This window comes from Eubalaena glacialis, chromosome 16, assembly GCF_028564815.1.
Source record: "Eubalaena glacialis isolate mEubGla1 chromosome 16, mEubGla1.1.hap2.+ XY, whole genome shotgun sequence".
Lineage (NCBI taxonomy): Eukaryota > Metazoa > Chordata > Mammalia > Artiodactyla > Balaenidae > Eubalaena > Eubalaena glacialis.
In genome coordinates this window covers 86,355,501-86,562,783 of record NC_083731.1, presented here as the reverse complement: position 1 = coordinate 86,562,783, position 207,283 = coordinate 86,355,501, and the positions used below count along the sequence as shown (strand labels likewise).

Below are 207,283 nucleotides of genomic sequence, written 5' to 3'. Positions count from 1 at the left end.
TCTTGAAAGAAAACGAGCTCAAGGTAAATTTAATAGATGGAATATGTCCTTAGTCTCTCCTCCAGGAGGCTAATCAGAGGCGGAAGGCTGGCTTGAAGCTGAGCATCGCAGAGTAAACATGCCGGGAAAATGCATGTATTTGTCTTAATGGTCTTCTCGCCACTTTGGATGTTGATATTCTTGTTAAATTTTAACTTTCCCAGCGGCAGCAGAAGTGATAGGAGATGCCGAGTTTCCGGGCTCTTAGGTGGACACAAAGAATTGGTTCATTCTTCCTCGCAGTCAAAGGGTCTGACTTTCCTACACACGGGATACAGAATGCCCCCCGTGAACCATCATGAACCAACCGACACTGAAGGCTTCCATACAGAAGACGTGCAACGGCAAACTATTCTCTAGCTGTACGTGCTCCTTTTGTTTTTCCAACAGTTTACAATATTTCTACGGGGTGCACATTACACCTTACAGGTTCTGATTTCCTGACAGTAAGGAAGGTATACCGAAACCAGGTATTTGAATGTTCTTACTTCATCAACTGAACTTCTCCAGTTTTGATGAAAATTGAAGAGATCTGAGGTTGCTTCTAGGGATGTTACATTTTTTGGAAAGACCCAAGTAGCATTCACTAAGTGAAAAACTCATTTCATTTATTAAAGTGCACTTGTGCTTGAATCATGATATTGAAAAGAAGTTACACTCAGACAATCCTGTATGGAGAAGCAAGCACTCTCCATCCCTGTGTTTAGAAAAGGCTGCTGAGAACGTCGCAGGGGGACTCTAGCACCAGGTAAGGGTGGACTACATTGGTGACTGGTGAACCATGGCCTGATGGCCAAATCTGGCACACTGGGTTTGTACAGCCCTAGAGCTTAGAATGGCTTTTACATTTCGAAATAGCTGGGAAAAAAAAATCAAAAGTAGAATATTTTGTGACATGTGAAAATTATATGAAATTCAGATTTCAGTGTCCATCAATCAGGTTTCATTGGAACGCAGCCATGCTCATTTATGTACCTTCTGTGGCTGCTTTTGTGCTGTAGCGGCAGAGCTGAATAGTTTTAGAGACAACGTGCAAAGCCTAAAATATTTACTCTCTGGGTCTTCACTGAAAAAAAAAAGTTTGCCAATCCCAGGCTGGGTGATCTCTAAGGCCCCTTTCACCTCCAAATTCCTAAGAACTTTACTTCCTTAGATAAGCTGGAATCCTCCATCAAAGATAAGGTGCAGAACACACATTAACCTCCTAATATAATGACCCCAAAAGAACTGTTTGTTTTGTGCTGTCAACGTTTCCCATGGAGCATGTAAAATACCCACTGACTCAGAACATACTATCGACTTCAGAGATATCAATCACTTTTAAAGGTAGGCTCTTTGTTCTAGAAGGCAATGTTTATGATTTTTAGCAATTTTCCCCTATTAACAGGTTTAATAGACCATCTGAAAAATTACCAAGTAGAATGAAAATGAAAAAACCCAACTCCCCTAGGAATTCATGCCATAAAATATTTATTAATAAGTAAAATGATTTTCCCCTGCCTTTGGCTATTAAAAGATTTGATGGGGTATCTTTGTTGACACCAACTGCCAACAATGGTTTTACATTTTTCAATCATGAGATAGACAGAGATACAGACAGGTGATAGAAAAGGTAGATAGATCATAGACAGATGACCATAGATACAGATATAAATATGTGTAAAAGACCATACCTTACAACCATTTAATTACAAATCTTGGTTTTGCTAGCAGTTGGAAATTTACTGGCACACACTTCAACTTATTTCTTGTAAGGGAACAATACACAAATAAATTCACTTGAATTTCATAATTCAGAACACTGGTAATGAATACAGTGCTTGCTGAGGACTAAAAGAGAGAGGAGAACAAGAACTAACTTTGTGGGGAAGAAAGGCAATATCTCTTTGAAAAGCTCTTCTCAACTTGATAGTCTCTCTTGCCTGAAAAACAAGACATTTTGATAACGACAGTATAAAAAGCCTATGATTTGCGAAGTAAATTGAATCTGTGGTTTAAATTTCATCCCAAGTCTCAGATTTTGGCTGAGGAGCGATACTAAGTATCTCTCTCTGCAAGCGTTTCTTTGAGCTTTTCTAGGGAAGACAAGAAAATGTTTTATCAGATCTAGGCAGAAAGGCTGACGTTCATTTATAACAACAGTAATTACCTGCACTCAGTACTATATGAACACGGAGGTCTGAACGCCAAACAGAGTGAAATGCCAAGCCATACCACACAGCAAAATTAAGAGTCATTTGGAGAAGGAGCAGGTGATAGAGTTTATGATTTCAATATGAAAACACTTTATTACTCTTCTCAGATGTCAATGTAAAGTCAGAAATTTAAAAGATACAATCGAGAAGGGGCTGAATGGTTTTATTACTACACCATAACTACTTCAAGATTAAAATAATCCCAGAGTTCTGAAATGTCATCAGTTAAGTAACTATACAATTTCTTTCAGCCTCTTTTTAATGTAGGAAATCACTTTGTAATAAGATCTCTACACAAGGTAAAAAAGCACAAAATAGACCCAAAAAAAGCACAAAAATAGACAATATATATATATCTTTTTACAATGAATTAAGATGTGCCTGGGAAATGCTTGGATCAAGGACTCACCTCAGAGTCCAAATTGGTTTCCTTTTATAAGAATTGTACTCTTTACATCCCCCCTAAAACCTTGGATGCTTATTAGAAGCTGGCCCAGGTAAAAGGGAGGGAACAACTATTCTGATCTTGTACCAATACAATAAAACATAAAAAAGAAGTAACAGTAACGAAATAATAAAAACACTTCATCAGTTTACAAAATTCTTTTGACAGCCACACCTCAAGGGCACTTAAGGGCTCACATGTGTCACACAACCATTGGCGACGATACAGGCATCTCCAGGGGATGCTCTTCTCCATCATAAATCAATCATGCACTGGGATGAAACATGTCCAGAAACGCTAATTTGGAGAAACATGTTTTCATACAGTTTGGGGGCAAAGCAAGCCATCCAACAGAATCGTGCCACAAACACCAGCGATACGCTGGGACTTCCACGTTGAGAATCCTTCCCAAGCCCACAGCTTCTGCCTCCCTCTGTCTGGTACAGGACCCCGGCCTCACCTTGCGTTACACAGTCACGGCTGGGTACATCTTCTGTTCGCTGTTAGTGTGAGGGAAGGGGGCCTGGATCTGCCTGTAGCCCGTCTGCAGCCCGTCCAGGAACGGGGGCACCGGGGTCATGGGCACCGAGTCGTGCTGCACCGTGTACCCCACGAAGGGGGGGTGCAGGTACTGCCCCTGGTGGGGCACAATCTGGGTGGCCTGCTGACAGTTGAGCACGGAGAAGTTTGTGGGCATGTTGACGTACACATTGTTCATGGTGCCCTCGGGCAAACAACAGTTGGTCTGTGACCTGGTCGGGGGCCCCCGGGCCCCCGAGTTGGCGCTGGAGCTGGAGCTGGCGGCCGTGCTGGATTGGCGGGAAGAGGAGCCTCGGGAGGTGCTGGCGCTGGGGATCATGGGGATGGTCTCCACCATGCGGGGCCCCCCCGGGGCCCGGCTCTGCTGGGGCTCCTGCTTGGGCCGCAGGCATCTGCAGCAGCAGGCGGCCACCAGGGACCCCAAGATGATGAAGGCGACAAACACCGACCCGACGATGAGGAAGGGCACATAGATGGGGACTGAAGAAAAGCAGAGAGACATACTGTGATGACTTCCTGTAAGGATGCAGGAAAAATCGGGGATGGGCAGCGGAGATGGGTAAGTGAACAACGCCGGTACCCAGAAGCCAGGAACCTGGGCCGGGCTGGCGTGTGCGCTTATCGGCCGCACACAGGAAGCACCGTCCTTTATCAAGTGCTTAGGGATGGGGGTGGCGCGCAGTAGGGCCTGCCTACAGGCACCGGGGATCAGCCCCCAAAGCAAAGCTGTTAACACTGCCAGCTAGACTCACCACCTGCAACGCTCATGGAGGCAAAGACCCAGTTTAGCAGATATATGAGTTTAACAGTTTAAGACTGTTCTAAAATCCCTAGAGTAATGGAACTGCCCACATTTCAGTCTACCCTAACAAACCGTTTGTAGGGTCTGCACAGAAATGAGTTGAAATTATTTCAAAGTCTTTTCTCCCCCCAGAAAATTATTTACATTCCTCGTAAACCTCTTTGACCATTTTTTCGCAGGTTCTTGTTTCATAGGCAAAGAAATCAAAAATTTAGGGCAGACCCTAGTCACAACCATTTCCAAAAAGAGTCTGTAAGGTACAGAGGTCAAAGAAGGGTTTTTAAATTTAAAAAAAAAAAGCCCTCCACACACACTTGACAAGCTGAAGGCTGGTCCCTGGGACGTGGGCCTGGCAGGGGGGAGGCCGTCCAGGCAGCGGGTCAGCATGAAACAAGGTACCAAGGAGGACAGGCTTGACATCTGTTCCAGAAAGAAGAGCCCGCAGTGAGCCAAGGCCCCAGGCAGGACCACGTGGCTGAGGCGGAGCTGTCAGGTCCGGAGTTAGGACACTGGATTCTGTGTGAAGAACCACAGGGAAAGCCCGCAGAGCCAAAAAGCAATGGGCATCCTACTTAACAAGGGAGGTTTATTCCAGCAAATAAAACTGTCAAGATAAAAATAAACACTTTCCTAAAGTCAGTAGCGAGCTCCAGTTTTCAATTATTTTACTTAAAAAGATCTTCGGGGTGCCATGGGCCTAGCACTACCGGGTTTCAGAAGCTGGACACACTGGCTGATGGGGGCTGGGAATCAGGAGGGAGGGGTCTGTGGAATCCCACCCTATGTGACCAAGAACCCATGTCTTCTGACACGTTCCTGCCCATCTCCTTGACTATTCGATTAGACGCCACACGAGGACGGGGACTGGTCCCGCTGGTCTTGGCAAAGGGCAGCGCCAGTTCGTGGTCCAGGGAGACGCTCAGCTCTCCCTCGCCTGAAGTCACAGACGCGAAACGCCCTCTGTCCCCTAGGGCAGCAGCCGTTCTAATCACGCTCCTTGGACAGAACTGATATTCCTGCAGTCAGTGTTTCTAGAGCATAGTACCACACGGAGCCATGGAGAAATGATGCCTCGTAAGTAAAACATACTTTATCAAGTATGTAACCAAAGGCTGATAATTGAAAACTTCATTTTCTACATTAAAGATACCAGCCCTATATGTTACCAAGTAAACAAGTAACAGTTTAAAAAAAAAAAAAAAAAACACCCCCAAAGCAGTCTAAGTCCACATAATGAGTTTTGGGAAGAAATCACTGTTCTCTTTCCAGGATTTTAATTGGAAGAGTAAATAACTCAGGGCAGAGAAGGCAGTGTTCCTGCAAGCCTTCGGCTCTGCTTAATTAGACATGTGCTGTCCTTCTTGAGTGCAGAAGTACAGAATTTTTAGGAGAAAAGATTCAAAAGTGGAATTTAGAAAGCATCCCCACATACCATGGCGTCTTGAGAAGTCGGCTGCCTACTGATTTGTCCACAGTCAGCCCAACTTCTAGGAGGCCAGCAAAAGCCCAACTTGGCACACACAGAGAAAGCAGTCAAGCGGTGTGCCCATGGCTCATCCCCCCAGGTTTATTCGGGAGGCCACACACCCCGCTATGCTGCGCTTGCCTTGTAAGACGGCACCTCTTCTGGAATTACCCTCCCTTCTCCTCTTCAGAGTCAAGGCAGCAGCCGACCAGTAGGAGTAGCTAATAAAATGCGTGACTGCAAAGGGAAGGACGGAAACGAGCTGCCTCTCAGCAGCCCCAGCCAGCTCTGTGAACAGGGACCAGCGGGGCCCCCGCTCAGGCGACTGGAACCCTGGGCTCGGGGCGGGTAGTATTAATATAAACAGTCCTCTCCTTCTCATAACGGGCGGAGACGCCCCTCCGGGCCATGTGTGCCCTTCCACCTCCACCAGGACCACATCCTCCCTCCCAAACACATTCTGGGATAGGCCCTCGAGGGAGGCATCTGGGAGACTGGTGACAAGCAGAGGCAGTGGAACCTATCAAATGCTTTCACGCCTTTGTTTCTCCAACTCCAACTTGGGCAATCTGAAAAAATACAGTTAAGGAATCAAGGCCACAAAGAGCAGGGCTGGCACCGCTCTGATGTCACACCTACCAAGTCCGACGTGGTAAGGAGGCCGGGGCGGGGGAGCTGCATCTTAGGGAGGGGTAGACTCTCCCCCGGGGTCTGGTAGAGCCCATCATCCTCAGGAAGCCCCAAGGAGCGGCCTTCCCTCCGAGGAGCCCTCAGGTGCCCCGGCCAGCCCTCTCGCTAGGGGGCGCAGCCAAAACATGACCCCGTCCTCGGACTTAGACCCATGGAGACAGGAGACCCGGGACGGGGCACGGAGACCCCTGGGCAGGAGGCACGTGGGGCTGGCTGCGGCCCGCCATGCCTTGGATGTTAGGGTTTTTTTCCGGAAAACCCAAGCCAAGCCGCTCTTTAGCTGATAGATGGGGAAACTGAGGCCCAGGGCGCTGAACCGGTGTTCCGTTCCACACAAAGTAAAGGCTGCGCCAGGACGCAGGCACCGCCTCCCGGTCCAAGCCCCTTTCCTGAAGTCGCAGGCTCCGAATTCCCTTCCCCTCTCCAGGCTGCCGGGTTCCGCCGGCGAGGCAGAGCCCCTTCCTCCCCTCTCCGCTCGCCCGGCCCGCCTACCTGCCGAACCGTCGGGGCCGTCTTTGTCCGCGCGGCCGGGCTCGCCGGCGCCCTGCTGGCGGTCGTTGTCGCAGCCGCCCTGGTCCAGGCGCGCCTCGGCGCTGGAGCAGCAGTAGCGCAGCGCGCAGCTGCCGCAGCAGATGGTGGCGTCGCCGCCGTCGAAGCGCTCGGGGCACTGGAAGCCGATGCGCCAGACGCCCTGCGCGTCCAGCCAGCCGTGGCAGTACTCGCCGCTGGCCCGCGCCCCCGCCGCCAGCAGCGCGGCCAGCAGCAGCCGCAGGAGCGAAGCGGCGTCCCGGGAGGAGGCGGCCGGGCGGCGTCCGCCCCACATGGCACCACCCTGGGCGCGGGCGGCGCGTCTCCAGAGGGCGCAGGGCCGACTCCGGGAGGTGGCGGCCCGGCGCCCCGGTCCCGGCGGTGCTGAGGCCGGAGCCTCTCCGCTGAGTGTCCCTTCCGCGGCGCCTTCCGCGCGGGCCCCCGCCCCCCCGCCGCGACGTCCGGGAGCTAAGCCATGCCCTCTCTCGGCCGGCGGCCCGGCCCCAGCAGAGGCTGCCTGGAACTCGTGGGCACTCGCTGATGGAGCTCTCCGGGTGCGACTCAGAGGGCCCCCGGGGCTGCCGTTTCGCAGCCCCCGGAGGCTTCACCCGCGACGGGACCCTCCCCGTGCATCCCCGAAGGGACGCTCGCTCGAGCCGGAGGACCGCTGGGCGCGCCGCTGCGGACCCGGAGCCAGGGCGCTGCCGCACAGTTTAAGCCTCGGGATCCTGCGCGCTAGTCGTGGCGCGTCTCCTGGCCTTTATTCCCCCCTCGGGCGGCGAGAAGAGGCCAAGGCGGCGGGCAGCGGGCACAGGGCTCCGGGCAGCAAGTGCAGCGGCCGGCCGCGCTCAGCCTCCTGCACTCCAAACTCGGTCCGCATGGCTCCGGCCGCGCTGCCCGGGCCGCCCGCCGGGTGCAGCCACCACGTTCCGCTCCGCGGGCCGGACGGTCGATCCTCCCGGCGCACGCGGGCGTCCGGGACGCGGACGAGAACCGACGCGCCCCGCCGGGGTCCCGGGAGCCAGCCGCGGCTGCTGCTGGGCGCGGGTCCAGGCGGGCGGCTCGCCTTGCTCCCCTTCTCTGCTCTCCGGCCTCGGCGCGTTCCGTCTGGTTCCCCCTCCCCCACGCCGCTGCGCCCTGGGTAGGTGCGCACCGCTGGGCGCCTCCCACGGAAGTTTCGGTCCCCGGGGCTGCGGAACAAGCCGAGCGCAGCTGCCGCCCGCCCAGCCCCGACTGGCCCGCCGCGTCGCTGCGCTGCGCTCTTAAGAGGAGCTGGCGCCGCGGGTGCGCATGCGCGCTGGGGCCGCCCCGCCCCGCCCCGCCCCCGCCACCCCCGGGGCCGCGAGCCCTTTACTTTCTGTCTTGAGAGGCCGCGGGCCGTGGGCTGCCGGGTAGAACGAGCGCGGGAGACAACGGCGCTCGAGCTAACACAGTAACAGCAGTAACGGCAATAAGGGCAAACTCAACTTGCTTACTGCAGGTCGTAGGCGGCATTCACAGTTCGGATTCTCACAACTTCCCAAAGAAGGGTGTTAATTGCGCTCCATGTTACAGACGCTGAAGTTGCCACTTAGACTCACTTGTCTCTCCAGTTCCCAGCCCCTGATGTCCAGGCCGCGGCCGGTCACTGGCCTGGGGCTGCGTGGTGGGCTCGGGCTTCTGCTAGGTGGGGTGCAGACTTGCCAGATTTGGCCGCTGTCCGGATGATCTGTGTCGCTTTTCTTTCTAAATTTGGGCAGAGCGATTTATTGGATTCAGGCAGAAAGGTGCCTCGGCTCCACATTTGGCCCCGATGGTGTAGACAGCTGCGTGAGGAAGCAAACAAGGCTCCGACGGACCAGCAACGCGGCTTTGAGGAGGAGAGATTAATAGCTCCTGTCTTGCGGAAGCTGAAGCAACAGGTGCTGATGCTATTAAAGCCGCCGTGATTATTTTTAAAGGATCTGGTGACCCTTCCGACACGGTCTGGAAGTCAGCGACCTGACATCTAGGCCCAGCCCGACCAGAAAAAGAATTCTGCATCTTGCTGGCCTCAGTTTCTTCATCTTTAAAGTGGAGCATAAGTGGTGCTGACCACTGAGGTTCCCCCCGAAGTCCGTGTCTATGGAACACAAAGCAATTTTATTCACAGCAAAGACGCCGCTGTTCAGACACCGTCGGGCACTTGGGCGGGCCGGGTCACCGCGCGGACTCGGGCAGGGTGGCCTCCCTGCCACTCGCCCCACGGAATCAAAAGGAAAAAACCGACCCTACGCCCTGGAAGCAAACACCTTACTCTTTTCAGTAAACCTCTCTCCAAGCACTGCACTTGATTTCATTGGACTTTGCGGCGGGGGGGAGGGGTATTTTTAGCTTCATAAAATTATGTATTTTAAATGCACCGGCCACGAACTTTTCTAAACCTAGTAAATGAACGAGATTTTAATATCGAATTATTCGTTCCACAACTACAAGCTAAGCGGTTACAGTATACCGTGTTCTGTGTTGGGTCCTGGGGATTCTCCAAGAAGCCAGACGTCGTGGCCATTTCCTTCAAACAGAGATGAAAGTCTCTGGAAATGGGACAGAGAGACAAAGAACTGAATAAGCAAAGATAGTACAAGTATTATAAAGCTATGATCGGTGATGTACAGGGTCAATTTAAGCACATAACCTGGGGGTCGGGAGGGGAGGGGTATCAGAAAAATCATCAGAGCAACAAACAGCTCTTAGACCAGAAGCAGCCGAGGGAAGACTCGGTTTTTCAGATTGAGTCTTTTTCTTAGAAAACATTGATACTGTGAGCTAACGTGTATTGAAGGCTTACTCCATGCCAAGCATTGTGCTGCGTTTTATGTGCACATTTAATCCTCACAGCAACCCTACAAAGAAGACGGAATTACTCGCCTCACTTTGCTGGTGAGGATAACTTGCCCAGTCCTTACCGACAGAAAGTCACAGTTTGCCTGGACTCCAGAGCCTGCCCACCACGCTGCTGGTCACCAGTCTCCACTACAGAAAGCCCGGAATTAACTGCTGACTCTACACTAATCACCAGATGGCTAGGCATCATTATTTTCCTGTGGCACGATAAAATGACTGGGGTGGGGTTCAGAGGGTTAATACTTTACCTTTTTTTTTTTTTTTTTTTTTGCCTTTGGGGAAAAAATTAATGCAAGGGAATTGTCCATTTCTTCAGACGGTACTTATGCCATATCCTCCTTCCACTATCCATTTATCCTCTTCTCCAAAACACCCATGATTTGTCAGTTTATTAAAGAAGAAAGCACTGTTGGCCATTTTCATACTGAAATTGATTTATGACCTGGTAATGCCAGAGCTTAAACACAAGAAGTTTTTCCCAAATGGTTCAGAACCATTAGAATGGTTAGTCCACAACCAGCAGACTTGGAAGTGCACAGCTTCGAGCAGATTCATCCTCTGTTTTCACTGCTGTGTTCCTTGATTCCCTACAAGTGAAGGAGACGCCTGTTTCGTGGTTACTCGATGTGGTGGTTGGTTGTCATCGATGCTCATAGAGACTTTATACCACTCTGTTCCTGCCTCTGACTTGATTTTACTTCTTTTTCTTTGTGTATCTAGTATGTTGTATTGAAATTTTTTATAAAATAAGTTGTCAAGTACTCACTGAGCATCTCTGTGGGAGGTGCCACTGGGTCATATTAAGGTGGCAATGTTCCTTCCATAAGGAATTCCCTCACCATCCTTGACAGACAGTCTTAAACTATTTTACTAGTCTTTTCCGAGCAACTGTAACTAGTTATCAAAACATATAGGTAGTAGTAATAATTTATTATAATCAAAACTAAATGTCAGGCAGTCTGCCAAAGTAGATTTAAACACCTATGAAGGAATGCCCTCCTCCCTCTTAAAAAGTTGAATTCTGTAGACACTAACTGCAAAAGTATATTTTCAGTTTATTTTGCTTTTCAGTCTGTGCCTCTCTCTCTCTCTCTCTCTCTCTCTCTCTCTCTATATATATATATATATATATATGTGTGTGTGTGTGTGTGTGTGTGTCAAACTGAACTTGATTCTTATTTGGTACCTCTGTTTTGCCTTTGGATGTTTTCCTCTTCAATTTGTTATGATGTTTCTTAGTACCTTTCACTCTGCTTGTTCATATAGGATTCCTAGCTGTGACATGGGCTGCCATCAACCCCATTTTAAAGCACTCACGTGTAGCCTCAGCATATATGGTGGAAAAAACGACGTAGTCAGCTTTATCCTTGAATCAGGCTCAGTGCGGCAAGAGGCTCATGATTGCGAGAGGCACGAGGGGGAGGAAACCACCACTTCAGGTTGCTTGATTCACAATCACTGTGATATGTGTGTCTTTTGAGTAGAATGAGGGCAAAATCACACACACTGTTTACATCGTTATGTCTCTCCCTCTCATTATTCTTTTTCCACCAAGCTCCTACACAGTAGTTGAATTTACGTAATTCGAATGTGCAAATGACATACTTTCTTGATCAAACAGAGCAGCCAGAGGAGCTAAGTAAAACACTTATCCTTCTAAAACAGAGAAAATCAGTCGCTCAATACTAGTGCATTGTTAACTTTAATTGTAACACCTAACAGAATGTTATATTTTACCGCTAGGAAAAAAAAAATACAATTGATTTAAAAACAAACTTCTGACATATCTTTAAGAGTACAAGTACAAAGTCATAGAACTAAAGAAATGATTACTTGTAACTCGGCTAACTGGAGTTGATGCAAATCATATGGAGGTAATCATATTTCCTTTGGCTGGAAGTTCTAAAAGCTGCAAGATCTACAGTGATTTTCTGTATATTTCAGGAAGAACAGAGGTTCCTACCATCTGCACACCAGTCAGCAGTCTGTTTAGGAAGAATGGCTTTCCCTGGGTTCATTCACTTCTTTCCCTCCTCTTTTATAAATAGGAGTAGTACTGAAAACTCACATTTGGTTTACCAGAAGTTCTTTTAAGTTAAAGTGTTTGTGTTAACAAATGAGACCGCAAACCCAAACAAATATGTTAATTTACATTTCTTTTAATTTTGTCTTGTGGTTTACTTATTAACCTCATCTGAAAATAAAAACGGTCATAAAATTTTGAAAAAAAAAATCTTCCTTGTTGCTTTAAAAGTTTTCATCTTTCATCCTCCTGTTTTTTCCTTGTAATTAATATACTGACTTTCAGAAAAGTAATTTCCATACTTAAAATTCTTTTTCTTCTCATCTACTATTAACTTTAAACATTTGACGTACTGCTCTCCCTGCCCCATCCTCACCCCTAACCCCAGAGTTTTACTGAAACATTTTTATGTTGATTTTGATGTTTACTATTGGTATATTTTCTTTTTGAAGATACGGAGTTAAAAACCACCCAGGACTTCTTCCAGTAATGCCAGAGTGTCTAAAAGGGTGGCGTAAACAAAATCAACATAATGTCAAAAAGCCTGCAGCAAGTTTTTGCAAATCATATATCTGAGAAGAGTCTAGCATCCAGAGTATACATACAACTCAACAACAAAAAGACAAACCCAATCAAAAAACAGGCAAAGGACTTGAATAGACATTTCTCCAAAGAAGATACACAGCAAGCATATGAAAAGATATTCAACATCATTAGTCATTAGGGAAATGCAAGTCAAAATCACAATAACACTTCATACCTACTAAGATGGCAATGGTAATAATAATAAACAGAAAATAACAAGTGTTGGAGAGCATGTTGAGAAATTGGAACCCGCACTTTGCTAGTTGGGAATATAAAAACCACTGTGCATAACAGCTTGACGGTTCCTCAAAAGTTGGGCACAGAGCTACCATATGACTCCGCAATTGCACTCCTAGGTATACATACCCAAAAGAGTTGAAAACATATGTCCAGCATGGCGCAGCCAAAATAAAAATAAATAAATATATATATATATACTTTAATAAAATAAAAGATAATTGGACAACATTTTAAAAACTACACACAGCATCACTATTTATAACTGCCAAGAAGTAGAAACAACTCAATGTCCATCTACCAATGAACAGATAAACAAAATGTGGTCTATCCATACAACTGGAATATTATTTGGCCATAAAAAAGACTGAAATACTGACACCTGCTACAACACGAATGAACCTTGAAAACACTATGGTAAACCAAAGAGCCAAACACAAAAAGGCATATAATGTATGATTCCATTTATATGAAATGTCCTAAATAGGCAAATCCATAGCAACAGAAAGAAGGTCAGTGGTTGTCTGGGGCTGGGGAGGGAGGGCAGAAGGGGAAGTGATGGCTTAATGGGTATAGGCTTTCCTTTTGGGTTGAAAATGTTCTGCAACTAGAAATGGTGACAGTCGCACAACCTTGTGAATCTACTAAACCATATTAATGGTAAAATTTATCTTATGTGTATTTTACCACAATAAAGAAGAATCTAGAAAAAAAAAAAAGACTGCAGCTGTGAAACTGGCCATCTACCTGTGATGTCACATGAAGGTCCTGAAGCAGGTTCACTAATCCAGTCTCAAAACTCTATTCTCCTAATGATGAATGACACTGGAAGATGATCAGCTAAAAAGTTCTGCATCACAGTCAGATACTTCTGAATGTAATTCCAAGCCTCTAAGATGAATGTTGCAAAACCTCCGTTATGGACTTAAATTATGTCCCCTCCCCCCCAAATTCATAGGTTGAAGCCCTAACCCCCGATGTGACTGTATGCGGAGAGACAGATACAGGAGGTGCTAGGGAGATAATCAAGGCTAAATGAGGCCATAAGGCCCTAAGCCAACAGGACTGCTGTCCTTCCAAGAAGAGGAAGGGACGCCAGGGGTGGGCACACACAGAAGAAAGAGCAGTAAGGACACAGTCAGAAGACGGCCGTCTACAAGCCAAGGCGAGAGGCCGCAGGAGAGACCAAACCTGCCGGCACCTTGATCTCAAACTTCCAGCCTCCAGAACTGTGGGACATAAATTTCCATTGTCTAAGCCCCCTAGTCTGTGGTACTTTGTTATGGCAGCCTGAGCTGACCAATACATCCTTCCTTCCCTGCTCCCTCTAACCCACTGATGGCAGGAATGCATAAGACAACTGAGGTCTTCCTAAAATGTGAGGCAGCTTGGGTCATAGCCCTATACCGGTGGACCACAGAGGGAGGAGCTGCAGTGACTGGAGTATGTGCTAGAAACAGTTTGAGGAAACTAGATATTCATTTAGAATACGGTACTTAAGGTAAATGTATGCTGATTCAAAATGGTTGGACAATTCTACTCCTGGGCATATATCCAGACAAAACTGTAATTCAAAAAGATACACGCACCCCAATGCTCACTGCAGCACTATTCACAATAGCCAACAACCGTAAACAACCTAATGTCCATCAACAAATGAATGGATAAAGAAGATGTGGTATATATCAATATATACAATGGAATAGTACTCAGCCATAAAAAAGAATGAAATAATGCCATTTGCAGCAACATGGATGGACCTGGAGATTCTCATACTAAGTGAAGTAAATCAGACAGAGAAAGACAAATATCATATGATATCACTTATATATGGAATCTAAAATACGACACAAATGAACGTATCTATGAAAGAGAAACAGACTCACAGACATAGAGAACGGACTTGTGGCTGCCAAGGGGGTAGGGGGTGGGAGAGGGATGGATTGGGAGTTTGGGATTAGCAGATGTAAACTATTATCTATAGAATGGATAAACAACAAGGTCCTCCTGTATAGCACAGGGAACTATATTTAATATCCTATGATAAACCATAATGGAAAAGAATATGAAAAAAAGAATGTGTATATATATATATATATATATATATATATATATATATATATATATATATAACTGAATCACTTTGCCATACAGCAGAAATTACACAACACTGTAAATCAACTATACTTCTATAAAAAAAATAGGCTGGAGAATGGGGTTGGATACCCCAGATCCAGGTTCAATTTCCCCCGGAACGTTGTATTCATGTCTCTATTGATATAACTGGGATTATGATTCCTTTTGTCTTTCTGTCTAGACAACAACTCCTTGAAGGCACAAATCAAATCCTGCTCATCTTTGGGTCCCACAGTGCAGACTTGGAGCAGGCTCGGTTTATGAAGCATGTACTATATGCCAGGCACAAAAATACTGAAGTGTTACTTTCAAGGAATTGAATTCAATAAAATGCACCTAAATACGAAAGCCATTCTGAGTATAGCAATTTGGAGATAAAATATCTGGTAAGACTAGGGTCCCAAACCTGGCGCTGGGGATGAAATCCTTGGACAGTGGGTTCAGAGGGAGGGAATTTCTAGTCGGAGCCTCCCAGGGCCCCGCCCACAGAATACTTTTGAGGCTTAAGGTGAGAGTGCTTTGCAATGAAGGGAGATGAGGAAAGGAACAAGCTGTTTCCTGGGTGTCACCTGGTGACGTGGAAAAGTTTGCCGTCCACAGAATCGGTGCCAGCAGCTTGCCTCCTTTGTGGTGTTGGTGGCGGTGGGCATCACCAGGCCTTCCACAGGCACGAGCCAGGTCACCGAGGCTCTGGTTAGCACTGAGAGCCAGGGCTGGCCCACGATGCTGCCAGCCTCCGTGGGTACCACAAAGGTGAGTCTGAGAAGCACAGGGTCACTCTGCGGGGACTCCCACACCAAAGAAGAATTTCCGGGTGCAGCAGGGCTGGTCCCTGCAAAGCAAGACAAGGTGGAGTAATGTCTAGTATTACGTCCCATGAAATGATGCTGTTTTACATAGACCTGGAATTGCATATTTTTAATTGAAATAATTCAAAAGGCACTTTGGGGTCATAGGTTCCTTGGGATTTCTGACTCTTAAGATCATTGTTTTTATATGCCTGGGTCATAGTAAAAAAAAAAAAATCCCATTCATCCTGGGTGTTCAGATTTGGCGTAAATAGGAATTTCCTTCATCAAAGCTGCCCCACCAGTCTCCTGGTAAAAACATAAAAAGATAAAAGGACCACTGTGCTGCTTATTAGGCAGAAACAGAATGATGGGATTCACAGCGCAGCCTCACAGCCCTCGTAATTATCCCTGTCCAAATACTTGAACTTTCTGAAACCGAGCCCTCCCCCATTTTATGGCATCAACCTTTTTGGGGGGTACCTTTTGGATTAGTAAGAGACTTTCTTTGGCTTTTGCAAGAAGTCAACCTCTCAGGAAACAACTGAATTAAACTTCATACTTGTTTAAAAGTCCTCGGATAGCGCCTCACATCTGCGTTTCCTCAAAATGTCTCCGTTGAAAAAATAAAGGGAGAGCGCCCTGCATTGTGCAAGTATTCAAATGAGCAGAAAAGGGTTTGATGAGTTCCATGTCCTACAAATGTTAGCATCCCAATTATACCTTAAGACTTGTTAAGTATTTCAGACCACTTTGCAGCTTTACAGCACTGAGGACACTTCTTGCTTGATATTATAAGTTCTCGTATAATGTAACTGTTCTCTGGATAGTCTCCAACTTGCTAGCCTTCATTACCTAATTAGAAGAAAGGGTTTTTTTTTTTTTAATGTCTTTATGTTAGAAAATATGCTTGAATAGCTCTAAGACTGAAGCTCAGTCAGCTAATAAGGACCCTTGACTACTGAACATCTGGTATGTGGTGCCAGGCATTGTGCTAACTTCTTTGATTATCATTACAGTGTCTCTCCTAATAAGTTTGTTATTAAGTAAGCTAAAAAAAGGTTTAAATTCATCTACTCCTCTAAAATTTCCAAAGAAGTTAAAAAGGAATTTCCAGCCTATGGAGAATGTCATCCAATTAATCTTAACACAAGTAACATTAGGATTCCTTTCCCAGCCTTTATTGTCAATGAACTGGTTTCTAATGTTACACAAATGAGATGTCTTAGCAGAAAGACACCAATCGCTGGCATTCTTAATTTCTATTACCAATTTCCTTTTTGGTGCACAGCAGTTTGATTTTGTAAGGTATACATATTTTTAGTTCTTTTATTTCTGGAAGTAGCTTGACTGGCTTTAGAGATACGAGGTCCGGGAAGAAAATATTAGAAAAACAGAAAGCAGAAAAGTATAGAAAGGCTTCAGGTGATGAGGAAAAAAAAGGTGATGGAGTTTGCTTCAAAACTCCCTTTAACCACACAAAGGATTATTTTAGGGGGGCCCTTAGTCTCCAGCACAGAGAAGGCAGACCAGAGGAAGCGGAGTTGGGTCACAGAAAGTGATATTTAAAGCACACTCTCTAACCAGTGTAGATGCAGAAGCAGTAACACAGAGAATGAAAAGAGGGGATGAAATTCCCCAGCCCCTAAGTTCCTTAAGAGCTTATTCAATAAACTCCAGCCTCGGAAGGATGAGGGGTGTCTTAGGATAGCCGTGCCATAGACAGGGCCAGGACTAGTTAAATTCTTGAGATTCCTACTAGTATTCCTTGAATCTTACTATGCAATGTCAAAGTGTTAGGCTTATAAATAAAGAAAACAGCAAACGCGGTTCATCTTTGTTCTTTTGACGTCAAACTTCCTGACATCCTTCAGCAAAGAAAACATTTTAAAACCAGATGAGATGGCTGCCTCTATAGAAATGTATCTGGTATCCCATCCCTGTATTATTTTAATTAAAGTTTGGGAATAATATGCATTTTTAGCACTTTTGAGGGTTGGGGGGGAAGAGAGAGTGAGAAGGTGACCCCCTGCTCAAGGGCTACCTTGAGACCTGCTCTCTGTCCGTCTGCAGAGGTAATGAGAATCCAACTCCTGCACATTCGGAAGGCAAACAGAGTGAGTTTCAGATGTAGGCAATTTACATTTATAGACCAGGTCAAGCAAATTGGACAGTTTAAGTGAGCACTGAATGAAGGGGAACATAAATATGTTGGGGCTAATAAATGGTCATATTTATGGAGTGCAGTAAAACCCGTATCTCTCACTCCACATGAAGAAATCGTGCCAACTGGACCGAATACAGCGGTCCTGACACTGAGTGCTAAAACCATAGGAGGGGCAAACTCCACTGTTGAAATTGAACTTCCAACATCTACAGTACTACTGCAGATGCACTTGCATATCCGATATCCTCCTGGTAGAGAACGAATACCAAGTGCTCAGAAACAAAACAAACAAACAAAACACAAGCAAACGAACAAGCAAAAAAAACCCCGCTTCCTCCTGATCTCATCGATACGTTTCCAGAATCTGTATGGGGCAGCCAAACTCAGCCTGATTTTTGAGAAAATATAATCCATATGTTGCTTGATAGGAAGAGAAAGACTAAGACAGACTCCAAGTAATAAAAAAAAATGGGCAACCGGCTCCAAGCACAGCCCTCAACTGCTGTTTTCTTCATTATGGTGGGTCCCGCTTTGGTCATCTTGGAGGTGAAGCTAAAGATCAGGGTTGGTTCACTTTAAAGTCCGAGTGTTGGACTAGATCTCCAAATCTGGAGGCACAACCACCTGTGGGTTCTGGCGTGTGGAACAGATGCTCTGACACAGGCTGGAATTAGAGTGGCTGAGTCATGGGCGAGGAGTGAGCTCACTAAGCTCGAAGACTTTTTAAATGACAAACAGAGAAAGCCAGGAACCAGTGCCTCACCTTTCCCCATGCCTCTGCGGAGGAATTCTGACACATATCAAATCTTCACACTCCCCTAATTAATGCTCATGATGTATCATTTCACAGTTATCTGTAGCTTTCAGCCAACTCCAGTATTTGAGTGTCTTTCCCTACGAAGTAAGCTAAGGGCAGTGTAAGTGCTGCTTTTAACCAAAGGATAAAATCATGCCATGTCTAATTGACTGTATAAACTAGGAGACTTGGTTTTTTGTTTGCTTTTACTTTTTACTCGCAAATAATTTCAAACTTGGAGAAAGAGCTGCAGGAATGAGAACAGCATAAAGCACTGCTCTATACCCCTTTACCGTGGTCCATGATTGTTAACATTTGGGCGATCTGTTTTATGGCCAATGACCCACAAAAATGGATTAACCCTGTTCCTTCCGATTTGGGATGATCTGCCATACAGACATGTACACCAAAGCGCCAACATTACTAACTGTACATTGCTTGTTAGAACAGAACCAAATCCCATTCTCTCATGCTGGCGATTGATTTATGCTTTTTCCCGATTGTCAACAAATTATTAAATCTAAATCTTATGCTTGTTAAAACACATTATTTGAGGACCCATTCCTAACAGCTTGGCTAACTTCACACATATTTTGCTGCTGAACTTTGAGCTCTAAGTGCTAAGTTGAAGAGTATAATTCCAGACCTTTAAAAACAGAAAAAGATACGAAAGCCGTAAACGGTCCAAGATTTCCTGTCTTTGGCTCTTGAGCACCATCTTCTGGCTAAAAGTTGGCTGTGAGACGGTTAAATTGTAACCAATTGTTACAATCAATTAAGTAACATAGAGCATCCTGGGGACTAGATTTAAACAGAAAAGAGGCTTTGACATTATACCAGTGAAAATGGACTAAATCCACAGGAAAAAAGAAAGATCAGAAAGAAGATGACTGGGAGGCTGAAATGACCCCTCTGCTTACCTGGAATGTCAATCTGGTGTTGGGGAAGGGGAAGATGAGGTGGGGATAAACGTTGGGGACCAGTGATGGGGAGCAATCAGCTGCCCACCGTGATTTTACTTTAAATCTTAGGCAACCTTCCTCCAAGTCACAACTCCTAGATCTAGGCTACCTGAAGGCAAGACCCCAGTCCAATTTACCTTTGTATCATCCATAGACTGTACAGTTTCTCGTTGAATGAGAAATAAGTTTATTTGCCCTTGGTTAACATGTGCAGGCATGCTGCTAAAGTTTGAACCTGAAATACACAAATATTAAAGTAATACATCATTACAGTACACAATAGCTAGACATCTAGTAACTAATAGCTTTTTTTAAAATTTATTTATTTTTTGGGTGTGTTGGGTCTTCGTTGCTGCACGCGGGCTTTCTGTAGTTGCGGTGAGCGGGGGGCTACTCTTCGTTGCGGTGCGTGGGCTTCTCACTGCGGTGGCTTCTCTTGTTGCGGAGCACAGGATCTAGGCGTGCGGGCTTCAGTAGTTTTGGCACGCAGGCTCAGTAGTTGTGGCTCAAGGGCTCTAGAGCGCAGGCTCAGTAGTCGTGGCGCACGGGCTTAGTTGCTCTGCAGCATGTGGGATCTTCCCAGACCAGGGCTCGAACCTGTGTCCCCTGCATTGGCAGGCGGATTCTTAACCACTGCACCACCAGGAAGTCCCACTAATAGCTTTTCAGTAGCCAAAATCATATATCAATAGATCTCTCTATTTAGTCACATTTTAAATTTGCTCCTAAAATCCAACCTATTTGCAGAAACACATGATCCACTTAGAATCCTACTAGTGTAGACTTGGAATGGGCTATAATAAGTATGTACTTTACAGCCAAAACCAATAGTTATCCATTTGGCTTTGAAACATCATCATAAACAATTATACAGATTCCATCTATAGATTCCATACGTGTCGGGAGCCTGTTCTGGGTTTAATCATATTTGCAGGATACCCTTAAAAGAGGTGAAATAATTGTCATGATGCTGTGATAGTCACAGCAGAGTGAAACACGGAGATTTGGGTTCACAGAGGCAACAAGGCTTGGAGACAGCCTTCTACACAATACTAAATTTAAAACTCCAAGGGAAGGGATCTTTTTTTGCACAGACATTCCCCATCTTAACTTGGTGTCTGCTTTGACTCCAGAAGCTTTGGTGATAAGTTTCACTAGGGGTCGAAATACAATGCCATAATATGACCAATCCTGACCAAAGGCTAAAATAGTGGGAAATAGTACCTGGCGTCAACTGAACACCTACTGTGTGTCATACCTTGTCTACACACATTGCCTCACTTAATCTTCTAAACCCCATTTGGCAGTAAAGTCACACCTGGAGCTCAGCTTCGGCTTTGCTGTTCAGCTGGAATCTACTGAAAATATTAGAAGCTGTTTCAACGGTATTTCCCTGAACTTGTGTATGATTCAGGGTCATCTGCTTGCATAGGTTACCACCATATCTAATCATGTTAATGACATCAGAAATACAAACAAGGTGTGATATTTAGATTTGTTGTTAAGATTGAAAGACAGTATTTACTTTCAAATATAGATAAGCATTCTACAATGAAACTTGGGGTGAAAGCCTCTTTTGTGTGTTTAGAGGTTGGAATTCTACCAGTCAGTTGAATTATAAATCTATATTTGTTATTGCAAGACTACAATGAGTGTGAAAATTGTGAAGATTATGTAAAAGAAAGCATGTTGGCTTCAGGATACATATCCTTTTTTGAGCCAGCAAACGAAATGCAAATTTAAATGATAATATGTAGCAGAATAATAAAGATTAATAGATTGTATCATAATTCTAGACCTTGTACAAGTGTTTTGGTAAACTGGCATTCTTAACATTAAATAAAGTGGTATTTAAGAACTGTATTTATTGGGCTTCCCTGGTGGCACAGTGGTTAAGAATCCACCTGCCAATGTAGGGGACATGGGTTTGAGCCCTGGTCCAGGAAGATCCCACATGCTGTGGAGCAACTAAGCCTGTGTGCCGCAACTACTGAGCCTGCGCTCTAGAGTCCGCGAGCCAAAACTACTGAGCCTGTGAGCCACAACTACTGAGCCCGCATGCTGCAACTACTGAAGCCCGTGCTCTAGAGCCCATGCTCTGCAACAAGAGAAGTCACCGCAATAAGCCCGTGCACCGCAACAAAGAGCCGCTCCCGCTCGCCGCAACTACAGAAAGCCCACGCGCAGCAACGAAGACCCAACGCAGCCAAAAAAAAAGAACTGTATTTATTGTTTTTTTTAAAAATTCTACGTAAGTCATAATCCTTTTAAGAAAGAGTACTATTTGGAAATTCTTTCAATTTTGTATGGGTGCTTTAAAATCAGCATGTTAACACTGCCACTTAAAATTTCACAAGGAAAAACTCCCAAATTATTCTACGACAATGCCCATGTGATAAATTATCTCTGATCCAGACATAACGAAGACTAAAGTAGAATATTTATTTTAAAATGAGTTAAATACCTTGCTTCTCTACCAATCACAGGTGAAAGTGGGTTCTATCTAGTGTTGGAAATAGGTAGGTAGCTACCAGAGGAGAAATCTAGCAGCTGACGGTGGAGAAATTATTGTTTCTTCCCCATAATGTCAAATTTATAACATCTGACTGATAAAACCCTAATAACAGAAGCATGTTAATGTAGTAGGTTGACTGAAGAAACAACTCTAATTCTCTACCCCTCCATATGTTCATAGCCTTTGTGATGCAACTTTGAGGCCCTTCCCTTCGAGAGGTGGAGTCTATTTTCCCGGCACGCTGAACCTGGACAGCTCTTGTGATTTACATTAGCCAACAGAATGCAGCAGAAGTGACCGATGTGCCAGTTCTGAGCCTAATCTCTAGAGGCCTTGCTGGCTGCCATGCTTCAGTTCTCACTCTTTAATGCCGCCACATCCTGAGGACAAGCTCAACTGTCTGCTGGAGGATGAGGGACCACACAGAGCAGAGTCGTGATGCTGGAGCTGACACCATCCTGGACCGCCAGCTCCCAGGTCACAGAAGCCCTGTGAGAGAGCAGACATGAGCCCAGCTGAGATGCCCCGGGGCCGGCCCAGATCAGCACCGCTGCCCAGAGGACCAAGAGAACAGTGAACCATAAATGCTAATTATCATATGCCGCCCAAGTTTTGTAGTTACTGGTTACATAGCATTATCGTGGCAACAGACACCTGATACAGTTAATGATTACTTTCTAATAGCAATATCAGGGTTATTCTTTTATCCCAGAAATCCATTTTGTGATGGTGATATTTGGCTTTGGCCTCAGTGACTTTGCCACGTGACCATTTAGGAGTCAGCCCAAGCACGCGTGTGGTGCATCTCTATAGGGTAAGAATTACTGTCTCCAATTTAGAATTACGCGTGCGCGCGCACACACGCACACACACACACACACACACACACACACACCCCTGAGGTCCACGAGGGTTTGGAAGCTTTCTCAGGTCCAAGTCAGGTCAATCTGACTCCAGAACTTAAGTTCTGAAGACTGAGCTACATTCTCTCTCTCTCTCTCACAGCCTCTGGCATGAGCTCAGTGAGGATGGAGAAGTTCACTTTACAGTAAGTCACCCTATGGCCTGACGGACAGTTTATTCCCCATAGGAAATTAAGAGACGCCCTCCATTTGCTATTAAAACTAACTTGAGCTTCTGGGAAAAGGGAGTCTGGATAGAAGAAAGTGTTCTATCCCACCACACACTGGCTCAGACGCACAATTAAAGTGCCTTGAGTTCATGAAGCTTACATACCAAAGATACCTTTAAAAACATGTTTAAAGAAAGGAAATCTGTTACAATGATGATTTTCTAAGACAGTCCTTCTGTTATTCTCCAGACACACTTAGTCTAAAATTAGGCAAGAGCAATTATCTGACCATATGGATCTCAGTCTAACACATTCCCTCAAAGAGACTGAACTCTCATTTGGAGGGAAGTGCTGGTGAGTGAAGCAGAGTGTTTGTAAGGGACACAAGGAAACAAACTGTTACATTATTGAAATGACATTGATTTATAATATATGTTTCAGGTGTACATTTTATTTCCACTTCTGTCTACCCTACAATACGCTCACCACCAAAAATTTAGTTCCCGTCGGTCACCATACAGTTGACCCCCTTTACCGATGTCACCCTCCCCTCAACCCACCTCTGGTAAAACCACCACTCTGTTCTCTGTATCTACGTGTTTGTTTGGGGGAAACAAACTCTCTTGTGAGTAAATATCTGAGTGAAAGAAAGCAAACTGATTGGCTAGAAAAGAAGTTCTAACGATGGTTTGTTTCAGGACCAGCAGAGCCACTGGCGTCGCCTGGGAATGGGTTAGAAATGCAGATTCTCGGGCCCGACGCCAGACCAACGGAGTCAGCACTCTGGAGTGAGGCCCAGCAATCCGTGTGCCAGGGAACCCGTCCGCAGCTCCGATGCCTGTGGAGGGTGAAGGACAGCAGGTAGGAGATGTCCTTCAAGGAGGACTTCACTTCTTCATACACTTTGTCTACGGCTTGTGCTCAGTAAGAGAGGAAACCGGCAGCTCTGACCTCCCCAGCTCTCTGCTCCCGGAGGCTTCTGGGGGAGTTGGGGTCCCCCTGGGCCCAGGTCTCTGCTCCCGGAGGCTCCTGGAGGAGTTGGGGTCCCCCTGGGCCCAGCTCTCTGCTCCCAGAGGCTCCTGGAGGAGCTGGGGTCCCCCTGGCCCCTGGCTCCGTTTCTGCACAGTGCAGGGAAGCGGGGGAAGGAGTCGGGCCGCTGGTGGTCTCATCACTTGGCCCCAGCACCCCCTACTCCTTAAGCTTAACCCTCTGGCTGCCCTGACAGGGGCAAAGCACCTGGTATGTCATGGGAAAGCTATTCCCCAGCAAAGTGCTTTGCCTCCAGCTGTGAAATTGATTAGTGGCCTTAAAATCCCGGAAGAGTCTCTACTGGCAGCTGTAGTTGCTATTTTAAAACTGCAGAAGAGTATGTGAGAGGGGGAGGGGATTGTATATTATGTACCAGAGAAGGTTAAAAACAGAAAACAAAAAACAACAAACCCTTTTTTCCCTCCAAGTTAAGGAATGGCACACCAGTAGAAGAAACATGACATAATTTTATTTCCTACGTTAGACTTTTTTGTTGGAATAGCCTAACTTTTACTTAATTGTTATAAAGCTACTTCCGAAATCAGTATCAAGAAATTCAACTGGTGGGGATTTAAGAGATTGTGGAATTAGGAGATGAGAAGCAGCTGGTACAGATTCGAGGGAGGGTGGGCTCCTTGCTGAATGCTCGGCCAGGGCCAGCTGTCTACTTGCATTCAGGAACTCTGCCCGAAATATGGGACGGCAATCAAAAGTGCCTGATACAATAAATATGATGGCTTCAAGTGATTACTCAGATCTGGATTTTTTTTCCCTCTGCTTTCCATAAGAATGAGTTTTAAAGGTCCAGTTAAAACCTGAGGATCATTCATTGCCAGAGAACATCAACTAAACCTGCAGAAAAGTTCAGCCGTGGACCTGGCCAGAACTCTATTTACCCAGCAAGCATTTACTGAGCATCTACTATAGGGAAGACATGTGTGAGGCGCTGGGAATGCGAGTAAAAAGACACTTAGTCTACAGGACGGAGACAAGACCGTGTGATGTTAAACACAACTGGTCGAAGCAGACCTCAGAGGAGACTGGAGGAAGACCTCTAAGCTGGGTGAAGGAGAGGGACAGGGCATCTCAGGCAGGAGGGGAGCCTCTGCAAAGACACATGGGTCTGAAAACGGGCGGTGGGGAGTCTTGACCGGAGGAGCACGTGCAGAGGTGCTAGAGCCCAGGGCAGGGAGGAGAGGTCGGGCAGGCAGGTGGTCGTGGGGTGTTCAACCATCTCTAGCAGAGGTGCCGAGTGTACGTCATCGGATGATGACTCTACTGGGAGTGTGAAGACGGCCTGGACAGGGGAGCTAAAGAGGGCAGGGAGCTTGATCAGGGACGACAAGAGAAGCGAACTAACATTTGTCTCCCATTAGTTACAGGATACATCCTAGGTGCTCCCACCATGAAGATGATTATTTCCCCAACCAAAGCAGGCAGACACTTCAGAATCTCTGAAAGGGGCAGGCATAAAATTCACTGTTTTAAGACCACTGCCTACTTGGAAGATGAAACAAACCACTTCTTTTGAAATTTCCCAATATCATTCAAGAAGGGACAGGAAAATTACTTTTAATCATTGGGTATAGGGGGTTAAAAATGTTGAAAAGTACTGTTCCCAAAGCACGTTTTACAAATTCATCCAGGTAAGGAATATTTATTGAACACAATATAATGCCTACCATTTATTTACATTTTGTTTTGGCTACCGGTGGTTTTTTTTTCCCCAGTTCGTATTTTCTAGGAAATATTTCCTACTCTATGCATATTTTTTTCCCTAAAGCCCCCTTTGAACACATCCTAACATTCTGAAGGAGAAGGATGCTGCCTGACCAGAAGAGAACGCACTTCCAGGCCTCAGCTGCTGCTTTGGGAGCTAATTATGTGAAACAAATATTCATCTGTTGGCCCAGATGTTTGATTTGCAGTTAATACGTAGCCAATTAGATTTTTACCGAGTGCAGGGGGGAAAGCCAGTTCATAATAGGAAAATATGTAAACTGTGAAGAAAACAAATGCAGATCTCAGGTGGAAAAGCTACAGCTGTAACACTGGAGGTGTGTTCTTTCTTCATAAACTAGGGAAAGAGCTGACCAAAGGAAAAAAGTCTCTCCTGCCCCCTGGTGTCTTTAGGTCTGCCTTGCAGTATTCTAAAATTTCCGAATCAGTATTTCAGGGGAAAAGATTCCTGTGGCTTTTTCCCTAATTCAGAACAATTCCTAGAACAGCAAATGAATTTTAATTCCCCATCCTTACTTATGAGATAGTTTTTTAATTATTATAATAATTCAAGTATCTATTTAAGTACGACAGGAAGTCTGGTGTTTGCTGATGGCTATGTAGAATTGGTAATTTTGAATGTTGCTCTAACCTAGTATAGATCTAAGACAGTCAAATAAGCAGCTCTCAAAACAAAGCAACAGAAAGAGGCCATTAAGGAAAGAAATCCCATTTCAGAGAAATAATCAAAATAATGTGATCAGACGAGTGAAGAGAATGGTTTATATATATTTGCTGTTACCACTTCTACTAGAAGCTTCAGAAATTTGATGTTTAAAAAGTTTAAATATCTACAGAACATGAACAAAATTAAAGGCCATACAGCAGACTTTGGGAAAGTATTTTTCGTGCATGTGATTTTTGGTGGGAGGAGGAAACAGAACACAGGGCTCAAACAATCGATTTCCCTACTTGCCGCGTCCAAAGCCAAATCTCCATCTTCTCCAGCCTGAGCCCTGAGCCCCCCAGCACCACGCCAGGTGCACGGAAGATCCCGGAAAAGGTTCGTTTTTGCACAATTTGGACTGACCGAGGCAAATGACGCGGCATTAAAGAGGTCCCACACATACAAATAGTGATCACTCCGCTACAGCACGAAATAACGCCATCTGCGGCAGTCTGGACCATTTTGAGCAGCTGACTCTCCCTACGCTGGCGTAGATTTTGCTGGGATTTACCTACCCAGCCCTCTAGCATATTCCTACCAGCGTGCCTGTCAGTCTCCACCTACTCCACCTTTCCAGCTTCCCTACGCCCAGATAAGGTCACAAGGCACTGCTTTTCAGAGAACAATTTGTGTGTCTGCTCAAAACCTTCCTAAGGCTTAACAAAAGCTAACAAAACGATGAGATAACGCAACTGTTTTCAAAGAGAACCTACTGAAAGGCAGAAGAAAACAGTGTCCAAAAAAAAAAAAAAGAAAAGAAAACTAATAGTGTCCTTTTACTGAATAATACCCCCCCACCTCCGACTGACTTAAGTGAACCCAAAGAATCAGGAGGATTTGCTTACACTGAAGCGAGAAGTTTTAAGTCCACAACTTTGATGTTTTCCGGGTCCAGGGAGAACACTTTCACAACCCCAAAGCTTCTGCCCGCTTGACAGGGGGCAGGTGAAAACCGCAGCCACGCCTTCCTTTTTCCAAGAATTCAAAGAACGTGAACGATGCCCAGTAGAAGAACCTTCAGCTGTGCGCACTAAATGAACCGAGGATCACACTCACTTTTAGGAACCGGGGACAATTTTAGGTGTATCGTCAGTGGAGGGCAGCGTGCTCCCCACTGGCTAAACCCAAAAGCTTGTTTCCCTGAAGCCTTACTCCGCCCAGTGAAGCCCAGGGGTTCAGGGCTCCTCGCTGTGAACGCCACCCAGCGGCTTCCAACAGCAGGGGCTGAGCCCCGACCAGACTGCAGGGCCACCCCGGACAGGGAAACCCTAAGCATGTAAAACTGCTCTTTCCGAGCTGGGCATCAACCACGTGTCGGACGTGGCTGTCCTCACGCAGCTCAGTCAGACCTGGGCGCCTAAGGAGCCGGTAAACTAACGACCGGCTTGCGGGTGTGTCCGAAGCCCCGCGCCCTCCCCGCGTGGACGGTGCAAACCCGCCCGGGCTGAGTCTCTCCGAGGGCGGGGCGCCCGTGCGCGTGGGAGTCCCCGCGGAGCTGGTCCGCGAACACGGACGCGTGCGGGAAGCGCCGAGTTTCCGACTCCCCGGCCCGGGGATGGGCAGCGAACCCGCGTCTCTAACGAGTCCCAGGGACGCCGTGCTGTCCGCCCCCGCGCAGAACCGCCGCGGGCGTGGGTCTCGGAGGAGGAGGAGGAGGCCGAGGCCGGGTGGCTGGTGAACGTGCCCGGCGCCGCTTCCTCGCCTCCGAGCTCGGCGACCAACGCCTGCCCTGGCTGACCTACCCCCGGGGTCGGGGGACAAACGGCGCCCGGCGGGGTGTCAGGGCGCTTTTCCCCTCTAGCGGACTCACGTGCACGTGCAGGCGGCACACACACCTGTGCACACACCGGCGCCCACCTCCCTCGCCGCGGGCAGCGGGGCTGCTCGCCCCGCCCCCCCCAGTCAGCTCGAGCCCCGCCCCACCGAGTCCGGCCCCGCCCCTTCCCCTCCCCCCCCCCCGCCGGCCCAGCGCGACCCCACGCACCTGGCGGGGCTGGAGGAGGCCCCAGGTTGGTAAAACGAGAAGAGGGTGCCGCGAACTTGGGCGGCTTAGCAAGAGCTGGGGCGCGGTGTGGCTGGCGGGGGCGCCACCTGCCGTGAGCCTTGGGGGCGCTTTGGGAGGCCCGCTTCCTGCCCTCCGGGTGCCCTGCTACCGGGCGAGCGGGGAGGACGCGCCAGCACGGCGTTCACCGCCGGGCCTGCACCGGTGCGAACGACCACCCTTCCCCGGGCCGCGCCCCTCCTCTTCGCTCGGCCCCGCCCCGCGCCGCGCCCGGTTGGGCCTGGATTTCCGGAGCGTCCTGGGTCTCTCCAGGTCCCCCAGCCCCCTACACGGAAAGGAGGATTCCCAGATGTTAAAGCTCCCAGGGACTCCAAGGGACGGCCTCCTTGTTCTGCAGAAACAAGATTCTTGAGAGGTGACTTGTCCAAGGGTGTCTTAATCAATTTCTGTTTTAGTTTTCAAAGTATGGAATGTGGCTGGTCTCTCTGGGCACGGTTCATAAATGTAAAAACTTTAACTGGACAAAAATGCCAACTTGAGGGGTTAAAAACTCGAATTCAGGGAAGACCTGATCTTGTAGTTGGCGTGAGATCATTCATTTCCTGGTGAATGTTGCATTTCATTCAACTAGGTTGGGGATCCGCAGTGGACCAAGTGCCCCAAGGCGGCCTGTGGCTGGCCTGTATTGACAGGAAGTGGACAGACCACGCGTTCCACCTAGTGTCCTAGGTCTCAAGAAACCAACCAAACAGCGACAACGGACCGGAAGTCTGAGCAAGCAGCCTTGGGAAACACAGGCTGCACGCAGGTCTTCAATAAGTTCGTTTCCACGAGGAAGCCTCCAAAATAGGCTTCCTGAGCAGAAATAAGGCTTCAGCGGGGAGCTTTGGAAGAAGAAATTTCCCCAGATAATTTACGTAGGATAGTCCATAGTTGGGTTAGTTTTTGCTCAGGAAGTCTTTTTCTCAGTGAGCCTTACTGGCTGGGGAAAGGATATTTTTCAGGGAATAGGCAAGACTCTGTCAAAGTAAAGTACGTATGTAATAATTTTTCCCTAACCAGATTGTAACCTGCATGATGTCAGGCAGCTTGTTTTTCTTGTTTCCTGCTGTTACCCCTCGCGAAATGTGCAGTATGCACTATCTGCGTAACAAATATTTACTGCAAACACACAAAAGCGTTGATGAATCATAGAATGAGTCTGGCATTCCTGAAAGTCACTCATGTAACCCACATGTCCGCGAGGACACCCTATTTATTCACCGTTCCTTCATACTAACTCAATCGCCTTCCACCCTCCCACCCCCATCCCCTGGCACCTGCTCAGCTAGATCACTGAAAGGACCCAGGTTTTTTCCGTCTCTTTATCCACCAACCTCAGAGGGCTGGCTTTGCCTCCAGGCCGGCTCCTCTCAAATTAGTGGCTTATGGTAGTCTGACCACAGCCTATGTGTTTCCACCAAGGATTGGACTCTTTCCACTTACTCATCTATAGGATGTGTTTGTCCCTATCTCTCCATTTATTTAGATCATCTCTCATTTCTCCCAGCAATGTTTTACGGTGTTCAGTGTTCAGTATCATTTGGTTAAATTTATTCCTAAATGTAAATCCCTACTGTAAATAGTATTTTTATTTATGATTTTATTATGACTTTGTTGACCTTGTTGATCAGTTTGGGGAGAACTGATATCTTAACAATTATGAGCTTTCTGATCCAAAAACATAGTATATCTCTTCATTTATTAAGTTTGCCTAGTTTTTTTCCATCAGTGTTTTGTAGTTTTAGTATATAGATCTTGCACATATATGTTTTTTAGACCTATACTTGTTTCCTGTCTTCTGATGCTATTATAAATGTTATCTTAAAAGAAATTTCATTTTCCAATTGTTTGTTGGTAACATATAAAAATGCAATTGATTTTTATACGGACCTTGTAGCTTCACAATTTCTGAATTTATTTATTACTTTTTAAATAGGTGATTAAAAAACTTAACAGCTTTATTGAGATATAATTCATATACCATAAAATCCACCCTTAAGTGCATAATTCAATACTTTTTAGAATATTACAGAATTGTGCAACTACCACCACCGTCCAAAGGAAGAACATTTTCATCATCCTCAAGAGAAATACTGTGCTCATTAGCAATCACTCCACATTCCATTCAACCCCACGCCCCCAGCCCTAGGCAACCACTAATCTACTTTACATCTATAGATTTGCTTATAAATTTCCTGTGAATGGAATCATGTTGTATGTGGCCCCTTATGACTGGCTTTTTTTACTTAGCATAATGTTTTTCAGGTTCATCCATGTTGTGTGTATTTCATTCTTATTGCGGCTGAATAACATTCCATTGTATGGCTATACCACATTTTGTTTATCTATTTGTGGATAACTTTTTTGAGACGTTTATTGGGCTTTTTCTCCCAGTGCTTCCTTGTTGCCTTATTTCCATTCAAACAGGTATCAGGCTTTTTAGTTCATTTGCTCAGAAGGGTCGCTTGGCAGCACAGAAAACAAGAGGTAGTTTACAAGAATTCTTGGTCTTGACCTCTAAAAACTCACTAAGTAGAATAGGATTTGAGAAAGGGGGCTCTACCCTGGAGTAGAGGAGGGATTTGAAAGACATCTCTTTGTTCCCTCAAAGTGCGCTGGGGAGACAATGTTCTCTAGGACAGGAATGTTAGACCACAGGCGTGGGCATCTCGACCTCCCCGAAGGTTCCAGTGCCCCATACCTGGCACAGAACCCTCATCAAGTGGCCAAAAGAAACCGTGTGTCTTACTGGTGACCTGTGTGGGCAGATGACAGAAGGATGGAGGTGCCAGTGCTTTGCAGTGTCTGAAACCCTGGGAAGTTTGTACACACCTAAGGCAGAGTCACAAGAGTGATTGGGGTTGAATTTTCTACTAGCCCTAATGTAGGGGGGAATCAGAGGGAGATTAATGAGATATGGTAATTCTTGCACACCTGATTTTGAGGCCCAAGATTAGTCTATGCTACACTCATTATGTGAGTTCACTGAAATCAAGACTACAGTGCACATTCCATACACATCAAATATAACTCAAACATGACAGGACAGGACATTCTACTTAGAAAAATGCTTTATATGGTGCCTTGTACCCTTAATCTGTCAGTTTTCAAAAGATAGTTTCTGTCTGACCCCTTTCCAATTAAGCAAGACAAGCTTATTATGCAACATAACATCCTTTACCTTTTTTCCCCAAAACAACTTGTACCAAAGTTTAAATTTTGGTAAAACATAATGCTTTTAATTTTATACTTTAGACTGAACTGATAAATTATCTCACAGCCACAGAAAAATAAATAAATTAGGTAAAACATTGAAGATAAATTAAGAAAAAGCCAATAGGTTTCCTCCTTTATTTATACCCAAGAATCATGACTCAATCGATCCATAAATAACAAACTGGCCAGTCACAGGAAGGGGTGTTGAGGAGTATTGGCTCACTGTAGCCATCTCAGGGAAGGGCATGAAAGTGCGGGACACAGGGACCCAGATCTTACTCAGTGATGGACTTGGAAAAGGCAGAAGTAAAAGTCCTCCGGGGTTTGCTTTTGGTGGTGTCATAAGAAGTGACTAGTTCTTCCTGAGAAATCACAGCGTGTTCTACTTGAGAAAATGCGTACCCACCTAAAAGAGCAAAGCACAGGGGGCTCTGTTAGAGGACTAATACATACAAGTGAACATTCTGGTGACAGAAATCAAAACTCCCACCGGACTGGGATACACTGGCCACGTCAGCCAGGCCAGTGACCGAGGCAGGTAGTCTGGAGAGGGCTTGTTGATGGAGCAATTTGAAAACCTGGCTGCATTAGAACCACTTAAGAAGCCTTTTCTACATCCTTCTTTCTGGGGCCACAATTGATTTGAGGGTGGCTGGACATTGGTGTGTGTTTTTGAAGTCCTCCCAGGGATTCTGATATGGTGCCAGGCCCTACATGAGAAACATATCCTGGAGGATGCAGCCTGGCTGAGGGGCTGGGTGGCTCATGCCTGTTTATATGGGGCTTGTCTGAGCAGCTGAAACAGTGGCCCAGGGTCCCTCGTTTCATTTTCCCACCACCATTCAAGAGGAGAGGCCCTAGAAAGGTCTGAGTCTTGAAACTGAAACTTACAACTAGAACCCAAAAAGGTAGTTTATGAAGCTGAAAACATGTTGGGGGACAACAGACAATATTAATATTAAACTTGGTAGAGAATCCATAATGCTGGAAATATTCCTGTTTTTAGATTTAGCATTCTTGGAATGAATCAGTGAAACAAAAAAAATCCTGTTCTCATGGAGCTTACAGTCTGGCAATGAAGACAGATAATAAATAAGAATGCAATAAAAAGTTAATCATATAGCACCCAAGAGTGTGCTATGAACAAATAAAAAAGTAAACTGGAATCAGGGGTGAGGGTTGTGTAGCAAGAGAGCGGTCAGGGTAGGCTTCATTGAGAAGGTGACATTTGGGCAAAGGCTTGAAGGAAGTGAAGGAGGGGGCCCCACAGATGTATGAGGGATTCGCTTTCTAGGCAGAGCTGCCAGCCAGTGCAAAGGCCCTGGGGCAAGAGTACTCCTGGTACAATGTGAGGAGAGCACAAAGGCTGGAGTGGGATGATGAGGAAGGAAGGAGAAGAGTAGGAGATGACACCAGGAAAGTACGGCATCCAGATCAAGTCAGTCTTCTGGGCCACTGGCAGGCTTTTATGTTGAATGTGATGGATGGCCGTTGCAGGGCTTGGGGCAGAAAATTGATGTGCTTGTGCTGACATAATTTTAATGCATCACTTTGGTTGCTGTCTGAGGGGCAAGGGTAGAAGCAGGAAACTCCTTAAGAGGTTTTTGAAGCAGTGTAGACATACGACAGTGGTTCAGACCATGTGCCAACAGTGGCGTGGGTGAGTGGGAAGTGACCAGACTGAATATAATGAGATGGCAGAGCCAATGCAATGGAAAGGAGGAATTAAGAATGACTTCAAGGGACTCCCCTGGTGGCACAGTGGTTAAGAATCCGCCTGCCAATGCAGGGGACACGGGTTCGAGCCCTGGTCCGGGAAGATCCCACAGGCCGCGGAGCAACTAAGCCCGTGCGCCACAACTTTGAGCCTGCGCTCTAGAGCCCACGAGCCACAACTGCTGAGCCCACGTGCCACAACTACTGAAGCCTGCACGCCTAGAGCCCGTGCTCCATGAAGAGAAGCCACAGCAATGAGAACACTGCGCACTGCAACAAAGAGTAGACCCCGCTCACCGCAACTAGAGAAAGCCCGTGCGCAGCAATGAAGACCCAATGCAGCCAAAAATAAATAAATAAAAAATAAAATAAAACTGTAGGGACTTCCCTGGTGGCGCAGTGGTTAAGAATCTGCCTGCCAGCCGCATAGCACAGGGAGATCAGCTCGGTGCTTTGTGACCACCTAGAGGGGTGGGATAGGGAGGGTGGGAGGGAGGGAGATGCAAGAGGGAAGAGATATGGGAACATATGTATATGTATAACTGATTCACTTTGTTATAAAGCAGAGGCTAACACACCATTGTAAAGCAATTATACTTCAATAAAGATGTTTAAAAAAAAAAAAAAAGAATCTGCCTGCCAATGCAGGGGACATGGGTTCAAGCTCTGGTCTGGGAAGATCCCACATGCTGTAGAGCATCTAAGCCCGTGTGCAACGACTACTGAGCCTGCGCTCTAGAGCCCATGAGCCACAGCTACTGAGCCCACACGCCACAACTACTGAGGCCATGTGCCACAACTACTGAAGCCTGCGCACCTAGAGCCCATGCTCCGCAACAAGAGAAGCCACCGCAATGAGAAGCCTGCACACCGCAACGAAGAGTAGCCCCCACCTGCTGCAATGAGAAAGCCCGCACGCAGCAACGAAGACCCAACGCAGCCAAAAATAATTTAAAAAATAAAAATAAAAATAAATAAAACTGGGGCTTCCCTGGTGGCGCAGTGGTTAAGAATCCGCCTGCCAATGCAGGAGACACAGATTCGAGCCCTGGTCCGGGAAGATCCCATGTGCCACGGAGCAACAAAGCCTGTGCACCACAACTACTGAGCCTGCGCTCTAGAGCCCACGAGCCACAACTACTGAGCCCGCGTGCTACAACTACTGAAGCCCGCGCGCCTAGAGCCTGTGCTCCGCAACAAGAGAGGCCACCGCAATGAGAAGCCCACGCACCGCAATGAAGAGCAGTCCCCGCTCGCCGCAACTAGAGAAAGCCCGCGCACAGCAACCAAGACCCAACACAGCCAAAAAATAAATAAATAAAATAAATAATAATAATAAATAAATAAAACTGTACTGGATGGCCCAGCCTGTGCATTAATGCAATAAAAATGAGGAAGAAGCAGACCTCTTTATTCACAGACAACATGGTTGTATATAGAGAAAATCCTAATAAAGAAAAAAATAGCTACGAGAATGATTAGTGAATTTAGCAAGTCACAAGCTATAAGGTAATTATAAAAAGTGTACTTCAAAACAGTAACAGTAACTTCCCTGGCGGTCCAGTGGTTAAGATTCCCTGCTTCCACTGCAGTGCGCGTGGGTTCGATTCAAGAGCACGCATGTCATGCGGCAAGGCCAAATAAATTAATTAAAAAAATTTTTAAATGGTAATGATGAAAAATTGGAAAAGGAAATTGTAAAACACCATCATTGGGACTTCCCTGGCGGTCCAGTGGTTAAGACTGAGTGCCTACACTACAGGGGGTGCGCATTCGATCCCTGGTCAGGGAACTAAGATCCCACGTGCCGCACGGCGTGGCCAAACAATGAATTTAAAAAATTTTTAAAGAAATACCATTACTGAATTTTAAAATACCATTCAAAACTTGAATATTGAGAGATAAACTTGGCAAGAGATGTAAAAAGACTGTATATCAGAAACTACAAAACATTCTTGAGAGAAATTAAGGAAACCTGAATAATTGGAGAAATATATTATATCCATGGGCTGGAAGACTCGATAATGCTAAAATGTCAATTCTCCAATTCTCTTCAAATTAATCTACAATTAAATACAACCCCAACCCAAATCCCAGCATTTTTATTAGAATTTGAACAGCTGATTTAAAATTTTATATTAAAATTCAAAGGACCTAGAATAGCCAAAACTTTTTCAGAGAGGATATACTACATGGTGAAAGATTTAAAAATGAAGTATAGTAATCAAAACAATATGGTCTATAAATGTATAGATCGATGAGACAGAATAGAGATTCCAGATATAAACCCATACATATAACTTCAATGGATTTTTTTTTTTTTTTTACAAAGTTGCCAAGGTAATTCTATGGGAAAAGCATAATCTTTTCAACAAAAGATATTGGAACTGGACATCCATACACAAAAAATGAATGTCAACCTGTACAACGCACCATAAACAAAAATTAACTCAAAGTAGATCAGAAAACTAAACATAAAACAAGGGAGGCCACGATAGTGAGAGGCCCACGCATCGCGGTGAAGAGTGGCCCCCGCTTGCCACAACTAGAGAAAGCCCTCGCACAGAAACGAAGACCCAACACAGCCAAAAATAAATAATAAATAAATAATAAATAAATTTTTTAAAAAACCAAAAAAAAACAGTACAAATAATTTGTAAAAAAAAAAAAACTTAAAAAGAGAACTTTTAAAAGAAAATAGCATTAAGTCTTTGTAACCTTGGATGAGCAAAGATTTCTTAGGAGAAAAAGAAAAGTACAGATCATAAAAAAAATTTTTTTTTGTTGGCTGCAATGTGTGGCATGCGGGATCTTAGTTCCCTGACCAGGGGTTGAACCCATGCCCCTGCAGGGCAAGCACGGAGTCTTAACCACTGGACTGCCAGGGAAGTCCCCAAAGATCATAAAAATTTTTGGTGAGTTGGACTTAAAATTTAAAACTTCCAATTTAAATAATATTAAGAAAGTTATAGTGAAGCCACAGATTAGGGGGAAAAAATTACAACTCATACATGACAAAGGACTTTTATCCAGAAAGAACTCTTGCAATTCCATAAGAACAATTCGATTAAAAAATACCAAGTGGATTTTTCTCAGAGCGATGGTCTCAGATCCTGGGGTGTGCCCTTCTCTGGCAAAAGACAGAGCGCCTAGATGTGCCCTCAAGTCATTCTGCCGCAGGATTCCGGTGTCTGCCCCCTTAGCGGGAGTGGGCCTGCTGATAGCCTTTCTTAGCACGTTCGGCTGCCTTGTACGGGCCCCAGGTCTGAGCATGAGTATGGCAGAAGGGGACACCCTGATATCAGTGGATTATGAAGTTTTTGGGAAAGTGCAAGGTGTGTTTTTCCGCAAGTACACTCAGGCTGAGGGTAAAAAGCTTGGATTAGTAGGCTGGGTCCAGAACACTGACCAGGGCACAGTGCAAGGACAATTGCAAGGTCCCACCTCCAAAGTACGTCATATGCAGGAATGGCTTCAGACAAGAGGAAGTCCCAAATCACACATTGACAGAGCAAGCTTCAACAATGAGAAAGTCATCTTAAAGTTGGATTACTCAGATTTCCAAATTGTTAAATAACGGTCTGAATTTAAATTTTCCAAGATACTCAGTGGTTTTTTTTATTTTTAATAGAGATGGAATTATTGTGTTCAATATTAGAATTTGTCAGTAAGTTATTTTAGTATCAGACACTTGATAGTTACTGTATATTATGTGTATGATGGAAGGATTACAACTGTACACAATTCTAATCAATAAAAACACAGAACCTTCACAAAAAAAAAAAAAAAAAAAAAATACCAAGTGTTTGAAAATAAACTTCCTCAAAGAAGGTATACATATGGCAAACAACCACACAAAGAGACTCTGTGTCATTAGTCATCAGAAAAATGCAAAATAAAATCACAAAGAGATAGTATATAATATTTTAGTGAGGTCATAAATGATAAGTGATATACCATAAAACTTTTGGGCTGAACTTATTCATATTAAACTTCTAATTTAAGATTATTTGATAAGAAAGTTAATTATATTATACATTTAAAATTACAGTCCCTGATTTACATATATCCAAATTGTAAATGGCCTCCCCATGATTTGGCTTCTTTGGCACCAAAATCTTTCCAAGACCTTTCTGTGAGGAATCTCATGCCCAGATCTTGACTCTCCCCTATGCCCCATCCCCCATCCTGCCTTCCTACCTTCCTGCCCTGAGAGCCTTTACTAGCATAGCTACCGGAGACACTCAGCTGCAGCTTGCGCCTGACCGCCTCATTCTCCGAGAGCCCGAAGAGGCTAAAAAGCAATGGTCTCTGAGTGGGTCAGTGACACAATTACAATTAAGAGGGAGAAAGGCATCCCAAATTCCAAATAATTTTTAAATGGCCTTTTAGAATATAATATTTTCACTAGCTGTCAATCACCAGAAATATAATTAATACTATAGAATATAAGGCATGTTAAAATCTTTTTTTAAATGCCTATTTTTTAAATACTGAAAATCATCATTCTTTGCCTGTTTCTCCTTTTCTTTAGCACTGTACTAGAGCCAATTCCCAAACTTGTCTGCACACTGGAATCTTCAGAAGAACTTCATAAACTACTTACTGATGCCTGTAGCTTAACCACAGTGATTGTGGTTCAGCTGGTTTGGGGTGTGGCCCAGGCTTTGGAATTTAAAAAATCTCTTGGTGATTCTAGTGTACAGACAAGTTTGGAAACACTAGTAGAAAATGATATGGAGATGATGATCCTATGTAACTCTCTCTTATTTTCAGGGTCTTACAGTAATAGGTTTCATGTGATGCAAGTTGAAACATAGGAAAGACCACCACGTAGATTATGTACACCTGGTCAGTTAGGGTTGGCATTCAGTCTGGATTTACAAAGTAGGAGCCTGGAAACCCAGGTCCTCACGTCATATAACTTCATGGTGATGAATGATATTTTGTGTTTATGTTGTTTGCTTGCCTATTATGTACAAAGCATCTTTAAATTAAATTTAAACATGTATTATTAGTGCCAAAACAACACACCAGGTGATGTGGATAAAGAATTCAGTCCCATAAACTTTTAAGGAAATTTGCAAAGAGCATTTTATCAATTAGTCCTCCTTCCCACCCAGGAAGCACAAATAATCAGTAATTGTTTATTCCTTACAGAGAACCTGAGGGTGTTTTCTGTGTGTGTGTGGTGTGTTGAGGGAAGACTGAAATATTTTAAATATTTTTTAAAGAAATTTTTTAATCTTAAGGAAAAATAAAAAATGAATATTTTTGAAAGAAGACTAAAATTTTTGAATCTTAAGGAAAAAATAAAAAATGAATATTTTTATAAAGAACTAGCTGACTGAACGCTTGTCATTTAACGATAACTTCTGCAAAATAAAAAAATTCAATAAAATCGTGGTATTTCTGGTTCTGGATTTGGACCCATTCTCACCACAACCGTTTATATTCCTTTATATATTCTGAAGATAATCTATGATTCCCAAATATATTCTACTTATTGTATATTGAGCCTTCTTTTCTCTGGACTACTTGGTATATTACAAAGTTGTCTTCATTACCTTTTTTTAAAAATGTGTGTGTTAATCATTCTCATGCTTTATTTTATAATTTTAGCAAATAGGTATGTATCCCAAAAAAATATATATGCTTATTATAACTTCTACAAAACTGACATAAACCTGTATGCAGTGGATGGGACACCTGGTCACTCCACAGATATTATCAGGTATATGAACTTTGCCAGTATGGTGGCATTAGATGTCTTCTCATTGCCTGATTACTGAGATGTTGTGTATCTTTCTTATATTTTTTGCCATTTATATTTCATTAACTTTTAAAAACAGCTTTATTGAGATATAATTTACATATCATACAATCCACACATTTAAAATGTACAATTCAATGGCTTTTAGTATTTTGACAGAGTTAACTATCACCATAATCAATTTTAGAACACTTTGTCATTACCCTCAAAAAGAAACCCTGGACCCCTTAGGTGTCCCTTCATTCTCCCAGCCCTAGGCAACCACTAATCTACTTTCTATTCCTATATATTTGTCTGTTCTGGACATTTCATATAAATGGACTCACACAATATATGCTCCTTGTGACTGGATTCTCTTACTTAGTATAATGTTTTCAAGATGTGTCACTGTTGTAGCACAATCAGTACTTTATTTCTTTCTATTAACAAACACTATTCCATTATATGGATATAGCACATTTTATTTACCCATTCATTGATAATGAGCACTTGGGCTACTATGAATAATGCTGCTATGAACACTGGTTTACAAGTTTTTGTGTGGACATAGATTTTCATTTCCCTTGGACATATACCTAGGAGTGGGATTCCTGGATCATATGGTAACTCTATACTTAACCATTAAAGGAAATGCCAGACTGTTTCCCAAAGCAGCTGCACCATGTTACATTCCGGTCAGCAGTGCATGAGGGTTCCAATTTCCCCACTTCCTTGTCAATGCTTGTTGATATCTGTCATTTTGATTTGAGCCATTTTAATGGGTGTGAAGTAGTATCTCGTTGTGGTTTTAATTTGCTTTTGTTTAAATATTAATGATGTTGAGCATATGTTTATTAGTTATTTGTATATCTTTTTGGAGAAATGTCTATTAAAATCCTTTGCACATTTTTAAAAATTGGGTCATAGTCTTTTTTTGTTGAGTTGTAAATGTTCTCTACATACTCTGGATACAAATCCTTTGTTATTCATAACTTGCAAATGCTTTGCTCCATTCTGTGGGTTGTATTCAATATTTTCACTTTCTTGATGGTATCTTTTGATGCACAAAAGTTTTTTATTTTGATGAAGTAAAATTTAGTTATTTATTCTTGTGTTGCTTCTATTTTTGGTGTTGTATCCAAGAAGTCTTTGCCTAACCCAGGTCAGAAAAATTTAATGCAATACTTTCTTCTAAGAGGTTTATTTGCTCTTACATTTAGTTCTATGATCCATTTTGACTTCATCTGTGAGTTTGATGTGAGGTAGGAGCCCAAATTCACTCTTTTGCACATAGATATCCAGTTGTCTCAGAAGCATTTGTTGAAAAGACTGTTCTTCCCTGCCTCCCAGTTAATGGCATCGGCACCCTTGTAAATATCAATTGATAATAAATTTGAAGGCTTCTTTCTCAATTTTATTCATTTAGCTATGTATTTCTATCTTTATGCCAGTACCACTGTCTTACTGTAGCTATGCAGTAGGTTTTGAAATCAAGAAGTGTGAGTCTTCCAACTTGGTCTTCTTTGACAAGGTTTTGGCTATTCTGGGTCCCTTGCATTTCCATATCAATTTTAGAATCAGCTTGTACATCTCTGCAAAGAAGTCAGCTGGGACTTAGAGAAGAATTGCATTGGACCTTTAAACTGATTTGAGGAGTATTGCCAGTTTAACAATATTGTCTTCTAATTCATAAACATGGGATGTCTTTACATTCACTTAAGCCTTCTTTAATTTCTTTCAACAATATGTTGTAATTTTCAAAGTATGAATTTTACACTTCTTTTGTTAAATTTATTCATACGTATTTTATTTTTTTAAATTTTTTATTTTGAAATTATTTTTAGACTTACTGAAATGTTGCCCCAAAAATGGTACAGAGAGTTCCTATAACATCTTACGTAAACTGTAGTACCATTGTCGAAACTAATGGATTAACATTGGTAAATGCTATTAACTAAACTGCAGACTTACTTGGATTTCATCGGCTTTTCACTATCCTTTTTCTTTTTTTTTTTATGTTTTATTTTTATTTTATTTATTTATTTATTTTAAAACATCTTTATTGGAGTATAATTGCTTTACAATGGTGTGTTAGTTTCTGCTTTATAACAAAGTGAATCAGTTATACATATACATATGTCCCCATATCTCTTCCCTCTTGCATCTCCCTCCTTCCCACCCTCCCTATCCCACCCCTCTAGGTGGTCACAAAGCACCGAGCTGATCTCCCTGTGCTATGCGGCTGCTTCCCACTAGCTATCTATTTTACATTTGGTAGTGTATATACGTCCATGCCACTCTCTCACCCTGTCACATCTTACCCCTCCCCCTCCCCATATCCTCAAGTCCATTCTCTAGTAGGTCTGTGTCTTTATTCCCGTCTTGCCACTAGGTTCTTCATGACCTTTTTTTTTTTTTCCTTAGATTCTATGTATATGTGTTAGCATACTGTATTTGTTTTTCTCTTTCTGACTTACTTCACTCTGTATGACAGACTCTAACTCCATCCACCTCACTACAAATACCTCCATTTCATTTCTTTTTATGGCTGAGTAATATTCCATTGTATATATGTGCCACATCTTCTTTATCCATTCATCCAATGATGGACACTTAGGTTGCTTCCATGTCCTGGCTATTGTAAATAGAGCTGCAATGAACATTTTGGTACATGACTCTTTTTGAATTATGGTTTTCTCAGGGTATATGCCCAGTAGTGGGATTGCTGGGACATATGGTAGTTCTATTTTTAGTTTTTTAAGGAACCTCCATACTGTTCTCCATAGTGGCTGTATCAATTTACATTCCCATCAACAGTGCAAGAGTGTTCCCTTTTCACCACACCCTCTCCAGCATTTATTGTTTCTAGATTTTTTGATGATGGCCATTCTGACTGGTGTGAGATGATATCTCATTGTTGTTTTGATTTGCATTTCTCTAATGATTAATGATGTTGAGCATTCTTTCATGTGTCTGTTGGCAATCTGTATATCTTCTTTGGAGAAATGTCTATTTAGGTCTTCTGCCCATTTTTGGATTGGGTTGTTTGTTTTTTTGTTATTGAGCTGCATGAGCTGCTTGTAAATCTTGGAGATTAATCCTTTGTCAGTTGCTTCATTTGCAAATATTTTCTCCCATTCTGAGGGTTGTCTTTTGGTCTTGTTTATGGTTTCCTTTGCTGTGCAAAAGCTTTTAAGTTTCATTAGGTCCCATTTGTTTATTTGTGTTTTTATTTCCATTTCTCTAGGAGCTGGGTCAAAAAGGATCTTGCTGTGATTTATGTCATAGAGTGTTCTGCCTATGTTTTCCTCTAAGAGTTTGATAGTGTCTGGCCTTACACTTAGGTCTTTAATCCATTTTGAGTTTATTTTTGTGTATGGTGTCAGGGAGTGTTCTAATTTCATACTTTTACATGTACCTGTCCAGTTTTCCCAGCACCACTTATTGAAGAGGCTGTCTTTTCTCCACTGTATATGCTTGCCTCCTTTATCAAAGATAAGGTGACCATATGTGCGTGGGTTTATCTCTGGGCTTTCTATCCTGTTCCATTGACCTATGTTTCTGTTTTTGTGCCAGTACCAAACTGTCTTGATTACTGTAGCTTTGTAATATAGTCTGAAGTCAGGGAGCCTGATTCCTCCAGCTCCATTTTTCGTTCTCAAGATTGCTTTGGCTATTCGGGGTCTTTTGTGTTTCCATACAAATTGTGAAATTTTTTGTTCTAGTTCTGTGAAAAATGCCAGTGGTAGTTTGATAGGGATTGCATTGAATCTGTAGATTGCTTTGTGTAGTAGAGTCATTTTCACAATGTTGATTCTTCCAATCCAAGAACATGGTATATCTCTCCATCTATTTGTATCATCTTTTATTTTATTCATTTTGATGCAATTGTAAGTAGAGTTGTTTTCTTAATCTCACCTTCAGTTTTATTATTTTTATTTTATAGAAATAGATTTTTGTGTATACTGATCTTGTATCCTGACACTTTACTTAATTTATTAGTACTAATGGTTTTTTAGTAGACTCTCTAGTATATATATATTTATAAAATGTCATATGCAAAGAGAGATCATTTTACTTCTTCCTTCCTAACCTGTATGACAACTACTGTATTTTCTTGCCCAGTTGTACTAGCTAGAATTTCCAGCACAATGATGAATAGAAATGTTAGAAATAATATCTTTGTCTTGTTCTTGATTTTAGGGGGAGAGCATTCAGTCTTTCACCACTAAGCATAATGTTAACTATGGGTTTTTTGTAGATGTCCTTGATCTGGTTGAGGAAGCTCCATTTTATTCCTAGTTTGTTGAGAGTTTTCATCACGAAGGAGTATTGGCTTTTGTCAAATTCCTTTTCTGAATCTACTGAGACGATCATGTCATTTCTGTCCTTTACTCTATTGCTATGATGTATTACATCAGTTTATTTTAGGATGGTAAGCCAACCTTGCATTCTTGGGATAAATCCCACTTGGTTATTGTTTATAATCCTTTTATGTATTGCTAAATTTGGCATGTTGATATTTTGTTGAAGATTTTACATCTATATTGTTTTATTAAATTGCTTTTAAAATCAGGTATGAAAAGACAGAAGACAAAGTATGCATTTACACTGTCATGTATAAATACATCATTTCCTCTACCAGTGCTCTTTGTGGTTTTGATGGACTCAAATTTTTGTCTGGGTTTACTTGCTTTTAACCTGAAGAACTTCCTTTAGTATCTCTTATAAAGGTGTGTATTCTAGCATCAAATTCTCTCATTTTTCTGTTTATCTGGTAATATCTTTATTTTGCCTTCATTTTTGAAAGATTATTTTGCTGAGCTAAGATTCTTGGCTGACAGGTGTTTTCTTTTTTTTTCTTTCAGCATTTGTGTCATCCCACTATATTCTGGCCTCCATCTTTTCCAGAAAGAAATCATCTGTTATTCTCATTGGAGTTCCTTTGTATGGATGAGTCATTTTTCTTTTGCTGCTTTCAATATTTTTCCATCAATTTTGGCTTTCAACATTTTTGCTTCAGTGTGTCTGGGTGTGAATCTCTTAGTATTTATCTCACTTGGAGTTAATTGGGTTTCTTGGATGTGTGGCTTAATGTTTCTCAGCTAATTTGACACTTTTCAGCTATTATTTCCTTGAATTTTTTCCTGCTTCACTGTTTTTCTCCTCTAGTTCTGGTACTCCCATTGTGCTTATGTTGGTGTGTTTAAAGGATTCTCACATTCTCTGAGGCTCTGTTAAATTTTCTTCACTCTACTTTTTTCTCTGGTCTTCAAATTACGTATTCTCTATTGATCTAACTTCAAGTTTGCTACCCTTTTTTCTTCTAGTTCAAATCTACTGCTGAGCCTCTTTAACACATTTTTCACTTTGGTACTTTTTAACTCCAGGATTTTCATTTGGTTCTTTATTATAATTCCTATCTCTTTATTGATAATCTCTATTTGATGTGCCATTGCCTTCATACCTTCAAGCATGGTTTCTTTTAGTTCTTTGGACATATTTATAACAGCTACTTCAAACTCTTTGTGAAATCTGACATCTGGGCCCTCTCACAGGCAGTTTCTGTTGCCTGCTTTTTTCTCCTGTGTATGGGTCACACAGTTCTGTTTCTTTGCATGTTTCATTTTTTTTTTCTGTAGTTAAAAACTAGACATTTTACATAATATATTATAGCTGCTCTGAATACTGTTTCCTCTCCTCCTCCTTTAAGGCTTGTACTTATTGTTGAAGCATGTTTATTTGTTTCATGATTTGGCTAGGCTTTTTTAGTGAAATCTATTTCCCCCATAGTGTGAAACCTCAGTGTTGCTCCTTGGAAAGTGCAGCCTTGAGCAAGCACACAGTTGCCTTGATTTTAGTGGGACTCTCTTTTTTAAAAATTATTATTATTTATTTATTTTTGGTTGTGCTGGGTCTTCGTAGCTGCGTGCAGGCTTTCTCTAGTTGTGGCGAGCAGGGGGTACTCTTCATTGCAGTGTGCGGGCCTCTCATTGCGGTGGCTTCTCTTGTTGCGGAGCAGGGGCTCTAGGGTGCACAGGCTTCAGTAGTTGCAGCATGTGGGCTCAGTAGTTGCAGCATGAGGGCTCTAGAGCATGCAGGCTCAGTAGTTGTGGCACACGGGCTTAGTTGCTCCACGGCATGTGGGATCTTCCCGGACCAGGGATGGAACCCGTGTCCCCTGCATTGGCAGGCAGACTCTTAACCACTGAACCACCACGGAAGTCCACAGCAGGACTTTCTTGACTGTCTTTCCCCCTGATTTCTCTGTTAAGCTATCTGACTCTTGACATTACACCAGGCGTTAGGCTCCAATAATTATTGGCAGATTGCTCTATTGCTTTTAATGATACCCTGGGGCATAAATTGCACATCAGTCTGATCCAGTTAAATTCAGGCAGAGACAGTTTTGAGACTAGTCTTTGAGGTTTGTTCTCACCTCAGGAGGGCTCTTTTTATCTGTCTCTTTCTCTGGTTCTCTCTGGTAAATTAGCTGGCCTATGATTAACTTGTTGCTCTTAATGAAGAAGGGTTATTGTTTTTGAGAGTATCCTTAGATTTGAACTTCCCCCCACTGTTTCTAATAACGTCATTTTCTTTGGAGAAGAGCTTTGGAGCTCTTTTTCCTCTCATAATAGGCAAAACCTTACACCCAGTACTTTTTTTTTTTTTTTTGATTTATTTTTGGCTGCACTGGGTCTTCGTTGCTGCAGGTGGGCTTTCTCTAGCTGCGGCGAGCGGGGGCTACTCTTCATTGCAGTGCGTGTGCTTCTCATTGTGGTGGCTTCTCTTGCGGAGCACGGGCTCTAGGGGCGTGGGCTCAGTAGTTGTGGCTCACAGGCTCTAGAGCGCAGGCTCAGTAGTTGTGGTGCAGGGGCTTAGTTTCTCCGTGGCGTGTGGGATCCTCCCGGACCAGGGATCGAACCCATGTCCCCTGAAATGGCAGGCAGATTCTTAACCATGGCACCACCAGGGAAGTCCCAGACCCAGTGCTGATGTGCTAGTGGTCTAGCACAAGGCCACCAGTCTCCTTGGCTTGATTCTCCCATAAATCTCTTGGAGATTCTCTGCCCTACAAGTGAGTTGTGGTGAGAGTGACCAGGGCCCCAGTACTCTTGGCCTGTCATGCATAGGGTTGAAACTCTGTCCTATGAATATAAGTTGGCTGGAAAAATGGAGCTCTAGCTTCCTGGCCACACCCTTCAGAAATCTGGCCTCTTCAATCCAGAGTTGGAAGGGATGAGAAATGCTCGTGGCCTGCCCTTCCTGTGAGATGGTAACCCTTGATTGAGAACCGAGGGCAGCAGTAGTACCGTATTCCTGCCCACACCTGCCTGAAGTGGAGCTTCCATCCAGCCAGGCTATGATGGGGCAGGGAAGGAGTGGGTCGTGGCTCAAATGCCACAGATTCTTGATGTTCTTACTGAGTTTTAGTAGATTGATGAATAAATGTTTCTTCCTTGTCTTCTGGATAATTTTCAGAGAATTTACAGAGTTGTGTTTTTATAGTTTTGCTGTTTTGTTTTTTGGGGGGTAAGGAGCACATCCAAGGAGCTCCTGACACTGCCATTCTGGAAGTGGAACTGACTCTTTGTAAATGTGTGACTTTGCTATATTAGTTGTTATCATTTGAAAATTTTGCCTATTTGTTGTTTTTTTTAAATTAGTTAATTAATTTGTTTTTGGCTGCATTGGGTCTGTTGCTGCGTGCGGGCTTTCTCTAGTTGCGGCGAGCGGGGGCTACTCTTCGTTGCGGTGCGCGGGCTTCTCATTGCTGTGGCTTCTCTTGTTGCGGAGCACAGGCTCTAGGCGCGCATGCTTCAGTAGTTGTGGCTCGTGGGCTCTAGCACGCAGGCTCAGTAGCTGTGGTGCACGGGCTCAGGTGCTCCACGGCATGTGGGATCTTCCTGGACCAGGGCTTGAACCCGTGTACCCTGAATTGGCAGGCAGATTCTCAACCACTGCGCCACCAGGGAAGCCCTGCCCATTTGTTTTAAAAGGAAAGCCTTTTGCAATATAATGGCAGATTTACTCTTTTAAATACAAATGAACATAAACACACACAACCAAAACTCAAATAAAAAAAGATGTCCAAGATTAGGACATGTTGCTAATAATATCCAATAAAAATTAAAGCTGGTTAAAGGAAAATAATTATATTTCACACCTTAATTTGTGGCTATGAGCACATTACACACCAGTAACATACTTGATAAATATATCTCCTACTTCTGGATGGACTATACAAAAACTAGTTTGGCAAAAAACTTCACACATAATGTTATTTTGAAAATTGTATGTCAGGAAAAGGAGACTTAGTCCAATAATGAAATAGAAGGTTAAATTTCTATATAATCCCGTTGGACTTGTGTTACAGTTTAAATTGAAGCATATAGTTTGAGAAATGAAAACAATACATAAAGTAGACATAAATTTCAAACTAACAGAGGGCATCTATGACCCATTAGAACTGTTGTGCTTTCTATCACAAAGCACATAGTATCTCAAATATTTATTAAAAATTAACAATAAAAGCACTAATTCACAATTTATACATGTCAGAGGCAAAGAGAATGGTCTCTAAAGGCCATCTGTTAAATGTTCAAACTACACTGTTATTTAGATTATACTATTAGATTTAGGTGAATACATATCTAAATATATTTTTAATCCTATTTTCGTTCTTCAGTTCTTTCTGTAGAGACACACACACACACATACACAAAGAAACACTGACACACACCCCCCACACGTTGAGAATAACATGTTCTTTGCTGAATATTTGAAACAATGAAGCTATTACCATGTTCCAGCATTTTTGTGGGCAACCAGAAGAGAATGAAGGAATGGACCAAAGCATTTATACATTGAATCCAAAGCACCTAAAAGAAAACAAAGCAAGAAAATCAAGATAGTACCCTGGTCTAAATCTAAAAATATGTGACATTATAAAGTATATTTGCTGGGTGAAACACAGTTACAAAGCTAAAATGTCTTCCTGGAGACTGAAAATTTCTATTTCTTTATTCTCCTCTTAAAAGAAATGACTGTGAAATTACAGTATGATATTATTTGAAAAACAAATTTATTAAATATAAATGTGTAGAACTCAAAGATAGTATATTTATTATAAAAACATATAAAGACTTAAATTATCCAGCAAAAGAGAACCAGAAGGAATTTTTTTAAAGAAATAATAAAAATACTTTCAATCTTTAAATTATAGTACTTTAAATATAATTTAATACCATATTTTACATGATACACCCTGTACCTTTACATCTACACCCTGACTCTAGTTGAAATAATTTTTAATACCCCATATACAGGCACACCTCAGAGATACTGCAGGTTTGGTTCCAGACCGCCACAATAAAGCAAATATTGCAATAAAGTGAGTCACATGAATTTTTTAGTTTCCCAGTACATATAAAAGTTATATTTACACTACACTGTAGTCTATTAAGTGTACAATAGCATTATGTCTAAAAAAACAATGTACACATTAATTAAAATGCTAACCATCATCTGACAATGCAGCATTGCCACAAACCTTCAATTTGTAAGAAACATAGTATCTACAAAGTGAAATAAAACAAGGTATGCCTGCACAATTTTCTTAAAGGAAATTTCAATATAAAATCTATGGGATCAATCAAACAAGGGTGCACATTGGTTAGGAAATGATAGAACAATAACAAAAACAAGTCTTTGTTCATTCAATTCTAAATATACCAGTTTTTTTTTGTTTGTTTTTTTTCATGCTTGCCAGGAAGACTAACAGATAAAGGACTAGAGAAGAAAAGAATGTGGAAAAAACATATTTGGCCTGTGACTCAAATTTCCTGGAGTAAAGCAGATTTTAGGAAAGAATGTAAGAAACTGGTTCAAAAACAAAGCTACTACCAAATTGGAAAACCTCAGGATTCATGGAATGTTGGGTAGAGTACATAAAAACATGGCATAGGGCTGCATTCCTTGTGTTTTTTGATTATTTTTCCTAAAGCAGCAGAAAGGGAAGAGACAAAAGTACCTTTTGGAGGGAAGTTGAGATGAAAGACCTGCAATAATCTTCTGCTTACCTTTATATTGAAAATATCACCTGTCTGAGAAATTGTGTAGAGTTGTGGATACCTAAGCAGGCTCTCCTGACTGCAACACTGTTCAAAGATTCCCAGAGTAATAGGTGGCAGTGACGTGAAAATCTACATAGGAAACAAGACTCTATTAAAAAGAGCTTTCAGTCTGTATCTGAGTTAGTATTGTGCAATGTCATTTTCCTGGCTTTGATAACGTACTGCAATTATTAAGGTACCACTGTGGGGGAAGCTGGGTGAAGGGTACACAAAACTAATTTTGCAAACTTCTGGTAAGTCATAAACTATTTAAAAACGAAAGTTACCTACAAAGAAGTCATTATTGAGACACATAGATTGGAACAGATCTACCAAATCATGACTTAATTTTTCTAATTGATCCAATCCTTCGATTCAACAGTGTATTTAGAAGCATGTTCTTTAATTTTAAAATATGTGAGGTTTTCCCTAATCTATTGCTGTTATTCGTTTCTAGTTTAAATTCCTGGGATCAGAGAATATATTCTATATGATTTTCATCCTTCTGAATTTATTAAGACTTGTTTTATTGCCCAGTATGTGGTCTATTTTGGTGAATGTCCCATATTCATTTGAGAAGAAGGCGTACTCTGCTGTTGTTGGGTAGTTTTCTATAAATGTCAGTTAGGGCCAGTTTGTTATAAAAGTGTTCAAATCTTCTATACCCTTTCTGAATTTTCATCTATAGTTTCTATCAACTACAGAAAGGAGTATTTAAAACTTTGACTGTCATTGTCAATTTACTTAATTTGTCATTTAATTGTATCAAATTCTGCTTCATTTCTAATAAGTTCTAATAAGCTATGTTATTAGACACTTTACATATTTAGGAATCTAATGTGTTATTGATAAATTAACCCCTTTAAAATGAAGAAATGTCCATCTTCGTTATTAGCCATATTTCTTTTTCTAAAGGCTGTTATTTGTGTAATTAATATAGCCACTCCAGCTTTCTTTTGATTAGAATCTACATGGTAAACCTTTTTCATCTTTTTCCTTTTGACCTATTGGTGTCTTTATATTTAAAGTAGGTTTTTTTGTGGAAATCATATAGTTGTGTCTTGATTTTTTAATCTGACAGTCTCTGCCTTTTAACTGGAGTATTTAGAACACCTGTAGTCAATGTAATTGTAAATATGGCTGGATTTAAATCTACCATCTTCCTATTTTTTTCTATTTGTTGCATTTATTCTTCCTCTTTACCTCATTTCTTGACTTCTTTTGGATTAACTGAATATTTTTTAAGATTTTCTTTTATCTCCACTATTGGCTTACTAGTTATACCTTTCTTGTTTTCTTGTTTTTTTAAAGTTGTTCTTTAAAAATTTACTGTAAACATATGCAATGTATCATAAAATTCAAATAATAATATACTCCAGTTCCTCCCTCCCATTCATTGTGCTATAGATACCTACCTGTAACTATAGATAGATACCTAGAGTTATCAATCTATACTGTGCTGTAGTTATAAGCCCTATAATACATTTTGCTTTAAATAGCCAAATGTCTGTTAACATGATTGAAAATGGGGTGGGAGGGTCTCTTATGAATGCCCACATAATTAACACTTCTGTTGCTTTACATTGCTTTGGACAGACCCAGATCTCTTTCTGGTATATTTCTTCTTTTGCCTGAAGAGCTTCCTCTAACATTACAAGTATTACAGGTCTTCTGGTGATGAATTTTCTGTTTTCTTGGTTTGAATTAGTTTTTATTTCACCTTAATTTTCAAAAGACATTTTTGCTGGGTATAGAATTTTGGGTTAATGGATTTCTTTTCTTTCAGATCTTTAAAGATATTCCATTGTCCTCTATGCTGCATGGTTTCCAATGAGAAATCTGCTTTTATTCTTAGATTTATCTTCTGTATGTAATGCTTGTTTTTTATCTGGCTGATTTAAAGATTATTCTCTTGATCACTTATGTTCAGCAATTTGGTTATGAAGAACATTTCTGTGTCTTTCTTTAGGTTTTTTCTTCTTGAGAAGAGATTGTTGAGACTCTTAGATCTGTGAGTTTACAGTTTTCATCAAATTTGACACTTTCAACCATTATTTCTTCAAATATTATTCTTTTATCTTCTTTCTTTTGAAACTCTAAGTTTATGAAAATTAGAATGCTTAATATTGTACCAGAGCAAAGTGAGGCTCTGTTAACTTTTTCTGATTTTTCTCTCTGGGCTTCTCTATTGCTATGTCTTCATATTTAGTAATTTTTTTTCTGAACTTTCTAATCTACTCTTAATCCCATCCAGAAAAATGTTCATTTCGGATACTGAATTTTTAAGCATAAAGTTCTATTTGTTTCTTTTCTATATCTCCATTTTTCTCCTCATTATATTCATGTTTTCCTTTATATCCTTGAACATGCTCATAAGGTCCTTATCTACTAATTCCATCATCTTATAATTTCTGGACCTGCTCTTACTGATTTATTTTTGACCTTTTATGGATCTTATTTACCTATTTCTTTGTATGCCTGATATCCTTTAGTGGAGGCAGAAACATGGTGAATTTTGTGTTACTGAATGCTTAATTTTGTTCTTTAAAAACTGTTTGCCTATCTACAGATTCAATGCAATCTCTGTCAAAATACCAATGGTATTTTTCACAGAACTAGAACAAATAATTTTAAGAGGTGTATGGAAACACAAAAGACCCCAAATTGCCAAAACATCTTGAGAAAGATCAGAGCTGGAGGAATCACGCTCCCTGGCTTCAGACTATACTACAAAGTTACAGTGATCAAAACAGTATGGTACTGGCACAAAAACAGACACATAGATCAATGGAACAGAATAGAGAGCCCAGAAATAAACCCATACGCTTATGGTCAATTAATCTATGACAAAGGAGGCAAGAATATACAGTGGAGAAAAGACAGTCTCTTCAGTAAGTGATGCTGGGAAAACTGGACAGCTACATGTAAAACAATGAGATTAGAACATTCTCTAACACCATAAACAAAAATAAACTCAAAATGGATTAAAGACCTAAATATAAGATGGGATACTATTGATATTAAACTCCTAGCAGAAAACACAGGCGGAACACACTGTGACATAAATTGCAGCAATATTGTTTTGGATCTGTCTCCTAAGGCAAAGGAAACAAAAGCAAAAACAAACAAATGAGACTTAATCAAACTTAAAAGATTTGGGCAACAAAAGAAACCATCAACAAAATGAAAAGACAACCTACCGAATGGGAGAAGATATTTGCAAATGATAAGACTTATAAGGGGTTAATATCCAACATATATAAACAGTTCATATGACTCAACATCAAAAAAACAACCTGATCTTAAAATGGGCAGAAGAACCGAACAGACATTTTTCCAAAGATGAAATGCAGATGGCCAACAGGCACATGAAAAGATACTCAACATCACTAATCATCAGGGAAATGCAAATCAAAACCACAATAAGATATCATCTCACGGGACTTCCCCAGTGGCGCAGTGGTTAAGAATCTGCCTGCCAATTCAGGGGACACGGGTTTGATCCCTGGTCTGGGAGGATCCCACATGCCATGGAACAACTAAGCCCGTGTGCCACAACTACCGAGTCTGCATGCTACAACTACTGAAGCCCATGTGCCTAGAGCCCGTGCCCCACAACAAGAGAAGCTACCGCAATGAGAAGCCTGCGCACTGCAACGAAGATCCAATGCAGCCAAAAAAAATAAATAAAATAAAATAAATTATTTAAAAAAGAGGTTATCTCTGGATGATGATAAAAAAAAAGATATCACCTCACACCTGTCAGAATGGCTGTCATTAAAAAGAACACAAATTACAAACGTTGGCGAGGATGCAGAGAAAAGGGAACGCTCGTACAGTGTTGGTGGGAATGTAAACTGGTGCAGCCACTGTGGAAAACAGTATGGAGGTTTCTCAAAAAACTAAAAATAGAACTACCATATGACCCGGCAATTCCACCCCTGGGTATATATCTGAAAAAAACCAAAAACAGTAATTTGAAAAAATACATGCACCCCAATGTTCATAGCAGCATTATTAACAATTGCCAAAGCATGGAAGCAACCTAAGTGTCCATCAACAGATGAATGAATAAAGAAGATGTGGTATATATATATATTGGGTTGGCCAAAAAGTTCATTTGGTTAACAAATATGTTATTCAATAAGGTTCTTGGTGAAAATGAAAAATGTATCTTACTTAAAACCGAATGAACTTTTTGGCCAACCCGATATATGTGTACATATATATTTGATTATACACACACACACACACACGCGCGCGCACACACAATGGAATACTACTCAGCCATAAAAAATAATGAAATTTTGCCATTTGCAGCAACATGGATGGACTTGGAGGGCATCATCCTAAGTGAAATAAGTCAGACAGAAAAAGACAGATACTGTAATGATATCACTTATATGTGAAATCTGAAAAATACAACAAACTAGTGAATAGAACAAAAAAGAAGCAGACTCACAGATATAGAGAACAAACTAGTATTTACCAGTGGGGAGAGGGAAGTAGGTAGGGGCAATATGGGAGTAGGGAAAAAAGGGGTTATTATTGGATTATGTGAAATCATGTGTGTGAAACTTTTGAAAATTGTAAAGCACTATAGAATTTAAAGAATCTTTATTCAATTTTTTAAAATTAAAAATTAAAAAAGAATTGTTTGCCTGTGTTCTAACATGCAGGTAAGTGACTTGCAAATCAGTTTAATACTTTTGAGGCGTGCTTTTAAGTTTCGTTATGATGGGTCCAGAATAGTGTTTATTATGGGACTAATTCATCCTTATTTTTTAAAGTGTGACTAATTTAAGGAATTTCCCCAATATCCTGTGTAGTAAGTCTTCCCAAACTGGCTGATAGGAATACAAACTGTTCCCAGCCCTGAATGAGCTCCAGGAGTCTAGCTTACTGCTTTCTGGTGGTTTTTTCCTTAGCTTTGGGCAGACTTTCCTCATGCACATACAGATAAGTCATCAGCCACAGGCTCAAGGGGGCTCTCCACAGATTTCCAGAAACACTCTGTCTCTATATTTCTCTGTGTCTGCACCTCTTTTTCTCTCTCTCCATCTCTCAGTACAATTTGTCTGTCTCTGATACTCTATCTGGCAAATTCTAGCCCTCTTGGCCCACTGAATTCCAACGTCTGTATCTTCAATTCAGTAAGGCAGGTGGGCTTTCTTTTGGGCCCATCTTTCTTCACTGTGGCCTAAAAATAGGCCTGCTCTCAGAGATCACAGCAATGAGCAGCCTGGTGTCTAATGCCTGAAAACTGGTATTTTTCTGGTATTCTAGTTTTTTTCTGGTAGAAGGGTAATTCTGATAGCAGTTTAGTCATGCATGAGCAGTGTAGCAGAAATAATGTATAACCTCTAGAAGTAGTGTGACAACTCATTCAAATTTAGTTATCAAATAAGTAGACAGAGTCTATCTCTGGCATTGCCAGTAACTATTTGAAATGTCCTGGTCCTCATTTTCTTTTTCATCTGTAAAATATACTTGTAATGGGATGAGATTTAGTATGTCAATATATATTTAATAAGCATATCATTGTATTTTATCCTCAATTGTCCATAATTATTTGTTTCCCACTGTAGTCCCATTTGCTGCTTATAAAAATGCCAGCATCTATGTTTTCCTTTATTAAAAAAAATAAGATTCCACTGATCAATAGCTGTGGCTAATACATTCATAGTGATTTTTCTAACCCAGAAGAGAGACACTGCCACTCCCTACTCCTGTCGCTAATGAAGCTTCAAAGAAAGTTTATGAGTATTGTCCTCTGCGACCAAGAGCCTGGCAGAGACAACTTTACGTAGGACCTCAGCTTCGCTGGTATAGTGCTCTAGCCAAATACACCCCGGCATTGGCACACACACGACTGTAAATATTCATAGCCCTAGGAAGTTTTGTATTATTGGGCACCCAATGACTTCTATTCAGTGACTTCTGTCTGTGTTGTCTGTTTTGGAATTTAAACTCCTAGAAGACAGACTTTTAGGAGTTAGGGCACAGAGCATGCAGAGTATAATGTGATTGTGATAATGCAGTGCAGGAGAGAGGTCATGATATGCTTGCTGGGAACCTAATTTTTATGCCAGGTTTCCTAACTTCTAACCCTTAGGTGGAATAATCATACAAAAAAAGTAAAACAAAACAAAAATGAAAAGGTGATGTGGGTAATAAGCCAGTTAGCCTTACTATTTAATTTCCATCTAGTTTTTTTTTTTTTTTTAAGTTTTATTTATTTTTGGCTGCGTTGGGTCTTCAATGCTGCATGCAGGCTTTTCTCTAGTTGCGGCGAGCGGGGGCTACTCTTCAGTGTGGTGCGCGGGCTCCTCATTGTGGTGGCTTCTCTTGTTGTGGAGCACAGGATCTAGGCGCGTGGGCTTCAGTAGTTGTGGCACATGGGCTCAGTAGTTGTGACTCGCGGGCTCTAGAGTGCAGGCTCAGTAGTTGTGGCACACGGGCTCAGTAGTTGTGACTCGCAGGCTCTAGAGCGCAGGCTCAGTAGTTGTGGTGCACGGGCTTAGGTGCTCCGCGGCATGTGGGATCTTCCCGGACCAGGGCTCGAACCCGTGTCCCCTGCATTGGCAGGCAGATTCTTAACCACTGTACTACCAGGAAAGTCCCTCCATCTAGTTTTTGAATTCAGAATAACTCAAGTAATGGTATGGGATTATTTATTGTTAGAAAATTCCATTGAAATGGAAAATAGTATGTACAATAGGCTTGATATAAAAATTCATCATTTAGTACAAACACAGTGTGATATTCCACAAGTACAAATTTTCTACCGAGAGGCTTAAAAGGACATGGAATTACACTATAAACATACACACATACACACATAGACACAAAGATAGATAACTCTAAATTATATGTATTAAATGGAATGGGTTTAGGTAGAGTTCAGCAGTTTTTACTTGGCTTAAAAATATGAAAACAGACACGCAGACAGGACAAACTAGTGGCTACCAATGAGGAGAGGGAAGTGAGGGAGGGGCAAGATAGGGGTGTGGGATTAAGAGATACAAACTACCATGTATAAAAAAAATTAAGCATGCACACATGAAAATAATATAGTATTGTAAATCAACGATACTTCAATTAAAAAAACCAATACATAAATAATAATTTTTAAAATAAACAAGTAGCAAGGATATATTATACAGCACAGGGAAATACAGCAGTTATTTTGTAATAAATTTAAACGGAGTATAATCTGTAAAACTACTGAATCACTATGTCGTACACCTGAAACTAATATAATATTGCAAATCAACAATACTTCAATAAAAAAAGGAAGATTCACTTCCCATATCCCATAACCCTCATACACTACACACTAGAGAAAACATGCTTTTTCAGAAGCAATAAAGGCATGGCAAACTTTCAGAGCCCATGAAAAATGCAGTTATGGATCTCTTCTTGGGTCCCTTTTCAGGAAAACAGAGGCCCTGCTGCCGGGCGCTGTGCCAGTGTGGCTGTGAGGACGGCAGCCCGCCGGAGGCGGCAGGGCTGGCTGCAGTGTGGAAGCCACAGCCCCGCTGCCCCCAACACGGGGAGGAGGGCGGGGACGGGTTCCTTTCATGTTATTTTGTTCATGTGGAGACGATGCTGGTGAAAAGTTTTCTCTTTCCACTTGCTTCAACCACCAGTGCTAAGTGCAGCCGAGACACAAAAGGAAAGAGAGGGCATCTGCGAGAACAAGGCCCTTCCCGTCCCTTAGTGGGATGTCAGGAAGGCAACAATAGCCGTGGGACAAGATTTCCCGTGTCAGGAGGAAGACAGCTCAGAAGCCCAGAGATTTCTGGTGCCTTGAATCACCAGGAGGATCTAGAGCCGGCAGAGATGCACTTCGGTTCCAAACAGGATATTTTTTTTAACCACAGATTATGTCAACAAGTTATCATGACATCATAACAAAAAATGTTAAGCAAAATATGTTAAATCGATTTTATGTGAGCAAAAGCTTAAAGCAGGATCATGTAACAGTATTTTAAGTGAGATAAATACGAAAAAAACTAAACTATCAAGCTCTATGTCAAAGACAAGATCTAACTCCTCAAGTAAAGAAAGCGTTATCTCCTTTCTTACCTCAATGATGTATAACACAACATTCTTGTAGAAGCGATACAATATGCATTTGGTCACTCGAAAATAATTCCAAGTTCCATGAACCAACAGAAGCTTCTCTAAGTTGCTAAACTAAAAGACAGAAATAATGGTCAATGGAGTTCAAAGGAACCTATCACTTACTGATAAACTCCACAAAATGTTGTTTTCCCACCTCAGCAGTTCCCACTCTGGAGGACAGAAGCATAATGCAACCTATTCCCAGGCAACCTGACATGACTGTTCACTACAAAGGAATTTTTTTAAAGCTTTATAAAATTACCTTTCATCATTAAAATAAATGAATAAACATCACCTTTTTGCCCAGCAAATTCTGCTTGGATTTTCACTTGCCACCTACAAGGCTTTGAATTTAATCTGATCCACATCTAGGACCTTAATCGTGAGAAGGGGGTCAGAATTATTTAATGAAGTAAGAACCTGGAAACAAGAACCTCTGTCACGGATTTTTCTGTCTGATCAAGTCTTATGGGAATCATAAGACTTATGGGAATCTCTTCCCCCATTTCCTGTAATAAATATATAAAGAGAAAAAAGTAAAATTAAAAAGGAGGTAACGTGTGATCTCTGCAGCACGCCTCAGCTGCCTTACCTCATCTATGTGTTCCTTTTCCACAGCACTTTGCACCTTCAAACGAAGTGAGCAGGGCTCACTGCTCACCCACTGCTTACACCCAGGATTCATGCCTAAGATGTGGGAAGCGCTCAATGAACATTTTGGGGGATGAATATTCGGGAGAATTATTCCACAAAATGAGACAATTCAGTAACTGTGACCACGAAAATTAAATACTGACCTCAAAGTGGCATAAGGTGGTACATATGGGAAAAAATAGCCTTTCAAAAAAGACTGCTTAAGAGTTTGGAACATGAGGGTCAGGAAGGGGAGGGAGATGCTGAGTCATGAAATGCACAGCTACACTGAAATAAGTGAATTCAAGAAGGCGGCCAGCTTTTGTTTTTACCTAGAGCTTGCTATTAAACCAGTCATTACAGACAACACTCCTATTGCCCCAGTTTTTAGCTTTGCACTGATTTATTTGCAGGCGGAAAAAAGACATTCGAAGTCAAAGTTGTATTTCCTGGGATGGTTTTAAAATACTAAGAAGTTTAGGGAGGAAGAAACAAATACTCTACTCTTTTCTGCGAAGAAAAAGATCTAGGTTGTGACCAGAATGTTACACTATCCTGTCTGAGGAAGGGGGAGCCGTGCATTGCAAGAGGCAGCAAAGGAAAGACGGCTGCACCCTCAGCTCCAGCCCACCTGAGGGCAGGGCAGATGGGGCGGAAATGGGAGAATGGCCACCATGGCCCTGGGGACAAGACTCATTCCAGGGGAGTCTGAAACAGCCCACACCGCGGAGGACACCCTTCTGCCCAGCTCCGGTCAAAGAGCTGCTCTCAGGTAAAATCGAGACTAAAAAACAAACAAAGAAAAACGGATGGAGCTCAAAGTGCTTTCATTAACCTGAAATAGCATTTTAATAAAAAGGGGCCAAAGCACGAATCAGATCAGTCTCCCGCATTTAGTGACTGGCTTGGTGAGGCGACTTAGGGTGGGTGGAAGGAAGAAAAGAAAGCCTGGAATCCTATACCATCTGCCTGATCACAGCTGCAGCTGCAATTCTAAACCCTTTTAATATTTGGTATAAAAAGAGAACGCTGGAATTGCCTTCCCTAGAGAAAATGGTGAATAGATACTCCCCGGGGGCCCAGGACACCTGATTCCGGCCAGCTGTGTGCAGCTGGGGTGTTTACTAGGTCAGTGTTTACGGCACGTGTAATTGCTGAGCCCACAGGAAGCACACATCCCAATGGCATTGAGCAGTGAAGGAAACAGGCGAGTGTGGTGCGAACACTTCTGTGTTTACAGACAGGTGCTTTGATGGTCATCCACTGACGCTTTCCTTAACTCAGACCCCTCGTACATAGGAGCCCCAGTTTTCCCGTCTATAAAACCAGGACACTTAATCCATGAGTAAGGAGAAGATGCTAGGACTGACCTGATTCAGACATCAAGACCGTATGCTTCCCATCTATGTGGCAGAGCCCTAACAATCCGTGCTGTTACCACTCTAGTTTTAGGCATCCACTTACCTTTGGACAGACGACTAAGTCAGCTAGCCTCTCAGGGACAGCCACCATAAGAACAGCCCCGCAGGGGTGGCCTACCTGGAGGCCCAGGGTTATTCCTAGGGAGCTGCTCAAGAATTACATGTGGCTCCTGAGTCCAGCAAGAATGACAGTGTTATTGTTCATTGCTCAAATGTGATAAAAAATTACATCTATTCAAAGCCAATATTAAATTATTAAAACATTGTTCCAAAATATCTTAATTGTTCATTAAAATATCCTTCAAAAGTAACAATATTAAAATGTAGAAACAGGAGGTGTTCTCGCTAACAGCAAAGGATGGTGCATAAACATGCAGGAGGTTTAGATCATAGGACCATGCACTCTTCTTAAACACCTTTCAAAAAATGCGACAGCCACTGTGGAAGGCAGTTTGGCAGTTTCTTACAAAACTAAACATACTTCTATATATACCATACAACCCAGCAATTGCACTGCTTGATGTTTACCCAAAGGAACTGAAAACTTGTGTTCACACAAAAACATGCACACTGGGACTTCCCTGGTGACACAGTGGTTAAGAATCCGCCTGCCAATGCAGGGGACAAGGGTTTGATCCCTGGTCCAGGAAGATCCCACGTGCCATGGAGCAACTGAGCCCGTGCGCCACAACTACTGAGCCTGTGCTCTAGAGCCCACATGCCACAACTACTGAAGCCCGTGCGCCTAGAGCCTGTGCTCCGCAACAAGAGAAGCCACTGCAACGAGAAGCCCACGCACCGCAACGAAGAGCAGCCCCCGCTCGCCGCAACTAGAGAAAGTCCACGTGCAGCAACGAAGACCCAACGCAGCCAAATAAAAAGAAACCTGCACACTGATGTTTATGGCAGTTTAATTCATAACTGACAAAACTTGTAAATAACCAAGATGCCCTTCAGCAGGTGAATGCATAAACAAACTGTGATACATCCAGACAATGGAATATTATTCAGCACTGAAAAGAAATGAGCTATCAAGGCTTAAAAGATTTGAAGGAACTTTAAATGCATATAACTAAGTGAAAGAAGCCCATTTGAAAAGGTTACGTTCTGTGTGATTCCAACTATATGACATTATGGAAAAGGTAAAACTATGGAAACAGTAAAAAGATCAGTGGTTTCCAAGGTTTAGGGCAGAGGGAGGCATGAATGTGTGAAGTGCAGAGGATTTTGAGGGCAGTGAAACTACTCTATGACACTATAATGGTGGATACGTGTCACTGTACATTTGTCCAGACCCACAGACTGTACAGCACCAAGAGTAAATCCTAATGTAAACTATGGACCTTGGGTGATAATGACCTGTCAGTGTAGGTTCATCAGTTATAACACATGTACTGCTCTGGCGGAGGATGCTGATAATAGGGAAGGCTTTGTGTAGGGGGCACGGGGATATATGGGAAATATCTGTACGTTCTGCTCCAGTTTGCTGTGAAGCTAAAACTCCTCTAAAAACACAATTTTTAAAAATGCCTGCCCAGAGGCAGTGTCTCCTTTAAAAAAAAAAAGGAAATAGGGATACTTTAAGTCTTTACCAAGAGACACCACAACGCAAAGCACACAGTACACACTGGAGAGACTGGGGAATTGTAGGTTATATTAGTAGAGCTACAGATTCTCAGTGGCAGCAGTTTTGCCAACTCCAGAGCTGGTAATGGGAAGACTTTATTTATGCAAAGTGCCTAAGGACAAAACTAGAGAACCCCAAATGTTGTAATAGGAAAGAATCTTTGTATTCTATTGCAAGTTCATCACTAAAGGGATGTTGCCTAGAAGCTTAAATTACACATAATGGCACATCTCTGGACCCCTGCCCCCCAGGTAATGAGCATTAAGCTAAAACACCTTTGTTTAGCTCACAGGAAACATGCTGACCAGGCCCACCTGTGATTGACTGCAGGGACGAAGAAATTAACACAGCCCCTCCAGAGGCTGACTAGAACCCAGAAGTGTTTGACTTCACTCCCTCCCCTTTCAGCATAAAAGAAGCCTGAATTCTAACCCAGGCAAGGTGGTTCTTTGGGACACAAGTCCAGCATCTTCTTGGTCTGCTGGCTTTTCAAATAAAGTTGCAATTCCTTGTCCCAACACCTTGTCTCTCCATTTATTGGCCTGTATGTGGCGAACAGCACGAGCCTGGCCTCGGTAACAAAGTGCTGGTAGTTTCCTACAGAAAGGAGCTTAGAGAGTGGGGTAAACCTCGGGGGGTGGATCCGAGGTCTTCAACACTCTCCATGCCCACCTGACCACCCACGCCGCTGACCTGTGCGATGGCATAATCCCAGTTGTTGGTGGCCTGCATACCCTCGTTCCCACTGATTCCCACACCCACGTGGGCCATCTGGATCCCCAATGGCCAGGGCGATGGCCTTTTCATGTTTCTTAACCATATCCACTATCTCAGCCTTCTGGAGGGGAGATAACCTGAAAAAAAAAAAAAAAGACAAACGACCATGTTTTAGTGTTCTGTTTTGGTTCATTTTACTTCATCCTGTTCTAAAAGGCTTTACAAAGGAGTCAGCAATAATCTACATACAGCCACATTCAAATGGCAGTTACTGGTAAATTTCCCAATTCATTAAGTAAGCTTTTTACAGATATAAGAAAGTTCCTACCTACCCCCACCAAAAACAAAAAGCAAAATAAAAAATAAAACCAAAGAAACACAGAGTCACTGCTTTAACATCCCCAAAGAAATACACAATATTAGTTGCCCAGTTTACATGGAGTTTGCCATTTTCCCCACCACTACCTGTTGTCTGATGCTGGCCTGCTATATTAATTTACATTATCTACATACGTGAGAGGAGGAAGTGGAGGGCTACTATTTCTGAAACTGTGTGAAGCCATGTACCCAAAGACTGGAACACAGAGTAGCCTCTGAAAATCAAACTACTTGAAAAATACAAGGAGACATAAAAAACAAGAAGGTTATCAGTCGGGAGAGTCAAGGTCATGCTGTGGGAACAACAGCAACAAACAAAAGCTAAGTGACTTAACAAAAGTTTGTTTCTTTCTCATGTGATGTGTTGGATGCAGATTAGGGTACGTCATTGATACTTTTTTTTCGGAGACAAGCTACAGAAGCAAATTTTATATTCCTAAAAAATTTCAGAATAGCAGACCTTGTCTACCCATAAATTATTTACAAATATGCCAAGGAAGTAGGGCAAAACTTTACCTCTTATTCATCACTCATTTATTCATTCACTCAGCAAGCTAGACACGCACTTCATCAAAAATGATAAGGGCACACAAGGGTTTTATATTCTAGTAAGCAAATGACCTCAGTTATTATTCTCTTCCCACAGAACAGCTCCTAAAAACTAATTTAAATTTAACCTTTTCAAACTTCAGGTGAGATTATTAAAAACTGAGGAGAGAGAAGGGTTCCTTGATTAGAACACACTCCAAATTTTAAGGTAGAAGCACTGCTGGTAAAAACTTTTGCTTCATAATGAAGAGAATATAATGCATTACCATCACTACATTGTAGGTATAATATGAAAAGTTTCTGAAGTAGAGGATGTTAGAAACCATTTGTAAGCCTAGTTCCCCCATCAAGAGATACTGGTTCTTTTACTGAAATACCTGCAATGATAATAACTTCACCATTTAGACTGATGATCACTTTCATATTTAGACTGTGATATTTGTGGAGGGGAAAAAAAACCAACTCAGTTTGATTAATCTCAAGTCTGCCTCTTCATGTCTTCATTCAAATCTTAATTCCATCCTCTTGGCAACCAAGTTCTCCCAATATCAGGGACCAACCCAATAAGCCTTCTCTGCCCCCTGCCACACACCCTCAGGTCCTTCAAGCACTTCTTCATGCAGTTCTGCACCCTCTACCAAAGCTCCAAGTCAGCTCTGACCAGTTAAGAAGAGAATTGGACTATTACTATTCTGATTTTGGAGCTCCCCACCCATGTATGAAAATACAGCCTAAAATAATATTAGTCTTTTAACAACTATCTGTTAGTTGAGTTTCAATCAATAAAATATTTTAAGTCATGTTTCCATATGTGGGCATTAAGCCAAATCTCCCTAATCCTGGAATTGATTACACCCAATTGATAGTCTTTACAGTCATGTCTGGAAAAGTTCATCTTGTCATTCTATTGGCTGAAACAGCACAGAAGTTCCAAAGTGGTCTATTTCACAATATCTGAAGTAAGGGGGAGAAATCTACTAGGGATAGAAAAAAAAAAGTCAATATGCTATACAATGCAATAAGAAAACATAATCCTAAAACACAGTAGGAATTCAAAATAGACATTAAACAGCTAATTCCTACCCTTTTCAACTGAATAGACATTATTACTTTCCAAAAAAATCAAAGAAACTTATAACAATTATAAATCAACAACAAACAGGATATCCCAAAAGAAGAATGTAAACTATTAAAAAATAGAAACTCTAGGGATGAAATAATATACTATATGAACTTCAGATCTGAGATGGGAAAAGAAAGAATCAACTAATCTGAAGTTAGACCAGTAAAAACAAAAATCTATTCCAAAGAAGAAAGGGAGGAAAACTGAAGAAAAATGCACAGTGCCACAGATCTCTCGTCAACATTGAGCATTCAATTATATATGTAATTGGAGTAAAGGTAAAGGAAAACAAAAGCAGCAGAAAAATACTTGCAGAAATAATGGTTGAAAACTTTGCAATTTGGTTAAAACATATTAATTTAGGGATACAATGAATCCAAAGTAGAATAAACACAGTGAGAACTACACTTAGTGGCAACATAGGTATACTGCAGGAACCCAATGACAAGGAGAAAATATGGAAAGCAGCAAGAGAAAGATGATACATCACATACAGGGCAACAACAATAAAATGACCTTCTCGTCAGGAACAAGGGAGCCAGAAGACAACAGAATGACAAATTCAAAGTATGGAGAGAAAAAAACAACCGAGTAAAGTATTTACCCTGACGATAGATTTAAGTTAGAAATCAATAACAGAAGGAAGATAGGAAATATCTAAATGTGTGGGAATTAAACAACACACACTTAAATAGCCTATGAGTCAAAAAGGAAATCGCAAGGAAAATGAGAAAATACTGTACCTTGAACTAAATGACAACATATCAAAATGTGTCAGCTGTAGTTAAATCATTGCTTAAAGAAATATTTATATCTTGAAATGCTTTATAGTAGAAAAGCTTAAAATCAACTATAAAAGCCTCTACCTTAAAGAACTAGAAAAAGAACAATAAATGAAATCTAAAGTAAGGTGAAAGTAGAAAATAATACAGATATGAATATGTTGTATTCTATATTGGAATATTATATTATTATATATTATGATTATACATTATATGACTATATTATATATATTAATATGTTATATATATAATATAGATACACATTATATATGCTATACATACCAGAATGCAAATAGAAACTGGACAAACCATAGAGTTGGCCCTTTGAAAAGATCAGCAAAATGGGTGAAGCCCAAGCTAGACTAATCAAGGGAAAAAAAAGAGAGTAAACACAAATTATCCACATGAGGAAGGAAAGAAGGAATACTAACACAAATCACACAAAAGTAAAAAATAAATGAACCCTGTGAAGAACTTTATGCCAACAAATTTGACAACTAGATAAACAGACCAATTCCTTGAAAGACACAAACTGCCAAAACTAACTGAAGAAGTAGAAAATATCTAAATATCTGCTGAAGAAATGGAATTATTCATCAAAATCTGTCAAAAGGAAAGTCTAGGTCCAGATAGTGTCAACAGTGAAATGTATCAGACATCTTAGGAAGAAATAATACTAATACTACAGAAAGTGTTTTAGAAAACAGAGGACAGAGGAACACTTCCCGACTCATTTTATCAGGCTGGGATTGTCCTGATACCAATGCTAGTCAAAGACATTAAAGGAAATAAAACCACAAAGAAGTATCCTTCAGGGGCATAGACTAAAAATTCTTAATGAAATTTTAGCAGAATGTGCAGAAAAATAAAATTAAATCATAAAATTTTAAAGCCATGAAGGATGCTGGAGACGCAGCCTGCTCTTCTTTTTTACCGCCCTCCACTTCTCTTGTAAGTAACAGTTTCAGCCAATTCCATACCCAGTTGTTTTCACCAGTTCAGCACACAGCTCAGTCAGCAGACTTCACTTTTACGTGCATTTCTGTTTACTGTTCATCTGATGGGGACACTTAAGCGTGAGGACGTGGAGAAACCAAGGCACCGGATCACATAAGCCTGGATAACTGAGAGTTGGAGTCATAGTTGTGCCGGCTGGTGAGTGACCCCTGCAGAAGCTGGAAGGGGAAGAGAGTGAGGTCAGGTTGGTCATTCCCTGCTCCTCCCTGCAATGTCCTCCCCAGCTGGTTGTCTGTCCGCCACAGCTCACTGCTCCTCTCAGGGCAGCCCACTCTCCAGGACCCTCTCCTTTCAGGTCCCAGTGACCATGACCTCCGACCCCTTTAGACCTAGGGGTACAGCAGCACTTTCCCTGTTACCAGCATGTAAGTAATTCCTCTGTTTTGCTTCTCATTTTAGGCTCCTGACAGCAAGTATTTACTTTCAGAGCCAATGAGAGATGACGCCCCATTTCTGGGAGAGAGCGTATGCAAATCCTCCTCTGGACACAAACCTATGAGGATGTGAGGCTCGGGTCTGCCACTGCCAAATGGGAACCAGCCTGGGGATAAAGCCTGCACCAGATGAATCACACAGGAGACACTGTTTGAGCCTACATCAAACCATAAGTGAAGCCAGATTTAGGACAAACCACCAACAGTCCACGCAAGCCAACTGCTGGAATATCCATCCTTAGTGGCAAAATCAGCCCCTGTGTTTCCCCTCTCTGCCTCTCTGGTACATCCTTTCATTGTCCCCTCCAGTTTCCACCAGCATGGGTAGGGAGTGAGAGGAGAGAAAAGGTGAGAATTCCTTAAAATACTGTTATGATGCAAAATGAAAACCGGTTTATCAAATCTGAACGGTTAAAAGAAACCCTTTTCGTGAACTGATTATTGATGAGTTTGCTTGCTTCTCTTGAGGTCAGTTCTACCTGCAGAGTTTTCAGCTCTGTGAGCTAATAAATTCCCTTTTCCCCTAAGCTGGATTTGAATTCAGCTTTCCATCATGTCTGTCAGCTCTAACTGATAGAAGACTAGGTCACAAAGAATCCTGAAGGCTAAATAAACTACAGACACCTCAGGGGAAAGCAGAGTGAAGAACAGAAGTTGCTGAATATTTTTAGTAGATGCTGAATGACAGTGAACACAGAAGGACATTTAAGGGAGGTGTGTGAAGCGTAGAGTGGACCGCACTGATTGAGGGGTACGCCTGTAATAATATTTACAAGTCCAATGCACTAATATGCTCTAATAATTGATCCATTTACTATTTTTACTGAGGAGCAAGGAGCAACTATTCTGTACATAGTTTCATGATTTTCTCAGTTCCAGGCATCTTGGTTGTAGATGATTTGCTTTTTCAAAAAAACAATGTTTTTGCTTGAACTCCTACTCATAACTTCATTTTCCTCTAGGTGTCAGTGAATTGTTTCTAAATTTGCCCCTCACTGTAAATAAACTGAGAGCCTTTGTTCTACCTGAAAGACTTCTTTCATTTGGCCATTACATCGATGAACAACGTACCACTGAAAAATTATAAACTGCTTTTGAATAAACCTTAAACCTGACAATATGAATTAAATTCAGACTTTTCATTTCAGTTTGAGCAAATATTTTCCCAGGAAGGAACTTTGTCTCTACAAAAACTTGTACTTCCATGTCTATATTTTCTTCACATAAACAATATTAAATATAGCAGGAAAAAACACAACAGTGAATATATTCTTACCTACAACATAATACTGCTCTGCATGAGAGGGCCAAATTAAGGAAGCTCTTCTTAACTTCAAAGTGGAGGGCATGCTTCAATGTTTTACCATCAATGATTAGGGACAGGTCATTTTGTTTACCTAACAAGGCTCCAAGATCTTGGCAGTTCTGATTAATCACTTGTTGTGTTGCCTAAAACAAAGAGGGGAAAATTACTTTATCATTTTAAATATAAATGAAAAGACCTTTTGAGTCTAGATGGTAGATTAAGGCGTATGTCTACCTCCTTCTTCCCTGTGAAAATCTCACAGAATTGAAATTTAAAAGTAAATAAATAACATGAAAAGATGCTTGAGATCATTAGTCATCAGGTAAATGCCAATCAAAACCACAATGAGATACCACTTCATACCCACCAGCATGACGAAAGTTAAAAAGTCAGATAATAACAAGTGTTGGTGAGGATGTACAGAAATCAGAACTCTCATACACTGCTGGTCAGAATGTAAAATGGTGCCGCAACTTTGGAAAATAGTCCAGCAGTTCCTCAAACAATTAAACGTAGAATTACTGAATGACCCAGCAACTCCACTCATTAGTGTATATACACTCAAGAGAAATGAAAAGATATGTCTGCACAAAAATTTGTATATTAATGTACAAGCAGCAGCATTATTCATAATTAACCTAGAAGTGGAAACAAGCTGATGAATGGATAAACAAAATACAGTATATCCATACAATGAAGTATTCTTTAGCTATAAGAAAAGGTATGAAGTACTAATGCATGGTACAACATGGATGAACCTAGAAAACATTACGGTAAGTTAAAGAAGCCAGTCACAAAAGACTGCCTGTTATATGACTTGATTAATATAAAAGTCCACAAGAGGCAAATCCATAGAAACAGAAAGTAGGGGAGTGTTGTTTAGGGGCGGGGGGAAGGAGGGTCAGGGAGATGACAGCTAAAGGGTACGGAGTTTGTTTTAGAGATGATGAAAAGTTTCTAAAATTGATTCTGCGGATGGTTGCGTATATCTGTAAATGCATTTAAATCCATTGAATTATCTTAAACAGATTAATTTTATGCCATGTGAATTATATCTCAATAAAGCTGTTTTTGAAAAGGTATGTAAGTAGGAGTGAATTCTTAGTTGGAAAATACGGAAGGGTGCTAATAGCAGACAAGGAAGTTTGGGGAAATTTTGGAAAAACTTTAAAAGATGGGAACAGAATAATGGGGTCGACCTCTATAAAACTGGGTATCAGGTGTCTAAGAGAGAAGGACTGTTATAGAGAGAAGGATTGTTGTAGAGACTCGATTTAAGATGCAGGAGTCACCTCCTGTACCTTATTTTTTTTTACCCCATCCTTTCTTTCCTTCAAAATTCACATAAACTGTTGAAAGCTCAAAATTTTACAGAAATGATTCCCACGCCAGTGACAGAGTCAAAAATTCAAGTAGTGGAGTATTTCAACCAAAACATGTAATAAAATTTTAAGTGATATAGATTAACAGTAAAGAAAATTCCTTCATCAAATGCAAGTAGAATAAAAAAAAACAACTGAAAAATATCAGTTATCACCATTTATTGAAAGACTGGTAGACCTGATCAGTGTACCAAATATTTTTTGAGGTATCTGCTTTATTTCTGCGACTCGCTAAAATGAATGCCATAAAGTAGTAAATCATATTTAAGGGTTTATTATTTAATTATTTTTCTGAACTATAATTTTCACTTATATTCAATGATCGATAGAGGAGATTTAAGATCTCTACTTTCCTTAACATATTAATAAATGAAATTTTAACAAAATGTGCCACTTGGGGAAAAATTTTAAAAGCACAACAGGTATCAAGCACCAAAAGATTTAATAAAATAATCCTCAACCCTCTTTTTCTCAAAAGGCCTTCATTGCTTATTACTCAAATGCAGTAACTGTGTGTGTTTCCCGAATTAAAAGGTAATTTAATAATCCTTGAATTACTGAGACCTTTATATAAATTTGAAGGTCTAATAACAGATGGAATTCAAAAGCGTGAAATTGGATTTCACACTGTGTAGGAACTATTAAGTGTACTATAACGTATACATCATATTAAACATTTCCACCTCTACTCTTTCCACACAGTTGACTGAATGTTCCATGAATGGTCTCAAGTGACTGCAATTGTTCTTTCCCCCAAATGGAATCTGACAAAATTGAAGGCTGCCTCTACTTTAATAACTTTTCCCACGTTTCATTGATTACTGAACCCAAAATTTGGTGCTTTTCTAATTATCATATTGTTTTCAATTTTACAATTGCTTAGGAACACTAAATGCTTGAAGCTAAAACTGTCAGTTTTAATGTTTAATTTTTTTCTCTCGTCCCTAATTTATTTATCTGTTTCTCTTTTCCACTGCTTCTGCTGCCAATACCAACAGGAGTTAAGCCAATTCTGACATAGTTCATTCTAGAATGTGACTTTGTGACTGACTTTCTGAAATTAATTACGTAAAATACAGTTTGGTAACTGGCAGCACATTATACGGGAAAATTGCATTATATGCGTCAATTATGTAAAACAAGTACATCAGTAATTTCATAATGATTATTTAGGGATAATGAGCTTTGAAAATGATATAACTTTAAAGTTTACAGGAACTTAAAACATGAGAAAAGCTTAGAGAGACAAAATACCAGGATCACTATTTAAACCACAATATTGAAGTGAAATAAAGCCTTCCAAAGTAGGCTACACTAAGACTAGCTTCTGGAAAATTCTAATTACCTATGTAATCGAGACCAAAATGTTCACAAATTTTGTAAACACAAATTTGAACATATGTCTCAGTTTCCTTTGGTGTATATAATTTGGAGAAATAAAACTATAATTCAGCTTTCATCTAATATTTAACAATGGAGGGGCTTTATAAAACATAAGAAGATGTTGCTCTATGTTATACTTTTAAAACCTTTATTAATGGGACTTCCCCGGTGGCGCAGTGGTTAAGAATCCGCCTGCCAATGCAGGGGACACAGGTTCGAGCCCTGGTCCGGGAAGATCCCACATACCGCAAAGCAACTAAGCCCATGTGCCACAACTACTGAGCCTGCGCTCTAGAGCCCACGAGCCACAACTACTGAGCCCACGCGCCACAACTAGTAAGTCCACACGCCACAACTACTGAAGCCCGTACGCCTGGAGCCCATACTCCGCAGTAAGAGAAGCCACCGCAATGAGAAGCCCACACACTGCAACGAAGGGTGGCCCCCGCTTGCTGCAACTAGAGAAAGCCTGCGTGCAACAATGAAGACCCAACACAGCCAAAAATGAATTAATTAATTTTTTAAAGGCCTTATTAATAGTACAAAAGCTATATACAACCCCAAACACATGCAAACTAAATTGAGAAATAAAGAAAAATGATAAAAAAGATACCATCACTATTATATGCTATGAAGAGGTAAGACATGAATTAACTACTCCTTAAACATGATGAGATTTCTTATATTATGCTGAATACTTTATTGAGGTGTAATAGGCAGACAGTAAAATGCACAAATCTTAAACATACAGCTCAATGAATCTTTATACACACACACACACTTGCTTCCAGTTAAGAACCATGACTGCTATACATGTAATAAAAGTGTTTACTCAGAAGAAAACTTAAAGTTCTAATAAAAAGTGATTATTTGATACATAAAAATCAAGAAGCTGGGAAAAAAGGGCTTAGAGTAAAACTATACACTTAGTGAAATAGAATATAACATAAAAAGCAGAAAAAAACCCATGAAAATCTAAAGTTATGTAAATCTATGAGTAAAGTATAAAAGACTATTTTTATCTTAATTTCTTTCAAATACACTGAACTGTTTAAAGCAAAAATTATACCATTGGCTTATGAGGATTTAACGTATTAAGATAAATACATTTAAATGAGTGTACAGGAAAACTATAAAAGTTCAGTAGAGGGTAAGAAATAAACCTATATGATTCTAAGTTTCTGTAAGAATGTCACTGCCATTCTTACAGAAAAAAAGCTGAACATACTGAACATCAACTCCGCTTGCATCCGTCAGAGAACTGAGGTTACAGGACTAACTGCCACCCCAAAATCTGGAGAGACATGTGAACACAGAGAATTACAGCTGAAATCTGTTTATCTGGAGAAGAAGCTGGAGCCAGAAGCGAGTAGGAACACTTCAATGGTAATTTTGAGGAATTGTTGGAGGCCACGTGTGGAGTAGCACGAAGGTGAGAAACTCCCTGGGCTGCAATCTTAGAGGTGGTCCTCACACTTCTGTGCGTTTACCTCTAAGAACCTCACGGTGAGGTTCTCATGGTGAAAAGCTAAACAAATTCCCCTCATGGCTCAGCAGAAGGTGGGGAAAAGTAACCATTGTGAAATATGCCCAGAGCATTCTCCACTGCCAAAGCCTAGTCTCCGAGGTTAAAGACTTTACCAGAGCCTTATCCCACCTGGAGGGAAAGGCATTTACCCAACTCCAGCCCCCTCGGAACTCCCTGTCTCACCTAAGGGGAGAAAGAAAGCACTAAGAAACACTTATGAAGACACAAGGGGCACAGTTTCAGTTAAAGACAGATTTAATCGTAAGATTACAGAAGACTTCCCCTCCCACATACATTAACACCACACCCACAGGGCTGTAAAAACACTGACAGAAAGGAAGAATGTCTTTTATGGGCTCAACAGTAGACTGGACACAGCTGAGGAAAGAATTAACAAGCTTAAAGATATGTCAACAGAAACTTCCCAAAGTGAAATTCAGAGAGGAAAAAAAAAAAAACAACAAAAAACCACAACAGAATATTCAAGAACTGTGGGACAATTTAAAAGGTCTAACATACAAGCAATTGGAATACTAGAAGGAGAAGAAGTAGAGAACAGAAGGCAAAGTTTGAGTACTAATGACCGAGAATCTTCCAAAATTAATTGCAGACACAAGAGCATAGACCCAGGAAGTTCAGAAAATACCAAGCAGGATAAATGCCAAAAATCTACACCTAGGCATATCATATTCAAACTGCATAAAACCAAAAACAAAGAGGAAATCTTGCAAGAGTCCAGAGCGGGGAAAAAATCCACCTTACCTGTAGAGGAATAAAGATAAGAAATGATAGAATTCTCATCACAAACCTTGCAGTCAAGAAGAAAGTAAAATATTTAAAGTATTGAAAGAACAAGAAACCCCAACCTCGAATTCTATATCCAGTGAAATTAACCTTCAAAGTGAAAGAGAAATAAAAACTTTCTCAGACAAAAACTGAGGAAATTCATTGCCAGCAGATCTGCCTTGTAAGAAATATTTTTTAAAGTTTTTCGTGGAGAAGAATGATCATGTCAGAAACTCAGACCTACATTTTTTAAAAGGAAGAGTGTCAGAAAAGGAATAAATGAAATCTATTTAAAATTCTTTAAAAATGAGTCTAAGAAAATGATACAGTAAAAAATATTTAACAGAACTAGCCATTTAACTTTTAAGGGCAAGGATGTTCAATATTGAATTCCAAAGTTCTTTCATTCTTGCAAGGTAAATGCCATCTGTCTTTTCAAACTTTTCATAACGACTGCTATATAGACATTTTTTTTTTTTTTGACAGATTTTTTTTTTCTCCTCTTTCCATTTTAAAAATGAAGGATCTGAATCCTGGATTTGGTATGACACCAGGGGGGTGATAAAGGACTAGCCTCAGACAGAGGGAGGAATAAGTGGGAACCAGGGCTGACATAGAACAGAAAACCAGTAGAATTTTCAGAGTCTTGGGAAAGTATCTTGGGGCACATCTAGACTCTCCAATGGACTTGAGTGGGAGTTGAAGGCAATCTTATGTAGATTTTAAAGGAGCTGGGTAACCCTCAAGTAACAAGTTGGTTACATTCATATTAAATATAATTTTAAAAATCACTTACCTCTAATGAATTTGCATTCAATTTGAATACGAGGCATTTGACCTGATCACAGTTTACAGGAATATGCTACAAAAAGAGAAAGATGTCACATATTTGAAGGCTCAATGCCTTGCATGAGCTCATTTTTAAAATCTATTTACATTCTTTCTTTATCATACTTTCTACCTCACGACTATTTCAAACCCAGTAGCTCATCACAAAAACTGAGCAAGGGGTTGTAGAAGGAAAAGGAATCGAAAAATTGGTTCATTTAAATCTTAAAAGGTAACTTAAACAGAAAAGATTGGGAAGGTGCATATAACTAATGGCTAAATCTGTACTTTTCAATGTCTATGGATTTTTATTTTTATTATCTTTTTATGACATGAGCTTCAGTTTATGCTTTATAATAATTCCAAGTTTTTGAGAAAGCCAAGTCCTGCTCTGTCAAACTGCTATATCAACGGTATGATACCTAGGATACTATTAATATCATCCAAGGCATGACCAAAAGAAATAAATGTGTACATTTCTCCTCCATCTCACAGGTTCCGTTTTCCTCTCTGAGAATTAATGGTTGTCCTTAGGAGATGGTGTGTGTGCATATAATTCAGCAGCTGCCCGCTGGTCCACGCACCCTCCCACTCTCCAGACAGCCATCTCACACCGTTTCCTCTCCCCACAAATCTTCAATATATCCTCTCCAGCTTCCTTCTCAGCAAAATGAAAATGTGGGCCCCTTGTTCACAAAAAAAAAAAAAAAAAAAAAAGGAAGGGGGAAACGCCATCACAGATACTAAAATATAAAGGTTTTCTTTAAAAATATTTTATACTTACAAAACATAACAGGTGTAATGGTGAATAACAACATAAACTTACAAACTGCAAAAAGTTATATTTTGGTGCCATAATTTTATATAATGCAAGAAATAGTTTATTAATGTGAAATCTTGATTGATCATAAGATTCTTCTGCCTTAATTTTCTGCAGATTCATTTATTAGATCATCAAAATTTACTTTTAGCAACTTTATTTTCAAGCAATATAATTGAAAGCAATGTTACTCTTGACAAATGAAAGACTGTAATTTTTGATCATTTTTAATTTTGAGCAGGATCTTTCTGCTAATATAACTCTTGCTAGAACTATTAAGAGAGTTTTAAAGACTGTAAGAACTCTGTGATAAATTTCTGATAAATAATTTTGAAAATTAAATTTTTGTACATCTATAACTGATGATTCCTATGGAACAAATTTTCTAAAATGATTTCATACAAATCAATTTCATGTAAGTTGGAATTTAAATGTAAATTTATACAATATCATTTTAATGTTTCCTTTGAAATCTCCTGAAACTTGTAGATGTAGTACAAAATAACAAAAGTAGCTTCATATGTATGTGATTCAAAATGCCTGTTTATGTATGTAGTCGGTTCAATTACAAGGAGAGAATCATTTTTAAATGGTCTTCTTCATTAGTTATTGGTTTATCTGATGCTTCCTAGGTAAACAGTGTTCTATTCCATAAAATATGATGATCTTTAAATTACAGTTCTGTTTGGAGCATGTGGATATTTGCTTTGCATTGTTGCAATGCTTTTTCAAAAACCAGAGATTCTAAACTTTTCAAAGAATTCTCACGACTTCCCGACATGTTTTATTGTAATGTCCGCGTGTCCACTTATATTTTGTAATAAGTTACTGGCGAAGTTAACTGCCTGAATGCTGGCAGCTCCTGACCCAGTGCTCAGGTTGGAAAGTTAGTATTTGCGCAGCTGCTCGGGGCAGAAACCAGACACAGAGGGCAAGCCAGCCTCCCATCAAGGGTCCTGGTGCTGCCCCCGTGAGGAGCCTTCCTCTCTGCAGAAGCTACTGCTGACTCTCCTGGCTGATTCTAAGCAAAGGCTAAAGAGTCTCCATGCATTATGACGAGAATGCAAATCAAGTCATCGCGCAAGTTCTGAGCGCTTCTACTCGTACCCAGCCTTATACTGGGTGCAAAGGAAGATTTACAACAGATATGTGATAAGCCTCTTAAAACCTAAGGAAGCAAAGCTAACACAACAGAGAACAAACCACATACAAATTCATTGGTAAACCAAATGTAATAATACATGTCCTACTGAGGTCAAGAGGCAGCAGATCCATGTCAAATCATGTTCTCAGAAAACTCTCAGAAGGTAGTAGAATTAGAAAGTGGTCTTAGAAAATATGCCCCCAAAATGTGTGACAGTAGTCCTTATTTTCACTTGTTGCTGTTGACAAAAAACAATCCTGACATACTGATTCCTGAAAGTAAACCTCCTGCCAAATCCTTAGCCAAATTTTGTTTGGAACCGGTGTCAAGACTATGCATAGTCTTTTAACTGCACGATGTTAGCCAACTTTACCTCCTTGAGAGATGGTGGTAATCTAAACTGTCACAATATTCATAAAGGCAGCAGCTAACACCTACAAAGCCCTCACTCTGCCCAATACACCATCTTAGAAAGAACTTCACAGACACCATCTCACGTAATCATCACAACAACCAGAGGTATCATGACTATCTCCATTTTATTAATGAGAAAACTGGGGGTTAGAAAAGGCTCTGACTGATAAATGTAGAGGCAGAAGATTCAGGTTCAAACCCTGGTCTTTATAACTCTGAAGCTTGTCTTTTCAACCACTCTGCTATACATTTCTCTTCAAAGATGCAAAGATGCCAGCTCACAGAACCAGCTCTCAATCTTTTTTCTCTTTGAATCATTCCTCAGCCATTCAAACCCAGGAAAGTAACATGAAAGCTCTCTAACCAAAGGCTATTGCTTTTCTGCGGAAAAAAGCAAGAGCTCAGAAAGCCTCTAAGAAAACAAATTATGTCAGCACAGTCTTCAGTTTATACAGGCAAAGTTCACTGACTCTGTCTTTCAGCTGGTCTCCTCTTCCTGAGCAGCCTCTAAGGGAAGACAGTGAAGTCCAAGCTAGGACCCAGAACTCAGAAAGGGTCGGGGGATGGCAAGCTGCACTAAGCCATCAGACATGTCTTGCTTTGCCCTTACAACATTTTATACATTAAGCAACAGTCATAAATCAGGATATTTTATATCAAAACACAATTATCTTTTAAAAACTAAAAACCTGTGCCAACGGTGGATACTCATTTGCAAAAGGCACGGATGCACTGCCCCTCCCGCGGGCCAGCGCTCCCCCTGTGGACTCCCCCCTACAACATGCGTGTGTTGCCCTTTCCCCTACACATGTATGATTGCCCTATGCCCACCATGTGTGTGTTTTGCCCTTTCCCCTACAGGTGTATGCATCGCCCTATTCCCACTACATGTGTGTACTGCCCTTCATTCTAGCCCTGTCGGTTCTTCCCAGTGTTTTCAAGCCCTACTCTGAGAAATCGAGAGTTTGTTTCCTTTCTTTTTTCAAATCCACCACAGTTACTAAACACTTGTTTGAAATGGGTGCAATTCAATGTAGCAATTAGCTAACCCAATCCATTTATTCTGAGCAAAGGGTGCTTCAAGTGAATTGTAGACTTCTGGTAACAGAAGTAAGTCTCATTCGATAAGGACAAAAATTCTGCTCTTAACAATAACTGCTGGGTCTCATCTAGATTGTGTTTCAGTCCTGAGCTGAAGAGACAGGTGAAGGCTCAGGTAATACTAACAGTGTCCGGGAGTGGGCCTGGCAAAGATGTAATTTAGGAAGGTGGAGAGAAAGCAACTGTCCTTTTTTATGGTGCTGGGTCAGCTGAGCCTCTTCACAAGACAAGCACTAAGTTACTGTGGTCATTGAGCTCGTGGTTCTCAAGAAACATAGCAAGTCACATTAAAGCAGAAATGTGGAAGAGCTGGAAAAAGGAGAGCATATGCATGGTATGTTTCCAAATGTTTGTCAGATGGATAAATGAGTGGCAGCATCGTGGTTGGACCCCTTTTGCGAGTCTTTATTAATCACGTTAACATCTAACATTCCTGCAGGACTTGGTGAGTGCTTTGCACCAAGCTAAGCTCCTCACGGGGGTTACCTGAAGGCATCCTCACAAGAACCCTATGAAGTAAAAACTATTACCATCCCATTTTACAGACAAGATAACTGATGTTTAGAGAGGTAAAGTAGCTCCTTCAGAAATAGCCAACCCTTCGTCAACTATATGTTCTCTTCTGCTACCACACTAGATCTCTGTTCCCTTCACGGCAAAACTCTTTGAAAGAGTCATCTGCACCCACTGCACCCACATCAATGAGGGGTGACAGATCAACCCACCAAATGTATCCCAAATTTACAGTTGGCCTTTGAAAAATGCTGGGATAAGGGCACTAACCTTCACACAGTCAAAAATCTACATATAAGTTTACAGTTGGCCCTCCGTATCTGTGGTTCTGCATCCTGCAGAACTGCAGTATGTACTACTGAAGAAAATCCAAGTACAAGTGGACCCATGCAGTTCAAGTCATGACATTCAAGGGTCAGCTGGAGTCCCTCCCACACATTCCCCATCACATCCTAGTACAAGTTACTGTCATCTTTTGTCTAGACTCCTACAAACGTTTCCTAAGTGATTTCCTGGCTTCCATTTAGTCTAGTTTCCACACAACAGCCAGCAGGTATTTTTAAAACACAAATTAGATCATATCACTCCCCTGCTCACAACTCTACACATTTCTTACTGTGGCCTGACAAGCTCTCATCTCCTCTTTCCCTGCTTTGCTCCCCGTATTCCACTCAACGCTGGCCTTGCTATTGTTCCTCAAATAGGACACCGGGGCCATCGTGTTCACCATACTTTTGCCTGGAACCTTCCCAATGCTTGCTCCTTCTTTCCATCTGGGTCTCTGCCTCAAATGTCACCTCCTTAACACGTTTTCTGTCTAATTACCCCTCTACCCATGGCTATGCCCTGCTGTTTTTAGTCTTAGCACTTGCTGCAATAATATTACAACAGACAGTGATTTGCTTGTTAATTTTGTCTTGTCTACTTGGATGTAAGTTCCATGAGGACAGAGACTTTATTACTCAATATTTCATTCCCAGATCCTAGAATTTCCTGGCATGTAGCAAGTATTCAGTATTTATTAAGTGAATGAATGTAAAATAGACAAATTAGTGGAGATATCATTTAAAGGGTGTCTGATGAATACAGAATGATTTTATAATATGTGTTAATCTACCCAGAGCTGGCTACCATGATGATCATGGAAAAAATAGTAATGTCAATTCCTTCTTACCAAAATTTACACATTCACAGCTAAAAGTTGATTTTTCAACTCCTTTTCTGCACACCTCAACCCTAACATACAATCAAACAGTGAAATTTAAAAAAAAACAAAACTATAAAGGCAAGGAAGTGACATCAGAGCCTGGAAAAAAAACACTAACTGAATATTCTAATGATCAAAATGTTTATGAATAGACATATATAATTCAAGCATAGGTATATACATCATTGGGGGGGAAATGCCATAAGATAACTTCAAGCATCAAAGGAAAACAACAAGAAATTACATATTACTCACGTGGGCATTCTGCATTCTATGTTTCAAGAATGTGAAGGAAAGATAAGAGTTTGCTTTGCTTAGTTTGTTCAAATTCTCTGCCATAAGATGGCAAGATTTCATTGCACTACATTTTCCTGAAGACATATAAAGCAATTACTCGAAGGAAACTCAACCATACATTCTTAATTCTAGGGCATATTTAGGATACACGTACAACTAGATTTTTTTAAAAAAACATTCTTTGTGTCTATTACCTACGTTAATTGCAGTTTCTTGTTTATCTCCTGTCAAGACCCATATTCTTATGTTTGCTTTCAGTAAATTTGTTATCGTTTCTGGAACACGTGCTTGAAGGCGATCTTCAATGGCTGTGGCTCCAAGTAGCAGGAACCTCTAGACGTTTTTTGAAAGAGGTATTTGTTTTTACTAATTAAAGATAAAAATATTTTTAAATGGAATAAATAGAGAAAATTCTGACAAAAGATATACAGTCTAATAATTTATTACGTGAAGTCCCATATACGTACACAAACACACTTTTTTTCCAGTCTCTTCCACTCGTCTATTTGTTTGTCCCTATTTCACTACAACATGAGGCAGTGTAGCATGATGGTTAAGAGCTAGGCTTTTGAATTCATTCCCTAACTCTAGAAGTTACTAGATGTGTGATCATAAGCAAACTACTTACATTTCTGTTGCTCAGTTTCCTCATCTATTACTGGAGAAGTGGGGAAAATAAGATTACTGATAGAATTATTGTGAGAGTTAATATTTGGAGAGTGATTAGAATAATATCTAGCAGATTATAAATGGTTAATAAATATTATATATTATTTTAATTATTATAAGCTTAAGGTAAATCTTGATGTCTAGAGAGGAAAGCCTCCTTTATTATTCTCATTCAAAAAATATCACAATAATTCTTAGCCTCCTCCTACTTCTGAATGAATTTTAGAACAAACTTGTCAAGTTCTGTGAAAATTCTGTTGGTACTTTTATGCATTCCTGCATTGCACTGAATTCATAGATTACGTTGAGGAGAACTGCCATGTTAATTACCCTGGTTTTTCCACATATTGTATACACCCTTCCACGTATATAGGTCCTTACTTGTCATTAAGAAAAAAATTTCATAATTTTCTCCATAAATGTCTCATCACCAGATGGTTTACAGTTTTTGTTCCTATTGTGAATTATCTCCCTACCTCTAGAGAGAAGTGGTGTAGAGTTATTTGAAAGTGGACTAAAAACATTTTTAAAAGAAGTATGATTGATATGCTAAAAAAAAAAAAAAAAAAGGAGAGAGAGAGAGAAAGCAGATCATACAAAATGCTCAATTAGAACCAAAGGCAGAAAAAAGTGGAAAGGAAAGAAAGAAAAAGAAAAAAAGGGGGAACAAATAAAAAATAGTTACAAATACAGCAGATATTAAACTAATAATCATGATAAACATGTATGATCTAAATACACCAATTAAAAGAGGCTGTCTGATTGAACAAAAAATGACACAGACTTAACTTTATGTTGCCTGTAAGAAACTCACATTGCATATGAAGACACAGATAGATTAAAATAAAGGGACTGGAGAAAGATATACCATGCTAATGCTAATAAAAGAAAGCTGCAGTAGCTATATTAATTTCAGAGCAGACTTCAGAGCAAGGAAATTATCAGTGATAGAGAGGGGCATTACATAATGATAAAGAGTCCATTATCTAGGAAAACATAACAATATTTAATGTGTATGCACCTAACAACAGAGCATCAAAATATATGAGGCAAAAACTCATAGAACTGCAAGGAGAAATGGATGAATATACTATTATAGTTGGAGACTCCAACACCTCCTTATCAATAATTGACAGATCCAGCAGACAGAAAATAAGTAAAGATATAGTTGAACAGAATAGAACCATCAATCCACTGCATCTAATTGACTTTTAAAGAATACTCATCCAACAACAGCAGAGTAGGTGGAGCATAGGAGATTTTAGGGCAGTGGAACTACTCTATATGATACTGCAATAGTGGATAGTCACATGTATTTGTCAAAACCCACAAAACTGTACAGTAAGACCAAACCCTAATATAAACTACGGAGATTAGTTAATAACAACATGTCAGTGTTGGTTCATCAATTGTGACAAACATAGCACAAATACAAAATGTTTATAATAAGGGAAATTGTGTAAGGGGGAGAGGAAGGTTATATGTGAATTATCTGTACTTTCTGCTCATTTTTTCTGTAAACCTAAAACTATTCTAAAAAAATAAATGTATTTTTTAGAGGAGTTTGGGATTAACATACACACACTATAATATCAAAATAGATAAATAACAGGGACCTACTGTATAGCAGAGGGACAGAGGGAACTGTATTCAATATCTTGTAATAACCTATAATGGAAAACAATCAAAAGTGTATATATATATATATAAAAACACATACACACACATATATATATATAGCTGAATCACTTTGCTGTACCCCTGAAACTAACACAACATTGTAAATTAACTGCACTTCAATTTTTTAATGGTTAAAAAATAAAATAAATAAAATATTGTAAAAAAAAAAAGGTATTAATTTTTTGAATGGCCAAAGGATTTGAATAGACATTTCTCCAAAGAAGATATACAAATAACCAAAAAACACATGACAAGATGTTCAACATCATTAATCATTAAAGAAATGCACATTAAAATCACAATGAGATCCACTTCATACCCACTAGGATGGGTATAATCAATTACAGATGGTAACAAGCACTGGTGAGGAGGTGGAGAAATTGGAACCCTCGTACACCAGCTGTGGAGATGTAGAATGGTGCAGCTACTTTGGAAACGTAACTATTGTCTCAATAGGTTAAAAACAGAGTTACCATGTGACCCAGAAATTCTACTCATAGATATGTACCCCCAAAAAACGAAAGAATGTGTCCAAGTGAAAGCTTGCACATGAACATTTATCACAGCATTGTTCATAATAGCCAGTGGAACAACCCAAATGACCATCAACAGAGGAATGAACAAACAAATTGTATATCCACACAATGGAGTATTATCTGGCATTGAAAATGAGTGAAGTATGGATGCATGCTACAACAACATGGATGAATCCTGAAAGCAGTAAACTAAATCAAAGAAGCATGTCACTAAAGACCACATATTATATGATTCCATTTACATGGACTATCCAGAAGAAGAAAGTACAGAGAGCGCAAAAGTAAATTAGTGGTTGCATGGGCTGGGGTTAAAGAATGGGGTGGGGGTGGGAGGATGGCAGAGAGTGAAGACTAACGGATATGGGTTTTCGGGGGGATATCGAAAATATTCTGCATTCATCATGGTGATGGCTGTAAATCTCTGAGTATACTAACTATACAACTGTACACTTCAAATGAGTGAACTGTATGGTATGTGAATTATATCTCAATAAAGCTATCACACTTTTTTAAAGAAAGGAATGCTTCAAAGGAACTATGAAGCCAGAGAGCCTCAGAAACAAGTCTAATTCAATCAGTCAATCTATCAATTCATATTTTACCAATACAGCAATCCTGGTAACATGGTACTTAATTACTTTAGCAATTACACTCTAAGTTATGCTGTACTTGACTACTGATACAAATGCAGACGGCATCTTTCTCGCCCTTGCTCATCGAGAAAGACATTTAAAATCTTATTAACCCCAAAAGGAAAAATGTTCAAAAGCAAAGAAGTGCTACTGACCTGAAGAGCTAAGAGGAGGGTCAGAAAACACCTCCCTCCTACTGAAGAAAACAAGTAGGACCATAATGGTGTGCATGGAACTGATAAGAGCCAATTTCACAGAGCCAGTCAATCCTACACCCTTTGGTGTCAGACTCCGTTTATCTATAAGTCTGCAGAAAGTAGCCATATAACTATAACTAACATAACATCACCTAGAATTGTGGAAATTAACACAAGTCATGAAGCAGATGGTTAGATAGATCCTCGAATGGTTAATACAAAATAAGAAAAATGACAACTGAAGGACAAGACTATTAGCTTTTTTAGATGGCATATGGGTGTTCCAAGCCTAGAAAACTAGAGTTGATGATATAGATTTTTTAAAATGCAAAATTTAAGTTAAGAATCATAATTGTTTGGCTCTTATAGCTTGAAAGATATATTTCTTTAAAAAACCCAGTTCCTTCTGATCAAAACCTATGAACACTTGATGACCCTGTCATCTACCACTTGCCCCCAGTGTGTCCTTTTTTGGGAGGTACCCTTCAATAGGGTATCTAGTTCCCAGGACAAGTCTCCCCAGCGGAGTTGTAATGAATAGGGAGGTCTAGTCTCCAGCCCCCCGGAAGTTTGCCCTGCCTGATTCAATCCCCAGGAGCTCATCACTCCTGGATGAACTGGAAAACATCCAGTGGGGGAAAGAGAAGGGATGGTGGTAAGACACAAATGAACAAATAATCTGACTGTTATCAATGTGATTTTAGTATCACAGAGCCTGATCGTTTGCATACATGACTTGGGCTAAATCTCCTCTCATCCACACTAAACAGGGATATTGAGAATTTTTGACTCCTGAACTTTTAAAGCTTATAGCCGTTGAGAGAAAAAAAAAAATCAGTGTTTTGTTAAATAACATGATTCTGCTCTGTTAAAGTATCTAAGGATGATAAGATTTCCACTCAGACCTTCCAAGCGCCGTATGCTGCTCATCAGCGGCTCTGGGTACTCAGGTAACCTTTAGAATATAGGGTGGCACTCACTCAGGCCAGACAACCTCCAAGACCAGACAGGAAAAGCCAGCCTGGGATAGTTCTTCTGCCTGTTATTTCTGCCTCTGAAGTTTAAGGAAGAGAATAAAGAGCCCTGCCAGTTATACAAGGTCACCTACTTTCCTTGGACAGCAGACAAGCTTGAAATCTTCAACCCCCAGTATTAACTGAGTACAGTTAATATTTCCTGAGCACCCACTGCATGCCAGGCACTGTGTACCTGCTGGAGACGAGCATTCAGCTGATGAAGGAATTGGTCAGTTTAAGGCCACTGCACTCCCTGACCTTGCTGCCCACCTCACGTTCCCTGGGAAAGGCTAACTTACTCTTTTCTTCATCCTATGACTTCCTCTTTCCCCACATACGACTCCCAGATTAAAACTTAAAACTAAAATATAAATTATAACCGTTTGATTGAAAACAGAATTGCCACACTAATACGTGTACAGTGCTTCAAGAGGCCAATTTTCTATTGGCCAGATGTCTTCTCAGCGTGTGGGAGTAACAGACCCACCGGTATCCCATAAGGAACAGGCAGGTTACACAATCAGCCCCTTTCCTGTGCTTTGTCAACAGACGCTGAGTAATCGCCCATGAGGGCTACTGCAGCATGTTCATGCACTGGGTATGAAGCTGGGTTAGGTTCCTAATCTTCCAGTATTCGACTTTGAAAAAAAGATGGACCCAGTGATGTTAAGAAAACCCCTCAGCCTAAATCTGTTCTGGCCAAGGTCCTGCAGGAATGAAATGCAGAGTTCATGGGACCAAATGGCGAGAGAAATCAAGCCAGGAAACAAAAGTTGGCCCAGGACCCATTAAATCCCTGAAGCCTCAGCTGAAATTCCCAGCGACACTCGACAGCCCAGGGTGCATGAGATGCCCCTGGAAAAGCAACCACCAGAGGAAAGAGAGCACAATAAAAGTGTACTCATCCACACAGTGGAGTACCATGGAGCAGTCAAGGAGGATAACATAGAAGAATGTTCCGTGATACGGGAAACTATTCCCAATTTATTACAGCGAACACTTCATGATTCAAGCAGTACTTCTATGGGAAAAATTATGGGGGCATTTTTACTTTTAATTTTTATGGGAAAAATTTCTCGGTGTGGGTTAAATACATACAATGGAATACTACATATACAATACACACATATGAAGAAGGAAAAGAGACCAACTTAGTCACTAGCCCAACATTACAGATGATTATTATTTATTATTCTAGCTTATTTTTCTATAATAAACATGCATTTCTTTTGAAATGGGAAAAGTTATAAAAAGGATACCAAGATTGAGGTGATTAGGATACAACTCAAAGGAGGGAGAAATATTTTGAATATTTTAAAAGACATTTTATGAATTTTCAATACAATAAGACAGATGTATGCTTCTGAAAAAAATTTGACTGAGCTTTAAAATTACATCAAGATATGAATACCTTGATAAGTGCCTTTTCTTCACGTATTTATCTTGGCATATACAACACATAGGGGGTATGTTACCTTTTCAATAGCATCATAACAGTCTTCCAGACTTTGAGTTCTGTCTTGTACAGCTGCACTGGCTTCTTTATACATCACCAAGCACTGCTGATACTCTCTCTCAGTTAAACCTATGTAGGCAACACACAGAGTTCTCAGACCTGCGAGAGAGGGCTAACCTGGTTCCAGTGATCAGGGAGAAGGAGAAATTGAAAACAAAATTCAGAAGCGTTTCAGAGCCCATGGGACAGTGAAGGCCTTCGTGTGGCCCTACCCGACCTGCCCTGGCCTCCCTACTGATCTTCCTTCATCCCCTCCTCCTTGCTCACTGTGGCGCCCCTGCCAGCCCTCTTACTTCCCCACACTCGGACTTGCTCTTCCCTCTACTGGAACACTTTCTCCTGGAGAGCCCGTGGTTCTCCCTCCCTTCCTGCAGTCTCTGCCTAACCCACCCCATACAGAGAGCATCCCATCGCTCTGTTCCCTGCATCCTGCTTACTTCCTCTCCATAGCACGCATCACCCCACGACATCATCTGTTACTGGCAAATTCCCACAGGGCATTAGCTTTCTATGTTTGGGTCACTTCTGTCCTGGAAGCTGAGAACAGTGCATGGCACTGAATAGATGCTCAATCACTATTTGCTGAATGAAGGAAAGAACAAATGAGGCTTCAGTTTCCAATTTAGTAAGCCAGAAAATCACCAAAATAACAGAAAATGACTTTAAATCCCATTTTGCAAGGACTTGTTTGAAAAAAAATTTTTCCTTAAACCAGACTGTAATATTTTAGGCTAACTCCTGTAAAACATTCAAATACTTAAGGATTCCCTAGAAACGAATTCTCTGCAGAAGAGCTATAGAAGTCGTTATTCTGTTCTGAGCTCAATTGCAATATAGTTCCCATATGCTTCTAGCTACTGTCACCTGCTTACAGCACAGGTACATTTTCAGAGAGCAGTAAAAGGCCCAAAATGCAAACTTGCAAAATATCCATACTTTCAGACAAGACACACGTGTCTGTAGGAAGCAGCAGCTTATAAACTAAAAGGAGAAAGTGGGCTACAGCTTTCAAGGTATTATTAGCTTTACCCTTATTTGATATTACACCTTGCTTTGCAAAGCTTCTATAAACCTTTCAGTAGATGCTGTTCTTATTCAAAACTCACTCAAGGAATTTTATTTCCTTAAGAGATGGATGATAAGTCAAAATCAGAAGGATAAGAGAATGGCAGGAAAATATCAACTACGTCAGCATTCTGAGTTATATGCACAAAATAATTAACTTCAAAATACACAACACAAACCGGAAAAACCTCCCTTTTTCTCCGACTATAGGCATAGTTCCTACTACAGCTTGATAAAAGGTAACGCTTAGCAAATAGAAACAGATAATAGACTGAAGACACTGCCTTAGGAATAAAGGAAGAGCCACATAGTAAAAACATACATTTTACTGTTTGTGCGTAAGCACAAAATACCGTTGGAAGTGGGAGGAAGGGAAAATAATAGTAATGCCTTGACAGGGTTTGTTTGGGGAACCATTTATTTTTAAGCAAACAGAAGGCATACAAGGTCTCACATACCAACAAGCTCCCCCTTGCCCACCTGTGGGCCTGAGTAGCAGCGACATGCATTGAGGCTACAATTTCAACAGTTGAGAACAGCATTACGAAAGGGAACTCGATTCTAAACAATTTTCACTTACCTTCTTTGGCAAAACATTCCAGGTGGGCTAAAGTCTCCTCCACAAAGAAAGAATCTTCTGAAAGTCTCTCATAAATCACTGAATCCTATAGAAAACACACACACACACAAATACACACACTGTGATTAACATCTAAGCCTGACAGTCTAAATTATAAATACTGTTCTATAATTTTATTGTTATAGCTAATAGATGTGAAGGAGCTCAAGCAGCCCCAGTGAAGGCACAATTCCAGAAAAAAATATGCTACATACAGAGCGACAAAGACAAGGAACACAGCAGATTTCTCATTGGGACAATGCAAGTGAGAAGCCAGTGAAGCAAAGTCTTTACAGCACTGAAAGAAAAAATGGTCAGCCTAGAATTCTATACTCAGCAAAAATTGATTTCAAGATGAAGATTAGAAAAAAAAGAAGATGAAATGAAGATTTTTTTCCAACTTAGGCTGAAAAAATTTATCACCACCAGATCTGCTGTATAAGATATGGTAAAGGAACCCCTTCAGATAAAAATCATTGTACCAAATGTTAATATGGGTCTGAAGAGCACTGAAAACGGTATTCACACGAGTACATATACATTATTTTTCTTGTTATTTAACACTAGAACCAACTACATGATCCCTAGAAGAAACACACTTTAAAGACACAAATGGGTTAAAAGGAAAGAAAAAGCTATACCATACTAATACTAATCAAAAGAAATCTGAAGGAACAAGTTGGTAAATTGACCTAGATCAAAGTTACTGACTTCTGATCTTCAAAAGACACAGTTAAGGAAATGAAAAGATAAGTCACAGACTGGGTTATAATATTTGCAAGTAATATATCTGCTAAAGGACTTGTTTCCAAAATAAGTAAGAACTCTCAAAACTCAAAAAGAAAAAAAGTTACTTTAAAAAAAGGTTAACTATTTAAACACATTTTAACAAGGAAAATAAGTGGATGGTGTGTAGAAAAGAGTTGAAGTGGCAGATCAGAGACTGCTCTCCTTAGAAAGACCTACTTACAAAATTGGCCCTTGGCTGGCCTCTAGGAATTTGGCTGGTAAACAATTCTCTAAACTGATACAAACTTTCCCTGTGTGACTGACCCCCATGGGATTCCTCCAGCCGCTGCTCATGTCTTTCCTTTTGTGATCTGGCTGTATATCCTTATTACATTGCTGTAATAAATCTTAGCCATAAGTACAACTATATGCTGAGTCCCATGAATCCTTTTAGAGATTCACTAAAAGCATAAGGGTGGTCTTGGGAACCCCCATCACAGATGGCAAATAAACACATGAAAAGATGTTTGCTATCATCAGTCAGCATGGAAATGTAAATTACATTCACAATGAGGTACACACCTATCAGAATGGCAAAATCAAATAGACTGACCAGGCCAAGTGTTGGTGACAACTGCTGGTAGGAATATAAACTACAATTTGGTTGTTTCTTAAGTTGAAATATGCCTACCACGTGATCCAGTAACTTTACTCCTAGATATTTACCAAATAGAGATAAGATCATACTTCCATACAAAGAGTTGCAAACAAATGTTCATAGGAGCATTGTTTGTAGTTGCCCAAACTGCAAACAAAATGTCCAGCAACAGATGAACAGATAAACAAAGGCTGGTATATCCATTCAATGGAATCTACCCGGCAATACAAAGAAATGAACTGCTGGTACAAGCTACAACATGAACGAATTTTAAAATAATTATGAGTGAAAGAAGCCAGACAAAAAGTCATATATACTGTATGACTTTGTACAAAACTTTAGTAATTGAAATGAATCTATAGTGACAGAAAGCAGATCAGTGTCAAAACTTAACAAAATGTACATTTAAAACGTGCCATTTATTTTATGTCAATTTTACCTCAATAAAGCTGGGTTTTTTAAGGTACATATGGTAGTGAACAAATACATAAATGCTTTATAAAAAGAGATTTACAGAGGTAAAGCGAATTCCTGAGACACCAAATCCAAGCACTTTGGGCTTGGAAGTGGGATCAAAATTCCTGCTACAAACCCTTAGCATCAACCATCTAATCACTGGTTCTCAAAAAAACAACTGAGTGACAGCAGGTTTTCACTGACATAAAAGTTTAGTAAAATTATGGTGTGAGCCACCACAAATTTCAATGGGCTCAGCTGGGGGGGGATCCTTCTCGGTTGCCCTGAGATGGACTTTTCAATCTTGGGTAATGCTGTCAACAACCAGTGATAACAGCGCATACAAAGTAACAACGTTTTAAAATATTGTGGGAGTTTGGGGTTTGTTTTGAGCTCGAGCCACTTTTCTCCTTGCTTGGCCCTGCAATAAACCATTCTCTGCTTAAAAAAAATAAAATAAAATAAAATAAAACATTGTGAAGTTGTAAAAGGCTTCCTGTAAGTTGTTGGAACATAAGAGAGGAGTTACATGAATAATGAATCCCATTGCATTTATATGAAATGTCCAAAAAAGACAAATCTATAGAAACAAAAAGTAGATTCGTGGTTGTCAGGAGCTGGAAGTAGGACTAGGGAGTTACTGCAAATGGGCATGAGACATCTTGTTGGGGTGATGGAGATGTAAAACTGGATTCTGATGATCGTTGCACAGCCCTGTAAATTTGCTAAAAATCATCGACTTGTACACTTAAAATGAGTGTTTTCACGGTGTAGAAATTAAACCTCAATAAAACTGTTCAAAAAACCCCCCAAAAAACCGAATCCCAGTACTTACAGCCCCTTTGCAGTAGAGCCGGAGCTGTCCTGTAGGAGTTCGCACAATTACAGACATCCTCTTTCCAGTACTAGAACAATAGAGTGTATTATTAGTTTCTATTTTCCTCAGTACATGACACTAATACCCACCCAAAAATTCAAAGCCAAAAGAATTCTAATAGAGTCCTCAGCTGCCCATTGCTGAAAAGGCCAGCATGTTTCTTGCCAGCCTCTTCTTTTTTCTTTACCTGCTTCTTTTAACTGAGATTCTAATTATAAATCTCCACCTTCTTCTCCTACTATTCTTTTCTTCCATGGAAGTTTACTGACACAAATATATGTAATATATTATATTATATTATATTAATATAATTACATATATTATATTTTATATTAATATGTACTATTATAACATAGTACATGACATAAATATAATGTAATATACCTTTCTTATGTATTGTATGTACATGTATTACTTATAATACATAAATTTTATATACATGTAATATATATAATCATCAAAATTTGATGAGGAAAGGGGAAAGCAGCCCTGGGTCTGTGTATTATTCAGTCCTCACACCATCTTTATCAACTAGACCTTCCTGCCCCCATTTTGCTGCACAGAGATGTTAAATTCCTCCTCACCATCTCATTCGCCCACGCTTAACTCTCCTGTCATCTTTCAATTATCAGCCCAAGTCCCACCTCCCCACAAAGGCTCCCAGGCCCCTAAGAGATAGACCTCCACCACCAGTGGCACCGCTGTCTCCATCAGATCATACTCTTCAATATTCTTTATCGCCCTCATAACGACTGGGAATTACCTTGTTTACTAAAGCAGGGGACCCCACAAACAGGTGGTGCACCCTAGTCCTAGAACAGTATTCTAGAAAAATATTTGTAGCTGCATAGACTGCAATTCTCTCCATGAAGATGAAAATACGTTTTGCTTGCTTTTTTTACATTCTTTAACTTTTCTTTCACCTCTGGAGGCACAGATTGGTTGACAATACCAAGGACTTTGGAACCAGATAGACCTGGATTTGAACCCTGATTCTGCCACTTATTTGCTTAGCGACGTTGGGAAGGTCATTTAAATGGAGCCCCAGCTGCCGGTCTTTCAAGTGCAGTGACCACCACTGGCCTCAGAGGACCGCTCTGTGTGTGTCCAGCAGACCAGCTGGGCTTTCAGTCATTAGTTCCTCCACGTTTTCAAGTTTTTCCAACAAAAAGAATTTTATTTTTCTTCAGGAATAAGATTGATCGAGAAAAGGATGTTCAAGCTTGGAGGAAAAGTAAGAGGTTCATAGACATGATGGCCGAAGGAGAGAAGGAAGATCTGCTTCAGGGAGAAGAAAACCCTAGTGAAATCCAAACAAGCCTCAGAGAAGAGTGCTCCAATTAAAATAATAGTAATAATAAACACTCATACCAAGTGCTCCATCAGTTTTTACTATGTGCCGGGCATTGTGATTTAATCTTCACAACAATCCTGTGAGGCGGACACCATTGCTAGCCCCATTTTACAGATCAAGAAACTGTGGCACAGAGAGGTTAGGTGACCAGGAAAGTCATGAGCTAGTAAGTAACAGAACCACAACTACGACCACAAGTGATCCTTTTCCCTCCTCTGTCCCCCAAGCTTTTTTCACCCTCTCACCCTCCTCTCCACATGCACCCATGCTTGTCATCTCCCTTCTCCCCTTCTTCCTTCTCTGGTCCACTGGCCCCGTCAATATAGCCACCAAGGAGCAAAATGAGCCACTGAGACGGCAGCTCTGCCAGGTCACCAAGCAGAGAGTGCCAGCAAGAAAAGATGTTTCCCACCCCCCAGGGAGCCCCATGGCCATGCCTACTGAAAACACAGCCTTCATCTGTCCCCACCTCACTGCCAACAGTCTAAGCCAGAGCTCCCACCCTCCAAGGATGGTCCCGGTGACCAATCTTACAGTGGAACGCTTCAGCTAGAAGGGACTTTTCAACAGGGATAAAGGATTAGCAATTGTTTTAAATACTTAGAAAGCTGTTAGAACACTACTCAAAGCAAATAAATCATTTAAGTGGTACCTAACTAGGAAAGCACGTGTTAATGACAGGAAATGACTGCTCTAGTGGTAGCAGTAGTCAAATATTAAGAAAGGAGAAAGCTAGAATGAATACTGAGATGTATTTTCTTGTAACGAAGTTCTTAGAAAAATCTTTCCTAGGACTTCCTTGGCTGTCCAGTGGTTAGGACTCCGTGCTTCCACTGCAGTGGGCACGGGTTCAACCCCTGGTTGGGGCACTAAGATCCCGCATGCCACCTGGCACGGCCAAAAAAAAAAAAAATCTCTCCTAGAGAGGGGGTAACAACAACTTTTCTGAGGTTTAAAGCTTTTTTTTTTTTTTTTTAATGTCATTGGGAAACAAGGCTTTAAAAATACAATTTAAAAAAAATCATCTGGCTTTAGGAAGAATGAATGATTTACTTATTAATTTACTTTTCTAATTTTTCAAATTTCACATTAGAAATAGTGAAATGGTCCAAGAGATATGACTTCATGAGTCTGGAGGAAAATCCAATGGAAATAAAATCATCACTTCAGGCCACAGATGCTGGGGTGTAAGAGGAAAGAAGAATGCACATTGTTTGGGAAAAAATTAATTAATTCACTGTCTATTTTTAAAGAAACAGTTTTTGGTTTATTTGTGAAAATAATGTTCAATATCCATTTGTTAAAAAAGAGACAATAGGCCCAAAATGGAGTCATGTGTGCTCAGCCCACATCCCCAAACCAAGACTCAATACCTAACTGCAATTTCAGACTCTCCCAGGAATCTAATCTTAACCAGTCAGTGTGGAATCACCTGGTCAGCACTAGTGAGGTAACCTGAGTGACGGACCCCAGGGGTCCCCCAAAGGAAGATGACCTTGTCCCAAACAATCTACTTTTTGCTAGTAGCCTCTTTGTCCCGCCCCATCTGCCCATCTAGCTAACTAGAATTTCAGGATTCTGTATTAAGGTTTTGATTTACACTGCCAAATCTCAGTTGAATAGCCACAGAAAGAGCCCTGGGAAATACACAAATAGAATGAAAAGGCAGCTTACCTAGAAAATTCCAGGACATTAAGAATTTCAAGTGTGAATTCTTCTCCCATCTACAGGAAGATAAGACAACATATTCTTACCTGAGGATAAAAGTATTCATCTCACAAAATAACTCACTCTCCCAATCACAAACAAGTTTTACCCTCCAAATACGTATCTTTTTCAAAAAATAAATCTTCCTGCAAGTCTGATGAGATAATGGTGCCCTCCTCTGGTAAGAATATTGTTTGCAACCTGGGCAATATTGGCAAAAGTGCTTCTGATAGTGACAATTTAAGACTGAAACACCTCTCTCTTCCACCTAAAATCTGCACGATTAGAAAAATTGTATAAACACTCTCATGTTGTAAGGTTACATGGAGTAAGGGAGAAAATCAGCAGAGAGAAATGTGAACAAACAAATCTTTTAATAAAATTGCACAGATCAAATAAAATCCTTAATGCTTAGATAATTTGAAGAGGTAAACATGAAAAGAGGTGGCATGCTAAAAAAATATATCAATGAAACATGCATTCTCTTCTAAATTTTTCCAGTTACAGCCTCTTGAATTCCTGTAACCATGATCAATTTATCTCTGCATCTACCAGCTCTCAGCTTCACCACTGCAGAAGTTCAAATGTGATATATGATATTTATATATATATCTATGTGATATAAAGATGAATTAATCAGTCCATTCTAGCAAGGACTCAACGTCTAGTAAGCATCTCTAACCATTGCATTATTACTAAGAAAAAAAACAGTGCATTGGCCACCATGCTTACATTGCTTCAATTTTTTCCCCATAATATCAAAGGCTTGTGGTCATCAAGATAGAACAAGGGTATATGTAACAAAATGAATTAATCAACGTATTGATAAAAACAGAACTCACCAAAATATAGAAACATTTTGATTCTTCATAGGAAAAAAATTAGTTTACTTCTTAAATGTCTGACAATTCTAACTCTTTGGAATAGCTCAATTTTTTTTTTTTATGTTAGCAATTTTTTTTCTTTTTTAACATCTTTATTGGAGTATAATTGCTTTACAATGGTGTGTTAGTTTCTGCTTTATAACAAAGTGAATCAGCTATACATATATCCCCATATCTCCTCCCTCTTGCGTCTCCCTCCCACCCCTCCCTATCCCATCCCTCTAGGGGGTCACAAAGCACCGAGCTGATCTCCCTGTGCTATGCGGTTGCTTCCCACTAGCTAGCTATTTTACATTTGGTAGTGTATATATGTCCATGACACTCTCTCACTTCGTCCCAGCTTACCCTTCCCCCTCCCCGTGTCCTCAAGTCCATTCTCTACGTCTGCGTCTTTATTCCTGTCCTGCCCCTAGGTTCTTCAGAACCTTTTTAAATTTTTTTAGATTCCATATATATGTGTTAGCATATGGTATTTGTTTTTCTCTTTCTGACTTACTTCACTCTGTATGACAGACTCTAGGTCCATCCACCTCACTACAAATGACTCAATTTCATTTCTTTTTATGGCTGAGTAATATTCCATTGTATATATGTGCCACATCTTCTTTATCCATTCATCTGTCAATGGACACTTAGGTTGGGAATAGCTCAATTTTATTGAGCACCTGCTCTGCACCAAGCATTAATGTCAATTACTTTACACATACTAACTCATTTAATGTTCGCAAGGACCCTACTGCATACGTGATTCCCAGGTGGGAATCCTGGGCACTGGATTCCGAGCTCCTACTCCGCACTGCTGTACACACGTGTCTCTCTGGGTGAGCAGGTGTGTGTAACGGCTAGAAAGTACAATGTATCAAGTACTACTCACAGCTTCTACGGTGACAGAGTACGGCGTTCTTGTAGTGAAAACAAAGCCAAGTTTACTTGCTCCTTTCACTAAAGTGGCTTCATCTGTCAGTAAAAGGTCTGTATTAATGGAGATCGAGCAAATGTATTAACGCTAAATTTAATTCAATACAGATTCCTCCGGCACTAAACTATCATGTCATTCTCTTACACTTGGGTTTTTTACCCAAATGCACTTACCTGTGCTTCTAGGTGGCAGAGTGCTCACGGAAGAGGAAATCTGGTTAAACAGGGCCTCTGTCAGTGGGCCTAACTCACCAGCCTGGAAGGAAAATACTTTCTTCCCGCTCGCTGCGGTCTTGTTTGTTCTCCATGCCATTAGGAGCACCTCCATCAACCGCTGCAGGGCCTTAACCTGACCCCTGCCGTGTTACTGATTATAACCTGCCACTGAGCCCTGCTCCGAGAGCCATCCCCTGCCAGCCTTCTTAGGCATTAGGGGTGTGTGGAGAGTGGGAGCCCCAGAGCTACAGAGCGGCTCAGAGCTGCGCTGTACATGATCGCCCCTAACCGGTGAGAGTTTCAGGCAAGGAGAAAGGCAGGTGTGATCAAGGGACCAGCAATGGCATCAGCTCTTCTGTGGGCCCATCACCTGCCAAGTCTCTACGTGCACACAGCACCTACCTGGGGAGGAGGCCTGGTAGCTTATATCATTTCCGTCTCTCTCTGGAACCGCAGTGTGGCACGCGCACAACAGGGTAAGAAATTCCTCTATATAGTCTTTCACGGGCTGTAAGAAAGGGACAGGGCTAGTGAGCGTCTTCCAACGCAAAGGCCCCCTCCACCCCGCATCACGCGAGAGTCTCATGCAATCTGCAATTAGTACCAACTGAGGTTTCACTTCAGGTCCATACAGTCAGGCACCAGCTAAAAACCATACTGTGCATTCAAAATGGAGTGGAGTGGGTATTGAGTCAGGGACAGTGCAGGGGGCTGGGAGACTGCAGAGAAAACAGGAGGAACCTGTGCTTTTGGAGCTTCTGTTCTCCTTGGGGAGACAGGCTCTCTCAAAGCTGAAGGAAACAAGTAAGGGCTGTGATAGAGAAGACAGGGGCCTATTTTAGGTAGGTGATCAGGAAAAAATATATATATTTAAATGTTTAAATTAAGCCCTAAATAGAAAGGTTAGTTGTGGGTGTTAGTGTACCTGTGTGGTGGCACACACCAGACAAAGGTTGTAGCACCTTCCCAGGCCCCAAAGTCAGGACAAAGATTCATTGTTAGCGGAGCTTCAAGACAAGCGTGACCCCAGCATCTTGAGCCTCGGGCTCAATGACACAGAATGAGGTAGGAGAGAGAGAGGACCACAGTGGTGAGTTTGGATTTTATCTTAAGTGTGGTCCAGTCCTCGGGAGGGTCTTAAGCAAAGGAAGAACATGTACAGGTTTGCATTTTGAAAGATCACTTTTATTTTTAAGAAGATCAAGATTTCAAATCAGGTAGATCAACATCTTAAAATAGATAAGTGCAGATATTGGTAGCATACAATAGAACCAAAGAGTTTAAAAGCAGATAGAGACAGGATTTCATAGATTGCTACACAGTAGAAAATTCTTGTATAATGTCTGAATTCACTCACACTCAAGTTCAGGCCTCAGTTCATAATTTTGGTGTAAAATCCCTTGCTTACTATATTAACACCAAAACTTTTCAAGGCACTCTCTCTCTCTTCCTTTTAGAAAACCATATGCATGTGTTAAAGTTATATAGCATTACCCTGTTGACTTAAAGGGAAAATAGCAGACTTACATGGTCATTCTCAAAGTTCTGCAATAATGTTGGGTCATTGAATTCATAGGACTCTGGGATGGGACAAGGTGACTGACTGAGGAAGGATAGATAAGATTCGTTTGAACTAAAAGTTCCTGGTGGTACCAGTCAATAATCAAGCAGATCTAAATCAAACACAGCCCCACCTTCTGTTCTCACTAAGTCACACTTCCAGCTAGTAAATATTTAAGGTTCTGTCAAATTATACATCCTCCCAGGTCTCGAGCTGCAAAATGGCATTAGAAAATGCTTAAACTTGTGTTGAAAATTGTACCGTTATACGGAGTTTGAGGCAGAGTAAATTGCCACGAAAGCAGTAAATTGAAGACTAGATTCTGGGTTCTTTGAATATCCCATGGGAAAGATCTAGGGGAGCTTCCTGGGAACTGCCACTGGGGTTCTGGACAAGGGGGCTGTGTTATTACACGCCAGTGTGCTGGCACTGACAAAAAGTCCACCGCAAGGTAAAGGAAAAGGGGCAAAGGAGAAAAGACCGTATCTAGTTACCTTAAGTTTTCTTCACCAGCAGCACTTCTGTCTGACTGATTTCTAAGGGAAAATGAGAGAGGAAATGCGATGGTTACAGGCTATAAATATAAAACTCTTTAGGAATTCTAATCATGTATAAAAGCAGACATAAACCAAATTTTTTAAAAAACTGCAAGTTTTCATATAAAATATATTAAGTTGCAATCTCATTATCTCATTCAGATATAGCTATAGTATTATAGGTTCAGATAAGTTTTGGAGTAAATAAAGGCTACTTAATTTTGTTAAGAAAAAAAATGAGAACTTCCAATAGAGTATGGCAATAAAAACACTTACCCAGGACTTCCCTGGTGGCGCAGTGGTTAGGAATCCGCTTGCCAATGCAGGGGACACGGGTTCGGGCCCTGGTCCGGGAAGATCCCACATGCCGCATAGCAGCTGGGCCCATGTGCCACAACTACTGAGCCTGCGCTCTAGAGCCTGTGAGCCACGGCTGCTGAGCCCACGTGCCACAACTGCAGGGCCCAAGCGCCTAGAGCCCGTGCTCCGCAGCAGGGGAGACCACCGCAATGAGAGGCCCGCGCACCGCAACGAAGAGTAGCCCCCGCTCTCAGCAACTGGAGAGGGCCCGCGCGCAGCAATGAGGACCCAACACAGCCAAAAATAAATAAATAAATATTAAAAACAACAAAAAAAAACTTACCCATAAATTATACCAGCAATGGTACACTTCTTAAATGTCATAATATTGCACGTGAGGGTCCCTGTTTTATCAGAGAATAAGTATTTCACCTATGCAAAGAAGAAATACATTTTAAATTTAACTAAAGAAAGAAAAATTAACACGATAAACATAAATTTAAAATGTATTTAGAGAGCAAAGATGGTGTTCTTTCTCTTTAAATCCTCAAATTACGTGAATTTTTAGAAAACAAGAAGTTCAGTCTATAAGAATTCTATATGTAATATTTATTTCTTTCAGAAGCCATACTCTTCTCTTTGTTGTACACTGGAGGTGAAATTCTATGGTAATACACAAAGTAAACTTCAAGTCATCAAACCTAAGAAATTCAGAAGTCCAAGTTCATTTTCCTGCAACAAGAAATCTCATTTAAAGTACCTAGAAAACACTAAGTAGACAGACACTGATATACTGATATATATATATATGTATATCTCAGATGAAAAAGAAAACCAAACCCAAAGCCATTTTAATCATGATCACAAGTATAATACTCGTTTTAAAGACAAATGGAAATTCTGTAGGTGATCATTTCTGTCCAACAAATACTGCAAAGCAATGTGGAGTTAAACAGTTTTAAGATCTTTGTATTATTCAGAAAGAATAGATGGATACCAACTAACTATTTGTTAAATAAAGTCACCAGAAATGATAATAAAAGGCAGAAGCTTTCACATAAGCTTTCAAAAACATTTATTTGTTTTTATTTTTAGAAACAACTGATTTTTGTATACTGATTTTGTATCATGCAACTTTGCTGGATTTATTTATTATTGCTTACAGGTTTTTGGTGGAGTCTTTAGGGTTTTCTGTACATATCATGTCATCTGCCAAAAAAGACAGCTTTAATTCTTCCTTTCTGATTTGGATGCCTTATATTTATTTTTCTTGCCTAATTACTGTGGCTAGGACTTCCAATAATAAGCTGAATAGAAGTAGTGAGAGTAGGCATCCTTGTTTTATTTCTGATTTTAGAGGAATAACTTTCAATTTTTCATTGAGTATAATTTCAACGGTGAGCTTGTCATATACACCCTTTATTATGTTGAAATATGTTCCCTCTATAGTCGCTTTGTTGACATTTTTATCATACATGGATGTTGAATTTTGTCAAATGCTTTTTCTGCATCTATTGAGATGATTACATGATTCTTATCCATCATTTTTTAAAAAATTTATTTATTTAATTTATTTATTTTGGGCTGCAATAGGTCTTTGTTGCTACATGCAGGGTTTTCTCTAGTTGCAGCAAGTGGGGGCTACTCTTCATTGTGGTGCGTGGGCTTCTCATTGTGGTGGCTTCTCTAGTTCCAGAGCATGGGCTCTAGGCACGTGGGCTTCAGTAGTTGTGGCACGTGGGCTCAGTAGTTGTGGCATGCGGGCTCTAGAGCGCAGGCTCAGTAGTTGTGGCGCATGGGCTTAGTTGCTCCGCGGCACGTGGGATCTCCCTGGACCAGGGATCAAATCCATGTTCCCTGCGTTGGCAGGTGGATTCTTAACCACTGTGCCACCAGGGAAGCCCTCCCTCATTTTGTTAATGTGGTGTATCACACTGGTCGATTTGTGGATGTTGAACCAGCCTTGCACTCCTAGAATAAATCATCATGATGTATGATCCTTTCAATGCATTGTTGAATTTGATTTGCCAATATTTTGTTGAGGATTTTTGCATCCAAGTTTATCAGGGATATTGGCCTGTAATTTTCTTTTTTTGTGGTGTCCTTGTCTCTGCTGGTAAATGGTGAAACCAGGATTCACACTCAGGAAGTTTAACTCCAAAATTCTGCCTTTCACCATAATTTATATGTGGCCTCCAATTAATTGAAAGATGGAAAATCATAATCTAGTAAAAAAAAAATATATTGAGAACAAAAAGTAGAAAGAAAAAAAGTAACAATTACAAGTCTTTCTCCTTTTAGGTACTATACAACTGTGAGAGTTGTACCTTTTTTTTTTTTTCCAGCTTACCTGTAGTATAATTGACAAAAAATCGTGGCAGTTTTTAAAAGTGAATTTTAACTTGTAAAGATGCCAGTGTCATTTAAAAGGTAACCAACATCTTTCTGTCGGTAACCTGGCATCATTCCTGCCTCTTTCTATTGAATGGCAGGGTCTAGAGGCCCGAGGCTACGTTTCTCCCAATCTCTTGTCAGCAGGTTAGATTCTACCATTGAGAGGAATTTTCAGTAAAGAACTAGAAGTTCTACTACTTCCCTTCTGGCAGCTGTGGGCAGATGCATGGGTGTGGCAGGTATGAAATTTTGCAGCACTTTCTGGATGCTTCCCTATGGGTCACCTGCCTTAGGGAAGCATAATCACGGCCACCCCCCAGGCTCCAGGGTCCCTGTGGCTCCCTCAAAGCTAACTGAAACCCTGGGAGCTCCCAGCAGCTTTTCCTGCCTGTCCCTCCAGCTCTTCCACTCTTTCATAAGCACATAATAACCTGTATTTGGTCTGTTCTACTTGCAACCCAGGATGCAATATTATTAATATTTGAACAAACTGTACTTCTGAAGCTCCACGTGGGTGTCATACTATCTATAGCCCGTGGCTAAATTTGGCACTTGAACTCTGCACATGCTCTCCCTGAATCCACCTTCTGTGAAGCTCCCATCACACTTCTCAGCCCTGGAGAGGCCCTCACCTGCCCGAGCTCTTCATTAAGATTGGATGTTCTAGCCATGGCATAGACATTAATTCCCTTAAAATGCATATCTTCATCCTGCAGGAAACAAACAAAATAGCCAAGCCACACAATCAGAACTAGGCTCAAAATTTTTTCAGGAAATCTATACTGCCACTGATCTTCCAGTGTGCTTGACATTTAGAAAAAATTCACAGTGGAGAGTCTAGAATACTTGGTTTTGGACCCATATGTGCTAGTTTCTCACATAGGTTGGCAGTCGATTCAGGAGAAGCAAAGCCATGTGGAAACAAACATCGAGGTGATCCGGAAGACGTGGCTTTCAAATCCTGGCTCTGTCTCAGACACGCTGTGTGGCCTTGAGTGCGTCTCAGTTACTACATCTACCAAATGGGAGCAGTAACAGGGACCTCGCAGCACTACTCATAGAGCCACTGCAAAAATCAAATGAGAAGACAAATATTTGAAAGGACTTTGTCTAATTTTGTGGTTGCTAAAATAATATTCCCTTCCAAATGATGGTAGTTCATTGACCTATTGGGAGAATCATGTTCAGGTGACATCCAGCAAGAATTTTATTTCAAAGAAAAATATTTTTAAAAACAACTCAAAGTTACAACCCCACATTCAAATTGGAAAATTTGTTCAGTCACAACTTACGAAGTATTAACTTCAGTCAACACATGGTTGTCACCTAAGAAATCTTTTTCTTAATTTGAAGGAACTCTGGAACGGCTTTGTTTCTGTCATTCTTGCCAAGCTCTGTAAATCTATTGTAAGTCTACTGGACTCTCCTCCTCTGTGAGTATCTTAAGTTTCAATGGTTGACTATTTCTCTACACTTGCTACTAAGCCGCTATCTCTTAAATATTTCTTATCGGCTAGAAAAAATATGTGGGAAAAATAAAAGGTGTCCTCAAGAGTGACGCAGAGGCACCCAGGCACTGCTGAGTCAACGTGACACCCGTGCTTGGCTCTCCTGTCCAAGACTCAGGTGGCCCAGCAGCTGCACTGGCCCCGTCACAAAAACTCAGTTACACTGATTCTTGAAACCAAAGCCATAGCTCAAGAGAGAATTTTCTTAACTTCCTGATTTTAATACTCACCCAGTTTATAAACAGGGCCTGAATGTATTTTGCAATTTCCAGAGTGGCCAGCGGAATGATGGGGATGAGATTATGGTACAGAATGATGAACGCCAAAATGTCAAACCCAAAGCTGTGGGAGTCGTAATCTGTGGAAGAAAATGAGAGGGACCACACTGCAGCTTCAGGTAATACCTTTATCCACCTTTGTTTTCATTATGACATTTTAAAATTGTGGAATTTTTCTCCATGAAAATTATTAAAAGTATAATTAAGTGGACACAGTTATAAAATGGTTTTTAAAATATTAGTTAAGCACCAACCAACCAGGTATCAATCATAGGGTATATGGGAAGCATGGAGATACAAGCTCTAGTAAGACACAGATCCTGCCCTCAGGGAACTTTGGAGGCAGCTTGAAAAAGTAGGATGAGTCAGGAACTACAGCAGGATGAGTTCCATGAAGTGCTGAACATGGAGTGTAGCAGCAACAACACAAAGCTGGGGGCGCACAAAGGGGTCTTGGAGAAGCTGGTGAGCAAAGCATTGAAGAAGGGAACTTGTTAAATGCAGGAAACGAGGAGGAGGGAATGAGGAGGACTTTTTAGCTAGAAGTAACAGTAGTTTTGAAGTCATAGAGATATTATAATGATTTTTAAAACTCAGGGAAAGAAGGAAAGGGAAGCCCCCCCTCAAAAAAATGAATATGATGCTTTGTAATACGATGTTAGTGACATACTCATTTTCAAAGAGGTAGTATGTTTGAGAGAATAATTTTCCAGTAAGAATTCAACCTAATTTCACAGAAATTTACTAAAAAAAAATCTAGAAAGTGTTCAGAGGATATACACACTGCCTTACATGTGTCTTTCTGAAAACTTGCGTCTCAGTCTTACACATTAAATTTATATAGTTGAATTATGGGAGGAGGGGTAATAACTGAAAAGAGCTAAATGCAAAGTAAGTTGTAAAGAAGATTAGTTTAAACACAAATCTGTATAAATATAGACAAAATAAAATAATTTTAAGTTAAAATTTTATATTCATTTTTCTAAACAGGAGCATATTTGTAATTTAGAATGATACTAGCAAAATCTAGATTTCTAAATGCCATCAATCTAAAAAGCAGATTCCATTCACCATCCATCACATATATTCAAACTCTTATCATCTGGAGTTTACTCATTTTCCTTTATTTGCCACGATTATACTTTTATAGTTACTCTATTACTTTATGGTCATAAATCATTCTTTTAAGAAAATTAGAGGCAGATATTACTATGACCACTTTATGGACAGAGAAACAGAGACAAAATGTTTAGTGCTTTGCTAAATTTAATAATTACTAAAAATACAGTCATAACTTTAACTACTCAATATCTTTCTCTTCTCTTGGATTAGAATAGCCTGGGCAGGGTAATGTAGTTGGACTCAATTACAGGTTCTTATTCCAAATAAGCCACTAGCTTCCTCTGTGCTTTTCAGTAAATGTAGAGAATCTGTTTCACTTTTGTAAAACAAGAGGTTGGACTAGAAAACTATAAAATTCTGTTTAGCTCTAAAATTTTTTATTTTAGCCAATAAATTAATTACTTAGTTCCTATTATGAAAAGGCACTGCTCTTGGAGTTAAAGATATAATGATTCCCCTCCTCAAAAATTCACAACCTAGTTGGAGGGTGCGGGGACAATTATTATGAAACATGGAAATGGAATTAAGAATATCATTATAGAAGCCAAAGAGGGCTCCTAATTGAAGAAAGGAGGGGGTCAGGTAAGTCACAGGAAATGCTACCAGAGAAGGCAATGCTTCATCTTGGTCTGAAAGGTGTCCAGACACACATATGAAGCAGAAAGAGCACTGGACTAGAGGCCTGGAGACGATCAGCAGGCTGATGGATGGAAGCATGGTGAAAAAGACAAAAGCGGTCCTCTGTGAACAGAGACTAAGTGCTAACGAAGAAGCGGTGAGGTATCAAGTGATGGAGATAGGTCAGCTTATAAAAGTCATGACATGCCACGTGACAGGAGATTTATCTGGACCCTGTAGGCCAGGGGTCAGGAAGACACTTTTTCTAACAGCCAGACGATAAATATTTTAGGCTCTGTGGACCATACAGTCTTGTTGCAACTACTCAACTCTGCTGTTGTATCATGAAAAAGCAATAAATAATACACAGATGAATAAACAGTGTGGCTGTGTTCCAATAAAACTTTATTTACAAAAACAAGCAGTGGGCCGTTGGATGGTAGTTTACCAACTCAGTGCAGGCACTAAGACATCACTGAATCCACTGCACTTACTCATTACTACTTTTTATATGCATCCTTCTGGAAACTATGTGAAGAATGAATCTGAGTAGAACTTGACTGAGGGCTGAGCAATCAGTTAGGAAACGTTGGTGGTAGTCCAGGGATGAAGAGGAGAGAGCCTACAGAGAAAAGATTGGAAAGGTAGACTCAGCAAGACTTTGGGACTGATTGGATGATGAAAGCCATGGGGGTGGAAGTGGGGAAGAGAGGAGCAAACTGAGAAGGAGATAAGTGTGACCTTTATGTTTCCAGCTTGGATGACTGTCAGATGCTGGTACCACACTTACATGGAGAATATTGAAAAGACAGCCTGGTTTGGGGGAAAAAGATGAATTTTGCTTTGTACACACTGAGGTAAGAAACCTACATGACATCTGGAGAGCAATGTCCGGGCAATAATGAGTTAATAATTCATAGAGAAAGCTGAGCTGGAGGCAAACAAGAAGACATCAACAGGTGGATGACAGTTGAAATTATTAGAAGAGATGAGCTCTCTTACAGGGGTGATCTTGGAAAAGAAAATCACCCTAAGAAGCTGATGAAGACTCTCCTTCAGAAAAAAAAAAAAAATACACACATATAGGAATAAAATTTTTCACGAAATTTCAAGGATTTATGGACCCAAGTTGAAGAATTCCTGGCGACCCCAGGATCCTGGAAAACACCAGCATTTAAAAGGTAGATCAAGGTTTCTATGAATCAAATAGGGAAAAGATGGTTTTTTAAAAAAATCAGAAGTGAGCAGTAGAAATCCAGTTAGATAGTGACTTTAAAAATGACCACTGTGGCGGGGCGGGGGAACATGGGTAACTGAAAGCTGAGCCTATGTTCCTTTCAAAAATCTCCCAGGAATCTGGCTGCAGAGGTTTTATGGATAACTCATTTCAGCAACTGAGAAACAAAATGCGTTTGTGGAATAAAAACAGTCTTTTATTTCAAAAAAAAAAAAAAATGACCACTGGGTTTGGTAATCAGGAATTTATTCCTAATCTTGAGCAACAATTTCAGTAGAGTGGTTGAAGTAGACAGCAGACTGAAATGGGCTCAAGAATGACCAGGAGTTACCACATGGCCCGGCGACCCTACTACTGGGCATATACCCAGAGAAAACCATAATTCAAAAAGACACATGCACCCCAATGTTCATTGCAGCACTATTCACAATAGCCAGGTCATGGAAGCAACCTAAACGTCCATTGACAGACGAATGGATAAAGAAGATGTGGTACATATATACAATGGAATATTACTCAGCCATGAGAAGGAACAAAATTGGGTCATTTGTAGAGACGTGGATGGACCTAGAGATTGTCATACAGAGTGAAGTAAGTTAGAAAGAGAAAAACAAGTATCGTACATTAACGCATATATGTGGAATCTAGAAAAATGGTATAGATGAACCAGTTTGCAAGGCAGAAATAGAGACACAGATGTAGAGAATAAACGTATGGACACCAAGGGGGGAAGGGGGGAGATGACTTGGGAGACTGGGATTGACATATATACACTAATATGTATAAAATAGATAACAAATATGAACTTGCTGTATAAAAAAAATAAAATAAAATTCAAATCAAAAAAAAAAATAAGAGAGCTAACGACAACATCAAAAAGAATGACCAGGAGGTGAGAGAATGGAAACACTGTGGGCTGTCTCTTCTTTCAAGAAGTCTCATCAAGAAGGGAAGAAAAGGTCATTTGTATGATATGCAGAACTTGAGACATTTTATAGACATCAAAATATCAGTGACTTTTGTAAGCTTTTATGTCTGTTTCAAAATAAGATAATATACACACTCTTGGGCTAGAGAAAATTAAACAAGCAAATTTAAATTGAGATTATTTTTTAAAACTCATCTAAAATCTAGAAGCCTAAAATCAAAACTGGACAAGTAACATCTAGAAACTCGGACTGCATAAGAATGAATCCTTGGTGTGTGATCCAAACATTTACAAAGTCTATACCTTCCTTTTATTCCTAAAATGCTCTCAAACAGATCCTCTCAAGGGAAGTTAGAGCAATAGAGAATCCTCAGGTGATAGATTAGAAAAGGCAGAAAGATGTACGATGGTTTACTCTGAAAACACGGGAAGACAAACAAAAATGCTGAACTTTGAATGTCCAATCCCAGTTTACCTTTAAGCCTCTTACTGACAGAAGGACACTTTGGCCTCTGAATGCCCTCAGTGCTCCTTGTCATTTCCCTGGCACCACTCATCGCACTCACTCAAGGAGGCAGCTATCATCCCCACTTTCGAGTGAGGAAAGCAATGCTCAGAGAAGTGAAAACCTCGCCCAAGCTCTTCTGGTGACTGAGTGCCAGATGCAGAGGCGTGGCCCTCGTCCACCTGACTCAGCCTCATGCCTCTGCCCTGACTTCTCCTCTGCTTTATTCCAGAATGCCAGGATTACATGAAACCGGCAGGACAATCTTTCCCAAAAAATCTTAAGAAGGAAATGTTCTATTTCTAAAACTCACTAACCCTCAGTTTCTGAAAACAAACAAAGCAAAACCACCACACACCAGTTAGAACAAGAGCCTCCCCTTTTAAATCAAAACATGGTAAGTCTTTAAAGTCACTTTTAAAAGCAGCACACAGACTTCCCTGGTGGCGCAGTGGTTAAGAATCCACCTGCCAATGCAAGGGACACGGGTTCGAGCCCTGGTCCGGGAAGATCCCACATGCCGTGGAGCAACTAAGCCCATGCACCACAACTACTGAGCTTGAGCTCTAGAGCCCGCGAGCCACAACTACTGAGCCTGCGTGCCACAACTACTGAAGCCCATGCACCTACAGCCCATGCTCCCCAACAAGAGAAGCCACCACAATGAGAAGCCCACGCACTGCAACGAAGAGTAGCCCCCGCTCGCTGCAACTAGAGGAAACCCACATGCAACAATGAAGATCCAACGCAACCAAAAAATAAACAAAAATTTAAAAATAAATAAAATAAAATAAAAGCAGCACAATTTCCAAAAATGGCGGCTTCCTGCCGTGCTCTGGCACTTACCCTTCTTCCCGATGTACCAGATGTCTGCTCTGCCGTATCTGTCATTCCAGAATATGGCTCCCACACAGCTCACCAAGGACATGACCAAGAGCAGCAGGGACACCACCAGGGTCTGCACATTGGTCACGTTCTCAACTTTGGATCTCTTGGGGGGTGACTCGACTGCGTTCTGTGCAATAGCGTGCGACCACACACCAAACAAAACCAGTGGATTACAGTGGAAAGCATTTTGATGGTGAGAGGTGGTCAAAAATTACAATGGTTAAAAAGTAGGGTATGTCTTTGGCCAAATCACTAACGGACTGAAAGTGTGACCATGGTTAAATGAGCGTGGTTTTTCCACCTCGGTTCCTGGAGCATCATTCTCTAGTTCATAGAAGACATATTCACACAGCAGATCCATTACCTCAAAATCCTAGGGTTCCTAAAAAAAACAAACTGTTGTCATTTTTGGCAATACTATTTGTCATCATAGATTATTTACCTGCATGAATTTGGTTTCAAATCCAGTGTAAACAACTATGCCAAGGATCCACTCCGTATTTTTAAGCTGTGTACCTCTTAGCAAGACCTGGTCAGGCCCAACTAGAACAGGGCTAAAAATAAAAAAGAGCATTTATAAACTACCAAAGAAGTTCTTCTTTTCACAATGTAAAACGAACCTAGGCGTTCACCATACATACATACATATATTTGTATATATATACATATATATGTATTTCCTTTGTCAAGTTCAACTATTTGGACAAATAGCAATAAAAACAAATGTGTCTTCAAAGAAAGTATCTATTTCTAAAAGAGCATAGAAAAAAATTGCTTTGTCATCCATTTCTCACCATTCCCAAGATATGTGGATCAAAAATTTTAGAGAGTAAAACATCTCTTATACCTAGGGTGACTATAAAAGTTATTGTCAGGGAAAATTAAGTGGACAAAAAAATGTTTGAGAAGGAAAATATGATACCTTTTACCATTTAGGTACAAGGTTCCAGTGAAGCTACTGAAATGACAATTAGGTCATTAGGTCACATTCTATTTTTCCAGATAGGCTTGACAATTGCTTTTCTGTTTGCATTTTAGCTGTTTCTAACAAAGCCTACAAAATAAAATCAAAGGAAAAATGAAAACAGGATTTTCATGGCAAAGTTCAATGTCTCCAATAGTTAACAAGATTGTGAAAGTCAGTGTCTGAAAATGTATTGTACTTACCAGATAATAAATAATGTACATTAAACGTTAACATAAACTTTGCTAGAAGGTTTTGCTATACTAGCATTTTGCAAATAATTTCAGTAAGGACAAAAGAGATACGAAAGTTAAGTTTTCATCACCTTTATGTGAAATACCGTTTGTGAAATGATAATCACCCTAATCAAACACCATGTAATATTTGATATATTTGAGCCTGTAGCTGATGATACTGAACAGGGGATCACACTTTGAGTAGCAAGGATCTAGAACAATGATTCCAAACTTGTGTGTGCATCAGATCCACCTGGAGGTCTTGTTAAAATACAGATTGCAGGGCTGCACCCCCAAAGTTGTTTTACTCAGTGGGTCTGGGGTAGGGCACCACAATGTGCATTTCTAACAACTCCAAGAGGGTGGTGATGCTGCTGGCCCAGGGATCACACTTTGAGAACCACTCATCGAGAAAATGCTTCATTCCAATAAAATAATCTCAACCTTGCAGAGAGAAAAGGCAGATCTTCAAGAGAATTAGGAATCAAATTGTCATCAGTCTAACAATAAAAATAAAATCCTCTTTGTGTATTTTGTAAGTATTTAATTAAAAGACCTTTAACTCTAGAATGCTACATCTTTCCAAATAGCAAATAAATGTGAAAGTTTAGTACAAATATTCTCAGGCATGTATACAAGGTCTTAAAAGTTCTGACACTCAAGAGATCTACATTGAAACAGCTTGGGATGAACTTCTGTTCATCAAAAGATATCTTAAAGTCTGAAAGCAAGTTACCTACTGGGAGACAGAAGAATAGGTATTAAAAGTGCATGAAGAAATCCTGTAAATCAGTAAGAAAATAGAAATATCCCAGTAGAAAAATGAACAACCAGCGTGAACACATATTTCCCAGAAGAGGAAAATATGTATTACCAGCAAACTCAAAAATAGATGTTCAAGAGTGATACATTAATGAATTAAAGAAGAAAAAGCATTTACCACATCAACAGATGCTGAAAAAAATTAGTAAAAGATTTAACATGCATTCCAGGAAAAAAAAAATTCTTAGTAAGCTTCACATATAAGAAAACTTTCCAAATCTGGCAAAAGGTATCTCTGAAAATCAAGAACAACTATCATACTTAACTTTGAAATATTAGAAGTATTTCCATGTTAGTTAGTCAGGAAAAAGATGAGATTAGGTTCTATCACCAAATTTATTTTCAATTGTTCTGGAGTTTCCAGAGACAAGATGGGGGAAAAAAAGAAATGAGATATTACTACTATTGGAAAGGAAAGACCAAAAACCACCCAACTTTTAAAGAAAGGATTTACTGCCCCCCAAATCCTATACACTTGACTTAAAAGTCATAAAAATGTGTAAGAGTTTAATAAGGTGGCTGGATATAAGATCAACAAACAAAAATAAGTACTAATGATGTACTGCTAGATCTGGCTATTGTTAATAAAATTGCTATAAACACTTGTATAAATGTTTTTGTGTGAATATATGTTTTCATTTCTCTGGGATAAATGCCCAGGAGTGTAATTGCTAGGTCATATGATAGTTGCATAATAGTTATACCAAACTGCCAAAATGTTTTCCAAGTGGCTGTACAATTTTATATTCCCACCCACAATGTATGAGTGATTCAGTCTCCACACATCCTCACCAGCATTTGATGTTTTAAGTATTTTTAATTCTGGCCATTCTGATAGATGTGTAGTGATATCTCACTGTGATTTTAATTTACATTTCCCTAATAGCTAATTATGTAGAAAATGTTTTCATGTACTCATTTGCCATTTTTATATCCTCCTCTGTGAAAGGTCTCTTTTGCCCATTTTCTAATTGGATTGTTGGTTTGGGTTTTTTTCTGTACAGTTTTGACTCCTCTCTGATGACATGAGTGTCAGCTCTTTGGTTATATTCCCACAGGCCCCTGAGGCTCTGTTAATTTTTTTTTTTCAGTCTACTTTGTTGTTTAAATTGGGTAGTTCCTATTGTGTATCTTTCAATTCATGGATTCTTTCCTCTGGCCCTTCTATTCTGCTGTTGAGCCCATCCCTTGAGCTTTTTTCATTTGCTTCGCTGGTTTTGGGGGGGGGGGTTTAGTTATTATATTTTTAAGTTCTAAAGTCTCCATTTGGATCTTTATATCTTCTGTTTCTTTGCCGACAGTTTTGTTTCAGGCATGTTTCTGATTGCTCATGGAAGCTTTTTTCTAAAGCATCCTTTAGCGTCTCTGTCAGATAATGCTTACATCTCTCTTATTTTGCTGTTGGCATCAGTGGTTGTCTTTTTTCATCGAGTTTGAGATCCTCCTGGTTTGAGGTACGGTGAATAACTTTCGACTGAGATCTGGACAGCTTGGGTATTATGTTACAAGAGGCTGGATATCATTTAAACCTTAGATGGCTTCCTCTGGCACCTCTGACAGGGGACAAGGTTGCTGTCTTGTTACTGCGTGATGGGGGATAAGCGTACAAGTTGCAAACTTGGCCTCTGTGGAGGGCCAAGGGGTGAGGGTTCTCTAATAGCTAGGCAAGGGTGAGAGTTCCAGCTGCCCTGTTTTGGAGGCCTCCAGAAACACCTCCCTGGCTTGAAGGGGTTGAAATGCCTTGTTACTGCTGTCCACATGGTCTCCACGGACACTGTGAAAGAGGGGAGGGCCTCGTTACCGCCCTTACTACTGAATGAAGGCCCTGGCTCCCTCCTTGGCCTTCTCTGATACCACCTTTGCGGGGGGGCAGGGGGCCTCATCACAGCCTGGTAAAGGTGGAAGTCTAGGCTGCGCAGGCTACCTTTGCTGGTGTGGGTGCACATGGGGCCACACCTCGGCTACGCTGTCTGGCTGGAGTAGAGTGGCCGCTGTCTGAAAGTTTTCTGTCTTATCAGGCTGCCCATTTCCTGGTCCTCTGACTAGAGAAAAAGGCTCTGGGGGGCATTTCTTCTGTCTGTGTCCATTGGTCTTTCTGCATTTCCAGTTTCTTCAGTTCCAAGCCTGAGATAAACGAGGCGAAGGAAAAACCCAGGGAACTCACCACCACACTGTTCCCTGGATTCCAAGGTCCTGCCATCTGCCTTCTTCTCTCTGTCTTTCAAAGTCTTCTTATGTTTGTTTTCTATATAATGCCCAAAGTTTTTACTTGTACTTAGCAGGAAAAACAGGTAAAAGAATGTCTACTCCATCTTCCCAGAAACAGAAGTCTATAATTGAATTTTTAAAAATCTGGTAGGTACCAAACTATTACTCTGATTAGCACTGAGGATAAAGGTGGTATTTGGAAAGTGAGGAAAGTAAAATAAATTAATTTTCTGTATTATTTTTACAAAGATGATATATTTAACAAATTGTAAACCTGTTTTCCATTTTCAAGTTTGCCAAGAAGATGGCAACAGACATGCAAATAGTCAAGTGTAAGATCAAGGGCTTCCTTACTTAAGCAAACTAACAGAATAAAAATCAATGTCTTTTTTCCATTAATAAAAAGTTAATTGAAAAACTGTTTCCTCCCACTCACAATCACAAGTTATTCTGAAGTCCAAATGGTAGTTCTAAAAGCAACAGTATAGAAGATCACTCAGAGTTCATTTATACCCCCTTTTAATCCAGTTATAATATTTAGCCATGACAGCAGTTTTATCATCAATCATTAACAGAAATATCCTCAAAACTAAATGCATAAAGGTGTGTTATCCTTTATGACCTGACTTTTATAGGATATATTTTCTCCTGCAGTAGTGAATGACACATTCATGTAGTTCCTGCTTATTATTTTAAAAGTACCCTTTAAATATCTGATGAGGATACATTACATCCATTCATTAGTGGTGAGACCATTTTCATCATGAAAAAAAAACAAATGTTCAAGAGATTGAATCAATCTCTCTCTAAACTTGACATTGTGGACTCAGGTATAAAGTTAGGAATTAAAAAGATATCTTAGGAAGTAAAAAGGTATCTATGGGGCTTCCCTGGTGGCGCAGTGGTTAAGAATCTGCCTGCCAATGCAGGGGACACAAGTTCGAGGCCTGGCTGGGGAAGATCCCACATGCCGCGGAGCAACTAAGCCCGTGTGCCACAACTACTGAGCTTGCGCTCTAGAGCCCATGAGCCACAACTACTGAAGCCCGCGCGCCCTAGAGCCCGTGCTCTACAACAAGAGAAGCCACCGCAATGAGAAGCCTGCGCACTGCAACGAAGAGTAGCCCCCCGCTCGCTGCAAGTAGAGAAAGCCCGCGTGCAGCAACGAAGACCCAACGCAGCCAAAAATAAATTAATTAATTTATTAAAAAAAAAAAGATATCTTTACCTGCCGCCGTATTTTTAGGTTTGTCTCTCCATCCAGATTAGACGTTGCAACATAGCACGTTGCCTGAGGTTCACTAAAGAAAATAAAACAGATAATATTTGAATCAATTTCTCTCTAACAAATTAATTTCCCAATATTTGTAACTATGAAACGTGATCTACATCAATAAAGGTTCTTCAAAACTGAAAGCACTACAACAACTACTGGAGATTGGCCTTAAAGTTCATCCGGTTTTAAGTAAAAATAAAAGACATTTTTCATTTTCACAAAGAACTTTAATGAACAACGTGTATCACTAACTGAACGAACTTTTTGGCCAGCCCAGTACTTTGCCATGGGATATTAGCAGTCTGATCCTACAGGCCCAAAATTCACCTAGCAGAAGAGCTCAGTAAAAAACTTCCCACCCTTTCAGACTGTGTGATTACCCTTTAACCTCAACACCCCCCCCCCACCGCCACCTCCAGAAAGAGAAGGTTGAAGATAAACAGGAGCAGTTACATACAGAACAGACCAGAATCACATGTGAAGCCTAACATAAAATTGTTATTTTTTTGAAATGGGTCCATTGTAATCCCTAAAGGCCCAGGCTCTACAGTCTTTAGAATGAGGGTAGATCTTCCAAGACAACTCTGCACAGAGCAGAGGCCCTAAGACAAACATTCCACTTAGGGCTTCTGCGTTTCCATCTGACCTCCACAGTTAGGGAATCAGGCACTGAATTAGCAAACGTTTGCCTTGCCAGGTTATACTCCATGTCAAATGCAACTCATTTATGACAATTAACTATTTTGGGGGAAATGCCACCAAGAATAACAAAAATTAACCAGTGAAGTTTACTTAAGTCTTAAACTCAGACACCTCTTTTGACTGTATCTCATTTACTGAAATAATCAGGTTTAAAGTAAACCAATCTGTATTCATTTGCTAACCAAGATCATATACCCCAAAAGAGAAATGTAGCTTCATTGGGTATTCCAGTGATATGACTTCCAGAAGCCTCTCCTCTATGAAAACAATGAGAAAACTGGCAAAAATGATCAGCGTCAACTTTTCCAGAACTCTGAAAATTAATCAAAGGCTAAAACAGCCTAGGGATACTTTATTCAAGAAAAATGGCTGAATCTTGATTAAAAAAAATTAATAATGAGCTTTGTGATATTTTAACTTGCCTTAGCTCCAAATCCTGCTTTTAGCTCAGTGGTAGCTTTGAAAAATAACAGTCTACATTCCCAGTACTGGGAGGGAGCAGAATAGAACTGGAGCTCTTTGAAAGCTTCATTCCCAAAGAGTTATTATTTGACCTGTCTGATGGTTCCCTGGAAGACCCCACTTGAAAGGCTTGCTCTTATTTGGCCTGACTCAGGGCTCACCCAGTGCTGAAACTCTCTTCCTTGAAGAGGTAGGGGAGGGGAAATTTGCTGAAGACTTTTACAGGGAAGTGTTTAAATGTTGCAGCTGCCCGAGGTCACGTATAACAGTTGGAGTAAACAACAGACTAACCAAAAAGCTTTAAGGAAAAACTGGTAATGGGCAGCAACAAAAATAAATCTTGGGGAGGAGAGAGAATCTAACTGCCAGAGATGCCACATTTTATTACTTCAAACGTTCAGTTTTCAACAAAAAAATCATGAGACCTGAAAAGAAGCAAGTGTGGCAAATCGTTTATCAATTCTCTTGTCCCAATTTCTTTTTCTTTCTTTCTTTCTTTTTTTTTTTGCCACACCGTGTGGTTTGTGGGATCTTAGTTCCTTGACCAGGGATTGGGCCACAGCAGTGAAAGCGCCAAGTCCTAGAAGCCTGACCACTGGACCACCAGGGAATTCCCCCAGTTTCTATTATTACCAGCAATGAATAAGAGTCCCTTTTGTACCATGTCCTTGTAAGCACATATTACATTCAGACTTTTAAACTTTGTTAATTGAATGATTGTGAAACAATCCTAACTCAAGGCCAAAAAGATAATCACATAGTTTTCTAAAAGTTTATAAATGTCTTTCACATTTAATTCTTCAATTTATGTAAAGCTGATTTTGTTTTCTTTTTTTTTTTTTTTCCGGCAAAGACTTACGTCTTGCGGGATCTTAGTTCCCCGACCAGGTATCGAACCTGTGACCCCTGCAGTAGAAGCGTGGAGTCCTCACCACCGGACCACCAGGGAAGTCCCTAAAGTTGATTTTCGTGTAGAGAGGAATTTCATTTTTTGTTGTGTGGGTAACCAATTTCCAAGTGTTATTTATTTAACAGCCCGTCCTGTTACCACGGATGCATAGTGCCACCTCTGTCACACATCAAAGTTCCAACGTGTACAGATCTGTTTCTGGATTCTCTTATTTTCTTCCACCATTCTAGTTTTTCTTTTCCTGTGCCAATACTAACCTGCCTAAACTGCTACAAACTAAAAATCATCTCTTTAAATATGGTCAGACAACTTCCCCCAAATTATTCTTATTCATAAGTGTCTTGGCTGTGCTAGGCCCTTTGCTCTTCCAAATACATTTCTATTAACCATGCCTTTTTTCTGTATCTTATGATGTCTTGACGTCTTAAAAATCTTGCTGGCTGGAGAGAGACTGCAACTCCCAAGGGCAATCGATTCTTAGAGACAGAGTAGGGCTCTGCCAGGAGTATGCCTTCATGTGCAAACCAACCAATCCTGAGTCTGTCTTCCCCGAACACCCCTTCTATCTAACTTTCACATGCTTTTGCCCTAAATCATCCCAGGGCCTGGTACTAGGCAACTAGAGACCTATAGCCCAAAGCCCACCAGAATGTCAAGCTAGGCAATCCTAAATGGTTTACTCCGCCCTGCCTTGCCTTTCCTGAAGAAACCTCAATAACGGCCCTGACCTAGGCTTTCCTCTCTCCCCCGTTCCCGCCTCCTGACCAAATGCAGTGCTTCCCTGTGGCCCTGCATGGCATGGCCTTCCCCGCTTCTCTCGGGAAATGTAACAGATTCTTCTTTCAATGGCAGTGACACTCAACGGCATTGAATGTCATCGTTCAATCACCTCCACAAGCTAAAATCCCACAGGTACAAATTAGACATTTACAATCAGCTTGTCAATTTCCACTAAAACATGTTTGAGATTTCGTTTGGAATTGCAGTAAACTTCTAGATCCATTTGGTGGAAACTGACACCTTTATAACAGTGAATCTTCCTATCCAAGAACATGGTATATTTCTCCATATGTTTAAGTCTTCAGATGTCTTTTTGATAAAGTTTCATTAGTTTCTCCATAAAGCACTTGCATATATTTTGTCAGATCTGTTCTTAAGTACTCTATAATTTTGTTTCTACTGTGAAATATGTCTTTATTACATGAGAATAAAACAAGATAATAAGTATAAAATTTTTTATATTTGTTGAATGCCTGTAGAAATTGTAGAAGGGATGGAATTAGTCTAAGAATCAGGACAGGAGAAAATATGTCTAGGGAAATTAAAGAAAAGATGATAAAAGTATAGAATAGCAGTCATCAAACTATGACCCAAACGCCAAATCCAGCCTCTGCCTATTTTTATAAATAAAGTTTTATTGGGACACAGCCATTCTATTTGTTTACATATTGCCTATGGCTGCTTCTGATGTTACAAAGGCAGAGATGAATAGCTACGACAGAGATTGCATGGCCCACAAAGCGGAAACTATTTACTATGTGTCCTTTTATAGAAAATGTTTGCAGTCACTAGTCTACAATAGAGAGAAAGTGACGGTGAAAGGAGTGAGAGCAGAAAAGGCCTTTGGTTTTCTTAAAATTCCTAACTCACGAGAAAAGTTCCTTAAATGCCCACTAACATAACTAACCTGGAAGAGATCAAGACCATGTCGGCAGGAAGGAGCTGCCCGTTTGTGGCCTTCACAATGTCACCCACATTTACCTTTTAAGCCAGGAAAGAAAACACAGAAGCACAAGGTTTTAAAAAGCACAAATAGAGGCGAAATGTGTCAAATATTCTCAAGAAAAGGTACGACATGAAAATCCTGGAGCCATCCTAATAAATGTCAGCTACATTAGAACAACTGTATTTCCTGATACCTTCATTCCTCGACAACAGTCATTCTTGACCAGCGGCTATTCTGCTGTCCCCATCCACCAGGGAACACTTGGCAATGTCTGGAGACGTTGTTGGTGCTCCACAGCGCACAGAACAGCCTACAAAACAGGGAATCACCCAGCTCGCAATGTGCGCGGTGCCAAGGCTGACACCTACTGCTCCTGCTATACTTGCGTTGATGCGTCCTCCATACGCTGTCGCATTGTAACGGCTTGCCTAATGGTCTGTCCTCCTCTGCTGGTTTGTGAGAGTCACGTAGGGCGGAGAAAACGCCTGTCTCACTCTTAGATGAACCCCCAGGGCTCGCTGCTCATTGTCTAGTAAGCACTCAATAAATTCATGAATGAATTCTAATACGCAAATAGGAGAAAGAGAGAGATGTAAATCCTAGGAACAATACACAGCGAAAGGTTATTGAGTCCTTGATGGTTTCCTCTCCTGTACTGATTCTTTGACAAACCATCTGAGCATTTACGATGTGCTACGTGCTGAAGACATACCTCTTAAAAATGACAGGCCCTTCCTGGGCAGCTAGAAAAAGCAGGGTGTCAAAATTCTTGCCTCAACCAATTTCTGGACCTGTATTAAAAAAAATAATAGTTTGTAACTGGGGGAAGAGGAAACTATTTTTCTTTTATGATTACACAGATTATTTCTATCTTAATTGAGCCTCAGATTAATTAAATACTTCTGGATCAAAGTTAGGAGAGAACCGTAAGTGCTACAATGTGCCTTTATAAGTGTGGAGGGCAAGCATAACAGTAGGGGAGAAAAAAAGATGGACAATACAACCTTCGCAACTTATATAAAGTTCACAACGCAATGAACAATAAAGCATTTATAACTTATATAAACAACCAACTTACGGCAAGCTCTAAAAATGGCTAGAATAAGACAAGTTGAAACCGTGAAATTAAAACTAGAATTCCCCCCAGAAACAACACTGGTGTAGAAATCCGTATCGCCATGCAGCTGAGAGCAGGCAGGCATTTCCCTCAAGGGCAGTCATGACCGTCACATCTCTTATAAACCGCCTTTCTCTTCGTTGACCACAGGACCCTAAATTACTTCCTTTCCTTTTATAAGCACTTGGTGTTCAAAGTGCTCCATTTGTTTGTATTGATACAACCAATACATGCATAGAAAGCTCTCAGAGGGACAAGAGTTCGGGTCCCAGGCTCTGGTTGCCCAGCTGGATCTTCCGGGGGAGGCAATGGGGTAAGTTAGGACTCAATCACACCATCGCCTCTGCTCAGTCAGGAACCACACTGCAGCCTCACTCCTCTCCTGCTGTCATTCACCGATCCCCCTGCCCCGAGACCCACCGTTGGGCATGGAGGGCTCTCTCTCTCTCCTTTTTTTTCTTAGTCCCAAGAAGGGAGCGAAATGCAATCACTCTTGACTCACCTGGTTTCTCTCTCGCAAGGAAAGAAATACTGATGATACTTAGAAATCAAAATGTTCTTAGCTTTCAAAGGAATTTTACACTGGTCATCAATTAGTTACTGATAAAGACAAAGTCAGCCTCTAGCCCCTGGATGCCTTTAACTTACATCCCAAGGGCAAATAGTCATGACAACATTCCCTGCAACATCCTCCATATAAACATTGTCTTGTACCCATAGCAACAGTTTGTGAACCGTTGACTTTAAATATTCCACACAGTGACAAGGAGGTAACACGGAGGCACACCGGAAATGTGTAGACCTCCAACCAGGCCGACTTAAGTTCAGATCCCATTTTCACCGCTTCCTGGCCATGAACAAGATACTCGTTCTCTTTGATCCTCTACTTCCTCTTCAACAAAAAAATAGACAATATGATGGTTCCCGAAGATATGCTTCACAGATCAAAATCTGGAACTTTAAATATGGTAGGTGCTTATGACCAAGTTAAACATTAAATACATTCTTACCTCTTTCCACAGAATCACTTGCCACGTACTCTGTCTTAACACTGAAAAAGAAACAGCTATGTATTCATTGTAATTACTGCATTAGGTAAAGTCCAAAACAGTAAAAGATACCTTTTCCCCAAAAATACAGGCATTTCTTTATAAAGTATTCTCTTTGTTAACTTAACCTTTATATAAACTGGAAGAGTATACTCAAAGAGTATGCCCTACACCAAAATAGAGCAATATATATAATATAACGTAACATGATATAATATAATATAGACAGACAGACAGAGGCTGTATTAAGTGCCTTCCAATCCCAAAGAGAAAACAATTTGCTGTTACATGCTAAAATATTGGCTGTAGCCTGAAGAGAAACATACGGTACTTCTAATCAATCACAGAGATGGCACATATCAAAACAAGGACTGAGCGAAGATGTAACACCCAGATCTTTTTTATGGACATAAGAATTGTTCATATCCTGGATAGTCCATCCTTCCCATCGTTTTTCTTTCTTTTTATTCTAGTTAACATAGTTATTGATCCTAACATACAGAAGCTGAGTTTCCTTCTGGTTTTTGTTATTTGTTTCTATAGTTCTTTAAATAATAAAATGTTACAAAATATATTGCATGTATCTTCTTGATGAATTTAGATATTTTCTTAGAGTGAAATGGGGTAAAAGCTTAATCGAATATCTTACCTATTGTGTTCTTTGAGTTAACTAACTTGTCTGCCATATGTCATTTCTGTTACGGAAAAAAATCCGGTACACCAAAAGTTCGAAATGAGTCATTCAAATCCCAATAGTAGGTTTAACAAGAATAGAGGCAGCTAACCTAACTGCAATGTATTTTTTTGGCTGTAATTGATCTCACTTTTGCTTCTCCCTTACTTGACTCCCCAGATTACGGTGTGACCTAAGGCATGTAGCAGGTCAACGCGGTCAAGCGTAGGGCCTCCAGGGCCAGATCGCCTCGGCTGACATCCCAGCTCTGCCCCTCCCTTGTCAGGCCGCTGCCTTGTCTGTGCCTCAGTTTCAATGAACACACACACACAGATATGTATACATAGCACGGGGCCTGCTGCATAGTAAAGTGCTACCTGAAATGTTAGTGTTTTATACGATGCTTGTAATGACTATATTTGGTTAAACACACAATTAGCAGTTTTGAATATTGCCCCAATTTAACTGAAATCTTTTAAGTTTGAAAAATTCTTTCACATTATAAACCAAGCAAAAGGCCAAACATTTTACTGATGGCATCACAAGATGGTAGGAATCAGGCAGAAGCGTACGAATGACTTTGGAAATGAGCATTAGGACTGTGCGTGCGGAGGAAGTGATCCTTCTAGAGGGATCCCAGCTGTAGCAGGTAGGGTCAAAGCAAAAGAAAACCCTCTTGGGCTTCCCTGGTGGCGCAGTGGTTGAGAATCTGCCTGCCAATGCAGGGGACACGGGTTCGAGCCCTGGTCCAGGAAGGTCCCACATGCCGCGGAGCAACTGGGCCCGTGAGCCACAACTACTGAGCCTGCGCGTCTGGAGCCCGTGCTCCGCAACAAGAGAGGCCGCGACACTGAGAGGCCCGCGCACCACGATGAAGAGTGGCCCCCGCTTGCCGCAACTAGAGAAAGCCCTCGCACAGAAACGAAGACCCAACACAGCCATAAATAAATAAATAAATAAAAATAAAGGAATTCCTTAAAAAAAATATATATATATATATATACACATACGAACATACATACATATGTATGAAAACCAGTCCCTGTCGAGCTTTCCTCTAACACTGCCTCTCCAGTAAGTACTCAGCGAACTCCTCAGGCAGCAGAGCTCTTACTAGCCTAGGGCTCAGCTCCCCAGTATGTGCTGTTGGTGGGCGGTTCCATCGGAAAGGGCTTCTCCCCCTACAGGCAGGTCTTGCTGGAGAGCTCAGTGAGGGGCGGACTGCATGCTGCGGCTTGTGAACACGGACAAGTGAGACCAGAGAGCGACCTTGGGCAACGCTGAAGGCGAGCTAACACAAACCCTCTTCTCCGTAGTGAGTTTCTCCAGGTTCAGGAGGACTATTGTAGCCTGGAGCATCCACACAACGTGCTGTTTATTACAGGGGAGGACCACGCCCTCCCCCTCCCTGTCCTCCCAGCTACGCTCTGCTCACCTGATGGAGTTGTTGCAGAAAGTGTTCTGAAAGGGTTCGTTGATGTAAATGGTGCGGACCTTTGACACATCTGTTCTTTGCAGAGACTGTCGCCCGCTCATCTTTTCCTCCACCTCTGACAGCCCCCAGAGAAACGGACAGGTCCTGTGGCGAGAGGGCACCAAGATGTTACGTGGAAACGCAAATGAAGGCAGGCTCCAGGGAGGGCAGCAGGCGCTGCGTGTGCATGTGTGCGCGCGCGCGCGTGTGTGTGTGTGTGTGTCTCTCTCTCTCTCTCTCTCTCTCTCTGGAGGGGGCACCACAGCCTCTCTCAAGTCCCATGGGGCGGAGGGTGTTCCTTGCTCCCAGGGATCATGACCTGGACCAGGTGAGGTAGCAAGCCGCCCCTCCCCTGCTGCCCTGCATCAGAGGGGAAGTTCAGATTCCTCCACAGCTCACATACCCCCAACCCCTCCCCAGGCCCAGAGGCTCCACGTGGGCATACGGCCTAGGAAAGGGATGGGGGAACATGAGTTAGGACCCAGCTGCTGGGTCCAGAAAGAAGAGGGGGGGAAAGAGAGAGAAGAAACAGAAGCAGGGGGGAGGATGGCATGGGGGACGATGGCAGGGGGGAGGATGGCAGGGGGGAGGATGGCAGGGGGGAGGGTGACAGGGGGGACACCCCCCCCCCACTGAGAGTGTCTTGGCTGAGGAGCAATGTCTCCCAGACCAGAGAGTTGACCCCTGACCAAGATGACCTTCCGCTTCACTAAACTCTAAACAGGTGTCTTTCTGCCTACAGGCCTTATGACCTCCCTTTTCTTTTTTCTAAAGTAAAGCATTCACTTTAGAAAACTTGTACATTCTTACTCTACTCCTTTTGAAATGTATATAAATCTCCTTGAAAGCCCGTTGCCAGCTTTAGGATCCAGGGAATCTTTCTCAAGAACCTGGGGTATCTCTGAAATGTAGGACCATAGAGTCCTAATTTCAGCGGGCGCCCTGCTCCAAGCTGTACAACTCGCTCGATCTCCCCCTTCCCCACCCCAGGTCTTAAAATTCTCTCCAGTCCTTTGTCTCAGCCGAGTTGAGCTGTCTCCCTCCCTCCTGCAAGAGTCTTCAATAAAGTGTTCCTCACCTGCTTAACTTAGTCCAGTGCCATTCTGGCTCTGACATCTCCTAACACAAAAACAAATAAGGTTTCTGCCCAAAGGGCTGAAGATAGCTTTGTTTTTGGTGAGAAATAGAGAGGCCAGCTTGGGGAGGGGATTTGCCCTGTAGACCGTCAACACTGAGGAAGCATCTTTGTACCACAGTCCATGTGCCCATATTTCCTAGACTTGTCAGAATTCCTTCATCTCAGGGGTAGTGCAGATGTTCAGGTTCTCAGGGGCAGGGATTTCCCACCACCACTGTACTTTAGTTCAGCTACTTCTCTTCCTGCAATTCACTATCAACTCATCCATGTTCAGCGGGAAGAAACAGAAGAGAAACACAAGGTGAGTGACGGGTAAGCAGCTGCTGGTGAAAGTAAATAAAGCTCTGGGTCATCATCCAACCAGAGACCTGTGCTCTTCAGGGCTACCTCGTGAAGGCTGCTGATGACCTGCGAGCTGAGGGAAGGTTGTCCATGGCCAACTGTTCCCCGTGGGAAGGCCTAGGCCTAAGCCTAAGCCGATGCCCCAGCTCGGCTCCTCCCTCAGCAGGTAACTGGTCTGGAGAGTAGCCCAGTAAACCGAGCAACACTAAGAAGTGAGCCAGCACAGGATCCACGCAAAGTCATGCAGCCCCTTGCCCAAAATACGACAAAGTAGGAGGAACAAAAGACAAAAGGAATCCTTGTTTGCATATCAAAAGAATTAAGGTACAAAACACATGGAAAATGCATTTCCTTTAAAAGAAATTATATAGCCATGATGAAATAAGCTCAAAACAAGTCAGTTTTTTTTTAGAGTGAGAAAACTTAAGAATTTTTAAAGTGATCTGAAAGAGCTCAGGAAAGAAATGAAAGAGAAAAATACCTTAAGAAAATGAAAAGCAACTAAAGCAACTAAAATAATAGCTGAAAAGAGGCATGCCCTCCACATACTACAGAACACTAAGCAAAATGAAATGAAAGAGAACAGAAGATAAAGAATTAGAGAAAAATTATAGATTTAGGACAAAGGAGAGCCAATGTATGCATATTTGTTGTCCTTGAGGAAGAAACATAAAATGAAGCAAAAATATTCAAATCCATGGTAGAATAAACTTTCCATTAAAGAAGACCTTTCTTTAAGGAGCAGGACATGACTGAGGAAAATCTGATACAAAACAATCAACGCCAAGACACTTTCTGATAGTTTGTTGGACTTCAAGAATAATGAAAAAAACATTATTTTTAATCACAAACAACTGAATCACTTACAAAGGCTGTGGGGAGAGGGAATACTGGAGACATACTTAGACTTCACCACCGAAACCTTCACACTAGAGGCAGGAGGCTGAATATTCTACCAAGAAATGAATGAAAAGTTTTGGAAATCAAGACTAGCAGGGGGACTTCCCTGGTGGCGCAGTGGGCAAGACTCCGTGCTCCCAATGCAGGGGGCCCGGGTTCCATCCCTGGTCGGGGAGCTAGATCCCACATGCTGCAACTAAGACCCAGCGCAGCCAAAATAAACAATATTAAAAAAAAAAAAAAAAAAAGACTAGTAGGAAGTAATGATTTATTTAGACACAAAAGTAAGGGTTTGGATAATAGGCTATCTTATTGTGACCAAACTCTGTTCAAACACTTGAAAATGCTAGACAGCGGAGTCAAGATGGCAGACTAGGAGAACACGGAATTCGCGTCTCCTCACAACGAGGGCACCTACCAGGCACCGGTGGGGAACCACGGACACCTAAGGGGACAGGGGGAACCCCCAGCTACCGGGTAGGACGTGGGGCATGGGGGGAGTGAAGAGGGAGGAGAAGTGGAGGCGGGACGGGACTGGCGCCCCTGAGGGGCGGCTGGGGGAGGGGAAGGGATCCCACGCCCGAAGGGGGAAATTGGGGGACCATCGGGAGGGCAGAGGATCAAAAGGGAGCATGGCCAGGTTTCCCCTGCCCACATGGGCCCCCAGGAACCTGCTGAGATCCCAGGCCTGATCCTCTGCCCACTGAGGCCCCCTCCGGCCACGGGTCCTGAGGGAGTGGGAGGGAGGGAAGGGGGAGCAAAAGTAAAGCCTGGACCTCTGGGACCAGCACCCCTGGGGGTGGCTGGGGAAGGGGAGGAGTTCCTACACCCAGCGGGACACCCACAGTTAGGGGTCCAGTGGTGACGGGGGAGACCCTGGGGGAGACAGTGCATGGGGGGGGCACGAAGGAACGGAAGGGAACGTGGCCAGCGCTTTCCCTGTTCACTCAGGCACTGGGGAGCCTGTTGGGCTCCCGGGCCTAATTCTCTGACCTCGGAGCCTCCCTCCTGCCGTGCAGAGCGCAAGCCCCACCCCTGCACCCCCAGCCAGGGCCCTACCTCTACACTTGGAGACCCCCTCTGAGACCCCCTCCAAAGCGCTGGGCCTAAACCCCACCCACAGACCCCCGCTCAGGGCCCTACCTCCAAACTCTGGACCTCCACACTCCAGAGGCCCTCCTTCCACGTGCTGCCTCTCCCCTTCTGCGCAGGTCCTAAGCAGAGGCCCCGGCCATGGTTGAACATCGCCCACCTAGGCCCCGCCCCACATTCAAACGTCTCCACCCACACCCACCTAGGTCCCACCCCACCCTAAACCCCGCCCCTGCCTAAGTTCCACCCCTGCCTAAACTCCGCCCCCAGAGCCAATTTTTTTTTTCTTCTTCTTCTTTTCCCTCTTTTAGATTGGGGTTGTTTTACCTTGTTGATTCACTGTTGTTGATTCTTTTCTATTTTTATTTTTCCTAATAAATCTTCTATTTGTCTAATTTTATTTTATTATTTTTACCTTGTTACTGTTCTCTCCTTTTGGCTTGCTCCCCCCTCCTCCTGCTTTTTTTTTTCTTTCTTTTTTCTGTTGTGGTTTTATTTTACCTTGTTGCAGCTGTTTCAGTTATAGTTTTCTTTCCTAATATGTTTTTTACCTTTCTAATTTTATTTTGTTTTTTATTCTTTGATATTGTACTGCTCCTTTTCTTTTCTTTTTTTTTTTTTTTTAAAACTGCACAACGAACCTTGCAGGATCTTGGTTCCCAGGCCAGAGGTGGGGCCCGAGCTCCTGTGGTGGGAGCTCAGAGTCCAAACCTCTGGACTAACAGAGAACCTCAGAACCTAAGGAATATCAAAGTGAGGCCTCCCGGAGGTCCTCATCTCAGCACCAAGACCCAGCTCTATCCAACTGCCTGCAAACTCCAGTGCTGGACGTCTCAGGGCAAACAACCAGTAAGACAGGAATACAGCACCACCCATCAAAAAAAAAAAAAAAAAAAAAGAAACAACAAAAAAAATCTTACATGAAGGAGCAAGGTAAAAACCTACAAGACCAAATAAATGAAGACAAAATAGGCAACCTACCTGAAAAAGAATTCAGAGTAATGACAGTAAAGATGATCCGAAATCTTGGAAACACAATGGAGAAAACAAGAAACATTTAACAAGGATCTAGAAGAACTAAAGAGCAAACAAACAGTGATGAACAACACAATTACTGAAATTAAAAATACTCTAGAAGGAATCAATAGCAGAATAATGGAGGCAGAAGAACGGATAAGTGACCTGGAAGACAAACTGGTGGAAATGACTGCAGGGAGCAGAATAAAGAAAAAAGAATGAAAAGAGTTGAGAACAGTCTCAGAGACCTCTGGGACAACGTTAAACACACCAACATTTGAATTATACGGGTCCCAGAAGAAGAGAAAAAGAAAGGGTCTGAGAAAATATTTGAAGAGATTATAGTTGAAAACTTCCCTCATATGGGAAAGGAAATAGTAACCCAAGTCCAGGAAGCATAGAGAGTACCTTACAGGATAAACCCAAAGAGAGACATGCCGAGACACATTATTCAAACTATCAAAAATTAAATACAAAGAAAAAATATTAAAAGCAGCAAGGGTAAAACAAATAACATACAAGGGAATCCCTATAAGGTTAACAGCTGATCTTTCAGCAGAAGCTCTGCAAGCCAGAAGGGAGTGGCAGGACATATTTAAAGTGATGAAAGGGAAAAACCTACAACCGAGATTACTCTACCCAGCAAGGATCTCATTCAGATTCGACGGAGAAATTAAAACCTTTACAGACAAGCAAAAGCTAAGAGAAATCAGCACCATCAAACCAGCTCTACAACAAATGCTAAAGGAACTTCTCTAGGCAGGAAACACAAGAGAAGGGAAAGACCTACAATAACAAACCCAAAACAATTAAGAAAATGGTAATTGGAACATACATAACAATAATTACCTCAAATGTAAATGGATGAAATTCTCCAACCAAAAGACAGACTGGCTGAATGCATAAAAAAAAAAAAAAAAAAGACCCGTACAATGCTGTCTACAAGAGACCCACTTCAGACTTAGAGACACATACAGACTGAAAGTGAGGGGATAGAAAAAGATATTCCATGCAAATGAAAATCAAAAGAAAGCTGGAGTAGCAATGCTCATGTCCGATAAAATAGACTTTAAAATAAAGATTATTACAAGAGACAAAGAAGGACACTACATAATGATCAAGGGATCAATCCAAGAAGAAGATATAACAATTGTAAATATTTATGCACCCAACATAGGAGCACCTCAATACATAAGGCAAATGCTAACAGCCATAAAAGGGGAAATCGACAGTAACACAATCATAGTAGGGGACTTTAACACCCCACTTTCACCAATGGACAGATCATCCAAACAGAAAATAAATAAGGAAACACAAGCTTTAAATGACACATTAAACAAGATGGACTTAATTGATATTTATAGGACATTCCATCCAAAACAACAGAATACACTTTCTCCTCAAGTGCTCATGGAACATTCTCCAGGATAGATCATATCTTGGGTCACAAATCAAGCCTTGGTAAACCTAAGAAAACTGAAATCGTATCAAGTATCTTTTCCAACCACAACGCTATGAGACTAGATATCAATTACAGGAAAATATCTGTAAAAAATACAAACACATGGAGGCTAAACAATATGCTACTAAATAACCAAGAGATCACTGAAGAAATCAAAGAGGAAATCAAAAAATACCTAGAAACAAATGACAATGAAAACACAATGGCCCAAAACCTATGGGATGCAGCAAAAGCAGTTCTAAGAGGGAACTTTATAGCAATACAATCCTACCTCAAACAAGAAACATCTCAAATAAACAACCTAACCTTACACATAAAGCAATTAGAGAAAGAAGAACAAACAAAACCCAAAGTTAGCAGAAGGAATGAAATCATAAAGATCAGATCAGAAATAAATGAAAAAGAAATGAAGGAAACTATAGCAAAGATCAATAAAACTAAAAGCTGGTTCTTTAAGATAAATGAAATTGATAAACCATTAGCCAGACTCATCAAGAAAAAAAGGGAGAAGACTCAAACCAATAGACTTAGAAATGAAAAAGGAGAAGTAACAACTGACACTGCAGAAATACAAAGGCTCATGAGAGATTACTACAAGCAACTATATGCCAATAAAATAGACAACCTGGAAGAAATGGACAAATTCTTAGAAAAGCACAACTTTCCAAGACTGAACCAGGAGAAACAGAAAATATAAACAGACCAATCACAAGCACTGAAATTGAAACTGTGATTAAAAATCTTCCAACAAACAAAAGCCCAGGACCAGATGGCTTCACAGTTGAATTCTATCAAACATTTAGAGAAGAGCTAACACCTACCCTTCTCAAACTCTTCCAAAATATAGCAGAGGAAGGAACGCTCCCAAGCTCATTCTACGAGGTCACCATCACCCTGAAACCAAAACCAGACAAAGATGTCACAAAGAAAGAAAACTACAGGCCAATATCACTGATGAACATAGATGCAAAAATCCTCAACAAAATACTAGCAAACAGAGTCCAACAGCACATTAAAAGGATCATAGGGCTTCCCTGGTGGCGCAGTGGTTGAGAGTCTGCCTGCTAATGCAGGGGACACGGGTTCGAGCCCTGGTCTGGGAGGATCCCACATGCCACGGAGCAACTGGGCCTGTGAGCCACAATTGCTGAGCCTGCGCGTCTGGAGCCTGTTCTCCGCAACAAGAGAGGCCGCGATAGTGTAAGGCCCGCGCACCACGATGAAGAGTGGCCCCCGCTTGCCGCAACTGGGGAAGGCCCTCGCACAGAAACGAAGACCCAACACAGACAAAAATAAATAAATTAAATTAAATTAAATTTAAAAAAAAAAAAAAAAAAAAAAAAAAAAAAAAGGATCATACACCATGACCAAGTGGGGTTTATCCCAGGAATTCAAGGATTCTTCAATATACGCAAATCAATGAGATACACCATATTAACAAATTGAAGAAGAAAAACCATATGATCATCTCAATAGATGCAGAAAAAGCTTCTGACAAAATTCGACACCTATTTATGATAAAAAAATTCTCCAGAAAGTAGGCAGAGAGGGAACCTACGTCAACATAGTAAAAGCCATATATGGCAAACCCACAGCCAACACTGTTCTCAATGGTGAAAAACTGAAACCATTTCCACTAAGATCAGGAACAAGACAAGGTTGCCCACTCTCATCACTATTATTCAACATAGTTTTGGAAGTTTTAGCCACAGGAATCAGAAGAAAAAGAAATAAAAGGAATCCAAATCGGAAAAGTAAAACTGTCACTGTTTGCAGATGACATGATACTATACATAGAGAATCCTAAAGATGCTACCAGAAAACTACTAGAACTAATCAATGAATTTGGTAAGGTTGCAGGATACAAAATTAATGCACAGAAATCTCTGGCATTCCTATACACCAACAACGAAAAATCAGAAAGAGAAATTAAGGAAACACTCCCATTTACCACTGCAACAAAAAGAATAAAATATCTAGGAATAAACCTACCTAAGGAGGTAAAAGACCTGTATGCAGAAAACTATAAGACAGTGATGAAAGAAATTAAAGATGATACAAACAGATGGAAGATATACCATGTTCTTGGATTGGAAGAATCAACATTCTGAAAATGACTCTACTACCCAAAGCAATCTACAGATTCAATGCAATCCCTATCAAACTACCAGTGGCACTCTTCACAGGACTAGAACAAAAAAAAACACAATTTGTATGGAAACACAAAAGACCCCGAATAGCCAAAGCAATCTTAAGGGAAAAAAACGGAGTTGGAGGAATCAGGCTCCCGGACTTCAAACTATACTACAAAGCTACAGTAATCAAGACAGTATGGTACTGGCACAAAAACAGAAATATAGATCAATGGAACAGAACAGAAAGCTCAGAGATAAACCCACGCACATATGGTCACCTTATTTTTGATAAAGGAGGCAAGAATATACAATGGAGAAAAGACAGCCTCTTCAATAAGTGGTGCTGGGAAAACTGGACAGCTACATGTAAAAGAATGAAATTAAAACACTAACACCATACACAAAAATAAACTCCAAATGGAATAAAGACCTAAATGTAAGGCCAGACACTATAAAACTCTTAGAGGAAAACATAGGCAGAACACTATGACATAAATCACGGCAAGATCCTTTTTGACCCACCTCCCAGAGAAATGGAAATAAAAACAAAAATAAATAAATGGGACCTAATGAAACGTAATAACTTTTGCACAGCAAAGGCAACCATAAAAAAAGACGAAAAGACAACCCTCAGAATGGGAGAAGATATTTATAAACAAAGCAACTGACAAAGGGCTAATCTCCAAAATATACAAGCAGCTCATGCAGCTCAATATCAAAAAACAAACAACCCAATCCAAAAATGGGCAGAAGATCTAAACAGACATTTCTCCAAAGAAGATATACTGATTGCCAACAAACACATGAAAAGATGCTCAACATCACTAATCATTAGAGAAATGCAAATCAAAACTACAATGAGGTATCACCTCACACCTGTCAGAATGGCCATCTTCAAAAAATTTACAGACAATAAATGCTGGAGAGGGTGTGGAGAAAAGGGAACCCTCTTGCATGTTGGTGGGAAGGTAAATTGATACAACCACTATGGAGAACAGTATGGAGGTTCCTTAAAAAACTAAAAATAGAACTACCATATGACCCAGCCATCCCACTACTGGGCATATACCCTGAGAAAACCATAATTCAAAAAGAGTCATGTACCACAGTGTTTATTGCAGCACTATTTACAATAGCCAGGACATGGAACCAACCTAAATGTCCATTGACAGGTGAATGGATGAAGATGTGGCACATAGATACAATGGAATATTACTCAGCCATAAAAAGAAATGAAATGGAGGTATTTGTAGTGAGGTGGATGGAGTTAGAGTCTGTCATACAGAGTGAAGTAAGTCAGAAAGAGAAAAACAAATACTGTATGCTAGCACATATATATGGAATCTTAAAAAATGGTTCTGATGAACCTAGGGGCAGGACAGGAATAAAGACACAGACGTAGAGAATGGACTTGAGGACACAGGGAGGGGGAAGGGTAAGCTAGGATGAAGTGAGAGAGTAACACTGACATATATACACTACCAAATGTAAAGTAGATAGCTAGTGGGAAGCAGCTGCATAGCACAGGGAGATCAGCTCAGTGCTTTGCGACCACCTAGAGGGGTGGGAGGGAGACGCAAGAGGGAGAGGATATATACGTATGCATATAGCTGATTCACTTTGTTATACAGCAGAAACTAACACAACATTGTAAAGCAATTATGCTCCAATAAAGATGTTAAAAAAAAAAATCTATTATCTTATTTAAAAAAACATTTTAAAATGCTAAAAAAATTTCTTTCAAAAAAAAAGCTCTTTAAATGCATTGAATAGTCAAGATAAGAGCTATGATCAGGCAAAAATTCAATCAAGGCAAAAAAAAAAAAATCAAGAAAAACAGGTTAAAAATTCAAAAAGCACTTTCCCTCTGATGAAATTTGCCAATTCCTACTAAAGTTAAATACAGAGAAACGGGGTATATATGTCAAGCCTCAGGTCCTGCCCAAGGTGGGGAATCTGATAGAACCCCACAGTCGCACAGATTCATCTTGGGGTCAGGGTGAGCTAGGAAGAAACCTGCTCCATTCTCCACTCACCCCTCCCCTAGGGCTTCAGGAAAAGGTGCCCTGGCATTGTCCTGAGGAAGGAGAGAGAAGAAGAGGGAAAGAGGGAAAGAAAAAGAGAAGAAGGGAGAGAGGGAGGGAAGGAAAGAGAGAAAGAGAGAGAGATAGAGAAAGAACCCATCCTGGAAGGCTATCATCTCTGATGGCTTGGCTCTATACCAGAATAACCCAAACTGGCATCACCAGAGTTGTCCAAGAAAACTCAAACTTTGTCAGTTTAAAATGGTTCAGACCTACTGTAAAGCATAGGCAACTATATTCAAGAATCTGAAAAAGAATATATATATATATGAGTCACTTTGCTGTACACCTAAAACATTATCAACTACAATTCAATTTTTTAAATACAAAAAATAAAACATGGCAGAGGTGGGATAATGAAAAAAAAAGTTCAGAAGTGGTAGTGCTACAAGTGACATATAGAAGCAGATAGGAAACCACTCAGAAGAAAAACACCTTCATCCAAGGCCTCAAAGAATCCCCACAAATTTATCAAGGGAAAGAAGTAATATACCACCAGAAGAAGAAGCAAAGCATCATAAGTAAGAAACATTACAAATAAAAGACAGTGGAAACTACCCACTGAAGATTTCCAATGCTTGAATTAGAAGATATAGATGCTTGAATTAGAAGACACAGATTTCTTTAGAAAGAAAATAACTATACTTAACTATGTACGAAAAAACCCACAAGCTTTAACCTACCTATATGAAGAGAAACTATGAAAAGTAACCCAGCAAATATGAAAAATAATCAAATAAAATATCTAGAGATAGGGGAGGTCATGGTCAAACTTAAAAATTAAGACAAATTTCGAAAAAGATAGGATGCTGCTGAAAATGAAAATAAAATGAAATATAGATCAGAGAAATCACCCAAAATACAGCATGTGGAAGCAAAAAAATGGAATATACATAAAAGAACTTAGAAGATCAAGTAAGTAAAGTGAAAGGATCTAACATAAATTTAATTGGAGCCCCAGAGGGAGAGGGGAAAAAAATGGACCAGAGGCAACATGTGAAGAATCAATGGCTATGACACTTCCACAAAGGCAAGAAAACCAGTAAATCTTAGTAAGATACATAAAAACAAAATTATACTTAGATGTGTAGTAAATACAGAAAACCAAAGTCAAAGAGAAAATCTTAAAATCAGCCAAAGAAAAGAAAGAGGGGAAGCAGGAACATTTCCCAAAGTATTTTATGAAGCCACATTAGTGATACCAAAAGCAGACAAAGTCATTACAAGACAAAAACGGTACAAAATATTTTATAAATATGGATAAAAAAATCTTTAGCAAAATATTTTAAATCTACCAATATATGAAATGATTGTACATCATGACTTTTATAGGTTGAATTGTGTTTCCCCACCAAAATAAAATATATTGATATCCTAACTCCCAGTACCTCAATGTGACTGACTGTATTTGGAAATAAGTTGCCTTATTCTGTTTGGGCTGCTATAACAAAATACCACAGACGGGGTAGCTTATAAACAACAGAAATCTGTTTCTCACAGTTTTGGAGGCTGAGAAGTTCAAGATCAAGGCACCAGCATGGTCATGTTTTGGTGAGGACCATCCACCTGGTTCATAACTGGAGCCTTCTGTGTCCTCACCTCAAAGAGGGGCTGTAGATCTCTCTGGACCGTCTTTTATGAGGCAATAATCCCATTGATGAGGGCTCCACCTTCATGCTGAAGCACCTTCCAAAGGCCCACCTACTAATACCATCACCTTTGGGGGTTTGGATTTCAACATATGAAGGGAGGGGGGACACAAACATTTAAGATCATAGCGTAAGTTCTTTGCAGATTTAACCAAATTAAGATGATGTCATTAGGATGAACCCTTATCCAATATGACTAGTGTCCTTATAAAAGGGGGAAATTTGGACTCAGAGACAGACACACAAATAGAGGGAAGATGACGGGAAGAGACAGGGAGAATGTCATGTGAAGATGGAGGTAGAGAATGGAATTTTGCTGGCACAGGCCAAGGAATGTGTGGAGCTACGAGAAGCTGGAAGAGGAAAGAATGATCCTCCCCTACAGGTTTCACATGGAGCATGGCCTGCTGACACCTTGATTTCAGACTTCTATCCTCAAGAAATGTGAGACAATAAATTTCTGTTGTTCTAACTCACCCATTTTGTGGTACTTTCCTATGGCAGTCCTAGGAAACTAATAATGACCATGTGGGGTTGGGGTTAGAAAGCAAGGTTGAATCATTTGAAAGTAAAATAACATAACTTATCATATCAAAGACTAAAGAAGAAAAGCCCTGTGATAATGTCAATAGATACAGAAGAAGCATTTGACAAAATTTTAACATAAATTGATAAAAACTCTCAGCAAACCAAGAAAAGAAGGGAAATTCTTCAACGTGACAGAGGATATCTATGAAAAACCTGCATTAAATATCATACTTACTTGAGACTGAATGCTTTCTCTGTAAGACTGGCAACAATTCAAAGCTGTCCTTTCTCACAACATCTATACAACGTTGTACTGGAGATTTTAAATCAGTGCAATAAGGCAAGAAAAAGAAACAAAGCAAAGAGAAAGGATAAAAATAGAACTGTATTCAAAAACAATATGGTAGTCTACAGAAGATATCCTCAAAGGATCTATTTTACCACTTGTTCTGGTGTAACATGTAAAGAATTTGGCAGTCAAGACTTTTAACCTTACAAAGAAAAGAAAGCTGAACAAATTGAAAAATCAACAACTCTTCTTAGATCCATCAGAGAACTGACGTCAATGGGCAAATTGCCACCCTGAAAACTGGAGAGATGTGTAAACTTGTTACAGAGTCTATAAGTTCATACTGCTCTCCACACGACAGGCCAATAATCGAAAGACAAGTTGTTGGGACAAGGAATAGTGACTATTCAAAAAGCCAGCAGACCGAGAAGATGGCGGGCTCATGCCCCAGAGAACCATCTAGCCTGAGTTAGAATTCAGGCTCCTTTTAGACTAAAATGGGAGGGAATAAAGTCAAACACTTCCTGGTTCCCATCAGCCTCTGGAGGGGATGTGTTAATTTCTTCCTCCCTGCAGTCATTCACAGGTGGGCCTGTCAGGATGTTCCCTGTGAGCCAAAGGTATTTTAGCTTAATGCTCATTACCTGGGAAGCAGGCCAGAAACAGACCATTGTGTATAATTTAAGCTTATAAGCAACATAATTAACGTGATTAACTTGTAATAGAATACAAAAAGTTCTTCCCTGTTACCATCCCCCACTGTCAATGTCCATTCCACAGTCTTGTTGGAAAAGAATGAAGACCATTCTGCTGAACAGAGGTGAGGAATATTCCTTAGAATCTTTAATCATTCCTTTTTATCCACAACTATTTGAACCCAATGAAACCTCTTAGCACTTTGTTGTCTGATTCATAATTGAACTTGGGGTTTTGGTTCCCAATACATATACTAAATCCCTGTGCTATTTGTTTGGAGACAAACAAATTGGTTGCCCCTTCTCCAATGGTCAATGGACATGGAATTCCTGTCTACTTTGGTTGGATGCACAGACCTGTTGAAGGTAAACTCATGAATAAATAGCGCCCAAAGTTTTAATGTGATTGGCCACCACTAGGTCTTTAGCATTTATAGATTCTCCTGCCTGGGTACACACCTGCAATGGCCTGCCATACAATATTCTAAAAGGGCTTAATTTAAGCCTGCTTCTGGAAGCCACTGATCCACAGCAGGGCAAATGGCAAGGCCTTATCCCAAGTTAAATGTCTCTTGATATGTTTTAGTGACATTCCTTTTTAATGTATGATTCATTTTCTTGTTTTTTCCTGTTGATTGTGGTCTCCAGGATGAATGTAGTTTTAATGCCTTCATCCAAATCAGGGGATAATTTCCCTAAGAAGGGCTTTAACCACTTCAGAGATTTTCTGTCCGTGGGATATGCTTCCACCCATCCTGAAAAAGTGTCCACACAAACACTAGCAGGTTATCTGACATTTCTTGCAGTTCAAGGAATTTGAGGAAAGTCTATTTTTCAGTCCTGGGTGGGGCAGTTTCCGGTGTTGCGTCCCCATCTGGGGAGGTCTGACAGCAGTCTTTGGGTTATTTTTAAGACCCTGGGGGAAAGAGCTCGGTCTCCTTTTGTTGGATTTTCATGAGCTCCATCTGTAGGCTTAAAGCGTTCTGGTGGGACTCTGATGTCAAGCTATTCTGGTGAAAAACATCAGGGTGAGGTCTACCAGAAAGTTAATCAGCTCATTCCCCACGGTCAGTTTTACCCAAGGTTCCTGTGGGGAATGAGGTGCCTCAAGTCCAAGGAGCCCCCGAGCCTCTTCAATATTCCTCTGTACCATACGAGAGGCCCTTGTCTTTCGTTGTTCTTCTTCTGTTCTAGCCAAGGGCAATCTGTTTTCCAGTGTCTCTCGTCCTCACAGTAAGCACCTTGTTCCCTCCCCGATGCGGGCTCACCTCTCTTCAAGTTACTCGCCTTCCGGGAATCCAATGACACTGCCAAAAAAGTAGCCTTTCATTTTGCATCTTCTTTCTTCTGTTGTTGTTCCCTATTGAATACTTTAAAAGCAACATCTACCAACTGGGAAGGATTCATTCCAAATGCACCATCTAATTTTTGCAACTTTCTCCTGATATCTGAGGCGCTTTGCCCCAAAAGATCAGATTTACCATTCTAATATTTTCAAGGGCCTTGGGATCTGCATTAGTATGACGTCTGTAGGTCTGATAAATCCTTTCCAAAAATTGAGAGGTCTTCATTTGTTTTGCTGTATTTCTTGAATATAGTTCAAACTCTTTTGCTTTGGTTTCCCTTTTCAAAGCCCCGCCAAGACACACTAATGAGTAGTGCTCTCATGAGGGCCTTCTTCCCTCACTGGGGTCCCCATTGGGTTCAGCTGTGGGCGCTGCCAGGGGTAGGGGATGCGCCCTGTAAGGAGGGTTGCCATCTTTCCAACTGAACAAGTCTGAGAAACCCAGCCGGCTGTTCATTTGCATTTAGGCCCCCTACGAGATAATGGCATAAGGGAAATGGCCCCTTCCCGGAAGTGGCTCCTGGCCCAAACTGGGTGCCCTGTCGGGTCTTAGATGGCGATACCAGACCAAGTCCGTGTGCCCCAGAAACTAACACAGGATATTCTAATTGACCCCTATAAGGAGGGGAAGTTCTAAGCCCCAGTGTCAGGAATAGGGGCTGGATAGGAAAGGAAAGTGGTGGCAATTATTGGCATAATCGCCAGAGCAGCTGGGACAGCCAGCTCAGCCAGAGAAGTTAAGGTCTGAAGCAGCACATCCTCACTCTCACTCCCTTCCTTTTCTTATTTTCCCTGATAATACAGTTAGTCCCCTACGTACAAGCCTTCAAGTTGCCAGCTTTCAAAGAGGCAAACGTGCGTTCACAAGTCCAATCACGTAACTTGGTTCACGTGTCTGGCGTACATTGTCAGGTGCGTGCATCCTTTCCAAGTGGTTGTGCTTTTGTGTACTTTGCTGTACAGTACTGTATAGAGTACAGTAGTACAGTATCTTTATTTCAAGCCTGGGATGTGAGTGAGTGAAATTGCAGCTTGTCCTCCGTCTCCTATTGCTGACGATCCTTCGGCTCTACCATCTCCCACCTCCTCTCCCTCCAGTCAGTAACTCTTCTTGCCTGTTCACTTGATACCAGCCCCTGTAAGCCAGTTGTTGTACTGTACTACTGTACTTTTCAAGGTACTGTACTGTAATATTAAAAATGTTTTATTTTTGTGTTTGTTTTTTATGCATTATTTGTGTGAAAAGTATTATAAGCCTATTACAGTACAGTACTATATATAGCCAATTGTGTTAGTTGGGTACTGAGGCTAACTTTGGACTTACGAACAAATTGGATTTAGGAACATGCTCTCGGAACAGAACTCGTTTGTATATAGGAGACTTACTGTAGTACAAATGCTTACACATGAAGGATTTCATCATTCTTCCCTGCTTTTTCACAAAATAGCTATAGAGTCATTCAAAAGCCACTGTAAAACCATAGATAGCAGTTGATCATCTAACCATTAAAAGGATGCCTTTTTGCTTTGGCATCAACCAACTGGGATTACAATGCAATTGAACAAAAACTTGCCTACTTCTGTGACAAAAAATTTAAGATAATTACTGAAATTATGACTGATATCATTTACCAGGATATACCAGAATGTTAAGAGTTCCATATAATTTCTAGAATATGTATATTAATATTTACCCATGTGATACAATTTAAGAAGTTTTATCACTCATTTGATAATGCCTCCCATGCAATTCAATACACCAGTAAGCCCCATTAGTTTAATATTCCTCCCTCTGAGACGGAGACAAAGCATGCAACAGAACCAGACTCAGATATGGCAGAGATTTTTGAAATTATCAGACTAGGAATTTAAAATAGCTATGATTATATGCTAAGGGCTCTAATGGAAAAAGTGGACACTATGCAGGAACATACGGGTGATGTAAGCAGAGATGTGTACACTCTAAGAAAGAACCCAAAGGAAATGGTATAAATGAAAAACACATTAATAAAAGTGAATAATGCTTCTCAGTGGCCCATCAGTAGACTGAACACAGCCAAGGAAAGAATCAGTTAGCTTGAAGATATGTCAAAAGAAACTTCACAAACTAAAAAGCAAAGAGAAAAGGGAATTTTAATGGAACAGAATATTCAACAACTGTCAGACAATTTCAAAAGGTGTAGCAGGGAGCTCCCTGGTGGTCCAGTGCACAAGGTCCCAAGATAACCCTTTCTAAACCCCCTGTAGAGATCCTAACAGGTACTGTGGCCACACACTGTTACAATAAGATATCATCTTCCTCTCACCCATGGGTTCATAGCTGTAATCAGACCCCTTACCCAAAATGCGCCTCAGAGAACTTTCTTTAGGGATAGCTGAAACATTCCCCCTTTTTCAAGACAAACAAAACACAAACAAGTGCTAGCATCCAAAGAAACCAACGAACCAGTTCACAAATCAGGTACATATCCAACAACTCTTTCCTCTAACAGGGTACCCCAGTCCAATACAAAACAAATTGGCTAATTCCGGAAGAGAAGCCCCAAACGGAGAGGAAGTGAAGCTCCCGGTTCTACACACCAGAGTGACTTACTATCTTGGTGAGTGACTTACTACTTACTACTGTACCGAGCCCGTCGGCTCCCAAAGGTCGATTCCTTTGCCCCAACTGCCAAGCGCTGGGGCAGCCGATGCTGCTTCAGGGAATTTGTAGGGCACATCCTCAGGACAAGGGGTCCTGGCAGCTGCTAGGGCCTTACCTGAAAATTCCCCAACTGGGGTCGGCTGGCCACGAGCCCCAAGAGGCACAGAGCAGGGGCACAGGCTCGCCAAAATTTCTTAGCAAGTCTAAGCTCGTACTGCTCGCCATACGACAGGCCAATAATCGAGAGAGGAGTTGGGGTGAGGAATAACGACTTTATTCAGAAAGCCAGCAGACAAAGAAGATGGCGGACCCTTGCCCGCCCACAGAAAACCATCCTGCCTGACTTAGAATTCAGGCTCCTTTTGTACTAAAAGGGGAGGGAGTAAAGTCAAACACTTCCTGGTTCCCATCAGCCTCTGGAGGGGATGTGTTAATTTCTTCCTCCCTGCAGTCATTCACAGGTGGGCCTGGTCAGGATGTTTGTGAGCCAAACAAAGGTATTTTAGCTTAATGCTCATTACCTGGGAAGCAGGGTTCCGAGAAATGGACCATTAAGTATAACTTAAGCTTATAGGCAACATCCCTTTAGTGATTAACTTGTAATACGATACAGAAGGTTCTTCCCTATTACAAATTCAAAGAATCACAATTTTTCTCTGGAGCCAGCAACTGGTACAAGCACTAAAATGGTAACTGAATAATTCGACTTGCCAGAGACTGAGCCATGGATTACCTCGGGAGATAAAATCTCCTGGGGACATAGTCTTAGAGGGAGACCCACACATCTGTGAGTTTTCTTTAAGTAGCACAACCAGGTTCTCAGGGTGAAGATCAGAGAAAAGGCCCCTCCCGTTTCCAGCAAGGGAAGGGGAACAGGATCATTATGAAATATGCCCAGCTGCATTTTGTTCTTCTTAACAAAGGCCTGCAATCAAGGAAAAGTACTCTGTCACGGCCAAACCAACCTGGAAGAAGGAAAATACCTAACTCCAGCCCATTCTAGCCTTCTTTTCTTACTTAAGGGGAGGGGAAACAAACAAACAAAAAAAAACAGAAAAGCACTAGTGAAAGGCAAGACCAGGGACACAGGCATATAACAGACTGAAACCTAATCATAGGATTATAGATCACACCCCTTCCCCACACCTTACCACTATATCAACAGGGTTCCTATGTAATAACGAATTACAACTGAAAGATTTGCAAGGCTAAGGCCCTATTTAAGAAGGGGTCTCTAGAGAAACCAGAGGAGATAAAATAAGGACACTGGGGGAAATTTTAGCCTCTGACACCTACAGTTACAGCAAACAATAAGCACAGCACAACTACTAGGCAGATAAACATAAAACCTCACATTAAAGGACTATTTCATTTTACCAGACACATCATACCTGACTTTCAACAAATATGGTAGATATTAATCCAACTATCAATAATCACTTTAAATATAAATGATCTAAATATACCCATTAAAAGCCAAAGGCCATGAGAATTATTAAAATAAAAACAAGATCACAATATGTGTTGTCTATAAGAAACACACTTTAACTGTAAAGATACAGATTAACAGGATAGAAAAAGACATTCCACGCTAACACTAATCAAAAGAAAACTTGAATAGTTACATTAATTTCAGACCAAGCAGGCTTCAGAGCATGGAAAATTTTCAGAGATAAAGAGGGGCATTATATAATGATAAAGATCACAATCTCTAGGACAACATAACAATCCTTAATGTGTATGCTCCTGACAGCAGAACATCAAAATACATGAGACAAAAACTGAGAGAACTGCAAGGAGAAATAGACAAATCTACCATTATAGTTGGAAACTCCAGCACCCTTCTACTAGTAATTGCAAGTTCCAACAGGCAGAAAATCAGTAAGGACATAGTAGAACTGAACAGCACCATCAATCAACTGAATCTAATTGACACTTTCAGAATACTGCATCCAACAACAACAGAATACACATCACCTCAAGGTCCCATGCAACACTCACCAAGATAGAAAACATTCTGGGCCATAAAACACACCTTTAAAAATATAAAAGGAAGAATTAGAACAATATTCTCAAACTCTTCCAAAAGAGGATGGAATGCTTCCAAACTCATTGCATGAGGCCAGCATTACCCTGACACCAAAGCGAGACAAAGACAGTACAAGAAAAAAAAAAAAAAAATACAGAACAATACCCTTTATGAACATTGATGCAAAAATCCTCAACAAAATATTAGCAAACAGAATTCAACAGCAAAATAAAAGGATTATATCCCATGACCAAGTGGAATTTATCCCTGGGTGCAGGGATGGTTCAACATACAAAAATCAATATATGTAACATGCCATATTAACAGAATGAAGGACAAAAATCACACAATCACCTCAGGTGATGGATAAAAAATGACAAAATTCTAAAATGCTCAACATTTCATCATAAAATGCTCAACAAACTAGGAATAGAAGAAGCTACCTCAACATAATAAAAGCCATATATGAAAAGCCCGTAGCTAACACCATACTCAATGGTGAATGACTGAAAGTTTTCCTCTAAGATCAAGACAAGGATGTCCACTTTCACCACTTCTATTTTATATAGTACTGGCAGTCCTAGCCAGAGCAATTAGGCAAGAAAAATAAATAAAAAGCATCCAAATTGGAAAGGAAGAAATAAAAGTATCTCTGTTCATGATGAAGTGGACATATATGTAGAAAATCCTAAATATTCCATGCAGACACACACACACACAAACCTGTTAGAACGAATAAACTAATTCATCAAAGTGGCAGGATATAAAATCAACACACAAAAATTATCTGTGTTTCTATACACTTACAATGAACATCTGAAAAAAAATTAAGAAAATAATGTCATTCACAACAGCACCAAAAAAGAATAAAAGACTTAGGAATTAATTTACCCAAGGATCTGCACACTGAAAACTACAAAATGTTGCTGAAAAATTACAGATGATACCAATAAATGGAAAGACATCCCATGTTCATGGATTGGAAGACTTAATACTGTTAAGATGTCAATACTACCCAAAACAATCTACAGATTCAGTGCAATCCCTATCAAAATCCCAATGATGTTTTTTGCAGAAATAGGGAAATTCACCCCAAAATTCATATGAATTCTCAAGGGACCCCAATAAGCCAAAACAATCTTAAAAATGAAGAACAGGGCTTCCCTGGTGGTGCAGTGGTTAAGAATCCGCCTGCCAATGCAGGGGACACAGGTTCAAGCCCTGGTCCAGGAAGATCCCACATGCTGTGGAGCAACTAAGCCAGTGCACCACAACTACTGAGCCTGCACTCTAGAGCCTGCGAGCCACAATTACTGAGCCCACGTGCCACAACTACTGAAGCCCGTGCTCCGCAACAAGAGAAGCCACCGCAATGAGAAGCCCGTGCACCACAACAAAGAGTAGCCCCTGCTCGCTGCAACTAGAGAAAGCCCACGCACAGCAACAAAGACCCAATGCTGCCAAAAATAAATAAATAAATTTATTTTTTAAAAAAATGAAGAATAAAGCTGGAGGTCTCATACTTCCTGATCTCAAAACTTACTACAAAGCTATTGTAATCAAAACAGTGTGATAGTTGCATAAAGATAAACATATAGAGCAAATGGAATAAAATAGAGACCCCAGAAATAAACCCTCACCTATGTGGTCAAATAATTTTCAACAAGGGTGTCAAGACCATTCAGTGGGGAAAGGATAGCCTCTTCAACAAATGGTGTTGGGAAAACTGGATATCCACAAACAAAACAAAAGAGTGATGTTGGACCCTTATCTTATATAATTAAAACACAATAACTAAAACAAAAGACCTAACTGTAAGATCTGAAACTATGAAAGTCCTAAAAGGAAATATGGAGGAAAATCTTCATGAGATTGGATTTGGTGATGATTTCTTGGATATGACACCAAAAGTACAGGAAACAAAGGAGAAAATAAAGCGGACTTCATCAAAATTTAAAAATTTTGTATGTCAAGCACACCATCAAGAGAATGAAAAGACAACTCGCAGAATGGGAGAAAATATTTGCACATCATACATCTGGTAAAAGATGAATTTCCAGAATATATAAATAATTCCTAAAACTCAACAACAACAACAAAAACAGCCCAATTCTAAGATGGGGAAAGGACTTGAATAGACATTTCTCCAAAGAATATATACAAATGGCCAACAAGCACATGAAAAGATCCTCAACATCATTAGTCATTAGAGAAATGCAAAGTAAAACCACAATGAAATAACACTTTACACTCATTAGGGTGACTATTATATTTTTTTAAGAAAAAAAAAAACAAGTGTTGGTAAGAATATGGAGAAATTGGAAACTTTATGTATTGTTGGTGGGAATGAAAAATGGTACAGCCACTGTGTAAAACAATATGGCAGTTCCTCAAAAAGTTAAACATAGAATTAACATGTGATCCAGCAATTCCACTTCCAGATATATACCCAAAAGAATTAAAAGCAGGGACTCAAACAGATACTTGCACACCCATGTTCATAGCACAGCATTAACCGCAATAACCAAAGGGGAATAAAACCCAAATGTCCATCAACAGATGAATAAATAAACAAAATATGGTATATACATACAACGGGATATTATTGAGCTTTAAAAAGGAAATGAAATTCTGATACATGCTACATGGATGAAACTTAAAAACATTTATGCTACGTGAAATAAGCCAGACACAAAAGGACAAAGAGTGTATGATTCCACTTACATGTGATACCTCAAATCCATTGAGACAGAAAAAACAGAATAGAAGTAACCAGGGAATAGGGGGAGGTGGGAAAAGAAAGTTATTGTTTAATAGGTATAGAGTTTCTGTTTGTGATGACAAAAAAGTTCTTGAAATAGATAGTGGTAGAAGTTGCACAACTTTGTGAACACAATGCCATTGAATTGTATACTTTAAAATGGTTAAAATGGTGGATTTTATGTTATGTATCTTTTACCACAATAAAAAATATATACAATAGATACTATAAAAATATTACAATGTGTAACAATGACTAGGGACAAAATAAATGAAGGAAAAGTGAGCATACATACATATATAGGCCTGGTGAGTGGTATTACAAGTCTTTAGGAGAAAAATGAGCCATTCTGCAAATTTTGCTGGAATAACTGGTTAGTGACAAGGAAAAAATATTGTATCTCTATCTTACACTACTCACAAAAATATATTCCAGATTGGCTAAAAGTCTACAAATGAAAAGCAAAACTTTATTTAAAATAAAGTACTAGTGAAATCTTTGTTATCAGGGCATGGAAAAGACTTCAAAAACTTTCCAAAAACACAACCCATAAAGGAAAATATTAATTAAGCTGACTTCATTAAAACAAAGACACTTTTGTTTATTGAGACAGTAAAATAAAATTAAAAACAAACCACATAGCTATAGAATATTTTTTAATGTATATAATTGACAAAGGTTTTCTACCCAGATGATTTAAAGAATTCCTACAAATGAATTTAAAAAAATAGAAACATGAGCAAAAGATATGAACAGGCCATTTATTTCGAGAACAAAAAAGCCAGTGGCCCATAATTATATGAAAATATCCTCAAATTCAATCAGGCTCAAGCTAAAAACTAAAAGGGATGACAGGGACTTCACTGGCGGTCCAGTGGTTGACTTCGCCTTCCAATGCAGGGGGTATGGGTTTGATCCCTGGTTGGGGAGCTAGGATCCCACATGCCTCGCGGCCAAAAAAACCAAAAACATAAAACAGAAGCTATATTGTAACAAACTCAATAAAGACTCTAAAAATGGTCCACATCAAAAAAAAATCTTAAAAAATAAATAAAAGGCATGACAATGCCAAGCGTTGGCCGATATATGGGGAATTAGAAACTGACATAGTAGTACAGGCAGGAGTATAAATGGATACAAGCATTTTTTAGCAAGTTCAGGTTGCACATGCCCTACAATTCAGTACTTCCACTTTTAATTGTAGCTTAAAAAACACATGTGTATGCAAGGAGATATAAATGAAGAATGATGGGTATTTCCACACTGTTTCTAACAGTGAAAAAATAGAAAAACCCAAATGCTTATCAATAGAGGAACAGTTAAACAAAACCTATCTTAATCATACGATGAAATATTGTAGAGACATTGAAAAGTGACTCTATCAATAAATAGATGATAGATACAGAAAATCTCAAAAACCTGAGTGATGTGAAAATGATATATGAACTCTATTAAATCATCTACGTAAACTTTAAAAAAAAGTAACTACAATATTAAATCTTGCTTACGGATCTATAGTTATAAATGTAGTTTTAGACATTAAAAAAGGACTGAAATCATACATAACACACTCGTGGTCGTAATTGCCTTGGGTGGGAGGTGGAGGAGGGGAACAGAAGGAATGAGCCTAGAGGTAATGGTTGAAGGTGATTTTCGCTTTGCTTTATCCTAATGATTTCTTTTTTTAAAAATGTAAAGAGAAAATCCTGGAAGCGAATGTGACAAAATGACAAAGGTTGTTTATTCTATATGGTGAAAATAAGAGGGTTTGTTGAATTTTGTGCACACACTGCCACACATCACATAGCGCTGGCAGCCACCTAACAATGACAGGCCAAAGTACTAGAGTATTTTTAAGCAATAGGTAAATTACATTTGAATCTATCAATCATCTCGATTTATTATTTCTCTGGCCGTTCAGGATCCAGGACCCTGATTTCATCCTCTCAGCACCTGCCCCATGATATCTGGAGGGCAAGAACCTGGGGTGAAAGAGGAGCAGGGGCAGACTGCCCGAGCAGCGGGGTACCGAGTTCAGTGACTGTTGTAGGGCAGCTGCCAGGCTTAGGGGGAAGAGGAAGCTGGGACGAAGTGAGAGAATGGCATGGGCATATATACACTACCAAATGTAAACTAGATAGCTAGTGGGAAGCAGCCGCATAGCACAGGGAGATCAGCTCGGTGCTTTGTGTCCACCTAGAGGGGTGGGATAGGGAGGGTGGGAGGGAGACGCAAGAGGGAAGAGCTGTGGGGATATATGTAAATGTATAGCTGATTCACTTTGTCATAAAGCAGAAACTAACACACCATTGTAAAGCAGTTATACTCCAATAAAGATGTTAAAAAAAAAAAAAGGGACGTCAAGCTGAAGGAAAGGGCTTCAGCGTTATTCACCACTCTCAGGCTGGGGAAACCACTTATGACCAGAAAACGGTCTTTAGGGTAGGATCCTGAATGTCGTTGCTCAGCCCAAACAGCTCTAATCCCAGACTGCGGCCACTGGCCTTCGCCTGGAATGAGATGAAAACTTCCCAGCTGGCCTCTGAGAGTTCTGACGGGTGGGGGCTCAGCACCTCCCCTCCACACGGGGCTGCCAAGCTTCCCGTAATTACACACTCACAGACTGTGCTTTCCTCGCCCCTTGAAATGCCTCCATCCTTTCAACTCCCCTAGGAGGAAAAAAGAGACCTTCTACACTTAGAAGCTAATTCACCTTTTTCTTCGTGGTGAAAAAAAAGTACATGATGTACCTTACTAATGAGTGAACACATCAGGATAAGACAATACTTCACCTAACATGAACTTAAAGTAAGTTTGATAATTGATGATTTTTGCCAGTACTGGTGTAGCCTAAGTCATTGGTTCTCAAACTGTAGGATCTCAGGAACCCTTCAAACTCAAAAAACCCAAGGAGCTTTTGTTTATGTGGCTTCTATCTATAAACATTTACCAGGTTAGAAACTACACAGGTACCACAATTCCTGAGAGCAAGCCAGCATTACTTACTGAAACTAAGTATGCATATACCCCAAATCCCAGCCATTCTACTCTAGGACATATTTACCAAAGAAACCACAGGGTAGGTTCACAAGAAGACATGCTTTTGTAGAAGTGGGAGCAGCTGGGAACAACCCAAGTATCCAGGAGGAGAGGAAGACATAAGCTATGGCATGTGAATGCAATAGAATCATATGTACCAGTCAGAAGCATGTTATACAAAGTAACAAGAATACGTCTTGAAAAAAACCCAATATTTTATGAAAGTCAGAAGCGGAATGAGATTTATACCACAATATCATTTATATAAAATTTTAAAACTTACACAGTATAAATATTATTATATAGTTTTTCAAGGAAATATATTCAAAATATAGAAGACGGCTTGGAGGACAAACCTTAAATACACTAGGGAATGAGAAGCATGGAACTGCAAGCAGGAGATGAAGAAAAAGGATTAAGGGAAAATGAAAGAGAACTTAGGTGCAGCCCTTCTGGACCAATGATGTTGTGTCATTAATAAAGAGTCTGATCAATGACTAACTCAATTCTCAGCACCTGAGATCCTTAAAAAACAGAACACTCATTTCACATGAGCAGAAAAACTGTTAAGACTTGCTGAGATTACTTAAACATTTCTTTAAATGTGAAAACTATTCATGGGACATAATATAGTGTCCCACAGGATTCATGAGTATGCTGACCAGTTCATTCTCCCAAATAAAATAAGATTTTAAAAAACTGTATAATATGAAAGGACACTTCAAGGCAATGCTGAAAAAACAAAATTTCTTGTGTTGGACTAATATCCCACTGTGTTTTTCTAAGTTAGAAAACTTGTATTCAGCAAAATAATTTTAATTTACATTTTGGGCAAAGTTAGAAGTACAAGTAAACGAATTTTCATTTTTAATTAAGTATGTGTGAATCTGAAATTTTTTACAGGACGTAACAAGCTTAAGAATACATGGAAAAATTTACAAAACATATAACTGCCATATCATCTTACTTTTGATTCTTCTTTATATTATAGATATGACATTTTATATATATTTATATATTAGGTAACGTCCTCTGCTCTGTTTAATTACCCTATTTCCTAAGGAAGGCCTGGAGAGGGAGAAACCAGAGCAGATCACAAGGGTACCTGTAAGTTCACATTCAATCAACGCATATTTCTTGAGCACCTGTAACATGCGAGCCGCTGTCTTAGACTCTATCACAGAGTGATAAACATGACAGCTTCAGTGGAGCTTCCCATCTGAGGTGGAAGGAAAGCTTCACAGGCCGCTTCCAGGAGCCTCTTAGTTGAGCAGCCCCATGTGACTGACCAGCAGACAGTCTGGGGTCTGGACTCTGTCAGCCTTTCGTTCTTTTCCATGCTGGCTCCCAATGCCAGTCACATGGCTAAACAGTGCCCCTGAGCACAGGTAACAAGGGACGTGAAAGAGTAGGTCCTGAGCGCTACGGTCCCCCAAGCCACCATTGTTCTAGAGCGCTGCCCATAAAATGACCCAAAATCTTGAAATAAATACATCAAAAAGCAACCGCCCTACATTTCACTAAGGAAATATGTAATAAAAATTCATAGGCATACTCATCAAGCTGTTTAGATAATAACATATTTTCTGAAGTGCAAAAAAAACCCCGACACCTTCACATTTTAAGTATATGGGAGTTGATGCAAATAAGTGACTACTAGAAATAGTCAAAATCAGTGATTATGTGGAAGTAATCACACTGAGGTTTTTTGATGCTTAAAAGGTTATATGACTGAAATGGCTAAAGAAAGAGAATAAGCAAATCCTAAGTGCTGAGTGTCCTGAGTGCTGTCAAGTCCTCTGAGCTTTGTGGGCGCCCAAGCACTGAGGGGCTGTCTAGCCTTCTCCACCATGCTGGGCAGTGCTCACCACCTCCCAAAGTGGGATAGGCACCTCCCTCCACTCCACAAAATACAGCTGATATCTTGTAGTATAGGCTTTGCAGAGGGCTTAGGACTCATAAAGGGAAATTAGAGCAGAGAGGGGAACAACTTGAAACTCACTATCAGACACAGCTGCTCAGCCGGTCCTCCATCCACAGCTTCGCCCAGGCCTGCCTGTAAGTCTCTGTCCTTAGCCCCGACCTGGAGCACCACTGTTGAGAACGCTTATCTCCCCAAGAGGAGGATCCTTGGGTCCCGTCCTTGATCCTCAAGTCCGGGGCCCTGGCCCTTCTCTGGACCTGCCAGAAAAAACAAAGTGAAACACACAAATAAACAAGAGTAAGTTACTAGTTCAGCAGCGTTCAGCCCACCGTGAAGGTGACTGCAGTAGCCAGCTGTCTGTTCTCCAGACACTGTCTGAGTGAGTTGTCTTCCCCAGATTCTGCGGAAATAAGTGAAGACCAACCAAATGAGAATAAGAAAAGGCCACTTATTCTGAGTTTGCTCTAGCAGGGGAGTTGGCCGCCATCGCTTGCATTTTGGCAGAGACTGAAAGGCAGGCAGAGGAGTGGGAAAGCTTCATAGTAGAAAAAAGGGAAGGCTTCAGGCGTGCCCTGATTGAAGGCTGTTGGCATTGAGAAGCTGCCGGTGAGTTCAACAGAAATGGGGTTTCCAATGTGGTTGGTTAGGGGTACATATTTGGTTTTCTCTGGTTGGTCCTAAGTTGGAAGTGGAGACAAAAATTAGAGAAGCTCTCAGTTAGGAATCAAGTGCTGGTTGTCTGGGGGCAATTGTTACAGGGGTTACTGTTTGGCTTCCTGGACTGTTGCTAGAGCTAGTGGTCTGACTTCCTACAAGTCTGACTTGTAGATAGCAGACTGGCTTCCTGGGCTGGTTGCTGCAGAGTGTGATGGGAGCTCTGTTTTCTATATGGTCTGGCCATTGTCTGCTTGTATGTTCAATCTCTCAATTCAAAACTTCTCTCTGGCTCCCCGTGGCCTATGGGATCAAGAACAGAATCTTTAACAGAATATATCTGACCCTTCACCAACTGGCCCCTCATCTGGTCTTCTCTCCTGTCCATCTGTTCATGTGAGGATCCAAAAACTGGACCAGTCAGCATCCCCTGAGCACACCAAGCCCTACACACCTCACTCCTCTCTGTGCACAGGCCACCTTGTCTAACGCTGCCTTCCCTCGGCAAACTCCTGCTCAGATGTCTCCTCCTCCCTGCAGCCTTCCCTGACCAACCGGCCCTCCTCTGCGGCCCTCTCCCACCTGGCTTCTTACCTCTACGTTAGCATTCCCAATGGAGGGATTTCTCACCAGGCCAGACCTTGACTTCCTCAAGGGCAGGGATTGTGCCTTATGATTTGTTTTTGGCTCTAGCAAAGGAGCTCAATAAGTTTTTGTGGAATTAATGAATAAACAAGCACGAGTAGTACTGATACAGACCTTGTATAGCTCATGAGAAGAAGTCAAATGAAAGATGGATTGCTCTGTAAAGCTGTCTGGACAGAAGACTTCGACAGCTCTTTTACCCAGAAAAGGTGATTCATTTTTGTCCTACCCTTCATATCCTTCATCACTCCCAGGCAAACTGGGAGTGCCACACACTTTTTATTTCTTCCTGTAGTCACAAAAGAGGAGTCTTCCTACTGCCAGGTACAAATCTCTATAAGTTTGAGAATTAGAATATCAGTCAGAGTGACATCAGTGCTCTACGTGCTGTGACATGGCTTGCTTCTGATTCCCTATTATCACCTCAAATGGGGAAGGTTTGCATCCCCAGATGAACCTGAAAAGGGAATGTTTCAAGGGTTCATTGCAGGTAGGAAATCATCATTTCTTGGAACGAAGAGTTAGCTTCCCTCCCCGAACTCTAAGTTTGTAAAGTGGAACATCGCTGGCGGCACACATGCTAAGCGGACGAAGTGCAACATAAGCCCGGGTGGCAGAAGGCAACCCCTTGAGCATGGTGGCGAAGAGGAAACGAAGCTGCTCCTCCACACCACGCCCAGCCTGTCCCCCGGCCGACCCTCCAGGATGTGCTGCCACCTGATGGGGACAGTGCACCACAGTCATGGGGCAGGCCAGCTTCCAGACGCTCCTCCTGGAGACTTAATGATGGCCATCCCTGTATGAGTTCCATAGGGCTGCCATAACAAAATGCCACAGACTGCATGACTTAAACGATACAAATTTACTTCTCACAGTTCTGGAAGCTAGAAGTCCACAATCGAGGTGCCAGCAGGTTAGGTTTCTTCAGAGGTCTCTCTCCTTGGCACACAGAGGGCCACCTTCTCACTGTGTCCTCACATGGCCTTTCCTCTTGGACACACACCCCTGGTGGTTCTCTGTGGATTCGAATCTTTTCTTCTTATAAGGACACCAGTCATATTGGATTAAGGCCCACCCTAAAGGCCTCGTTTTAACTTAATTATCTCTTTAAAGGCCTTACCTCCAAATACAGTGGCATTCTGGGGGTGCTGGGGATTGGGAATTCAACGTATGAATTTGGGGGGGACACAATTCAGCCCATACAATTTCCAAAGGGTCTTGCTCTCAATCAGGTGGCTCTTGACACCTTAGCAGCCAAGGAGTTCACTACTAACCAAGGTGCTCATCCTCTGAGTCAGGTGTGCTTTAAGAGGACACCCTGACCCAAAGAAGAGCGACTTCCCCCCCCAGCCTCCGTGTCCCCAGGCACACTCACCACTCCTCTCCTCCTCTCCCAGATTGCCTAGTGGAAACAGGAGATCCTTAGGGCCTATCCCATTGCCCTTCCTAAGGCGAAGCTTGGCTTACTTGTCTTTGGCGTCCTGGTTACCATCACAGCTGCAGGCATCCTAAGGAATTGATTCCAGACGCATCTTGTTGCAGGCCAAGAGCAGCCTGAGAGCGAGGAAAACTGGAGAGTGAGGGAGAACCAGAAGAGGGTGCCACAAAGGGAGTCAGAGAGGGTGGACCAGAAAATAACCCACCATTCCCTCACTTTCCTAGTGACCTCCCTGGACAGAAGCGTGTACCTCCAGGTTATACCAAGATGCAGGGCAATTTCCAACTTGAAGTTGTGCATGGAAAACAAAAAAAAAATGACTGCTTTTTTTATGACTCTCTCAGACTCACTTAGAACTCATGATTCTCAAGCTACAGAGTGTGTGTGTGTGTGTGTGTGTGTGCGTGTTTGACAAGAAAAAGGTAGGAACACAGCACTCTCAAGTTCCAGGGAAAGCCAGCAGTGGCCATGCTCTGGATGTACCTGTCAGCCTCGGGACACAAAGTTGTCCATATCAATGCCTTAGAAGTGAATCTTAAAGAAAGATATGGCCAAGAGGAGGTGAAGCCTGCTGAATGCGCAGTAGTGGTTGTCTGCAGTGTGAGGTCTGATGGAGCTAACGAAAGGGAATGAAGATGGGAAGAGGGGTTGGCTGGTCACCCTCTGAACTGAAACTCCACCTTCTAGTCAAGACCAGCCATTGTCACATGGGGAAGCTTGTCTTCAGTGTTCCCTAGTCTCTACTTTTCCTTTCATTTTAAGCATGCTTTCCCAGTCTCCCCTTTAAAGACTGTTCTGGATTAATTGCGTCCCCAGAACATATGCTGATGTCCTAACCCCCGGTACCGGAGAATGCGACAGTATTTGGAAAAAGGGTCTCTGCAGATGTAACCAAGTTAAGATGAGGTCATTAGGGTAGAACCTAATCCTAATGACCAGTGTCCTCATAAGAAGAGAAACATGCCACGTAAAGACAGAAAGACACAAAGACAATGTCATGTGATGATGGAGAGAGGGATTGGAGTGATGTGTCTACAAGCCAAGGCACACCAAGGATTGACAGCTACCACCAGAAACTAGGAAGAGGCAAACTAGGATTCTACCCAGAATCTCCGATGGAGCACAGTCCTACCGACTCCTTGATCTCAGACCTCTAGCCTCCAGAACTGTAAGAGAATACATTTCTGTGGTTTTAAGCCACCTAGTTTGTTGTACTTTGTTCCAGCAGCTCTAAGAAACTGATACAAAGGCAAATGTCCTGGAAGCAGTTGTCTATACCAGCTGGCTCTACTTCATCGACTCCCGTAACTCTTCAACTCAATGAAATCTGGCTGCCAGCACTCCATGGAAACTGCTTTGCAAAGGTCACCAACATCCTGCTTGTCAACAGCTCCAATCGCATCTTCCTAGACCCTCCTGCCACTTTTCGGCAGCAGCCTCTTCCTCTGCCCATCTCTTAAGTGTCGGTGGTCCAGAGCTCTGTCCCGGTTCCCTTTCTTCCTAGTTTGAAGCCCTCTCAGTGGGGGAACCCATCCATTCCTCAACACACAGGTGATCATCATAACCATGAGAGAAGCCCAAACTCAGTATGTCCAAAATCCAACTCACCAAAATCTACTCTACCTTACATTTTCTACATCTCAAGAAATAGTTTTACAACCTACCCTGCTGCCTTAGCCAGAAACCTGAGTAATGTCCTTCAGCTTACTCTCTCTTACCCTCCACATCCAACTGATAAACAATTTCCTCCTAAATATCTCCCGTATCTGCCACCATTGACAAAAGGCTAATGTGAGCCACTTCTGTCTGTCACCTGTGTTGTTGCAAGATCCTCCTGCCTCTACGTATGTCCTACTCCACAGTGCTTATTTCTTTCTAACATACAAATATGATGATGTCACTCTCTACCTAAAAACAATTCTGCCCTCAAAATGAAGCCCAAGCTCCTTAACGTTATATATAAGTGTTCTAATATCTGACCCCTGATTACCTATCTAGTCTTGCCTCTCACCCTCTATGTTTCAACTGGACTGAATGACTTTCAGATCCCTACACTCCATTCATGTCCTTCCGTATAAGCTCTGGCAGAGGATGCTTCACTAGACTGTAATTCCATAAGGACAAGAACCAGGTTTATTTCAACATTCCATCTCCAATGCCGAGCACTAGGCCTGAAGAATTAGCAGGCGTGCAATACTTATTGAATGCAGGAATGGGCGTGCCTTTGTCTGTAGGCGTTCTGTCTCAGGGCCTTCTCAGAAGCTGAAGCAGTGGGAGTCCACTGGCCTGTACAAACATTGCCCAGAAATATGGGAAAATTATCACTCTTTCCTCTACCATGTCCCTGCCCAGGGCAAACCTCTACCACTGGCAGAAAGCAGGCTCCCATCCTTCAAACAGGTAGTTTTAGAAGACATTCGGAACATTTCCCAGTGGAACTGAGCTCCCACTGACCACAGTAGTGACCTTTAGAACATGTTGGTATATTGGATTTTCCTCACTCCATCACTATCTCATTATCCCCGCCCCCTCACTCCTACTTTTTAAGGTGACATCCAATGGTTTAGTAGTTGGATCTCAATAGTTTGAAAAAAAAAAACTCCACATCAGGAGCTCTGATAAGATTTTCAGCTTAAAACAAATTCAAGTACTGGGAAACTTTAAAATGCACTCCTAAGTAACTTGAGTTAAGTGAGAAATTATAAAATATTCAGAATAATCGTCAGTCTGTGAAACTTTGGTATCCAAACCTGTGGGGTACAGCTAAAGAAATCTTCAGGGCACGAGAGTTCACCACAATAGGTAGTAAGGAGAGAAATCTTCATAGAGAGTGAGATTTGAGCTGGTTTTCCCAAAACTAAAGCACTATCAAAGCCCTAACCCCTAGAAATCCTCCTCATTGGTGTATCGGGGCCACTCAGAGTAAAGACAGCCAACACTGAGCCTAGGAAGAATAGAATCTAGAGTCTGTATTGCTATTCGGTGCTCTGAAATTAAAATCATAATGACATTGATAAAGACTCTCTAATTTATAATGCATAACAGATACAACTTTCCACCTTCTCTCAATGCATGAACTACTTAATGGTGATTAAGAGTATGTAGTTGGATAGATGGCGAAGATGGCAGTGTGGGAAGATGCTAACTTAGCGTCGCCCCACAACTAGGGCGCCTGCCGGCCACTGGTGGGGACGCTGACACCCAAGGAGACAGGAGGAACCCCCAAGTGAACCAGGAGGACGTGGGGGAACTAAGCGGGGAGAAGAAGTGGAAGCCAGACAGGATCGGCATTACTGAGGCCAGGGAGATCAGGAGAGGCAGGCGGGAGGGGCCCTCCAGGAGGAGCAGGAGAGGAGCAGAGGGTGATTGCCCCGCGCACTCGGCTTGGGGAGCCTGCTGAGCTCCCAGGCCGGTCCCCTGCCCTCCAGGGCCCCCCCTACCTGCAGCCGCATTGGTCCCGGGGGCATAGGAGGGAGGCCAAGGGGAGAACAGGCGAGGCAGGTGGGAGGAGCAGGAGAGGACAGAAGGGCGTTTGCCCTGCCCACTTGAGCCCAGGAAGCCTGCTGGGCTCCCAGGTGAGGTCCCCTGCCCTCTGAGACCAGGGGTGGGGAGCACACCTGGGCCCCTTCTGTTCCTTGAGCCTAAGCCCCACCCCCCATAGCTCCCAGGGCCTTTTCCAGCCCTGTGGGTCCTAAGCATAGGCCCCACCCACTGCCCAAACCTCACCCTTCCTTAGGTCCTGCCCTCCACAGCCAAGGCCTTTTCCCCCTCCTTTTTTTTTTTTTCCCTCCTCCTCTTTTTTACTATTATGGTACTGTCGTACCCTCCGGTTATTGGTTCATCTACATTTTTATTTTTATGTTCTTTCTAACATATCTGTTAGTTTCCTAGTCCAATTTTATTTTTTACTTTGTTATTGTTCTCTCTCTCTTTTCTTTTTTTTGCCACCCCACACAGCTTGTGGGATCTTGGTTTGCGAGCCAGGGGTTGCACCGAAGCTCCTGTGGTGGGAGCTCTGAGGCCGAACCACTGGACTAACAAAGAACCTCAGACCTCAGGGAATATTCATTGGAGTGAGGTCTCATATAGGTCCTCATCTGAGCACCAAGACCCAGCTCTACCCAACAACCTACAAACTCCAGTGTTGGAAGCCTCAGGCCAAACAACCAGTAAGACAGGACACAATCACACTCATAAAAAAAAAAAGAGAGACAGCGAAAAAATATGTCACAGATGAAGGAGCAAGGTAAAAACCTACAAGACCAAATAAATGAAGAGGAAACAGGCAGTCTACCTGAAAAAGAATTTAGAGTAATGACAGTAAAGATGATCTAGAATCTCAGAAATAGAATGGAAGCACGGATTGAGAAAATTCTAGATCTAACAAAGATCTAGAAGAAATAAAGAACAAACAGAGATGAACAACACAATAACTGAAATGAAAAATGCACTAGAAGGACTCAATAACAGAATAACTGAGGCAGAAGAACGAATAAGTGAGCTGGAAGACAAAATGGTGGAAATAACTGCCAAGGAGTAGAATAAAAAAAAAAGAATGAAAAGAATTGAAGACAATCTCAGACACCTCTGAGACAACATTAAATGAACCAACATTCGAATTATAGGGGTCCCAGAAGAAGAAGACAAAAAGAAAAGTTCTGAAAAAATATTTGAAGTGAAATTATAGTCGAAAACCTCCCTGACATGGGAAAGGAAATAGTCATCCAAGTCCATGAAGCACACAGAGTCCCATACAGGATAAACCCTAGGAGAAACACACCAAGACACGTATTAATCAAACTAACAAAAATTAAATTCAAACAAGAAATATTAAAAGCAGCAAGGAAAAACAAAAAATAACATACAAAGGAATTCCCATAAGGTAATCAGCTGATTTTTCAACAGAAACTCTGCAGGCCAGAAGGGAGTGGCAGGATATACTTAAAGTGATGAAAGAGAAACACCTACAACCAAGATTACTCTACCCAGCAAGGATCGCATTCAGATTCAACAGAGAAATCAAAAGCTTTTCAGACAAGCAAAAGCTAAGAGAATTCAGCACCACCAAACCAGCTTTACAACAAATGCTAAAGAAACTTCTCCAGGCAGGAAACACAAGAGAAGAAAAAGACCCACAAAAACAAACCCAAAACAATTAAGAAAATGGTAATAGGAACATACATATTGATAATAACCTTGAATGTAAATGGATTAAATGCCCCAACCAAAAGACACAAACTGCCTGAATGGATACAAAAACAAGACCCATATATATGCTGTCTACAAGAGACCCACTTCAGACCTAGGGACACATACAGACTGAAAGTGAAGGGATGGAAAAAGATATTCCATGTACATGGAAATCAAAAGAAAGCTGGAGTAGCAATACTCGTATCAGATAAAATATACTCTAAAATAAAGACTGTTACAAGACATAAGGAAGGACACTACATAATGATCAAGGGACCAATCCAAGAAGATATAACAATTATAAATGTCTATGCACTCAACACAGGAGCACCTCAATACATAAGGCAAATGCTAACAACCATGAAAGGGGAAACTGACAGTAATACAATAATAGTAGGGGACTTTAACACCCCACTTACACCAATGGACAGATCATCCAAGCAGAAAATAAATAAGGAAACATAAGCTTAAATGACACAATAGAGCAGATATATTTAATTGATATTTATAGAACATTCCACCCAAAAGTGGCAGAATACATTTTCTTCTCAAGTGCACATGGAACATTCTCCACGATAGATCACATCTTGGGTCACAAATCAAGCCTCGGAAAATTTAAGAAAATTGAAATCGTATCAAGCATCTTTTCTGACCACAGTGGTATGAGATTGGAAATCAATTACAGGAAAAAAACTGTAAAAACCACAAATATATGGAGGCTAAACAGTGTGCTACTAAATAACCAAGGGATCACTGAAGAAATCAAAGAAGATATAAAAAAATACATAGAAACAAATGACAACAAAAACACGACGACCCAAAACCTATGGGACGCAGCAAAAGCAGTTCTAAGAGGGAAGTTTATAGCAATTCAATCTCACCATGAGAAACAAGAAAAATATCAAATAAACAATCTAACCCTACACTTAAAACAACTAGAGAAAGAAGAAGAAAACCAAAAGTCAGTAGAAGGAAAGAAATCATAAAGATCAAAACAGAAATAAATGAAATAGAAACAAAGAAAACAATAGCAAAGATCAATAAAAGTAAAAGCTAGTTCTTTGGGAAGATAAACAAAATTGATAAACCCTTAGCCAGACTCATCAAGAAAAAAAGGGAGAGGACGCAAATCAATAAAATTAGAAATGAAAAAGGAGAAATCACAACTGACACTGCAGAAATACAAAGGATTATAAGAGACTACTACAAACACTTATATGCCAGTAAAACGGACAACCACAAAGAAATGGACAAATTCTTGGAAAGATACAATTTTCCAAGACTGAACCAGGAAGAATTAGAAAACATAGACAGACCTATCACAAGTAATGAAATTGAAACCATAATTTAAAATCTTGCAACAAACAAAAGTCCAGGACCAGATGGCTTCACAGGTGAATTCTATCAAACATTAAGAGAAGAGCTAACACCGATCCTTCTCAAACTCTTCCAAAAAATTGCAGAGGGAGAAACACTCCCGAATTCATTCTACGAAGCCACCATCACTGTGACACCAAAACCAGAAAAAGATATCACAAAAAAAGAAAATTATAGACCAATATCACTGATGAACATAAATGCAAAAATCCTGAACAAAATACTAGCAAACAGAATCCAGCAACACATTAAAAGGATCATATACCATGACCAAGTGGGAAATATCCCAGGGATGCAAGGATTCTTCAATATACGCAAATCAATCAATGTGATACACTACATTAACAAATTAAGGAATAAAAACCATATGATCATCTCAATAAATGCAGAAAAAGCTTTTGACAAAATTCAACACCCATTTATGATAGAAAATGGGCATAGAGGGAACCTACCTCAACATAATAAAGGCCATATATGGCAACCCCACAGCAAGCATCATACTCAGTGGTGAAAACTGAGAGCATTTCCACTAAGATCAGGAACAAGACAAGGATGTCCACTCTCACCACTCTTATTCAACATAGTTTTGGAAGTCCTAGCCATGGCAATCAGAGAAGAAAAAGAAATAAAAGGAATACAAATTGGAAAAGAAGAAGTAAAACTGTCACTGTTTGCAGATGATATGATACTATACATAGAAAATCCTAAGGATACCACCTGAAAACCACTAGAACTAATCAATGAATTTGGTAAGGTTGCAGGATACAAAATTAATGCACAGAAATCTCTGGCATTCCTATACACCACAACGAAAAATCAGAAAGAGAAATTAAGGAAACACTCCCATTCACCATTGCAAAAAAAGAATAAAATACCTAGGAATAAACCTGCCTAAGGAGGTGAAAGACTTGTACTCAGAAAGCTATAAAACACTGATGAAAGAAATCAAAGATGACATAAACAGATGGAGAAATATACCATGTTCTTAGATTGGAAGAATCAATATTGTGAAAATGACTATACTACCCAAAGCAATCTACAGATTCATTGCAATCCCTATCAAACTACCAATGGCATTCTTCACAGAATTAGAACAAAAAATTTTACAATTCGTATGGAAACACAAAAGACCCCAAATAGTCAAAGCAATCTTGAGAAAGAAAATTGGAGGAATCAGGCTCCCTGACTTCAGACTATACCACAAAGCTACAGTAATCAAGACAGTATGGTACTGTCACAAAAACAGAAATATAGATCAATGGTACAGGATAGAATGCCCAGAGATAAACCCATGCACATATGGTCACCTAATTTACGACAAAGGAGGAAAGAGCATACAATGGAGAAAAGACAGCCTCTTCAATAAGTGGTGCTGGGAAAACTGGACAGCTACATGTAAAAGAATGAAATTAGAACACTACCTAACACCATACACAAAAATAAACTCCAGATGGAATAAAGACCTAAATAAGACCAGACATTATAAAACTCTTAGAGGAAAACATAGGAAAATCACTCTTTGACATAAACCACAGCAAGATCTTTTTTGACCCATCTCCTAGAGTAATGGAAATAAAAACAAAAATAAACAAATGGGACCTAATGAAACTTCAAAGCTTTTGCACAGCAAAGGAACCATAAACAAGACAAAAAGACAACCCTCAGAATGGGAGAAGATATTTTCAAATGAAACAACAGACAAAGGATTCATCTCCAAAATATACAAACAGCTCATGGAGCTCGATATCCAAAAAACAAACAATCCAATTTCAAAATGGGCAGAAGACCTAAATAGACATTTCAGAAAGGAAGACATACAGATGGCCAAGAGGCACATGAAAAGATGCTCAACATCACTAATTATTAGAGAAATGCAAATCAAAACTACAGTGAGGGTTCACCTCACGCCGGTCAGAATGGCTATTATCCAAAAATCTAGAAACAATAAATGCTGGAAAGGGTGTGGTGAAAAGGGAACCCTCCTGCACTGTTGGTGGGAATGTAAATTGATACAACCACTATGGAAAACAGTATGGAGGTTCCTTAAAAAACTAAAAATAGAACTCCATATGACCCAGCAAATCCCACTACTGGGCATATACCCTGAGAAAACCATAATTCAAAAAGAGACAGGTACCACAGTGTTCATTGCAGCACTATTTACAGTAGCCAGGACATGCAACCAACCTAAATGTCCATTGACAGATGAATGGATTAAGAAGATGTGGTACATATATACAATGGAATATTACTCAGCCATAAGAAGAAATGAAATTGAGTTATTTGTAGTGAGGTGGATGGACTTAGAGTCTGTCACACAGAGTGAAGTCAGAAAGAGAAAAACAAATACTGTATGCTAACACATATATATGGAATCTTAAAAAAAAAAATGGTACTGATGAACCTAGTTGCAGGGCAGGAATAAAGATGTAGACATAGGAAATGGTCTTGAGGACACAGGGTTGGAGGGGGAAGCTGGGGCGAAGTGAGAGTAACATTGACATATATACACTACGGAATGTAAAATAGTCAGCTAGTGGGAAGCAGCAGCATAGCACAGGGAGATCAGCTCGGTGCTTTGCGATGACCTAGAGGGGTGGGATAGGGAGGATGGGAGGGAGACCAAGAGGGAGGTGATATGGGGACATATGTATGCATATGGCTGATTCACTTTGTTGTACGATGGAAACTAACACAGTATTGTGAAACTATTATACTCCAATAAAGATCTATTAAAAGAATTATTAAAAAAAAAAAGAGTATGTAGTTAGAGGGACTTCCCTGGTGGTCCAGTGGCTGAGACGCCACGCTCCCAATGCAGGGGGCCCGGGTTCGATCCCTGGCCAGGGAACTAGATCCCACATGCCGCAACTAAGAGTTCACATGATGCAAGTAAAGACCCCCGCATGCTGCAGTCAAAGATCCTGCACACCGCAAGTAAGATCCCACACGCAGCAACGAAGATCCTGCGTGCTGCAACTAAGACCCAGCATGGCCAAATAAATAAATAAGTAAATATTGGGGGGAAAAAAAAAGAGTATGTACTTGGAAATAAGATATCCTGTGTCCAGATTCCAGTTCAGCCACTGATTTTGCAGATTTGGACAAGTTTTCTTAATTTTTTCTGAACATCAATTTCCTCATCTATATAATTAGGATAACACTTATTGCTAGGGGTTGTTACAAGGATTAAATAAGATTATATACGTACAGCACTTAGTCCAGTTTCTGATACATACGTGTTTATTAAATAATATTTATTATTATATCTCATGCTATTTCCACTCTCCAGAAAGTTTAACTAAGTTGCCTAAAGTACAGGAGCCAGAATTGGCCCACTGGGCTCCTGACTCAATCTTGACTTCATGGGTATGTTTAGAGGTAATGATTTACAAACCCAGTACAACATAAATATACTCACAATGCTAAATGTATATAACCAAGAATTTCTTTTCTTTTGGCTTGGTCCTCCTTATAACCCCAGACAGATTGTGAAGCTTATCCAATTCTACTAGTGTGTGGTGAGCCAAGGTGAGCAATTAATTTTAATGTTAATATACTGAGGCCAATATTGACATTTGATAGGCAGATACTGACCTCATGGCCTTGATATGGACATAAATCATCTTATTTATACTGCTATCCCTGACCACTCAAACCAAGCAAAAACACCTGAATGTATGGGCTGGAGCCACACTTCTCAGGGTCACCAAGTCAGCCTCTATACCATCAACCACAAAGTCAAACATTCCAAGAAGGGAAAATAGTATCAAAGGGACAAAACTAGTATCAACGAATTCCTTGTTATACAGATTCAGAGATCTATTAGTTCCCTGAATTAACTACGAGTATTAGTTTCCTGAGGCTGCAGTAACAAATATCACAAGCTTGGTGGCCTAAAACAAGAGAAATGTATTCTCTCACAGTTCTGGAGGCCAAAATCCACAATCAGTTTTAGTGAACCAAAATCAAGGTATTAGGGGGGCTGTGCTCCCACTGGAGGCTCTAAGGAAGAATCTGTTCCCTGCTTCTTCCAGCTTCTGATGGCTGCCAGCATTCCTTGGCTTGCGGCCGTACCTCCAATCTGTGCCTCCATCTTCACATGGCCTCCTTCTCTTTTTTCCTGTATCGAATCCCCTCTGCCTCTCTCTTATTTAAGGACACTTGTGATTGTATTTAGGGCACACCCAGGTAATCCAGGAGAACCTCCCCATCTCGAGATCCTTAAGTTAATCACATCTGCAAAGACTTTTCCAAATAAGGTAACATTCAAGGTTCCAGGCACTAGGCAGTGGTTATCTTGTGGGGGGGGAGGGGGTCGGGGGCCTGTGGCACTTTCAGCCTATCACAATGGGCTCACACTTCCTAAAGCATAACTCTGTACTCCACAAAAGGTCTTGTTTCTAATATGTAAAATAGGCCCCTCGAATGCACAAATGTGCATTCTTTACCATGATTTAACAGGAAGTGCCTGAAAACCCAACCACGACCCCTAAAAAGAGTCTAATATTTGCTCCCATGGTTCTTCATGCAACAATGCCAGCTGTCTGGTGAACTCCCCTCTGGCCAACTGTTTAACATTTCCCTGAAGAGTCTTCTCACATACACCCCACTGATTACCTTCATTTCCTCTAGCACAGAAATCAGTGAAAGGAATACATTATAGGAACACACAGCCTTGAGAAGAAATGTTTTTGAAACGTGTAGCTTCAAAGAACAGAGCAAATATCATAAATGACTGACCTCTGGAAGTACAGCCTCTATGAGATGCCCAACCAGCCTCCTAGGGGAGGTAATATCTGCACCCCTTCAGTTTCACCAGCAGTTACAGCTACAATTTCCTTCAGATGAGCGGTGACCCAGTGGATCCTAGAAAGTTTGAGTCCTGTGAGTTTTGTAGTTGCCTTCTGTTGCCCATGTATATTTTGAGTGCGGATATCATTTACACTGAAGTAATTCAGGCAACCAGACTGTGCCATAAGTCGAGGTGAAAAACACAGGAATCTCAATCCACTGCACTTTTAAGGTCCATGTAGGATTGACAGATCATAGATCCTATCCAAAGCGATTTATCTCCTAATCTAACAGAAGTACAAATAAAATAGTAAAAGCCTGGAGAAGGCATCTAAAAACGTGCTCCTTGGTCGCTGCTAACTGTTGTGACTAAGAGCACAGAGCCTGGAGGCCAAACGCCTCGCTTCAAATCTCAGCCAGCACTTAGCACGGGGAACTCTATTCAAGATCCTGTGATAAACCACAAGGCAAAAGAATATAAAGAAAAGAGTGTACGTATATGTATAACTGAATCACTTTGCTGTACAGCAGAAATTAACACAACACTAAATCAACTGTACTTCTTTTTTTCTTTTTTTTAATCTTAAAAAAAAAAAAAAATTCTCAGCAAGCACTGCAGCTCCTGGCCTGTGACCTTGGGCAACCTTGGCCGGTGGAGTTACTCTTACGGATGAAGAGAAAGGGCCTTGAGAGGTTATGGTATTAAACCAGGAATGTGACACTTTTGGATGCCAGGCGCTCGCCTAAGCACTCAGTTTTTAAAAATAATTCTCCAATAGTCATTCAATACATATTTGGACGAGATGATCTTTCACTCAAGTCCAACGTCGACACTGAAGACTGCGATGAAATGTCACGTGAACGGGGTGAGCCGTCTCCGCAGGAAGCAAGGCCGTCCTCAGGGTCCCCAGCCCGGCTCCCACCACCACCGACCGCAGGGACCCGGCGCCCGAGCACCCAGCGCAGCGGCCGCCAGGGCGCGGGCGGCTTTCCCACGGGAGGTGACACAGGGACACAGCCTGCCGGCCGCTCGCTCTGCCCGCGCCTTTTTCCCGTCACCGTCTTCTTCAAGCGCACCGGCCACGCGGCCGACGCTGCTCCCTCACAGCCCCCGCGAGGCAGGGTCACCAAGCAGGAAACCCAGGCCGGGAACGGCCGAGCTCGGCTTTTCCTCCGAGCCCGTGCGAGGCGGCTTCCCCCGTGCGTCCGGCACGCTCCTCCACCGGGCTGCGGCCGCTGCTCCGGCAGCCTCTCCGGGCCCCCGGCTCCTCGGGACTGGCCGCCGCCCGCGAGCCGCAGCCCCGCCGGCCTCCCCGGCGCCGCGAGTCCGCCCGGCTCTGCGCCGGCGCAGTCGGCGCGCTGGGGGCCTCGGCGGCGCGCCTCCTGCCGGCGCGTGGGCTCACCGTCTGGCTGCCGGGAGCTCCGGGGCGCGAGCCAGGGAGGCCCCACGACCAGGTCGCGGCACCGTCACTCAGCACGCACCGCCGTTCCGTCCCTTCACCCAGGGTGGGCCACGCCCCCGGGAGAGAAGAGCCGCCGCGGTGCCCGCCTGCAGCTGGAGGAGGCCCAGCTAGGGCTCCACAAGCTGTTGGTGATGATACACTGATCTTCTAATTAAAAGTGTCCTCTAATTCTCTCCATCGTAATGGCACCTTTCCCCGTGTGTAATTAATAAGTGAGCTGCTGTTTTCGGAAACTCTGGTAACATGCAACTTGGTATGCCGTAGAGCCCGAGTAAAAAAACATCCCCAAAAAGAATTCCTTTGGTGACTGCAATAGGCAGAGGGATGGGAGTGTTGGATTCGGATGTGGGCTTTAACATAGCAATTCTGGGAGTTTGGTACCCCTGGGGAACTGTGGTTGGATTGTGCGCTGCCTGCGTAATATTCCTGCCTGACACGTGTCATGGAAATGAAGTAGAGAAATACCATGAATTGTGAAGGAAGCTTCTATGGGAGGGGAGAACCTCAAAATCAGTGGCACATCTAAAGCAATTCTACTCTTTCTTCCCTCCTTTCCCTACCCTGCCTAGGCATTTGTGGGCATTTGTGTATATTTGCGGGTGAGTTTGTTATTTGGTAGACAGCGTGAGGGATCAGGACTCTTATTTGCTTGTGATCATTGTCTCTTTACTTATATCCCTAACAGACTGCAACTTGAAACTAGGGGCAGCTTAGACAGATTCTAAAACATAATCGTTTTTGCAGAAGTAGAAATGAGAAGGTAAAATTGAATATGTTGTTCAAGTAGCAAAAAATAGCTCTGGAGAAATAAATAACGGTAAGTGAATTATTTATCTACACAACTGGAAATTGTAAACAATTAGTGAACAATTGCACTTTTTATGTTACATGTTTCACTCCTATCTCTCACAGAAGGTGTAGCTGACTTTGCTGGAAATTCTCATACATAGATCTGTAATATTTTCCTAGGACTATGTTATGATTGGTCTCCCCCATTTCACCCGAACATAAAGGCATTTCAAAATTTGTTCAAACACTGAACTATTTAAGTCCAAAAGACATGCTGTATAATAGAAATCTGTTATGCTTTTACCCTAGAAGTTCTTAAGGCTTAAAGTATATAAGGCTTTATTTATATATAAATGTATAAACATTTATATGACATAAATATATTATAAATTTATAATATAGTATAGATAGATTATATATATAATATAAAAGTCAGTAGGGAATATCCCACCATCAAAACTACAATAATATGGGACTTCCCTGGCGGTCCAGGGGTTAGGACTCCGGGCTTTCACTGCCGTGGGCCCTGGTTGGGGAACTAAGATCCCACAAGCTGCACAGCGCTGCCAAAAAAGAAAAAGAAAAAGAAAAGAAAGAAACCTAAAATAATGTAATTCAGTTGCCTTCAAAGGTGAAAATTCTGTAAGCCTTGAAACATGAGAACAGATTAATTATTTTTCCGTTTATAGAGTAGTGACCATGGTGTTACAAAGATGGACATTCAGTTTTGAGACATTTATACATGCGTATGTTTCATTGTTTCCTGGTCCAATATGAGTGCATAATACGACTACCTCTGCATTTTAAAGAATGTGCTGGCTTAAAACAATGCCTCGCTTTATATTTTCCTTGAATGAAAATAGTGTAGACCAGGAATGCTGAGTATACCACCGGAGGTCACAAAACGGTAAACCTGTGAAAGCCTGAGGAATTCGGGCCATGCAAAGCAAGTGTCTTTAGCTGCCCTCTACCAAGAGAGGGCAGCCCTCTTCTCACAAATTATCTGCAGAGTGGGCTCGAAAGCACAGTGCAGGAAAAAAATTTTAGAACTTTTATTTATAGCTATTATTTTTATCTTAGCTTTAAAAAGCTTCTGTTTGGTTGTGTGCGCTTTATAATAATATGTAAATATATATGAGCATGCACTACACTTTTATAATTTGTAAATAAATATACATATATTTGGAGTGCAAGAAAAAAAAAAAAAAAGTTGTTACTGAAAGTAAGGTACCGTGGAAAAAGTTTAGAGGCCATGATTCGAAACTTGTCTCCTCCGGGGCAAACTGCAAACCTTGCACGTTCCCAGAATCAAAGGTCTGTAATCACATGTTTGGAAAGTTCTTTCCTACCTTCAATACATATTTAGGGGTTCTGAATAGTACAGTAAAAGGTCCTGCGAGGTTCTGAAAGTACAGTAAAAGGCAAAAGAGCCATGGTCGTGCCTTCATGAAATTTACAGTCTACTAAACCTAAGCATTAAACAAATAAACACGATACATTTTTTTAAAATGATATACTCTGTTAAGTGCCAAGGAAAATAAAGTTTCGAGAGGTCAGTGAAGTCCTTCCGAGGGAGTGGCATTTGATCTGAAATCTAAAGGACGAGAATGAGGTAGGCAGAGAGGAGGAGGAGGAGGAATCTCAGTCATGGGAAACAAGGCAAAAGTGTCAGCTGAGCGGAGATCTCTTCTCGCTGAAGAACTGTACAAGGTCCATGTGCCCGGAGCTTGCGGGGACGGAGTGAGGCCGGCCGGGTGGGGCTGGACCGGGCCCCTGGGGACCCGGAGACCGTGGAAGGGTTTTAGACTGTACCTAAAAATGCAACGGGGGAGCCAGTCACAGGTTTTCATCAGGGGTAGAAATTCAAGTTCACTTACGGAAGCTTCCATTTCCATTTTTCATGCCCTGGTTGCCTGAAGCGTGTCCGAGAGTCAGGACATAACACGCTGCAGATCAAGATTTCAAAACAAAGTTAAAAAAAGAAAGCAAGCAATCAAGACACTTCTGGAAATTTGAACAGCCGTAGCGTGTGCAGCTTTGAACAGTTAAAACTCCCCCAGACGAGGAGGGCGGACTCAGGCGTGGAGCTGGAGCTCCGGCCGCGCCGAGGGGCGCGCCGCCGCTGACACCAGCCGGTCAGGACGCGCGCGCGCGCGCCCCCGCCCCGCCCGCACACACTCGCGCACGCACCGGGCTTGAGGTTGGGCCTCCTCGGCCGCCGTCCGCGCTCGGCCGTCCCGCGTGTCGCGGCACCGCCCTCCCCCCCGACGTGGGCGGTGCGGGGGGCGGTGCGGGGGGCGGTGCGGGGGGCGGTGCGGGGGGCGGTGCGGGGGGCGGTGCGGGGGGCGGTGCTGGCCCGCCTTCCCCCCATCCCCCCCACCCCCGCCCCAGTTGCCAGAGCGCCGGCGCGAGGCTGGGGAGGGGCGTGGCCGGGACTGACCCCTGCGCCCCGGCCTCTTGCCGGCCCACGTGCCGACCCGCGACCCTGGCGCGGGGGCTTCCCGAGGGCCTCGCCTGGTCCGAGGTTCGCTGCCGGACCGTGCTCGGGCCACGAGCCGGAGGACCGCCAATCCCGCCGCCGTGGGCGCCTCCGGCCGAGGCTGCGACGTGGGGGGACCAGCCTTCGGACTGGGAACCCGCAGGAGACGCCTAGGAAGGGAAAAGGCCTGGAAAACTGAGCCGGCCCCAGACGGGGTGAACGTTTGGTGGGCGGGCGAGGCTGATAGCCGTGGGGATCGCGGGATACGGAAGTTCTCGAGGTGTCTGGTGTATCGGTAGGAATGTCCGCTCTGGTGTGCAGGAAATATCACGCCTCTTAACTTTCTGGATCTCAGTTAATTTCTGACCCCTCTGAGCTACATGCAACCCACCCTTCCCTGCCCCCATCTGATGGATTGCGTAAAAAATTAAAATTACCGCATTTATTCTTGGAGTTCCCCTTCCCAGGGGTTAAGCCAAAGTCTGGAAGCAGTGACTTTGTGGGTAAACTCATGGTTAAGTAACTTACCCAAGGTCACGTTGCCAAAAGTGGCCCTCAGGATTCAAACCCAGACTACTTAGACTCCAGAGAGTCTTGGTTGAGTCATGCTAGATCCCTCTCTGAAATGTTTAGCTTCAGCCCTATTTGAAGCCGGCTTGGACCACAGTGCCCTGAAGTATAAGCACACTGGACTAGGGGTCAAAAAGTAGGACCAGAAGTCACCAGGTGACCTAAAACAAGGCTTCAGTTTCCCCTGGGAGAAGTGGGGTTAATGTCCAAGGTCTGCAAATGCTAGGGAATGTAACCGGTCGTTTGCAGGCCACCCTCCAGCCCATACTAACGGTGACGCAGCAGCTCCAAGGTGACGTGGCCTCATCATTGCTGATGGGAAACTAGGTTCTACAAGAATAATGGTCGGTGGACAAGGACAGATGAGAAATGCTGACGGTACAAGGGAGGCAGTTCTGACATCAGTCCCCCCCCCCAGCCCAGCCACCCTCCCACCCTCCCTTCAAACAGACATAGACAAGAACTTAGTCGTGCGGCACAATTAGGGAAGAGAAGCAGACTCCTGAGAGGAGCGAATCTATGGTCAAAGTGCTACTGATCACTTTCAGAGAGAGCTGAGTACCTACTCCTGGAATTATCAGCAGTCCCACTGAGCCACAACTACGGAAGCCCGCGCGCCTAGAGCCGGCGCTCCGCAACAGGAGAAGCCACCGCAATGGGAAGCCCGCGCACCGCAACGAAGAGTAGCCCCCGCTCGCCGCAACTAGAGAAAGCCCGCGCGCAGCAACGAAGACCCAACGCAGCCAAAAATAAATATTAATTAATTTTAAAAAAGAAAAAGAAAAAGAAAAATTCCCTCCTATTAGAAAAAAAAAAGAAAAGAGAGCAGGACCTTCCAGTCACTGCTTAAGGCACCCAGAAGAGCAGACTGGGGGAACTTTTAAGTGAAATCTGCAGCACTTCTCTCCCTCTCTGTGGGGACCTTAGTTGGGCAGGACAGAACAGATTCCCGAAGAGGGTGTTGGCTGTATGCGAACTGATTTGCAGACTCAGAGGCCTGCACTCCCCCAAGGTAAGAGGGAGTTTTCTTAAATTTAAGATATAATCAAAACGGTTCCTATTGTAACAGATCCCTGGATGGAAATATGCGGTCTTGCTCAATCACTCAAAATCAAATGACAGGCTCAGTTTGGGCATAATATCAATGGCTACATTGTTTATGTATCTATATGTTCGTATGAAATTTCATAACTCATGCCAAATAGGAAATGGAGGTTTTAAATTGCTTCATTTTGGACATTTTCACCTAATACCCCAATGCTTTCAGAAGGGAAATTGTTTCCATTTAAAGGCAATTTGCCCCAGTCTTACAGAAATCCTGCCTCTTTTCACAGACTGGGCTCCTTTCATAGACTCCAGAGAGTAGGAATTCATTTAGCTCATCCCCAGGACCCTTGGATGATGGAACTTTAGACTGAGTTCTAGACAGGTGACATTCATCCATTCTCATCTTTAAGCTCTTTAGAGATGGGGATTTCACAGTCTGCTTAATAAATCACCTCCATGTTTAATAACCCTCACTTTTGGAATTGTTTTCCTGGTTCTAATCCAATCCCTCCTCCGACAGGTTAGCATTATGGAATCTCAGATCTGGAAAATAACCTTAAAGGTTATTGTATTAGTTTTCCAACAAACCTGATGGATTAAAACACATGACTTTATTTTCTTACAGTTCTGTACATTTAGAATTCCAATGGAATTCAAAAATTCAACACATGTCAAAAAAAAAATCAGAGTGAGAGCAGGGCTATGTTCATTTCTGGAGGCTACTGCTGGGGAGATCATTACTGGCCTTTGTTACCTTTTAGAGGCTAACTATATTACCTGTTTTGTGGCCCCCTTTCTCCTTCTTTAAAGCCAGCAACGTTGCATCTCTCTGACCCTTCTTCACCTCATCCTCTGACTCTGACCTCAGCCGGGAAAGGTTTTCTGATTTGAAGGACACACGTGATTGGATTGAGCACCCCCCACCCCTGCCAATAATCCAGGATCATCTCCCCATTTTAAGGTCCTTATCTTAATCACATCTATGAAGTCCCTTTTGCCATGTAAGGGCACAGTCACAGGTTCTAGGGATTAGGACATGGATATCTGGAGGGGTGGGGGGATTATTTTGCCTACTCCTTTCTGCAAGAAGGAATCCCCTGACAGATGCTGCTCTGACTCTGAGTCCTTCCACCGATGGGGAGAGGTCACTGCTTTATGAGGATGCCAAGGGTAATGTTCAACTCTAACTAACTCTAATCTAGAGGTCATGACCAGCTCTAAATATCAGAAAATTTGGATGTTCAGTCCCAATAGTTCCCATACGTAGGTCTTTGCCTTCAGAAGCACAGAAGAAAACCCAACCCGGTATCCCCACTTACACACCTGCCACATGAAGTTCTTAAAATATTTGAACACAGCTAGAAGATTTCCCTTTTATTCATTAGTTGAACATACTGAGAACCTATTATATGTGCATGCTATTCTAGGCTTCAGAGATACAGTAACCAGCCAAAGTCTCTAATCTCATAATGCATTCCTTCTGGTGAAGGAAACAGGTGGTTAATCCAACAAACAGGATTAGCATTGCCTTGAGTACCATCAAATCAAGGGTACCAAAACAGTGTTTGAAAGAATTGGATTTTTTTTAAAAATCATCTAAATAACAATTACAGGGCTTCCCTGGTGGCGCAGTGGTTAAGAATCCGCCTGCCAATGCAGGGGACACATGTTCGAGCCCTGCTCCGGGAAGATCCCACATGCCGCGGAGCAACTAAGCCCATGCGCCACAACTACTGAGCCTGTGCTCTAGAGCCTGCGAGCCACAACGACTGAGCCCACGTGCTTAGAGCCCGTGCCCCACAACAAGAGAAGCCACCGCAATGAGAAGCCCGCGCACCGCAAGGAAGAGTAGCCCCCGCTCGCCGCAACTAGAGAAAGCCCGCGCGCAGCAACAGACCCAATGCAGCCAAAAAAAAATTTATTTTTTTTTAAAGTGAAAAACTTTATAAAAACAGTAACAATTATAGGAAGAAGTGAGAAACTTTGTACACATATTGTATATCTTAGGGTTGTTTTTGCTTTGAAGTATAATGGGCGAGCATCAAAACCTCACACCCACAGTCCTCTGAAAATCTTACTCTAGGCCTGAGAGAGAGAAAATTTGAGTGAGAGAGAAGTTTCAATTAGAGTAAGCAAAGATGACTTCCTGAAAAAAGTCGATCCTTCCAAGATGAGTAGAGTTAGATAAATAAAGGCTAGAGGGGAGACAGCAGCCAGATAAGAGGAGAACTGGGGCAGATAAACCTTTTAGTTTGGGCGTCTGGCTGTGGGTAGGGCATATTTTGGGTGTTTTACTCTAGTTTTAAATAGAAGTCTTCTCAAAGGCACCGAGAAGACTAGGAATTCAGTGGCAATGGGGTAGCACTGCTCTGGCATCTCCCCACACTATCTGTAAAGCTCCTGTGAAACAAGAGGCTACATCTCTACAGGCTACAAAACTTGGAGCTAAACAGCCTCTAGCTTCCTGTGACTGAGTTTACCTGAGTCTCCCGCAGAGCTCCAGGGGGTGGCAACCTATAAAATTAGGAGGACGCTCCGGTGGGTGAAGATCATCGAGGTGTTTGTTCTTAGTCACATAACTTAAATTTTCCCCCTTTTCCCATGGTCTAAATTCAGCCCTGCCATACGCATGCTGGGAGCTGGGAGTAGAATGTGTAATTCGCATTCATGTTCTGTACTGCTGCTTCCAAAAGATAGATGAACTGAAATACTGTAAATAAAGCTAACTAATTTTCACTCAAATTTCCGACAGAAAATGAAAATCTGGTTTTTTCAATCCAGCTTCTAGAGGCTCTGCGGCTGATACTGTAAAGTTGAAAGTTCATTGGTGGAGTGAATTATCTTGACTCCACCTCTCCATTGTTTGGGAATGGATACATTTTGTAATTAACATTTGAGGTCTCTCCTTCCCTTTGGCTTTCTTATTTGGATGCTTTGTTGCAAAATGATCGTTTAAGTTTGTGTATTTTCTTTTAGGCATGTTTGCCTTTAAGACTCAGAATAAGGGGGACTTCCCTGGTGGCGCAGTGGTTGAGAATCTGCCTGCCAATGCAGGGCACACGGGTTCGAGCCCTGGTCTGGGAAGATCCCACATGCTGCAGAGCAACTAGGCCTGTGAGCCACAATTACTGAGCCTGCGCGTCTGGGGCCTGTGCTCTGCAACAAGAGAGGCCACGATAGTAAGAGGCCTGCGCACCGCGATGAAGAGTGGCCCCCACTTGCCGCAACTATAGAAAGCCCTCGCACAGAAACGAAGACCCAACACAGCCATAAAATAAATAAATAAATAAATAAATAAAACACTAGTGCTTAGGAAATCTATTTAAAAAATAAGAATAAGACTCAAATTCTAACTTCTTTGGCTGCAGATCAACTTCAGCCATATTTCCCAACACCTTCTTAATGACTGCTGGAAGTGTTTCTGGCATTGTTTTGGTTGGATACAAATTTGTATCCTGTGATGATAATTTCATTCTCAGTGATTCTTATTTTTAAATTTTGTTTGGTGCCTCAGGGGGTGTGCTGAGTTGAAACTTGAAATTGTATTATAAGAGGGGGCAGGGTCTAAAATGAGAGCTAAAAGGTGGTACAATGCTGTCTGTGTAAACAGTGGAATGATAATGATATCATCCTTTCAGTTCTCTATAAGGTTCTGAAGAACTCTGATCACTCTCTTCTTTTACTACCTGTATCAACTCAGGGAACTTGGGCACGACTACTAGCAAAGATCAGTGGTTCCCATTCCCGTAGGGCAAAATGTAATCCTTCAGGGGCAGGTGACCACAACTTGCTTTATTTCCTTATTTGTACATGAGTTTGGACCATTAAAGATATAACATGATTGAGACAATCTGAGCAAACCAAGCCCTACCTATTTTTTTTAACAGATCTTTATTGGAGTATAATTGCTTCACAATACTGTGTTTGCTTCTGCTTTATAACAAAGTGAATCAGCCATATGCATGCGTATGTCCCCATCTCCCCTCCCTCTTGAGCCTCCCTCCCACCCTCCCTATCCCACCCCTCTAGGTCATCGCAAAGCACCGAGCTGATCTCCCTGTGCTATGCTGCTGCTTCCCACTAGCTGACTATTTTACATTCCGTAGTGTATATATGTCGATGCTACTCTCACTTTGCCCCAGCTTCCCCCGCACCCCCCATGTCCTCAAGTCCATTCTCTATGTCTATGTCTTTATTCCTGCCCTGCCACTAGGTTCATCAGTACCTTTTTTTTTTTTTAAGATTCCATATATATGTGTTAGCGTACAGTATTTGTTTTTCTCTTTCTGTCTTCACTCTGTATGACAGACTCTAGGTCCATCCACCTCACTACAAATAACTCAATTTCATTTCTTTTTATGGCTGAGTAATATTCCATTGTATATATGTACATTGTATATATGTACATCTTCTTTATCCATTCATCTGTCAATGGACATTTAGGTTGGTTCCATGTCCTGGCTATTGTAAATAGTGCTGCAGTGAACACTGTGGTACCTGTCTCTTTTTGAATTATGGTTTTCTCAGGGTATATGCCCAGTAGTGGGATTGCTGGGTCATATGGTAGTTCTATTTTTAGTTTCTTAAGGAACCTCCATACTGTTTTCCATAGTGGTTGTATCAATGTACATTCCCACCAACAGTGCAGGAGGGTTCACTTTCACCGCACCCTTTCCAGCATTTATTGTTTCTAGATGTTTTTGATAATAGCCATTCTGACAGGTGTGAGGTGATAACTCATTGTAGTTTTGATTTGCATTTCTCTAATAATTAGTGATGTTGAGCATCTTTTCATGTGCCTCTTGGCCATCTGTATGTCTTCTTTGGTGAAATGTCTATTTAGGTCTTCTGCCCATTTCTAAATTGGATTGTTTGTTTTTTTGATATTGAGCTCCATGAGCTGTTTGTATATTTTGGAGATGAATCCTTTGTTGTTTCATTTGAAAATATTTTCTCCCATTCTGAGGGTTGTCTTTTTGTCTTGTTTATGGTTCCTTTGCTGTGCAAAAGCTTTGAAGTTTCATTAGGTCCCATTTGTTTATTTTTGTTTTTATTTCCATTACTCAAGGAGGTGGGTCAAAAAAGATCTTGCTGTGTTTTATGTCAAAGAGTGATTTTCCTATGTTTTCCTCTAAGAGTTTTATAATGTCTGGTCTTACATTTAGGTCTTTATTCCATCTAGAGTTTATTTTTGTGTATGGTGTTAGGTAGTGTTCTAATTTCATTCTTTTACATGTAGCTGTCCAGTTTTCCCAGCACCACTTATTGAAGAGGCTGTCTTTTCTCCATTGTATGCTCTTTCCTCCTTTGTCGTAAATTAGGTGACCGTATGTGCATGGGTTTATCTCTGGGCATTCTATCCTATACCATTGATCTATATTTCTGTTTTTGTGACAGTACCATACTGTCTTGACTACTGTAGCTTTGTGATATAGTTTGAAGTCAGGGAGCCTGATTCCTCCAACTCTGTTTTTCTTTCTCAAGATTGCTTTGGCTATTTGGGGTCTTTTGTGTTTCCATATGAATTGTAAAAACTTTTGTTCTAATTCTGTGAAGAATGCCATTGGTAGTTTGACAGGGATTGCACTGAATCTTTAGATTACCTTGGGTAGTATAGTCATTTTCACAATATTGATTCTTCCAATCCAAGAACATGGTATATTTCTCCATCTGTTTATGTCATCTTTGATTTCTTTCATCAGTGTTTTATAGCTTTCTGGGTACAAGTCTTTAGCCTCCTTAGGCAGGTTTATTCCTAGGTATTTTATTCTTTTTGTTGCAATGGTAAATGGGAGTGTTTCCTTAATTTCTCTTTCTGATTTTTCGTTGGTGGTGTATAGGAATGCCAGAGATTTCTGTGCATTAATTTTGTATCCTGCAACCTTACCAAATTCATTGATTAGTTCTAGTAGTTTTCAGGTGGCATCTTTAGCATTTTCTATGTATAGTATCATGTCATCTACAAACAGTGACAGTTTTACTTCTTCTTTTCCAATTTGTATTCCTTTTATTTCTTTTTCTTCTCTGATTGCCATGGCTAGGACTTCCAAAACTATGTTGAATAAGAGTGGTGAGAGTGGACATCCTTGTCTTGTTCCTGATCTTAGTGGAAATGCTTTCAGTTTTTCACCATTGAGTATGATGTTTGCTGTAGGTTTGTCATATATGGCCTATATTATGTTGAGGTAGTTTCCCGCTATGCCCATTTTCTGGAGAGTTTTTATCATAAATGGGTGTTGATTTTGTCAAAAGCTTTTTCTGCATCAATTGAGATGATCATATGGTTTTTATTCCTTAATTTGTTAATGTGGTGTATCACATTGATTGATTTGCATATATTGAAGAATCCTTGCATCCCTGGGATAAATCCCCTTTGGTCATGGTGTATGACCCTTTTAATGTGTTGTTGGATTCTGTTTGCTAGTATTTTGTTCAGGATTTTCGCCTCTATGTTCATCAGTGATATTGGTCAATAATTTTCTTTTTTTGTGATATCTTTTTCTGGATTTGGTATCAGGGTGATGGTGGTTTCGTAGAATGAATTTGGGAGTGTTTCTCCCTCTGCAATATTTTGGAAGAGTTTGAGAAGGATCGGTGTTAGCTCTTCTCTTAATGTTTGATAGAATTTGCTTGTGAAGCCATCTTGTCCTGGACTTTTGTTTGTTGGAATATTTTTAATTATGGTTTTAATTTCATTACTTGTGATAGGTCTGTTTATATTTTCTAATTCTTCCTGGTTCAGTCTTGGAAAATTGTACCTTTCCAAGAATTTGTCCATTTCTTCGTGGTTGTCCATTTTATTGGCATATAGTTGTTTGTATTAGTCTCTTATAATCCTTTGTATTTCTGCGGTGTCAGTTGTGATTTCTCCTTTTTCATTTCTAATTTTATTGATTTGCGTCCTCTCCCTTTTTTTCTTGATGAGTCTGGCTAAGGGTTTATCAATTTTGTTTATCTTCTCAAAGAACCAGCTTTTAGTTTTATTGATCTTTGCTATTGTTTTCTTTGTTTCTATTTCATTTATTTCTGCTTTGATATTTATGATTTCTTTCCTTTTACTGACTTTGGGTTTTCTTTGTTCTTCTTTCTCTAGTTGATCTAGGTGTAGGGTTAGATTGTTTATTTGAGATTTTTCTTGTTTCTTGAGGTGAAATTGAATTGCTATAAACTTCCCTCATAGAACTGCTTTTGCTGCATCCAATAGGTTTTGGGTCGTTGTGTTTTTGTTCTCATTTGTTTATGTATTTTTTTATTTCTTCTTTGATTTATTCAGTGATCTCTTGGTTATTTAGTAGCGCACTGTTTAGCCTCCATGTATGTGTGATTTTTAGAGTTTTTTTCATATAATTGATTTCCATTCTCATAGCATTGTGGTCAGAAAAGATGCTTGATACGATTTCAATTTTCTTAAATTTTCCGAGGCTTGATTTGTGACCCAAGATGTGATCTACCCTGGAGAATGTTCCGTGTGCACTTGAGAAGAAAGTGTATTCTGCCACTTTTGGGTGGAATGTTCTATAAATAGCAATTAAATATATCTGGTCTAATGTGTCATTTAAAGCTTGTGTTTCCTTATTTATTTTCATTTTGGATGATCTGTCCATTGGTGTAAGTGGGGTGTTAACGTCCCCTACTATTATTGTATTACTGTCAGTTTCCCCTTTCATGGTTGTTAGCATTTGCCTTATGTATTGAGGTGCTCCTATGTTGAGTGCATAAACATTTATAATTGTTATATCTTCTTCTTGGATTGGTCAGTTGATCATTATGTAGTGTCCTTACTTATGTCTTGTAACAGTCTTTATTTTAAAGTCTATTTTATCTGATATGAGTATTGCTACTCCAGCTTTCTTTTGATTTCCATGTGCATGGAATATCTTTTTCCATCCCTTCACTTTCAGTCTGTATGTGTCCCTAGGTCTGAAGTGGGTCTCTTGTAGACAGCATATATATGGGTCTTGTTTTTGTATCCATTCAGGCAGTTTGTGTCTTTTGGTTGGGGCATTTAATCCATTTACATTCAAGGTTGTTATCGATATGTATGTTCCTATTACCATTTTCTTAATTGTTTTGGGTTTGTTTTTGTGGGTCTTTTTTTTCTCTTGTGTTTCCTGCCTGGAGAAGTTTCTTTAGCATTTGTTGTAAAGCTGGTTTGGTGGTGCTGAATTCTCTTAGCTTTCGCTTGTCTGAAAAGCTTTTGATTTCTCTGTTGAATCTGAATGAGATCCTTGCTGGGTAATCTTGGTTTTAGGTGTTTCTCTTTTATCACTTTAAGTATATCCTGCCACTCCCTTCTGGCCTGCAGAGTTTCTGCTGAAAAATCAGCTGATAACCTTATGGGGATTCCTTTGTATGTTATTTTTTGTTTTTCCTTGTTGTTTTTAATATTTTTTCTTTGAATTTAATTTTTGTTAGTTTGGTTAATATGTGTCTTGGTGTGTTTCTCCTAGGGTTTATCCTGTATGGGACTCTCTGTGCTTCCTGGACTTGGGTGACTATTTCCTTTCCCATGTTAGGGTAGTTTTTGACTATAATCTCTTCAAATATTTTCTCAGACCCTTTCTTTTTCTCCTCTTCTTCTGGGACCCCTATAATTCGAATGTTGGTGCATTTAGTGTTGTCCCAGAGGTCTCTGAGACTGTCTTCAATTATTTTCATTCTTTTTTCTTTATTCTGCTCCTCGGCAGTTATTTCCGCCATTTTGTCTTCCAGCTCACTTATTTGTTCTTCTGCCTCAGTTATTCTGTTACTGATTCTTCTGGTGTATTTTTCATTTCAGTTATTGTGTTGTTCATCTCTGTTTGTTTGTTCTTTAATTTTCTAGATCTTTGTTAAACATTTCTTGTATTTTCTCAATCCGTGCTTCCATTCTATTTCTGAGATCCTGGATCATCTTTACTATCATTACTCTGAATTCCTTTTCAGGTAGATTGCCTATTTTCTCCTCATCTCAGCACCAAGACCCAGTTCTACCCAACAGTCTACAGACTCCAGTGTTGGAAGCCTCAGGCCAAACAACCAGTAAGACAGGAACACAATCCCCCTCATAAAAAAAGGAAAAAAAAAAATGAGACGGCAAAAAAATACGTCACAGATGAAGGAGCAAAGCCCTACCTATTATAGTCCACAAATACTGTAGAAAATAACCCAATCCTCAGAGTCTACCCTTAGAGGAAGTTGTTTCTTGGGTGCAGTTCCAGAGTTGACAGATCTAAAATACAACCGCCACACTATCAGATCATTACTCATGTTATAGACACAGACAATGGGCAGGACCTGAGAGAACTTGTTTGCAAGCACACGTGAGACTCCTCCAGAGAGACGCGCAGAAAGCAGCAAGAAGAATTTGAAAAGAGCTGGAGATCACACATGAGCTGGTGCAGTGAGGGCTGTAAAAAAAAAAATGGTTTACTATTGTTAATTTTACCCCATTTGTCATCGTTCACCACCTGTCTTCCCCAAAAGATGGAATGGCTGGTGGGTTCGTAGGCTTTGCACAAGCATCATCAACAACATTCTGATTCTTTGGTCATTTAGTATGAAACAAAAATCTAGAAATCCCAAGAAATCCAAGATCTGTTTCTGACTCTGCCAGTGGCCTTTTAGTCGATTTGGGCAAATTATTCACTTCTCTGTACTTCAGTTTCTTCCAAAATAAGCATAAATAATTCTTACCCAACCTACTCTCAAGTTGGTTTGAACATCAGATGAGACAATAAGCATGAAATCTCTTTGGGCAAATGAAATGTCATAGAAAATTAAGATGATGTGCTGATTATTATTATTATTATTAGCATTTCAGAGTGGGGCTGGCACTCCCCTTCCAGATTATTAGCAATGAGAGAGGATCAAATTAGGATCATAATCAGATTGGGGGGATTCCCATCACCTTTCAATATATTGCTTTTCATGAAACAGAGATCAAAGAGTTTGTGGCTATGCCAGCTTTCTGAAAACCTAGGAACCACTATGAATCCAGAAGAGGCCTTCGTTATGAAAGCTCAGAGGTGGACTACTTTAACAACTATACAAGGCAGCTTCTTACCTCTTGGCTCACAGCATCACTAAAAAACCCCAAAAACAAAAAAGCAAAAATGAAAACCTTTAACTGATTCCCAGAAGCACAGACTTTGCCGAAAAGCTGGAGGAGAGAGGGTCAAGGAGCAAGAATAAAAATAGTAGAGTACATTTAGAAAGGAAAAACAGAGACAGCATTATCACACTGGCAGATACTTACTGAGAATGAATAATGTACAGAAGTACCTCAAGGCTAAGCCAAGTGGATCACAAATTGGATATGAGTCAGCAACAAAAGTCCTTTTATAATTTAAGCTCAGGACTGAATACAATGTTAAAAATATTTCTGGAGCATGGTGTGTGTACATGCATTATCTCCTTTAACCCCACTAGGTACGTGTCATTGTTATCCATCTTTCACAAACAAGGAAAATGTTGACCAGAGAGTTGTAGTACTTGCACAAGGTCTCCAAGCCATCATGTGGCAAACTCTGGACTTGAGCTAACATCTGTCACCCAAGTCTGTGCTCCTAATCGCTATTGTAAATTGCCTCTCAGACAGCATCCTGCTCATGGAGAACACCGGCTGGAGTTCCGGGCTTTGGCAGAGGGGCTTGGCAAACCTTAAGAGGATCCCGTGGGTAGCAGTGAAAGGAATAAGTTTATTTAAGCTGGGAAAGAGAAAGTTAAAATGAGACCCGTAGCAATGTTTGTTTGTTGTTTTTAGTATTTATTTATTTTATTTTGGCTGCTCCGAGTCTTAGCTGTGGGCTCTTTAGTTGCGGCATGCAGACTTCTTAGTTGCAGCATGCATGCAGGATCTAGTTCCCCGACCAGGGATCAAACCCAGGCCCCCTGCCTTGGGAGCTCAGAGTCTTAACCACTGGACCACTAGGGAAGTCCCTAGCAATGGTAACTTACCTGATGGCAGTTGGGATCAAGCAATAGAAAATGGTTACAGGTGGTTTTGGAGAGAAACAGATTCAGACTAAACCAGGATCCAATTGTGACTGTTTCTGGAAATGAAGGATGCTACGTGTTTGTAGCGATCTTGCAGGTGCACCACCCAAGAAAGCCTGTGGTGGGGACACAATTGGCTGACAGCCTCCAGGTGCCCCCACCTTGGGGCCTGCCAAGGCACCCAGGCCCAGGCTACGCTTCCCCAAGCCGCCCTTAGCCGGTGACCGGCCTGAGCAGGGACAAGAGCTGGGCCGTCCCTGCCGGTGGCGGACTCCTGTGTCAGCCCTGACGATGCCCACCTGAGCTGCTCTCAGAACAGCACTGCAGTCTGCAGCTTCTCCTCCTCAAGCCTCCATCTTCCCCCCTCCTTTCTTAGGGGTCAGACCTACACTGTAGCCTGGAGGTTCGCCTCACCTGCCCCTGCTCCCTCCCCCTTTATCCTTAACAGGTGTTTCCCCAATAAATCTCTTGTATATATAGTCCTGTCTTGACGTGTCTGTTTGTCAGAGACCCGAACTGACATAATATTGAGTGTGAAGTGAAAGGGAAATAACATCTTTTGTCTTGAAAAGCAGGCTTGGCAATTAACTTAGACATTTTAAGTGCAGGCTCTCGGGGGGCCCAAAGAGGATGTGCTTAGAAGACTGTCCATCTTCTCCTAGGCCTGAAACTCTCATGGATCTGTATTTGGGGCTTAAATATGACAGGTTGAATGTTCTTAGTTTATTTCATTTTTTTAAGGATATTCATTGTTATACGGCCTAAGAAGTATGACCTTAAGGTATTTACCTGAATGATACTGAGAAACGCCTGAATGGCATCATCACATCACCACCTCTGATCTGAAACCTACGCTGCTCTAGCAGGTGCTATTAAAATTACTGCAAAAGTGAGTAGAACCCACTGCTCACGTGTAACAGACAGCTGCAGATCTGAGGACCTGCTTTGGCACTGAACTGAATCCCTGGAGCAGCACGATGAATCAGATCACACTTCCCCAAAGCCCTAAAGAGCCAGCCCAGGGCTCAGAACGTTTGTCCTGAATAGGTTAGAAGAGGTCTTTCCCTATACTGAGCTTGAGTCATTAGCCTTATAAGACCAGGAGTTAGACATCTTTTGACAATGAACACATGGGGTCAGAGCTGTGAAAAAAAATTTTTTTTTTTTTTTTTTTTGGTAATTAACAAAGTAAGACACTTTAAAAAATTACAAGGCTCTTTTGCCTTGCTTCTATCCACCCATGAGACCTGGGGTAAATTATTTAATCTGTCCAGATCACCAAAAAAACTCCGAGTGTTGGGGGTCAACATTATAAAATCACTGAAGCTGTAAGTACTCCTCACCCTGTGTCAAGGGGTCAAGGTTGTTCTTTGTGTCTCCGGAGGACTGGACTCACACTTTCCTGAGGTGGACGTGGTAACTGCCCTTCTCCGTGTGTGCAGTCAACATGGTTAAACCCCTTTCTCACCTGGGCAAACTCAAGAGCTTCTTGGTGATGTTATATTGAGCAAGGAGGTGCGTACTATCATCAGCTCCCAAGACACAAACCACTCTCCCATCAAACAATCACACAGAATAAACACTTTTTAAGATTAAACCTAAATCCCTCTGCCACAGCTGATGAGAGGCAGCCCTCATCATCTCAAGTGCTAGCGTTCAAGATAAATTGTGTTTTTCTTTTTTATTGGAGTATAGGTGCTCTTCACTGCTGTGTCAGTTTCTGCTGTACAGCAAAGTGAATCAGCCATACGTATACATATATCCCCTTTTTTGGATTTCCTTCCCATTTAGGGCACCACAGAGCACCAAGTAGAGTTCCCTGTTGTGCCATACTGTAGGTTCTCATTAGTTATCTATTTTATTTTATTTATTTTTAAATATTTACTTATTTATTTATTTAGGTTGCTCCGGGTCTTAGTTGCAGCATGCGGACTTCTTAGTTGCGGCATGTGGGATCTAACTCCCCGACCAGGGATTGAACTCGGGCCCCCTGCATTGGGAGGGCCGAGTCTTATCCACTGGAACACCAGGGAAGTCCCCTAGTTATCTATTTTATACATAGTAGTGTATATATGTCAATCCCAATCTCCCAATTCATCCCACTCCCCCTTCCCCCTTGGTATCCATACGTTTGTACTCTACGTCTGTCTCTCTATTTCTGCTTTACAAATAATATCATCTATACCATTTTTCTAGATTCCACATATATGCATTAATATACAGTATTTGGTTTTCTCTTTCTGACTTACTTCAATATTTCTTCAGTTTCATTCTTTGTTAACTTTCAGGACTATCGGGTTTTTCTGCTTTTGATTGTGCTTAAATCGTATTTCAGGATCATTCTGAGTAATGTAAATTTTTGTGGGCTGGCCTGGAACAGAAGCCTTTTCCTCTTGCCTCAAAGTACAAACGTGTGATATTATTTCCATGGTAAATGTATTCTGAATTTCCAAAAAAAAATCTTACCAACAACTTTTAATGTACTGATACAAGCTATTTGTAAGCCAGCGTCTACCTACATACCCAAACTTTTATCCATTACTTATTAAATACATAGAGTGACCTGTTGTGTACCTGGCCTCATGCTAGGGGCCGAGGATGACTTCAAGGAGCTCACGGTTCTCAGGGGAAGACAGAGTGTAGCTGAAGCTCCTACATGGGAGATGACAGCATTCTCGGCACTTTTGCCTTGGCCCCTTCCTCCATACAAAATATCAAAATTATATTCTACTGCTGTGTTGGTATAATGATAAATGTGATACAGGTTACATCATATTTACATATACGTATATATTTTGATGATTTTAAAAGAAATTAAAACATTTTCATGGGCCCCTAAGAAGTAGTGCGGGTCCCAGACCTCGTGTCTGCTGTGCCCTGGAGACAGGACAAGAGGAGCATTTGCAGAAGCGAAGCTGGAGGTGAGAGTCGAAGGATAAACAGGAGTTAACCAGAAAGGCCATCACAGGAAGAGAGAACAGCACAGGCATAAACTTGGAAGTGCGAAGGGCAAGGTGAGGACCCCGAGAGGCACCCTAAATGTTAGAAAATGAAGTTGCAAAAGGTAGGCAGAGGCCAAAAATATAAAGACCTTATATGTTATTGTGAGAACAGTGAGGACGTAAGGGAGACAGCTGGGGACGTGGACATGGGACGCATCCAAATGAGCCTGTGGAAGGACTGCCCTGAGAGACTGCAGGGGGGTTGCCGCCACTTAAGGGGTGACGTGGGACATGAGCACGGCCCTCACTGACCTGACACAATGGGAAGGAGACGATGAGGATTCCAAAGGACGTAGGCTGCTCAACTGGATGTGAGGAAAGAGGCAGGAATCCGGGTTCTTATTTATCCCCTTCGCAGCCCTTTCTTTAGTGCTTGACTCCCCATCAAACATACACCAGATCAAGCCAAGCAACCAACCCGCTATGGGAACAGCCACCGTCGGAGGGACTTTTCCTGATCACTCTCCCATTCATCGGATTGGACTAATTCTTCCTGGTGTTTGACCATCTCTCCAATCCCTCCTGTTCTGACACCCTACTTAAACCCAGTTCTCCACCTCTGAGGCTTATCAGTGTATTGATCACAATTTTGTACTTGAACTGTGACTCTCTGCACTCACAGCCATGAGGCGGAGGTTCATTCTGACCCCTTGGAACCATCCTCAGCAAGCCAGTGCCACGTGACCTCCCCACAGGGGAAGGGGATCAGACGTTCCTGCCTTGACTGAACCGGTGAATGGCAGAGGCATTGAGCTCAGAAAAAGAAAGCGAGGAACACTCTGGGGGAAGATTAGTTCAGTTCTGAATATACTGACCCTGAGGTTCCAAAGGGCCAGCCTAGCAGACGCTAACCAAGGCTATCAAAATGCAGTCCTGGAGTATAGGAGAACGTTCTGAGCTAGAGATGGAGATGTGGGTGTGTGCAGAAAAGAATCCACGTAGAAGCCTCAGACTGTCCTCGGAAAGCCCTGTGTGCAAGGTTGACCCTTGGCTAGCATCCAGGAACTTGATTCGTGGGTGTCCCCACTGTTCCCTGACAGGCGTGTCTCGATGCGCCTGAACTGTCTGTGCAAATCATCTGGTTTATGCTGAACACCTGCTTCCCTTCCAGGAGCTTGGAATTTTGGTACATGCCAGGCAGAGGATGCCTACACGCCCAGCCCTCAATAAATCTCGGCCACTGAGTTGGTGATGAGCTTCCCTGGGAGACAACATTTCTCCCACGGTGTCACATTCGATGCTGGAGGAACTAAGTACGTCTGTGTGACTCCACAGGGACAGGAGTCTTGGAAGCTGGCCTGGCTTCCTCCAGACTTTGTCCCATGTGCCTTTTCCCTTTGCTGACTGCTTTGTCTTCTTTTCCTGTAATATATCTGAGCTGTAAGCACGACCATACGCTGAGTCCTGAGTCCTAGCCAAGCACTAACCTGGAAGTGGTCTCGGGAAACTCCAACACAGGGAGTTGTCAGGAACACCGGGTAATTCAGTGCTGGGAATTAGAATGGAATTGATCCCCTCCCAATCTACATGGTTGCAGTGGACTGGCCACATGACCTGACCCCAACTGGTCAGAGTGCAATGGTCCCTTTGCCTCATCCTGCAGACAAAAATGAAGATGGTGCCCTTCCATTGTAAAGCACACTGGTCTGAAATGCAGCAAAGGGTCAAGGGAAGATTAACGAAAGGCTCCCAGCTATGCCAGAAACGATATCTATTTAACTAAGGTTTAGAGCCATAGAAGGATACTCCTAACAAAATTCGGAAAACAAACAAACAAACAAAAACCTAAGGTGTTATGGCCATTGCTATTCCCGCAAGCAAATCAAGGATAAGACAAGATTTCTGGCATTGGATACAAGACCCCAAATGAAATTGTTAAGGACCTAATTAAAGTTTTAAGGAAGCTGTGCTGTCACAGAAGCCTCAGCCTGTTCCACAGTTATGACTGTTCAATATTGCAGCAGTTCCCGAACCAAGCACGCATATCAAACCTGCTCACTGGCACCCCTCAAACCCTCCCGCCCCTGCCTTCATCAGTGCCGCCACCAGCGCCAACAGGGAACTCTTCCCTCAGGGCCTCTCTGAAGGGGCCCTGACTCAGGACCTGAACCAGCCGTATCGGCTGACCAAACACGTCCAGCTAAGTGAGGCAGCAAAGAGATGCCATGAGACTGTTTCTGTCATTCATCCTACTAAGCTTGCTCAACAAGGCCTGGTGTATATTCTGCACCAGTAATCGATGTGCTCAGGGACACGTCCTTCCCCCTTTCTAGTTTGATCTTGATTCCACTTCACTCTAGCAGGTAGATACAAGCTACATTTATCATTTATCCCATAAGCTGGATGGTGAGGAGTTGAAATTAAACCTGATCAAATCCAAGCTAATGAACTAGAGAAAGCCCGCACGCAGCAACGAAGACCCAACGCAGCCAACAATAAATAAAAAAAAAAAAAAAAAAAAAAAAAGCTTACTATCAAATCCAAGCTAACGGAAGAACGGACACCATCCAGAGAACCTGAACTCAAAATTGTGTCACTTCACGATACAGAAGCTACACATGACCTTGGACTGTCTCCCACCGGGAAGAATGGGAACATGTCTGAAGCTGCACAGAAGATAGTTGGATTATAGTCAAGTAGGAACATTTTGCGATTAAATATGTAATTGTCTTCAAATGAGACATTAATAGAGGAAAAATACGTCTGAAAGTGTTGAGTTTCCAGAAGAAGTGTGACTGTTGTTTTTTTAAAAATGAAAAAAGAGAAAGAAAACTATAGGGGCCAACTCAAGAGTCTTCAGAGATGTAATGCTCAAAATAAAACAAACATACTTGCTGAAAGTATTTATGGATCCCCAATTATCACAAGGGCAGATACATCAGGGCCTAATACACTCAGTCATTGAAAAGCACCCCCAACCTGTCTGATGACATCAAGGAAACGATCACCACTGCCACTCAGTCATGTCCTTTGGAACATGGAACATTTGGCCCTCTCGATGAGAGACGGCTCTGGCTTCCTGGGAAATCATCTCCTGCATCTGTGTTGAGAGATATCCCAGGCCTCTGATTGCCAGCGTCATACAAGGTTGAGGGAGAGACCCTACAGGAGCCTGCTGCCACTGCAAAGGTAACAACCACCCACTTCACATGGGCTCCTATTTCTACACCATTTCTTCCTCCTCTGGCCAGAGGTTATTCAAATGGAGACACGTAGGGAGATGAGAAGTTCACTGTAAGTTCTTGTGTGGAAGAAATATTCACAAAAAGGCCTCAGACAGCTTATTAACTCTGACCTTAACACACAGCATCTTCAGATGCCTCATTCATCTCTTTGCTGGATTCATCCTCATGGTAGAGATTCTGTTTGATATCTTTCAGGAGTGGTCCTTCTCTTTTCATTCTTGGGAAAGAAAAGGTGTATTTGCACATGGAAACAAAGACATGATATAACAAAGTTTCAAAATTAGACAAGTATCTTTGGGAAGGAGTTAGGCTGAAAACTTCCCAAGGCATTTCAGCTTCTCCAGGATGCAAGGTAGTGGGAAGAGCACAGGCTTTGGAGGCAAATGGTCCTGTCATTGACTCTCTAACTCTGCCTCCTACCATGTTAAGTGGCAATAATATTTCAAGGAGAGCATGGGAGATTTAAACTAGGAATTCATGTTAAAGACTGAAAGAAACACAACCTAAGAGTGAGTGAAAGATAATCAAGTCGTAACAATGCTAGTCGAAATTATAAAACTCTGGGATACAAGAAAAAGAGGGTAAAAGGATGTAATACATAGGAAGGCAGCTAGGAAGCTGACAGTTTAGAAACAGAAGTTCGCAAGACAGCCACACTATACAGAACAAGCTCTAAGGACATGTCATGGAACATAATATTCAAATGAAGAATTTTATTCTTTTTATAAATTCATTTTATTTTTGGCTGCGTTGGGTCTCCGTTGCTGCACGCGGGCTTTCTCTAGCTGTGGAGAGCGGGGGCTACTTTTCGTTGCGGTGCGCGGGCTTCTCATTGCAGTGGCTTCTCTTGCTGCAGAGCACGGGCTCTAGGCGTGCGGGCTTCAGTAGTTGTGGCACATGGGCTCAGTGGTTGTGGCTCACGGGCTCTAGAGCGCAGACTCAGTAGTTGTGGTGCACGGGCTTAGTTGCTCCGCGGCTGTGGGATCTTCCTGGACCAGGGCTCAAACCCGTGTCCCCTGCAATGGCAGGCAGATTCTTAACCACTGCGCCACCAGGGAAGCCCCCAGATGAAGAACTTAAATGATTTGTTCCTTTCTTTATTGGAAGCACAAAGGGTACAATCCTTGCTGAGTAGAAGCTATAAATAGATAACGAGCCTTTGTGTTTGTCATCAGCCTTGTTTACTGGGAGATGAATGAAAATATTAAAGAAAACACTTCTTTGTTCCCAACTAGGGTACCAATCTACCAAATTCATTAGGCTTTCCTGCTGCTTTCAGGGACTTTTCTGTACAGCGCACAACCCAATTCTATTTCCAGTGCCTACTTGGGAATCTCTCCACGTGCTGGTCCTCCCATGTCTTGCAAACGACTGAGGATTAGCATGCTTTTTTCTCTTCTTTATCCCTACTTTGTTCATTTCCCTTTTTCTTTGTTTTCCTCTTGATTTTCCGAACTGCTCAAACCAGGGGAGGTAGAACTTCCTGAGGAAGGTTCCATATGAGCAGTAACTGCTGGATTTAGTCTCTTGTCATATTGGGGACAAATGGTGCCACGAAAGTGAGTGTGATAGACAGGTACATGAATACGGCTCCATTTCAGGTCAATGTCTACACTGGCCGAGCTTGTAACTTGTCCGCCCTCCTCCACTCAGAGATTCTCCACCTGTGAACACATGACTCTCCCACCTCCTCACAGTGAACTAGAAACCAAATAATGTCTTTTTTTTTCCCAACATTTTTATGCCCTTTTCTTTATTTCCAGTTTCACTTCCATCAACGTAGGTTAGATAATAACTGATGATGATGATAATTGATAGTAAAAATTGATCATAATATTTCCTTTATTGGTTTTTTGCTTCCCATCTCTCTCCACTCCACTGCATTCTGCACGCTGCACCACACCAATCTTCCTGAAACATGAAAAATGATCTTACCCTTCGCCAATACGATTTATCAAGAGCCATCTAGACTCTGTAGAGCAAAAATCCCGTAAGTCTGCTAACTAAAGCCTTCAAATCAAACTCCCCAGTCCTATGTCCCATATGTGACCTACATAAACCATTTACTTACTCCAAACAAAGTCACCACCTTTACTAAAACCTCTCACTCCAGGGGCTAAATGCACCCCCTAACAAGTCCTGTGCATGCATCTTACCGAACGAACTACATATAATCACTAATTGGAAACAAAAACTAAATCTTGAGATATACCTAAATTTCACAGAATCGGCCTTGAGGTATTTGTTCTTGTGATTTTGTGCAAGTGGTATCACCATAGTAAACTATGTCACTTATTCATAAACAAACATAAAAGTCAGAACAATAACTCATTTTATTGATCGATTTCCAATTTTCTAAGAGCAAATACGTCTTTCCCATGAAGACAGGGACTTTGTCCTCTACTGAATCCTCAACACCTGTAACACTGCCTGGCATCGAGTTAGTGCAAAATAACTACTTCTTTCAGTGAATAAACCACGGTGGACCAATAGAGAAGAATAGTTGACACATTTTAATATTTATTGGTAGAAATAGATCTTCAATGCATACTTTGTGTGTTAAAGTCTACATTCTCTTAACTTTTTTTGCTGTTGTTGTTATTGTTTCATTTGGAGTTTTTTGGTCTCCAATTGAACTTAACATATTATCTATGCATTTGATTCTTTATAGACCCTTGTTTTTAGATTTTAAACTAAATTTGAGAAACCATGCATATTGTATATCTTACTTAATATAATCCAAAAAATTGTTTGTACTTTCAAAAAGGTCACAAAAAGGCAGAACTCAAGTTCAATAACCTCTATGTTCTAAAATTTCCATGTTCCATTTCTGAAAAAAGAAATACTTGCTCACTGTTATATATTGCTTGCTGTCTAATAAGTCAGATTGTCAGAGACGCTTCATAAATTATGTCTATTTTTAAATATCTTAATCTACTTCCTCCCAGAGATGATCCTGTAAGTATTAAACATTGTGCCATATGCAGTAATAGCCCAACAGTTTAAAATAAGAACCAAACTGGTAGTTTTTAGACTGAATATTTTAACCTTAAAATTATATACCTATATATACACATGTGATATGCTGCATATTAAATTTAACATTTCAAGTAACTTTAATGCATTTAGCAAACATTTAGCCAAATATTCTTTCATGAAAAGATACTGTCCTTAGAATAAAAAGTTAAAGAAAGGCTTATTTAGACACCAATGTCTGGACACGGTACGAAGCCTGAAAGTCCAAGCAAAATCTGCTGGACTTCTCAGAAAAAGAATATTGATTTGTAACCTACTGAATTGTGCAGATACAAAAGTGCTTAGCATGACAAAATTACCAAAATAAAAACATTTTAAAAGTTATTTGGTTCTAGCAATATTAACTATTCTGTACTTTAGGATAATTTAACATTTGCATTTTAAATTTTCTATAAATTTTCTCTTTTTAACAAGTTAAAAAAGCACACAAAAAAATAGTTCAAACTATAATCATCTGTTATTTTTCATCCTGGTTAGCTCATCACAAATAATTCAACAAAAAAATGCCTGAATACTCTGCTCTATTAAGACGCAACATTTGACTGGATCCAGCACGTCACCCGTTGTTTGCTGTACTGGACCCTAAGACAGGCTGCCGACAGATAGGACACGTGCAATTCTCTGAGAGCCACCGGTCGATACAGTGGATGTGAAATTCATGCATGCAAGGTAACTGCCTGAGCTTGTTTCCCGTTACGTAGTCACTGATGCAAACACTACAGATTTTCCCTAGTTCGCTATCGATACTGCTGTGCTCATAGTTCCGGGTGGAAAGATTGTCAATCTGCTCTTTGGTTAAACCACGCATGCGGTCATCATCCTCCCCTTCATTAAGCAAGAAGAAGTGAGCGAGGCGAAGGATAGGTAGGGTGCCAGTTTCGACCAAGTTACTTGAATTTCGCGACTGCCTGCCACCTCTGTTTGGGGCACGAGGCGGGGTGTCAGGGCTGTCTTCTCGGGTCCGCCTGCCTTGCGAGGACCCTCCCCTGTGCTGGCTGATGGTCTCACCGAGGAGACTCACTTCTGAGTATGTCTCTGGCCGATGCTGACCACTTCTCTGAGCCTCTGACTCAGATTCGGCCTCCATAAAAGAACTCAGTTCTCCAAATCCAGTCATGATCTGCCTTAAAATTGATCGAAGAGCCACTGATGATGGTTCAACGAGCTCATTCTCAGAAATCCTACGAAGAGGAACAGTTACGGTACTAACGTAGGTTCGCATACCTGAGCGCTCTAAACGAGAGATGGTGCGCCGAAAGCCCCCACTACTGCTTTCGATAGTGACTGTGTTTTCTGCCAGCCCCATCCTAGATCGAGTTCTATTTGCAATACTGTCCCGGTCTCTGCTTTCTCCAGGACGGATCCTTCTCACTTGAAGGTCCAGTGTGATTGTTGGATGTCGTCGTGCAGCAGTGGAGGACCTGCTGGCCTCTTCTCCTTCTTCTACTGTGATTCTTGACACAAGTCTTGAGTTAGAGAGTGGAGTATATGCGGTACCTCTGCCTTCTCGGTCTTGCTCTAGAAAGACACGAGTTATACCTCTCCTCCTAACAGACCGCCTACTAGTTTGCTGAAAAGGTCTACTTTCCCTTTGTGAACCATGATAAACAGTGCCACTTTGCCTCTGAATTGGTGACCGGCTTCGGCTATTGAAAGTAGACCGTAATCTTATTGGCTCTAATCTTTGGTTTGTATTCCTCACTGTGACGTTAGTTCTAGCCCCATTTTCCCAAACATGGGCTGCTCCAAATCGCTGCCCCTCCCTTTGCCTGAGTTCACTACCAGCTGACGGACTGCTGAAATTTGCGCGCGAAGCACTAGTTCTAGGGACGCCAACTGCCCCCCCAATTCCATTTCTTAATCTTCCCAATGCTGACAAAGATCCTTCTACTGAATTCCGCCCCCTCGATCCAAGCCTAGTTCTCGGAACGCTGGCACTACTACCACTGAGATTCCCTGCAGCTTGGCTCCTTGTTCGCCTGGCCACGGGACTACTTGATCGCTGTGGCCCATCTGTAGTGCGATCTTGGCTAACATCTGAAAGTGGAACGCCCACATAATCTTCGCCATCCATTTCAAATCCTCTATTCTCATGATTTATGTGGATTTCCAGACTAAATCGGAACTCTCCACTGTGTGGGTTTGTTCGACTCACAGCTCTCCAAGTCTGGTTCCCATTCTGTCCACTTCGAGTTGCGTTTCCCGTGCGACGAAAGGTGTTGAGCCATTCCAGCAGAGAATCTTCATTTGAACTTTCTCGAGGGACCCCTGAGTCTGGAAAGCAAACCAAATCAACTTAACATCAATTCCTAAAATCTATCTTTAGATCTTTATTGAAAGCTTGTAAGATAAACTAAGTTTTTATTAAATTAAAAATATAATTAAGAACATTAAGAACATCTGTGCATTTTAATGAATGAAAAACAGCCAAAAAACTGAACTTTCTAAAAGAAAGGTGTACACTATAAGCATACTATAATACACACTGTATCAAAATTATAAAATTTTAAATACTATTTGTGCAAAGGTGTCAAGAAATCCTCACTCTTGCTTTCTATATGCCTGTTATTGGCAAAATATTAAGGCAAATGAAAAATATATCCAATATCAAAACTGTACATTTAAATTGCTTTATTGCGACTTCCCTGGTGGCACAGTGGATAAGACTCCACGCTCCCAATGCAGGGGGCCTGGGTTTGATCCCTGGTCAGGGAACTAGATCCCACATGCATGCTGCAACTAAGAGTTCGCATGCCACAACTAAGGAGCCCACCTGCCACAACTAAGACCTGCTGCAACTAACTAACTAAATAAAAATAAATATTTAAAAAATTGCTTTATTCATATGGCAATATCAATAAAATACAGTGGCAAAAGTTATATATAATTTATCTTGAATTTTTAGAATTCTTTTGGTAAAGGTAACTCAATCTTTTTTGCAATTAGGTATTTTGGCAACCTTAAGAATTTTATCCTATTTCTCAGAAACTGCCAAAAATGTATAACTCAAGAAATATGGCTTTATGAGTAAAATGTTAGAACCACATTATATCTTCATGTGAAGATAGGAAACTTCAGGCATGTTACTTAAGTTCTCTACGGCTAAATCCTTATCTGTAAATTTGATAATAATAGTATAGATGTCAAAGGATTATCATGAGGATAAAATAAGACACTGTATATAAAATGATTAGTATAACATCTGGCACATAGGAAGCACTCAATAAATGTTAGCCATTATATATAATACAATAAAATACATTTTCTGTTCATTTAGAACATGAGCTGCATGAAGACAATGAGTTTTGCCTTATTTTACTCACTGTTAAATCCCCAACCTCTACAACAGTATTTGGGACAAATCAGACTCTCAATTAATACTGTTGAATGAATCAATTTAGAAATAAATGTGCCCTGGGACTTCCCTGGTGGTGCAGTGGTTAAGAATCCACCTGCTAATGCAGGGGACACGGGTTTGATCCCTGGTCCAGGAAGATCCCACATGCCGCGGAGCAGCTAAGCCTGTGCACCACAACTACTGAGCCTGCGCTCTAGAGCCCGCGAGCCACAACTACTGAGCCCGTGTGCCGCAACTACTGAAGCCCGTGTGCCTAGAGCCTGTGCTCCGCAACAAGAGAAGCCACCGCAATGAGAAGCCTGCGCACCACAACGAAGAGCAGCCCCCGCTCACCGCAACTAGAGAAAGCCCGAGCGCAGCAACGAAGACACAACACAGCCAAAAATAAAATAAAATTTAAAAAATATATACATTTTAAAAAAAAAGAAAAAAAGAAATGTGCCCCTAATAAACTTCTTTGAGTATGATAGTGCTACTGTGGGAAGCTTTAAGTTTTCCATTTTAACCAGTGGATTATATAAAGTACAAAACTCAATGAAAAGCATTCTAATGCACATTAACTACACAGACTTCACCCTTAAAAGTTCGCTCTTCTCAAAAACAGTTGTTAAATGAGTCTGCTTTGATTTTATTTCATTACTGCAATCTCTCATAAAAAACTTTTTTAAATATTAAAGTTAAACCTGTTAATCAGCTGCTGGCATCAATAAAAATAGCAACTTCAGCCATATTCTAAAGGTATAAGCTATTTCACATGTGATGAGTACATTTTCCATTAAAACATATTCAAAGGACCAGTATTACCAGCTATACCAATATAGTACAATTTGCATATCTAAACATAAAGAAGAAAAAGGGTTAATATCCACTTTCCATTTTAATTTGCAAAAAGATATAAGGGCAGGTAAACATTAAGTCATTCTAGATGCCACTTCTTTAATTACTAGAATATAGTGATGGCAGTGTGTGAAAGAGGTCACTCGTATCTCACAAAATCCGTCCCCCCATTCTTCCACTGGCAATGCACTGCAGTGGTCCTGTGAACAACCTGGCAGCTGGGTGTGGCCACGGGACTAAGTTCTCATCAATGGAACGGGAGTGGAAGTGAGAGAGCTCATTTTCAGGCAGGGGCCTGGGCCTTCTTCTCCTGGAACCTGGAACTGCCAGCTGGAACCCAGAAGTGGCTGTGACTTAGCCTGATCATGCACACCATACGCTGGAGCAGCAGTCAGTGCCCAGCGGACCCTTCTGCAACAGTGGAGACGTTCTGTACCCGTGCTGTCCAACACGGAAGCCACTAGCCACAGGGGACTGTTAAACACTTGAATGTGGCTAATGTGACTGAGGAACTGAATTTTCAGTTTTATTAAATTTAAATAGGCCCACGTGGCCAGTAGCTACTGCACTGGACAGCAGAGTTGTAGAACCACTGCGCTGGCTGCGTGGGTCCCAGAAGGCTCTGTGGAGTAACGTGTGTCTGCCCTGGACTGGCAGCACGGAACAGAAGTAAACTTCTATCTCACCAGCCAACGCATTTGGGGTTAAGAGTCTTCATCCTGACTAATACCATGATCTTGGTATCATATGTGAAACCACTACTAATGAATACCTCTGGAGAAGGAAGTAGAACTGGTAAGAGGGACCTTGAAGTTGGCTTTACTTTTAACTCTATACACTTCTGTTTAGTTTGAATTTTTTTTTTTTTTACAAGTGATTTGTTTTTTTATAAGAACTTCTTATATTATGACTTAGTGTCTGTTCAGTAAAATGACACAACACAAAACCAATAAAACAAAGCAACAAAAATAGGTTTTCCTGACTCAGTCTTTCTGTATTGTTCTGTATAAATTTTTAGAAGCTAAGTTTAGTTATATTACTTTTAAAAAAACAGTAGTGTGTAAATTCTAAGATTAAAAAGAACTCTGCTGGTAATTGTATACTATTTCATACACATGAGCTCCCTGAAGGCAATGGGTGTGTAAGACATCTTTATATGCAACCCCTGTCCTGTATCACCTAACTATACTGCTCGGCATATAATATGTAAATACTACCTGAATGATTATCACATTGAATCTGGAAAACACTAAAAACGAACATTGTACAAGGTCCTGTAAGTTCATTTCTGCAATTACTCCAATCAAACCTGTTCCTTATGGAAAGGAGTCTACAATACCTCTGGTGTTTGTCCCATTTCTCAAGTCAGGCTGAGATGCTAGCTGTTCCTTGACTCCGTCTAACCGCTGTTGTAACTCTTCTGATGTTATTTCTCCTAAAACAATGGAAAAGCACCCACTAAAATTAAATCTTTAAATTACTAAGTTTTATGAAAACTCATGAAGGGTAAGACTAATCTTTAGCAATCTGTACAAGACATTCTACTGTTTTGATGTTCTATAAATTGAAGACAGCAAAAAATGTTTAATTCATGCAAATACACATCATTTTCGTTTTCATTTATTAATGTTTTATTTAAATTAAAATAAGATTTAATTTGAATCATTAATGAAGTGCTCCTAGTTGATATACTTAGGAACCTATAAGCTATAATTCTGTGGATTTTCGTCAGAGTTAAAAAGAAATTAAGAAGGGAGTATTTCTAGAGAAAATTTCAAATCTTTATTTACTTGAATTTTACCTAGTTCATTATATGGGTAATGAATGTCCTTCATTATATGGGTATACAGAATGCAAATATGCAACACACAAATATATACAAGCATACAAGTTTCAATTAGTTCATCTGTGAAATTAATTTGTAAAAAATTAATGAAGCACATTGGACTTTTTGGGAGTCATTAATTCAGCTAAATAAATAAATGATAAGACCTCAAATGATTTAGAATTAGGTTTTAAATGAATAATATTTTATTTGTACAAATATTACTTAAGAGACATAGGACCACATAAATATCTGACACTATCATGTACATTAACCTGTTGGTTAGTTTGACACTTGTATAACAGTGCTATATGTTCAATATTCCTACCTACTTATAAAATACAGAAGTAAGCCAGTGATTTTCTATGTTGTTATGTTACAATGCTCTTAAAGTCACAAAAACAGTACACTATATTTTGAGAGAGGGAAGATGGGGTAAAAACCCCTCCTTATTTTGAAACTTCTAATAACGCTGAAAAAGGTATTTCCTCTTTTACCCATCTCTTACCAGGGGTGCCTAAAAGATTATGGTCTCTCATTAGCCGGTAATCTTCGTCACTGAGGTCATTAATAAACTGATAATAGGCTTCTTCTCTGTGGAGACGCTCTTGCTGCCACCTTCTCTCGTTTTCATGATGATTCTGGTCTTGAGATGAGGTTTCTTCACCACCACCATCTGATCTAGATCTAGACCAATTCATGCTGAGATTCCTGGCTTTCTGTTCAAACAGTATATACAAAATTCAGGGTATTAGTCATGGACTACACATGGCTTCATATTTTAACTTAGTTTTTTCATTTTCATTTTAAAATTCTGTCCACTACTCAAATACTTCATATGCCAAATCTTGCAGTGAAGAACTCACATATAAAATGAATAACAGCTCCTAGGTGATAGAACACAATTGGACCTACTTCTTTGCCTAAAGCCATCCTTTAAGTTAGACTGTATTTGGTTTCACCACACATTTCTCATAGCTGAAAATCAAAGTGATTATCTCATTTTCTACCTCTTTGACTCTCCTGTTGGCCTAAAAGCCCTCACTGATGTTCCAAATATCTGGGTATTTCACGTTACCATACAAATTTTAAGCTTGAATTATGCACGTTCTTTACTTCATAAGCAAAGGACTATTGGGTATCAGGAGGGTATCATTTACATTTATTTCCAGTAAGGGTATTCTTCCCAAACATAAATGTAATATTACCCCCCCCCTGCACTTTGTTGAGGTAAAAATAACTTAGCTGAACAGACTTGGAGTTGATTTCTCTTACAGCTAACAGGAAACAATACTCTGTGCACAGCTCTGGGGATCGTGAAAGCACATAAGAGCTTTTGGGCTTCCCCATAGGAAACCTTGTTCCTAAGCCTGGAATGGTTAGTCCCGGAGGTTTCTGAGTGCCAGTGAAACTTCCTGACCTTGCTAGGCAAACACTGCTTTTGGATTATACTGAAATATCGTTCCTGAGAAGTTTACTTTTAAACCATAAGGAAATCAAGGGAGGAAGGTATTTGTTTCATAAATATCTTAGAATTTCTTAAACACATCTATTTACTAAGTCGTTAAAGCTACAGTTCTCAACTGGGAATGCACATCAAACTCCCTTGAGGAAATTTTTTAAAATACAGATGCCCAGAGCTCATCCCCAATCCTAGGTCAGAATTTTCCAGGGTAGGGCCCAGGTCTACCTTCGAGAGCTAACTTGGGTGTTCTGTGGCTGAAATAAACCATTCCTCAACAATGTCTGGTATGTCACTAAAGGGTATGTGTAATACAGCACATGACTTAATAGAGGCTGCAGGATCGAATGACTAGGTGACCAGGGAAGCAACTTCGGTAACTAGGACTCAGTGTTTAATAAGCAAACTACTTTAAAAACAGAGTGAAATTAGCCTACAAGTCTAAACTATTTTATGAGTTAGCAACTAACCAATCTCATGCACATTCTGACATTAAATTACAACTTCAAAGGACTTTTTCACAGTGATCCCTATGTCATTTTTTTAAGGAAAGATCTAGTAGCACTACCCAGTCACATGCAAAGTAACATTATCAAAAACTCCACATTTCTTTCCATTTTCAGAATAATTGGGGCTAGACCATCATTAGCAAAGAGCATATTTGGTAGATACAGCAGTAATAAGATTTTTGTATTAAACAGTTTAAACATCTGAAACCTATCATAAAGTCAAGCTACTTTAATATTACTCAAAACTTTAAGAGCTTCTCCTTAAGTGGTAATTTTCTCGTACAATTAACCACAATTAAATCCACGTGAATACCTTATTTGCCTTTCAACACCCTTTTAATATATGCAATGGTATCCATCCTTCCATTGTTTGTGCTTTTTTTGACAGCTGCCCATCTGAAGCGATAAAAGAGAGTTGAATTATTCAATAAGTTGCCTCTCTGAAGGCTAGGAACGGCTAGTCGTCTCCCAACTCTACTGTAAAGTCAAGGCAAAATCTCCAGCGGATTCTGTTAGAAACTCACCTAGAAAATGAGATCCCCAAACAATTAGGTCATGGAAATCTCCCGCACGGCCCGTTTCTGCCACTACAGAAACTAGGCCTTTCTTTCCTCCACCGTCACCCCTCCTGGGATGACAACTCCTCTCTCAAGGCCTTCCTTCCCACCCCGCTCCCACTCGGGTGTTGCCAGGCTTAGGGGCCTCCAGCTTACTTCTGAACCTTCACTCGCTCGCCACCCCTGCCCTCCGTCCCGATACTGGTTCCCTCCCTGGCCGTTGCGACGGAAGCTCGCGCCGGGGTAGGGCCCCCAGTACAATAAACAAACTGGACTCAGGCCCAACCAACCTCTCCCCAGCCGGGCCTGGAGTAACGCTTCCCTTAGCGACCTAGATTCCCACCAGGAAGCCAGTGACAGCGGGGCCTCGGAGCCAATCAGCGGCCAGGGCAGGGCATCTAGCCCGCAGGTAGCCAATCAGGAGAGGCGGGGCCCAGGGAGGGCCTGCGGTCCCCGCGTCTCCCGGAAGCCGCGGAGAGCCCGGAGCTTCCCCCGAGCTCGCTACGCCGGGCACCTGGCCGTCTTCCCGCTACCTGGAGAGAAGCGTGCGGCCCCGGAGGCTGTGACGGGGCGGCGGGCGGGGCTCGCATCCGCGCCTCCGGAGGCCGCTGCGCCCTCTGCTCGTCTGCTGAAGAGAAGCCTGCTGCAGCGGGACCGTCCAGCCGGAGCGGAGGCTCTGGAGGAGGGACGGCAGGCCCCACCCGTCTCTCCCTACGGCCGGGCCGCCCCCTGCGCGACAGGAGACGCTCAACCGCCGCCGGGCGCTCGCCGGTACGAGTGGAAACTGCGTCCGGCGGGATCCTGGATGCCGCGTGCCGCGTTCCGGCCTTCGGCGCTCGCGGCAGCGCGGATGTCACGTGGACGCCTCTCCAGCCGGAGTGCGGCGGCCCAAGGACGCCTTGGGCTGGAGTGCAACCCAGCGGTCTGTTCTTGTCCCTTGACTGCCTGGGTACCACGTAGCTCACCACCCAGGCGCTTTCCCATATTGCCAATCAGAAATTGCAAACCCTAATCAATTCTCGAGTGCCTTTACTCGGGTTTCAGTGAAGAAAGTGAATTCCCGCTAGGAATGCACTTTGAACCCACGCCCCTCCCCACAGTCGTGTCTCTGGTTTTATTTCTGAGATGTGACGCTTACCAAACTCGCCTCACCACTAGTTACGCCCTTGACTGAGTCCCTGCCCCGCCTGGTATAGGCTCCCCGACTTCCCTACCCTCTAGAAGACTTAATCATTGCACGGTGCTCACCGTGCTGTGATTCTTCATTCGTTCGTTCGTTCGTTCGTTCATTCATTCATTCACTCATTCATTCCTGCCTTAACTTTGGAGGAGCTAATCTATCCCAGCCCTCATGCTTAGCGCCTGGGTAACAAACTTTAGCATCCACGAGCTACCAGTGAAGTAGGGGTAGAAGGGACAAGATTTTTTAAAAATAGGCATATTGTTATAGATACTAAAATGGAAATATATAAATGACGCAGTCTTCAAGGCCCTTCACGATATCTCTGCTGTATACCACTACAGACTGGGCGCTTCTTGGCATTCTGGAACTACTTGAAGTTCAATTAAGCAACCCCCAACCCCACTTTTACCTAATTTCCTTTATCTCCCAGGACTCATGTCATATCTCATGGTCAAGGGATTTTTTTCTGATACCTCTGAAGTGGCACTCTAACCCCAACCTCCAGCCACGCATAAAACTAGGCCCATGCCCCTAGTACGGTGGCTCCCATAGCTTCCTCTGTATAACTATTTTAGCACTTACTCATTTACTTAACAAATATTTACTGGGTGCCACTAGGAATTAGGTGCTAATGATAACAGCAGAAGATTAGACAAACCAGGCCCGTGCCCTCCTTTTGAATGGAAAAAGACAGCCACTGAACGAGTACCTACAATGATTTTCTGTTCATTTATAGTTCTCTCCCATCTAAGAGTCCAAACTCCTTCAGTTCAAACAAATGGATTTATTCACTTTTAGAGTCCCAGAGCTCAGCATGGCACCTGGCACAAAATGCCCCTCAGCCAACTGCGTGGATGAGCAGAGAAAAATGCAAACTTGTTACAAACAGGATTAATGCATGTTAGTACAATGACCTCAGGAATTCTGAGTACACGTCTGAGAAAATCACATGTGAGATATCCAAAATTCAAGCAGAAATCATTTTAAATACCTATACGAGTTGTAATGAGTGTAATACGCCATCAAGTGCAAATACTTTAAAATGTTAAACCGAAAAGACGTGTATATATCCTAAGAGTCAAAAAATATAAAGTCTAATCAAGTGATTTACCTGATGGGAGGCTGCAGATTTCTGTGGATAGATAGTCAGGTAATGTATGGAACTTGAATCCAATACCTTGCTTCAATTTTGTAGCCCAAGACAAAGTGACTATAAAAGGGTTCTACATATGATAATTGGGACAGAGAGATGGATCTTTCTGGATATCTGTATTTCCAGCTCTCATAACCTGCCAAAATCTTTGGTCTAATTAATCTCGTTTACTGGGATGCTACCTGGCCTTTTTAGTGTGTAGGCATCTTTTAACTCCAGGACTTTTTACAATGAAGAATAAAAAGGTATAAAAGAATTAAAACCATAACATTAAAAGGATTTTCTGTATATTTGCTATTTTATGTACTTATAGTGTTTAAGTGATTTTGGCTTCTTAGAATGACAGCCTTAATTAAAACTTAAAATCCAAACTGAGATGTTGATTTAGACTTTTATGTTTAAATCTTTTTTTTTTTTTTTTTTTTTTTTTGCCGTGCTGCCTGGCTTGCAGGATCTTAATTCCCCCACCAGGGATTGAACCCGGGCCCACGGCAGTGAAAGCCCCGAGTTCTAACCACTGGACCACCAGGGAATTCCCTTAAGTTGAAATCTTAATAAGTTTGTGGACAGTATAAGAACAGCTAAGAGATATTTAGGCTCATCATATTGTTTTCTGATTAATTTTAAGATTATTATTTAAGGACTCAGGAAGACATTAAATCCAACATTTGAAGTACATATGAATGAAAAAATATTACATTTATAAACAGTTTAAAATGTTTGTTTGAAGATGATTAATTAAATAAGTATGTGAATGAGATCTAAATTTAGTCAAAGTCTAATTCCAAATGACTGTTAAAGTTTACTTATTACTAGAATAATGAGAGCTGTAAACTAGATTTAAAAGCCTAAGGTTTAAGTAGGGCATTGAATTGGAATTTGAAAAGTTGAATATTAACTGTTTAAAGCAAAGATCTTTTAAAAGAGTATTTTATTAATTTCCTCTTAAAATATTTTTTTAAAAGAGCTTTATTGAGCTATAATTCACATACCATAAAATTCACCCATTTAAAGGGTACAATTCAGTGATTTTTACTATATGCACAGTTGTGCAGTCATCACCACAATCTAATTTTGGAATATTTTCATCACCCCTGAAAGAAATCTCACACCCATTAGCAGTCATCCCATTCCTTCCCACCCCACTCCTAGCCCCTGGTAGTCACTAAGACACTTTATGTCTCTGTGCATTTGCCTATAGGACATTTCCTATAGATGGAATCATGCAAGAGCAGCCTTTTACACCTGGCTTCTTTCACTTAGCACTGTTTTAAAGGGCCATCCACATTGCAGCCTGGGTCAGTGCTCCATTCCTAAAGAGAAACTTCTTAATAGCCTTTTTCTGCGTATGAAAACCACCTTCAAGGACACCCCCTGTCATGGGTTGAATGTGCCCCTCCACTCATATTTTGAAACCCTAATCTCCCCCCGCCCCCATCTCAGAATGTGACTTAATTTGGAGATAGGGCCTTAAAGTGTTAATTAAGTTAAAATGAGGCTATCAGGGTGAGTTCTAATCCTATCTGACCAGTGTCCTTATATGAAGAGGAAATCTGGACACGTGAAAAGATACCAGGGATGTGTGCACACAGAGGAAAGGCCATGTACAGGCACAGCAAGGAGGCAGCCATCTGCAAGCTTAGGAGAGAGGCCTCAGAAGAAAGTAAACCTGCTGACAGCTTGATCTTGGACTTCCAACCTCTGGAACAGTGAGAAATAAATTTCTGTTGTTTAAGCCGCTCAGTCTATGGTGTTTTGTTATGGCAGCCCTAGCAAACTAATGCACCCCCTACATCAACAGCTTAGAGTTTTACTCTATCAGAAATTCCTCCAGATAGAAGCATGTGCCCAGGGAAATGGAGCACTCAAGCTCCTAAACCTGTGTTCTAGAGATGTCCATCATTTCCTTTCAGAGAACCTGCCAGCTGCTTGGAAGGAGCCACTCTAGACCATGTGACCCCACCTCTCTGGCCACGGCTATTTGAGATAAGGTACATGTTCCAGATTTTCTAGGAATTTGGAATTATGTCATGGAGATTTTGTCGGTTAACTGTGAGTAAAAGAACTGAAAGGTCATAGAGACGAAAAGGCTAAGACCGCTCAGATGGCGGCCATGAGCAAGTAAACAGTAATTAGAAAAGGAACAGAGCGTTTGCCAGTTCCCAAGGGGCTCCGTTACTTTGTCAACAAATGGGTCTGTGTGATTCTCCTATGTCTTTACATCATTCTCTGTCTTTAATTAGGTTATTTTACTGGGGTTCTTGCAGCTAAAAATTCTTCCTCTGAATCAGCCAGGATTCAAGGCAAGATGCAAAAATCACTCTACGTTTTTAAAGCAGAAAGGTATTTATTACAGGGAATTAGGCACCTACAAAATCATTGCAATGGACAGAGGAGTGTGGGCTGTGGGTTGAGCCTCAGACCAACTCCCACATACGTTCAGGACCGACCTCAGAGGAGAGCTACCACCTCTGAGGTGGCCACTGGAGTCCTGAGTTCAGGAATGTCCGGCATCAGCTGCTGTGATACAGCGATCTGGAAGCCAACAGCAGAAATCCTCTGTTCCCAGAGCCATGGGTTATCTCTTAACACCGTCAAAGCCGGTAACCATGCTGAATCACTACTGCAGAAAATCCTCACTCCAGAGCCTTGCTTACCATCAGGAAAACAGCCCAAAGCGGGTAGAAATACAGCTTCTGCTTCAGCTCAGTTTTCCACGTCTTGTTCAACACTTTTAACTGGCAGAACCTAATTTGCATCCAGAACTGTGGTTGCAAGAAAGCCTGGGTAATGTCATTTTTAGTGTTCCAGGCTTTTTCCAAGATGGCACACCAGAAGAAGGGAAGAATGGAGGTTGAGCAAGGAGGTCAAAAGTACCCAATGTCATTCTCATCAATCTCACCTATCCAGTCCGGCCAGAGGCTGTCTTGGGTCAGGTTCTCTAGAAACAGAGCCTGAAACAAGGATTCTTGTTCAAGCGATTTTATGAGGGGAGTGCTCTCTGGAAAAGGCGAGTGAAGGAAGCAGGATTGGCCAGGAAGACAAGGAAATAAGAATGAGCCTCAGCTGATCCCACACAATTTACCAGCAAGTGTTATCCAAGAAGGCCAGCTTTTTGTACCCCCATTACCCCTGGATGAGGTCTTCGATTCAGGAGGACAATTCTCTAGAGAAGGTGGCATCTGGAATGGTTATCCAATGCTCACAGCAGCTGGGGTACAGATGCACTAGCTTATAAGTGGGTTTGGGCAGGGCGCTGTCTACCACCTTCACAATGTTTAGATCACTTGCTTTTTGCATAAAGGTACTCCATCTAAGCACAGTTTCTCCAGAATTCTTATTAGCCACAATTTCTGGGAAATTTTATAAGAGGAGGGTGATGGGCCAAACTATAGTCCCTGCTGCGGCAGCTGGTCCCAAGGCCATAACTGATACTATTATACATGATGGTTTAGTTTCTAAATTGCCCATAAAGCTTAAGTCGTAATTGATTGAAACTCATTTTTCATTGTATTTGATCCCCTACTGTGCCTGACCTGTAGGTTTATCCTTTTCTTTTTTCAGTTCCTTCTTTGGTTATCTGTGTGACCTTTTGCAAATTACTAAATCTCTGCATGCCTCAATTTCCTAATCTGTAAAATGAGTATAACCATAGTACCTACCTAATTCTGAGGATTAAATGAGTTAATGCCTTGCATGTAGAAAATATTCTATAAATATTAGCTGCTATTACTATTATATTATTATCATCTGTCCTAGGTTGGCTCCCTCCTACCCCCAAAAAAGCAGAACCTTAGGCAAGGATTCATGTGAAAATGATTTAGGAAGTGTTCCCAGGAAACACCAGTAAGGGAGTGAGGGAGTAGAATTGGGGAAAAAAGAAGCCTAAGTCAGGGTTTAATACCAGTTTGGACCTAAATTCAGCGGGACACAGGAGACAGTGCAGGTTACCCCAGTGTGGTCCCAATCAGAGGTCATGAGAGCTGGAGTATTCATACTTGCACTCACACTCACTAAGGTGGGGGTGAGCTTAATTCCCAGAACTTCAGTTTTGTGTGTGAAAAGGCATTCCAGTAGCCTAAGGGTGGTAGCTCCACAAAGAGAGAAAGAAATCTGAACGGATATGGTCAGAGCGTTGACTTGGCATCTGCTACACCATCAACACTATCATCACCATCATCATCATCACCATCACCATCACCAACATCACCATCTCCATCTCCATCATCATCGTCACCACCACCATCATCACCATCATCATCATCACCACCACCATCATCACCATCATCCTCATTATCGTCATCACCATCACCATCACCAACATCACCACCACCATCACCATCTCCATCATCATCACCATCACGGTCATCATCATCACCATCACCAACATCACCATCTCTATCATCATCATCACCACCACCATCATCACCATCATCATCATTATCGTCATCACCATCACCGTCTCCCATAAATCACACAATGGTACCTAGTTTGAAAGGCATTGTGTTAGGTTCTGGGGACAAAAAGAGCTATAAAATGCAGGCCCTGTCCTTCTACACCTTAGAATCCCATTGAAGAGACAGGATAAACACACAAAAAGAAGTATACGCAAAGTGCCAAATAAGTGTAAACGGTATTGCTATGGGAATGTATTGGCATTGGGTGATAAGTTAAGATCCCAGCAGGACCTGAGTTGGATATCAAAGAGGGGGTAGGGTTTAGAGAAGTAAAGAAGAAAGGGGGAGTGTGGATAGGGAAGGAGGGGAATGACAAATGTTTCAGGGAGAATCAATAAACTTGTCCTAATGTAGCGGTTCTCAACCTTGAATGCTCATTAGGATCACCAGGGAGCTTTAAAAATCCCAACACCCAGCTGTAGCCCAGATCAATTACACCAGAATTGCTAGGGTGATTCACCAGGTGTTTCCAGTGGACACCCAAGGTCCAGAACCACTGTTTTATTGGATGGGAAGCAGCACAGGAGAAACTGGCTAGAACTGTACTAGAGAGAACAGAAGAGCTCAGATTGTGCAAAACTTAGCTATGTGGAGCTAATTAATCTAATTCTAACGTTTCTGTTGCAAGCTGCCCTAAGGTATTTTCATGTCAGGCTAAAGTAAATACAGAGGCTGGAATATTAGATGAAGGAGTTTGAACTTTATGCTGTAGGTGATGAAAGGTCACACAGGGTCCTTGAAGATTTCTGAGCAGAGTAATGATGTAAATAAAACAGTATTTTAAAATTTAAACAGGATGTAGGGTTTCAGAGCAAGAAGGACAATATCTGATGGAACTTGACCTTGGCTGGTAAGGGGGAAGGGCTACTAAGGGTGAAAAAGTCCCAGAGGTTCTGGGCATGGAGTTGCACAGAAACAAATAACCTCAGGTATCAAGTATCAGGTGGTTGCAGAGGTGACCTAACCGTGTTTATGTTCGATAGAAAGAGAGCTCTGTGGCTCACAGGAGATCCATTTTTGCACAGAAACCAGCCAGAAAAGACTCAGCTTTTCTCGTGATTGGGTCTGAGTAACATAGTCCAGTTACCTGGAAGGTGAAACATATTGGAATGAGAAGAGAAGCCAGAGTAATGTTACACCTTGAAAAACTGAACACAAACCTGAATGGTGTTCTAGAGATTACTTGCTACGCTGTTGTGTGGCAAAGTATATTTTGAACTGAAAATTAAAGTCATATGCTTATTCAAGAAAAACAGGTGCCCAGTAGAGGAAAAAAGGACAAGATTATAGTACTGAATATCAATTTAAAGAGGTAAGCTTTCTTTAATACTTACAGAACATGAGAGCAGAATTCGTCATCAACAAATGGGAGAGATTTTCAGTTTGGGATGGTCTTACTGGTCACTGGAATGGGAATCCCTTAGCTAAGAAAAGGAGAAATCATTTTTAACCTGTTATATTATTTTTTCAGCTGTCTGTTTTATTTAGTATGTATTTGATGGAAGGGTCTTGGCTCCATACACAGATATTAACGGAGCAAGGAATGAGGGTAGGTATTTATTTTAAAACTTACTTTGCAAAAAATTAAATTAAAAACTTCAAGCTAGTTTAGGATATTAGGATATGAGGGGAAATCCTGTCTTCATTTTCCTCCTTACCCAGCTTAATGTCATGGTCTGTTACTCTGCTGCCAATAATGCTCACTCCCCGCCCCTCATCTTCTTTTCATCATACCCAGCTGGCAGGGCCCTAACCCCGGATGAATCCAACATCTGTCTTTTCCCGGTCTCCACCTGGGCTGTTGAGTGCTGGTGATGAAAATCTCACAACAACGCAGATGGATATTGATACAGTGCATAGCTGCACCTGCAAACGGGCCCTTGACGTTGGCTAGAAGTCCTACGATGATCTGCCAGCTATCTCTCTGATTCTGCCCAAAGATTGTTTTCAACCCACAGTCTTTTCAGATATGAAACCATTGCTTTCTCTCCTTCCACCGGTCTGCTCATTCACAGCAGGTGAACTTTTCTTTTACCTTCGAGAGAAAACCAAAGCCATCTGAAAAGGAACTACTTGCACCAAATCTACAGATTCATATGCATCTGTGCCTGGGTAGACTGAAAGGCATGGATGATATTTTGCACTTCCTACTAACAAGAGGTGGAGTCTACTTGCCCACCCTTTGAATCTGGGCTGGTCTTGAGTCTTGCTTTCACCAACAAAATGTGGTAGAAGTGATGTTGTGTGAGTTCTAGAGCTCAGGCTTCAAGAGACCTTACGCTTTTACCTTTGCCCTTTGAGAGCTCTCCCAGGCAATGTAAGGAAGTGTGAGATGGACTGCTGAGCGGGGAAGTGGGTTAAAAGGCTCTATAACCTTGCGCCTGCCCACCTCTTTGTCCTTATCTCACACAACCTCCCCCCTCACTCATGACACTCCTATCACACAAGTCTTCTTTCTGCTCCCTGGCTCCCAGCTCAAGGCCTTTGCACCTGCTGTCCCTCTGTTCCATCCACCTGGACCACTTTGCTCCCTCCCCTTAGCAGCTTTTGCTCCTCACCACTCAGATCTCAGCTGAAGCCTCATCTCAGAGCGTCTTTGTCCATCCACCCCATTTAAGTAATCTCCTCTCGGACCCACTTTCCATCTCATTGCCCTGTTTTACTTCTTTGTGGTACTTGGAGCTTTCTCCCTTCTCCTGTGAGCTCCCCACCCCCTTCTTCCTCATCCCTCCAAATGAAGGCGCTCTCACATTCTTATATGACCCTGCCTCTGTGGCCACACTTCACTGGTCCAGGATGGGCCCCTAACCTAGTTGGTCCAGAGCCCTTCCTGGGATTTTCAGAACTGGAATTGAGAAGCAGAATCAATTATTCTCTAATGACAGGCGTCTTACATCAAATTCAGCAACCGTTAGTGGTCATGTGTCGAGTCATGTGGAGCAAATGACTCTGTGAGAACAAATGACACTCACATGATGAAGGGGAGAAAGGAAGTTATTTTTGAAAGTGTTTTTTTGGTTCTGACTGTTTCTAAGGTCTAAATTAAATTCTGGATGCTTATAGAGTTAGTTGAGAGACTTTTTTGCATCAGTATTTTCTTTGAAAAATTATAAAAGACTAGAGCGTTGATTCATCTAACTTGCTATTTCTTGTGTCTAACACTACACTCAAATATAGATGCTTCATAGGTGCTTTTCGATAATAAAGGTGATGAGTATTCTACCTGCAGGATGGGAGAGCAGATATTTTCCGTTTAAATCACACTTTGATACTGAGTGAGAAAACGGAATTAAAAGTTGTAGAGACAGCAAGTGATCAACACTGAGAAGACTCGGTAGGACTCTTACGTTCATATATCACGAAGCACCAAATCCTTCTGCCTGCTGCAAAAAAGTACATATTCAGAGGCAGGACTGAGCAAGAATGCCAAATGGTTTCAAATGACCGCCCCCCTTTTATTATTATTCAGGTCCATTTCAATCTTTATAGAAACCAAGCCAGTGAAACACATTCTAATTCTAAATAATTATGCAAACTATGTCCTGGGCACTTCGGGGAGCCACAAGATAAGTTACAGACTCAGTCATTAAGGTGTTTATTAAAGGAAAGGTATTTTTTTTTAAGTACGTAAAATAAATGACTACAATACAAGGTAGCTGTGATGTTTCTATGTGAGTTACAAAGAAAGTGCAATGGTGCCAGGGCTGGGGTAGGAGTTCATGGTAGAGAAAGTTCACATTCAGTTGTAAGAACCAGGAAAGGCTGCATGACTAACTTAGGCATTTGAGCTGTATCTTGGAGGATGGGTAGGCCCGCAAAGGTCAGAGATGGTATGAGGAAGCATCCAGCCTTTGAGGATTGGACAGACAAAGGTATACTTGGCATGAGCACGAAGCACACGGTGCAGCTAACGAAGGCCTGAGCTCGTAGGGTTGGCAGGAAAACCACAGGATGTCTGTCTACTGGCATCGCTGTGCTGGGGAATTGGGAGGTTCAGGACACAGTATGGTATGTTCAGTTTCAGAAATTTTAAGTTTGTGATGACAGCACATTATCCCCTGAGGCTGAACAGGAGGCAGTGGAAATGTGGGGCTGGTGTCTGAGAGGCATGTTTAGACTGGAGATGTTAAATTTAGAATGAAAAGAACCACATTTTAAGAAAAGAAGCATGAGCGTGATTTGCGCCTTGTCTGGGACATGGACCCACGAGGGTCACAGACTCTACAGTGTCACTGGAGGTCATCGTGGAGCAAAGAAACATGATGTCAGGATGACCGGAGGCTGAAAATCAAACTGAAACAGCAGCTCTTAGGTC

General features: G+C 41.4%; 4 protein-coding genes, 1 long non-coding RNA gene and 1 pseudogene across 13 annotated transcripts; 1 reads left to right on the top strand and 5 right to left on the bottom strand.

Annotated features, from left to right (window-relative positions):
* Positions 1-1,492: 1,492 nt before the first annotated feature.
* Positions 1,493-7,096, bottom strand: SHISA2 (shisa family member 2). The gene is made up of 2 exons (XM_061170761.1): positions 6,669-7,096; positions 1,493-3,699 (listed from the first exon to the last, which is right to left on the bottom strand). The coding sequence occupies exons 1-2, from the start codon at positions 6,997-6,999 to the stop codon at positions 3,146-3,148; spliced, it is 885 nt and encodes a 294-aa protein (XP_061026744.1). The 5' UTR covers positions 7,000-7,096; the 3' UTR covers positions 1,493-3,145.
* Positions 7,097-15,202: 8,106 nt separating this feature from the next.
* Positions 15,203-31,814, bottom strand: LOC133076399 (uncharacterized). Its single transcript, XM_061170934.1, has 6 exons — positions 31,806-31,814; positions 29,070-29,179; positions 28,513-28,649; positions 28,307-28,471; positions 27,168-27,352; positions 15,203-15,379 (listed from the first exon to the last, which is right to left on the bottom strand). Exons 1-6 carry the CDS (start codon positions 31,812-31,814, stop codon positions 15,242-15,244), a joined length of 744 nt encoding a protein of 247 aa, XP_061026917.1. The 3' UTR covers positions 15,203-15,241.
* LOC133076398 (phospholipid-transporting ATPase IB-like) lies at positions 31,716-115,794 on the bottom strand (annotated as a pseudogene).
* Positions 36,399-36,903, top strand: LOC133076171 (acylphosphatase-1-like). Its single transcript, XM_061170652.1, has one exon. The coding sequence runs from the start codon at positions 36,399-36,401 to the stop codon at positions 36,873-36,875; it is 477 nt and encodes a 158-aa protein (XP_061026635.1). The 3' UTR covers positions 36,876-36,903.
* A 105-nt stretch (positions 115,795-115,899) lies between the features above and the next one.
* Positions 115,900-161,266, bottom strand: LOC133076172 (uncharacterized). The gene is made up of 5 exons (XR_009697507.1): positions 161,029-161,266; positions 147,060-147,238; positions 119,870-120,013; positions 117,723-117,763; positions 115,900-116,386 (listed from the first exon to the last, which is right to left on the bottom strand). It is a non-coding gene; the product is annotated as an uncharacterized LOC133076172 (long non-coding RNA).
* Positions 161,267-176,625: 15,359 nt separating this feature from the next.
* Positions 176,626-196,933, bottom strand: RNF6 (ring finger protein 6). 9 transcript variants are annotated; one of them, XM_061171033.1, is made up of 6 exons: positions 196,709-196,933; positions 195,932-196,014; positions 194,156-194,366; positions 193,162-193,257; positions 189,783-189,901; positions 176,626-176,816 (listed from the first exon to the last, which is right to left on the bottom strand). In XM_061171033.1, the coding sequence occupies exons 3-6, from the start codon at positions 194,346-194,348 to the stop codon at positions 176,673-176,675; spliced, it is 552 nt and encodes a 183-aa protein (XP_061027016.1). In that variant the 5' UTR covers positions 194,349-194,366; positions 195,932-196,014; positions 196,709-196,933; the 3' UTR covers positions 176,626-176,672. The 9 variants fall into 9 exon arrangements, with proteins under 9 accessions (XP_061027016.1, XP_061027020.1, XP_061027017.1 ...); XM_061171037.1 differs by lacking the exon at positions 176,626-176,816 and adding an exon at positions 185,265-185,607; XM_061171034.1 differs by lacking the exon at positions 176,626-176,816 and adding an exon at positions 185,622-186,498.
* Between the last annotated feature and the right edge of the window lie 10,350 nt (positions 196,934-207,283).

What these genes read in the sequence shown, in the direction of transcription:
- SHISA2 (XM_061170761.1), bottom strand. Translation starts at nt 6,999, where the DNA reads ATGTGGGGCGGACGCCGCCCGGCCGCCTCCTCCCGGGACGCCGCTTCG. An exon ending in CGGCCCCGACGGTTCGGCAG is followed by an intron (nt 3,700 to 6,668) that starts GTAGGCGGGCCG and finishes GCTTTTCTTCAG; the next exon opens with TCCCCATCTATGTGCCCTTC.
- LOC133076399 (XM_061170934.1), bottom strand. An exon ending in GCCTCCTCCAGCCCCGCCAG is followed by an intron (nt 27,353 to 28,306) that starts GTGCGTGGGGTC and finishes CGGTTCATTTAG; the next exon opens with TGCGCACAGCTGAAGGTTCT. An exon ending in TTAAAACTTCTCGCTTCAGT is followed by an intron (nt 15,380 to 27,167) that starts GTAAGCAAATCC and finishes CTTGCTTTGCAG; the next exon opens with GGACCAGCCCTGCTGCACCC.
- LOC133076171 (XM_061170652.1), top strand. Translation starts at nt 36,399, where the DNA reads ATGGTCTCAGATCCTGGGGTGTGCCCTTCTCTGGCAAAAGACAGAGCG.
- RNF6 (XM_061171029.1), bottom strand. Translation starts at nt 194,348, where the DNA reads ATGAATTGGTCTAGATCTAGATCAGATGGTGGTGGTGAAGAAACCTCA. An exon ending in TAATCTTTTAGGCACCCCTG is followed by an intron (nt 193,258 to 194,155) that starts GTAAGAGATGGG and finishes CCATTGTTTTAG; the next exon opens with GAGAAATAACATCAGAAGAG. An exon ending in AAATGGGACAAACACCAGAG is followed by an intron (nt 189,902 to 193,161) that starts GTATTGTAGACT and finishes TTTGCTTTCCAG; the next exon opens with ACTCAGGGGTCCCTCGAGAA.